The 246,528-nt window shown below is 38.8% G+C and overlaps 1 protein-coding gene across 7 annotated transcripts; it reads right to left on the reverse strand.

The window, feature by feature from the left end:
• Window positions 1-339: 339 nt before the first annotated feature.
• Window positions 340-194,801, reverse strand: CDK19 (cyclin dependent kinase 19). 7 transcript variants are annotated; one of them, XM_086707592.1, is made up of 14 exons: window positions 194,425-194,801; window positions 138,697-138,765; window positions 121,756-121,831; window positions 62,622-62,732; window positions 59,696-59,836; window positions 35,061-35,118; window positions 29,662-29,793; window positions 25,367-25,510; window positions 25,135-25,204; window positions 19,894-19,966; window positions 18,671-18,768; window positions 17,607-17,685; window positions 16,391-16,657; window positions 340-4,919 (listed from the first exon to the last, which is right to left on the reverse strand). In XM_086707592.1, the coding sequence occupies exons 1-14, from the start codon at window positions 194,550-194,552 to the stop codon at window positions 4,788-4,790; spliced, it is 1,578 nt and encodes a 525-aa protein (XP_086563718.1). In that variant the 5' UTR covers window positions 194,553-194,801; the 3' UTR covers window positions 340-4,787. The 7 variants fall into 7 exon arrangements, with proteins under 7 accessions (XP_086563718.1, XP_086563721.1, XP_086563723.1 ...); XM_086707595.1 differs by lacking the exon at window positions 138,697-138,765 and adding an exon at window positions 147,173-147,234 and having other exon boundaries at window positions 194,425-194,564; XM_086707597.1 differs by lacking the exon at window positions 138,697-138,765 and adding an exon at window positions 193,381-193,475 and having other exon boundaries at window positions 194,425-194,547.
• Window positions 194,802-246,528: the final 51,727 nt, after the last annotated feature.

Consider the following 246,528-nt stretch of genomic DNA (forward strand, 5'->3'; position numbering starts at 1 on the left):
GGGAAAAAAAAAATCCAATGCCACTCTAACCCACAAAATGCTGCCTATTTGTTTTTTCTAAAACATCATTCTAATTTTCATTTTTTTTCTAGAAAGGATGTTTTCCTTAGAAATGTTTTCAAAACTATTACTTTGCTTCTGAGGTATCTGTAAGCATTGCGTCTATGGTTTGTGACATCATAAGCATCCTGAATAAAATAACGTATTGCAACTCACAAGGAGACTGCATCTCCGCAGGACAATTGTAATCTGAAAAGCTTCTAGGTGCACAGATACAATTTTAACACCACAACTTATTAACAGGAGTTTTGCTGTACTTAAAAAAAATCCACATAGAAACAAAGTCAATTAAATTTTATTACAACCGAGAATATAAAATAAATGCAATGTAATTTATTTTAGTTTTAACAGTCATTTCAAGAAGGATGTCAGGACAACTCAAAAGCGGGAAACACTCAGCTCCAAAGCGGTTGCCCTCCTGCACCCCACGGAACACGCCCCACCGGAGCACAGCCGGCTCTGAGCGTGCACCTCGCAGCAGAGTGTAAAGCATATACACAGTCATCTCTATAATCATAGAAAGAGGGGTGCGTGCAGAAATGGACTGAAAAGAGAGACAAAGACAGGTACACTTCACAAGTAGGAATTATGAGAATTACAAACTAGGCAGTTTAGAAAGGGTATATACTACATAACATATATAAAAAGTACTTTAAATTGTTGTTAAAAAGGACATCTTCAGTCCAGATTTTGTGTAATACTTTTAGTGTCTACACAGACAAGTCTTTAAAAAAATTAAATAGTATTAATTTACTAAATATTTAGGAGATAACAGTGCATTAAGGATTTTTTTTTCATATAATACATACATATCACTCCTTTGCAGTGATAGCATAGAAGAGTAAGTATGGCCTTAGGTACAACACATTTTTAAAAAATCCTAAAACAATGAACTTTGTTTTATGACATCTGTGACTACTCTTGAAGATTACGGGGGCCTAAACTGCTATGTTTGATATAAAACATTACTTATATTTGAATCCTTCAAGCCTCCTTTAGGCTACCTGCCATTTCGCTGCCTTTCTCCACTCCCTAGAAAGATATCGCCAGAGTTTAGGATTTGCAATTTTCATAGAATTCTTCCTTCATCGTATAGTTTCTGCGCCATGGTTTTATTCAAAGCAGATTAAGCTGCAAATCTTATCATCCAACATTTTTTTTCTTTTACCCTTAGCAGAGAAAACAGCATCGTTTTAGAGGCATACAACCAGCAGTTGCTTCCCTGGGGATGAGGCAGGGAACATGGAGGCAAATATTGTCCCTTTCCATTCTTACATGTAAATTATGTTTATAAGAGCCAAAGAGTAGTGCAGAAGACCAAAGTTCTAAGTACTAAAATTTTAAAACCACACAGATATAAAAATATACAGGTCCTTGGCTTTTGTATGTTACTGCAGGATCCACTTTCATCACAAGGATTGCTTCAGCTCATAGTAACAGCCCTGCCGCCAGACTCCCTCACCCTTGAGCTCAGCTGTCCTGAAACTTCTAGAATCCCTTTATCCCAAACACACTTCTCACCAGAAAGCTAATTCGAAAACTGATTTGAATATGGAGGGCAGAAAACCTTCACTTTTATTCCTTCCTTCCTAATTTTTTAAAATGTTTATTCATTTTTGAGAGACAGAAAGACACAGCGCCAGTGGGGAAGGGGCAGAGAGAGAGGGAGACAGAATCTGAAGCAGGCTCCAGGCTCTGAGCTGTCAGTCTGGAGTGTGGCGTGGGGCTCACGGAACTGTGAGAAGTTGGGCGCTTAACCGACTAAGCCACCCAGGTGCCCCTCCTTTTTTCCTTTCAATAACCTTTCTTGGTTTGGGTGTTCTCATGGGCTGAGGGATGTCCCCCTCCCCCTGCGTCCTCAGGGAACGTGACAGTAATAAGTTTTCTGGAATGAGGTCACTTGGGGACCACAGAGGTAAATTTTAACGTCAAAAAGCTTCACAGATCTCCCCCGAGGTCCCAGTTTAGGGTCCATACATATGTTAAAGGCTTTGTTCTCCTTTACAGGGAAAAGGAAATCATGAACCACGATTATTTCAAGGGTAATGGGCACCAGTGGGCATCGCCAACTCCAAGGCAAGAACAAGAAGAAAAGGGCCAGTATGAGCACAGTGACCAGAGGAACGGGGATACCTGGCTGTATCTTGGAGAACACTGTGTATTAGGAAAAACTGATGAAATCCCCTCACGGTTTGCCTATCAGTTCTGACAATAAAATTAGCTATATGCAAGGAAAGCAGGGTAGTCCTGTGATTATACAAACACATATCACAAGAACTGTATATCAAAGTTGCTTATAAAGTATCAAGGGGCATGGTATTTTGGTCCATGCACATATTTTATTTGGGCTTTTCTCTTGTTAAATGTTAAGGGCCCCCTTAGGGCAGCAACAGGGCTTCTGCTTTCATTTAATTTCCTACAACCGCTTAAGGAGTGCGTTCTGCCTATAAGGTCCACCCCATTGTTGTTGAAAGGCTGCTGTGAACATTTCAAACCTACGTAATGCCTGTTGTGCTATTTCATCGCTGGCTTTCTCAGAGGTGGACGAACACCTCTTGGTAACAGTTTATTACACAGCAGAATTTGGAATAATAACTCTATCCAAGTGAGTTTAGAAGTAAACAAAAGGACCTTCACACTCATAAGCCATTCCTATCATCCCCGGAGAACTTTCTGTCATGGAATGGATCATAAGTTCCTTAAGGACAGGAAGTATGTCTTGCCCTTTGTGGCTTCCACCCAGCATGGCACTGGGCACATGGTGAGGGTGCAGTGAGCATCTGATGACCAATAACTCTGGACAGTGAGGCTTCAGGGCACAGGACAGAACTATATACAGGTAGCTACATTATGCGGAGGGCTATTAACTTCTCCTTAAAAACAAACAAACAAACAAAAATGGAAGGGGTGAATTATCAGAGAGACAACTAGAAATTCCTTCCAATGGAGTATGTCAACTGTTTCATCTTCAATGTTTGATGAGTGTCACTATACAGCTTTTATTATTAATAAGCATTATTATGCTGAGATCAGTAAGGTCCTTGCTGGCTACAGTATCACATCAATAGTGCAAAATGTATACTGGCTTCTGTCTAAAATCTTACTTTACTTGTATATGGACCCAGAGTATCATTACCAGGTAGATAAGTTCACAAAGAATCGTTTAAAAAATGCATATAACTTGCATATACAACAATCAGCTATTTCTTCTAGCTCAAGAAAACGTTTAAAACAGGGCTAGTGCTGCTAGTAGCATTCAGAAGAACACAAATTTCTTGCCCCTTACATTACAATGGGAGCTCTAAGACTCTATATTTCCCGTGACTCTGGGGGGTGAGGCGGTCCTTTCACTGGCTAAAGAACTCAGCCTCTAATTCATAGATCATGGAAATGCAAATATGCACTTTATCTCGTATAGTCGTGTATACTATCTGCCCATAGTTTTTTAGGCACAATTATTAAGTTTTCTCCTAGGGGCAAAGAAAGCATTCAGTGCAATGAAAAGATTCTTGATAGAATTAAGTTTCAGTAACAACAGCAAAATTATGCATACATAATACATACTTCAAACATGAATAAAACCTAAATTCTTAACATGCTTTAAAAATAGTCACTCTATGTCTAATGCAAATATGAATGGAGAACACTGCTCTTAATTTTAAAAGCAGATTAATTTGCAAATTAATTTTGCAGGCTTCTATTTGAGTACTCTTGATTATGTAAGGAAGTGACTCAAGCTGGCCCAGATGCGAAGAAACCAACAGTTCTTTAGAGAAGCCAACTTTATGTACAATACACACTCAAAGCTTTTCCTTCAAAGGTAAACGATACATCATCCTTTGATCAACATTACTCCTTAAAGAAACCCTAGTGCAGTTAATACTCTCTTCCACTTTCTGGTGTGGGGCACCAGAGGGCTGTATTTCATCGAAGCTCTTGAAACCCTTTTTCAAGGCAGACTTAGCTACATGAAGGTTAAATTAGAATTCTTACTGAATACTCTTCAGAATAAGGTGATTCTGGGAACTACGTTCCATATGGATGATTGATTATGTCAAAATTACCACACAATTCAGTTCTTCAGAGCATAAAGCATAGTAACTGCGAAGATCTAGGCTGTTTTTGGTTGTAGGTTCCCTCTGTCCCACTGTGTGTCTTTTCTTAGACCTTCCCTGAAACTAGATAAATAAAAACATAACAGCAAAGTACTTTGGGACAGTAACAGTTTCTGTTTAAGACTTCCATGAGCAAAACAGTCATATTCTGTGAAAACAACGTAGTGCTTTAAAAGGTGCATTTTTACCTGTGTTGCTAGATCAGTTCATGAAGTAGAAAACTATACACCACTGGAGTCTTGTTTCTAAAACATTAAAATCCTATTAAAAGAGCTTTGAAAAGATAAATCATAGTGATTGCTACAGCATGAGAAAGGTGCACCAGGAAATCCTTCCAAAAAATGCTGAAGGTTACAGAAGTTAAGTGCTGGGATTAGATCAGACGCTGTATCAAAGTCACAATGGAACACATGCAGGGAAAGGGTGTCGGGGAAACTTCACAAAAATCTTCTTTAAGTCAGTAAAGAAGAGACGTCCGTCCGTCCTGCAAAATGCTCAGTATGTAGTCTTCCGCCCAAGTGGGTGAGTTTTAAACGGCAGCATCGTCTGCATTTTTGGTTGCTTTCCATGCGGACATCATATTGCTGGGGTCTGTGCCCTGGGCCGCGGCGGTCAGTAGCGGTGGCCCTGGTGAGTCGGGTGGTACTGCGCGCTTTGCTGGGACGAGGAGGAGTAGCCGAGTGTGCTCTGGGACTGGGAGGATCCCTGAACGCTGCTTTGGTAATTCAGGCGAGAACTGGAGTGCTGGGGGAAGGAGAAGGAAAAGGGAATCACCGGCTCAGGACTTAATCACAAGAGGATGGACACAGGAGCCGTTTTCAGAGGCCCCTGGTTCCCATCCATGGCAGCTGACAGCTAACTTGAGCTCCTTAATATGTTTCGCTTCTTTGAAATGACAGGGTGCCCTCACTGTAACATGTTCTGGCAGGCATGAAGTTTGGCTGGATTTCTTTGGGACGTGAGCCGCACTGGCAAGAGAAAGGCAGAGGGGAAACCTGTGCTGACCCACTGTTCTTTATAAGAACTCTGCCTATTCTCTGTAAAACTGAGATTTGCAAACGAGAATGATCAATTTGGCACACTGCATTAGTACTCATAGTGCATACTGATAGGCTGTTAATTTTCTCATTACAAATAACAACGCTATGATCAAGAAGTCATTTCTAGAGAAGAGAATTTTCAGAGGTAGAGGCTGGAGTGGCAATCGCCAACACGACAAAGCAAGGCAGGCTGGGCAGGATGTGGCAGCAATAAGTGGGTTTTATAAATTTCAGGTAATATTTAGAATAAAAAAAAAATGTTCGTACATGAAAATGCCCTTCACGGAAAGCAGAGACAAATGTATTTCAATTCAATGTCTTGTTATTACCTTAAATGGAACATTTACCTTCATGGTGCCAAGGGCAAATATGAAAAATTATGTAAAAGGAAGAATTCATCTATAGAATAAGAACATGGGGTCTAGTTAAAGGTAAGCATAGCTGGAGCCTGTGTCCTTAACTAAGCTAAGAACGCTGGTTCTTTCCATGAGCAAAGTGGAAAAGATCTTACTAATAAAATTATTACTTGGAGTAAAAAATGTAAATCACCTTGAGGTGGCACTGTGGATTTAAGGAAGGACAAACCAGCAGTGTCCCCCAACTCAGTGTGCAAAGGCTGCCAAACATGATGTGGGAAACAAAGGTAAAAGAAAAAGTAAATTTCCCTACAACCTACAGCCCACTGACAAGTCCTTGAGACAGGCAGAGTGAACTTACTCTAGGAACTCAGCTGCCTGGATGTTAACACTTTGCTAAGGGCAAAAGGCAACCTTAGCTTAACATTATCCCAACCTCTAGGATCCTGTGAGATACTTTAACATATAAAAATGCCTTTGGAAACTTCCTTTATCTCTACTCCCCAAGATATATGTTGGCCATTATCCTCCAAGCATATGGCCCCCTGGTATACATCTGAAGGGTCTCCTGACTAAGGTTTTACTAGACACTAGTAAATGACCTTTTCCTAACAATAGTTAGCCCGCTCAAGGTCCTGAAAATCTTGCTTCCAAATTCCTTAGGGACTTATGCTAACCGTAACCCCCTCCCAACTTGAAAGTATACAATCATTCACCCATCACAACCCCAGTGCAGCTCCTTCTACCCACAGGTCCTGTCCCTGTGCTTTAATAAAACCACCTTTTTGAACTAAAGACTGCTCAAGAATTCTTTCTTGACCATTCACTCCAAACCCCAACATTTCCACATCATTTTGGTGCCCAATGTGGGGCCTGGGTTTTCGCATCTGGACGCCAAGCCTCGGTGCAAACTTGGCACCAAGTACTTGGGTAAGTACTTCCTTTTCTCTTCCTTTACTCTCATTTCAGGGGCTTTTCAGGGAGTATGGTCTTATTGGAAAACTTTCATGTTGATTGCTCAGGCTGCAATCCTCTGTGGCTACTACTCTATGGGAAGGAGAAAGCCTACCTTTTGGATGAAAGTTAGTATCATGGCCAAAATGATAATGAGACTCAGAAACTTGATGTCCTCCCTTTATTCCTATCTGTCTTGGGCACGGGACAGCCACCTAAGTCACTAGCATGGTTGCCGATCTTAAGACTTCTCATTGGTCTAACCAGATCCCCTTGACATCCCTGGTCTAGCTGCTTCTGGCCAGAAGACCTTCACTTGGAGCCAGCTGAGAGCAGTACCCAATTTAATTAAAACCCAACTGGGACTGTTTCCTAGGGAAGCCGGCTGTAAAGACTACATGTGTTGGGATGTCGCTTAGACCATGATGGATTTCTTTTAAAAAAAACCCTTTTTAAAAAATGTTTATTTATTTTTGAGAGAGAGAGAGACAGACAGAGGGGCACAGAGCCTGTCAGCACAGAGCCTGACACGGGGCCCAAACTCGTGAACCCCGAGATCATGACCTGAGCTGAAGTAGGACACTTAACCGACTGAGCCACCCAGGCACCCTCTGATGGATTTCTATCTTTGCTGTTTTCTGTCAATGTCTTCTACTAACTACTTAAACTACAAAATTGGGGAATTTCTCTTTGTTAAACTTTTCTATTGTTTTCCATTGGTTAAAAACAGTGGGTTCTTCATGGCAAGGCAAGGCATAGCCTGGCCTTCACAGAATGGCAAGGCAAGCCCCAGTCTTCATGCCCTTCACAGCACAGCAAGGCATAGATAGCATGGCAAGACAAGGCATGGCACAGCACCTCAGTCCATATGCTGGCACCCATTTCACAGTCTAGAATGTGATGAAGAAGCAGGGGGATGCTAGCATCCCTCCTATAGGGTCTTTACAGCAGGGCAGTGATCATAGCTATTTTATTTGAGGAACTCTCCAGGTGGCTTTGACACCAGGAATCTCTGACATATCCTGCACATGGGATGCCACCCAGGAATCAGGGTGGATTTTCTTGGATATAGACCTTCTTCTCTCTTCAGTTCCCAAGGATTCTTCCCTTGGAATGAATACCTTTTAACCCACTGGGACTAGTTTGTATTGTAAAATTTAAGAAAGGAATGATCTCCTGTAACAAGGCATGGCTTCAGTATGATCTATCAGATCTCTTTTGCAGGAAAACAGGGTAAATGGATGGAGGTACCCTAGGTCCAGGCCATCATGGCTCTAATCAGCACCTGGACTAAGGGCCTCTTTGCAGAGCTTGTTTGCTCATTTAACCAGGCCAGTAAATTCCCTACTGATATACTGGATGATAAGTATCTAAATAGGGTTCCTGCTAAGAGAGCCCAAATTGCTGAAGGAAATAAAGGCCATCCCTAATGAAGGGGATGCTGACTCTCTCTCATTGTCCCTCCTCCTAATAGATGTGGGGGCTTCTTCCTCATTCATTTCCTGGGTTAATGGCTATAACTGGAGCCAACTGTGGTTAGTCTAGCTCAGGACAGGGACATTAAGGAGTATTCTCAAGCAGCTGCCTCAACTCCCTTTGTTTCAGGGAAACTCCCTGTCTTCTTCAGGGAAGTTCAGACTTGGACTGCATATCTCTACACTGGTGGAAAAAAACCATGGCGTCTGCTCAGCTGTCCAAGCTGACCAGGTTTACAACCAGGAACCCTCTTTCTCTGTCGTCTGATAGCACCTCACCTCTTTTGCCTCCCCCTGCTCCTGTTTCTGCACCACCTTGGGTGCGGCCTATATAACTGGTTCCTATACCATCCTCGGTGACTCAGGCACCATTGGCCCCTCCTTTTATCCTTACTGTCAAGAAGCAAAGAGTACCCCCTTGGACCACCCACTTCAGATTTCCCCACAGGTGCCCCAAGTAAAAATTGACTTTAAGTAGAACATAATTTGGTATTTAAACTAATTTAAGTTTGTTGTTTAATTAAAATGGACATGTCTTTAGAGTTACCAGTATTAAATACAAAACTTTTATTCTACCAAGGTTTACTAAGGTAAAATAAGCTCACGTTAGCTCTGTTGCAATTTGTTAGCAAAAAGATGACTTAGAATGATGGTTAATTTTGTCTGTCTCAAAGTTTTCATGGGTAATTGCTAAGACAGCTTTCAAAGTCTTTGGTAACCTAAAACGTTAAAGTTTTGCTTGGATGATAAATGGGATTGAATTCATTGGACATCTAGGTCTTTCCCAAATAGGATAAAGTGCTAAAGCACTGGTTACTGAACACAGGTTTGCACTTTTGACTTCTTACTGTAGAGAAACTAAGGATATTTGGGTCTGTTGGAAAACATGCTGTGTATTTAAAAGTATCCATAAATTTGCCATCTAAAGAATTCTGGTGTAACAGTCTACAATTGGTTACTACTTAGTTTTCATTGGAGACTAAGGTTTCTAAGAGTTAAAATTCTGCTAAATGTAATTAAGACTGATGGAAATAAGGGAAGCAACGCTGTATGTGTAAGAAAGATATAAGGAATGGAAATACATTTTTGTTGAAGGTAAAAGAAGGTAATTTTGTCCTAAATGAGACTGGTTGTTTGGAAAGAAATGGCTTGGGATAAAATGTGAATGCAAAGGAAAGTTGCAGAAGGTTTGTGAAGGGAAATCTTTGGAAAGAAATTTTATGTATGGTCAGGACTAAGGCTGAAATGAATGGATTTTTAAAAGTACACTGGTATAAGATTGAAAGTCTGCTTTCTCTCTGTTAAAAAGACAAAATTTTCTTGGAAGTCTGCTCTTGATAAGAAAGTGTAAATAAAGTTGTTTTTCCTTTGCCCAGAAAAACCAGTTTCTATGTTTTGTCTTTATCAGGTCTTTGATGAGCTGTAATCCTATTTAGACGTGTGTGTTAAAACTTTCTAGGTTTTAACAAACTTCCCCAAGATTTAAATCCTAAACGAAGTATCTGGCTAATTAAGTCTCTGACTAATTAGGCTTATTTGGTATGTTACTGTTCTGATATAAGGTCGTCACTCAATATTCTAATTACTGAAGTGTTATGTATCACAGAAATAACTGGATTCCTTGTCAATTGCATCATAATGAGCTCTCCTATCAGATCATTCACAGTGTCCATTTCTAGTTTTTTTGTCATTCATAGTTATTGTCCTGATGCTCTTGCAAAATGAGTTTTACCTTCAAGGAGATTCATAAAAAGATTATTTTTTGATGAATACAGGTATTTGATATCTTTAAGATCAAAACTGAAATGGGTACGAATTTCCAGTACTAAAAAGCTGCATTCAAAGTGAACAGAATTAATAACATGGCACTAAATGAACCAAAGATGATTATAGTATTGTGACTCTTGTTTGAAACATTGCTGGTTCTCTAATGTTTGCTCTTCCAGGTTAAGAAAACCTTCTCTTAAAATATCTATGACTTACAGAAATGGGAGAAACTATTCATTTGTGACCAAAGTGAAGCATTTAACTTTTCTCTCTACCTGAACCCTCTGAAATTCAAAAGGCCTCAGTAAGTATTCCTTCTTCCATGGCAATCATAGTTATTTACGTAAGTTTAATAAGAATCTGTTCTCCTTGCAATAGGACACCAATGGAAACATTGGTTATTTTACCAACGCCTTGACTGGAATGTCATATTTGAGAGAGACATGCATAGACTCAGATATGACCAGACAGCTCTAAGGAATGGAGCCAGCAGAGTCCATTAGAAATGCTGGCCCGATACCTTGCTTACAGAGGTCCCAGCGGCTTTACCAGGTGAGTAAAAAAAAAAGTCACTTTCTGGCAGGTGCAGGAACCTCAGGATGCTTTGGGGACTTTGGGAAGAGGGATTCACCCAATTCTACAGGTATTGTAGGCATGTCTGATGGCAAATATTTGGCTCAGCTTCTGGCCTAGAGGGACTACTAAAAGTTCAATCAAGATTCCTTATAAAAGTTTCCAGCAAAACAAGATTTTAAAAGATCTATATCACTATCCTTGCTGACCTTATGTAAATAATTAGGCCAAGTTGGTTAAAATTGGAACTGTTTTATGACCAAATTAGTCTTAATTTGGCTATCTCTGGAAATAAGGGTGATTTTAGAGAGAAAAATTATATGGATGTTAAATTCTAGTTCTGATTGTCTTTGCAAATGTTTGTTGTTTGTCTAAGCTAGACAACTTGAGGTAAACTTCAGAGAAATTGCCACAATCATTCATGTATAGACAATCTTTGTGCTTATTATTCTGTGGGGATAATAACAGGACCCCATGTGTATATGATTATTTAAACAGCTGGAAAAACAGGATGAATTCCCTAACAATTGTATAACTTAACTATTACCTTGACCAATTCTATGTGGATGGGATGACAAAATCACTCCTTAAAAGCCCGAGTGTACCCCACTCCGTGGAGTAAACTATGGACTTGTGGAAATAACGGATCGCCCCACTTTCCCTATGACTGAATTAGATGATGCACTTGGGAATGCCCTTATTCCCTGAGACAACTCTTCCATTTGCCAGCGATTCCTTGTAATTAGGATGTTATTTAAGGCTAGACATCAAACAAAGAGGGCTTCTTGATGGTTTTATCCCTTAACCATATTTGTTCCAGGAACTACCTCTATTGATGTAAAATTGCAAAATTCTTCTTTCTACTAGCCCTCCTGGTAGAAGAAGCCTCAAAATTTACTACATAGGCCAGTCCTTGACAGTAATGATCCCATATCAGGTACAGAGTGTTTTAGAGACCAAAGGCCACCAATGGATGATGGGAGGCCAACTTATTGAATAACAGGCTACGCTTAAGGTACGCCTGGAATAATGTTTAAAACCTATCAAATTTTATTTTATTTTATTTTTTTTTTTAAATTTTTTTTTTCAACGTTTATTTTTTATTTTTGGGACAGAGAGAGACAGAGCATGAACGGGCGAGGGGCAGAGAGAGAGGGAGACACAGAATCGGAAACAGGCTCCAGGCTCTGAGCCATCAGCCCAGAGCCCGATGCGGGGCTCGAACTCACGGACCGCGAGATCGTGACCTGGCTGAAGTCGGACGCCTAACTGACTGCGCCACCCAGGCGCCCCAAAACCTGTCAAATTTTAAACCCAGCTACTCTTATGCCTGGGCCTGACCATCATACTTCCATGTTAAAACATGACTGCTCAGAGATTATTGATCTTGTTTATTCTAGCTGATCAGACTTAAGAGACTCCCCTATTGAAAATGCAACAGACAGTTAGCTTACTGGTGGCAACAGTTTCATAGAAAAGGGGATAAGAAAAGTTAGGTATGCTATAGTCATCTAACTCAGACTGTTGAGGCCAAAGCCCTCCAAGCAAATACGTCTTCCTCAAAAAGCAGAGTTAATAGCACTCACTTATGCTTTATGATTGGCCAAAGGCCTAAAAATTAACATTTATATTGACTCCAAATATGCTGTTCTGGTGCTACAAGCACATGAAGCAATTTGGAAGGAAAGGGGGTTATTATGAAGCCATACTTCCCCAATCAAATATGGGCCCCAAAGTATTACTCTTCAGAGGTAGCTGTCATTCACCTCAAAGGACATCAAAAGGATATGACCTTAGCATCTAAAGGGAACAATTTAGCAGACCATGCAGTCAAGCAGGCAGCACAAAATAAACAAATATTAAGTCTTATACAAGTCTTAACTCCAGTAAAATCCATAATTCCAGTCTATTCAGACCAAGAAATCCACATAGCCCAGGAATGAGGATATTCAAAAAATGCACAGGACTGGCTTATTAATAATGAGGCAAAATCTTTATATCCAAAAATAACCAATGGAAGGTGATACAGGGTTTACACCAGGCTACTCATTTGGGTAATAAGGCCACCAAAATGACAAAAACTTTGTGAAGAGAAGTTGTCCTTAGATTTGGACTCCTTTAGTTCCTACAAAGTGACAACAGATCATCTTTTATTGCCCAAATAACTCAGCAAATAGCTTAGACCTTAAAAATTAATTACTATTTACATTCGGCCTGACATCTACAATCCTGTGGGAAGGTGGCCCTCTAAAACCGAGAAGTCCGGGGCGCCTGGGTGGCGCAGTCGGTTGGCGTCCAACTTCAGCCAGGTCACGATCTCGCGGTCCGTGAGTTCGAGCCCCGCGTCAGGCTCTGGGCTGATGGCTCAGAGCCTGGAGCCTGTTTCCGATTCTGTGTCTCCCTCTCTCTCTGCCCCTCCCCCGTTCATGCTCTGTCTCTCTCTGTCCCAAAAATAAATAAACGTTGAAAACAAAATTTTTTTAAACCGAGAAGTCCTTGCTATCCTGACTGCAGTTCAAGGAGGCCCAGGATTAGATGGCTGGCTCTTAAGGAGACCCAATGGCTATGTGGCTCTAACTTGTGTCCATGGCTTCCCCCAGGCTTGACAGACTGCTGTACTTTGGGTTTTGCTCGGATGCACTGGTGCATTATTAAAACCATTACCAACTCAGCTGACCTTCCAAATTTAAAACAACGGTGGACACATTCTGTGTTTCATTGGGATGACCACCCAGCATCCATCTTTATTCCCTCTTTAGGACTGGAGGATGTCGTTTGGCACATGGAAGCTCTTAATTTAGGGTCATAGCCCTCAATGGCACTCACAATAGCATTTCTCTATTAAATATTGAAGTAACACAGATGCGTAAAGCAGTTTTACAAAACAGAATGGCATTAGATGTTTTAACTGCTGCACAAGGTAGAACTTGTGCTATCATAAAAACAGAATGCTGTGTACACATTCCAGATTACCACAAAATATTTCTGCATTTCTTTTTTTTTTTTTTTTTTAATTTTTTTTTTTCAATGTTTTTATTTATTTTTTTGGGACAGACAGAGACAGAGCATGAACGGGGGAGGGGCAGAGAGAGAGGGAGACACAGAATCGGAAACAGGCTCCAGGCTCCGAGCCATCAGCCCAGAGCCTGACGCGGGGCTCGAACTCACAGACCGCGAGATCGTGACCTGGCTGAAGTCGGACGCTCAACCGACTGCGCCACCCAGGCGCCCCAATATTTCTGCATTTCTAACTGACATGAATACTCAATTGGTGCTTTAGAAGATTCCTCTCTTTCTTTTAAAAAAAAAAAATTGTTTTTTCAATGTTTATTTATTTTTGAGAGATAGAGAGAGACAGAGCACAAGCAGGGGAGGAACAGAGAGAGAGGCAGACACAGAATCTGAAGCAGGCTCCAGGCTCTACACTGTCAGCACAGAGCCCGACGCAGGCTTGAACTCACCAACCATGCGATCATGACCTGAGGTGAAATCAGATGCTTAACCGACTGAGCCACTTAGGTGCCCTGATTCCTCTCTTTCCTTTAATGATTGGTTAAACTCGTGGACTAGAAGAGAATTTTTGTCAACTACCAAAGGACTCTTATTTGGGCTTCTTTTTGTGTGTGTGTTTCTAAACATGATTTACTGTTTTTTTCCCATGTTTTTTCCCTTTCCACGTGGTGTCGAGACTCCTTCAGTGGTATAACTTCAAGTTGAAAGATGATCCTTTCCGCTTGGGAAGATCCATACATGCAGTCTCCCTTGGGCCTTTCGTAACTTCTGTATATATAAGTCCCCAACTGACCTATGTTAACCCCTAGGCAGGGACATCTCTATGCCCCTATTCATCAGGAAGAAGTTAGAAGACAAGACTTTCACCCTCAGCAACCATGAAGATTTAAGGGTCAGAATTGTTCAGGGGGGAATAATTTGGGAAACAAAGGCAAAAAAAAAAATTAATTTCCTTACAACCTACATATAACCCATTGACAAGTCCTTGAGACTGGCAAAGTGACCTTCCTCTAGGAACTCAGCTGCTTGGATGTTAACACTTTGCTAAGGGCAAAAGGCAACCTTAGCTTAACATTATCCCAACCTCCAGGATTACTTTAACATATAAAAATTCCTTTAGAAACTTCCTTTATCTCTACTCCCCAAGATATATGTTGGCCATTATCCTCCAAGCATATGGCCCCTGATACACATCTGAAGGGTCTCATGACCACGGTTTTACTAGACAATAATAAATGACCTTTTCCTAACAATAGTTAGCCCCCTCAAGATCCTGGAAACCTTGCTTCCAAAATTCCTGAGAGGACCGTGATCTTCGAAGTTACTCTTTCAGATTTTGATTTTCAACAAGTGGAACCAATGAAAGTGCCATTATCTACTTCTCTGCTTGCAGGGACTCTTCCAAGAGAAGATTTCAGGGAAGTGGTTGTGTGAAAACACATGAGTTTGTAGAGATGTATTCAAAATGTAAAGCCAGTTTAGGCAGCTCTTTATTATGTCTTTCTTGTTAATGTTTCTCTTGATTCCAGTTCCTTATCAGTGAGTTTATGGCTCCCTTGCCAGTGGTTTTGTTTTCTATTATCTCCATCCCCCCTTCCACTAGTACCCCGAGGTTCTAAATCTTTTTTTTTTTTTTTTTACGTTTAAGCCCTGCCCCCCCCCCCCCCAACTTCTTAGATCTTAGCTGGTTACTATCCTTGAAATTTTGGGTGTTTTTGTGTGTGTGTGCAAGATTCCCTATGCTTATCACAGGTATTTTTACCTCTCTCCCCAAATACTAATCCTTACACTTTTTTCCCCTTTAATTTCCCAAATTAGCAGTACAATGTATAGAGGCCGCTTTTAGACATCAGCCTTGAGCAATGGAAACTCATCAAGGCAAGAGGGGCCACAGCAACCCCCTGGATGAATATAGACAGGCCCATCAGACGACCCACCTCAAAATATCCATAGGCCACAAGTGACCAATGGGCTATGTACAACCAGGCACGTTACCAAAAAAAGGGAGAATTCCTTACACCCCCATCCATACCTCCCCATCTTCCCCAGGGGCGCCTGAGTGGCTCAGTCGGTTAAGCTGTCCCACTCTTGATTTCGGCTCAAGTCATGATCTCACAGTCGGAAGACTGAGCCCCATGATGGCCCCCTTCCTAGGCATGGAGCCTGCTTAAAATTTGCTCCTGATGCTCTCTCACTCTCGCGCCCCCCCTCCCCCATGTTCCTCTCCACCCCTCCCCCCTAGCTGGCAGTCCTCTTTCTCAAAAACCAAGCAAAACAAAACAGCCCCCACCCAGTGCCTCCAGGCTGTCCTGCCTACTGCTCCGTACTCAATACCCACTGCCTGGGGCAGACAGTCTCTCCCCTGTGGTCCAGGCTGCTGCTCCCTGGAGGTGTATCCAATAAACCTCTACCTCCTTTGTTCTTTCACCACACCAGTTTCCATCACATGGAGGTCCCACATCTGGCGGCCCCCATCCCATCAAGAGAGATACCACATTTAGACAGCTGTAGTTTTTTTTTTTTATCTTAATAATAAAAAGTATCTTCTACTTTCAAAAATGCTTCTAGTGAGATTTAACACTGATTTCTGAGAAGTCGAAATCTTAATCCCTTTCTGTGTTTACGCTACTTCCTATTTCCTCTCAGTGGCAGCAAATCTTTCTCTTCCTGTTGTCTAAAATAAATCTTCCTCTTACCGTTGTCTCTCTTCCAATTGCTTGTCTAGTTCTCTTTTTCTGACCCCAACCTGACTGACAGCTGGAAGGGGAAAATGAGAAATTTTCTTTGAGGAGGAAGAGGCCTGTCTCACCCTCTCTCCTCAGGATGTCAGGAGAAGCAAGTCAAGAAATGAAATGTTCTCCAGTTACATGAAATACGACCCAAACCCTCATTTGCATGTCACGTCCTAGAAACAGGATTGTACCATTTGCACAGTGAAACTCTGGAGTTAAGTACTACTTAATGCTAAGAGGATCTATTACAAAATCCACTTCCCATTTCTTGTTTGAGCGTGAACAAGAACAAATTCGGGGCAGTACCTGATAATCTGCCGGCATAACGGGCCCGCCGGAGTTGGCGCCCGAGGGCGCGAGGCGGGGCTTCTTGTTCGGAGGCACCTGATTGAGGCCCGAGTCCTGACTGTGCTGCAGCCCGGCTCCCGCACCCCCAGCGCCCGCCCCGGCCCCGCCCGCGGTCCCGTTGGTCTGGGTGCTGTTCTGCTGCGGCGGGGGCGCCTGCGGGGGCGCTGCTGCCTGCTGCGGGGGAGCTGCGGGCTGCTGATGTTGGTTCTGCTGCTGCTGCTGGTTCTTGTAAGAAAAAGAAAAAAGGCAAACTTGGTATGGTACTAAATCAACAGGCCACTGCTGTCGTTTACTTGATGGGCACCCGCGACGGCCCACCAACCTGGGGAGCGACCTACGGGGGACACCAAAGTGACTGCCAAGACCAGAGAAGGAAGCAGACCGTGGGGGGGGGGGGGGGGCGGGGAGGCGGGAATACAGCATCCCCAAAGGTCAGAGCACTGAGTCCTGAACGGGATTCATTCTGTAAAGTTCATTTACATTGTACAGTGGTCCTCCATATCAGCCACAAACATCCCACTGGAGAGCACACAGGGCACACAGGAGAGAGTTCTGCATTCATTAAAACAGCTGTGGGTGCCTGGGTGGCTTCGTGTTAGGCCTCCCACTCTTGGTTTTGGCTCAGATCATGATCTCAGGGTTCGTGAGATCAAACCCTGCCTCCCGCTCTGCGCAGTGAGCGTAAGTAGGCCGAGCCAGTTTGGGATTTCTCTGTCTCCCTCTCTCTGCCCCTCCCCTGCTTACTTGGGCGCTCTCCCCCAAAATAAATGAATAAACCTTAACAAATAAATAAATAAAACTGCTGTTAATAGTCTTCTCGATCATGATTTTGGAAGAGTGGAGGGATATGGGGAGGGCCTGATCTAGCCAATTAGGAGCAAAGAACAGAATCGTGCTTTGAAGGAAGCCTGAATCAAGCCATGGTGATGACACTGAACAAACAAAACACAACCATTAAGGATCGGGGAATAAAATAGGCTGTAAAACAAATCAGAAGTTCATTCATCTGTAAACTCATGATATTTCAAATTGCAAAGTACATCTACAATAAAGTAAGCACATAATTAAAATAGAAGGCAGCCAAATACATAGGAATCATTAAATTGTACTTCCCTAAATTGTCTTTTTGCCTCCCTTGCTCCCTGGAAATAGAAGTGTACCGCGTAGCTTATACCTTGTCACCTTTCTCTTCAGGTTCATCTTCATTAAGGAATTCTCGTTTGGGGTATGGAATCTGGCAGCCAGCAAAGACACTAAAAAATCATTTTTTTAAAAAAAGAATACATATCAGGACCTAAAATCCACAGTATCGTTGACCTTGTTAATTTAAAATTCCACTTTTTTTTCCTTAACATATTGCCTACTCTTCATCAATAGCTACTGTTTGCTGAATGTCTCCCAAGACAACTTAATTTAAGCAAATAAAAAAAGAATTTTGGGGGGTATCTGAGTGGCGCAGTCGGTTGAACGTCAGACTCTTGATTTCAGCTCGGGTCCTGATCCCAGTGTCTCGGGATAGAGCCCTGAGTCTGGCTCCACACTGACCATGGAGCCTGCTTAACATTCTTCCTCTCTCTCTCTCTCTCTCTGTCTCTCTCTGCCTCTGCCCCTCTCCCCTACTTGTGCGCTCTCTCTCTAAAACTTAAAAACAAAACAAAACAAAACAAGAATTTGTTGTCTAAGTCTTATACTAATTACCACTTTCAATAATAAATCTTAACTGCCATTAGTTGACGTATATGATGTAGAGGTTTCTCCACACAAACTTAATTAGTACTAAAAAATAACTGAATTTGTGATTGCCTCAACAATGAAAATACTTTTTTTTTTCTTTGAGAAAAGCCACATCTCTAATAAATACAAGCATATGAGTATAACAAGGATGGGAAATGCAGGGGTTTTGGTAGCACGGTGGATGCGCAGACTTTTAAATTCGCAGTTCCCTACTGATTTGGGTTAAACTCATCTGCCTGACTATAAACATCCCACCTGTTCTCAGTTGTAGTTTTCCCTGTAACACTGAATGATGGTCATTCCTAAAACACCTGTTTTCACTCACGCCTCTCTAGAGCACTGCCTGTTTCAGAATATAGTCCCTTTCTCTCCAGGAGTTCTTCTCCAAGGTAGGATTAAGGGAAAACTTCAGTAACCCTATAGGAACAAGTGCTTCTCTTACTTTAGTCACCATCTGACATCCTCAACCCGGAGCAAAGGACACGGAAAATGTAGCATACATACTCTAACGTTGGCAAGGGGTCCTCCTGAAAATAGGGATCCTGTAGAGCTTGCTCCGAGGTAATTCTCTTGGTTGGATCCATAGTAAGGAGTTTCTGAAGCTAAAGTAACACATAAGAAATCGATAGCACATGGAAAGGTTGTTTATAAATCAATGTTTTGACTTTTTGTATTAATGTCTAGCAGGATTAATATCAAATGCCATTGCGTATAGCTCACCACAGATTAGTATGGAGCAATTGGCACACTACATACATTTATGTAAAATTGGTAGAAATCATTAGCATTAAAGCCCTTTTGGTAGGTCATTTTTTTTTTTCTGCTGATAAATCAGAAAAATTGGAAAAAATTAAGTCTGGAAGTCAAGAGTGACATCTCAAAAGAAAAATATTTGATTTTGCCTTAGCATCCACCAATTTCTTTTCTTTCTAAAAAGGAGGAGGGGGGCCTGGGTGGCTCAGTCGGTTAAGCATCTGACTCTTGATCTCAGCTCAGGGCTTGAACTCATGACCTCATGAACACCATGCTGGGTGTGGAGCCTACTTAAAAAAAGGTGGGAGGTGCCTTGGGGGGGCTCAGTTTGTTGAGTGACCAATTCTTGATTTCGGCTCAGGTCATGATCTTGAAGTTCATGGGTTCAAGCCCCACACAGGGCTCTGCACTGACTGCTCAGACCCTGCTTGGGGTTGTCTCTCTCCCTCTCTCTCTGCACCCCCTCCCCCCAAATAAATAAATAAACTTAAAAAGAAAAATCACCAGTTTGGGGCACCTAGGTGGCTCAGTCAGTTAAGTAAGCTTCCAGAGTCTTGATTTCAACTCAGGTCCTGATCTCACGGTTGTGGGATCAAGCTCTGTATGGGGCTCCCTGCTGCGTATGGAGCCTGCTTAAGATTCTTAAGATTCTCTGCCCCTTCTGGGCTCACGCATATGCATGTGTGTGTGCATGCATGCATATACTCAGAAAGAAAGAAAAAGAAAGGAAGGAAGGAAGGAAGGGAGGGAGGGAGGGAGGGAGGGAGGGAGGGAGGGAGGGAGGAAGGAAGGAAGGAAGGAAGGAAGGAAGGAAGGAAGGAAGGAAGGAAGGAAGAAAGAAAGAAAGAAAGAAAGAAAGAAAGAAAGAAAGAAAGAAAGAAAGAATGAATGAATAGCTAGGACAATTCCACGAATGAGACAAGATGGGTCTGTGCTATGGACCCAACTTGCCCATCTGGCAGAGAGGCACCTACCAAGAGGAACACTTTGCTGTCAGGCTTGACCTTGTGTTTCTCCATGTACTTTATGAGGCTACTGTTGGCATACCTGCAAGAACATAATAATCACACATCACTGGAAACACTCACACTTTTTTTTCAAATAATGTTTATTATTGAAGTACAGTTTACACAATAAAACTCCCAGATTGGTTTTCCTATAAGGTACATGTTTAGGCCATTGTCTTTTCTAATGATTAGTGAAAGAATACGTAACCAAATATTGGTAAATGTGTGCAGTGGGAATTGTTAAACACTGTATGTAAGAGTTTCTATTGTTACAATCTCTTTGGAAAATAATTACACATTAACCACTAGAGCTGAAAATGTGAACAACCTATAACCTAGCAATTCCCTTCCTAGGTACATACTCTAAGAGATTCCTTTGTGCATGTGTATCACACGATGTGTGAACAAGAATGTTCTTAGTATTCCTGTAATAGAAAAAACTGTAAACAACACAAACGACTACCAATTAAAGAATGGGTACATTGTTACATATTCACAGAATGGAATATTGAACAATAGTTAAAATGAATACAGAGGTTGAGTGGGAAATAAAAGAAAGAAAACTACAAAAGAAAATACAAACTGTACTATAATTTATATGAAGATAAAAGATATATTAAACTGAGCAATAATTTATTTGGAATACATAATACCTGTAGCAAAACTATAATGAAAAATGTGGAATGACAAATACAAATTCAGAATATATGTTCTTTCCTATATATGAAATATTTCACATTTAAAAAGGTCAAAAAATAAGTAACATATATGTTCATGGTAGAAAATTTAGAGAATATAGAAAAGTATAAAGAAAAAAACTGAAATCACTCGTAATCAAGCCACTCAATGATTAAAATAAACAAAAAAACACTGCCGAGATTTTGCTAATTTTCCTTTGACATTCTTGCCATGCTTTTATATATATGACACAGACACAGAGGGATTTCTGTTTTGTTTTGTTTTTATAAAATTGGGATCACACTATACAAATTGTCCTCTTTTCACTTAATATTGTTTCATAAACATTTTTCCTTGTTCAGTGCTCTCTAAACTACTCATTTGTAGTGGTTCTATATGTATATTCCTAGTGTTACTGACGTTGTTTGTTTCACAATAGTTAAATACAGGTCTTTGTAGGTTAATCTGGTCCACATGGTAGGGAAACAATACTGCACATAGGTGGGAAACAGAGATCCCTTCCAGACTCTGACTCAGTCATTTACCAGTTGTGTGACCTTGGGCAGTCAGTTAACCCTTATGAAAGCTTTAGCTTCCTCATCTGAAAACTAAAGATTACAATTATACCTCTCTTATAGAGTGTTGTGGGGACCATATGAGAAAATGTAGGTAAGGGCTCAGCACCACACCTGACACATAATAAACACTTGGTTAGCTACCTGTAGCTGCTCTGATTGCTTCCACAGGATAAATTCTTGGGTTTATTAGGTCAAAGAGTATGTGCATTGCAAAGCCAGTTTTATGTGCTCTAAAACCTTGCTACATGAACCTGGCCCTCAGATCAGCAGCATGGGCCCCGAGAGCCCACATTAGAAATACAGATTCTCAGGCCCCATCCCAAATTCTGAATCAGAATCTGCATTTTTAACAAGGTCTCCAGGTGATCTGTAGGTATATTAAAGTTTGAGAAACATTTTTCTCACCGGTGGCATACAAGGAAGAGGGCCCATTTTATCATACCCTTGCCAGCCCTAGGTATGTTCATTTTTAAAATCTTTGCCATGTGAGCCTGGGTGGCTCAGTCAGTTAGTGTCTGACTTCGGCTCAGGTCATGATCTCATGGTTCGTGGGTTCGAGCCCCGCGTCAGGCTCTGTGCTGACAGCTCAGAGCCTGGACCCTGCTTCAGATTCTGTGTCTCCCTCTCTCTCTGCCCCCTCCCCACTTGAACTCTCTCTCTCTCTCAAAAATAAATAAAAATTAAAAGAATAAAAATAATAAAACAAAATCTTTGCCATGTATATATAAAATTTTTTCGGGGCTCCTGGCTGGCTCAGTCAGTAGAGCATGCAACTCTTGATCTCAGAGTTATAAGTTTGAGTCCCATATTGGGTATAGAGATTGCTTAAAAATAAAATCTTAAAAAAATTAAAAAAAAATTTTTTTCCTCCAATACTAGGAACATTTTTATTAGCAAGGTAACCACTAAATTTATTAATGAGAAGAGATTTTAAAGTTTATGCAGAAATGTAGTTTGTCTACATACATGTCTTTGGTCTTTCTGTCGAATCATTGATTTCTCTGGGTTAACTCCAGATTCTAAGTTATTTGTTTCTATCATAAGATCAGACCGTGCTTATTGTAACATTCAATTTAAAGTCAGCTTCTAGATTTCCTTTTAATCCTATTTTCACGTTGCCTTCTACTTAGCTAATAGAAGCTGACACTTTAGAAAGATTACAGAAACTTCTATCACTATTCTTCCTGATTCACTTTAAGAGTAATTTTTTTGGTTCTTTTCATCTGATATAATGAAAACAAGTTATTTTTCCTTTATTTGAGATAATTTTTTCTGGAAAAAAAATTTTTTTTAAATGTTTATTTATTTTTGAGAGACAGAGAACGAGCAGGGGAGCAACAGAGGGAGAGAGAGACACAGAATCCGAAGCAGGCTCCAGGCTCTGAGCTGGACTCAGACACAAAGCCTGACGCGGGGCTCAAACCCACGAACCGTGAGATCATGACCTAAGCCGAAGTCAGTTGCTCAACAGACTGAACCATCCAGGTGCCCCTGGAATTTTTAAATAATATTTTACTTCAGTGGCTTGTATGTACTACTACATTAGATTTAGCTAATTAAAAAATTTTTTTTAATGTTTTATTTATTTTTGAGAGAGAGAGAGACAGAGACAGAGTATGAGTGGGGGAGGGGCAGAGAGACAGAATCCAGGAAGCAAGAGCCTGACATGGGGCTCGAACCCATGAACCACGAGATCATGACCTGAGGCAAAGTCAGACACTTAAACAACTGAGCCACCCAGTCGCCCCTAGATCTAGCTAATTTTTAATAAACTCCTTTCATCTTATGTATTAGTAGCTGCTTTCATGGGGGTACAATTGTTTGCTTAAGACATATGGGCTCTTATTGCTGAGCTTTTCCTATGACTTTTCTGAGTTTCATTTATCTTTTAAAGCTCTCCTTTTATTTCTAGTTACTGTAAACACTAATTTTATGCGAAAATTTTCCTTTGGTCTTTAAACAATAAGTGTTCACTGCCGACATTAATATTCTCCATCTTTTATATTATTAGCATGTCTTCAATTACTTGAACCACTTTCATATAATGTCCATTTGACAGTAACTAATGAGCACGTACTAAGTACCAGGCCCTGGGTATACATATAATGATGGATAAGAAAGACATAACCCATACTATCTAGAGGGAAGGCAGACAAGTATTCAAAAGCTAACTGTAGGGGCGCCTGGGTGGCTCAGTCAGTTGAGTGTCCCACTCTTGATTTCGGCTCAGATCATAGAATCAAGCCCCACATTGGGTTCTGTGCTGAGTATGGAGTCTGCTTGGGATATTCTCTCTCTCTCTCTCTCTCTCAAAAATTTTTTTAAAAAAAGGTAACTGTAGGGCAAAGTCATCAGTGCTGAGAGAAACAGCCCAGGATGCAAGAGAGGAGTACGTGACTCAGACCTAGAAGGTCAAGGGAGGCCTCAGCAGGCAAGTGATGCCCAAGGCAAGACCTAAAGGACAAGTAGAAAGGAAAAATAGGAGTTGATCTGAGGAAATGAGTGGGAGTAAAGTATATCCTAGACTGAAGAAACAGCATGTGTAAAAACCCAGAGGTCAAAAAAAAGCTCTGGGTTTTCAAGCTTCTTAAAGAAATTCATGCTGTCTAGGCTGTAGAATACAAAGTGGACAGTTGTGTAGGAGATGAATTTGGTGATGTAGAAGCCAGAGCTCTGTAAGCCATACTAAGGAAGTGAGAGCAATAGTGAATTGAGAGCAGCGAGGAGACCAACATGATCAAATTTGCTTTGGGCAATGACTGTGGTATAGACAGTGAGTTGTAATAAAGACTGGAGGTAGAAATACCACTTGGGAGGCCACTGCAGGACACTAAGCGAGAGAGAGAGAGGTCTAGACTGTAATAGTGGCAGAGTAGATGGAGAGAAATACAAAGAACTGACTAGATTTACTAGTTTTTTGGATCCTGCAGGGTAACATGGAAGAGAAGGCGATAAAAGAAGGATCTGGGATGTCAGGTCTTGGGCTTGAACAACTGGGTGAATCATGGAGTCGTTTCCTAAGATTGGAAATACAGCGGGAGGAAGGTATGGGAGGATAGATGATGAGTTCAATTTTGGACATTTAAGTTAACGTATTTATAGAAATTTCAGGTTGGGATTCCATGAGGCAATTAGACAAATGGGTCTGAAATTTGGAAAAGGGATCTGAGTCGGATGCATAAACTGGGAATTATTAGCATCATCGATGGTAAATTGTGGCCAATAAGATCAGAGAGACTGCCCGGGACAATGTCCAGAGTGAAAAGACAGCCCAAGACAGAACCTTGAGCAATACCAGTGCCATCTTTAAGAGAGAGAGACAGGAAAAAGACCCCACCAAGGACTGTGTAAAAGAGGGGCCAAAAATGACAAGTGCCATTCCCTCCTTCTCTTTATCATGTCTGCTTTTGTTCCTACAAGCTATCCTGTCTTGAAATTTCCTGTTAAGTCACCCAGAAGAAAACCTCTTACACCTCTTCCTCTAGGTGTGTGCATTTGTAACAAACTCCTCGCACTCTGTCACCTTTATTCTCTCACTCCTACTCAATATACACATTCCCACCAGTGTGTTTTACCCTGCTTCCAGGCCATGTGGCCTTCCTTCTGTTGTCCTTCCTGGTTACCTCACCCGGCATTTCAGTCACTAGTCATTATTCAGATAAAGATCAAATCACAGTTGTAGCCTTGAACTGAGCCCTCATCATGCTAAAACAGGAGACACATTTAAACATGATACTGACCCTTAAGATTCTTAAAAGTTCATAAAATACTACAGCCTAAGCCTAACATGTATGTTAGCAACATCTGGAAAATCTTCTTTAAATCATAAGCATAATTAATATATTAAAATCTAAATTTCTGGTTTAAATACTAATCTATATCTGTTTTTTAAAGGATTAATTTAAATATTCCCAGTGAAGTTACTACTTATATTTAATATGAAATTACTTACGTTGTTCTTCTAAAGTCTTTCTGAAGTGTAGGGTATTCTGGCATCTTTCTAATATCTTCCCAATCTTTATCTTACAAAAAAATATCAAATATTGTTATAGAAAATAATGTTACTTCTATCAAAAATCTATTTTAGCTTAAAAATATACATAAAAATACTCAAAATATGCTTTTGAAAAGGAGTTATTTTGAAATATGACTCAAATATTATTTTGAAAAGAAAAATAAATTACCTGCAGGAAACCCCATGACACTAAATATCCGATCTAGTTGATCATGATGAAAGGGATTGCTTGTTTTTATATCTTCCTGACGACAGTGAAAAATAGGTTCTGAAGTCAACAATTCAGCAAATATGCAACCTATTGCCCATATATCTATGAAAGAAGAAGAATAAGTGTTTGCACACATTTATTATATTTCTTGGGTTATAACTCCTAGGTATAATCATAACCTACATGTAAAAATACTTTTCAGTGATGAAATATACAAAGTATGATAACTATATTAAGAAAACATATATATGACATGAAATAGCTGTATCATCATATAACAGATTGAAAGCCAAATAAAAAACATTTACTTGTAAATTTCCTAATGAAGATACACTTGGAAACTCAATTTAGCAAGCAAGGAATTTACATTTAGGCAAAGCCTTTCTAACCACTATTAACAATGTAGTCAGTGAAGCATTCAATTGAAAATCTAATACAGGGTATAAAATTCATGACCTGGTAGACTAAAACAATATCATCATCAGGTATATAGCGATTCATTCCTTTAAATCAATTACCTGCATAATGATAGAGCATAATTTCTGATTTAGGAGTCTAGACAACCAGGATAGACCATATAAAATGATTTACAAAAAACTTAACTTTTGTTTGAAAGACTACCAACTTCAGTTTTTCCAACAAATTGTAAGGTCTAGAAGCTAATAAATACAAGTATATATGGGTACAGCATGACACCAGGAGAGAAGTTATTTGAACATAATCACTTGGATTAAGCTGTTCCATTGCTTCAATATTCCAGGAGAAAGTTAGGCAATCTTTAAAAGTTTTACTAACCATTTCAAATCACCAGTTTTAGATTATTCTATTTGGATTTTACACATTGAAAAATTGTAATTTAGATTCTAAGACTATAATATTATATTTACAATGCTTTGCCAAATGTATAAGTGAATTTTTATAAGATATATATTCACACTTGCCCACTTAAATAAATGCTATGTCGTATTTTTTTTTTTTTAAATAATAATGCACAGACCACAGTATAGGATAGAAAAGCACAGTGTTTAGTACCCTACTAAATGTGGGAATCACATTCTGTAGACAAGCTAATTAAGAAAAAAGTCTAATTATAGCCATTAGCTAGAATTAACATTGGTATGTTATTTCATAAAACAAATTGCTAAATGAAAAAAAAAACCATAGTGTAATGTCTCACTCCATTCAGGAACAGTTTCCTTTCACGTAAGTTAGCCTTTTGGATAACGGAAACAAATCACTTCAACACCCATTTTTTATCACACCATTACCTGCCATCTTAAGAGGTTATAAAATATCATTTACTCTTTCTTAATGACTCAGAAGGGTCATCATCAGCATAAGCATCCATCATGAAAGAGTAGAGTAATAACTCTTCAGTGTCTACTATTAAATTCTTTTCTCTCTCCCACATCATGTTGTTGTCACTCTTGCCTCTGACAGAGCTGTCTCTGACAGTCCCATCTCTCTTCCTGCTGGCTGCCTCTACTATGCAGTCGGCTGGGACTAGTACTGCATGTTTCTGGTCATGCCAATTTCTGGTCTGCCTTCCATTTAAAGGACAGGAGCCAGGATCTAGACCTCCTGAGAACTGCTAAGAGAAGGAACCTCAGAGTAGCAGGTAATGTTAAATTTTAGGGTTTCTTGCCTCATATTAGCCTCTAATTTTAAATGGTCATCTGGTTCCTGTATCATCTATACCCATTTCTCAGCTCTCAGATCTCAAGACTGTTCCTCCCTCCTTCCTTCCCTCCCTTTACACACACACACACACACACACACACACACACACACACACACACACGCTGTCATTCCCCAGCCCCCCTAAATGTCACTCCATAAAACTTCACTGATATCAAATCACCGAACTCTTTTTTTTTATATGCTCTGAATAGAAATAATACTCATTTCTGACATGAACCAGCTATGGAGAAGAGTAAGAATAAGTGAATGGCTATGTATTTACTCTATGTATTTATGTCTGCTAGGAATGTATTTCAAGCCTGAAAATAACTTATTTGGGGAATATTCTTTCTCTGGGTCTTCTTTCTTAGTTTCTATCCAGAAGGGGTAACTGCAACCTAACTAAAATTGAAAATCAGCGATTATATTTTTATCTTTATCTGTAAGTTGTAAACTCATTTAAACTTAATTTCAGTTGTCCTTACCCTCAGGAAATAGGAAATATAGTGGATTTCTAATTCATACTCAGTTAGCTTTACTTCCCCCAAAGATATCTACTTTTATTTCAATGGTAGAACAGCTAATCAGAAAATATTCATAGAACTGTGCTTCTCAACGTCTGGGCTGTCAAAGTGTGTGGACCATGTGCAACAGAACCATTTAACGGCACGTACTACATATGGGACTTACTGCCACAGATTGGCTCTATCAGAATCTCTGACAGTGGGACAGGCTTTGGTGGGAAGTCACTTAGTTTAACAGAAGGTTTTGGCTGAATCTGCCTTTTCTTACTGGAAATCTCCCTTGTAGATCTAGACTGTGTAGAGCTTGGTAAGAGCCCAGCGCATGTGGATTTCTACTGTTAGCACATCCCCTACTTGCTGCCCTGCATTCTGGGTTATCTCATCATCAGTTCTGTGCTGAGGCACCAACCTGGTGCTGCTCAACTAACATGCCTCTTTCTCTGGCGTCTCTTCAGTCTCCTGCTATCCCCCGGTGCCTTCTGAGACTGTCTAAGAGACTTTACTGCTCTGGATTGAGAGATCTAAGAGAAAAAGCAAACGCAATTCTCAAAGTTTCAAAGACACAGCTCCTCAGTAAAAATCACTCACTGGAATGTAAGTAGAGTCAGGTTCTGATTTTAACCCCTCATTCTGAGAGCCCTCTATTCCTTCTGTCTGCTTGTGCAGTTCTGAATTTTTCACAGACAGCTGACCCTGTCCGTGGCTGAGAGCGTGGCCTTGGTAGCCTCTGAACGCAGCCTCAATGTGGGCTCAGCTGCTGGTGGAAGGGTCTAAGGTCGGTCTCAGACTCCTCTACTGTCAAACACTCATGGGATTTTTCACTAATTGAACAAAATCTTTCGGCAATATTTACAAAGTATTACAAGATTCCAGCCCCTTGCTAGCGTCGCCATCCCTGGACAAAGTATATATATGCTTGGCATCTCAGTTTTGCAGAAATCAGACCTGATGAATGAGGACATCACTATATTTTATTTTTTGTTTCTCCTTTTACCCACGTACAGGTTAGTTATCTATCGAATCTTTTCCAACATGGGAGCTTCCTTTGTAGTTCTTTGCATGTTACCAGGTTTTTCAGAAGTTTAACAGAGAAAGGTTTGTGCTCATCTGTTTTTAATAATTTCGTATTTTTGGTGCCTTTATTAAATAGAACTCAACAAATGCAGCTAAATGTAGTCAAAACTGGTATCAGTCTAATACCAGTAAACAGAAGATTCCACACAAGGAAAATTTCAAGAAATACACGCAGGAGATTTCGGCACCTCATAGAACTAGCCCATCATAGTGACAGTACTACCCACCTCCTCTCTTTTCACCTCATTTCGAGAAATCTCTAGGTTTGAGTACAGCTCCCTCTTCCTGACTCCCTCAATTCGTAGCTGGGCCCACTGAGGACACTGTAGTCATCAGGTAGCAAAACCCTTGTCTGTTCTGGAGCAGACTTGAAATCCTACAGAGAGTGTGTTTATAACAGGTTTTCTTACTCCATTTTTTCTCTTGGCAAAATGGCAAGAGGCTGAGCACAGCTAACCTACCCAGACTCTTATTTCCTCCTGTAATGGAGAAACTGCTACTCTGATCAGCTTCATGGCGGGAGAGAAAAATTAGTCACGTTACTTCTTGTTTAGGAAAGGACGGACGGACTGACTTTCCCCCAGTAGAAGGGCCTTTTGCCAACACCACACTATTCTTGTTTTCTGTTTTTCTTTTTGTGGAGAAAACAATTCTAGAAATCTCTCCAGTTCTTCTGATCAGTGGTAGGTAAGTGCAAAATAAAACTTGTATGTTATCATTTCCGTGGCAATTCAACAGGATCAGATAACTCTATTCTCTAAAAGAAAATGCTTTCTCCTTTTACAAGAACCATATTCTCCTACACGGTTAAAAATCCTAATCTACCAGAATATAAAATGCAGGAATACAGACGACAATAGGACTTTTACAAAGAGATATAAAGCGGTTTTTACAAAGCAGCTTCATAATTATGATACCATTTGGTATTTATGATAATTTGATGCTAAGATAGTAAATCATTTTAGACTAACTTACCAATGGCCTTTGTATAATGTCTTGCACCAAGCAGAAGTTCTGGAGCCCGATACCAAAACGTCACAACTACTGGATCCAAATCTGCTAGTGGCTTTAGAGGAGAATTGAATAATCTGGCAAAACCCATGTCCGCTAAAAAATGAAATAAGTTAATATAAAACTCAGTCTGGCATGCTACTAGAACCACGCAAGGTTGATGACAACAGCCACTATTGAAGACAATAACTTTATAAAGCAATCCTTTTATTCCTTTTCAACCAGGGGTCTGCCCCAGGCACCAGATCCCCACTTCTGAGTAGATATTATTATCGTGCCTATTTTACTGATAAAGAAACCGAGGCCTAAAGATATTCTGACTTGCCCAAGGCCACAGAGCTAGTAAATACAGAGTCATAATTAGAATCCAGGTCTGACTTCAGATCCCTGGCTTTCAGAAACATAATATTCTTAAATGTTTTTTTAAACTGAAACAGTCTCAAAATTTCCATGGTTAATTATGACCTCTGGACGCCTCTGCATCTAAACACTGACTACATCTGAGTGTGGCGTGAGCTGGAATTGGCTCGTGGATGCATGAGAGCCAGTTTGTACACATTTCTCCCCAACACTGAGTTGAGTGATGTCATGCGACTTGAAATTGGCTATCATGGGAATATTTACATCATAGAAAACAACAAACGCTACACGCTGGGGATTTTTTTCCACCCAGGGAGCCACTGTTGGATAATTACCAGCACATCATATACATGTTTCCAGGAAAATGTACACGATATGTACGAGGTAATTTGTTATAATTTGTTATAATTCAGGGTGTAACAAAGGTCTATGCCAAAGCTAACTGAGTTAAATATTAGAGGTATACACAAGTAGTAAAAAGAATATTTATTACTATAATAAGTTCCTGAGTGTCTGGCTGGCTCAGTCGGGAGAGCATGTGACTCTTGATCTTGGGGTTGTGAATTTGATCCCCAGGCTGGGTGTAGAGATTACTTAAAAATGAAATTAAAAAAAACAATCTACCATATAATAAGTCCTTGAGACTATCTAATTTTCTTAAGATTTAATAAATAACAAATACCTTTCATTTATCAAGTACTTCAGAATTACAGATGGTTTTCACATATATCATGTATCACTTCATCTAATCCTCATGCTGGTTTAATAAGTATTTTGTTCCCCACCTCTTAGAGATGAAGAATCTAAAGTCCAAAGCAGTTAAGTGACTTTCCCAAGGTCACAGAGATAGCAGTAAAAATGCTAGTATTCAAACAAACCATGTTATAACTTAGCAGCTATATTCTTAATCATTGATCTGACATCCAATAGATTATACGTATGACAATCACATATCACAGAGGTCAACTCACAAGAATGAAAAACCTCCGTAATTTGAAGTATGTAATGTACACAGTATATTTTGCAGTATATTTTGACTGTATAAGGGGTCCCAATGAACTATGTAATAGCACATTAAGGTTTAATGTACTATTTAATCATTTAATCTAAAACTGCATGCTATAACATACATTAAAATTTTAGTTTACAGCGATTTTGTTTCTTTAGAATTTGAATATTTTACAAGGCTTTCTGAGAATGCTTTGGAGAACACAGGTCATAAAAAATAAGGCCATCCAAGGAAGCCTGTGCTGATGCCTACTGTTTCCTAACTAAATTTCCCCCATAGCAAAGACATTCAAAATCTTTCTACCAATATTACGCCTACTTCAAAGCACTGCTTTATGTATTTAATACATGCTGATTGTTGCTGATGGCAAAGTAATGTGATGAAATGTTTCACCCATTGAAAAGTATGTTATTTTTAAGTAAAAGCTGAAGCCAGTATTTCTCCCTTTATTCCCTACCTTCTTAGTTTTATATAAGCCTCATCTATTCAGTGTCAGATGAAATCAAGTCCAAAGGACACCATAAACATTCTTAAAAATAATTCCTGTCTATTATTTGAACTTTAAAGGAGTTTCAAACCATTTCTCAAATAATCACCAATGTAGACAAAAGGTAACTAACCTAAAACTGTTCCATTCAACAGATTGCAGTGATAAAATTCTGGTGTGAGTGCTAATGAGACAGTATCAGATGATGAAGAAAAGCAGGAAAACCGTGGTGTCTACCACCAAGGAGCTGACATGAAGGTGAGGTGACAAAATACACAGAGTAGATAAAAACAGAAGTGCTGAAGACCAAAGGTGAGTTACCACTGGCTTCTACTAGACTCTAAGTCCTATGAGGGGAGGGCATGTATCTCCTTCATGGCTCTATGTGGCACACTGGTAAACATTTGTGGAAGTGGACCAAATTGAACATGGAACTTGAGCTGGATCCTCAAGGGTGAATCACTGAACGGTAAAAGGGGCAGGAAGCATTTCAGGTAAGACCTGAAGTCTTCAGGTTGCTGGGGAGGGGAAGGCTTAGGCACAGGGAAGGGCGCGATGCATTTCTCATTTGACTGTGCTTTTCTTTTCATTCAAAAAAGGACTGTGTGGGGCGCCTGGGTGGCTCAGTCGGTTGGGCGTCCGACTTCGGCTCAGGTCACGATCTCGCGGTCCGTGGGTTCGAGCCCCGCGTCAGGGCCCTGGGCTGATGGCTCAGAGCCTGGAGCCTGCTTCCGATTCTGTGTCTCCCTCTCTCTCTGCCCCTCCCCCGTTCATGCTCTGTCTCTCTCTGTCTCAAAAATAAATAAACGTTACAAAAAATAAAAAAATAAAAAAAAGGACTGTGTTAAAGTGTTAAGCACAGGCATCAGAGCATTAGTAAGTTTTAAAAAGTAATGTGCTATTACAACAAAAATTAAAAGCAATTTAATCAACTAAATTGTTTTCTAGACTGCTGGTATTACTTCTTGCTTACTTTTAACCTGACTGTATTCCTAATGGTGAACAGAATTACAATCCTAAAACTCTGAACAGTAGGGTAACCAACTGGCCTGGCTAGAATACAGAATTTCGGGTGAGGAGTACTAGAGATATCTGGGAGTAGTAAGAGAAAGACAGCGAGTGCGAGGGACCAGGATAGAGGGGATGACTGGTACAAACGAGGGGAGAGTACAAGATGACAATGATGAATTTGGTTTGAAACAACGGAGCAGGGGCGCCTGGGTGGCGCAGTCGGTTGAGCGTCCGTCTTCAGCCAGGTCACGATCTCGCGGTCCGTGAGTTCGAGCCCCGCGTCAGGCTCTGGGCTGATGGCTCAGAGCCTGGAGCCTGTTTCCGATTCTCTGTCTCCCTCTCTCTCTGACCCTCCCCCGTTCATGCTCTGTCTCTCCCTGTCCCAAAAATAAATAAACGTTGAAAAAAAAAATTAAAAAAAAAAAAAAATGAAACAATGGAGCAGAGGTTGCCAGCAGCACATCCAAATTAAGGTAAAGATTCTGGCTAGGGGGAGAGAAGAGAATGAGACTCAGATCTTAGAATGATTTTTACAGAATCCAAGATTTTTAGGCCACACTCATCAATTCCTTAAAGTAGCAATTGTAGAGGGAGGCCACGCCCTGGCCAGTGCAACACAAGGTTAATAGGAGTAAAAGCCAGTAATAAATAAAATGCAGAAGTAAGAGCAAAAGTGGTAAGTAGAAAAACAGAATTATGTGATGTCACGTAGACCAAGGAAAAAGACAGTCTCAAGGCCAGACTGGTCAGAAGAACAAATGACTAAGGCAATAAAGGAAAACCGTGACTAACTACAGGCCACTAGATCTGATGAGACAGAGGTCGTAGGTGACCTTTTTGGAGAGCAGTTTCGATAGAGGGACAGAATTAGAGGACAGATTAGGGTGACTGGAACCAGTGGGTGAACATCGTATGTTCTAGCAGTAGAGGAACAAGGAGGGGAAATTGAATGAATAGTAAAGAAAACAAAATGGATATGAGAAGATTTATTTTAGAATTGGAAAAGGATTATGAAGGTTTAAAGGTGAAGAGGAGAAACTGGGGAAGCAGAGAGTGGAGACACTGCGGTGTGAGAGTTTAAGTACAATGGGAAGCTATTTAGAAGCTGGGGGACCCCACATAGGTAGGACTCGGGAGGGGTCAGTCACTCTTTCTCTGAGACCGTTTCAAAGGCAGCGCTGTGCCAACAAAAAGTGGTCAGTGAGGGTACAGCAGACAGCTTTGATATGGCTGGGCAGCAACATTTGTAGGAAAAGAGACTTTGGACTTGAGAGGCTGAGTAAGCCACAACCTCTCTAAAGTCAGCTCTCCTTCTCTGGAACATCCACCTTACAGGGTGGTTGTATAAAGTGAGGGAACATATGAAAGCATTTATGACACTGGGTAGTAAACTAATTATTTCACTGTCTGTCACAGGGAGGGACTGCCCTTTACCACCCTTTCCCTTTCACCAATGTCTAGCAAAAAGTAGGTCCTCAAATGCCTATAAGGAAAAGAGTGCGAGCGTGAAACAGAAAAAAGTGAGGAGTGGTAGAGAGGGGTGGGGAGGGAAGCAAAACGGAAGGGGGGGGAAGGAAAGCAGCTACTTGGTTCTTAGTGACCATCAACAACATTTTTTATGACTCTGAATCTCAGTAAACTTAGTGTACAGGTTGAAAGAAAAGGAATTTGGTTTATAACCAACCAACCAAGGAGCACGCTTGGGTGTAGTAGGACAGAATGGATGTGCAATAGGTCAAGTTAGCACAATTCTGCATCACCCCTAGCATGACATATCCTAACAGCAAAGAAAGCAGGTTGATGAAACAAAATATTTATTTTAAAATCCTTCTGAAAACCATTGGAACATTTAATAAATGCAATTTCTATTACCAAAAAAAAAGTAGAATGAAGCATTTCTTCACCTCATTCTCTTCCCAAATACGTCAGAGGTATAAATGATGCCAATTTCTTCTAGAACGATCTTCAGGGTTGCAAAGGGAATCTTAATAAATGGGAAGGACGCCTGTGGGTGCCTTAATCTAAGACCACCACATAAGAGGGTTTATAAACATGTATATTTCATTTGGAAAAAATATGTTGGTACCTGGCACGGCCATGCAGGGGGCGGGGGCAAGGTATGTGGGAAGATGTGCGTGTGTTAGGTCAGGTGGGAGAGATGCCTTCAGGGAAAGAACACTGGTGAAGCCGAGACAAAAGCAAGACTTAGAAGATGACATTTAGGGCAGCTGTGCAGGAGAGCAACCATGGCATAAACACGTGCTTGGGTACTGTATGAGAATGAAATTTTTGTGGGCTTGCTTGCCTCAGCTTACTTGGGGAAGAAACCTGAGGCGTTTTATCAACTATCTACCTACACCTCCCGACATATTTTCTAAAAACATGACGAGGAAGTCATTTTCAAATTAACTGCTTAAATAAGAGTCTTAAAAAGGGGAAACCATCTTTGCAGTCACTTCAGTTTCTTGATAAATTATTTGAGAAATAATTACCTACCTATTTTGACTCTCCCCCTTTCAGGACCTTCTCCCATTACTAGGATATTTGCTGGTTTCTAGGAATAAAAATAGAGCATTCAAATTACTATGTTTATTCTTTTGACATGCTCTAAAATGGAGAAAAGTTCTTAAAATATGAAAATATCACTTCTGTATTTTCATCAAAACCATAATACAATATTAAATACCCTCTATATAGTTAAAGCATTTGACATACTTGAAGTTAGCACTAACCTTCTATAAACATCTTTGCTTTGAAAACATTTATTTTCAAAATTATACAAATAATTACAAAGAAGTTGAAGCTATCATTTCTGTTTACCCCACAGCAGTCACAAGTGATGTATTTTTTTTAAAAACCTACATATATTATAACTGTCCACTTGCTGCCCACAAGAAACAGTTTTTGTGGTTGAAAAGTGTTTTGTAAAATTTCAAACCACAGTATAATTACCTTCATTTAAATGCATTCAATGGAATATTCCTTGCTAAATATTTCTTAACTACTACAGGAAAACATGATCAACATTCAATAGACTCCATTCATATCCATATGCATTTCAGCTGTAGTTCATGCAAAAGTGCAAAATTCCAAATATAATTTCAAGATGTAGGAAAATAAAAATCAAGGCTAATACAGAACTGTATAAAGAAAAGAATAGATTGCAAATGTATCCATTGCTTTTAAGTCATCCTCATTTGTAGATATTTGGAAACAGAGAACTATGGAAATAGGCTTTTGGGCAAGTCAGTCTCCTCTGTAAACTAGCAAGAGAGAAAATTTCGGATTCATTTATTCAATCAATGAACATATTTTTGTGTCTTAGGGACAAAAAACATATTGACAATCAAGAGGAAAAACAAGCACATGATGAATTAAATCCCTAGCCTCCAGATGCTCTTTACATAAGTAGAAAGAAGAAAACAGAAGCTTTGTATAATATTAGAAGCTAATGCTATGTGTGAGTTATAGAAAGGACTGACGTCTTGGGTTAGAGGTTAAACCAGATTACTTTTAGATCCCTTCCAATTTGCTGGCTCTTTTTTAAGTTTCAATGAAAACAATTAGCACTAAAAAAAAAAAAAAAAAAGTTCAAAGGAGGAAGTGATAACTAGAATTTCCACTGTTGAGGGAAATGTTCATTGGAGGTGAGGCGAGGGTGGTGTCCATTATCCAGATCTTGAAAAATGACCAGGAACTGGCATGTCAGGGTAGAAGAAGGACAAGGGCAGTGGAGGAGGTGAAAAGGCTATGAACAAGGTAGGCTTAGGAGACAGTAACCCAGACAGAACTCTGGACAGAAACCAGAGGACCCATGTTGGGGGTAGCAAAATTAACCTAGACTCTGGATAGTCTTAAATGTCAGGTGAAGTAATCTGATCTTTAAATGGCAGGCTGTGAGATCCCAGGAGAGGGGGAGCTATCAGAACTAGGTATAAGATAATAAAGGCTTTGTCCAAGGCCTTCTAAGCTGAAATGGAGAGGGAGTTATGGAGCTGAGTAACATTTTAAAGGAGAAATTAACAGGACTTTGTGACTAGTTGAAGTCAGAAGACTAAGACAAAGGGTGATACAAATTTCAGCAAGGTTTTGAGTTTCTGCAACTAAAAGAATGATGGTGCCTTTATTGTGGAACAGTTATGAGAGGTACTTGTTAGGGAGGGGGAACAATGTGAGATCCCTAAGTCATACTATTCAGAAGAGGATTTGAAAATTATTGTCACTGGAGTATGATGACTGAAGACACAAGACAAAATTAGTTTATTGCAGCAGAAAGAGAAAATAGCATCGGTCGAAACCCAGAGCTTCAAGATTCAAGTTTGATAATGATTTATCAAAGATCCATTATAGATAAAACACTATACTGCAGACCTTCAGGAAATAAAGAGAAATAAAACATGAAGCTCAAGACTTCAAAGAGCTTCAAAAATCTAATAAGGAAAGAAAGACAAACTGCTTTTTAGAATACAAGGCAGGTTATGAAAAGTACCAAAAGAGCAAAAGAAAATGTCAGGAATGAATGATTCTTCTCAGTGAATATCAGGATAGACTTTAGGAAAAAGACTTTGGATGAATGAAGGATGACTAGGATTCTGATGGGCCTAAATGAAAGAATGACTTTTCAGGCTCTGAGAACTCTGTAAGTAAGGGCACAGTCACATAAAAATAGAGACGTGGCATACTGGGAGAACCTGCACTAGAGCACAGGATGCTGGAAAGGGGCACCTTAAGCGTCTGACTCTGGCTCAGGTCATGATCTCGCGGTCCGTGAGTTTGAGCCCCGCGTCGGGCTCTGTGCTGGCAGCTCAGAGCCTGGAGCCTGTTTCAGATTCTGTGTCTCCCTCTCTCTCTGACCCTCCCCCGTTCATGCTCTGTCTCTGTCTCTGTCTCAAAAATAAATAATTAAAAAAAAAATAAGACTGGAAACTACATTGGGAACAAAATGCCACATTAAAGAAACTGGAACTGATTCTATAGGCTAAGCCAAGACAGGACGGTGAGATAATCAGATTTATATTTAGGAAAAAAACTGGTAGCAATGTGAAGGCTGAATTGGAAAGGGTGGATGGATCACAAAGCAGAGACAGAAACCAATAGTCTAGGGAAAAGTAAGGGCACCCTAAATTGTGACAATGGTCATGGGAGAACATATAAGAGCATTTTAAGGTAAAAGTTCAAGACTTGGGATTGCTTTTTTATACCACCCTCTCCACCCTCCATAGTCATGCATTCAACAAATATTGATTAAGCATATTCTATGTATCAGGCTAGATGTTAGAGATGCAGCAGTAAAAATCCATCCAGGAAAAATCCTTGCCCTCATGGAGCTTACATTCTAGTGGGAACAGAAGGGCAATAAATAAACAAATGTACACTATATCAGATATTGGAAAAGAAACCAAGGAGAATACAAGAGATTTCCACATCTGATATTATGGCCGACTAGGTGCTCTAGGGGACCCTGACATTACAGAACCATATGCTGCATAAGAAACCTCCCTTAAAGGATTCCCTGATCTCACAAGAGGTCAGGGATTATCTACAACTCCAAGTGCCGGCCCAAATAATGTATCCTTGTGGCTAGAGACTAAAGGAAAGTCAGGATGGGCCTAAGAACAGATGCCAACAACACTTCAATGGGGATACTGAATCATGGGCCACCAGCAAAGTAAGAAAGCTGAGCCTGCGACCACAAAGTCAGCTAAGACTCTCAAATGGACTAAAATAAACCTAGATACTACCAGTAGAAGCAAAAGAAAACTCTCTCTGGAGGAAAAACTTCTTAATTTAGGCCTAAGGACTAAAACAAAACAGTTTCCTGCTAAAAGCAGATTATTTCCATTTTGAATTAGAAACAACATCTATTCCTACACTATTTATGAGAGATCCACCTAAGCACAAGGGCCATAAAACCTGAAATAAAAGGCTATTAAAAGGTGTATCAGGCAAACTTCTAAGAGTTAGATCAACTATTAGTAATGTCAGATGGAATAGCTTTTAAGATAAAAGCATTATTAGGAATACAGATGGTCACTATATAATGATACAAGGTTCAATTCACCAGGAAGAGGCAACATTCCTAAACTTGCCATGGACTTGAAATATATATAAGCAAAAGTTGATATAACTTCAGGGAGGGAAGAGAACAATGATAATGTTAAGATATAGACTATCCAGAAGACACAGTTAACAAGGTTCATCTAGTGGGCATATACACAACTTTTTATTCAATAATTAGAGAATACACATTTTTCTCAAAGACACATGGAACGTTTACAAATGTTGATCACATACTAGCAAGTCTCAAGAAATTTCAAGGAATTGTTATCAAACAGGCTATGTTCTCTGACTACAATGCAATGAAGTTAAAAGTCAATCACCAAAGTATAAACTTAAAACTCCATATATTTGGAAATTTAAAAATACTTCTATTGTGCGTGGCTCAGTCGGTTAAGCATCCGACTTCAGCTTGGGTCATGATCTCAGGGTTCACAGGTTCGAGCTCCGCATCGTGCTCTGTGCTGACAGCTCAGAGCCTTGAGCCTGCTTCGGATTCTGTGTCTCCCTCTCTCTCTGCCCCTCCCCCGCTCATGCTCTGTCTCTCTCTCTCTCTCTCTCTGTCAAAAATAAATAAACTAAAACAACAACAACAACAACTTCTATTGTGTGTCAACTATACTTCAATTAAAAAAAAGAAAGAAAAAAAGAAAAAGAATCAAGGCAGTAGCATTTAGACTGGTGGCCACTGTATTCTTCACAGCCATTACCCCATAGGACAAACAGTGCAACTTAATTAAGAATATCCTTGATGAAAGAGTAAAAAATATTAATTAAATCTCAAACCTTGAGTATACGTATCTTTTTAATACTCTGATAAAATGAGATGTATACATAAAGCATTTCTGTTGCACTATGAAGCCAACAGTTGTCTAGAAGAAAAAGGAGTTGTGCAGTTGTATGCTGCCTAGTTGTTTCTCACTAAATATTTTTGTTTTATTAGATATAGTTATATTTTTAAAGATTTTATTTATTAATTATTTTATTAAAATTTTTTTAATGTTTATTTTAGAAAGAGAGAGTACAGAGTGCATGTGGGGGGGGGGGGAGAGATTGAGATTGAGAGAGAGAGAGAGAGAGAGAGAGAGAGAGAGAGAGAGAGAATCTGAAACAGGATCCAGGCTCTGAGCTGTCAGCACAGAGCCCAGTGCAGGCCTCAAACTCATGAACTGGGAGATCATGACCTGAGCTGAAGTCAGATGCTTATTAACCCACTAAGCCACCCAGGTGCCCCTTAAGATTTTATTTTTAAGTAATCTCCACACCCAACATAGGGGTCAGGCTCACAACCCTGAAATCAAGAGTCATATGCTCTACTGAGGGAGCCAACCAGGTGCCCCAATAGTTACTTTTAGTAAAATATGTTATTTCGTTAATAGGAAAAAAATTTCCTCTAAATCACTCAGAAGTAAAAGGAGAATCTATGAAGAAATTAAAAATACTCAGAAATGAAATAATGTAAGTATTACCTATCAAAACCTGTGAAATGAAGCTAATGTAGTATTTACAAGGGAAATTTATAGAATCCTTAAATATTTATGTTAGGAAAAAAGGAAGGCAGAAAATAATGATGTACCCAAGCTAAGGGGAGTGGTGGGGGGGGGGGGGGAGCTCAAGAAAATACACCAAAAGAAAGTAGAAGTAAAAAGATAAAGGTAAGGGCAGAAAGCTATGAATGAGACAGGATTTATGAAGCCTCTAGGACAACTATTATGAGAGGATAGAAGGTGCAAATAAACATTACAAATTACAAGGAGGATCATAAATCTAGGGCCAATGGAAGTGAGAAAGATAACCCCACAAAGAACTTTATACTGATTACTCTTAAAATGTATACAAAATGGACAAAGTCGAGAAAATGTAACCTACAAATTGGCTCAAGATGAATTAGGAAATCTTAACAAACCAATAAGTGCTAAATAAATTGAAACTATATTTAAAAATCTCCCTACTAAGAAAGCACCAAACCCCAAATGACCACAGATGCAAGTTCTCCACAAATTTTCAATGAACAGGTTATTCAATCTTATTCAAACATTTGCAGAGAACAGAAAAAGAGGGAATGCTCCCAATAAGTTCTGGAAGGACAGTATAATCTTGGTAGCAAAAACAGACAAAGTATGGGAAAGAAAAAAATTTCAGGCCAACCTCACTCACGAGTATAGATGCAAATATATTAAACAAAATATTATTAAGCCAAATCCATTAACAGGAATGCCAGGATAGCTTCACATGAGAAAACCTACATAAGTCCCTCAGCATATTAACATATGAAAAAGGAAAGATGATATAATTATCTCGACAGAGGCTAAAAAAGCAGTTAATAAAATTTAATACCCATTCATGATAAAATCTTTCAGCAAGTTAGACTAGAAAATTACCCTCTTAACTGGATAATGGGTATATATCAAAAACTAAGAAGTAACATTGGAAGGATTCCCTTTAAAATTGGGAATAATGCAGTGATATCCACCATTACCACTTCTAAAATCAACATCGCACTGTAAGTCTGGTGCTATAAAACAGTAATTAAAGGGATATGAATTGGAGAGGCAGGAACAAAATTATTGTTATTTGCAAATGATGTAATTATTTACATAAAAAACACAAAGTATTTGCAGACAAATTATTAGCAATAGTAAGGGAGATTAGTAGATGTTTGGCTAACTGAACAATATGAAAAAGTCAGCTGTATTTTTATATACCAGCAAAAGAAAAAAAAGGGTAGGAAATAAAATTTTTCAAAGGCAGCATTTCTACAGTAATTTAAAAAAACTATAAGGTACCTAAGAATAAATACACTAAAGGATGTAGAAGATATTTATACAGAAAATCTTGAAACTTTATCTTAAATGACATTAGTAACTCTCAAATAAATTAAGAAGTCATGCTTATAGATAAGAGGACTCTATATAGTAAAGACATCAATTCTCTCCATTCTTATCTATAAATCCAGGGAATCTGGCTTAAAACATGACATCCAGATTTATTTTATTATTTTTTAAAGTTTATTTATTTATTTTGAGAGAGAGAGAGAGAGCAGGGGGTAGGACAGAGAAAGAGGGAGGGAGACAGAATCTCAAGCAGGCCTCGTTGGGCTCCAACCCATGAACCGTGAGATCAAACCAAACCGTGAGACCTGAGCCAAAATTAAGAGTAGGACACTTAACCAACTGAGCCACGCAGGCACCCCCAAGATTTATTTTAAAGCCATAGTAAAGACAGTATGATACTGGTACAGAGATAGATGAAACTGATCAATGTGATAGAATGGAGAACCCAGGCGGAACCATGATGCTGTGAGAAGAGCAACTTCAGAGTCAGTGGAGAAAAAAGGAACTAGTCAATAAATGGTGCTGGCACAACAGGTATCCCAGTGGGAAAAAAATAAATAAAATGAATCTTTGTCTCATATCAGACATACAACAGTTTCAAGCAGATTAAGGAATTAAACATGAAAAGCAAAACTTTAAAACTGTGTGTGTGTGGGGGGGGGGGGGGATGCAGAGTATAGCTAATATCTTTCTGACCCTCAGGTAGGAAAGAATTTCTAAAATGAGATATAAAAAATCATCACGAAAGAGAAGACTGACAAATCTGTCTATTAAAATAACTTTCAACCACCAACAATAAAGAAAAGAAAAAGACAAAGCACAAACCGGAAGAAGTTTGCAACAGATAAGTAACAAAGATTCTGTATCCAGAATAAAGAACTCCCACAAATCAATATAAAAACAACCTAATAGAAAATGGGCAAAATGTCCAAACGGGCATTTAACAAAATAAGAAACATTTAACCATTAAGCATATGAAGATGTTCAATCTCATTCATAAAGAGGGAAATGTAATTAAAATCAAAATGAGATACCATTTTATACCTAGTATATTGGTTAAAAATTAAGAACTGCTGAGTAGGAAGTCAGGGGGAACTCCAAAACATTGTTGTTAAGAGAATAACTTGGTACAACTTCTTTGGAAAACAATGTGACATCATCTTGAAAACCTGAACAATTGCATACCCTTCGACTCAGTTATTCCATTTTTAGACACACCAGAGAATGTTCCTAGCAGCATAGGTTGTCAAAAAAAAAAAAAAAAAAAAAAAAAAAAAAAAAAAAAAAAAAAAAAAATCTGAACACAACCCAAATTTCTAGCTAACAGGAAAATGGAGAAATTAATTGTGGTAGAAGCACACAATGAATTTTAAAACAGCAATGAAAATTTGGAGGTTACTAATAAAGGTAAAAAAATGTTTGCGTCTTAGCAGCATTATGCTGAGTGAAAAAAGCAAGTTTAGAAGACTATACAGCAGAATGCCATTTTCTTAAAACTTAAAACCAAGCAAAGCTAAGAATATACTATTTAGGCACACATACAAATGTGATAAACCTATTTTTAAAAAGGAGCGCATAATGTAGGGATGCTTGGGTGGCTCAGTCAGTTAAGCATCTGCCTCTTGATTTCGGCTCAAGTCACGATCTCATGGTTTGTGAGATCGAGTTCCTCCTTGGGCTCTGTGCGGACAGTAGAAATTGGGATGTTCTCTTTCTCTCTCTCTCTCTCTCTTTCTTCCTCTCTGCCACTCGTGCTCTCTCTCAAAACAAACAAACAAACAAACAAAAAGGAGTAAATAATGGATTCAAAACTTAGGATATTTGTTATTCTTGACAAGGCAGGAAGATGGGATGGGGGAAAGGCATAAATAGAAGCAAGCTATGGGTGATGTTCCAGTTACTGGGGTAAGTGACAGGCTCTCCACTGTTACACCTTGTAAGGCACATAGTCTTTGTAAAGACAAAAAATAAAGCAAAGAATGGGGATATGCACTGCTGGGAGGGTGTCATTTTCAACAGTAATAAGCGCTATTTAAATTGCTCAGAGAATGTCTCCTTGAGAAGGTAACACTCGGGATAAGACCTGAAGAAAGTAGAGTAATAAGCTGCTGGAATGTAAGGGAAGGACAGTGTAGGCAAAGAGAAAGAGAAGCTGGAAAGGCCTGAGACAGGCGCTTGCCTGGAGAACTGGAGACTTGTGAGGGAGAACAATGGACACCAGGAAGGACAGAATGATAAGGCACTGATGATTCTAGAGACAAGGAAACCAAACAGAAGTCCGGCCTGCTGTTCCCAATGCTTCTGCTTTGGGCACACGTCACTTGTGTACCAGACTTGGAGAAGTTCTTGAGCACTGTCTGGCCTGCACTCTGAGAGTAGGTGAGGGCCCCCAGAAGATCTGCAGAAGGGCAAGGCCATGGTGGATAGCAGTGAGAGGAAACCTTGGTGAGCTAGCAGGCTGGCTAACTGGAGAAAGAGCAAAGAGGCCAATGCAGTTGGAGTCAACATGACAGGAGAGTTAGTGTAGGAGAAGCAGTGGAGAGGTAAGGTGAAGATGGGCGGGGTTGTCCATCATACAGAATGATGGTTTTACATGACTAGAATTGGCATCATTTTATATTACTTTATCTTACCCATAATTTTTACAGGTTGTACAATGTGGATTCTGGCATTTTGCTAAATCTCTGAGAGCAGAATATGGAGAGATTATCATTTTCTACATTATATATTTTTATAATGTTTGATTTTATATTTTTTGGTATTGTTTCTAATTAAAGAAATGGCATTTTTTAATAAAAATGAATAATGCTGAGAGGAATAAAGGGTGTTTAGAGGAAAAAGAGCCCAGGGAAAAACCTATGAAGGAGGAACCAAGGTGAGAAAACAGCATAGGGTTCTAGAAGCTAAGAGAGCCTAAAAAGGAAGAGGTGGTCTTCAGGTGCAATAGAATGAAAGATAAAAAAAGGCAACTTCCTGGCATTTACAGAAGACAGACACAGGGAAAGAGACCCAAATAAGTGGGAAGAAGGTAAAGGCAGAATTAGAGTATACTTTGGAAGGCCTTAGGGAGAATAGACTCTCTGGGATATAACAATTCTTGGGGTACCTGGCTGGCTCAGTCAGAAGGGCATGCGACTCCTGATCTTGGGGTCATGAGTTTGAACCCCACATTGGATATAGGGATCACTTAAATTAATAAAACGTTTTAAAAAATCTTAGAATTATCAAATCAACCATCTTATATATCTTCTGCTACATTATTTGTAATCTTACATTTTGAGCTTAAATCCTTCCAAAATAAAGCTGTAAGATAAAAACACAAAGTATGTGATACGGCAGCAAAGTTGCTTCACGTAAGAAATGAAAATAGATGATGAGCATTTGAATGGCAGAAGAGCAGGAAGCTGGTCTTAGATCACTGTTAGCTAACTCTCATTAGAAATTCCTGCAGTCCTGCTGTGTAGAAACAGAGAATAGCTTTCAACGACCCCTTCCACAGTGGAATGAGGATACAGAGAGAGAGAAACAGGGATTCTAACTGGTACTGAAGTTTGTAGAAATATCTTTTTTTTTTTTAAGTTTATTTATTTATTTTGAGAGAGAAAGAGAGAAAGCATGCACAGGAGGGGCGGAGACAGAGAGAGAGAGAGAGAGAGAGAGAGAGAGAGAGAGAGAGAGAGAGAATCTCAAGCAGACTCCACCCTCAGCCACACTTGGAGCTTGAGCCCACGACCCTGAGATCATGACCTGAGCTGAAACCAAGAGTAAGGGCACTTAACCGAATAAGCCGCCTAGGTGCCCAAAAATACCTTTTATAGAGGATACTTGAAGCCTATGGAATCTCTAACTGTGGGGTCCCCATGTACAGTGGGGAGCAGTGGCTATAAGCTCTTTCATACAGTCTGAGAAAGGAATGCAGAGTTTGGGCAGTATCCACAAAGAAGGGCTCCTGTAGTCAGGTGACGATCTAGAATTGCACAGGATGTTATTTTTAAATGCACACCTGGGGGCACCTGGGTGGCTCAGTCAGTGAAGCATCCGACTCTTGATTTGGGTTCCGGTCACAATCTCAGGGTCGTGGGACTGAGCCCCACGTCAGGCTCCGGGCTGAGTGTGGAGCCTGCTTGAGATTCTCTCTCTTTCTCTCTCTGCCCTTCCCCCACTCTCAAAATAAATAAACATTTAAAAAATATACACACCCCTTAACTGGGATTACATGTAACAAGTAAATAAATGTTAAGAATAAGTAAATACAGGGGCGCCTGGGTGGCGCAGTCGGTTAAGCGTCCGACTTCAGCCAGGTCACGATCTCGTGGTCCGTGAGTTCGAGCCCCGCGTCGGGCTCTGGGCTGATGGCTCAGAGCCTGGAGCCTGTTTCCGATTCTGTGTCTCCCTCTCTCTCTGCCCCTCCCCCGTTCATGCTCTGTCTCTCTCTGTCCCAGAAATAAATAAATAAACGTTGAAAAAAAAAATTAAAAAAAAAAAAAAAAGGATTTAAATATTCAAAGCATTTTCATATGAATCATTTCCTTTTTTATAACAGGAATTCTCCAGGGCCCACAGGGCTGGGGCAAGTCTCAGAACTCCACCTAATCTTCAAGATTCCAAATCAAGTCATTTTTCCAGATATTATGCTTAATTTTCAAAAGATTAACTTTAATAGTGATTGATCTAAGTGAGTGTATACCCTTTAAAAAAAATATAAAGGGAACTGCAGCTCACGCACATGCACCTACACCCACACACACCAAAAAGAACGAGGAGAGGATACCAAAGTCGTTCTGACCTACTTACATCACAATTAACACAGACTATGCTTTACTAAAACTCCTCTTACTGCGAACACAAAACGCCAGCTGTGAAAGAAAGTGATACTGCTGGGTTTGCACACTTTAGTTACCATAGAAACCGCAGAAATGGCAGGAGTTGGATGCTTCGCATTTAAGTTATCAGCAATAAAATCGGATAGACACATCAAGGCCGCAGGGTTCATTTTAGTTAAATTGCATTTTAAAGGCCAAAGTCAGGGAAATCATGTGATAAGTAATATGATTACTTAAAAACTATTCTTGAAATACCTGCATTTTAGCAGGATTTAGTTATTAATTCTTGAATTTACATTCATGAGGCTTTACATGTACTTCACATTTGCTTTTTCCTCCTATGGAATCAGTTTTTTTCCACAGGGTTAAATTTAATTTTAGTTAATTGTCACCTCATAAATAGAATGGCCTAAAGATACACAAGTGCCCTACTACATTTGCTTTGTGCTCCCCACCCCAGGACATTTGGGACAAAAATATGAAGCCACAAGATGACTCTTATCAGCACCAATAAAGAGAGGAAAATACAAACACAACTGTCTACAACCCTGAATAATAGGGACAAAACCAATCAGAACATCAATCAGACTAGTTTTTAAACAATGAATAGTGCTAACCTAGTATTGATGGCTACAACTATTCTTTTATTTAAATGTAGTTGGGGTGCCTGGGTGGCTCAGTCGGTTGAGCGTCCAGCTTCGGCTCAGGTCATGATCTGAGTTTGTGAGTTCGAGCCCCACGTCGGGCTCTGTGCTGACAGCTCAGAGCCTGGAGCCTGTTTCAGATTCTGTGTCTCCTTCTCTCTCTGTTCCTCCCCTGCTCATGCTCTGTCTCTCTCTCAAAAATAAATAAACATTTAAAAAAATTTTTTTTAATAAATAAATAAATGAATGAATAAATAAAAAATAAATGTAGTAGCACACAACTCTCCTCACATCTGATACAAAAGTACATTCCAGGAGAAAACCATCAGTGTTTGTGCCTTTCTTTATTCTGTTCTCCATTGTTTACCTTCAACAAAAAAGATTCTGTGTTGTAACAAACCAAGCAGCGAACTAAGGGGGAGATAAATATGTTGTTGTTTTTTTTATCATTTAGCAAACACAACAGTCATTTGCTAATAGAGTCAGTTTATCATCACTGTTTACCCCTTAAAATAACCTCATTGATAGCAGAGGGTTTACAAATATGAAGAATCTGATCATTATGACTGGAACCTCCCAAAGGGCAGGGAGGATATTTCTGTCACTGCATTTTGTATCTGCTGAAATCCAGGGACTTAACATTTAATAAACATTTATTGGATGAGTGAATAAAAATTGTCAGTGGTTAGTACTCATGGTCTTTTGATAGGCAAGTTTTCAATTAAAAAAAAAAAATTTTTTTAACATTTATTTAGTTTTGAGAGACAGAGACAGAGCGTGAGCAGGGGAGGGGCAGAGAGAGAGGGAGACACAGAATCCAAATCAGGCTTCAGGCTCTGAGCTGTCAGCACAGAGCCCAACACGGGGCTCAAACCCGTGAACTGTGAGATGGTGACCTGAGCCGAAGTCGGCGCTTAACCAACTGAGACACCCAGGTGCCCTGAAAGTTTTCAATTTTTTTTTGGAAAGTTTTCAATTTTAAAAGAAACTGTGGGGCGCATGGCTGGCTCAGTGGGTGGAGCATGTGACTCTTGACCGTGGGGCTGCGAGTTTGAGCTCCACATTGGGTGTGGAGATTACTTAAAAATAAAATCTTGGGGCGCCTGGGTGGCTCAATCGGTTAAGCGTCCAACTTCAGCTCAGGTCATGATCTCTCGGTCCGTGAGTTCGAGCCCCGGGTCGGGCTCTGGGCTGACGGCTCAGAGCCTGGAGCCTGCTTCCGATTCTGTGTCTCCCTTTCTCTCTGCCCCTCCCCCGTTCATGCTCTGTCTCTCTCTGTCTCAAAAATAAATAAACGTCAAAAAAATAAATAAATAAAATCTTAAGGAAAAAATAAAAATATAAATGAATGCATGAATGAAGTTGCAAGAAACTAGAGTCAGTACCTTCCCCAAAATATGCCAAGCTCACTTCTGAATATGGGTATCCCCTGCTTTTCAAAAGTTGTTACACCACTTTACTTTCACAAAAAATCTGCATTAATACCTATTTCTTTCGAACTGAAAGATACATGAAGAGGATTTTTGCTTTTAGGAAAAAAGGTGAAAAGTGAAAACAGCATTTAGCATTTGCTTTGCAGCAGCCCTCACAGAGCCAGCACGCCCCGAGCGGGGAGATGGCCCCCACCGGGCTCCTTCCCCAAGACCACACTCAGCATCAGCCTGCCATAGCTTTCAACTAGGAACATCTGTTCTTTCTCTGGATTTATTTTGTGCATCTGTTAGCAAGATGTGTCCTAAGGCATCAGAAAAGCCTAAGAGAGGTTATTTTGGGGGTCTGGGAATGCTCAAAAAATTTTCCATGTAAATCAGTGGTTAGTACTTCTTCACTTTCCTCCATTTCAGCTTCCAAAAGATTTCATAGGAACACTCTGCTTGTGGATAGAACAGGTTTTTAAAAAATCTGATTTTGGTTTATTCTGGAGTTTCAGCAACCACCCATATGCTAATGACTCCCGAATCCATAACCATACATCTCCAAACTTCTATATGGCTTAGGGTTACGTCAAACGGTACCCTGGCCATCTCCACAATCCTCTCAAACTTCTCGTGTTCAAACTGAATTTTTCCTGTTTTTCTGGTATTCTCTTCTCAATCAACAAAAGCAGAAGTCAGAACACCCTGTCCTTTATCCCTCAAATCTATCTAATCCTCAGATCTGATTATCTTACTTCCTAAATATTTGTCGACTATTTCCCCTCCTCACTTGATTACCTCAGCCAGGCCTTCATCATTTCTCAACCCGCTGATTACAATAGCCTGATAAAACTGCCATCCCTGCACCCTCCGACCCACTCTCCGTACCCCGGTGTGAGTGGTCTATCCTAAGCGGAAACCTGACCGGCTCAGCTCCAACTGACCACAGGAAAAGTCCATGCTTCAAAACATGCCGGTGAAGATTAACCGTGATTGGGTCCCTACTTTTCTCTTCTGCTGCTTCTTTCACCATTTCTTGCTTTGCTTCAGTGACACCAACGTGCTTGCAGTTTCTTACCCCGTGCCCTTATTTAAGCTGTCTCCTCTGCCTGGAATGCCCCCTTCATCTTCTAAATATCTACTCATCCTTTAGATTCAGCTCAGTGTGAGTCCTCAAAGACGGCCCCCATCCCAACTGGTCAGGTGCTCTCCTCCTGTGCTCTCAGTACTTTATGCACAGCCAATCCCTGACTGCACCTCATAATGTCTTTTCAAAACCTTTCTGTTTTATGCTGATTCGTTTGTGTATCTTCTCCACCATGCATTCACTGAGGGAAGGGGTTGTATTTTATTTATCCGTGTATACCCAGTGCCCAACATGGCGCCCGGTACATATTAGGAGGTCAAAGTGTTTGTACAGCAAATATTCTTAACTCTGTAAACCAGCACTTCCTTCACAGAAATCCTGTTATAAATAATAATGTAGTTAAAATGACAACTAGGTTTCAGAGTTCTATAAGTGTCACACTTTATAGCTATATTGTGGGTTGAACAGGCCTTTGTATTCAGAGAACGTAACTGTTTCTAAGCAAAAACGCCTTTCTCAGTTCAAAATTACATATCTACAACTAAGTGCAAGCTATCTGTAACTCAGGAGTAGACTATAATATTAAATGCTGTGATTCATTTCATGTTACCTTAAAATGGTCTAGGGGGATCTGTAGTAGGTCAATCTGAATAATCTATGTTAATCAAACCTGGGTGTTCATAATAAACAATGCCTGCCACCCCAGCACCAAACAACAGTTAACAATACACTTCTTTGTTCCAGCCTTTTAGGAGTGGTTATAGGCCTGAACAGCAGAGATAAGGTTTTCTTTTCTCGAACAAGAACCAATAAAAAGCAGCCATTATAAAAAGCTTAATGCAAGACAAACACAGGTATCTAGAAGGCTATTTACCTAACTAACTGCAAGGTCACTAAGAGTATAATCAAGATAAATCCCACACTGATGGCAATGCCAGCACGAGTGCTGCACAGACATTCAGATTCTATCTTACTCATTAATGAGTACAATCCGTCCTCAGAGAAGCAATGCTGGTAGAAAGTAGTTTTCGATTTACATTTGTGACATTCATATTCAAATCAAATAATTCAGTCTTATTATCATGACAAATTAAGAATGTCAGAGGTAGAGCTCCTTTCTCCTTTTCTCCACCACGGTGATGGGTGCGGATGACTTTTCCTGGCCGAGTCTTCTCCCGAGACTTTCAGAATCAAAAGCAGAATTGTCCCATTCCCCAGTGCCTGCAGGTGAAAACTGGTGAGAAAATCAGGTGCGGCTCCAAAAGGAGACATGAGAGAAGAACCAACCTGGGTCTATATGGGATTGCACCTGTGTTTCTGCTGCATGAAGGTCATGTGCTCACATCCTCTCACTCTGTAAACATCACGCCTACCTGAACAATAGACATGTTTTATCCAGGAAAATGATCGTTCTCTGTTACTATGCTTTTGCACCAGTAGTTTGGTTCAGTAATAAATATGTGAGAACTTTTGCCCAAAAAAAAAAGGATGTCAGAGGTAGAAATTATGAAACTGAGCCCTCTTGCGTCACTCATGAAGACACCAAGGGGAAAGACCTACAACCTTAACCAAGCTCACTGTCCCTGGACAGTGGCAGACCCAGGATGAGAACTCAAGTCTCTAAGAAATGCACTGCTGGCCAGGGTTATGAGAACAAAAGTGGACCTGGAAAATGCACAACACTTAATTGATTTATGGCCCTCACCTCCAGAAGGCTTCTACTTAGATGAATGCTTAGTCGAGAATCTTATCACCCAAAATAATCACCATATGCAATCTCCCAAAGAAATAATCAGTTCATGCATATAAGATCCCTTCTTGATGAAGACACCATCACTTTCAATAAGAGATCCTGAATCATCCTACCGTGCCAGTCACACAGGATGCCTGTGGTAGTGACCACCCTGGTATATACATTTGTCCAAACTGATCAATTTGTAACTAAAATGGGTACATCTTGTTATATGCAAATTCTACCTCAATAATAGTAATTTAATAAAATAGTATGCCTGAAATGGTTCTTCAGTTTTAAACACAGGCCTCAAAGTGCTGGGGGTCCTGTCTGTAGCCCTTGATTCTTAACCAGCTCCTGCTATTCCTGCCACTGTGGAATGTATCTGGACTATCACCTCTTAGCGACTTTGAAGTTAGTTTGGCAAACCACCTTCTAGATACGTGGGTTTGTCAGTACAGGCTACGGTACTGTGTTTGTCTGACAGGGATCATCAAAAGAGCCCTGTCCCTGAGCTGAACCTTAAGAGGCCTCATCCCCTTTGAAGCTGGCCCTCTTAGAAGTGTAATTCTTAGTGTGTATCACCTGTCTATGGAACAGATGGCACATTACACTTCAACTCAAATGGACAGATGTGTATTCTGCAGAACACTCCCATGACTGGGCTGTGGGTGTGGATGGCAGAAAACCTGTCATGCCAAAAAAATCACAGCCCACCTGTGACACAGGTATATGTCACAGTATCTAGAGCACCTTGAGAAACACTATCTCACCTGATCGTCACAAGGCCCTGTGTACTGGCAGAACAGGAGTCCCTGCACAGGGATGACATCACTACCATCAAAGGCCTTCAGGCTGGAGACATGAACTGCTGGGCCAGAGACTCTCAAGGGCCCAGCTCTAAGGAACTAGTAAGGAACCAAAGGTCACCAGCAGCAACCCCAGTGTAATTCTTCAGCATGACAAGATCTGTAATTGTCCAAAGTCACCTGAAATTGCAAGTTAGAAAATAACCAAGCCAGATTTTCCTTTTTCGTTGTTAGCTCTGAATTCTAAAAGAAATTATAATGATTAAGTCATATTAAAATAAATACCACTTTCTGCCATAATTCTTTAATTAGCATGTTAATTTAATAAATCAAATAAAAAATAATACACAGATAGGGCTCCACTTTGTAAAGAAGAAAGGGCTAGAGTTGTAGGCTAAAGGAACTGTGGTGGGGGGGCGGGGGGCGGGGGAGGAGAGCGGGACACCTGGGTGGCTCAGTCAGTTGAGCATCCGACCTCGGCTCAGGTCATGATCTCACAGTTCGTGAGTCTGAGCCCGGCATCAGGCTCTGTGCTAACAGCATGGAGCCTGCTTCAGCTTCTGTGTCTCCTTCTCTCTCTGCTCCTCCCCGACTCTGTTTCTCTCTCTCTCTCAAAAATAAACATTTGAAAATTTTTTCAAACTAAAATTAAAAAAATAAAGGAATCCTGGGAAAGGCAGTTGAAAGAATGGGCATCTCTGGATTGCTGGTGGGATCCAGAATAATGCACAGAAGCTTCTACAGAATGGAAATTAGGAGGAATTCAGGAACTCTGGAGCTAAGACTAGGAGATGAACAACTGTACAAAGTCCCTATCATTATTCCAATTTTATAAATGAGGAAACTGAGGCTTACGGATCAAGATTAGCTTTCCCAGAAATGTATATATATATTTTTTTAATTTTTTTTTTAACGTTTATTTATTTTTGAGACAGAGAGAGACAGAGCATGAACGGGGGAGGGTCAGAGAGAGAGGGAGACACAGAATCGGAAACAGGCTCCAGGCTCTGAGCAGTCAGCACAGAGCCCGATGTGGGGCTCGAACTCACATACCGCGAGATCGTGACCCGAACCGAAGTCGGACACTTAACCGACTGAGCCACTCAGGCGCCCCTGTATATATGTTTTTTAAGTTTAAGATCTCCAAGCTCCCATTTCGTAAGAACTAAGCAAGGCTAAACTCTAAAACAGTACTAAAATTCTTCAAAATGCCAGCATGATGGCTCCAGTCAGATTTTAAGGGTGTCTTTGCAGTGTGGCACATTCACCTTGTCAGGCCCTCTTTAGTATACACAAAATTAAAGACTTAATGTATCTCCCTGTCGGACAAGGTATGAAGAGCTGCACACAGATATTTCTAGACCATTCTCCAACCGCCAAGCACTTATTTTAATCAAACTTTCACAAAGATTAACAGTACAGTACTTCTTCCCCAGCTGAGTAGAAAAGAGGCCATCTGTGAGTTTTGTACATTGGACTTTCATACATGACATTCCTAAAGAGTCTTCAAATGCTCTCTCTTAGCTGAAGAACTATAACATTTCTCGTCAGCTACCTGTTACAACTCGGCAGCACTAGTGACCATGGGAAACTTAAATTTTTCTTTGCATTTTTCCCTGTTTGACACAAATGCGAGAAAAAGAGAATAGAAAGTAGCAGTGATAAGCGTAGGCCTCAGACAGTTTAACAAAGATGGGATCTCTAGATAGGTTCAAAGTGAAAAATCCTGGATCTCCGTTGAACACACCCTCTAGATTTAAGAAGATTAAACTTGTGGTTCAATAGTGGGTGCAGGAGGAATGGAGGGCACAGGAGAGGAGAGGAAATGCAAGGAACATATGCCAAATTCTGGAAATAAATCACTAAAGAATGTTTGTAAAAGGGAAGGGATAATTGGTACATTATAATATTTTTTTAGCTCTTTAGAACCAGAACTATCCTCTTGCCACTCAAGCAACTTTTTAATATGGAAAGGAGGGACTTGTATTTTTCTTTTATATTTCTACTAAATAGGACAATAATAGGATCCATTTTAAAGTCTCTTAAAGTTGGTGGTAGGCAGCTTCGGACATGGTTTCCAGTATCCCCGCCCCCAGTAAACACACCCTTGTGTAATTACTTCCTGTGAGTGTGGGTTGGAAAAGTGACCTCTGGTGATGGGATGTCACTTCCATGATTCACTAACAGAAGACTGCGACTTCCATCTTGCTAACACACACTCTCCACCATCTTGTTTGCTCACTCTGGTGAAGAAAACTGCCATGTTGTAAGACGGTCTGTGGAGAAGCTGAGGTGGCAAAGAACCAAGGAAAGCTTTCACCTTCCACTGATCAGCTCAGGAGGAAATGAAGCCTGCTAACAACCACGTGACTGAATAAGGAAGCAGATGCTTCACAGTCAAGACTCCAGGTGACTGCAGTCTTTTAAGGAGACTGTAAAACAGGATCCAGATAAGCCACACCTAGATTCCTGACCCATAGAACCTGTGAGATGATAAATATTTACACGTCTTGAAAGCCACTGAGTTTTGGGGCAAATTGTCATACAATAGGTAACTAATACAGACTTACAACATACATAGCCAACATGTCATAGACAACCCAGAATGCTGTTAAAGAATCAAGTATTCTGGGGGTGTCTGGCTGGCTCAGTCGGTTAAGTGTCCCACTTCAGCTCAGGTCATGATCTTGCAGTCACGAGTTCGATCCCCCCCGTAGGGCTCTGTGCTGACAGCTCAGAGCCTGGAGCCTGCTTCAGATCCTGTGTCTCCCTCTCTCTCTCTCTCTGCCCCTCCCCCACACATGCTCACTTGCACGCGCGCTCTCTCTCTCTGAAAAATAAATAAGCATTAAAATAATTTTTAAAAAAAATCAAGGGGCGCCTGGGTGGCGCAGTCGGTTAAGCGTCCGACTTCAGCCAGGTCACGATCTCGCGGTCCATGAGTTTGAGCCCCGCGTCGGGCTCTGGGCTGATGGCTCAGAGCCTGGAGGCTGTTTCTGATTCTGTGTCTCCCTCTCTCTCTGCCCCTCCCCCGTTCATGCTCTGTCTCTCTCTGTCCCAAAAAAATAAATAAACGTTAAAAAAAAAAAAAAATCAAGTATTCTGCCTGAACGAGCAGGTATCATGAGGAAAAAAATAAAACAAAACTAAAATAGCTCTTCATTAGTTAGTATGACAAAGTATCCAGGGTCATACACTACACATTTCTCTATAGCTAGAATATCTATTACATCATTTCCTTTAACCAGCTGAATTACATTTGACTCTAAGAATTGGCAAGTTTATTATTATTATTATTATTATTATTACTACTACTACTATTAACCTCTAATAGAATAAATAAGTCTTTAGGTCTGTGTCAGAAGTGATTTTTTGACAATCCAAAAGTGCAGTAGATGGTAACTAATAACAAAACCCAAAAGATTACTGGCTACAAAATTATTTTCTCCCTCAACTAAATTTCCATGTACCATGTTTGCAAAAGATATAGTTATCTGTGCTCATAGACTTCAAAAGAGTACAAATTCACCCACTATTATGAACAATAATTACCATTCAAAACTAAAGTTAGAGTTTTGGTTTGGAACCAGCACAAATATTTTTTAAAAGTCAGAGCAGGTCAGGGCCCTAGAGCATTTACTCAGATCTTTCATTTGATAAAGACCTAGCATTTATCATGTTTTAGGTACTGAGATATGATAAAGTGATGAAGAGATGGTTTAACGCACAGTTCAGTTTATGCCACTGATCCAGTAGCAAAACTCATAACCAAGAAGCCGTAAATCTACTTAACAATACAGCCATTTAGCCACTATTTCTCTTTGCTAAAGAATAACATGCAATTGCCAGATGCCTTGCTGAAATTCAAGTAACTTATGAGCACAAACAATATGCCAACACTAGGAATACAAAAATTAGTAAGATATGATCCTTACTCCCCAGGAGCTCATAATTTTGAAAACAGGATCAACTATTTATCTTGGCATCCTTCCAACCTACCCGAACAGTAATCTCATAAAAGTGAGTCATCCTATATTTCATCTTCTTACTCTTAGCTATATCCTGCTATAAAATTAAAATACATCTTTTTTCCCTTGGTGTTTACAAGTTCCAAATATTTATAGACTTATGTCTCTACTTCATTGTCTCAGCCAAGATAAATATATTTAGCTCCTCTTCTCCTTTCTTTTTAAAGCAATTCCTCAATGTAAGTAATATTTTTAGTGACTTTGTTTAAATTCTCTACTTCTGGTAAATTTTAGGATCCATATGACATAGCTAACTACTATTACAGATATATAATCAATCACAATGAAAACCCCAACCTTGGGGCGCCTGGGTGGCTCAGTCGGTTAAGCGTCCGACTTCAGCTCAGGTCACGATCTCGAGGTCCGTGAGTTCGAGCCCCGCGTCAGGCTCTGGGCTGATGGCTCAGAGCCTGGAGCCTGTTTCCGATTCTGTGTCTCCCTCTCTCTCTGCCCCTCCCCCGTTCATGCTCTGTCTCTCTCTGTCTCAAAAATAAACGTCAAAAAAAATTTTTTTTTAAAAAGAAAAACCCCAACCTTCTTTGATGATATAATGCTTCTTTTGTAAAGTCCAAAACACTGATTTTTTATTTACTTTTTAAATTTGGGGGGTTGTATTATTACATTGCAAATTCACATTTACTCTAACACCTTTAACTCTGGATCTTGCAGAGACAGTATATACTCTGAAATAATTGTGACTAACAAATAGTGTAAAGCCCAATTTCTTATGTCAATGGGAAACGAAGCATTAAGAAAAACCACTCACCGACTGAAACTGCAACTCTATTGCACAAAAAATAATTTTTTGCATGTCCCCATCATGCTTTCAACACCACATTCATATGTGATACGCTTTGTATTTCTATACTTACTAGAGAATCTATCTCAAGTAAACATACAGTTTAAATCTTCTACTCCTGAAAATACTTTGGCAAAACCATGGCAATGTGGTCCAGCTATCAGTACTCATGATCAGCGAAAAGAACCGAGAAGGCTCTCACAGGGTAGATTCCTACTTCAACGTCTAGCTCAAGTGGCAGCTCTCTTGAAACTTTCCCTCATCCCCTCCTCATAACCTCTTCTAAGCTTGAGTAGCATTTAATCTGTGCCTATCACGTAGCCATGATCACCATCTTTCTCACCTATCTTACAGCATAGCTGTTTATGCGTATGTCGTGTTTCTTCTCTGAGAGTAAACTCCGGAGAAGGTCTTTAATGCAATCGTATGTGTACTGTCCCCATATATCCTTGCTTTAAACACACAAGGTAATAATAAATGTTTATTGAGGACAGTGTGTTGAAATATAAATATGTTACTTGATCCAGAAGCATACCGTAAGAATCTATTCTTACTCATATTAATTCACTGAGGAAGTATTTACTCAGTACCTGTTGTGTACTCGAGTACTGCTAGTGTGCCAAAAGGATTCGTAGACCCTCCTCTCTCAAGAAGTGTATGGTCTAGAAGATGATCTAAGACAGCCACTATAATACTAACAGATAAGTGCCGTAAGAGAAGTAAAGAAGTACCACGGCAACCAACAAGAAGGAGAGATTATTGGGGCACCTGGGTGGCTCAGTCGGTTAAGCGTCCGACTTCGCCTCAGGTCATGATCTCACAGTTTGTGAGTTCAAGTCCCACATTGGGTTCCGTGTCCAGAGCTTGGAGGCTGCTTTGGATTCTGTGCCTCCCTCTCTCTCTCTGCCCTTGCCCAATTCACACTCTGTCTCTCTCGCTCTCAAAAATAAATAAACATTTAAAAAAAAAAACAAAAGGAGATCTTATTTCCAAGTAGGAATGGATACGAGGATAAGTTTTAACATTTGTGCAAGTCCTCACAGACAGGTAGTATTTGAATATGTACAGTTGGGGTAATAAATAAAGGTCATTGAGGCAGGAAATCTCAGGATGACACAGGGGACAATCAATAGTTTAATGGTATAGTGTAAGTGAAAGATTATAGGCTTGGGATAAAGAAAAATTCTAAAGACAGTTGGAGCTATATCTGCTATGACCTTGAAAGCCCAATAAGGAACTAGAGCTTTAGTCTGTACGCAATGAGGAACTATTTCAAAGTTCTTGATCAGGAGCTGTGTAATTATCCAGAAGGTCTACAGTGGATGGAAGGGAAAGAGATTGTTTGCAAGGAGACAAGTTAAGAGGCTAGTACCATACCGCAAGAAAGAGATAATAAAGGCCTGAACTAGGAATGAGGCACTAGAGATGGAAATAGACAGATGGAAGAGAGAGCTTAGAGATGAAACTGACAAGACCAGGCAAGGCCTAGATGTACAGTGCAAGGGTTTGCAAGGGGTAAAAGAACCTCCTAGGCTGAGAAAAGGGTGATGCCATAACTAATATAGACATTAAAGCAGCAGCAAGCCAACAAAGAGAAAACCAGGTCCTAGTCATCCTGAGTTTTAGTCCCAGTGGACACTCAGGCGACAACATTAGAAATAAAATCTGTGAATCTATGCTATTGAGAATAAAATACACAGTGTTGTGAAAAAAGAGAAGAGTTGAAATTAGTCAGTCTTCAATAAAAGATTTTGATCGATGATTCAAACGTGATCATGACCTCAAAAATAACTCACATAGCTTATGTTAATTACATAAAAAATTAATGAAGGAGAGGGTTTGATCTAGAACAACCTCATGTAACCACAGAAAAATGTGCTGATTCATGGTTAATAGTAAAGTGGATAGGTGGAAGTCTTTGAGAACTTTACAGTTCAAAATTATGAGGTGAAATGCATCTGTTGAAATGGTAAACCCATCTTTGTGGTCACTGGCATTTGGCTCCAATTTATCTTCAATGCCACAGCAAGAGATGGTCAAGTCAGAAGACAAGGCCTGACAATGTAGCCACAGGTACTAACTAGATCTTCTCGTGTATTCATTCCTTTCTATAATAAATACTTTTCCTCAATTAGTAAAACTGAGTTGACCTACATTCATCCCTACCATATCCCTAGAATCTCCAAAAGCCTAAGAAATAATGATCTTGAAACCATTTTTTCAAGGAGAGTTAGGAACAAAACTTCCAATTTTAAACTCATGATTATTACAACTATTCAGTACCCATATTTTCTTACAAATAAACAAAAAAAAATCTCATCAACATAAACTAAAATAACAACAATGCAAAGATAACTGGCATAGAATCTGACATTAACAAATGTTTGTTACATGTGTACTGAAAAAAAGGTAAAATCAAACATTTGATTCGTTCATAATACTGATAACAACCTTTATTGATAATACTGACAACGTTCTATTTACTGGATGCAGGGTCATTATTTCCATTTAGCTCTTAAGGGAAAAAAAACAGTAAGAACTCAATCTTGAATTATTAATATTTTTACTGAAAATGAGCAATAATGTGAAGAACAAAATGGACTGAAAGGTACTTATTTTACATGTGACTATTCCATTAAGATTATACCAATTATGCATTGAAAACCACATAGACATTTTATAGCTATGCATAAATATAATGAAAGAACATATACCAAATGTTAATAAGGGTACTCTTTTAAGCGTAGGCTTATGGGTGATTTTTATTTCCTTCTTTTTTGGTTTTATGTATTTTCAAAATTTTCTATAATCAATGTTCATAATAATTGTACCAAGAAGAAAAGGTATTTTTAAAAAGAGGTAAAAAAAACCCATATTGATCAATTTAAAAGAAACATACTTACCAGATCTCTGTGAAGCACCCAATTTGCATGGAGGTAATGGATACCATCAAGAATCTGGTAAAGTAATGATTTGACCATAGATCTTGGCAACTGCATGGGCTTTTTATTTGCTTTTGATGCACGGTGAAACTTAATAATGTGCTAAAAATTAAAAAAAAATAAAACATACTATTATAACATATAGTCTCTGCTAATATTTGTATCAATAAAACACAATCAAGTCTACAATGAATTCTCTACATTTAAAAATTACTTATTAAAGGCCAATAATGACACAAAGAAAAATAATTTGAATGATAAGGGACCTATACTGGGGGTGAGTGTGACAATGTTATTGTGGGTATAATAACTAGATTTACTGAAACCAGTAAGATTTTCATTAAATAGAACCAAAAGGTAAAAAGCACTGATACTTAAAAGACTGCATAAAAACAGTACTAGTATTTTTTTTTGAAAAAAAAAAAAATAGTATTAGTTGTATTCTCTACTGACAGAATGAAAGATTAAAAGAGAAGAAAAAAAATACTCTATAATTCTTTACTATATTTTTAAAAATATTTTATTTTAAGTAAACTCCATGCCACACATGGGGCTCAAACTCATGACCCTGAGATCAAGAGTTACATGCTCTACCAACCGAGCCAGCTACATGCCCTTAAATCTTTACTACTGTATAAAAAGTTAGCACTTAGTAAATCTGTATAATGTCACTGACTATGTGTACATTTGAATTATTGCAAAAGTCTACCTTCTTTTGGCATAGGATGAAATTAGGATATATTCCTAGTAGTTAATATTAAATAGGAAATCATTAGAAAGGAGGAAGGAGAGGGGCGCCTGGGTGGCGCAGTCGGTTAAGCGTCCGACTTCAGCCAGGTCACGATCTCGCGGTCCGTGAGTTCGAGCCCCGCGTTGGGCTCTGGGCTGATGGCTCAGAGCCTGGAGCCTGTTTCCGGTTCTGTGTCTCCCTCTCTCTCTGCCCCTCCCCCGTTCATGCTCTGTCTCTCTCTGTCCCAAAAATAAATAAACGTTGAAAAAAAAAAAATTTAAAAAAAAAAGAAAGGAGGAAGGAGAGAAAAAGGCGAAATTCAACCTCATTGAAATAAATACAACTGGATCACTATATTCAAATTTTTATGACCACATGTTATTTTGTAGGTTATGATAACATCATTTTGATAGGGAAGATATGCTACCTGTCCCCCAAACCTCCACCTCCATCTTTGCCTCACCCCTGTGCAAAACACAACATGATGGGTATTAAAGGTCATGTAGGGGCGCCTGCGTGGCTCAGTCGGTTGAGCGACCAACTTTGGCTCAGGTCATGATCTCACAGCCCGTGAGTTCAAGCCCCGCATCAGGCTCTGTGCTGACAGCTCAGAGCCTGGAACCTGCTTCAGATTCTGTGTCTCCCTCTCTCTCTGCCCCTCCCCTGCTTATGCTCTGTCTCAAAAATAAATAAAAACATTAAAAAAAAATCAAAAAAAAAAATAAAGGTCATGTAAACCCCTATTGAACAACACTGGTAAAGCTGTCAATAATGCTCCACTAACTTAAACATGGCCAAATGGCATAGAAAAATTTTAACCTATTAACAGAGCTTTCTTGCTTTTTCATAAGCTGTTTAACAACATGTACTTTATTTAAGGAACTAATAGAAAATTAGGGTTTATATGGAGGGGCAGTATCCAGAAAATATATAATAGGAGCTTCACATATATAACTTTCAACATTTTATAGCCACAGCAAAAGAAAAAAAAAAAAGAAACAGGTAAAATTAATGTAGTATATTTTAATTAACCCAGCTTATTCAAAATATTATCATTGCAACATAGAATCAAAATAAAAAATATTAATGAGATTTTTTTTTTTCATACTAAGTCTTCAAAAGTCCGTGTGTATTTTATATTTACAGTACATCTCAATTTAGACCAGCTACACTTCAGGTGCTCACTAGGCACACGTGGCTAAGGGCCATCATGTTACAAACGACATGGTTCTACAGGACCCGATCAGTCCAATGCACTGCATGTTCTTTCATTATACCACTGATGTTCAAGGTGAAGTGCGTACATTATCAAGTAACTCTTGGATCCAAACCCACAAAGGACCCGGAGAAATGGGGAAAACATCATTTTTATGAATATCCATGAAAAGAATGGAGAAAAATTCACTGGACACTGTTATCAATATGCTGTAATAGCATAAAGTCTGAAAGCTCCTTAAAGACCGAGAAGACTGTCAAAGTTATTCCTAAACAGATGTGTGACTTTATGTAGATGACAAACCGCACTATGTTAAGTCAGAATTTAATTACCCAAAATTTGAACTTCCGGCCAAGTTTGATTTTTTTTTTTACTTTTAGCAACTCCTTGGATAAAATGTTTAAGCATCTTGATTCCCAACTTAAAAACTTTAGAATTGGAATTTGGGGCTAATATTTGTAAAACCATGTATGTACCTCTATTTTGTGGAGTCGGTTTTAAATGCCAAAATGTTGCAAGAGATTGACCTTAACTTAGGGAAATTATTCACAAGTATATAACTGGTGAAACTTGAACTACAGTGTGTACCACAAGAGAAAGCCATTTTCACTACACATATCAGTAAACTGCCATTAATTACTTGCATAAAATCACAGTTTCATACACATTAACACTTTCTGAAGTAAAATTTCTGAATATTACAAATACTATCTTCTCAGTATAATAACATGATAATGTTCATTGCTCAAATTCTTTTAAATCTGCATTTGCATTTATTTATTTTTATTTTTTATATTGCATTTGCATTTATTATATTTATTTTGAACTCTGTTCAACAGAGCAAGTTTTGTTTTACGTGCATTAGTAATATGCAGTGCATATATTTGTTTCTCCATACCTAGATGAAAAGAGTCCTAAAAATAAAGTGAATTTAAACTTACCCACAAATCATGTTCTGCATAATCAAAGAGCAGCCACACCTTCCTGTCACTGTGAGAAAGGAACACCTTCTGCAATGCGATCACATTAGGGTGCTTCAATTCTCGCAAAAGCTGAATGCAAGAGAAAGAAGAGGGGTCACTCTCCTGCTAGCAAGGAGGGGGGAATGATGAACTTTCTATAAGTTGAAAGTGAAATCTTTGAAAATTTAAGCAAAATAAAAGGAAAAAAAAAACCCTACTGGGGCGCCTGGGAAGCTCAGCTGGTTGTCCGACTCTTGATTTTGGCTCAGGTCATGATCTCACGGTTCCTGGGTTCAAGCCCCACATCGGGCTTTGTGCTGACAGTGTAGAGCCTGCTTGAGATTCTCTCTCCTCTCTCTGCCCCTTCCTACTTGTGTGTGCTCTCTCTCTCAAAACAAATAGATAAACATTAAAAAAAAAAAAAAATACCCCTACTCAGAGATAAGTTCTGTCAACACCTTGGTGCATATCCTTCGGTTCTTTTTCTATGTGTATGTGTATGTTTCTAAGTGGGATCACTTTGGGTCGCCTGGGTGGTTCAGTTTGAGCACCTGACTCTTGATTTCAGCTCAAGTCATGATCTCAAGGTTGTGAGATTAAGCCCTGCAGCGTGGAACCTACTTGGGATTCTCTCTCTCCCTTTCTCTCTGCCCCTCCCCTGCTCATGTTCATGATCTCTCTGTCAAAATAAGTAAATAAACATTTTAAAATAAATAAAATAAAATGGGATCATTTTAAGCAGTAATATGTAAAATGGTAAACAAAAGTAATATCTTATCACTGAATGATTAAATATATTTTGGAATGTGCCTATCTTTTTTACTGTTGGGGGACAGGAACCACATATTAATACTATCTATATCTACTCGAACACAGTATGTGCTCAATAAATATTTGACAAAAGAAGGAAAGATATTTGACAATCCCTACACTAGAGCATGTGGTTGAGGTTTTTTTTACGAAAGCAGTGAGTATAAGATAATCTCTCATACCCACTGATTAAAAAAAAAAACAATTGGTGTGGAGAAGAGGTCCTATAAATAGAGAAAGGATAAGCCCGCACAGAGTAGAAGCTGCACCATGATAAACAAGGAAATCATAAAAAGATAGACCGGATCAGCAAGTGAAAACTTAGCACCTGGCACTTAACAGGCAGTTGCCTGATAAAATATTTAGCAACAATAACTTTATCTGTCCAAGATGAAAGCCTATAAGCATGCCTGCCACAGGCTGTCCTTAACCAGGGTTCAGATTTAACACAAACATATTCAATTTGATATTTTGAATGTCTTTTATTTTTTTAATTTTTTTTAACCTTTATTCAGTTTTGAGAGACAGAGAGAGACAGAGCATGAATGGGGGAGGGGCAGAGAGAAAGGGAGACACAGAATCCAAAGTAGGCTCCGGGCTCCCAGCTGTCAGCTCAGAACCCGACGTGGGGCTCGAACTCACGAACAGTGAGATCATGACCTGAGCCAAAATCGGACGCTTAATAACTGACTGAGCCACCCAGGCGCCCCAGTCTTTTATTTATTTTGTATTTTATTTGAGAGAAAGAGAGAGAGTGTGTGCATGTGAGCGGGGGCAGGGGCAGAGGGAGAGAGAAAATTCTAAGCAGGCTCCATACTCAGTGCTGAGCCTGACACAGGGCTCGATCCCACAACCCTGGGATCCTGACCCAAGCAGAAATCAAGAGTTGGACACTCAACTGACTGAGCCACCAAGGTGCCCCTGAATATCTTTTAAATATAAAACTCTGTGGCAGATACAAAAAGGGAGAGGGAGCAACATTTCTACTGAATACTTTGTAAGATGATTACACACACACACACACACACACACACACACACGTTTTTCTCTCATTTAATTCTTACAACTACCCTATGATGTACATGGAACCTGAAGTCCAGTGTAATAAAAATAACTTGACTAATATCAAACACCTAGAAAGAGAAGAGGTTCGGATTTAAATAGATCTGCCTAATTCCAAAGTCCATGCTTTTTCCATTATGGCTGAAGTCCTTGTCTTCAATTCCTACAGTGTACTGGGCAAGACAGACATATAAACAGATCAACGAGACAAGAGAAAAATGAATTGCCTACCCATTCTAATAACTTTAAATGAGTAAAGTATACCTTGCATGCCTGTGCTGGAATTCTGTAAAAATCGTGTGAACTCCATCTCTGGAACTCTTGTAAATTACTTCCCAGCTGCCTAATTCTTCACTACTTTTGACGTCAGGTTTCCCAATTCTTCAATTCTCTTATTTTGGCTCTGTACTTCAGCTCTTTCTCTTCACCTGAACTTTGACCACCTTCCTGGAAGGTGCTCTACCAGCTCTAATCTGGGCGTGGTTCCCAGATATGACTCCTTGGGTTCTCCCTCAAACCACATGCCCCAAAACAGAGTTAGGATGGGCTGAGCTGCCTAGACAGCCGTCTACTTTTCACAGTCTGCCTCAGGATTCTATCTGTATTTCCTATCGGATCTAGGTAGAAGGAGGAGCTGGAAGGAAATATCCGGGGAAGATATAATAGTCCTACTCCCTTGGTGGGGAGGGAGAGAGGAGGGCGATTAAATGGGTGCTCAGCTATCAGCTACTATCTCTGTTCCCTCTGCCTCAGAAATGTTAAACAACCCTGCTTCTTGCTTCAGATGCAAATATTAGACAAAACAGGCTCCTAATTAATGACTGAATCAGAGAAAGTGGCATTTTGGAGGGATGCAGAGCTATATCCAGTTTCCTGCTTTTGAATATTTTAGGCTCCCAGACTCAGTGGGTTAATACATTTAATGACCCCACTTGCCATGGTCAACCTTCAAGCGCTTGGACACTGGTAAGAAGCCTCACTGCAGGTGCGATGCCTTGTTACCCTCTCTTTCTCTCAATACTGATGAACTTAGAAAGTTTGGCTTCATTATGTCTCTACCCAAAATACGTTGTCTTTGTTGCCTGCAGTGGAAGGGAAAGTGAGACTCACTTCTGCATCTAAACCAGGCTCTGACTTGTATGGGGGAGGGGATATCACATGTAGCAATATTTAATCAATATCTCTAAAAAATTATGTTTTCTGTGACTACAAACTGGTGATCCCTCTACAATGAAGCCACTTTAACTCCCATATTTCAACATTATTTTGAATAGGTAATACAATCCAAAAATCAAAAGTACTTAAAAGATACCTCATTACCACTCCTGCCCTTAGTGACCCTAGTCCCTCTTGCCTGCTGGAATTAACAACTTTTATTAATTAATCCTTCCAGTGTTTCTTTATGGAAATAAAGCAAATGGAATACATATTTTTAATCTGTCCTTATTTACTCAAAAGATAGCACTTAACTTTTTCTTAGCATAATCTATCTTAGAAATCCCTCAATATCAGAAATCCCTCAACTGATCCCTCAATCCATCAATGTTAGTATGTAGAAATCTTTCTTTATCTTTCTTACAGCAGCAATTATTTCTAGGTCTTTCGCTTTCTAGGTTCTTTTTTGTATTGTGGTAAAATATACATAACACAAAATTTATCATTTTAACCATTTTTCACTGTACAGTTCAATGGCATTAAGTATATTCACACTGTTGTGCAACAATCGCCACTATCCTTTCTTCAAAACTTTTTTAGCATCTCAAACTGAAACTCAGTACCATTAAACAATATGGCCCCTGAGAAACTCTACTTTCTACCTCTATGATTTGACTATTCTAGGTACCTCATGTAAGTGGAATCATATAACATTTGTCTTTCTGTGTCTGGCTTCTTTAACATGTCTCCAGGGCTCATCCATGTTATAGCATATGTCAGAATTTCTTTCCTTTCAAAGGCTAAATAATATTCCATTGTATGTACATACCACATTTATTTATCTATTCATCCCTTCCATCATTCCATGGATATCTGGGTTGATTCCACCTTTTAGCTATTATGAATGAATAATGCTGCCTTGAACACTGATATACAAATATCTCTTACTTTCTTTTATATATCCAGGAGTAAAACTGGTGGATCCTATGATAATTCTATGTTTAATTTTTTGAGAAACCACCATACAGGTTTCCTTTTAATATGACCTACAGGAGAGAAAAGTGTAGAGTTTTCAACTGCATGCACTTAGTAGAAATTTTTTCCTAATCCCCAAATTTGCATGTTCTAGCACAGCAATATATACTTTGTATTTCTGCAGATCTGCTGAGTCTTTCCTACCCTACAGGTCTCTATAAGTCACTAACATCAATGTGAAAGCAGATGACGCAAAGAAATAGCAAGCTAATGTTACTTATGCCTATTCTGTTCTTTCTTCAAATTCGTCCTTCAATCAACAGCCAAAGTGGTGTTTCAAAGATACAATACTGATCATCTCCAGCCCCAGGGACAGGTCTAAGGAAGTAAAACAAGAGATAAGGCAAAGGCCAAATACTGAGGAACCTTGCAATCCATGCAGAAGTGTCACCAGTAAGGTTCTTTAATATCACTGGAAACTTGCTGGGCACAGGGGGTTAATGGAGAAACCAGCTGACACTAAAGGTACCACAGTCTGGCTTTCTTCTGTGTGTGTCTCATGGTCAGACCACTGAACAAGCAAGTTTGAGGGTGAGTTTAAGATGACTCTCAGATTTGGCCTCACGGGATCATCTGCACTTTATGTGTATTTATATTCATATATTTTTATATTGCTTTAACAGTTTACAACTGCCTCCCTCCTTAAACCTTGAGGACAATTTTTAAATTATACCTATATCTCCAGGGACTAAACACAGCCTGAAACATAGAAGGAGCCCTGTTTTTAGTGATCTCCTCTAGTTTGAGGGCTTCAAATGTCACCTATGTGCCTGAACTCCCAGATGTTTATCCCTAGCTCACACCTCTTCCCTGAACTCCAGCAATGTGTATCAACATCTCTACTTGAATGTCTACGAGCCAAAACTAGGGTAATGATTTCTACGTACCCTGCCTTCTACCTCAACTGCTCTTCCCCAGGCTCAGTTGATAGCAACTTCATCGTTCCAGTTACTCAGGTAAACAACTTCAGACTTTAGCTGTATTTGCAATATACCTCCCCAGTGAGTCTTTCCCAGGCGTTCTATTTGAAATTATAACCTCCCTCGCCACCTTTATTTTTTTTTTCTACAAAGTACTATCACTACCAAACATATTACAGCTCTATATCCCTTATCTATAATTCTAAAGAGCTTGGAAAACCTAAAGCTTGGGGCACCTGGGTGGGTCAGTTGGTTAAGGATCTGACACTTGATTTCGGCTGAGGTCATGATGCCACAGTTTGTGAGATTGAGCCCTGCATCAGGCTCTGTGCTCAAAGTGCAGAGCCTGGTTGGGATTCTCTCTCCGTCTCTCTCTGCCCCTCCCCTGCTCACTCTCTCTCTCTCAAAATAAATAAATAAACATTAAAAAAGGAAGGAAGGGGGGGCGCCTTGGTGGTTCAGTCGGTTAAGTGTGACTTTGGCTCAGGTCATGATCTCGCGGTTTGTGAGTTCAAGCCCCGCATCGGGCTCTGTGCTGACAGCTCAGGAGCCTGCTTCAGATTCTGTGTCTCCTTCTCTCTCTGCCCCTCCCCTGCTTCTGCTCTGTCTCTCTCTGTCTCTCAAAAATGAATAAATGTGAAAAATAAATAAATAAAAATAAAAAAGGAAGGAAGGACGAGAAACAAAAACTTTCTAGGAACTCATGTAGGAAAAACAAATTTAACCTCAATGGTAAAATAAATCCACTGTCAAGGGCACATCCTTTCAGGTTATCAGATTCTGATTCTATGGAAGCTGTTTTACAACTCTGTACGTTATAGCTAACTGATAATATGCAGAATAATTCTTGTCTATACGCATGCAAATTGTCCTGTCCAGTAGAGGTTCATTGACTTCCCTCTCTCATTATGGAAGAGGCCAGTTTTGCCTCACTTGCACATCATTTTAACCTTCCTGATCTATAAATATGCCTGTTCTAGGGAGTCTCCTTTTAATATATATATTTTAACGTTTATTTATTTTTGAGAGAGAGACAGACAGACAGAGCATGAGCAGGGGAGGGGCAGAGAGAGAGAGAGAGAGAGAGGGAGACACAGAATCTGAAGCAGGTTCCAGGCTCTGAGTGTCAACACAGAGCTGGACGCGGGGCTCGAACTCACGGACTGCGAGATCATGACCTGAGCTGAAGTCAGACACTTAACCGACTGAGCCACCCAGGCGCCCTAGGGACTCTCCTTTGAATGGGCTATACCATCTACTTGGTTCCTTCATTTAACAAGTTAAATAAAACCTTGAAGATGTGTTCATCTTATATCTGTATCACATCATAATTTAACCTTTTTTTTTGAAAAGTATCCTTTAATACTCATTTTGCAGAAATATCTCACTTGCATTCACGTGAAGCTGTTACAGTCTTTATTCATCCAAGTGTGAATGTTCATACTTCTATACTAAAGAATATTAACAGGTTTGATTACTGCTTCCCTGGGGGTTAGATAACATGATATATATACCACATTATCTTTCAAAAATCTTTTTAAAATTTTTGAATCTAAAATACATCTGTTCCTGGGGCTTTATTTAAGAAATTGTGGACCTAGCCATTGTTTATTTATTTTATCTTGTTTATCATCTGTCTCTCTCCATTAACATATAAGCTCCCTGAAGGCGAAGTTTTTGTTGGTTTTATACCCCCAGTGCTTAAAATGGTTCCTGGCACACAGTAAGCACTCAAGAAATGTCAAATGTCAGAAGAATTAAATCTGCTGAACTTACCTGGTTTTTACAAAATAAACCAGTAAAGAGCTTGGAGTATTGTAAGACTTTGCTATCGTTTCAAAAGGTGTTTTGAATGATTCTGTTTTTAATAAACTGAACAGACTGTGTCTACAAATAGTTTTTCTAAGGATACTCACTTTCCTCAAGCTACATTTATTTTAGGCTTAAAAAGGAATGGTTATCTCCACCAACGCCCACACTACCAGAAGTACAAGTGTCGGGCCTTACTGTAAAGAGCAGAAACAAGGCTCTTAATAGCTCAGGGTGAAATATTTAACCTGCATAGAACCTGAAAAGCCAAAGGATATGATGAGGGTGTTTCCTGAAAGGGAAGCACTACAAAATTCTAAAGAAAATGTACACAGGAAAAAGGGACACAGGGGGACACACGCGAGGAACTAAAGGAAAGATTTATCCAATCACTGGTTACCCTCAAGGTGACTTTACTAACCAAATGCTAGACCCGAAATAATTGCCACTCAAGAGTGTATTCTCTACCCTTATTTACGGAAGCAAACAAATGAAAAGAAGGAAATTTCTCAACCACTATTTACTGAAGAAACAAATGAACAAAAACAGTAAATATAAATGTCCAATAATAAGAAGACTGATAAGTAAACTATGTGGATATCCACATATTGTTGACTCATAGGCATATGCCTCGAGTTTTTAAATACATGAGAAAACACTTATACAATAATATCGTGATGTAACATAAAAGGGCTGCAAAATAGGAGCGCCTGGGTGGCTCAGTCGGTTGAGCATCCAACTTCAACTCAGGTCATGATCTCACAGTTTGTGGATTCGAGCCCCGCATCAGGCTCTGTGCTGACAGCTTGCTCAGAGCCTGCAGCCTGCTTCAGATTCTGTGTCTCCTCCTCTTGCTCCGCCCCTCCCCCGCTCATGCTCTGTCTCTCAAAAACAAATAAATGTTAAAAAAAATTTTTAAAATATTTTTAAAAAAGGCTGCAAAATATTAAATGTTTATAAAATAGGAAATTGATCAAAACATTAATATACTTATGTCTGGATGGTGGGATTATGTGTGACTTTTAGTTCTTTCTATTTTTCTATTTTACAGGTTTTCTATAATGAACATTACTCTTGGGATTTAAAAACTCACACACATGCACGCACACACACACACACACACACACACACACACACCCGCAAAAGGCAGTTCTTTCTCTCCAGAAATCTACCTGCTAAGATAAGATGACTATCAAACTATTACAGCTTCTTATGTGGTTGATCTGAAAAGGGACACAAAGAAAGAAGGAGATGGTCATGCCTTTACTACCTTAATTCTTAGAAATATCAGATTTTACCAATGGTACCTGTGACAGATATGCAGAAAACTAAAATGATCTCAAAGGAGCTAATGAAGAATGTGCAGTAAACATGCCAAGATTTTATCTGATCTTCCTTCAAGGGCATATAAGTGATTATAAAGAGTATCCAGTTTTCACTGTTCTAAACATACAATAATTCAAAGTTATAATACTAAACTTTTATCTCTAAGGTACTACTTAGGATCCTGACTCACTACAAGGAGGCTTGGGCTAGACTAACAATTACAGAACCCAGTTTTTATTTCTATCCACACATCTTTCTTCCCCTCTTATCCCCTCTTTCTGTTCTCCAAGTCTCTGATGCCCCCACGGTTCCAGATTCCTCTTTTAGGGTATCTGAATGGAAAGGGTCCTCTTATACTTCAATAACTCACTTATCTCAAAGTAAATTCAATTCTCTATTCTTATTTGATCTGTTGAAAGTAACTGCAGGATTCATTTGACTATCAATCTTTCCCCATAGTGAACATGGCTTTCCTTTAGGAAGCACTGAGTATACCATTTTTTTTAAGTCTCTCTCTCTCTCTCTCTCTCACACACACACACACACACACACACACACAAAGACAAATGAAACTGTTTATTTTATGGCAAACGGGATTCACCTAACTCCAAAATGCCCCAATATTCCTAAACTGAAATCTAAGAATTAGCATTTTGAAATCTGACACTTGCACATCTGTGACAGCAGCCCTTCTGGAAGCTGGTCTTTGCAAAACACAGAGATACATTATAACCTTCCAGCAGGTGGCACTCATACTCTGAAAAGGGGTCTATAAAACAGTAACCCAGCTCTGGTTAAAGGTGGCCCTACATTTTCTTGCTTTATTTTACCTTAGGGACACTACTTAGGTACCAGTCATAAGCTTCAGGGAGGTCAATGATCCACTTCCACAAAGAGGAAGTGACAGTGAGGCAGCAGGCACAAGGCAAAAAGTACAGGTTTTAGAATTCTGAGATCTGAATTTGAGTCCTGACTGATTAACTATATGACACAGAGCAAGTTGATTTAAAAATCCTTCTGGGCCTCATGGAATGATAAATATCTACAGTGAAACATAAACACAGTTTCTGTAAGAATTAAATGAAATACGAGCACATTATGTAACATAATGCATAGGACATATTAAGAACTTGATAAATTATAGTTATTACTCTTATTAATTAACTCTTATTAACAAGAATGTGATGAGGACTACATGACATAATATATGCAGAAAGCCTGGAATACTAGAAGTTCTTGATGAACAGTAACTGTTATTGTCATTACATATAAGTGGAAGGGACTGACCACTCCAGACAGAGACACCTGTTAGAGGGAGATGTAATGAGATGGGGAATGCTATAGCATTTCCTTACCAAATTTCTGAAACTCTCCCTGGGTAGAATCTATTATAATACTACGGCTATGGGAAAGTTACTTTCCTTTCCATTCTGCAACAATCTGGTTTCCTTTTCTCTCTGACCTCAAGCACAACAAGGTACTTAACGACGGAGCGATTTTTGAAACCAAGTGAGGTCTATAATAAATAAATAAATAAATATCTCCTCAATTATGATAACATATATGTTCTTTTTAAAGTATGAGTGTTTGGGGGTGCCTGGGTGGCTCAGTCGGTTCAGCGCCCAACTCTTGATTTTGGCTCAGGTTATGATCTTACAGTTCATGGGTTTGAGCCCCTTGTTAGGCTCTGCACTGACTGAGCGGAGCCTTCTTATGATCCTTTTTCTTCCTCCCTCTCTCTGCCCCTCCCCTGCTTGTGCTCTCTCTCTTAAAATAAACTTAAAAAAATTTTAAATAAATAAGTAAAGTATGTGTGTTTAATCTTGCATGTAACATAGTCCATAGGAGAAAACCACATATTTCTTATAAATCACTGGCACTCTGAATATATAAGGTTTAAATATGAAAAATGAAACAGATGGAAATCAAAATGAAGAGTTTACAAAGTAAAACCTAAAGAACTAGAATTCTCAAGAGCTTTCTGATTCTTTGAGGGGGTAATCAGAAAATCTTTTCATGTTTTGGGGCGCCTGGGTGGCTCAGTCGGTTAAGCGTCCGACTTCAGCCAGGTCACCATCTCGCGGTCCGTGAGTTCGAGCCCCGCGTCAGGCTCTGGGCTGATGGCTCAGAGCCTGGAGCCTGTTTCCGATTCTGTGTCTCCCTCTCTCTCTGACCCTCCCCCGTTCATGCTCTGTCTCTCCCTGTCTCAAAAATAAATAAAAACGTTAAAAAAATTTTTTTAGAAAATCTTTTCATGTTTCAATGCTCTTGGCTGAAAATCTTCCTACATTCACAATTTTTGAAACTAAATTTGTCTTTCACTCTGGACATTGTGCCTTGGGGTTTCAGTAGTTAAAACTCCTAACAAATGTTTATTTCTTTCTCATCTATCCTTTTTATCTCCTAGAAATAAAATGAGGAAGGAAGAAAACTAATTTAAAACTCCTTATTTAGGAGGCACCTGGGTGGCTCAGTCTTGCTTAGGAGTCCAACTTTGGCTCAGGTCATGATCTCACGGTTTGTGGGTTTCAAGCCCCGCGCCAGGCTCGGTGCTGATGGTGGAAAGCCTGCTTGTGTTTCTCTCTCTCCCTCTCTCTGCCCCTTCCACGTGCTCTCTCTCTCTCTCAAAATAAAAAAAATAAAATCAAAACTCCTTATTTAGACCCTTGCTTTTTTTTTAAAAAAAGTATTGTTTTATTCCCCATAATCCTATCTCTAGTTCTCTTTTCCTTTTCTATTCTGCAGTCTCTCTTGACATCTTACACGTGTCTGAGGTTTAGCTACTACTTTTATAGAGAATCCCAAATCTCAATCTCTAGCTCTAATCTCACTCCTAACTAAACTCTGACATCAAATTCCAACTATGCATATATACATCCACAAGAAAATCCCATTGTACCTTCAAATCCACAGATCCAAGTCTGAACATAGCTTGCCCACCTCGACCTCTTAGTGTGTCCACTATCCTTGCAATTACACTAATATTTCCTAATCACCAAGGCAGGCTCATAACTTACAATCAGTCAGGGCTCAGCCGCTGGACAAGTGCTACACACTCTGCCCCTTAAATATCACTCATGAATTCGCACCTTAATAATTAAAAGAAACCTTTAACTAATATTTACACATGTGCTCCTGTCTCTGCCCAGAAAGATCTTCCCCATCCTCTTTGTCTGATTAATGCCTACTTGCTTTTTCAAAGGAGTAATTTATCCCTGCTTAAGAAGGCTTCTCTGAAACTCCTAGTCAGAAGTGGGTGTCTCTTCTGTTTCCATCCGTACTGTATATTTCTGTTAACATACCACTAATTAAATAAAATTATGACGTAGTTTAATTATCTATCTCTCTTAATAGATTGTAAGGTTCTGGAGTGCAATGACTATGTCTTCCATCTCTACATTTTCATTGTCTTGTACAAGCCAGACACATGGTAGGTGTTCAACAAATGTTGGCTGAATTAATGAGGGATGACTTATCTCCTACCTCTTCTTCTAATACATCCTATGTATTGACATCAGAATATCTTCCTAAAATAAAAAGTCTGATGATGTTAACTCTCCCATTCCAAAATCTTAAATGGCTTCAAAGTGAAAACTCCTAAGTAGGACATTCAAAACTATCCACCCCAGGGACACCAGGGTGGCTCAGTCGGTTAAGCATCCAACTTCAGCTCAGGCCATGATCTCCTTGTTCATGAGTTCAAGCCCTGCGTCAGGCTCTGTGCTGACAGCTCAAGAGCCTGGAGCCTGCCTCAAATTCTGTGTCTCCCTCTCTCTCTGCCCCTCCCCCCATTCACACTCTGTCTCTCTCTCTCTGTCTCAAATATAAATAAACGTTAAAAAAAATTTTTTTAAAAACCATCCACCCCAAAGGCTAAATCTATTTTTCCAGAAATAATCTCTTTGGTGGGGGTGAGGGTACTGGGGGTGGGGAGCTGAGACTCAAGATAAAACTGAATTGTAAATGAGGCAGGTGGATAGGATAGGACCCAAATTAAGGACTAGTGAGCTTTTCCCTGATAAAGAGAGTATCATAATTGCCATATGTTGTAGCCTTCACCTTAAGGATATTCCCTATGCCATCATCATGAATGGGCAGAATATGCATATACAGCAAACCTAACCTGCTCTGGAAAGTCCCAGAAGGTGCTCCTAATGAACTATGCTTGTTGGAAAGAGAACTGAGAAGTACAGAGCCTCAAACAGCAAGGCAGAGCACTAACAAGTATTCTCATTATGCCATGGAGACACCAGTTCTAAGGACTCCTTCACTATTCATCTTTTAGGAGCAAATATCAAATGAAATCCCTATTCTATTCTAAATTTGCTGTGGCAGACTTCTATCACTATGTAACAGAGATGTTGCTTTTTTTTCCCCCAGATGAATATTTATAAAACCACCTAGCACTGAACCTAGCACAAAGTAGAGAGAATCCCATCAAGTTTTGTTGAATGCAAAAATGAAAGCAACAGAACATGTTTGAATTGGGTTTCAAATACATTGGGTAAATGACATGTATTCCACATTGAAAAAAATATTATTTTTAAAACTAAGAAAATTTAGGGGCGCCTGGGTGGCGCAGTCAGTTAAGCGTCCGACTTCAGCCAGGTCACGATCTCGCGGTCCGTGAGTTCGAGCCCCGCGTCGGGCTCTGGGCTGATGGCTCAGAGCCTGGAGCCTGTTTCCGATTCTGTGTCTCCCTCTCTCTCTGCCCCTCGCCCATTCATGCTCTGTCTCTCTCTGTCCCAAAAATAAATAAACGTTGAAAAATTAAAAAAAAAAAAAAAAACTAAGAAAATTTCTAATAAGGAATTTAGGAAGTCTGGAAATTGAAACTAGCCTTTGATTAATTAAGCAAATAAAGTAGTAATTCTATCCTAAATGGCCATAATAAACTTCATTTTTATCTCAGTGCACTCTGATGCTATCTGGGTTCACACCTAACCCATACTTATACTTCTAAAATACATGGTTTAGGGATCCCTGGGTGCCTTAGTCAGTTAAGCATCTGACTCTTGGTTTCAGCTTGGGTCATGATCATGCAGTTCATGAGATCAAGCCCCATGTCAGCCTCTGCACTAAGAGCATGGAGCTTGCCTGGGATTCTCTCTCTTTCTCTCTCTCTGCCCTCCACCTTAAAATAAATAAATAAACTTTAAAAAATAAATAAAATAAAATATACAGTTTGTATTTTCTTTAGTAAAAGCAGGCAACCAAATAGCCCTGAAAGTCATCTCCAACCCAGTGCCAACCTCCACCCTCCCTTCCCACCCCCTGCCTCTGGCTAAGGATCTTCAGAGAAAGAGGGGTCTGCTCTCTGAAGGAACTTGTTTAATACATGTTGGATGTTTTACTTTTCAGAATTATTGGTATTATCAATGGTCAGACGCCCCTCCCATAAAACTATAAGAAATTGCACTAACGTTTACAATTTATAGCTAAGGGTTTTGATTAATTATTAATAGCTAAAATACCAATACCAGTAACTCAACGTATTTCACATCACTATGCTTCTAGAGAAGATAAACACAATGAAGTCAAGGCTCAAATAAATTAATCATTTATAGCTCCTGAAGACCTCACAGGAATTTAAACAGCAGTAATAAGTAAAGCTACTAAACGATCTGACCAAATCCAGGAAATGTCTACTGTATTGTTTCCATTAAACAGAAAATCAACTTCCTTCCTACTCTGTTAAAAAACCTTTGTATGTATTATAAGCAAACACAGAGGGGGGTGAGTTTCCACAGTGAAATAAATGACTCCTTTATATTAAACATCTACTAGAATTAATAAATCCTAAATATTTCCACTGAGTATTAACTTTAACATTTAAAAGAGCTTCATTGTGACTAATGTGGCTTTTATGAAAATATGTTAAAACAATGAGGGGGGAAAAACTAGTAATTATGATATTATAATAATGAAAAATAATCCAAATACTATAACTTTCGATAATGTTGTGTTTAGGGGCACCTGGCTGGCTCAATCGGTTAAACATCTGACTTTGGCTCAGTCATGATCTGGCAGTTCACAAGCTGGAGCCCTGCGTCAGGCTCTGCAGTGCTTAGTGATGTGAAATACGTTGAATTACTGGCATTGGTATTTTACCTATTAATAACTAATCAAAACCCTTAGTTTTGTGGCAGAGAGCCTGATGAGATTCCCTCTCTCCTCTGTTTCTCTGCCCTTACCCCACTTTCTTTTGCTCTTTCTCCAAATAAATAAATAAACTATTTTTTAATGTTTATTTATCTGAGAGAGAGAGAGAGAGAGCGAGCATGAGTGGGGGAGGGGGAAAGAGAGAGAGGGAGACACAGAATCTGAAGCAGGCTCCAGGCTCTGAGCTGTCAGCACAGAGCCCGACGCACGCCTCAAACCCACGAACCATGAGATCATGACCTGAGCCAAAGTGGGACGCGTAACTGACTGAGCCACCCAGGGACCCCAATAAATAAACTTTAAAAATAGTAATAATATTGTATTTAGCAGAGCACATATGCAAAAAGGACAGCATTAATTTTAAAGTAAGCTTTCTTTGAATAATACTGGAACTTTGAAATGTCTTGATTCAAGACTGCTTGAAAAAATACATATGAAATTCACATCTCACTAGACTCTCCTCTTTGAAATGTTATTCTCCAACATAAGTTCTGGTCACACTTAAAACAAACATCTGCTATAGGGAAATCTCCTTTTAAATAAAATTCACAGGGAAAAGGTCAATAAATTTGACTACAAAACTATCTTGTACAGAAAATACATCCTAAACAAAGTCAAAAGGCTTACAACAAACTTGGAAAACATCACCAAATTGTAAGACACCAACATTAAAAGGCTCATTTGCTTGATTTGTAAAGCTTACAAAAATCATTAAGAAAAAATACTTCAATAAAACAATATGGACATTTCACAAGAAGAAATACAATCTAAAATAGTCAAAAATTATATGAAAACATAATTATCTTGCTTAATTGAAGAATGCAAATTGAAGCAATGTTTACAGCAGCACTATCGACAATAGCCGAAGTATGGAAAGAGCCCAAATGTCCATCAATGGATGAATGGATAAAGAAGATGTGGTATATATATACAACAGAGTATTACTCGGCAATCAAAAAGAATGAAATCTTGCCATTTGCAACTACGTAGATGGAACTGGAGGGTATTATGCTAAGGTGAAATTAGTCAGTCAAAGAAAGACAAAAGTCATATGACTTCACTCATATGAGGACTTTAAGATATAAAACAGATGAACATAAGGGAAGGGAAACAAAAATAATATAAAACAGGGAGGAGGACAAAACATAAGAGACTCATAAATATGGAGAACAAACTGAGGGTTACTGGAGGGGTTGGGGGAGGGGGATGGGCTAAATGGGTAAGGGGCACTAAGGAATCTACTCCTGAAATCATTATTGCACTATATGCTAACTAATTTGGATATAAATTTTAAAAAATTAAATAAATAAATAAATAAGTAAATAAATAAATAAAGGTAGTAGAAGGGGGGAAAAAAGAATGCAGTAAGAAATAAGACAAATCTGTATTGCTGGTGTGGAAAGATTATCAAGACATAATATTAAGTAATAAAGATGGAACAGAATATATAATATCTCTTAGTACTTTTAAAAGATATACATATGCTGGAATATGCATAAAAAAACATTGGTAAGGCCATAAGTAGTCATTTATAGTAGCTACTTTTGTGCAGAAGGACTAGGCCAAGGAAGACAGAGGTTTAAAGTTTTTTTGTTTTAAATCTTTCTATATATTTTGAATTCTTACGCATATATGTCCTCATCATTTCTGAAATATCAACAGTTGTTACCTGAAGGAACAAATTATGCATAATTTGAATTTGCTACCTTGTACGGCTCTGCATTTTTTAAATTAATTTTTGTAAACACCTACTCTAAGATACTGTTTTTCTCCTGCAGCTTATAACCATTAATAGATTATGGAATCAGTTTAGTGAGCTGCAACCAGCATTTCCCACCCACCAAGGGAAGTCACTGCAACCAGACTACCAGACTAGAAAATCACTGAAAACACCAGTGCACCTCATAGGTTACGAGCAAGAGACAGCCAGACCAAGAGAGGATCACAGTTGAAAAAAGCTTGAAAACCACTGCTCTAGGATAGTATGTGAACTGTATTTTGAATCAGGAAAAATCTTAATGACCTCATAATTGCCATCTCAAAACCAAGAATCATTTTATACTAAACTGAGTTTTTGTATGTCAGTTCTTAGTATGACCAACTTGAAAAAAATACTATTAGTTGAAGTGATAAGAAAAAATATAATTTCTGAAAAATCTTAAAAGATGTTTTTAAGCCCGTCTTCATGTATATTGTATAGATGTCTTACTAATAACAAGACATCTGTACAATATACATGAAGACGGGCTAATTTTTAAAAAATGAGTAAATTTTAAAAAAATGAATCTACATACATATATTAGGAATAGCCCCACATTGTAAGTTATAAATATTAATAATCTCTGAAATTGATAAGGTTGAAATTAAAGAAGTTTGGGTCACCTGGGTGGCTCAGTCAGTTGAGCATCAACTTTTCATTTCGGCTCAGGTCATGATCTCATGGTTCGTGGGACTGAGCTCCGTGTTGGGCTCTGTGCTGACAGTGTGGAGCTTGCTCAGGATTCTCTCTTTCCCTCTCTCTCTGTCCCTCTCCTGCTCATGCTCTCTCTCTCTGTCTCTCTCAAAATAAATAAATAGCATTTTTTAAAAAATGAAATTAAAGAAGTTTGGTTAAGACTGTTTGTCTATAAAGAAATCACCAAAATAGCAGACCTCTTAAAAATGCTAGGCTTTCTGAGAATTTCAGAATATTGACAAAAGACCACATGGCTCAAATACATATACAACAGATTATTTGTGAGGTCATGCATTTTAAAGTTCTTTTTCCTGTCAAAGGATGTGTTTGTTCTGATTACAAATACAGTCTATTGCCTAATCACCTGTTTGATCAGGGTAGATAACTAAAAAATTATTAGCCAGGATTAGGAACATAGTTCAGTCACTAAATTAGATACAACTAAAGAACTACAGGAGAATGAAACCAAAAGACCTTGTTTTCACTAACATGGCAACCAAACCATGTATATTACGCAGTCACTGCATCCATAGAAAACTTATTTTTTTGTAATTTCACAAACTAATTTCAGGTGTCTTTACTACTTGCATCTTTTTCTCCCTTTCAGCCATGCCCCATCCTCCACTAATCCTTGCTTAGCTTTTTGCTTCCTTTGTTCCTTTCCATTCATTAAGGGCTTTACTGTTAATGATCTCTCACTCTTCCAAATCCCTCTGGCAATTATACACACCACTCTTTTGGAATTTAACATACAGTTTCCTGTATTATTTATCTTTTTTATACATATCCTAATATTGTTACATATAGTTATATACTTACATTAACTATTTGGTAAACTATATTGTCGTTCCATATTATGAATGAGTAAATATCAATAAATACTTTTAGCTATATCTTTTAAGTTCTCATATAACCTAGAAGCCAAAAGTTGTTCAGGGCATGGGTTCCATGACTAAATAGATTCTGGTAATCCACATATGTCCCAGAAGTGTGGGACCATAAGCCAAAACTAATTTTGGAAGCAGTGAGTCCAATAAGTCTAAAAAAGAGAGTCAAGGGGGGCACTTGGGTGGCTCAGTTGGTTAGGCATCCGACTTCGGCTCAGGTCACGATCTCACAGTTTGTGAGTTCGAGCCCCCCGTCGGGCTCTGTGCTGACAGCTCAGAGGCTCCTGCTTCGGATTCTGTGTCTCCCTCTCTTTCTGCCCCTCCTCTGCTCATGCTCTGTCTCTCTCTGTCTCAAAAAAACAAAAACATTAAAAAAAAATTTTTTTAATAAAAAAGAGAGTCAGGGGAGGGAAGATATTACTGGACACAGACAACGGCAATAAGGATAGGAAGAAGGTGAATAAAAAAAAGGGCAGGACAGAATTAATATGATAGGCTAAAGGCAAATGATCCAGGATGGCACAAGCCACTGAATAGACAGTGGTGCAAATGAGAAACAAGGAAAATAGTATAGCTTTGAGGTGGGGAGAAATGTTCATTTTAGTATCAAACATTATCGAGTTTGAGATGTTTGTGGGGCACATTGATAGCAGTCTTGGATATGTGGATGTGGAACTCAGGAGAGTGTGAGCAACTGGAGACCAAAAAAAACCAAAAAACAAAAAACAAAAAAACAAAACAAAAAACAAAAAACAAACCGTGGAGTCATCAGCACAGTTGCCCCAGAAGCGTTTTGCATGAAAAGATGAGAAGGGCAATTAGCAGAGAGCACTTCTAGGAAATAAAAACCTTAAGAGTCTGTAAAAGAAACATTTAAGAAAAAGGGGATCACACACAGACTCAGAAAGTGTGTACTCAGAAGAAAACTTTCTTCTCCCAGGAGTGGATACTGGTATGAAAACTAGAGGGTTTCCTTCCTCTCGGAAAGGGGAACAGATAATGATTTCGAGTGTTGATTTGTTAGCCTCTGTTAGGCTCTGTTAGGCTCTGTTAGATTTGTTAGCCTCTAACGGAGGTATTTAGGAAGCTTAGAAAGCACAGTTTTCTCCACTGAAACTTTAAATTCCACAAGGAAAGGTCTCACACCTGTCTTGTTCATTGTTATTTACTGGGTGGAGAACAATGACGGTCGGGGGTGGGCATCAGAAAAGTATTTTTTTTTTAAACTAAACTGAAAGTGGAAACAAAGTCAGATTGCAAGGACAGCTGGGCTGCCCTTGACAGTGAATGGTGAGGAGAAAACACAGGGCTATGAATGAGGGCACTAAGGGCTTGAGGAGACGGTTTTATGCTGTTTTGCTTTGTATGGTAGAAGAGTCTTCAACATTTTTTAAGGATGGAGAGAAAAGAATCCATGGGAAAGAAGGAAAAAGTAGACATCTGCCCAGACTTCATATATGACCCTTCCCAGAATTATTTGCTAAATTTAGCCCAAATGAATATCTAATCGGTTGAAGATCTGAAATTTTGTTTTAATGAGTAGGAAAAAAAAAGGCACCATAGGATTATGATACAGAACAGAATAACCTCCTTAGGAGCGGGTGAACATGGCAAAACCAGCTACTACACCACATCTTTTCCCCAGCTTCCTCCCTTCCTTTACTTCTCCCTCACAAATACTTTAAAGGTGTCCCTATCGTAGGGACAACAAGACCTTGTGGGAGTCAGAGCTTGGTAAAGGTGGGGTGGTAAGAGGGGCAGAACTAGGGATAGAGAAGGAAGAAGGATCAGAAAGATCCTTCAGGAAGGCTATTCTTAAATAAGGAAACAGACCAACACAGTTTCAGTTGTCAATATAATGATATGGTAAGATCCACATCATGAAAGAAAGGAAAAGACCAGACCAGACCAGACCATAATCACATATAAACTTCCATGGTTCAGAACACCTCAAATCTAAATCTGTAGAATCTATTAAATGTGAGCACTTTTTTTTAAGGCTTATTTATTTTTGAGAGAGAGAGAGTGTGCGCAAGCAGGGGAGGGGCAGAGCGAGAGGGGGACAGAGGATCTGAAGCAGGCTCTGTGCTGACAGCAGTGAGCCCAGTGTAGGGCTGGAACCCACAAACCGTGAGATCATGACCTGAGCCGAAGTCGGATGCTCAATCGACTGAGCCATTCAGGTGCCCCTAAATGTGAGCACTTTTTAAAAGGTCTGATCAAACAAACAAACAAAAATGGTCAGCAGTTTCTCTTATCCTAAAAATATTTTGGAAAGCATCAACACTGAAGTTCCTTGCCCTGATTCTCCAGCTTTCCCATTGGCTGGCCTCTTGGTTGTATTCCACCTCAAGCCATACCAAACCACTTTCAGGCTGTCCAGCACACCTTCTGGGGCCTGCTGCCTCAAACCACAGCTGCTTCACTTCCACAAAGGCCTTGACCCCAACCTGCAAATACTCAGACACTCACCTTTAAGATTCAGCTCCACATCCTGTCCTTGGGAAAGTCTTTTCCAGATAGTTCCCTTTCACTTTTCTCTGCCCACCACCCACCCTCCCTCAAAATAGAACTGACCACTTCTTCATTGGCACCCTGTGCCCACCTACTTCTATCACACCACTTATAACATCTTACTGTTCTAGTTGTTTAACTGCCTACCTGGCCAGACTGCCACCTGAGGGCTGGAACCCCCTTTCTCACTCATCTCATTCCCCAGAGCCTAAAATAGAACCTGACACATCATGTAAGTTCAAAGCAAAGTGAAATATAAAAAGATTGCTGCCAAAAAAATTTCGAAAATCCAAAATTCGAGGCTATCCACCAAGGCAATACCCTAACTAGACATCCATAGCTTTGCCAACAATCTACAACACCATTAGAGCTACCGAATTTGAACCCCAGAAATAAGCAATCACAAACAAAACCATTTCCAAACAGAATTAATGTACCCTTTTGCCCAGATTATGAAGGACACAAGTTAAAACATAACTTGTCTTAGTCTTCCCAGATATAAATGTGATTAAAACTAGAGTTCTAGGGGCGCCTGGGTGGCGCAGTCGGTTAAGCGTCCGACTTCAGCCAGGTCACGATCTCGCGATCCGTGAGTTCGAGCCCCGCGTCGGGCTCTGGGCTGATGGCTCAGAGCCTGGAGCCTGTTTCCGATTCTGTGTCTCCCTCTCTCTCTGCCCCTCCCCCGTTCATGCTCTGTCTCTCTCTGTCCCAAAAATAAATAAAAACGTTGAAAAAAAATTAAAAAAAAAAACAAAAAAACTAGAGTTCTACATTTAGGACTGTGTTTCAATTACATTACTATATTTCCATTGGCCTAAATTTTACAGATTTTCTATAACCACAAAAATAGTTGTGCACCTCTAAAAACAGTGACGAAATCTGTGTTAGAAGTCATCCACTTACCATGAGTCATTTTTTGTGTAGCTGGTATCATCTTATGTTAATTACTTAGGCACACAGAAAGTTTTAAACATTTTATTTAAAAAAAATTTTTTTTTCAACGTTTATTTATTTATCTTTTTTTGGGACAGAGAGAGACAGAGCATGAACGGGGGAGGGGCAGAGAGAGAGGGAGACACAGAATCGGAAACAGGCTCCAGGCTCTGAGCCGTCAGCCCAGAGCCCGACGTGGGGCTCGAACTCACGGACCGCGAGATCGTGACCTGGCTGAAGTTGGACGCTTAACCGACTGCGCCACCCAGGCACCCCTTAAACATTTTAAAACTATGGACGTATTATATGTTCAAATGCAATGCCAGAATCAGGAAACATAGAAAAGTACGAAGAAGAAAATGCAGACCACCTGCAATCCTACCAAAGACAACTTCTTAGTATTTTTTTATGGACTCGTAAATTTTCTCCTATGCACATCTACATATGATGACAGTAACAATCACCATGACCATGAAAAAGCTGCTGCTTGATATGATCTTATCACAGATAATACAGTCACCCAGCTAAGCAATTCAGCCACATTATTTAATTTAATCTTTAAAATAACCCAATGAGATAGGGGCTATTTTTTAATCCCTCTTTTACAGTGGAAAACCTGAAGAGGCTGAGAGGTTAAGTAACTCACACAATGTCACACAGCTAATAAATGGCAGGATGAGGATTAAGATAAATCTTTTAATGCCTAAATTCCAGATCCATTTATCTATGTACGTGTGTATACACACACACACACACACACACACACACACACACACACACACACAACTTTCAAATATTTACACAAAACTATGGCAACACGCTAACCACATGGTTTTGTAACCATCCTCTTTTCACTTACCATATGGGAAACACTTTGCTACATAAATGTCTACCTACATCAGCAGTTTTAATGTCGGCATACTATCCAATGTCTGAGTATGAAATAGACTGCTTTAAACAGTACGTTTATGTTACTCCAATATTCTATACGCTGTTTGATATTATAAACAATGCTGTGATAAATAGCTTTTGTCTAATCAACTTCTTAAGATAAAAATAACCAAAACAGGAAAGCCTTTTTTTTTTTAATGTTTCTTAATGTTTGTTTATTTTTGAGAGAGAGAGAGAGAGAGAGACCAGAGGAAGGGCAAAGAGAAAGGGAACACAGAATCTGAAGCAGGCTCCAGGCTCTGAGCTGTCAGCCCAGAGCCCGACACGGGGGTCGAACTCATGATGAGCTGAAGTTGGACACTTAACTGACTGAGCCACCCAGGCACCCCAAGGAAAGCCCTTTTTAAAGGCTTTTGGTAGCTATTCAGTTCTTAGCTCCATTTCAAGTGCTCAGAAGTTCTGTGACTGTGGCTTCCATACTGGACAGCACAGACATTTCCCTAATTGCAGAGTTCTGTTGGACAGCACTGGCCTAGATCATACTAGATCATGCGGGTCTGAATAGGGCACAGTCTCCCCGTTCAGCCTGAAGCTGGTAGCAGTAGGAAACTCCTCTATAGTCACTTAACTACTGAGGACCATACTCCACGGTGACTTCTGCTCTGACCCTACAACTACAGCACACAGGATATACACTGAAGAGTCAGCTCCCTCCTGCAGCCCTGCCCAGGGTAGGATACAGATTTTACCTACTGATTTCACTGTTCCCGTTTTTGTCTCCAGCCCTAGGTCCCAGCCTGGACATGTTACTAGGCTTAAAAGGAGAAACAGTCTTTCTGACCAACCCCCTTAGAAAATTTCCACTGAATGTGCCGGCTGGCAAATTGCAGGCTGACATGTACCCTCACCCTGCTCTTACCTTTACTGTTTCCTACCAAAGGTCTTCAACAGGAGGATACTGGGAATGAGACTCTTTGTTAGTTTTCCAAAGGTGATACAAATTTTTCTGCATTCTACCATTTGGGTTGTTTCCAAAGGAAATTGGTAAGACGGTGAAAATAATAAATAATCACCACCACAGACTCAGAAGTTAAAGCTTTTAAAGTTCATAGATAATTACAACAGTTTTAAATAACAACTTGATATCTCAACAATCTCTCTCTACCTTACCATTTAGAATCTGCTCAAGAGGGGTGCGTGGGTGGCTCAATCAGTTAAGTGTCTGACTTTAGCTCAGGCCATGATCTCACAGTTCATGGGTTCAAGCCCCACATGGGCTTTGTACTGACAGCTCAGAGCCTGGAGCCTGCTTGGGATTCTATGTCTCCTTCTCTCTCTGCCCCTCCCCCACTCACACTCTGTCTCTCTCAAAAATGAATAAACATTAAAAAAGAAATTAGAATCCACTTAAGAAATAAGTACCTATGGGGTGCCTAGGTGGCTGAATCAGTTGAGCATCGGTCTCTTGATTTGGGTTCAGGTCATGATCTCATGGTCCTGAGATTGAGCCCTGCATGGGGCTCTGCACTGTGAACATAGAGGGATTCTCTCTCTCCCTCTCTTTCCGCCCCTCCCCTGCTCATGCTCTCTCTCGCTCGCTCTCTCTCTCTCAAAAATAAATAAACATGGAAGGAAAGGAAAGGAAAGGAAAGGAAAGGGAAGGGAAGGGAAGGGAAGGGAAGGGAAGGGAAGGAAGGAAGGAAGGAAGGAAGGAAGGAAGGAAGGAAGAGAGAGAGAGAAATAACGAACCTAGAAAGGTCTGCCTTGGCAAAGCGTCAGATTATATTAAGCAAGAAATAGTAGACTGTCACAAATTTATTACGTAAACAGCAACTAGACTTTACATGAGATCTTTATTCATGGCAATGCAATTTCTTTGAAGTAGAAAGGAAAGAGGTATTTTCTAATTTTCTACGTAAAAAAATAAATACCAGTCCACATGTAATTACAGAATAAAAAAGGAAAGACTAAAAAACAAGAATTGTAATTCACAGTTCTCACAATCATGCTAGAAAGCCTTTTTTAAGAAGCTGTATTACTCTTTAAATTTTTACATACCATCAAAATATACATACAAGAGTAGAATCTGACCAAAACCAACATTAAAGATAAAACTTCCTATGGGCAATTATCTATTTGCTAATGATATGTGTATATATATGTATGTATGTATGTATGTATGTATGTATACACACACATACATATGTGTGTATATGTGTATATATATACATATATATATATATATATATATATGTATATGTATATCATCATGTGTTATTATTCCAAACAAATAGGATTTTGACTTTAGGAATTCATCATCACAAAAAAAGATTAGAGTATCAATTCTAATTTCATTCTCAAACCCACTCGAAGTCAGACAACAAAATATGTACAGAACTGAAAATATTATGACGAATAGCTAGTAGATCACATATAACCATGCAAAGTACAAGACACCATTTGAGAAGGTGCTCTTGCCTACAGAAAGCAAATGCAATAGAAAAAACATTAATTCCTAAGCATACAAAATTAGTCTCAAAGCCAGCTCAAACAAAAACAAAAAGCCACTTGATGCTTTGTCGACGTGCCAAGACTGTCTTGGTGAGAGAAGACCTGTTCTGGTTCTTAAAGAACTCATCTGGGAGTCATCTTTATTTCGTCTGGGAGATGCCCTGAAAGCACCATGTTCTATCACTGCCAGACGTGGCTCACTTGTGTGGGATCAGGAGCCAACCACGTAGAAACAACTCTTAACAGAAACCTGGGTCATCAGTCAAAAGGCAGAGCAGGTCTAAATGGAAATATAATACATCCCTAAAACATGCAAGAGGAATCCAATCCACAGTGCCTGCCATAGGCCCTATTTCCCTCATTAGATTCAAGCACTGCACCTAAAAAAAAAAACAAACACAACACAACAAAGGGGCAAGCCACAACAATCTAATCTTATCCTGTCTGTAATAAAAGAACTCACAAATTATTTATGAATATTAATGATATCTATTATAAACTATAAAGTTCTCAAAGACAAGAAAGACAATGTAATGAGAAGCATTTTATAGATAAAAGAAATTCAAGGGGCGCCTGGGTGGCGCAGTCGGTTAAGCGTCCGACTTCAGCCAGGTCACGATCTCGCGGTCCGTGAGTTCGAGCCCCGCGTCAGGCTCTGGGCTGATGGCTCGGAGCCTGGAGCCTGTTTCCGATTCTGTGTCTCCCTCTCTCTCTGCCCCTCCCCCGTTCATGCTCTGTCTCTCTCTGTCCCAAAAAAAATAAATAAAACGTTGAAAAAAAAAAAAAAATTTAAAAAAAAAAGAAATTCAAGTACATGAAAAGGCTAAAACCTTTTAAAGCTAAAATCCTACACTAATTACACCTAATGAAAAAAGAAGTAATGATACCTACTATGTATTTCTTAGGAATATATTGTGATACATAAAATTAGTGTCTACATATTTATATGTTAATAATGGATAAATGCTGAGTGCCAGCTGTTTTCTGTAGAGAAGAATTAACAAAGTAATTGTTTATTTATTAATTGTACCTTCTATGTCCAAGGCTAATTACTTCTTTAAGAAAGGGCTTGTCTCGACAAAAATTCTTACTAAATGAAAACATGACTTGGATTTCAAAGGGTGTTTGAATTATACAAGTCTTAAATTTTACACTAGGCTCAACAAATACTTGTACTACAGCTTTAACAGAGGTTATTTCTTTATCATTTAAAACTGGGGCACCTGGGTGGCATCCGACTTCTGCTCAGGTCATGATCTCACAGCTCGTGAGTTCGAGCCCCACGTCGGTCTCTGTGCTGACAGCTCAGAGCCTGAACCTGCTTTGGATTCTGGGTCTCCCTCTCTCCTCTGCCCCACCCCTGCTTGCACTCTGTCTCTAATAAACGCTTAAAAAAAAAAAAGTAAAAATAAAATAAAAATAAAACTGAAAATGCTCTAAATACTTTAGTCACCCTTCAAAACAATATTTTGATCTGATTAAATAAGAAGGAGCAAGAAAATCAGTGAAAGACAACAATCTGACACTTGTAAGTAAAGGGAAAAAAAATGAGGTCTACCTTGAGAGTTTATAGGATAACTACATGCATATAATGTATATTAAATAGAACATATGAACATCAGGTAGTTTTTGGGACTAGCTGGTAAAAGTAGCTCCTTTTTGGAATTAAAAACAAAAAAAAAATCATATAACACTATATGTTAACTAGAATTAAAATATGTACATGCATACATATAAAAATAGCTACTTTTTAAAAAAAAACTCAGTTGCACAAATTTACAACGCTCTAAGACAGTGTCTTCCCAACTGATGTTATTATGTAAGATATTAATAGCTATGCTGTCACTTCCCTCCCCACCAAAAGCTCTGGGCTCAAATAAGTTTGGAAATGCTGAGTCAAATGAGTTTCTTGACTACTACATTTCAGAGTACTAAGCAGGCTAAGGTATGCTATGGACCTCCAAGAGGGGATAAGCAGCTTTTTCTAAATACATTTGACCAGAGGATGCTCCCCCTTCGAAAGCAGAGCTTCTAGTATTATTTCCAGGGACTACTATTCTGTGGAATATATTTTGGGAAAGAAATACTACTCTTAAGACAGCTTACATGTTCTACATCGAATAAAAACATAAATTTACTAGATAAGCTATATAATAAACATTAAATGACGTTTGATTTTTTGAAATAGCAGGCAAAGATGGAACCACAGTGCTCACATCTACGGACAATTTCTCTTCTGACAGATTTCACAAAGAAGACAGAGCCTTTGCAGGGCACTGGGGTGGCAATAGTCAGTTGAGTGTCCGACTTTCGTTCAGGTCATGATCTTATGGTTTGTGAGTTTAAGCCCCCACATCAGGCTCTCTGCTGTCAGTGCAGGCCCGCCTCAGATCCTCTGTCTCCCTCTCTCTCTGTCACTCACATTCTCTCTCTCAAAAATTAGTAAATATTAAAGAAGAAGATAGGGCCTTTGCTTCATTAGCTCTCATTCGCCCTTCCTCCTTGTTCCTGTCTTTGGGGTCTTTGCTGTCCAGGTTTCTTTGGTAAGGTCGAAGACGTGAGGATGCCGAAACATAAAAGGATCTAGGTAACTGAACACCACCGTGGGAAAGCAAGATAAACAAGGTGCTTATCTAAAATGGCTGGAAACAGTGTCATTGAAGGAGCAGGTTAAAAATAGAGAGCCTATGAATGCTAACTGAGCAGAATACAGCTTTGTGGGGTTTTGTTTGGGGGGGGGGGTTCATTTGTTTGTTGTTGTTGTTGTTGTTTTGTCAGAAAGGCACGCGTGAAGCTCACAACAGTAAGAAGTCAAGCAGATCTCGAATGAGATGGCAAGGAAGTGTACGAGGTTGAGACATACTGCCCGTGACTGAAAAGAGGGCCAGCCAGTTAAGAAGCAACATACGAGGCACAGTGCCCGGCATGAGACTGCCTTGTACTGTTTTATTCTACCTAGCAACACTCCTCTGAATGAGGCCCAAAACACATGTATCTTTTACTGAAACCTGCTCTAAAGAATACTTATTTGACTTCAAATATATTTTCACCTAACGTAATGGTTTGTGATTTTTCTAAGCAGAAAATAACAAACATGGAAATACAGTTTCCTTAGAGTTTAAAATTTTTACTTTGGTAATATTCACGAAGATAAGAATTACAATCATACTGAATATTCTTTTTTTTAACTGAGCTAAAATTCCTAGAATATAAACTTTACCAGTTTCAAGTTTAAATTCAGTGACTTCCAATATAACCATAATGTTGTACAAACGGCACCACTAATTCCAGAAAACTTTCACCATCTCAAAAAGAAACCCGATACCCATTGAGCCACTACGCCTCATTCCTTGCTCATCCCAGCCCCTGGCAACCATTAATCTGCTTTCTGTCTCTACAGATTCATCTATTCTTATCATTTCTTATAAATGCAATCACACAATATGTAGCTTTTTGCATCTGGTTTCTTTCACTTAATATATTATTAAGGTTCACCCATATTGTAGCAAGTATCATCACTACTTTGCTCCTTTTTATGGCTGAATTACATTCTATTGTATGGATAAACCACATTTTGTTTATCCACTCATCAGCTGATGGACATCTGGGTTGTATCTCTTTTTTGGCTATTATGAATGGTACTGCTACAAATATTTGTGCACAAGCTTTTGTTGGAACACCTGTTTTCAGTTCTCTTGGGTATTTACCTATAGGAGTAGAGTTGCTGGGTCATATGGTAATTCTATGTTTAACTTTTTGAGGAACCACAAAAATGTTTTTTTCACAGCATCTACACTATTTTAGGTTTCTACCAGCAATATATGAAGGTCCCAATTCTCCACATCATCATCAACAGTTGTTATTTTCTTTTTATTATTATTATTATTGCCATTCTAGTGGATAAGAAGTAGTATCTCATTATGGCTTTTAATTTCCTTATAACTAATGATGTTCAACATCTATTCATGTGCTTATTGGCCATGTGAAAAGCTCCCTGGAAGAAATGTCTATTCAAATCCTTTGTCCATTTTTAAATTAGGTTGTCTTTTTTGGTGAATATTCATTTTTAAATCTATTAAGCAACTATCTTTTCTTTAATTCTTCAGGTCTACAGACTGGCTTTATCAATAATTTGGTAGGATATTTCCTGCTTTCCTCTAATATTTAATACTTTCTTCACCCTTCACCAAGCTTACATCTTACAAATGCCTTCTGGGGCACTGAGGACCAGTTCACAAGATCTAACATATCTCAGAGTAGCTTACTAAGTAAAAAAAAGACAACATTATGTTATTAGTTTAACTAATCTAAACTCAGCCAACATTTTCTGAATACTCCTATATACAAGGCACCGTGTGGGCTTTGTTAAATTACTTAATTAAGGGGTGCCCGGGTGCCTCAGTCGGTTAAGGGCCCAACTCTTGGTTTCAGCTTAGGTCATGATCTCACATTTCATGAGCCCTGCATCTCGTTTCCACACTAATGGTGCAGGGCCTGCCTGGGATTCTCTCTCTCCCTCTTCCTCTGCCCTTCCCCTGCTCTCTCTCGCTCTCTCTCAAAAATAAACTTTAAAAAAAATAATAAAAATTAAAAAAAATTTAAAGTACTTAATTAATTATAATTCTAATGAGTATTGAAAATCTTCACGATAGTGCTACCATTCATTTCGTGTGTTCAATTCCTTGGCAAAAACTGTATTTAGATGATCCAATCAAATCTCTGAACCTGAAATGCCATGTAGTTTGCTTTTCACAGTACTTTTATATGATTAAGTAATAGACTAAAAACAATGGAACATCTTCCTAAGAATAATCTTAAAGTATTTTTGGATTGTAAATATTTTTATTTTAGTATCCTAAAATAGTTGGCACTACTCAATGACATTCTTCATGAACAAAAACATATTATATTTATTTAAAAAGCATACATTTTCTCTATGGAAGGAAATGCAACAATGCTAATTGTGTTTTAAATCCATGGGGACCATTAAAAAGAGTTACATAAATAATACTGTAACTTTTCTGAGCTTTCGGATAGGCAGATTATGAAAAAAAATAATTAATTTACAGATGTAAAACATTTCCTTAATTCCACATCTACCGTTTAATTTTTTTGTTGTTTTTAATGTTTATTTATTTTTGAGATCAGGCGGGGGGGGGGGGGCGCAGAGAGAGAGGGAGACAGAGAATCCCAATCAGGCTATGAGCTGTCAGTGCAGAGGCCAATGCAGGACTCGAACTCAGGAACCATGAGATCATGACCTCAGCCACAATCAAAAGTCGGATGTTCAACCGACTAAGCCACCCAGGTGCCCCAACACTCAACTTTTAAGAACTTTAATTTAAATCTATTTTTTTTTTTAATTTTTTTTTTCAACGTTTATTCATTTTTTGGGACAGAGAGAGACAGAGCATGAATGGGGGAGGGGCAGAGAGAGAGGGAGACACAGAATCAGAAACAGGCTCCAGGCTCTGAGCCATCAGCCCAGAGCCTGACGCGGGGCTCGAACTCACGGACCGGGAGATCGTGACCTGGCTGAAGTCGGACGCTTAACCGACTGCGCCACCCAGGTGCCCCTTAAATCTATTTTTTTAAGGAACTTTTTTTAAATAAAGGATGCTCAAGTATAAGGAAATCACAGATAAACCAACATATGTTATCATTTTTATAAGCGTGTGTAACATGGTATTATACCAAAGAAATAAGTACTCTCTGTATAAAAATAAGTCAAGTCATAAAATTCATACTTCATCCATTTATAAAAAGTATCCATCACTGGAAAACCTATGAGCGCAAACATTTTATCAAACTTGAATTTAAAAAACATGACAGGGGAGGGGCACCATGGGGGCTCAGTCAGTTTAGCAACTGACTATTGATTTCAGCTCAGGTCATGATCTCACGGTTCCTGAGACTGAGCCTTGTATAGGGTTCTGTGCTGATAGAGCGAAACCTGCTTGGGATTCTCTTTCTCTCCCTCTCTCTCTCTCTCTGCCCCTCCCCTGCTCTCTCTCTCTCTCTCTCTCAAAATAAATTAATTAATTAATTAAAAAAAAAAAAAAGCATGACAGGGGCACCTAGGTGGCTCAGTAAGTTAAGTACCCAACTCTTGATATCAGCTTGGGTTGTGATCTTGCAGTCATGACATTGAGCCCCGTGCAGGACTCTACACTGAGTGTGGAGCCTGCTTGGGATTCTCTCTCTCCCTCTCTCTATCTCTCTGCCCTTCCCCTGCTCATGCTCTCTCTCTCAAAGTAACATTTTTTAAAATAAATAAAAAGCACGACAAAGAAGAATATCTAATAAACAAGGGAATGACGTATACCGTGTAATCCCGGGTAATGCTGGCACTGAGGATTCAGGAACCACACTCTGAGAACCACTACCTTAGATCACGGCAAAGAGCCTTTCTATACAAAGATTCATTTAAAGAAGTATTGAAGAATCTTTCTAGGAGAGTTAGCCAGCCATTATTTGAACATGCTTAGGATGGTTGTAGGCTTTGATAGACTTCTCAGGTTAAACAGGAAGGAGGGGCTGGAAGATATCAGTCTACAAGGGCTAACTATTATCAAAATAGCACTTTTAATCTTCTGGTTGAATAAAGCAATCAGTCAGTAAGAATTTAGAGCTTTGGACCTATTACACACTCCAACTAACATTTATAATAGCACTCTATTATAAAATCTCCCGAAATGGAGAAATAAATGTCCTGTTTTCAAGATTCTCTCACTTTTTGTTTCCGACTGTTAAACACATGTTAAACAGGGAATCTGAAAAGACAAAAAGGAAGATTCCCAGGAGCCAAGAACACAGAGAAAAATCGAATCAGAGCCAAAAGGACAAGCTGCTGTACACCCCATGTTGAACTGAGACCTGGATACGGGCCCTAGGAGCTGGGGTTCTAAATCCCCACGGGAAAAAGGAAGATGACATCTTAGGTGTCTAAAACTGGGGTACTGGGACCAGCGCCTCCGCAGAACCCAGAGCCCAGGAGGCACTTCAGTGAGAAGTCAGTGAAAAGAGGACCAGAAACGCTTTGCCCTGGCTGGGGAAGCAGTAAACGAGCGTGCTGAATGTCCTGGGCCCAGTGTTGTGCAGTCTGCAGGACATGTCAAAGGCAAAGGGAAAACCTTAAAACCAGAGAGAAAATGGATGACCCAGAAAGGCGAAACCATTACGCTGATAGTAGACATGACATCAGCCCAAACCAAGGCCAGACGACCATGGAGAAATCTTCAAAGTGCTGAAAAAACTGATTTCTAATTCTATATCTACCTAAATTATATTTTAAAAGTGAGGGCAAGATAGACATTTCCAGCCAAAGCTAAAAAAAACTGGTCAAACAAGCCCTTGCTGAAAGAACCACTAAAAACATACCTCAATAAGGAGAATATGCAAAAAAAAGAAGAGCCATATAAGTAAATCTAAATAAATCCTGAACGTAAAGAAACCTAAAATGTACAAAGTTTGGGTGGGGAGAAGACAGGGTAAGTAAAAACAATAACAGAAATAGGAGGGAGAGAGCTGAGTTAGAGTTTTGAAGTCCTTCTTGGAGGAAGTCCACTTGGAGGAAACTGGGTGAATTTGACAATTTAAGTCAAATATGCATTTAAAAATGCATGCAGGGGCACCTCGGTGGCTCAGTCAGCTGAGCATCTGACTTTAGCTCAGATCATGATCTCACAGCTCTTGAGTTCGAGCCCCACGTCAGGCTCTGTGCTGACAGCTCAGAGCCTGGAGCCTACTTTGGATTCTGTGTCTCCCTCTCTCTCTGCCCCTCCCCCACTCATGCTCTGCCTCTCAGTCTCTCAACAATAAATACATGTTAAAAAAAATTGTTTTTAACGCATGAATTTTAGAGTAATTGCTAAATTAGAAAAAAAAAAAAAAAGATGTGGTTTTCAAACCGTAAGTTCAGAAAAATGAAAGAAATAAAGAAAACTCAACCAATACTTCAGAAGTCAGAAAATAAGGGGGAAAAAAATCAAAGCGTGAACCATACAAAACACAAAAATTAGAAATAAACTGAGATATATGAATAAGTACATTAATGTAAACATAGTAAACCCTCCCAACTTAAAAAGGATGTTTAGATGAGGAAAGATATTAAATTTAAAAGAAAATTAAAATTAGGGGCGCCTGGGTGGCTCAGTCGGTTGAGCGTCCGACTTCGGCTCAGGTCATGATCTCACGGTTTGTGAGCTCGGAGCCCCGTGTTGGGCTCTGTGCTGACAGCTCGGAGCCTGGAGCCTGCTTTGGATTCTGTGTCTCCCTCTCTCTCTCTGTCCCTCCCCCACTTGTGCTCTGTCTCTCTCTGTCTCTCAAAAATAAATAAATGTAAAAAATAAAAAGAAAGAAGGAAAGAAAACAAACATTAAAAAAAATTTTAAGAAAATTAAAATTAATTACACAAAAATCGATTTCAATTAGAAGAGTGCTAGTTTTTTCTCTTGAATAGAGAGTGGTTTAGCAATCCAGTAGATTCCTACAAGTGTTCTGAAAACTCTGATTCACAAAGTTATGTAACAGCAAATGGAATCAGAATTCCTCAATGCTTTGAAACTTGTTCTTTGGAGAATCAATGAACTTCTCTGCAACAGAAAACAACCTTATATTCCATTCCCATCTCTCAAGAGAAGCTCTTGACAAGGCAGTGATTCAAGGCCCTGACTGGGATAAAGTGTGACTTTCAAGACACTGGACAAGACTTCTTTCATGATCTTTGGCAGAGTCTTTGATGCTAATGTAAAAGCAATGATTCAGAGAGACCTATGGAGCTTCTTCCTTCATCAAAACAGCAAAACCAGATGTGTTACCAGGTATTCCATCAGTTTTGATGGCAAGCCACTTTTCACTGTTTCATCTCTCAATGGTCTTTCCAGTTTCCAAAATAGGTTCACAAAGCAAGAATCTTGATGACATTAGCATGCTCTTCAAGGACAGAGAAGAGAAACAAGCTTTACTAAGAAACATCAGAATTTCATTTGGTTACACGCTGCAAGAAAATGACATAACTGCTAATTCCTTTAAAACCTAGATTTGAGAGAAAACAAGGACAATATGTCAACCGTTCTAGAACAATGTCATCTGAAAGAAGACTTCATTGTTTGGCTCTCGGTCACAACCCATCAGGAGTTCAGAAAGCACCACTAAGGCCTCTCCAATCATATCACTACTTTTGCTTCCAAGATTTTGTAAGATAAGGTTTATTTGTGCTGGGGCAAATCCAAATTTAGGTAAGGTTCAAGACTTTTCAAAATAAGCCACCTTCCTGTCAAACGAATTCACACTATCCAGTATGTTTCCGGCTGGGCAGACATAGAGGTTCCTTCAGCTTTGCTGGCTTCAGGATTCCATTAGCAAGAATCTTGCCAGAGAAAAAGCATGGCTTTGTATCTCTGCTCATTCAATCTTTAGACTAAGATCAAAGGATGCACAAGTTTTGTCCTACTTTTTCTTTTCTTTTTTTCCTTTCTTAGTCTTTTCAATTTTTTTTTTTAATGTAGACTCTGCATTAATACAGATAGCATGATAAATTTGTATTGATTCTTATCAATGGGACACTGTTTGACATTGTCTCCACATGCAGCAACAATGAAAACTGAACATAATCTCACTGGATACACTGATGATCCACCACAGTATACTTGTTTAAAGTAAGAGAAGAAGAAAAAATACCTAAGCAATTTTGACTTTAAGAAGCAGGGAAAGGGTTTTAAAAAGACAATCATCAGGGGAGCCTGGGTGGCTTAGTCAGTTGAGCAGCCTACTTCAGCTCAGGTCACAATCTGGCAGTTCATGAGTTCGAGCCCTGTGTCAGGCTCCATGCTGACAGCCCAGAGCCTGGAGCCTGCTTCAGATTCTGTCTCCCTCTCTCTCTCACCTTCTCCCCTATTCACACACACTGTCTCTCTCTCTCTCTCAAAAATAAATAAACATTAAAAAAATTTTTAAAGACAACCATCAAAGTAATAGACAAATATACTTTTTAAAATCTTTTTTTTTTTTTCATGTTTTCAACCTCCAGTTCACAGATTCCTAAAGTCCTAAACTCCATTCATGTAAACAGGTAAAGAATTCCTGGTCTTTACTTTCTTACATACACAAAAATAAACCCAAAATGGATGAAAGACCTCAATGTAAGACAGGAAGTCATCAAAACCCTCGAGGAGAAAGCAGACAAAATCCTCTTTGATCTTAGCCACAGCAACTTCTTACTCGACACGTCTCCAGAGGCAAGGGAAACAAAAGCAAAAATGAACCACTGGGACTTCATCAAAATAAAGGGGCTGGGACTACTACTGGGACTTCCTTCTGCACAGTGAAGGAAACAAGCAGCAAAACTAAAAGGCAACGGACAGAATGGGAGAAGATATTTGCAAATGACATATCAGATAAAAGGTTAGTATCCAAAATCTATAAAAAACTTATCAAACTCAACACCCAAAAAAACAAATAATCCAATGAAGAAATGGGTAAAAGACATGAACAGACACTTCTCCAAAGAAGACATCCAGATGGCCAACCGACACATGAAAAAATGCTCTACATCACTCATCATCAGGGAAATACAAATCAAAACCCCAATGAGATACCACCTCACACCTGTCAGAATGGCTAACATTAACAACTCAGGCAACAACAGATGTTGGCGAGGATGTGGAGAAGGAGGATCTCTTTTGCATTGTTGGTGGGAATGCAAGCTGGTGTAGCCACTCTGGAAAACAGGATGGAGGTTCCTCAAAAAACTAAAAATAGAACTACCCTACGACCCAGCAATTGCACCACTAGGCATTTATCCATGGGATACAAGTGTGCTGTTTGAAGGGACACATGCACCCCCATGTTTACAGCAGCACTATCGACAATAGCCAAAGTATGGAAACAGCCCAAATGTCCATCGATGGATGAATGGATAAAGAAGATGTGGTACACATATACAATGGAGCATCACTCGGAAATCAAAAAGAATGAAATCTTGCCATTTGCAATTACGTGGATGGAACTGGAGGGTATTATGCTAAGTGAAATTAGAGAAAGACAAAAATCATATGACTTCACTCATATGAGGACTTTAAGAGATAAAACAGATAAACATAAGGGAAGGGAAACAAAAATAATATAAAAACAGGGAGGAGGACAAAACAGAAGAGACTCATTAATATGGAGAACAAACTGAGGGTTACTGGAGGGGTTGTGGGAGGGGGGATGGGCTAAATGGGTAAGGGGCACTAAGGAATCTACTCCTGAAATCATTGTTGCACTATATGCTAACTAATTTGGATGTAAATTTTAAAAAATAAAAAATAAAATAAAATAAAATATATCAATAATAAAAAAAAGAATTCCTGGTCTTTTATTTATTTTTATTTATTATTTATTTACTTATTTATTCATTATTTATTATTTACTTTTATTATTTATTTATATGCATTTGAAATGAAAAATACTAGCAAATATCGGACTTGACTACTGTGGCAGAATGTATCTTCCAAAGATGGCCATAACAGTATCTCTGGGACCAAATGCTCTCTAGAAATTGCCACCATCCCAGCAAGAGGTGAAGTCTATATGGATGCAGATATGCCTCACTTGTAACCAACCAAATGCAGCAGATATGAAATGCATAGCTTGTGAGGCTTTATCCAAAAACAAAACAATGCAACCTTCTTCTTGTTCACACTGACACTTAAGCTTGATCTGCCTATGCTGAGGCCACCACGTTGCACAGAAGCAAGGCCACATGTATGTACTCTGGTCAATGGCCCTCGTCTCTTCAAGTCCTCCCAGCCAAGATGCCAGATATGAGAGTGACAAACTTTAAAATTATCAAATAATTATCCAAAGTATTCCAGCCCCCAACAGTTGATCCCAACCTTCAGATTTTTTCAACTGCAACCCCCATCATCAGAAGAGCTGAGAAAACTTACCCTCACTGTGCCCCTTTGGAGTTCCAAACTCATAGTACCTATGTGCATAATAAAAAGTGTGTTTTATGCCACTGAGTTTTGTAATAGGTGTTAGGCAACAATCCTTACTGGAATAACTACCTCAAGGGAAGAGAGGGGGAGTTAATCTCATTTCTAAACTTGCATGTTTTTAACCTAAACAAAGTTAGTCTTCCTATCTACAAAAGACTGGAAAAGTGTGATAAAATTATGTCTACCACGAAAATTTTTAAATACATAAATCAAAACTTACACTAACCATTCCTGATTTTCACAAATGACATTAAAGGCATTTTATGCTTCAACTCTTAAGTAAGTCCCACAGAAATTATATGAACAGGTCATAAGCTAGATAAATTGCTTATATAAATTGTGATTTCTTTTCCCTTGTGAGAATTAATCTCTTCCCACTAGTTAGAAAGAATGATTAATAAAGTACAACAACACCTGATATATCTTCTATATGTAGTCTACAATTGATGGTGAACTTTTACTGCACAAGCTAAAAGACTAGAAAATATATAAACATTCTAAACAAACTAGTTTTAAAAGAGAATAATAAAAACTAGCCATTATAAATGCAAAAAAAGGGGCGCCTGGGTGGCGCAGTCGGTTAAGCGTCCGACTTCAGCCAGGTCACGATCTCGCGCTCTGTGAGTTCGAGCCCCGCGTCAGGCTCTGGGCTGATGGCTCAGAGTCTGGAGCCTGTTTCCGATTCTGTGTCTCCCTCTCTCTCTGCCCCTCCCCCGTTCATGCTCTGTCTCTCTCTGTCCCAAAAATAAATAAAAACGTTGAAAAAAAAAATTAAAAAAAAAAAATGCAAAAAAGTAAATGAAGTCTTACTAAAGTGTAATCACGGACTCAAGGCAATAGAAACTGGTTCGGAAATAACCCATCTAGCTCGATTATTCAGAAGATTCCTATCTGTTCTAGTGTCTGGAAATAAAGAGAGAAAAAGAAAAAACACACATCAAAGAAACAAGTACTGGGGTGTCTGGGTGACTCGGTTAAGCATCCAACTCTTGATTTGGGCTCAGGTCACGATCTCACAGTTCACAGGATAGAGCCCCGTGATGGACCCAGTGCTGACAGCACAGAGCCTCCTTGCGATTCTCTCTCTCTCTCTTTCTGCCCCTCCCTGCCTCTCTCTCTAAATAAATAAATAAACTTAAAGAAAAAAAAAAAAAAAACAAGTACATAACTTGGTGAGGATTGAAAAGCATCACTAACCTGGGGTGGCTATGGCTCAGTTGGTCGAGATTCTGACTTTGGCTCACGTCATCATCTCACGGTTCAGGCTCTGTGCTGACACCTTGGAGCTTGGAGCCTGCTTCAGATTCTGTGTCTCTCTCTGCCCCTTCCCCCCCCACTCGCTCTCAAAAATAAACAAACATTAAAAAAAAAAAAAAGCATGACCAACCACTGACCTGCTGATCCTCAGGCACAACAAAGTTGAGTTGCCCATCCCTTCCTCCTCCCCAAATCTTAACAACGTATGGTTCTTGTTCCAGCTAGAAACACTGTGGAGTAGGGAAGGGATACAATCACATCTACAGTTTAAGAAAACTAATCCAGGAGCGCCTGGGTGGCTCAGTCAGTTAAGCGGCCGACTTCGGCTCAGGTCACGATCTCGCGGTCCGTGAGTTCGAGCCCCGCGTCGGGCTCTGTGCTGACAGCTCAGAGCCTGGAGCCTGTTTCCGGTTCTGTGTCTCCCTCTCTCTCTGTCCCTCCCCTGTTCATGCTCTGTCTCTCTCTGTCTCAAAAATAAATAAACGTTAAAAAAAAAAAATTTTTTTTAAGAAGACTAATCCAGTGGCTGTGTTGAGGCCAGGACAGGCAAGAAGGGAGAATACTCTGCTGCTAAAGTTTAGGCACAAAGAGGGCTTAGATGAAGGCAGTAAAAATAAAATGAGAAAGGTAAAGAGGAAAAACTTTTTGAGAGAAAAATTAACAAGGTTTGGTAATCAAGTTGGGTACATCTTGAGCTATTACAAAAAAGGCATCAGAGAAGATACATAGTTAGATAAGATTAAGTTTTGGTTTCTGTGCCTGAATTAAATATGACTGAAACTATAGTGCAACATCAGAAAGTACTAATATATAGACATCTAGCTAGAAAATGAAATATATGAAATCACCCAGAATTCTAAATTATACAGACATGAAGAAGGTATCAGCCAGTGGGGTCTTCCAAATTGGCACTGTGAAATACAGAGATATGAATAGAGAGCCAAGTGAGCAAAGGCAAAGGGTATTCACAAAAGTACTCAAAATAGTAAGTCTCCAGCTGAAATCCATTCTGTAAACTCTATCAGGACAGAATTATTACTCTCAGTGTTGTTCTTCACTATTATATCTACACATATGGAATTTATTGAATGAACCAGTAATTGAAGTACATTAAATACAACCTCCATAAATGTATCTATACCTCCAAAAATATAATCTACGGTGGCTTCAAAGGATTTCTTATGGATTCAAACCTTTCAAAAATTCCAGCAAGAGAATGGAAAGAGAACGGTAGCCAAACTAGAATATATGCTTTTGGAATTTTGAAAAAGCCAAAAATTCTCGGTTAATAAGAATTAAACCAAATTTACAGCAAGAAAACTAAAGTAATTAGAGAATATAGTGTTAAGTCAGAAAAAGACAAATACCATATGACTTCACTCATATGTGGAAATTAACAAACAAAACAAATGAGCAAAGGGGAAAAAAAGAGGGAGGCAAACCAAGAAACAGACTCTTAATTACAGAGAACAAACTAATGGTTACCAGATGGGAGGTGTGGGGGTAATGGGGGGAACAGGGGATGGGGATTAAGGAGGGCACTTGTGATGAGCACTGGCTGATGTACGGAAGTGCTGAATCACTGTACTGTATACATGAAACATACACTGTATGTCAACTAACTGGAATTTAAATAAAAACTTAAAAAAAAAAAAGAAAACTAAAGTAACTAGAAGAGGAAAACATGGATTTAATAATTTTATAAACATAATGTCTTCCCTAAACCTTCTTCAAAAAATAATGAATTAAATGCTGAGATGAAACTGAGTATCACCAAAAGTCAACAGATAGTAAGAAGCAGCTTAAAATGGATGATCTAATTTATAAAATTTAAATGTAAAAATATTTAAGGGGCACCTGGGTGGCTCAGTCAGTTAAGTGTCTGACTTCAGTTCAGGTCATGATCTCACTGTTCATGAGTTCGAGCCCTGCATTGGGCTCTGTGCTGACAGCTCGGAGCCTGGAGCCTGCTTCAGATTCTGTGTCTCCATCTTTCTGCCCCTCCCCTGCTCACACTTGGTGTCTGTCTGTCTGTCTGTCTGTCTCTCTCTCTCTCTCTCAAAAATAAACATTAAAAAAAATTTTAATAAAAAATACTTAAAATTACTTGACATCGCTTTTACAAATGGGCAGACACATACACACACAAATTAGAAGAAAAAAGAAAAGAAAAGAAATCAGAGGTATAGATCCTGAACAAAATCCACCATGCCACCTAAGAGGTTGGAAAATCATTAAAAGAGTATTACGGGCATTGCTCTTGGCTCAAACAATCTTATAAGCAGCAGACAAACTTCTGGGTACAAGTCTTGCATTAAGAAGAACTTAAAAATTATTTAACTGGAATTTGGAAGGATTTCCGTTTTTTATTTAAGCTGTTCAAGTCTAATTATGAGGGGCAAATGTCAATTTAATACAAATTCAAAACTGAACTTTTACATAAGCAAGAAACCCACTGGGAAGCTCACTTTACCTCGATGGGTAAGATCCTCTGTTACAGTCTGCTTAAAATGCTTTTTTTTAAAAATAAACAGTTATGTTCTGTTGGCTTGATTTTATAAATAAACTCTTCCTGAAAGCATTTCTCTTTCTCAACCCAACTTGTGAAAGACGCAGTGTTTGCCATAAGAAATTGGTAAGGTGTTGCTATGGAAACAATATTTTAATACCATTTTAAAACACCAGTAGCTTCAAAGAACAATGAGGTAAAGAAAAAGTAAAGAGAAAAGGGGGTGGGAAGAGTACCCGAATATTTCACATTGCAACCATTACAATCATGCTGCAACAGAGCTTCATACACCTTTTTCTTTCTGTACATGGTAGGGAAGGCAGTAGGAGACATTTTAGGAGATAATAGGAGAGCAGTAGAGAAGGCAATTGATGCCAGCTGTTTTGAGTAAACAGCTGTAATCAGATCCTTCTTCCAAGAGTTAAAGAAGAAAAGGACAAAGATGTAGGGGAAAACTATGAAAAAGCCATTCCCATTCATAATTTTGGAAAGCCCTCGGAATCAAAGTAAAGCATTCTTTCAACTCTAGCCTGAAGAAAATTGTGCTGGGGGAATTGATTAAGTAATAACTCATAACAGGTAAAACCTGAATATGTTCCCTACCTAATGAAAGCTATTGAAGTGGGTGTTTTCCTTATATCTTATCTTTATTGGGTAATCAAGAAAAAAATTTGTTGTTGGTGGTGGTTTAATGTTTATTTTTGAGAGGGGAGGGTGCGGGCAGGAAGAGAGGGAGACAGAAAATCTGGAGTAGGCTCCTCGCCATCAGTGCAGAGCATGACTGGGGGCTTGAACCCACCAACCGTGAGATCATGACCTGAGATGAAACCAAGAGGCGGAGACTTAACCAACTGAGCCAGCCAGGTGCCCCAAGAAAAATGTTTTAAACTAGTGGCTTAAGTTTATTTTATCTATGTTAATAAAGAACTATATATTTGCTTATAGCAAACAGTTTATAATTAAGTGGAAAAGAAAGAGCACTATACACTTCCAAAATATATCTTGCCACAAAGAATGACACTCTTCAGATCCCTAAAACAAAGATTTAGAAGGAACAAAGTCCACTGATGGCAATCTTTTTGCTATAGAGCAAATATTTACTTGCACGTTCTAAATAGTAACATGGTTGGGGCGCCTGGGTGGCTCAATCAGTTAAGCATCCAACTTCAGCGTCATGATATGTTCGTGGGTTCAAGCCCACATTGGGCTCTGTGCTGACCGCTCAGAGCCTGGAGCCTGACTCTGATTCTCTGTCTCCCTCTCTCTCTGTCCCTCCTCTGCTTGTGCTTCGTCTCTCTCTCTCACTCAAAAATAAATAAATGTTAAAAAAAATTAAAACAAAATAGTAACATGGAACATATGAAAAGGTTAATAACAATATTTTATGCTAAAGTATTAGCATAAAACCATAAAGTCTACAAGGTACTCTGATATAAATTAAATCAGATGCCATTTTTTCCCTAAAATACCAAGCTGGAAAGGATAGCCATTACTACATGGCATATCTGAAAAGTGTTAATAACCATATTACAGGTCAACAATATAATACTGAGTTTAAACAATATGAACTTTTAATAAGCAGGAAAGGCAGAACCATATAAGATAGAATTATGTTACAGAAGACAATTTCTCATGAAGGATATAAAAACACATGATAAAAGTCCACTTAGATATAAAAAACATTTGGTTGAGTTGTGATTAATGATAATCTAATACTAATATTATCTATGAAACTTTGAGAACCCCATGTCCAAAGTAGCCTCACTCCACTTACGACTCTACTAGTCTTTCAGAATTAGTAACTGACCACCCAGACCCCTGCCACCCCCTCCTTTCCACTGACTACCTTATTTCCCCACTTACTGTTAGAATGCTTTCCTGTCCTCCCCACACTCATCCTTTAAAGTCCATCTTAACTACTTTCTTACCTGTGAAACTTTGAGAACACCATGACCAAAGTGGCCTCACTCCACTTACTCTACCATTCCTTCAGAATGGATTCATTCACAACCTGGTAGCATTTACTATACTCAAAAATGTGTCTTATCTCACTTAACCAGCATATGACCAGCATATAAGCTCAGTGAGGGAGAGAACCAGGTCATATATCGCTGTCTTTGAATAGGATCTCTAGGTCATATGTAGGCCCATGAAGTTTGAGAATTTCTGGACTATAGAATGATGAGCTATGATGATAATGGAGATAGGCTAATATAGAAAGAATACAGGCAAATCCATAAAGACAGAAAGTAGATTAGTGGTTGCCAGGGGCTGAGAGGAATGGGGGAAGGGAAATGACTACCACTGGGAGGCTCAAGTTTTCTTTATGGTATAATGAAAATGTTCTGGAATGAGACAGTAGTGATGGTTGCACAACTGTGTGAATATACTAAAAATCAATGAACTGTGCACTTTAAAATGATGTGTTTTATGGTATGTGAATTATATCTCAATTTTTAGAAAAGAATATAATAGCACTGGGCTCTTTGCAGTCTCTCCCATAAGGGAGTCTGATAACTTCAATACTCTATGGTTGACTATTAAATATGGAGGGGCGACTGGGTGGCTCAGTCAGTTAAGCATCTGACTTCAGCTCAGGTCATGAGCTCACAGTTCATGAGTTCAAGCCCCACGTCAGGCTCTGTGCTGACAGTGCGAAGTCTGGAGCCTGCTTTGAATTCTGTGTCTCCCTCTCTCTCTGCCCCTCCCCTGCCCCTGCTCACACTGTCTCTCTCTCTCTCTCTCTCTCTCTCAAAAATAAACACTAAAATTTTTTTTAATATGGAGAGTTACCTGGAAAACCATTCTCTTGAATAAAACCACCCAACTTCCTCTTTTCTATTTGTATAAACTATCTTTTTTTTAAAGTGGTTGTATTTTGTATAGACTATGGATGGCAAGTCATCTATGTCTGAAGAGAAAAGAGAAGGGATAATGAACAGCTTGAGCAGAAAGAAAGAAATAATAATTTAGACTGTAATAATTCCTTGAAATTTTAGTCTTATTATATTTCTAACTATATTACTATTATATCATCTTTTGTATCTTTCCCAAAACTAAGCAATCAAATCTGTGAAATCAGGTCACCATCTTCCCCTAACCTCTGCACCTCTTGCCTACCTCTGCTCTTCTGCTCAGTATATCATGCCATCAACCACCTAGCTGATCAAGAGAGAAACAACGTGGTCAGCCTTGTCTTCTCTTGCATTCCCCATCACTAAATGTCTGCTTCCTCCAACCCCTTTAGTACACTCCAATACAAACCACTATCATCTTTCATTTTGGCTTCAGCAAAAGCTTCTTAACAAGTCTTCCTATGTCCATTCTTGCCCCTCTCCAGTGCACTGAGAAGGCAAGGATGGTTTTAAAATCGAACTTAATACTGTCTCTCTTAAAAACCTTCAATGGCTTCCTGATATTCTTAGGATAAGCCTTAGTAATTTACAAAGTCATTCAAGATGGCCCCCGCGTAACACTAACATTCCTACCTCCAACTCTTCCTCTCGACCCAACCATATTAGACTTCTTTTGTTCCTGTAATGCCTCAAACTCTGTAGCTTTTATTTTGTGTTTTTTAGACTACTAGTATTTTATTGAGGGATGATTTACTTACAGTAAAATGCATAACTCTTAAGCGATCGGCTTGAATTCTGACAAACATATACAGCTATTTAACCATCAACCAGATCAAGACAGAATATTTCCATCACCCCATAAAGTTCCCATGAGCCCCTTTCCACTCAACCTTTCCTCCAACTCCAAGCAACCACAGTCCAATTTCTATCACAATAGGTATTTCTATCATTCCTGAATTTCATAAAATGAGATCATACGCATATGTACTCTTTTGAGTCTGTTTTCTTTTATTCAACTTAACATTTCTGAGATTTATCCATGTTACTGTATCAGTTTTCTTTTTTCCAGTTGAGTAGTAATCTTCTCTATAGATATACTATAAACTGTTTATTCATTTTCCTATTGATGGACATTTGAGTTATTTTCTGATTGGGGCTATTATGAATAAAGCTGTTAGGAACATTCTTTACAAGTATTCTACACTCATAGGTGTTATTTTTCTTGGATATATACACCTACAAACGGAACTGCTGGCTCATACAATAGGTATATGTATAAATTCATCAGAATCTGCCAAATTTTTTACCAGAGTGGCTACACCATTTTATGCTTTCACCTGTACCAGTTACTCCAATATGGAGGATATCTCCCCAACAACAGTATAATCACTCTTCTGAATTTTAGCCATTCTTTCATTTTTTCATCAACATAATATATTTATAGTGTTCAAAAACAAAACAACATAGCAGAGACTATAATTAAACAGTCCTCTGATCCACCCCTCCCCTTCCCTATATTCAACTACTTTTAACTTTTTCTGGTTTGGGTTCTCTTGATTATTTCCTATTTCTAAGTATTTATTATCACCATATTGACTTACCAACTTTAAACATTATTGATTTTCTGATATTTTCAGATGGAACTACAGTTCACTTACCACCTCCCATCGCCATGTTCTCTCTCCAACTTCTTATACTCAGGTGATCCATTTTAGTTCATCTACTGTTACTTAAAAAATTATCCTTAACACCAATTTTTTGTTTCAACTTTGGATACTACCTTCATTATTCATACATTACTGAAGGTGACCCTAGTTACTGCAGTGAATAAAATAAACCCCAAAATTTCAGTTGCTTAACACAACCAAAATTTGTATAATGCTGTTATACTAATTAATTAGACAGGCTTAAAAGAATTAAAACAGTATGCTTCTCCACAGTTGTTCATAAAGAAAACTAAGAGCATGCAAGCCCACTCTGTCTCACTTCTGGGCCTTCCTACATATTGTTTCCTCAGGCCAAATGCTCTTCCCCACTCCCTCCTTCTTCCTTTACCCAGCCAGCTCCTATGTGTCTTTCAAACGTATACTACCACGAAATCACTCTGGAGCCCTCCCAGAATCCCGAGAATGGGCTAGGCGGTCTTCTGGCACTCTGTGTTTAACTGTCATAGCATTGACTACATAGTGCTGAAATCTGTGTTTTCTTATCCGTCTCCTCCAAAACTAAACTTTTTGAGGGAAAGGGAAGATTTCTCTTCATTACTTTTTCCTCAGTACTTACACAATGCCTCGATTCCAACAGATACTCAAGTATTTTGTGAAAAATCAAACTTATTTGAATAATTATTCATATAAATATTATTTCTATTATTTATCCACTAAATCACACATGTATAAGGGAAGGAGAATCAAAATGGATCCCACAGGGCGCCTCGGTGGCTCAGGTGGTTAAGCGTGGGACTCTCAATATTGGCTCAGGTAGTGATCTCACGGTCATGGGATCAAGCCCTGAGCCACAGAGAGCATGAAGCCTGCTTGGGATTCTCTCTCTCTGCCTCTCCCCCGTTTACGCTCTCTCTCACTCTCTCAAAATAAATAAATAAATATTAAAAAAAAAAAAAAAAAAGAATGGATCCCAAATTTTAGATAATACAAACAGTCCACAAAATCTAATTTTATATTTCAAATAATAATTAGCCTAAGCAGAAAGTTTAAAATCTACTACTGGGAAAACATCAGAACAAACACCACAGCCTTCAACTGTTAATACTGTTAAAGTAACGAATGGAAATAAACTTGCATTTATTTAATAATTTATTAAGAGCCCACTTTGTTCCAAGCACTGTACTAGACAGATTCCAAAGATTCAAAAGGGAATATATCAGACACAATCGCTGACCTAAATATTATGAAGGCAGAGCAAATCTATACTAAAAATACCTTTAAAATGCTAACATATACTAAAAATACCTTTAAAATGCTAACATATGAACAACAACAAAACCCTGCAGCAACGAAAATCTCAATTCCAAAAAGTCCAATGGCTGGTTAAATTTTTGTTTTCAAAAAAGCATTTCAAATTATTAATTAATAACTTAATTGAGCAATTGTTTATGTAATGAAGGACTTTCTCATGCTTCTGGGAAGTTTTTGAGTATGAACCTACATACCTTACATAACTGGGCAGATAGGAAGACAGTCCTAGATAAGAAGAAGAAAAACAGATAAAACAAGTACAAACAGTCTTTGTGGAATCGCAAACAGCTACAGTCATGGAACAGACCTGCTATTAGCAAATGGTAGAAAAAAAAGATGGAAAATACCTAAGAAGTAAGGCAGAAATACAAAGAGGAACAACAAATGGGAGAAGCAATAGGAGAAAGAGAAGTGAAATGAAACAGCCAAGACGAGATAAAAATATTTAGCATACAAATAAGCTTCACACTTACATTCTGGATTCAAGGTAAGAATCTGGGGAACAGTTAGAATTTCTTTTCAGGATCTCCTACTGAATTGGGAAGCCCACAAGTTAAGCAATTTACAGATACCACCGTATATATTTAGCACAAAACAAAAAACAATGGTAATTCAAAGGTACCCCAAACCACATGTGTATCACACCTCAATTACATACACGGTCCACAATTAGGTATGCATCTCAGATCTGATTAGCATTTAGATATTATCATAAAAATGCCTGATTCTTAATAGACGTAAATATGTTATTTCATTATAAATTACTTTCTTCGCCTTTTTTTATAATAAAGGAATATAATCATTTTTTAAATTACACATGAAAATAGGTTATGTCATCTATGAATTTCAGTTCAGGGTAGTAAAGGGAACTATAGAATAATTCTTATAAAGGGAAAATTAGGTCAGCTGGGATTGAGAAACACTGCTATAGTTACTGGACAACAAGGTATGTGTATCTTAACTTTACTAGACAAACTGTTTTCCCCAGTGTTGTAATAATTTATAATTTCACTAGCACTGTATTACAGTTCCAGTATTCCAAATCATTGCAAATACTGGATACTGTTACCAATCTGGTGGGCAAAAAAGTATATCTTATTGTGGTTTTAGTTTCTATTTCTCTGACAATATAATTGAGTATCCTTTTTATTTATTGGCCATTAATGTTTCACTCTTTTTTTAAGTTCTCATTTAACTTTTTAGCCTCTTTTTCTATTGGATTAAAAATACCTAACTTTAAGAATTCTTTCTGAGGGGGAATAAATTAAAGCGAACACCATGCCAGCAATATCCAAAGAGCAAAACCACAAATAAAATTAGGCTTATTAATCAGATCACTTTAATAAAAGGTGGTATGCACACTTATCAGAAAGGCAGACAATCTGGAAGGAAAAAAAGCTTCTATTTTTTTAAATTAGAACTTAATTATAGAGGGAAAAAAGTGATGAAACAGCTTATACTCAAACCTCAGTTGCTTACTACACTGCAAATAAGATTTTCAAATATCTTTTTCTTTTCTTGATATAATTTTTTAAAATTTCTTTTAATGTTTTTATTTATTTTTGAAGGAGAGAGAGACAGAGCATGAGCGTGGGAGGAGCAGAGAGAGAGGGAGACACAGAATTTGAAGCTCTAAGCTATCAGCACAGAGCCCAACGCGGGCTGGAACCCACAAACTGTGAGATCACGACCTGAGCCGGAGTTGGATGCTTAACCGACTGAGCCACCCAGGTGCCCCTTTTCTTGATGTAATTTTAATAAAGAATACCTAGCATGTTCTTGGGCAAATTTTAATCCTCTGGCAATTATTTTGTTTCAAATGCTAATTTACTTTCAACTATCTGAATGCTATATCGTCTAACAATATCAGTAAAATCTGTAAACTGTAGAATTTCCAATTAATTAAAACAAATGTCTTCTAAGAAAAGTAGTCTATTCAAAGTTGCTCTTTGAGTATGCTCAAAAACTTGTAAAGCAACATTTATGTTCTATCAGTTTATCTCATTCCCATTACATGCTGCCCTTTATAATAAAATAGAATTATCTGCTTTTGAACAATAATCTCCATCCTTTCAAAATACAGTCTATTAACTCTAGCTTGTATCTGTTTAAGTTCTACTTTATCTTGACTTTGCAACATTCTGATTGGTTTTTTTTTTTTGTTTGTTTGTTTGTCATTTAAGTCAAAGACCTATATTAAAAATGTGAACAGGTTATGTCACCAGAAAAAGAGATATAAAGCTAAAGGAACAGAATAATGTGAAACTATGTCATTATGATAATCCAGTGGTACTTGAAGTAACTAAACTCCTTTACCTAATTATGCTAACTTCTTTGCGGCTTTCCCCTGTTTCTGATGCCTATCACTTTAGATTACCCTGTTCACTAGCTCTCTCCACTGACTCAAGACAGCTACTGACTGGCCAGGGACCTCCATTCCTCATTTACCTGGTTACTACCTGAAACCCCACCAGCTGCCAGGTCCCCTGGACTGCCTTAGCTCCCTCATTATCCCCTCCCTCCTTTTTTCCTCCCAGCCAAAATCCTTGTTCCCAGTCCTCACTGCTTGGATAATACAATTTCTATTCTTGCCTCTGGCTGCTGTAAAACCCCACAACCTCTGACTAATCTTCTCCAATCCCTACTCTAGTTTCTAATGCCTCAGACCCCTGGCCAGGGACTTGGACCTGAAGAGCCTGTTTCCATTTAGAAAACTAGGACAAGACACAGCCTCACGTGTAAGATTTTAATTCTGAACATGTTTCTCCACCGAAACAATAAGTAGTTCTCGTACTGCAGTACTAGAGTACTATAACTCAGTTACCTATAGGCTAAACAGGTTTTGGTGTGGTAGGCTGGTAACCTGGGCATGATTTTTATCAGTGTTCCCTGAGGCAAAAGGCATTTCAAACAACCAGCTTAAAAATAAAGCCTTCCACCTTCCCCAAAATACCAGTTCTATATTCTCTCAACAAGCAACACTATGTTACAAAGAGTCGTAATCAATTTCCGTTAATTGACTGAAATACTGGAAGGAATGGGGCGGGGGGAGGCAAAACCGTATGTGCTGCTATAAGTATATTGTAATATAATTCAGCATTCACAGACCAAAATAAAGTAACTGAATTTTTAAGGGCATATTTACTGGCCCTCTACTTAATATTATTGATTTAAGCTAAGGCCACCAACAACTTCCTTTCCTATCACAATAACAAATTCAATTTTAGAAAAAGGAGGAAACCTAACCTTCACTGAAACTGATTATGAACCAAAAGGCTTACGTGCTTTAATTTATCTTTACTACAGTTCTGTGATACTAGGTACCATTAATCCCATTTTAGACATGAAGAAACTAAGGTCCACAGAAATCAGATACATTGACAGTTGGTTAATAGGATTAATAATTTTTATTAGGCCAAAAAAGAAAAGAGAGATTGGATGTTTAATTCCAAATCCAAATAAATCAGAATAGTCTGAAGGATGAATTAGAAATAAAATTATAAATTAGATATATTTTAACCCAAAAGTTTGGGTGCATTGTGCACCACTAAAATGCATACAAGGGTCAGACTCTCTGCTCCCAAAGGCAACTCCTCTCTCCTAAGAACTTTTAAGATTCTTGAACATATTTGGAAAGAAACACTTTGTCAAAATACTTTGTGCAATTTAGCTGATATTCCTGTTATAGGGTAGAGCTGAGAATGACCTAGAACATTAGCAAGAACCTCAGAGAATCTGAGAAACCCAGACAACCTGTGGACTGTTGTATGGCCCACTTCCTTGGAAACGTCAACCCTAGAAGCAAATCAAGATGTAAGCTGATTCCCTGTTAAAATAGCTTCATCTTTAAATCCCAAGTATACTTAAATGTAATTAATTAAAATGGTTTCATTTCTATAGCTATCTAGAAAATGGGTCCTTGTACTAAGAGCCACTTGCCCAAGATGTTCAAAAGTAATGGTGAAGTCTAGACAGGACTCCAAGTCTACCTGAATCCAAAGTCCGTATTCTCTCTCACTTTACAATCTGAAACCAAAGGCTTAGGTCTTAAAATACTGTGTTTTCCTACGTCTATCTCTTATTCTGAATCCAGAATTACCAAATTTATGTTAAATTTTATAATTTCGTATTTTCTACAGTAATACATTTTAAAACTTAAATGTATAGCCTCTCACAAATAATCCACTTTGGGAGCACCTGGGTGGCTCCATTGGTTAAGCATCCGACTTCGGCTCAGGTCATCATCTCATGGTTCATCTCATCTCACTGGTGGTGCAGAGCCTGCCTGGGGTTCTCTCTCTCCCTCTCTCAGCCCCTCCCTCACTCTCTCAAAATGGATAAACTTAAAAAGTAATAGTAATGGGGTGCATAGTTGTCTCACTTTTTTTTTTTTTAATTTTTTTTTTTTCAGTTTACTTATTTGAGAAAGAGTGCATGTGCGAGTGGGGAAGGGGCAGAGAGGGAGGGAGAGAATCCCAAGCAGGCTCTGCTCTGTCAGCGCAGAGCCCGACCCAGGGCTGGATCTCACCAACCGTGAGATCAAAACCTGGCCTGAAACCAAGAATCAGACACTCCACTGACTGAGCCACTCACCTGCCTCTAGACGATTATGACAGACGATCATGTTAAAAATCTACTGGGGAAAAAAAAAAAAAAACAACTTTCTACCCTTAGTGGTTTTCACAAAAAATTTTTAATACTATACTTTGACTTTGTCTCCTTCATAGAAAGGGTCAAATACCTGAATTACACATCTATTTGCACAAATCTATACTTCTATCGAGCTGGACATATATTTAAGGAAAAAGATCTGTATTCTGTACAACATAAAAGCAACTGAGATGATATAATTAAAAAATCTTAATGAGAATAAGCAGCTATTTCTCGACTTTCAATATATGAAACTTAACGAAATAGTTTTAAGTTTAACAAAAAGAGCGGGCCTGGGTGGCTCAGTCATTTAAGCGTCCGACTTCGGCTCAGGTCATGATCTCACAGTTTGTGGGTTTGAGGCTCACGCCTGGCTGCATGCTGGTGATGTGGAGGCTGTGTTGAATTCTCTCTCTCCCTCTCTCTCTGCCCCTCCCTCACCTGTGCTTTCTTTCTCTCTCTCAAAAATAGATAAACTTGAAAACAAAAAAGTTGATGAAAAGAAATATTTTAGTAAGAATTGCAGCCTTACCCATAGACATGTTAAAGTTTTTCTCAAGGAATCGCCAGCAAACACACATTTTATCAATTCCAATTCATAAAGTTAAGAAAGCAAAAGCTTGGGGTGCCTGGGTGGCTCAGTTGGTTAAGTGTCCAACTTCAGCTCAGGCCATGATCTCATGGTCCCTGAGTTCGAGCCCCGCGTTGGGCTCTGGGCTGATGGCTCGGAGCCCGGGGCCTGCTTCCAATTCTGTGTCTCCCTCTCTCTCTGCCCCTCCCCCATTCATGCTCTGTCTCTGTCTCAAAAATAAATAAACGTTAAAAAAAAAATTTTTTTTAAGAAAGCAAAAGCTTATTCCTTGATGACAGGGGAGAGTTCCAGGCATTCCATAGTGGCCTGTTACATCACCAGCGTGGCAAGGGAGGTAAAGAAATGGTGGCAAGTCTTTTAACTGCCACTCCACCATGCCTGCTCTGTGCTAGGCAGGGGCAGTCCACCTGTTACCAGTCATCAGGAGAGCATCAATGCTGGGGTGCCAGTGGTCACATACGCTCTGGAAAAAACTGTACAGAGATGAATGAGGAAGTGGCAAACAAAAACCAGCAGTCAGGAAGACAGCAGTCTGACAGGAAGTCAGGTTTTCTCGAGTTCTCTTCCTGCCTCAGCCAATGCCCTCTGCCCTACTTCCCCTGACTAATTTTCCTTTAAGTCTGTCTTCACTTTCTTTCAGAACATCTCAATATTTTGAAGAGTACTCATGAGGGTTTTTTAGTTTTTACTTTACTTTTTAAAGACTGTATTTATTTTTAAAAATGTTTATTTATTTTGAGAGAGACAGAGTATGTGTATGCAAGTGGGAGAGGGGCAGGGAGAGAGGGAGAGAGAGAATCCCAAGCAGTCTCTGTGCTGTCAGTGCTGAACTCAACGCAGGACTCAATCTCATGAACCATAAGATCATGATCTGAGCCAAAATCTCGTTGAAACCTTAACTGCTGAGCCACCCAGGCACCTGAAGATTTTATTTTTAAGTAATCTCTACACCCAACATGGGGCTCGAACTCACAACCCCAAGATCAAGAGTCGCATTCTCTACTGACTGAGCCAGCCAGCTACTCCCTCGGGAGTTAGATTTTTAAATCTTTCTTACAGCCCACAGAACCTAGTATGATGAGTAAATGTTCTACCAATTTATTTTGATAGTTGAAATTTACCTTTGTATCACTCCAGATAAAATTACATGTTATATAAAATTAATGGAATCTTCACTCTTATGGGGAAAAAAAATCTATATTTTTGCAAAGAAAAAAGTCTAGAAGACTATACACAAAATGTTAATAGTGAGTATGTCTAACTTAGCATAATAGATGCTTTCAACATGCTTTTCCCATACTGTCTGATTATTTTATTTTCTTTCTTTTAAGTCTATTTATTCAAGTAATCTCTACTCCCAATGCAGGGCTCAAACATACAACCTGGAGATCAAGAGTTGTATGCTACTTAGACTGAACCAGCCAGGCACCCCCTGTCTGAGAATTTTATAATGAACATATTTGAATTTCATAACCAGGAAGCAAATTAATGAGATGTGAATTAATGGCATTCACCACATTTCTAATCCAGCAACCTTATGATTACATAAGACACAAAGGTAATAAACTTTACATTAGAACTTCCCTTTAATCTCAGGCTAAAAATGTTAATGTTCACATGTTCCTGATATGTCCATCACCCAGAATTACTCCCTGTGATGGCATATCATGAACTGTAAGCACTATACACAAGTACAAATAAGGTTCAAATGAAATTTAAATGTGATATGGCTGGGACGCCTGGGTGGCTCAGTCAGTTAAGCATCCTACTGCGGCTCAGGTCACAATCTCACAGTTCATGAATTTGAGCCCCGCATCAGGCTCTGTGCTGACAGCTCAGAGCCTGGAGCCCACTTCAAATTCTGTGTCTCCCTCTCTCTCTGTCCCTTCCCTGTTCACACACTCTCTCTCTCTCTCTCAAAAATATATAAACATTGAAAAAAAATTTTTATGTGATATGGCATTCTTTATAAATGAGACTTGAAGTAATAACACATTTTAGTTCTTTTTAAAAATTTTTTTATGTTTATTTATTTCTGAGAGAGAGAGAGAGAGAGAGCATGAGCAGGGGAGGAGCAGAGAGAAAGGGAGACACAGAATCTGAAGCAGGCTCCAGGTTCTAAGCTGTCAGCACAGAGACTGATGCAGGACTTCAACCCACGAGCCCTGAGATCATGACCTGAGTTGGAGTCAGACACTTACCTGACCAAGTCACCCAGGCACCCAACACATTGTAGTTCTTAAACATCTTCCCATTCTGTACACATTCTTCCAAGTTCATTCCATGGCTGCAAGTTCTTTGACTTCTTTTCTCATCTTCCAACCCTGCTCTCTGAAATTCTATGGACAGCAGTTCCACCATTTTAGAGTAATGAGTGAAATGTTCCTAATGTTCTCCACATGAAGAGCCTCTTGCCTATGTGAGACTATATGAACTAGAAAATACTAGGAGTTATATATATCATGGGATAGAGAAGAAAAAAAGCAGAAACAAGCTCTATCTACACTTTAATTTATGGTGTTGTCTACATTCTCCTCCATCTAGCCGTCCCTCTTCACCCCTTGACTCTCAACCAGCTTACCTTCTCTGTTCTACCAAGTCAAACAGAAAAATCCAATTCTGCCTTCTTACACTGGGCTGCTAATGAAGAGAACTGTACAATCCTGCAGATTGGTCCCATGACTCACCAACTACTTTAGATGGACTATAATGCTTCTATAATCTTATCTTTGATCAGCAAATTTTCACATATCCTTCATCAATTACCTCAAAGGCTCATCGCTTAACAGCACACCCACAAGAAAGAGGCACACAAAAATGTAACTACCTTATCATCCCCCTAGCAAACTGACATACGTTGACACTATCCTGTCTTCTTTCACTGGAGTTTCAGAAGACAAACTAGCTGTTCCATTTCCTATTCAAGGTCAAGACCTCCAGCTATGCTTGTGATCCACTGGGTTTTACAAATTCCTCATTTACAGACCCTTTACCCACTAATAAACCCATATAGCTTTATTGGTTCTCCCCCAAATTTTAAGCATAGCATTTATGAGCTTTTTTTGTACTACACACCCATGAAACCATCATGACAATCAATATGATGAAGACTTACATTCTCCAAAGACACCTCATACTCCTTTGTAATATTTCCTCGTTTCCTTTCCCATCCTCAGGCAATCACTAACCTACTATCTACCACGATAGATTACTTTGCATTTTCTCGAATTTTTTATAAATGGAAGTGGGTAGGAAAAATAGAACTAGGGGAAAAAAGACTGTTAGCTATGCCCATGTGCAGAGCTGTGGGCATGTCCAGGAAATAGCTAAAAAAGGCTCTAATTTCTCATCTCTTAAGGCTATACCAACACGATATGAAGGCTAGAGCAGAGTCTCAAATTAAACAGCAATAAGTCACCACTACATACCTATCAGAATGGTTAATATCCAGAACACGATGCTAGCAAGGATGGAGAGCAACAGGAATTTTCATTCATTGCTGGTGGGAATACAAAATGATAGAGCCACTTTGGATGATAGTTTTGTGGTTTCTTACAAAAGTACACAAACTCTTTCCATACCATCCAGCAATTGTGCTCTTGGGGGTTTACCCAAAAGAACTGAAAGTTATGTCTACAAAAAGCCTGCACACAATGTTTACAGCAGCTCTACTCATAATTGCCAAAACTCGGACGCAACCAAGATGTACTTCAGTAGATGAATGGATATACAAACTATAGTACACCCAGACAATGGAATATTATTTAGTGCTAAAAAGAAATGAGCTACCAAGCCATGAAAAAGATGGAGGAATGTGAAATGTCCATTACCAAGTCCAAGAAGCCAATCTGAAAAGGCTACATACTCTATGATTCCAACTATATGACATTGTGGAAAAGACAAAACCATGAAAATAGTAAAAGGATCAGTAGTTTCCAGGGGCCAGGGAGGGGGTGGGGGTGGGGGTATAGGATAAACGGCAGAGCATAAATGATTTTTAAGGCAGTGGAACTATTCTGTATGCTACAATAATGGAAAATACATATCATTAAACATTTGTTCAAACCCTTAGAACATACCATACCAAGAGTGAACCCTAATGTAAACTATGAATTCTGGATATCAACATAGGTTGAACAAATCTACCACTCTGGTGGGGGATATTGATAATGAGGTAGGCTATGCATGTGTGGAATAGGGAATATATGGGAAATCTCTAGACTTTCTACTCAATTTTGCTGTAAACTTAAAACTGCTCCAAAAAATAAAGTCTGTTAAAAAGAAACATACGGCAGGGTACCTGGGTGGCTCAGTCAGTTGAGTGTCTGACTCTTGGTTTGGGCTCAGGTCATAATACTAGGGTCATGGGATTGAATCCCACATTGTACACTATGCAGAGCAGGGAGTCTGCTTGAGGCTCTCTCTCTTTCTCTCTCTCTCTCTCTCTCCCTCTCCCTCTCCCTCTGCCCCTTTCCCCAGTTCATGCTTGTTCTCTCTCCCTCTCTGAAAGAAATTTAAAAAAAAGAAGAAGAAAGAAGCATATGGCAATTTTGGAGTTGAAAAGTACAATAACTAAAATAAAAATTTCAGCAGCATATTGGAGTTGGCAGAACAAAGAATAAGCAAACTTGAAGGTAAGCAATTTAAAGTATCTGTACGATAAATAGAAAAATATAATTAGGAAAAACAAACAGAGCCTCTGAAACCTATAGGACACCATCAAGCCTATAAACGTGTATATGATGGGAGTCTTAAGAAGAAAGGAGAGAAAGAAAGAGGCAGAAAGAACATCTGAAGAAATGATGGCTGAAAACTTCCAAAATTAGATGAAAAACAGTAATCTACACATTCAAGAACTCAACAAACTCCAAACAGAATCTACACTTACACACATATAATCAAACTGTCAAAAGACAAAAAGAGAATCTTGAAAGCAACAGGAAAAATAACTCCTCATGTACAAGAGATTCTCATAAAATTCACTAGTGACGTCTCATTAGAAACTATGAGGACCAGAATGCAGTGGGTTAATATAGCCAAAGTGATGAGAAAAAGACTGTCAAACAAGAATTCTGTATCCAGCAAAACTATCCTGCAAAAAATCAAAGGAGAACCAGGTGAGGAAGGAAAACAGAAGAAGCAATTATGACATTCCCAAATACAAAAATGAGAGACAATTCATCACTAGCAGATTTGTTTTATAAAAATATACTAAATGGACACCTTCAGTTAAAATGAAAGGACTACAGACATTAATTCACCTACACAGAAAATAAAGAGCTCTGGTAAAGAGGAAAACATGGATTAAAAAAAAAAAAAAGCACAAACATATTTTTGTTTGTAACTTTTTTTTCTTCTGTATGATTGAAAGACAACTACATAAAGTAATAATTATACAACTGTGTTAGCAGGCTTATAATGTCCAAAGAAGGATGTATGCACTTAGCCACTACATAATAACATCCATGTTAAACTTGTGTCAAAATCACTATCACATTGGGGCTAGGTCACTTAGGTAGTGATAAAATACTATTCAATCTAGAAACTACATACTTTCTGAAGGTCTATTAAGCAAATTCTCAATAAAAATATGAAGACTGAGAGGGGTCATGCTTTCCCAGCTTCTGCACAGCAAAATAAACAATCAACAAAATGAAAAGGCAACGTACAGAATGGGAGAAAATATTCGCAAACCATACATCTAATAAAAAGTTAATGTCCAAAATATATCAGAAACTCCTACAACTCAATAGCAAAAAAGAAAGAAAAAATAGGCAGAGGAACTAAACAGACATTTTTCCAAAGACAAAATGCAAATGGCCAACAGGTATATGAAAAGGTGCTCAATATTGTTAATCATCAAGGAAGTGAAAAGCAAAACCACAACTTAGATACCACTTCACACCTGTATAATGACTACCATCAAAAAGACAAGAGAGAACAACTGCTAGTGAGAATGCAGAGAAAAGGTAACCCATGGAGTCCTCATCATACAGAAGTCTCTGTTTCAAAAAGAACATCTACAACTGGGTTTTCACTTCCTAATAATTAATACCTTACATATCAGGCTCTTTTTCCCCCAATGAACTCAGAAGAAGTGAACTCATGTTATACTCGATTATGGTACAATAAAATAGCAAAATTGCACACCATATTCATATTGGTTGAGATAATAATGTTTAGGATTTTAGAAAATTAAAAATCACTTACCAAATGCTTATTCTGATAGGCCATTACAAATACCACTTAATAGCTAACAGAAAACTGCCAACTTGGAATTTTTGAAACTATATACTCTACGTTTTTTTTTTTTTTTTGGTTTTTTTTTTTTTTTTTTTTTTGGGACAGAGAGAAACAGAGCATGAACGGGGGAGGGGCAGAGAGAGAGGGAGACACGGCATCGGAAACAGGCTCCAGGCTCCGAGCCATCAGTCCAGAGCCTGACGCGGGGCTCGAACTCACGGACCGCGAGATCGTGACCTGGCTGAAGTCGGACGCTCAACCGACTGCGCCACCTAGGCGCCCGAAACAATATACTCTAAAGCAAACTCAGGATCATGGACTGCCAGTAGAATTTTTTTTATTGTTTATTCATTTATTTATTCAGCAAACATTTATGGACCACCTGCTATATGCCAAGCACTACAGTAGGAACTGAGGATGAAAAGACAGAGTCCCTGCCCCTTAAAGTGTGCACAGTCTAGTGAGAAGTTCCCATTCTGAAAGCAAAGAGTTTATGACTAGAAGAGACTTTAGAATTCCCTTATTTCACAAATAAGGAAACTGGCACTCATGGCTAATTAGCTATTCAGGCCAAGAGACACTTAGGTCTACAGATTTCCTGCCTCATGCGTTCTTTGCACTACACTTTTCTTTGACCAAGAGTGATGATGGAGTACATCCATTTGCGTGATAAGAAACATGCAACTGTGGGCAGCATACGCAAGTTACCAAATTAGAAACAGAAATACCTAATGGATATAGACAATATAAATATTTAACAATTTAGAGACAAAAATCCCTAATAGATGCGTTATCATGATAAAGCCCAAAAAAGAAACTGAAGAACTAAAATAAGAAAGAACTAAAATAAGATAATAGTAAGCCTTCTAAGTCATAATTATGGTTTTCCTACTGATCTGTTAAATGGGCATATTAAAAGTACATATTTCATAAGATTGTTGTGAAAATTAAATTAATTAATTAATACTTGAATGCACTTAGTAAGCCTGGTACCTATTGAATACTTAGTAAATGTTAGGTATTCTTATGGACAATCATTTCTTAAACGCACAAGTATGTCATATGAAGACAAAAAAAAAAAAAAGAAATGATCTTTCTTTAAGAAATTATCCTATTATTATGATAGTCTTATTTTTCTAGCAACTAGTAAAACCTAGTACTAAAACATGTATTTCAGAAAAAATATTTTATATGTACAATATCTAATAACATCACTCCTTTCTCTATAAACACATATATATATATCAGTCCTAAAATTATAAGGAAAATGGACATTAATTAAATTATTAATTTAAATTATTAATTATATTCATTCATAATTTAAATTAATGAAATCATCATTTAGTTCAGTATTCCCAATATTATAAATCCTAAATATCATTAAGAGAATGTTTAAAGATAACTTTCAAGTAATTAAAAAGTTTATGCAACTTTTCTCATATAAAACATCATTAAGCTAATTGACATCTTTGAAATAACTATGCATGGAATACATCAATGAAACCTATTTTATATTAATATCACTCATCATCCAATATCCATAACAAAATAAATAACATATTGATATCCACTTACTGCAATCTCTCTACAAGCCGACATGGATATTCCTGTGCCTTCAATTTGCTTCAATGCATATTCCTTTTCATCTTTTCTGCATATGAACAAAAAAAATTATTTTTTCTAAACATTATTTTTAGACTCAAAATTATAACTACAAAAACAATAAAAATGCACTAGTCTCTCAGTGATATGTAAACACTCTCACTATGCATGCACTGCTTACTGCTTCTGATAATATTTCAACTACAGAAATATGAAATACCAAAAAAAAAAAAATTCATGTCACAATGAAAACACTAGACAGAGCCAAAATACAAAATTCAAAATTGAAACAGGATACTAAACACAGCACTAGTTTCAAAAAGTAAACAAGCATAAATATAAACTCAAGCATATTGCAAGATAATTCTACTGCTGTCTTAATTATCTGGAATCTATGAAAGCATTCTGTTATAAACATTAACTGCAAAAATAAATGATAGATGCAAACTTCTATATTTGTTTAAAGTAACTTTATAGTATAAGATCTATTTAATAGGAAGGAAGAGCTATAGCCATTTGGACACCCTAGTTCTAACCTAGGATAGGGGGCGTTCAAAAGCCATAAGACCTCAACCAAAAGCCTTGGAAAGACTTTAAAACTGTAGCCACCAACATCTCATTCTCAAGAACTCCAGGAAATCCTAGTAGTTACAGCGAATTTTCCAAATAATGTAGGTAGGTTTAGGAATTCTGGGAAATGCCAGTAGTTACCAGGGTGCTCAACCAAGGGAAGACAGCAGTTCAATAATAATAATAATAATAATAATAATAATAATAATGGTGATACCCTCCATGAAAAAACAGTATCACATGAGCAGCCAGAGAACACAATATCCATGGGGTTTGACACCAGAACCGGCCACAGCGAAATGTCAAAAATGTGGTTCATATTGTGGGTTGTTCTAATAAAAGTATTGTCCGTGCCCTCTGAGTTTTGTCTTTGATTATACTGGAGCCTCAACAAGCTTTATCATGTCATGATGGTTCTCTCAAATGATAGCACCTAAATGGTGTCACCTTGGTCCTATGTACCTATTCCTTATTTTCCCCATTCTGTGTTTACTAGCAGATGAAGCAGTTTAAGAGGTTTTTGACAATATGCATTTTAAAACATCATTTTACGCTCCTTTTAAAGATTTTCACAACCATCTATGTTTTGGGCAAATAAGTGAATTATAGTTACTTCCTCCCATAATCCGTTTGAAAATTACATCCATTTTTCTTCCACTATATGGCATTCAGGAAATAATTAAGCCTCATTTTAACAAACAGAAAACACACCAGCTACATCAACAGAATAGACTGTTATGCAATTATTAAAATGATAATCATGACTGTCATCAGAAACATGGAAAATGTTTACTATTAGTGAGAAAACACATATTCTACCATATAAAAATATACATATATATAGACACATGCTGAAAATGATATAAAAAATGAAAATCAGTTGTGTTGAATGTAGGAACTTAAGCTAATTAACTTTCGTGCTAATGTTATATTGTCTTTTAAGTCAGAATTAGAGGAAAAAAGAAAAAAGCCAAAATAATTTGACCCTCTGAAAACAGTCCCCTATTAAAACAGTCTTTAGTATTTTCAAAGTAATATCTTAATCATGTTTTAAAAAGCAAAGTCAAAACTAGGGAAAGTTTAAGTGATCATTTTATCCTTTTTCTCTATCCTGTTTCCTCCAAACATAAAGCTAGACTTTTTTCAGACCAGCCAGAAGCCACTAAGAAGTACACACAGCAGGTGACTGAATGTAATTAAAGCCAAATGTCCCCACCACCTTAAATGTATGTGTGGGTATGCGTAGAGAACACTTATATCCGAGATGCTTAACGCAATGCTTACAATGTGAATTTCACATTTAGTAATTAATTTAACTACCAAGTATATATTGCTAAATATTTAAGAAATGTATTAAATTCTGAAAACAAAATTACATAAGCTTTTTGGCAAAACTTTCAATGAAATCATAATTTTTTTAAACAAAAATATTTCAATCCCCAGTTCCCTAAATGAAGTGCTCCAGAAGCTCATGTAATTGCATGGTTTTATTTTTAATACAGTAAAGAATATTACACAATCTGGATAGGTTATCGTTGCTATGGAAACTATAAGATTTTTTTTTTTTTTTGCAGTAAGTCAAAAAGTGCAAAATTAACACATCACATTAATGACTTTTGAATTTCACATCCAGTCTGTCAAAAGAATTTGAAAGCTTGAGCAGAAGAAACTGAAGCATGGGCCTTTACTATGAATTATATGGATGGGATCTAGGAACAAACCCGGTAATTATTTCACTTAATAAGTTTAAATATAACTTCCATCTGCTAAATTAGCTAAATACTCAAAGATCTGCAAACTTAAGATTTATCTGCAGCTTTGGAATTGAGGGGGAAAAAAGTGCGTGTGTCCTGACCGTTTCTCTTGTGTATTAACTGTCAGACAATAAGTGATAATGTGGCACCTCTGAGGTTCAAAGGTTACAAAGAAGTGGCAGAACCCAGCAGGCACATGGGACTCACGTTCACCACTGCACTACTATGTCAATGCCAGTCTTTGGTCAGATGCCAATAAGTTAGTTTTGAAAACTACAGATGCGTCCTTTCCCACAATGCCCACAAACATTTCAATGATTATTAGCACATGGGGCAGAGACGCTTTATTGCTCTCAGTCGATGGGAGTGTTGCCCCTCTTGGGGACCTTCTCCAAGTGGTGATAGTTCATACCCCACAGCTTATGTGTCTCAGACACACATAACATTAAGTATCATAAAGATATATTTGTTCTTTTATATGACAAGGCTGAAAAGCAGGTGAACCTAGTGAACCTGCCCTGCACTGCTATGACAGCCTGGCTTTTAGAGGCAGCTTACTACTTTCTTAAAAGTATTTCAACATTACTTTTACTTTTAAATAAAATACTTTATTATTGGGGTGCCTGGGTGGCTCAGTCGGTTGAGCGTCCGACTTAGGCTCAGATCATGATCTCGCGGTTCGTGAGTTCCAGCCCCGCATCAGGCTCTGTGCTGACAGCTCAGAGCCTGGAGCCTGCTTGGGATTCCGTGTCTCCTCTTCTCTCTGACCCTCCCCTGCTCATGCTCTGTCTCTCCGTAATAAATAAATGTTAAAGAAAATTTATAAAAAAATAAAATACTTTATTATTTACTGTAATAAAAACAGACAAAGCAATTGCAAAATCTTCAGAGAAACTGCTTTCTGAATTTTAGTGCACATTAAGTATTATGGTTAGAGTAACTGCTTATTGAAAATAATCAAAGGAAAAAAATTTTTAAAAAGGTGGGGGGGAGGCGGGCACTGGGGTCTCTCAGGTGGTTAAGTATCTGACTGCAGCTCAGGTCATGATCTCCCAGTCCGTGAGTTAGACCCCCGCATCAGGCTCTGTGCTGCAGCTTGGAGCCTGGAGCCTGGAGCCTGCTTCAGATTCTGTGTCTCCCTCTCTCTCTCTGCCCCTCCCCACTCGTGATCAGTCTCTGTCTCTCAAAAATGAATAAATGTTTTAAAAGATTAAAAAAAAAAAAGAAAAAAGAAAGGCGGTTACTAAATAAATCCAGGAAGAATCAAAAATATATAAATCTTGGGGTGCCTGGGTGGCTCAGTCGGTTAAGTGTCTGACTTCGGCTAAGGTCATGATCTCACTGTCTGTGGGTTCTAGCCCCGCATCGGGCTCTGTGCTGACAGCTCAGAGCCCGGAACCTCCTTTGGATTCTGTGTCTCCTCCTCTCTCTGCCCCTCCCATGCTCACGCTGTCTCTCAATAATAAATAAATGTTAAAAAAAAAAATTAAAAAAAAAATATATATATAAATCTGTAACATAAACATGGATATATTTAATATGTAACTTTTTAAATTTAAAGACATTTCTTCTATATGGCTGTAATGTATATCAAAACCATGTGGGCTTCGCTCTCAGTAGTGACAAAGAAAAACAATTATTCAACAGGAACATTATGTAATAACAAAATAGAAAAACAAATTTGGCAGAGACTGCAATTCTATTAAATTTTCCATTGGAGACACTATGTTCTGGAAAACCCGTGATGCAAGCAATTCTATAGTTAGTAGAAAATATAAGAAGCACGTATTTGCGCAAATTGTAGAAACTGTTGTCTTAAAATGAAAGCTTTGTCCCAGGCAGAAAACCAGGCTCAGTAGAATTTAAATGTAATTCAGGGAAGAATTTCTCAAGCCTAAAGAAGCAATTCAGGAACGTCTCTTAAATAAAATATTAGGAACTGGTTTAACGAAAAAAGATAGTCTTATACCTTTCATTCATGTCCCAATTTGGTAGCCAGCCTCCAATCACTTTTAGCAAGGTGAAGCACCATTCAGCAGCCTATATGTACAAGTATAGTTAAGGTCTGGCCAAAACTTTATTTCTTGGCCCAAATCATGGCCCAAAGCTTTTTGATTCCTATCAATAATACTACGAGGGCACCTGGGTGACTTAGTTGATTGAACATCCAACTCTTGATTTCGGCTCAGGCCATGATCCCAGGGTCGTGGGATTGAGCCCCGCATCAGACTCCACACTGAGTGTGTAGCCTACTTAAAATTATCTCTCTCTCCCTCTGCGCCTCTCTCCAACCTGTGCTTTTTCTCACTCTCTAAAAAAATAAATAAATAATAATAATAACAATAATAATAATAATAATAATAATAATAATGTGTCCAGATCAGCCCTGGACCATCTTTGGTCCTAAGGATCTATGACAGACAAAAAAAATTAGAAGCATCTTTTAAGATAAGATGAGGAAATTCAAACTCAAGCAAGGCTGAAATAAAAATTTAAGTCTTCAAACTAACAGAGTTAAATCCCTTTGTTGTTGTTGTTTAGAAGGAAAGCCAAAAAATGCTTACTATTTTAACATCAGCCAACAAACAACTACTGAGTAAATATTATATGTCCCAATATGTGCCAAATTCTAAGGATGAACAAAATTAGAGACTGACTACCCAGACATCATGGAGTTCACAATCTACCTGGAAAGAGATTCTGGGTGGGTAGGAAATATAAACAAATAACTCTGATATGACTTCCACTGTATCCAAGAGGTATGCATAACAGGCACAGAGAGAATGAGAACAGTATTTCTTTCAGAGCTTTAGGGAAGGTAACTTAACTACACAAGTGATGCCTTTAGGGGAGGAGTTTCCCCAGCAGAGAAGTGATGAAGGGGTCAGAGAATTGGAGGCAGAAGTATAGCATGAGAAAAATAACAGAGGAAACTACTAATATTCAGTACGGCTGGAAGCTGGGTCATGATACCAAGGAGCAAGAGAAGGTTAGAAAAGTAAAGGGAAGGGACCCTGTGAGTCCTGCAAAAAAGCCTGTGTTTCATATACCAACAGTGGGCAGCAAAATGTTTTTAGAACAAAGTATGTGTTAACAGATCTTTGCTCAGAAAGATAACTGTGGTAACTACAAACTGGTGGCAGACCAAACATTTGGGAGTTTGCATCAAATGTCCAGATAAGAGAAGATGAAGAAGCAGATTAGAACAGTAGCAGAGGAGAACAAAATGGACTCAAAAGACATTTCTGAGTCAGAACTGACAGAACTTAGTACAAATTTGATTCTGTAGGTGAAAGGAAGATTCTGAAGACAGATAAAGTTTCCAATTTGTCTAATTATGTAAACAACACCCCCACCCAGAAAAATGATGGCATGAATAAATGGAGACCAGGGAATATCAGATTTTATTGTAAAGACAATGAAAGTCATGTATGAAGATTAACCTTATTAGGAAGGACTGAGATCAGAGGTGTGAAAAACAATTAGGACATTGCAGCAATGTAAGTGTGAGCAGGTAAGGACCTGGAATAGTTTTCTACACCTTAGCTCCAAAACAGGTTTAAGACAACTCTGTTAAACCCTCTTCCTTTTAAAGATGGGGAAGCTAAGCAAGCAGCCAGGAGAAGAGCTGAGACTAAATCTTCCAGTTCCAAGTCCAACACTCTCCCTAATAGAGTGGTCACAGTAAGACTGGAGAGGAGAAGAGAAGGGACACTTGTGACCATCATTCTATTTTGTTTGTTTTGTTTTCGTTTTTGTTTTTTTAGAGAGCAAGAGCATGAGTGGAGAAGAGGGGCAGAGGGAGAAAGAAAGAATCCCATGCAGGCTCCACACTCAGCATGGAGCTCGATGCAGGACTTGATCCCACAACCCTGGGATCATGACCTAAGCAGAAATCAAGAGTCGGATACTCAACTGACTGAGCCACCCAGGTGCCTTGTGACAGTCATTGTAAAAAAAAATTTAATGTTTATTTATTTTTAAGAGAGAGACAGAGACAGAGACAGAGTGTGAGTGGGGGAGAGGCAGAGAGAGAGGGAGACACAGAACCCAAAACAGGCTCCAGGCTCTGGGCTCTCAGCACAGAACCCAATGTGGGGCTCATAAACCCATAAACCACAAGATCATGACCGAAGCTGAAGTCGGATGCTTAATTGACTGAGCCACCCTGGCGCCCATTGTGACAGTCATTCTAGAAGAGGAATTGGTAGGACCAAATTAATAAGTAATGAAGATGAAGAAGGCTAAAGCAAGAAGTGTGAGGTTCTGGGCTTGGTTGATGATATCATTAATAACAAGACTTGGGCAGATCTTAGAAGGTTCTTCAGCTCATTAAGGATTCTTTTAGATAGAAAGAAACTCCAGTGGGGCAACTGGGTGGCTCAGTCAGTTAAGCATCCAACTTCAGCTCAGGTCATGATCTCACGGTTCGTGAGCCCAAGTCCCACATCCAGCTCTGCACTGACAGTGAGTAGCCTGCTTGGGATTCTCTCTCTCTCTGTTCTCCCCCCCGCCCCCCCCCCCCCCAGTGCTCTCTCTCTCTCTCCAAATAAATAAACTTAAAAAAAATGTGTGTTTATTTATTTTTTTTTTCAACGTTTATTTATTTTGGGGACAGAGAGAGACAGAGCATGAACGGGGGAGGGGCAGAGAGAGAGGGAGACACAGAATCGGAAACAGGCTCCAGGCTCTGAGCCATCAGCCCAGAGCCCGACGCGGGGCTCGAACTCACGGACTGTGAGATCATGACCTTGTTGAAGTCGGACGCTTAACCGACTGCGCCACCCAGGCGCCCCAAAAATGTGTTTTAATAGGGGCACCTAGGTGGCTCAGTTAAGTGTCCGACTTTGGCTCGGGTCATGATCTCACGGTTCGTGAATTTGAGACCCGCATGGGGCTCTGTGCTGCCAGCTCAGAGCTTGGAGCCTGCTTCCGATTCTGTCTCCCTATCTCTCTGCCCCTCTTCCGCTCGTGCACTGTCTGTCTCTCAAAAATAAATTAATTTAAAAACCATTTTAAAAAATTTTAATAAAAAACAGAATTCAGATAATGACATCATCGGAAATACAGTATCCAAGATAGTATAGTATTACCAGTTTTTATGAGTAGGTGCTATCAATAAGGCACTCTTCAAACAAGATGACACCTGAGTCTTGCCAACAAATTTTTCTTCAAGAATGCTGACATAAATCAATATCCTATCCCTTTCTTTTAATATATGGTAATTTGGCTTAGCAGATTGAAAGGCTTGCACATCACTCATGGAAAAGAAAAAGATACATGGAATAAAATTTGGAAAAACAAAAACCAAAAAAGATCATTTAGTTTTATGTTGGTATCATTCTGAGTGACCCGATACCATTGATTCAGTATTCAGCCAGCCTAATAGTAACAATTCCTTATTTGGAAACTCTTTCCTTTATAATACCATAACATTTTTAAATTTCTTACCATGAAATTTTCCGAAAATGAAAAACAAATGGCAGTGATATTCTATGTATCTGTCTACACAGCTTCAACAATTATCACCACATGGCCAGTCTCACTTCCACTGCCTCCCCTCTTCTTGATTATTTTGAAACAAAACCCGGCATGTCATTTCACTCATAAGTAGTTCAACACCATAATATTTTTAATTATCAGGGGTATTTTTGTTTAAATAATACAAGTCAATATAATACAAATACAATCTTTAATATTAAAGATCTTGCTAACACAAGTTACTCTTAATATTTTGTATTCCCCTTATTAATGGAAAATGTCAAATACTACTAGCATCTTCTTTATGCTTTCATCTATCAAATATTTCATCTACTCATTCTCTAAATACCACCAAAATACAATAATAGTCCCCTTATTCAAGTTCTGGATTCTCTTGCAACACAGAAATTTGACAACAGTTTTTGTTTTTGTTTTTGTTTTGCCTTCATTCTTAGAAAAATTGCCTTTATTTAGGTTCTTTTCTCAAAAACCGATTAATGCATCTCTTTCTCTAAAAAAACTATCCTCATTTTATACTATGCCTTCATTTAGAATTCCAATTCAGATAAACATTTACTATTTAATTTAAAGGCTCTAAAATGATAAAATTTCAGAAACTCCTATTACGGCAAATTCTTATTGCTCAGAAGTGATTTTAATTAAAATAGATCTACAGTAATGCTTTAAGATTTAAGGTGTCAAGGTGTTAAGTTTAAAATATAAATAACTGGGACACCTAGCTGGCTCAGTTGGAAGAGTCATGACTCTTGATCTGGGGACTGTGAGTTAGAGCCCCATGTTGGGTGTAAAAATTACTAAAAAAAAAAAAAAAAAAAAAATTAAAACATAAATCAGGACTGTATTACACAGAAAGTAATTATTACCAAATATTTAGTGTAAACGAAAGCTTTAATATAAGATTATCTTCCTGAGGAGAATTCATGAATCTCAAGTCATACTTCCTTGCTAGAGTTTAATATGGCAAGTAATGCCAGACTCTCCTTCCAGAAATATTTTACTAAGAATGTGCTATGCGCCAAGGCATTGCATTGCGTTGGGCTCTAGGAACAGTAGAAGAACAAGATGATCCTTTCCCTTGTGAACCTTTACACTGAGACACACAAGCAAGTGACACGATCCGATAAGCACTATAGAAGATGCATATGCAAAGCACATCAGATAAAGAATGGAAAGAAGGCTTTGGTTCTGGTGGAGGGGATAGATAGAGGGCTATCAGCTACATAATTTTCAAAGGGAAAATGTGAGTGGACCTCAAGAGATGTGCAAGATTTCATTAAGCAAAGAAGAGGTGCCAGGGCCTTATGGACACCAGAAATGCAGGGACAGTCCAAAGATTAAAATCTATGCTATGTTCAAGAAACTGGCAGGAGACCTGCATAGCTAGAACATAATAGATGAAATAAGAATGAAAAGAACAGAATAGAATTAGCAGAGTCTTATACAGTATGCTTATAAGTTGGCATTTTTACTGTATAATGGGAAGCCATCAGAGGCTTCCAAGCAAGAGAAACATATGATCAAACAGGTATTCTCAACAAGCAGATAGTGTGCAGGATGGATCAGCAGATTTAAAACCAGAGGTTGGGAAAACATTGTAAAAGTTCTGGCAAGCATTGATAAGGACCAAAATCAGAGTACATATAGTTAAGAATGGAAGGAATGCATGCTAGAGGCATTCCAGAGATAGACTCATCTACTGTGGCCAAATATATATAGGCACACTGTAGGCATTAAAGAAATATTTGATGAGTAAATGTGTATGCACATGTGTGTATGTATATGAGAGAGAGCTGAACAGCCAGAAAAGCAGCTGAAGATCACTGCCGTTCCTAGCCAGTGTTGTCACAGTGAAAACAGGGCCATTTATACTATACCTTCTACAATCCGCCTCCTCAATAAATAATAATACCGACAAATGAGCCAGTTTGCCAGTAGAGAATAAATTCATTTTGGACATGGTGATTCTGAAGTGGCTACCGGATAGCCAGAAGAAGATGAACACAAGGTAATAACAGAAATGGAATTTGGAAAAGAAAATATTACTACACAGGCAACTGTTAAAACTATAGATGTAAATGCGATTACAAGTTGGGGCGCCTGGGTGGTTCAGTCGGTTGAGCGTCTGACTTGGGCTCAGGTCATGATCTCATGGTTTGTGAGTTCAAGCCCCGTGTTGGGCTCTATGCTGACAGCTCAGAGCCTGGAGCCTGCTTCAGTTTCTGTGTCTGCCTCTCTCTCTGCCCCTCCCCTGCTCGTGCTCTGTCTCTCTCTCTCTCAAAAATAAACATTAAAAAATAAATAAATAAATAAAAGTAAATGTGATTACAAGAGAAAGCGCTCAGTAGAAAAAAAGAGCTGAAAATGGTGACCATTGCTCTTTCACATCATGGTACCTAATTACCAGGGTAAACTGACAGTGTTCATAGCACAGGTAAAGGGACTCATAGGCTTCCCCTGCTCCAAAATCCGCTGGTGGCCAAAGAACTTAAAGAATTAATAATAGGACCCATAACCCATTGATAGCACCCATGCCCCTGGGGTTGGTAAGCCCTTCTCTAGTAAACGCCACCTTCTAACAGGCTGCAGGAGGAGAAACGTTCAAAAGACCTTGATATTAGGCAAATCTAGATGTGAGACACTCTACAAGAAAATCGGCCTGGCTCCTAAAAAGGGAAAGAAAAAAAAAAAAGGTAAAATGGGGAAGGAGTCTATTTAAGACATGTAATAACCAAATATTGTGTATGAAAATCTTGACTAGACTATGGTTCAAATAAAAACAGCTACCCCGAATAGCCAAAGTAATGCTGAAACAGAAAACCAAAGCTGGAGGCATCACAATTCCAGACTTCAAGCTGTATTACAAAGCTATAATCATCAAGACAGTATGGTAATGGCACAAAAACAGACACATAGGTCAATGGAACAGAATAGAGAAGCCAGAAATGGACCCACAAACGTTTGAGTCCCGCATCAGGCTCTGTGCTGCCAAGTTCAGAGCCTGGAGCATGCTTGGGATTCTGTCTCCATCTCTCTAAGCTCCTCCCCAATTCAGGCACGCTCTCTCCCTCTCTCTCTCTCTCTCAAAAATAAACATTAAAATTTTTTTTTAATTAAAAGAAAAAAGAAATGGACCCACAAACATATGGCCAACTAATCTTTAACAAAGCAGGAAAGAATACTCAATGGAAATAAGACACTCAGTTCAGCAAATGATGGTGGGAAAACTGAACAGCAACATGCAGAAGAATGGATCTGGACTATTTTCTTACACCATACACAAAAATAAACTCAAAATGGATGAAAGACCTAAATATGAGACAATAAACCATCAAAATCCTACATGAGAAAATAGGCAACAACCTCTTTGATCCAGCCACAGCAACTTCTTACTCGACACGTCTCCACAGGCAAGGCAAACAAAAGCAAAAATGAACTTCTGGAACCTCATCAAGATAAACAACTTCTGTACAGCAAAGGAAATAATCAGCAAAACTAAAAGGCAACCAAGAGAATGGGAGAAGATATTTGCAAATGACATATCAGATAAAGGGTTAGTATCTAAAATCTATAAAGAACTTACCAAACTCAACACCCAAAAAACAAATAATCCAGTGAACAAATGGGCAAAAGACAGGAATAGACACTTTTCCAAAAAAGACATCCAGATGGTCAACCAACACATGAAAAGATGCTCAACATAACTCATCATCAGAGAAATACAAATCAAAACACAATGAGATACCACCTCACACCTGTCAGAATGGCTAAAATGGAAAACTCAGGCAACAACAGATGTTGGCGAGGATGCAGAGAAAGGGGAACCCTTTTGCACTGCTGGTGGGAATGCAAACTGGTGCAGCCACTCTGGAGAACAGTATGGAGGTTTCTCAAAAAATTAAAAAAGAGAACCACCCTACAACCCAGCAATTGCACTAGTAGGTATTTATCCAAAGAATGCAAAAATGCTGATTCAAAGGGGCACATGTACTCCAGGTTTATAGTAGCACTAACAACAACAGCCAAATTACAGAAAAAGCCCAAATACACACTGACTGATGAATGGATAAAGAAGATGTGGTAAATATATACAATGGAATATTACTCAGTAATCAAAAAGAATGAAATCTTGCCATTTGCAACAACGTGGATGGAACTAGAAGTGTATGATGCTAAGCGAAATAAGTCAGAGAAAGACAAATATATGATTTCACTCATGTGAAATTTAAGAAACAAATCAGATGAACATAGGGAAAGGGAAGGAAGAATAAGATTAAAAACAGAGAGGGAGGCAAACCATAAGAGACTCTTAAATACAGAGAACAAACTGAGGGTTACTGGAGGGGTGTTGGGTAGGAGGATGGGCTAAATGGGTGATGGCCATTAAGGAGGGCACTTGTTATATATAAGCACTGGGTGTTATACGTAAGTGACCAATCACTAAATTCTACTCCCGAAACCATTATTACACTATATGTCAACTAACTTGGATTTAAATAAAAGGAAAAAAAAAAAAAACCAGCTAAAAAGGTTTATTTGTAGGACAGCAGTGAAAATCCATAGACTAGATGTTATTTTATCATGGCTAATTTAATTTTTTAATTTTTATTTTATTAATTTTCTTTTTTTTTTAAAGTTTCTATTTATTTATTTTGAGAGAGAGCAGAGGAAGGGCAGAGAGAAAGGGAGAGGGACAATCCCAAGCAGGCTTCATGCTGACAGCACAGAGTCCAATGCAGGGCTCAATCCAATGAACTGTGAGATCATGACCTGAGCCAAAATTGAGTCAGATGCTTAACTGACTGAGCCACTCAGGCACCCTGTGTTTTATTAATTTTCTTAAGTAGAGGATAATGGTATGATGGTTATACAGAATATCCTCATTGTCAGGAGATACACATTCAAGTATTTTGGGGTGGCATGTCATGACACTGGCAGCTTAATTTCAAATGGTCAATGTCAGCAAAAGACACACACACACACACACTATATATATATATATATATATATATATATACATATATATGTGTATATGTATATATATGTGTGTATGTGTATATGTGTATGTACATATATACATATACATATGTATATATACATATATACATATACATATGTATATATACATATATGTATATAGACACACACAGAGTGAGAGATAAAGAAATACAGAAAAATGGTAACAAGACTGAAATCTAGGTGGAGGGTGTGTGGATGTTCATTGTTCTATAGTTTAAACTTTTCCGCTTTTACAAACTTTTCTTAATTTAAAAAAAAACAAAGAACAAAGTAACAAGCAGTAGTTAGCAAGTTAAAAGAAAAATAAGGAAGTTGTATACAAAAGCCAAAAGACAAGTATTAAAACGTAGCTGGGCCAAAGCATCCAATGTAGAAGCAAAGACAAAGAGGAGGGAATGGAGGAAAGCTGGTCGTATTTGGCAGCTGCTGGTGTTTGACGAGACCATGGACCAGTAGATTATGCACTTTGCGCTCAAACTCTCTCAAGGACTGTACTGTACTCTACCTTGTTATTAGAATTACTTGGAATTGACTCATGTCTTTTTTCCCCATCTCCAAATGAGGAAGGAGACTATCTTACTCATTTCTCTTTATTTTTTAGGAGCTAACAAAGTGCCTTGCAAATAGTAGAAACTAAACATTTGTTGCACTGAAATAAATGTTTTTATTAGTCTCGATCAACTTAAAAAATATTTTCAGCATAATAGAAAATCTGGAAAATTTTATTTCTTTAAAAGTTTATTTGGAGAGAGCAGGGGAAAGAGAGAGAGGGAAGGAGGGAAAGAGGGAGAGAGAATGAGTAGGGGAGGGACAGACAGAGGGAGAGAGAGAGAATCCCAAGCAGGCTCCGGGCTGTCAGCACAGAGCCCGATGTGGGGCTCAATCTCATGAAACCTGGGATCCTGACCTAAGCCGAAATCAAGAGTTGGATGCTTAACCAACTGAGCCACCCAGGCTCCATTTAAATTTTTTTTTTTTAAGTGAACTCTACACCCAGCGTGGGGCTTGAACTTACAACCCCAAGATCAAGAACCGCATGCTCTACCAACTAAGCCAGCCAGGCACCCCACAAACACCAGTAGTTTTAATGGAAAAGTCATCATATCTAAAAAAAATAACCAGAAAGCAAACTATCTCCTTCTAGGAGGAAAGGAGAAAAATAGAAATTACTTTCTCATTCTCATCAAATCTAGCACTGTCAGGTGAGATATGAGAACAACAACTTGCTCCTTTTAGGCACATTTTCCTATTTCTGTCTTCACAAGATCATCCCAAATCATAAGTCTCAATGAAAAATAAATACTCAAAAGACAAATTAAGAGTCAAGATTGTGACCGGGGCACAGGGGTACAAGAGCACTTGGCTCCAGGGGTCCCAAACAGAGCAGGATCGGCCATATGCCGATCTCTCTTTCACCAGAGAAAGGGAAATAAGTGGTGAGGAACAAGAAAGGAATTCCATTCCAGGAGGCCAATGCCCAGAAGACAGCGGACTAGCATCCCGAAGACTGTCGCCAAAGTGCTGAAAATACTTCCAGCTTTATATAGGGAAAATGTGGGGCAAAGATGGGCGGGTACGTGCAGGTGGGCAGTGAAGGTCAAATCAATCACTGCTGGAGTCAATCACGGGTGGGGGTTTGCTGGCTCAGGGCTGCCCTCATTGCTCTAGTGGGTAGTTTCAGTTCCCATCAGAGGATGCTTTGCCCTCAGGGTCTTCCGCTTGAGCTACAGACAAACTGGAAAGAACCCAACTGGAAAGTTTGAAGTCCAACCGGAGGCAGCCAAAGTCCTCTTTTAAGATGTGAAAATCAACACTTCAAATTGAAATACATGTTTTTCACCATACTACTTAAGTTTCTGCCAAACCTATACCACCGAGGAATCTTCTTTTGAGAAAATTTCAGTTTCGCATGTTTTCCTGGCTGACCTTAACTACTGTGATAATAGAATATGTGATATTGTGATATAATAAGAAATATATATTTTGGTCTTCCTCCAGGATTCCTGGCTCATAGCTCCTAAAAGCCTTGCAATTTCCTAAGTGTTTAGAGCATAGAGTCATCTTTTATTATAATATTTGGTTTGTGTTCCTGGAATAGCTCCAGAAGGATAACAGTGAAAGAACCGCTTTTGTTATTCATAACAAGCCCCTTTCAACTACACTGCGTTAAAGAGGTGATGCTTAGAAAGTCCCTGGATAACCACTGGATGGGGGCTGGTTGATAGGGGGAAAACCAGGTGATGAGAACTTTCACTCCACCCCTCAACAGTACCCACATCCCCAAGAAGTTGGTTGGAAGTGGAAAACCAATGGTCAACAACTTATTCCATCATGCCTACATAATGAAGCCTCCATAAAAAATCTCTGAAGTACACAGTTCTAGATTGGTCAACGGGAATACATCTGCTTGCCAGGAGGGTGGCACACCTCAAAACTCCATGGATACAAAAGTTACTGTACTCCAGACCTTCCAGATAGACCTAGCTCTATTTATTCTTCATGTGGCTGTTCGTTTGTATTCTTTAATATATTCTTTGTAATAAAGTAGTAATCTAGTAATGAAACTGTTTTCCTGAGTTCTGTGAGCCATTCTAGCAAATGACTGAACCTGAGGAGAGGGTCCTTGGAATTCTCAATTTGTAGCTGAGTTGGACAGAAGTTGTGGGTGACTTGAGAACCCACCACCTTCTACTGGGGTCTGAGGTTGGGGGCAATCTTGTGAGACTGAGCCCTTAGTCTGTGGAGTCTGCACCAACTTCAAGCAGTTAGTGTCAAAATTGAGTTAAATTGTAGGATATCCAGCTGGCGTCAGAGAATTTGTCAGGATGAGGGAAAAAACCCACACATCTAGTGTCAGAAGTGTTCTGGAAAGTGTCGGATTTAAGCAGAATTGTGAATAGAAAGAGAAATAGAGTTTTACCTTTCAGACAGTCTATTTAATAATATAGTGAGTATCCCTGCTAGAACCCAAACCATTATAATCCACAATCTCTGAACTACATTTGAAAGAAAAAAGAGAAGTCCTTTAAAGGACTTTACTTGAAACTTTAACCAGCAAGGCACATAAATCATAAAGTAAAAAGTCAGCTCTTAGCTATTAAGATTTAATTTTCTGGAGCACCTAGGTGGTTCAGTCAGTTGAGAGTCTGACTCTTGATTTTGGCTCAGGTCATGATCCCAGGGTCTTAGGATCAAGCCCCGCATTGGGCTCTGCACTGAGTATGGAGCCTGCTTAAGATTCTTCCCCTTGCCCCTCTCCTCTACCCTTGTTCTTGCTCTAAAATTTAAATTTTTTTTTTTTTTTTTTTTTTTTAGTAAAAAAAGAATTAGGGGCATCTGGGTGGCTCAGTCGGTTGAGCGTCCAACTTCAGCTCAGGTCATGATCTCGTGGTCTGTAGATTCAAGCCCCATGTTGGGCTCTATACTGACAGCTCAGAGCCTGGAGCCTACTTTGGATTCTGTATCTCCTTCTCTCTCTCTCTCTCTCTCTGTACCTCCGCTGCTTACCCTCTGTCCCTCTCAGAAATAAATATTTAAAAAAAAAAAGAATTGATTTTCTTTTAAAAGTTTCCATGAACAAAAACTAATTGGTTTGTATAAAAAATCAGGTAAACCTAATGTTGTCAAATGATCCATTTCATAAGAATGTCAACCTAAGATCAAATTTTAGTCACTAAAAAGCTAAAAAACAAGAAGTTAGAAATATAAAGCTGCTGCTCATCCAAGAAAAAAGATAAATACCAATAATAAGAGCCAGCCAAATCAACTTAGAGGGAAACAATATTTTTTCTGTTATCATTACATCACCTTCAAAACATAAAAATTAATATAATCCAATAGCACAGCACATTTATAATAAGAGTTGTAATAATAGCTACATTTATATAGTACTTAGTACGAGGCAGGCACCACTTTAAGAGTTTCAACTGTATTAACTCTTCTAATCCTCACAATATGCTGTGAAGCAGATACTATCACCATCTCACTGTACAGAGGAGGACACTGAAAACAGGGAGGTTAAGTAACTCACTCTAGATCACACAGCTAGGTAAGTGGCAGATTCAGGATTCACCTGGATCTAGGAAGTCTGTGTCCAGAGTCTGTGTTTTTAATCACGATAGCTTCATTTCTTGTTCCCCTTCTGGAAAAAGGGAATAGCATGTGTCAGATGCAGAAGAGTAAGATGCATTGGAAGTTCAGTAAGGCTGGTTGAAAACAGGTGAAAGCAAGTTAAAGCTGAAGGAGAAAAGAGGCAGGGCCAGAGCAAACAGAGCAGGTGAACCACATTAAGGAAACTGGACTTAATCCAAGAAAAGAAGGTTTTAAGCAATCTGTGTGTTTGGGATTCCGTGTTTCAGGTAAGTCGAAGTTGAAAGGACTGTGGTAATGTCTAAATGGAGATGCCCAAAAGGCATTTGGATGAACCAGTATCTCAGAAGGGAGATGTGGACAGGAGATGGAGAGGTGAAAGCATTTTGAAAATGAAAGCATGAGAATAGCAGAGGACAGAACCCTGAAGAACATCATTTAAGAAAAAGGATCCTACAGTATTAACAATGTAAACTACGTGATTTGGTGCTTAGCACTGCTAAGTGGTTTCTAATTCTTTACTTTACGCTTCTCTTTCCAACTGAACACTAAGTTCACTGAAAACAATGAATGATACCTCCTATAGGCCTTTGCAAATCCACAGCATTTAGCATATTAATGGCTATTTGTGGGATACTTAACCAAATGAGATAAGGCAAAGGGATAAATACTTGATTTTACTTGATTTTAGGAAAATCCTTTTTAAAAGATTCCTTTGATCTTCCATTCCCCCCCCCCCCCCCCAGCCTTTTGCTCTCTTTGCACTTGCTACACTGACTGCTCTAACCCAGCAAAGATAAGCTTCGGGACTGAGGACGTGTTCCCATGCAGTGGTTCTGTGATCCACTCTCATACTCAAAACCTAATAAGCAAATCCAGTTGAAATGATTTTAACAGGAAAATGGAGGAGAGGGGTTCTCATTTAAAATAAAAGACATGGGGCGCCTTAGTGGCTCAGTTGGTTAAACACCCGACTTTGGCTCAGGTCATGATTTCACAGTTCTTGAGTTCAAGCCCCGCGTCAGGCTCTGTGCTGACAGTTCAGAGCCTGGAGCCTGCTTCAGATGCTGTGTCTCCCTCTCTCTCTCTCTCTGCCCCTTTCCTGCTCACGCTCTGTCTCTCAAAACTAAATAAACATTTAAAAAAAATTTTTTTAATAAGTAAAAGACATAATTTCTTCTATTGCATTTTTCTACTATAGCAGAAATTTTTCTTACGTTTTTATATTATACTGTCAAATCACAAAATACTTCCTGTTTGTGGCCCTCTGTCTTTCCCATGGTTATGAATCCCCCTGATCTGTCTTTCCCCTTATTAATCCTATCCATTAAGACAAGGTCAAGCTTTTCAGAAATTTTGTGAACACTTTATCTCTTCTCTGCATTCACCAAGCACATCTCTGTACTATACACATGACATTCATCACATGCCACTTCATATGGTACTTTTCCACAATGTGTGACTTAGCATGGGATATGGAATTATACACCTATTATATATACTAAGTCACACAGCTAATAAGTTACTTACACCCTCAAGTTACCAGTTTTTGCATTTATGAATTGTGAATAATAGTAACAACACTACACAACTATTTTGAAAATAATTGAGATCACATATATAAAATGCTTAGCATGTGTCCAGCTAGAGGCTCAATAAATGTCAGTTCTTTTTTTTTTTTAAGATTTTACATATATGCGCAATCTAAAAACCAAAACAAATGAAGAAATAACCCCTAAAATAAACTTAAATACAGAGAACAAACTGGTGGTTGCCAGAGGGAAGGTGGGTGGGGAGATGGGTGAAATAGGCAAATGGAATTAGGAGGTAGGAACTTTCAGTTATAAAATAAATAAGTCATGGAGATTAAAAGTACAGCATGGGGGGGGGCACCTGGGTGGCTCAGTCGGTTAAGCGTCCGACTTCGGCTCAGGTCACGATCTCACTGTCCGTGGGTTCGAGCCCCGCGTCGTGCTCTGTGCTGACAGCTCGGAGCCTGGAGCCTGTTTCAGATTCTGTGTCTCCCTCTCTCTCTGACCCTCCCCCGTTCATGCTCTGTCTCTCTCTGTCTCAAAAATAAATAAACGTTAAAAAAAAATAAAAAAATAAAGTACAGCATAGGGAATACAGTCAATAATATTTTAATAACATTGTATGGTGACAGATGGTGACAACACTTATCATGAAGAGCACTGAATAATGTATGGAATTGTTGAATCACTATGTTGTCCACCTGAAACTAATATGACATTGTATGTTAATTGTACATCAATTAAAAAAACATATAGCGCAGTATGGGGCGCCTGGGTGGCTCAGTTGGTTAAGCATCCGACTTTGGCTCAGGTCATGATCTCCCAGTTTGTGAGTTCGAGCCCCGCGTCGGGCTCTGTACTGACAGCTCAGAGCCTGGAGCCTGCTTTGGATTCTGTGTCTCCCCCCTCTTTCTGTCCCTCCCCTGCTCATGCTCTGTCTCTCTCTCTCTCAATAATAAATAAATATTAAAAAAAAACATATAGCACAGTAAAGCAAAACAAGAATTCAGGAACCATGGAAATTCACCCTTTTAAAATGTATATTTCAGGGGCGCCTGGGTGGCTCAGTCCATTGAGCATCCGACTTCGGCTCAGGTCATGATCTCACAGCCCGTGAGTTCGAGCCCCGCGTCAGGCTCTGTGCTGACAGCTCAGAGCCTGGAACCTGCTTCGGATTCTGTATCTCTGTCTCTCTCTGCCCCTCCCCTGTTCATGCTTGCCTGCTCACTCTCGCTCTCTCTCTCTCTCAAAAATAAGTAAACATTAAAAAAATTGCAAACTTTCCTTAAGATAATATGAAAGAAGAAGCCTGTGAGTAAACATTTCAATTAGAATGCTTAGGAAGGGATACAGGAATATGAGTTTTTGGCAAATATCAGCAAAAATGAAATGTAACATTTGAAATTAACATTTCCTATATGGATAATAGTTTTCTGAGTGGAGGTGTCATCATGTGTGCCTTCACAGCCATCACAATACCGAGCAACTAACAATCAAATATTTAATGGATTAATTGATCAGAGGGCTGATGTTATTGGTTATCTACCTTTTCTAATAAAATGGAGGTTTACAGGGGCACCTGGGTGGCTCAGTCGGTTGAGCGGCCGACTTCGGCTCAGGTCATGATCTCATGGTCCGTGAGTTTGAGCCCTGCATCGGGCTCTGTGCTGACCGCTCAGAGCCTGGAGCCTGTTTCCGATTCTGTGTCTCCCTCTCTCTCTGCTCCTCCCCCGTTCATGCTCTGTCTCTCTCTGTCTCAAAAATAAATAAACATTAAAAAAAAAAAATGGAGGTTTACAGTAAGAGTCTCAAATTAAGTTTTTTCATTCAACAAATAGTTTTGCCTATGGCAGTGCCTATTGGACCCTACAAGGATTATAATAATATATTGAGGTAAAATCTTCGTCCTATAGAAGTTCACAAAAGAGTGGAGGAACTAAGTAATGTGTGCAGTTACGATATAACATAAAATATAAAAAACTGCCTGAATCCCATGATTTAAAATATTTTTAAAACCATCGATTTAATCCTATCTTTCTTACAGAAGATTCAATGAGAGGAAGGGAGTGGGAGGAAGAGAAAGAGTCCTCCTATGACCTAATATGAGCGGTACATTACATCTCTTATACTATTGATTAGGATAATCTATTAAGATTGTTATACTCCATGGAAAGAAACTAGATGGCTTCCCTAAGATCAGAAAAAGGCACTCCTATTCAATATCATACTGGAAGTCCTAGCTAATACAGTAAAATAAGGAAATAAAAAGTATACCAATTAAGGAGGAAGAAATAAAACTCTCTGTTTACAGATGATATGACTATCTTTGGAGAAAATACCAAAGAATCAACAAAAAAAAAAAAAAAAAAAAGAAAAAGAAAAAAAACCTCCTGGGACAAATAAATGATTATAGCAAGGTTTCAGGATACAAGGTTAATATACAAAAGTCAATTATTTTCTTGTATATCAACAATGAAAAGTTGGAGTTAAAATTAAATTTAAAACATAATAACATTTACATTAGCTCCCCCCAAAATGAAACACTTTTGTATAAATCTAACAAAGGATGTACAAGATCTATATAAGGAAAACTGAGGAAAGAAATCAAGAAAGATCTAAATAAAGGGAGAGAGATTCCATGTATATGACTATGAATACCCCAATTGACAAGATATCTGTTCTTCCCAACTTAATCTATAGATTCAACACAATCCCAATCAAAATCCCAGCCAATTATTTTGTGGACATTGACAAAATGTCTCAAGTTGACATGGAAAAACAAAAGACTCAGAATATCCAACACAATTTTGAAGAAGAAAAAGGCAAAAGACTGACATTATCCAACTTCAAGATTTACTATAAAGCTACAGTAATCAAGACAGGGTAGCATTGGGACACCCGGGTGGCTCAGTTGGTTAAGCATCAGACTTTGGCTCAGGTCATGATCTCATGGTTTGTGAGTTTGAGCCCTGCATTGGGCTCTGTGCTGACAGCTCAGAGCCTGGAGCCTGCTTCAGATTCTGTGTCCCCCTCTCTCTCTACCCCTTCCCTGCTCGCACTCTGTCTCTCTCTCTCAAAACTGAATAAACGTTTAAAAAAAAAAAAAAAAGACAGGGTAGCATTGGCAAAAGAATAGGAAATAGATTGATAGGATGGAATGGAGAGCCCAGAAATAGACCAACACAAATACAGTCAAATGATCTCTGTCTGACAAAGGACAACATGAGAGAAAAAACGGTATTTCAACAAATGCTGCTTAAACAAATGGGACATCCACATAAAAAAAAAATTAATCTAGACACAGACCTTACACCCTTCACAAAAATTAGTTCAAAATGGAACACAGATCTAAATGTAAAATATAAAACAGTAAAACTCCCATAAGACAACGTAGGAGAAGATTCAGATGATCTTGAGTTTGGAGATGACTTTTGACTAAAATTAAAAATTTCTCTGCAAAAGATACTTTCAAGAGACTAAAAAGACAAGTCACAGACTGGCCGAAAATATTCGCAAAATATATATCAGTTAAAAGACTGGTATTCAAAATATACAATTTGATATTGTTAAAACTCAATAAGGGACCCCATTTATTGAGGTGAAATGACCCCATTTTAAAATGGGCAAAAGACAGGCACCTGGGTGGCTCAGTCAGTTAAGTGTCTAACTGGGCTCAGGTCACAATCTCGCGGTCCGTGAGTTTGAGTCCCACATCGGGCTCCATGCTGACAGCTCAGAGTCTGGAGCCTGCTTCGGATTCTGTGTCTCCCTCTCTCTCTGTCCCTCCCCAACTCACACTGTGTCTTTGTCTCTCAAAAATGAATAAACATTAAACAAAATTTTTTTTTAACGGGCAAAAGACCTACACAGACATCTCACCGAAGAAGATATGCAGATGACAAATAAGCATATGAAAAGATGGTCAACATCATATGTCATTACAGGGCTGCAAATTAAAACACAAAACAAGATAGACCCACTTAAATATAGTCAAACGATCTCTGACAATAGGACAAAGGATATACCTATTGGAATGGCCAAAACGCAGAAAATCAAATGCTAACAAGGACGTGAAGCAATAGGAGAGCCACTTAATTGTTGGTGGAAATGCAAAATGATACAGCCACTTTGGAAGAGTTTGGCAGTTTCTTTTTTTTTTTTTTATAGGGGTAGGTTTTCTTCCCTTTTTTTTATTTTTTTTATTTTTGAGACAGAGAGAGACAGAGCATGAACGGGGGAGGGTCAGAGAGAGGGAGACACAGAATCTGAAACAGGCTCCAGGCTCTGAGCTGTCAGCACAGAGCCCGACGCGGGGCTCGAACTCACGGATCGTGAGATCATGACCTGAGCCGAAGTCGGCTGCTTAACCGACTGAGCCACCCAGGCGCCCCTGGCAGTTTCTTATAAAACCAAACATTCTCTTATCATACGATCCAGCAATTACACTCCTTGGTATTTACCCAAATGAACTAGAAACTATGTCCACACAACAACTGGCACATGAATGAATGTTTATAAGTAGCTTTCCTCATAATTGCCAAAACCTGGAAGCAATCAAGATATCCTTCAGTAGGTGAATGAATAAATAAATTGCGGTCCATCCAGACAATGAAATGTTATTCAGCACTAAAAAGAAATGAGCTATCAAGCCATAGAAGGGCATGGAGGAAGCTTAAATGAAGGAAGCTAATGTCAGGCTACATGCTGTATGATTACAACTATGCCATTCTGAAAAAGGTAGAACTATAGAGACAGGAAAAGATCAATGGTTGCCAGGGACCCAAAGGAAAGAAGCCAGGGATAAATAAGTGGAGCCCAGGATATGTTCAGGTCAACAAAATTACTCTGTTTGATACCATATTAGTGGATACATATGATTATACATTGTCAAACCCACAGATTATACAACCCAAAGAGTGAGCCTGAAGGTAAACTGTGGGCTTGAATTAATAATAATCTAACAATACTGGCCCATCAATTATAGCAAATGTACCACACTAATGCAAGATGGTTAAGGTGGGGGAGTAAGGGGGTATATGAAAACCCTCTGTACTTTCCACTCAATTTTTCTATAAACTTAAAACTGCTCTAAAAAATAAAGACAATCATTTTTGAAAAAATATTTTAGAACCATCTATTTCATCACATCCCATCTCATAGAAATTGGGGGATAAGGACATGGGGAGGAGAGTCTTTCTCTGCCTTGATAGAAGCAGAACTTTTATCTTTATAAAAGTTCTTTTATCTTTAACTTTATATCTTGTATCTTTTATGCTAGTGCCTAGAGTAATATATTGAGATTCTCAACTGGTAACAAAATATAGCACACTCAGGTTAGTTAAGCAAACATAAGGCTGCATAATTCAACAGTAGTGAATATAGCCAACTAGCCTGAAAATGAAGCATGAAAAGGCCTTCAAGAAATTACTTCTAATATTGTCAGTAAATAGAAAATATCCTCCAACTGGCCACTGAAAAGTAAAAGAAAGGAGAAATGGCCTAAGGGGTAAAATTGCAGCTAACTACAATAAACAGTCTGAAACTCATTTATCTCCCCATTAACTATCTCCTAGTTAATAAAAGCTTCTCTGAATAGGAGGAAAGAGAAAGAAATAGTTACACTCGGTTGATTATAAAATGGAATGATCCTGTGTTGGGCACAGAGTAGAAATTTACTAAATATGTACTACCCTAACTTTGCATAAGGTGTACAACCTGCATTTAAAATATAAGATATAGCCACTACAGATGAAATTTCCAGAAGAAATAAGAAAGCCATTCCTCTAATCCCATTCAGAATCTATCTAAAAACTAGCCACATTATGAACATTATGTCTAAGAGTACAACATTTTGTCAGCTGCTATAGATCTTTAAAAGCAAAACAAACGACAACAAAAAGCCTCTATTCAAGCATCATCGAAGAAAGTTCGTAAGTGGTTTTACAAATTCACAGAAAGTACTATCTATACTAACTGGCACATAAAAGGTAAAACATTTCTATTGTTTAAAAAAAAAAAAAAAAAAAGGGGCGCCTGGGTGGCGCAGTCGGTTAAGCATCCGACTTCAGCCAGGTCACGATCTCGCAGTCCCTGAGTTCGAGCCCCGCGTCAGGCTCTGGGCTGATGGCTCAGAGCCTGGAGCCTGTTTCCGATTCTGTGTCTCCCTCTCTCTCTGCCCCTCCCCCGTTCATGCTCTGTCTCTCTCTGTCCCAAAAATAAATAAACGTTGAAAAAAAAAAAATTAAAAAAAAAAAAAAAAAGTCAAAGGAGCATTACCCCGGAAAGGTGTGTCACATTATTTTCTTTAAAAGTAACTCATTAAGAAGGTCTCTATAAAAACATATTTTACAAATATGTGGGATGTGTTTGTTTCTCTCCTGAGACAAGAACTAACTTGAGAGAAGATCATATTAACACATTCTGAAGAGAGAAGTAATTAACATATTGGAAACTAACATTTTTGGCACATGGGACCTACAGCAAGAATGTCTATCCTCTAGTCATGAGTCATGGACTAGGCTGCCTCTATTGTGAAGCAATCTTTCAGTAAAAGGAGCAGCAGGGAAGAATACAACATATGAATAATGCCTTGGACAACTTCCCAGGAAGAAATCATCACGAAGCTAGGTCTGAGAAAGCGAGGCAGTAGAAACCATACATTATGATGCTCTCTTTTCTTAATCACTCCCACTCTTTAGTTAACAGCAGAGAGTGAAATTCAGTCTTTAGTTCTATCTGAAGGTTTATATTTTGTACGGATTTTAATAATACTAAATAAAATTATAGAACCTGGTCTTTAATTTTGTGAATTATTTAATGCATCATTATAAATTATTTTGTGGCGACATTTGTGACGAGTTCTCACCTGTCACATACCCACCCCAGCACACACACACAGTGACACCAGAAGGCAACACTCTGCTTTACCTTCTGCTGAAAAGTCTGCTACCTCCAACGCTTGAGGTCCATACACGAAGCCCTCCTGGAATCTATGAACACAGCAGAGGCAAAAGGCAGAGAAGTTTATGTAGATTTAAAGTTACACTGCCCAAAACATAAAATGCCAAATGCCTATCACAAGTCTACATATCTGCCAAGGAAATCAGATCTCAGATTTGACAATGAGCAAATCAACAGTATACTGATAATATTCAGAGTTCATTATATGTTATGCAGCTAATTGCATGAAAAAAAAAAAAAAAACAAAAGTTGAGCCTTATTTAATTTATATTCTCACCAAAAGAAGTGACTTGTACTACTGGAGATACTAAGAGGAGCAACAAGGTAGGAATTCATATATGCCGAAAGTAACAAATTAATTTTTAAAGTTACGCGAGAGAGGGGGGGCCTGGCTGGTTCAATTGGTAGAGCATGCAACTCTTGATCTCAGGGTCGTGAGTTCAAGCCCCATGCTAGATGTAGAGGTTACTTATAAATAAATAATAAGTATTAATAAATTAATAAATAATTAAATTATGTGAAGAACCAATACATACATTAAGAATATAAGAGCAGTTAAGCAGAAAAATATTCTTCACATCATGAAATGTGATAGACCCTACAGCTCAAGGTACATTCTTTCTAGGACCTGAGATTGTTGGGGCTGCAGAAGAAAAACAATTAGAAACAGATCTGGAAGAGGACAAGGCAGAGGAAAAGGGGAAAAGTAGAACCGTAAAGATATTCTAATGCCAAGATTTAATTTAAGTTGGACAGTAATGTTGAAATGAGCAAGGTACTACATATGCTAGGCAGTAAGGGAGAAATCTACCTTTTCCAATATTATAAAATAAATGTAAGTATGAAACATGAAAAGCTTTTCAGAGAACACCCTTGTAAAAAAAATTAAGGATGTAATCAGGTAAAATCTTTAGAACTCAGATTTCACTCATTCTTTTCTTTTGTAGGATAAAAGACTTACAAAATGCAGCTGATGTAGATGAGCAGGAATTAGATAATTTTACTAGCTATTAAATTTAAAAGAGGGGGGGTGCCTGGGTGGCTCAGTCGGTTAAGCGCCCAAATTCGGCTCAAGTCGTGATCTCACAGTTTGTAGGTTCAAGCCCCGCACTGGACTCTGTGCTGACAGCTCAGAGCCTGGAACTGTTTCGGATTCTGTGTCTCCCTCTCCCTGCCCCTCCCTGGCTCACACTCTCTCTGTCTCTCAAAAGTAAACATTAAAAAAATTTCTGTTTAATTTAAAAGAGGGGGGGGCATGTTATCTTTATGTAATATTTAGAAATCCTTAAAAATGTCATCAAATAATTAGGGAAGAAGAAACAAAGTGTTGCCTTAAAACATGTTATGTCAAGGAAGAAACAATATTATAAAACATTTGCCCTAAAGTCAGATGGCTTCAGTTCAAGTTCCAGATAAACCATTCAATTACTTTGAGACATCAAGCAGGTCACTTAATCTCTTAGCACAACCAGAGTTGTTCAATGAGGACTCCTTCACCATCTCACAGATTTATACTGAATATCAAATGAAATAAGATATTAAAAATCACAGAATGCTATATTTTGTAAAAATTTAAATCGGTGCAACTGACTTAAATTACCAACTTAATAAAAGCTGTTATAGGGGCACCTAGGTGGCTCAGTCGGTTAAGCATCCGACTTCAGTTCAGGCCATGATCTCATGGTTTATGAGTTCAAGCCCCGCATTGGGCTGTCTGCTGTCAGCTCAAGAGCCCACTTGGAATCCTCTGTCTCCCTCTCTCTCTGCCCCTCCCCCACTCATTCTTATTCTCATTCTCTCTTTCTCTCTCAAATATAAATAAGACTTTTTTTTTTTAAGTTGTTAGAGGGAACACAGAGCACCAAACCAAGGAATCTGGGGAACCAGACGGGGAAGGAAGCCCAAAGCAAAAAGACTAAGCTGACCAAAAGAGCCTAGAGTAGTTGTCAGGGCTAAATGGCAGCCTGAAAAATCACAGTCCCCAAGAGACGGTTGTACCATATTACTAATTTAGCTATTTGCCCAACACTGTCTGCTTCAGATTTATCTTCTCTAAATTCCCAAAACAATCTTATAGACTGCACCCTCCGCTAAAACACTGCTTGTGACATTCTAAGCTAAGGATCTAAGACACTAAGTTACTTACTTGCATATTGCATATCTTTCTAAAAACCAAGCTGATACAATCCTCCCCCCATAAAACAATAAGGGCAGCAAAGTCTACTATGAGATGCATGATGTGCCACAAACAATTCCAAGAGCTCCACAGGTATTAAGTCATTCGGTCTTCACAACTCTGAGGTATTATCCTCACTTTACAAATAAAGAAACTGAGACACAAGACCTTAAGAAACTTGCTTAAACACACACAGCCAGAAGTAGCAGATGTGCAATTCAAACAGACTAGTCACTGTATCATCCAGACTATGAACTAAAATCATATAAACCAGGTACTTCTCTATATGTAAGAAACCAAGCAATTATAAATGTTTGTAAGTATTCAATCATGCTATATAGATTCTTCAGCATTTGTAACATTTTCCTGGGAACTTAAAATCCAAATGATTGTTGTACAAAACATGTTAAAAAAAAAAGGGAAATGTTTATGACTCCAATCATGAGTAATATATATATGGTCATACATCTCCAAATAACATTAAAATAATACTGGTGTTAGAGTAGCACTGGTGATTTAGTTCCATTTTTTTAAATCGCTGCCATATGGGGCACCTGGCTGGCTCAATCAGTAGAATATGCGACTTGATCTCAGGGTCGTGAGTTCGAGCCCCATGTTGGGCAAGGAGCCTAAAGTTAATTAATTAATTAAATAAAACTGCCGCCATGTGATTATATAACTCACTCTTAAATATTTTATAAGCTTTAAAAAAAAATTCAACACCAAAGCATAAGAGACTCTTAAAAACTGAGAACAAACTGAGGGTTGATGGGGGGTGGGAGGGAGGGAGGGAGGGTGATGGGTACTGAGGAGGGCACCTTTTGGGATGAGCGCTGGGTGTTGTATGGAAACCAATTTGACAACAAACTTCATATATTGGAAAAAAAATTCAACACAATGAGATACTATCACACGCCCATTAAGATGGCTACTAACAATTTTTTTTTTTTAAGGTGGAAAATAGTGTTGGTGAGGATATGGAGAAATTGGAATCCCTTTGTGTTGTTGGTGAGAATGCAAAATGGGGTAATTGCAAAGAAAACAGTATGGCAGTTCCTCAAAAATTTAACAATAAAATTACCATAGTATCCAGCAATTCTACTTCTGGGTATATAGCCAAAAGGATTCAAAGCAGGGACTCTCAAAGAGATATTTATATGCCCATATTCATAGCAGCATTATTCATTATAGCCTAAAACTGGAACTCAACCAAGTCTCCACTGATGGGTAAATGGATAAACAAACTGTGGTATAGTTGAGGCATACCTCCTGTAATCTCCAGTGATGGAGGCACCCACTTCACTGGGCACATCATACAAGCCTTAATGAAAGACTTGCAAACTTCTCTGAATTTTCATTGCCCTTATCACCCTCAGTCATCAGTCAAGGTTGAAAGAACTAATGGGATCCTCAAACTTAAAACTTCTAAACTTGACGAAACTCCTGGACTTTCCTGGCTAAGCTATTGCTTTTGATCTTGCTGACTGTTCCCAGTTTCCCCTTTGGAAAACAAACTCATTCCACATGAGAAAATCACCAAGAGACCAATGTCTATCACCTTCTGCTGATCCCTTGTTATTTCAGCCTAGTATGACCAGCTACTATAAGTCTCTAATGTCTTACCCTCAAGCCTATCATTAACAGGTTAAAGAAGCCATCCCAGATCCCAATTCAAAGGATCCCATTGGTCACATTCTAGGCCTGGTGATTCGATATTCCAGAAACATCATCAGAGGACACCAGCCCTCAAACCTCGTTGCAAGGGACCTTACCAAGTGCTCCTGACCACGGACACTGCTGCAAAATTAAAAGGTGTTGAGCCTTGAATACACATCTCACAAAAGGCTCCACCCGACATCCAGTGCTGCACAGACAGGGGAAACCCGCCAAATCAATTTGATGAGGAAGAGAAGTAGCTGACATCAGCTACAGTCTTGTTACTGTAACAGTCAGTAACTAACTGACTAACAGTCTTGTTACTGCCCAGGACCATGGATCAAGATTTCATACTTTAACTAAACATGAAACTCTTTCTTCTCTCCTTTCCTTTCCTCTGGCATTGGCTTGGAAAGATAACATACTCATCTTTACCTCCCAGGCCATAACTAAGGAGGTAACTTCTGGAAACTAGAACAACCATTTATATCAGGCTAGGAGAAAATCTATGCCTCTAACTTTTATTAAGCAAAATAAGACATCTCACTGGCAGGCTCCCCTATACTTAACATTGCTGACTTAAAAAGGAACTAGCAGGAGATATTCACGATTCAGGATTCACTTCTTTGACAGGTCCCTATTTCCCTGGTTAGGGATAAATGTAATGAGGCTATGATCAAGAACTTCTCCTTAATTCTTAAAATTATTGCAAAATCTGCAAAAGCAATAGCAGCCCAAAAGAGATCCTTAGACTTTCTAGCCAGAGTTTTTCTTGATAATAGGATAGCTCTTGATTATCTTTTAGCTGAGCAAGGAGGTGTTTATGCTATAGCCAATACCACTAGTTAGTTATACCTGGATTAACATTTCTGGGGAAGCTGAAACTTAACTACGTAAGGTCACTGGGCAGGCCACGTGGCCAAAAAAAGGTGACTCATTCAGCAGGTCTTTCTTTGACCCATATGATTTAATTTGTTTGGGTCTTGGGGACCATGGCTCCAAAATGCACTCCAAACATTAGAAATTATCCTGTTTATAGTAATCGTAATAATCTTACTGGCAAATTGCATTCTCAAAAAAAAACTCTATTAGCAGCCACTAACCACCAAGCAAATGATCTCCCTAAGACGGGGATGTCAGGAGAAACAACAACAACAACAAGGATGACCGACTTAAAAACCGCAAACCTGAAGCTGTTACTTGTGAATATCACAGAGATTAGGCCAAAAACATGACCTATGGATACCACATAAAGAAACAACAACAACTGTGGGAACTTTCCAGAGCAATAGCTGAGAGTAGTGCCAATGCCTTAAATTTTGAGCACATCTCTCAGTTAAACTGAGAGTCTAACCCCAAGGAGATAACTGTTAAAAAGAAAATCAAAAGTCCTAAGAGGCATCACTTAGTTTAAGGCCCCAAGTCAGTAAACCAGGGCTTAACACCAGATCTAAATGTAGTTTCAACTTCCCTAGAAATGTAAGTCTTAACTAGTCAGTCAAAAATTTTCTGATCATCACCACTGAGGTGTGCCACGGGCCTTCTCCATCCCTCAAAAGAAGATATGGTGATCTGCATAGTAAGACCTCCAGCCCATTCCTTTAAGGACACATGATCTTGCCTGAAACAGTCCTTTCTTCTGTTTTGCTTAGAACTCTCTTGCCCCACCCTCTTTCCTATAAAAACCTTCCATTTTGTTCAACTCCTCAGAGCACCTCTCTACTTACTTGCTGGATGAGATGCTACCTGATTCATGAATCATTTAATAAAGCCAATTAGATCTTCAAACTTTCTTTTTTAATGTGGTATAAACTTGGGGCACCTGGGTGGCTCAGTCAGTTGAGCACCTGACTCTTGATTACCACCCCAGTCGTGATCTCCTAGTTGTGAGATCAAGCCCCGAGGGGGCTCCACAGGGGGCATGGAACCTGCTTAAGAGTCTCTTTTTCCCTCTCCCTATGCCCCTCCCCCACTCACACTCTTGCTCTCAAAAATAAATAAACATTAACAAAATAAAATAATGTTTTAAAATGTCTAAATGTGGTGTATGCTTTCCGACACATACTACAACATAGATTAACCTTAAGGATATTATGCTAGACGCAGTAAGTCACAAAAGGACAAACACTGTGTGATTCTACTTCTATTGAGGTAGTGGGCAAATGCATAAAGACAAAGTAGGATGGAAGTTGCCAGAGGCTGGGGGAAAGGGAGAAATGTGGAGTTATTCTTTAAAGATACAGGGTTTCCGTTTTGCAAGATGAAAAGAGTTCTGTGGATGGATGGTGGTGACAGCACACAAAACTATGAATGTACTTAATGCCACTGTACAGTTAAGAATGATTAAAATGGTAAATTTTGTGTGCATTTTACCCCATTAAAAAAAAAAAAAAGTCACAATGTGCCAAGTGTATAAAACCTAAAGTATAGAGCAGAAAAATAAAACCACTCATTATTTCATCTTCGAGAAAAACTAATTGCAAATCCCCTTTGAATGTATGTTACCCAGTTGAAAAAGCCACGCTGGATAGTTTTTTGGAATGTAATTCCTATCGATGCCATTCTTATCAATGTTCCTCGTTAGTACCGAAATCTTTAATTTTTCTAAAAGCGTGGAAAGATTTGTAACTCAAGGATTAAAATCATTCAAGCACGATTTTTACTCCCAGAACTTGAACAGTATGGTATCAAAACCATGGCTTCCACCCTCTAGGTTTCCCCGCAGAATAGCTTCTCTACTTAGTTACCAAACAGTTACATTTCTTGCATTTCAAGACTATCAACCAAATCTCTTCTGTAAGAGACTAAGCTACTACTACTTAGCAGCTGTACTAAATTGGTCTCCCCACCTCCAGTCTCAATCCTCTCTGTGGCAGACACTGCTGGCGGTCTATATACCTATTCTCCCTTTACTGCTCAGTAACAGACTCTGGTTTTATCCTGGGCACCATGCCCCCAAGTAATAGTGTACCCTTTCCAGCCTTCCCAGCTGCTAGGACTGGCCAACGAGCTGTAAGTGGAAGTCATGGATTGTGACCTTCCAGAAAAGCTACTTGAAGGGAACAGACTTGGCTGGGAGTGTGTCTGGTACTGGGACACGATGGGTGGCACTCTGGCCATCATTTTGGACTGAATAGAAGCAATAGAAGCAATGCCAACGGATGGTGAAGCAAACAGAAGGAACTCAGTCCTTGATGATCCCAGCTTCATCATACAAAGAACAACCTGTAGGCTTCTCACACCACCCTGCCTTTGCACAGGTGCTTGCAATGGCTTTCTCCCGAACCTTCCTCCTCCCTTCCTTCAAATCCCAGCTCCTCCAAAATATTCGCCTGCTGCAGCCACCACCAACACAGGTACAGACAACACAATCATGTACCAAATGTGAATAGACAGTCTTCCTATGTTTACCTTTTCTAGGCAGGTACTACAATATTTCTCAATTATAATATAAGGTTGGTTTTCTTGTCTGCCTTGTCACTAAAGTAAAATTCCCTGAGGACAGAAACCATCAGAAATTCTTTGGCTTTTGATAGCCCTTCACACAGGGTCTAGACTATACAGAAGTACTCAATAAATGTCAGGTGAATGAATCAAGTTCAGAGAAATAGTCATTCTTGAGCCCTTCAAAAACTTCATATTCTCAAACATTTAAAAGCACACTATTGCCTTCATTTCAAGTTATAAAAACTCTGATAATAAGGAATATATCAGAAGACATCAGGATTTTAAGCCAGTTGGTAATACTGTACTTAATTTCCTTAACTATAATGTATCATTTCTCTTCCAAAACAAACCAACTATCCTCAGAGGATAAATAAATCTATTTTTTTTTCAGTACAACTTTTGAGGTGTTCAAGAGGAGAAAGCAATAGAGAACATTTTCTCTCTTTGCAAGACATCCCTCCGACAAATAGGACCATTTCTGTGCCAAGCATTATACTAAGCAATTAAAATACAGAATAATGAGCTCTTTGAAAGAGAAAAAGCCCCAGGGTATTATTGTGAGTGCATCTATCCCCATCTCCACAAGATGAGAAAGCCTAAAGGAGATGGCATTTAGATTTTTTTTTTATTTTTAAGGGAAAAAAATGAAACTTTTAAGAGATTTTGGTTTCCCACTTTTTATGAGCTCAAGTTTGTTTTTATGTAAAACAGAAGGAGCCAGTGTCTTTTAGTGCCCCCTATATATCACTGTACCAGGTTCTTTATATACATAATTTCAACTAAGCCTCATAAAACTTCTGTGAGAAAATTCTCCACCTCATTTTAAAGGCTTCACGAAGTACGTGATTTGTGAAGTTAAACAACTAGGATCTGAACTCAGAAATGCCTGCTTCTAACAAATGCTGTCCATTACATGCTAGCTCATAAATTCTTAGATATAAACATAAAATACAGGAGCCAAGAGAAAATTATCAGTAAATAACTCACCAGTTAACTAAGCTTGCATATGCTTCATCGCTGTTTATCACTTTTTGGTTGGGTGCAAGGAAGCCACTTTTTAAATGATGAGAAAAAAACTGACTTTAAAGAGCACAACTGGCTGGGAGGTGCCTGGCTGGCTCAGCCAGTAGAGTATGCAACTCTTGATCTTGGGGTTCTGAATTCAAGCCCCACACTGGGTGTGGAGTCTACTTAATTTTAAAAAAATGATAATAATAAGTAAATAAATAAATAAATAAATAACACAACTGATAGAACCAAAATTCAAGTTTCTGAAATAAGCTTTAGAGTATACACAAAAACCAACAGCAAAATTTCAAAATGTATCTTTCTCATTACTATCTTAATTCCTTCCAGTATAAATACAAGAAAACATTGCAGGGGGCAAGGTCTCTCCTAAATCCTAGGTGTCTGTTATACAATTTCAACCCGTGACCCTAAGGAAAGCCTGCCTATTCTCACACATACTATTTAGAATAATACCTCAGGTGAGTAACTACATCCATTAAAAGGTTACTAAAAATGGTAGTAATAATTATAATAGAGATAAAGCAAGAAAATAACTCCAGGGAAAAAGATTAACTTAACACTGTGTTATAATTAAATAACCTTCACCCATGTCTTCTCAAACCTCTATCCACATCTTCTCAAACCCCAAAAGTAGTGTATTACTGTGATACTACATGTATATTCCAGGCAACATTTCATAAGAGGTTCATGAAAGGATATAACATAAAACTGAACAAGAAGTGTCCTGAAATGGCAGCATTTCAGCTAGATTAAAAAATGTCCCAACAATGAGGACTGTTCAATGCATAGATGGAAAACCAAAAGAAAAAAGGAGTGAAATTTCCTTCTATGGGACCATTTAAAATGCAGAAATTCTTATCTGTATGAAAGTTCGTGGTTAATCCTATCTGAAAAAGCAAGAGAGGTTGGCATTGGTGACCTAAGTCTTTTTCACCAGGAAATGAATACCTCGGTTCCAAAAGCCCCAGCCATCAACCAACCAATCATCTTTTAGTTACCTGGATACTGTGGATCCTTCACTGTGTCCCAGAACTCAGAGTCTATGCTAACACTGCATTACTGTGACAATAACACTGAGCCAAAGTGTCATACCATGAATTCTACAGCCTTCTTTCCAATGATGAGAAACACAGCAGAATCTGGTGAAAGCAAGATCCTACTCAGAGACCCAAACAGCCCTTAATTCAGAGTCAAAAAAAATGTCTGCAAATAACTTGCCCAAGTGCCTCCCTCACCCCACTGCAATCTCAGTTCCTCAGAATAAAAAGTGAAAGATGCGAACAAGGACTTTGTAAAATGTAAAAGTTATGCTACAGTGGGGTGCCTGGGTGGCTCAGTTGGTTAAACATTTGACTCTTGATTTCAGCTCCGGTCACAATCTCAGGGTTTGTGGGTTCAAGCCCTGCTGCGGAAACTGCTTGGGATTCTCTCTCTCCCTCTCTCTGCTCATATCCCATCCACTCTCAAAATAAATACACATTAAAAAAAAAAAGAAAAATTTATGCTACAGTTACACACCAAACAGAAGCAACTTCTCAAAGGAAACTGCTACCCTGAACTAATTTAAGAGAGAAAAATTAGTAAGAGAAAAATGTATGATATAATAGCTCTTATCTTGTCAAAATAGAATTGAATTCTCACTTGTAGCTCCCCTTCTAAAAAAAAAAAAAAAGCCTGGAAACACAGGATGAAAGTAAGAACTACGGACACACTTCCCAGTCGAATTATGCCATTGGCAAAACTGCTATTTTCCCTTTTTATACCACTTCAAGTGACCCCACAATTTGATCCCAAGTTCTGAGAAATCCACTTAACCACCATTCCGGCCACTTCTCCGGGGGATCCTCCAGCCCATTCATCCAACTGGTCATTGAATCCCATCTATCTCCTAAACAGCTCTTGAACTGTTACCCTAGCCTTGCCCATTTCCTACTCCCACAGCTGCTACTAAGAAACAGGTCTTCGTCATTTCTCACTTGGACCTAACAGCCTCCTACTTCTACTCTCACCCTCTTGTCTTCTCCACCATCCACACCACTGCAAAACTCATCATGCAATTCCCCACCATGAGGCTACACACCTAACTGCTAGCAGTGGAGAATTCACTCTCGTGAATGAATGCCTACTTTTTGTACTATTAATCTGCATTTTACAACAGTATGTTGTTCCCTTTACAATCAGAAAAAAATCTACTATTTCCATTTGGGGAAATATTAGAATCTCTTCCATTTGGAATCCATTGCTCCACTTCTCCATCAGGCTAATGGCCAAATTCTGAAGTCAGGCACACAATGATCATGTTCTGCCTTTCTCAAACATACTTCCCAACCTCCATCCCAAGTACCTACACAAGCCATCCTGAATTACTTGCTGTTGTGTTTCTTTTTTTAGAACTTTATACATTTTGCTTATTCTGTGTAGAATACAGAGATGTAACAATAATCTTGAGTCTGTTCCTAATAATCAAACTGCCTCCTACTGGTAGTTATTATCAAGACAGTAATCTAGAAGAAGATACTCTCATTTTTACCTCATTTTGCGCATGCTATTCCTAACTGTGGCCTACAGTCCCACGGCTATACCAACACACCAAATTCTTTCCTTGTAATCAAGAAAGCTGATGTTTCTAAAAGGATAAAATAAGATGATGCTTTGCATCTGTAGCCTAAGAGATAATATAAGAGGAAGACAACACAAAGTGCTGAATCTGGGAAGAAGATGCCAGTGGAGTGGAGAAAAATAAAGCAAGGACGCTGGACAAATGTGCAGCATAGCTTTTCACAGAGTAGAGGGTTTTACCAGAAGTGTTATAAATTTTCTTATCAAGTAAAAACACATTAAAGTTAAGCTTGAAAACAGTGGGAATACCCATATTACTTGCCCTCCTTCTGTTAGCATGAAAATTCAAAAGTCGGCCACTTTTTAAATGCACATGATTGGCTTTACCTTCCTTCAGTTCCTTCCACTACATAACAAGTACCAACAATCAAATGGAAATTAGACACTATGTAAGATCTCTTCTTTTGATTATAAATTACAAAATTGTCTCTTTCAAATCATATAAAATATAGAAACAAAACCCAGATTTTAAAAAATACAAACCAAACACATGAAAGAAATCACAACATTTCCTTCATTTGATTGTGCAATTGGGTCAAGTGAAAGCAGCAAACAGTGTGACACAATACAAATATCTACCTAAAGAAAAAGATAGGAAAAGAACAGGGATAAAGACAGTTCAATGGGTTACAATGGTTGAGAAGCAAATCTAAGGATTTTCATACTTTATGTGCTACATTATAGGCTTGGTTCTATTACAAATTACAAAATTATAATGTTCTTAGCTCCAATGATGATATTATGGTTATGCAGAAAAATGTGTTTATTTTTATGAGATGCATACTAAAACGTTAAAGTATATAGCACCATGATGATTGCAACTTAACTTTCAAGTGGTTCACAAAAATATAGATGCATACATAAACACATTTACAGAGAAAGCAAATATAGCAATCTGTTAACTGTTTAATATGGATCCGGGGAAGGCAAACTACAGCCAGGCCAAATCCAGCTGTGCCTGTTTTTGTAAATAAAGTTCTGTTCAACACTGCCATGTCCATTCATTCACCTGTTACATGGCTGCTTACTCACTACAACTACAGAATTGAGTAGTTGTGACAGAGACTGGCCTCTAGAACCTAAAATATTTACTGTCCCTTTACAAAAATACAGAAAATATCTAGCCTTTCACAGAAAAAAAAAAATTTTGCAAACTCCTAATCTAGACAGTGAATATACAGGTGATCTTAGGACTAAGTCTTTAAACTTTCCCATATGTTTAAAATACGTACAATTTTATACACGAATCTTTTGATTTCTCAAGAATACAGATGATTATAGGGGCACCTGGGAGGCTCAGTTGGTTGAGTGTCCGCTCTACACTTTGGCTCAGGTCATGATCCCAGGGTCATGGGATCAAGCCCCACGACAGGATCCACACTGAGCATGGAACCTGCTTGGGATTCTCTCTCTCTCTTCCTTTGCCCCACCCCCCGGATGTGTACAGGCATGCATGCACTCTCTATATAAAACAAAAAGTCGTTTAAAAAATAAAGAAAGAAAAAATACAGATGAATACAGAAACAGATCATTGAGATGGCTTGGACGCAATCATAATCCTGATATGACACTGAAAAGAGTTATTATGCAGGTTATAATACAAAAGGAACGACTCTTTAAAACAGCAATTCAGTGATATCTATTTTCACACAGAGCTATCCTAGTAGGAATTTATCCTATAGAAATACACGAGCATGAAAAGACTAATAGTAATAGCAGTGCTTGTTATCTGCCAGACCCTGTTGCAAGCACTTCACCCGTCATGCGATCCTTGCGACAACCCTACAACGTAAGTACTACCATTATCCCCACTTTACAGATGAGGAAACTAAGACACAGTTAACCTGCCCAAGTCAAACAGCTAAAAAGTGGTATAGCTGCGATTATGAATCCAGATAATACAACTTCAAAGCCCAATCTTAATTGCCACTGAAAAAAAGCACAAAGGAAATGAATGCAAAATACCCAAAAGATGAATACAAACAGCCAATACACAATGAAGGCATTTAACTTCCCTAGTAATAAAACAATAATAATATAGATAAAGGCAAAATATCATCTGCCTATGAATTTAGGTAAGCAAGCAAAAGCCACGTGGGCAAGGACAAAGAGAAAGAGAGAGCACTGAGCCCTTTTCGTAGTGTAAGTTGGTTCATCCTACGTGGAGAAAGTATTTGGCAATACATTGCTAAACGGGCAAACCCTGTGATCGAACAATTCTGCTTCTAAGAAATTATTATAAAGGAATAATGATACACATGTGGGCAAACATACTAAGCATTATTTATTCAGTAAAAATAACGAGAAAACAACATATTCATCAATAGGGGATTAATCATATTAAAATATTGCCAGACAATGTAATACCATAAAGCAAAATGATTATATGGATCTATATTTGCTAACATAGAAAGATAACATCATTTAGCGTTTAGATTTTAAGAAATAAGATTAGGGGCACCTGGCTGGTTCAGTCAGTAGAGCATGTGACTTTCGATCTTGGGGTTGTGAATTCAAGCCCCACGTTGGGTGTAGAGATTACCTAAAAACTCTTTTTAAAAAAAGATTGAAACTGGGCACCTAGGTGGCTCAGTAGGTTGAGGGTCTGACTTTGGCTCAGGTCATGATTTCACAGCTCATGAGTTCGAGCCCTGTGTCAGGCTCTGTGCTACAAGCACAGAACCTAGAGCCTGCTTCGGATTCTGTGTCTCTGTCTCTCTCTGCCCCTCCCCTGCTCACTCTCTCTCTCTCAAAATAAACATTAAAAAAAAGAAGATTAAAAAAAGATTACCATTACATATGTAAGATAATCTTATTTTTTTAAGTTGTTTTTGTAAAGGTGAATATGTGTGTTTGTGTACATACCACAAATGAAAAGACAGAAAGAAGGAAATGCACCAAAATATTAAGTAATTATCACTTGGTGGGATTTTGAGTGTTTCTTACTTTCTTTCTCATAGCTTTCTTTACTATCTAATTACTTTTGCAGATTATATGACTTCTATAATTATTTTTTAAGCAATTTTTAAGTTTATTTAGAGAGAGAGCGTGCACACACAAGTGGGGGAGGGGCAGAGAGAGAAGGAGAGAGAGAAACCCAAGTTGGCTCAGTGCTCCATGCTGAGCCTGATGTATGTGAGGCTTGATCTCGCAACCATGAGATCATGACCTGAGTCAAAACCAAGAAGCGGATGTTTAACCAATTGAGCCACCCAGGCACCCCTTATAATTATTTTAAAAACCATATTCAATTTAAAATATTTGCCTTTTACAGCTCAATAATCATCAGTTCCATATATATAACATGCATAACCATTTCCTTTTATAATACGTGGTGTGTTTTTAATTAAGAAATGCAGAAGAAAATAAAAAGAAATTCAGAACAATTTGTTCTTAAAGACTTCATGATACTCTAAAAATAAAAGACACTAAAGGATCAATGATCATCAAAATTTCATGTTAAAAAATTAGTAGCAGGATTAACACGTGTATTACTTATAATATAAAAGTATCATCTCCTTTATTCCTCACAACTCATAAGGAAAAGACACCATCCCCATTTTACAGATTTCTATTTTCAGACCCTAATCCCTTCCAGTTCCTCCCAAGGTAGAAAAAAACTTTTTATACACATGTACAATGTGCTAAATGGGCAAGGGGCATTAAGAAGGACACTTGTTAGGGTGTTATATGGAGGGGATGAATCACTTGATTCTACTGCTGAAATCATTATTGCACTATATGCTAACCAACTGGGATGTAAATTAAAAAATAAATAAATAAATAAATATTTTTTTTTAATTTAAAACTTTTGTGCTTCAAAGGACACCATCAAGAAAGTGAAAAAGCAATCCACAAAATGAGAGAAAATATTTGCAAATCATAAATCAGTTAAGAGCCTAGTATCCAGAATATATAAAGAACTTACAACCCAACAACAAAAAGAATAAAAAGAAAACCCAATGAAAAAATGGGCAAAGGGCTTAAATAAATACTTCTCCAAAGAATATACGCAAATGGTCAAAAAAGCACAGGAGAAGATATTCAATATCACTAGTTATTAGGAAAATACAAATCAAAACCACAACGGAATTCCAGTTTACGCCCACTAAGATGGTTAAAATCAAAAAGACAGACAATACCAAATGTTTGGATGTACAGAAATTGCAACTCTCACATTGCGCATGAGAATGTAAAATGGTGCAGCTGCTTTGGAAACCAGTGTGGTAGTTCTTCAAAATGCTAAATACAGGGCAAACCTAACCCAGCAATTCCACTTTTTTATGCCCAAGACAATTTAAAATATAAATAAGTAAAAACTTCTACACAAATGTTCATAATTACTTGCAGTAGCCAAAAAAATGAAAACAACCCAAATGTTCATCAACTGATGAATGGATAAACAAAATGTGATATATGCATACAATGGAGTACTCTTCAGCCATTTAAAAGAATGATGTGCAGTTGACCTTCAACAAAGGTTTGAACTGCGTGGCTCCATTTATATGCAGATTTTTTCAAATATATGAATAGTACTGAAAATGTATAATCTTTATGGTTTTCTTAACTTTTTCTTTTCTCTAGTTTACTTTATTATAAGAATACTACATATTAAACATAGAACATACAAAATACGTGCTGATCAACTGTTTATGTTATCGGTACAGCTACTGGTCAACAGTAGGGGAGTAGTAAAGTTTTAAGAAGTAAAAATTCTAAGTGGATTTTCAACTGCATGAGCATTGGTGCACCTAACCCCTGCATTGTTCAACAACAGTCATACATTCTACAACGTGGATGAACTCTGAAAATATTATGCTAAGTGCAAGAAGCCAGACACAAACCACATGTAGTATGATTTCACTTACATGAAATGTCTAGAAGAGACAAATCCAGAGACAGAAAGTAGAACAGTGTTTCCAGGAGCTAGGAGAATGGGGAAATTGGGAGTGACTGCTAATGGGTACAGGTTTTTTGGGGAGGGGGCATGAGGGGGGAATCATGAAATGTTCTAAACTTGGTGGTAATGATTACACAACTGTGAATATACTAAAACCACTGAACTGTTGTGGGGAGGGGAGCATCTGCCAAGATGGATCTAAATAAATATTTCATCGATGAAAAATCCAGTACTTATCAATCAATATTTTAGAAAATTTATAGAAAAGTGCACCCTGACAAATGATGATAATTAATTTGCCGTCATCAATCTCTTCATTAAAGATTATGGACGGGGTGCCTGGTGGCTCAGACGGTTAAGCATCCAACTTCGGCTCCGGTCATGATCTCACAGCTGGTGAGTTTGAGCCCCATGTTGGGCTCTGTGCTGACAGCTCAGAGCCTACAGCCTACTTTGCATTGCGTCTTCCTCTCTCTCTGCCCCTCCTCTGCTCACACTCTGTGTGTGTCTCTCTCTCAAAAATAAACATTAAAAAAAATTTTTTTTAAGATTATGGATACTCAGGGTGCCTGGATGGCTCAGTCAGTTAAGCCTCTGACTCTTGATTTGGGCTCAGGTGACTATCTCACAGGTGTGACCTCAAACCCCACTGTCAGTCTCCCCACCAGGGATGGAGCCTGCTTAAGACTCTCTCTCTCCCTCTGCTTCTGTCCCTCCCCGACTCAGTCTCTCTGCTCTCGCTCTCTCAAAGTAAAACAAACTTAAAAAAAAATACATTAAAATAATAAATTTTTAAAAAAAGAGAAAGATGCCATTAAGTTCTAAAAGTTTATGTTGTGTTTTTATTGCTACCCATAAGTACATCCAGGAAGAAATCTTTTAAGTTTTTAATCATCTAAGTTCTTAAAACCCCTACTTTATGCAGATCAGTAGAGTAATACTAGGAAACACTAGTCCACTTTGAAGTTTCCTAATGGTGATCTCCATTTTAAAGTCAGTTAAACACATTTTGATTTATGTATTCTTTCCTTTTGCTTTATGTATTTTTTAAATTTTTTTATGTTTATTTATTTTTGAGAGAGAGAGAGAGACAGAGAACAAACAGGAGAGGCGCAGAAAGAGAGGGAAACACAGAATCTGAAGCAGGCTCCAGGCTCTGAGCTGTCAGCACACAGCCCAATACAGGGCTTGAACCCACAAACCATGAGATCATGACCTGAGCCCAAGTCGGACACTTAACTGACTGAACCACTCAGGCGCCCCACTTTATATATTTCACTTTAGAAAATTCCCTCTCAGAAAACCAAAGTTTTAACTAAATATCTGTTGATCATAGCGTTGTCTGTACTAATAAAAGGTTACAAACAACATAAGCATCGATCAACAGAGTTACACAGTAAACAAATAGCGGTACATCCATACAGTGGAATAGCATCACCAAAAATAGAGACAAGGGTTTTCGGAGGAAGGAAGATGAGAAAGCAGACTTTTTTACCCATACCCCCAAGAAAAACTGCATTTCATTAATGATATTATTGGTAGAAGAGTTGTATATGCGAATTGTACAATTTTGTTTTGTTTTATTTATTTTTGAGAGGGAGAGAGCGAACAGGAGAGGGGCAGAGAGGGGGGTCAGAGGATCCCAAGCACCTGTCAGCACAGAGCCCAACGTGGGGCTAGAACTCATGAACTATGAGATCATGACCTGAGCTGAAGTCCAACACTTAACTGACTGAGCCACCCAGGCGCCCCTCCATTATATATTTTTAAATGGAAAATTAAGGTTACCAAAATCATGTAGAATACAATCACATTCTTGAGAAAATAAAAGCATATGTTGTCCAGAAAAACATATAGAAAAATGTATACCATACCATTCATAGTGTTCACCTATGAATTATTTTACTTCTTTTTGCTTATCTTTATTTTTTTCCAGCTTTGAGACATAATTGACATAAAACACTGTTTAAGTTTAAAGTATATAATGTGACGATTTATGTATGTATTGGGAAATGATTGCCACAATAAAGTTAGTTACATCTATCATCTCATAGTTACATTTTGTATGTGTGTGTGCTTATCTCTACTTTCTAATTTTTCTTAAACGTGTTCTATTTATCATAAAAGTTTTTAATTTAAGAAAAAATAAGGTTCTCCTCTTTCATCGGTTTTCTTTATTTTGAAGGCTTAAAGTAAAATAGCCCATCACGGAACCCACTTTTCTTTCCTAATATGATAAAGTTTTTTTGTAACAATTCATTATAAACGGGGAAAAAATTCTGTCTTCCTAATGAAGCTAACAAGGTTAATCTTCATTCTCAAAACGAAGGTGAATTTTCATCAGTACCCCCCCCCTTTTTATTTGCTGATTTAATCTTCAGGGAAATTTATCCTGGAAATCCCTTATATATTTGGAGAATAAGTAAACGAGTACTTTGCTGGGGACTTTTATACATTATGATTTAATTACTCCTCAGCAACCACCTGAGACAGTAATTTATCATCATACAAATTTTAACAGGTAGGGAAATTAAGGCTTAGAGCTATTACAACAATCTCATAGCTAGCGAGTACTAGCTCAGATTTGAAGGGTTCCAGTTCCAAGATTTCCTGACACCACAGTTGTGCTTGTCATTTATACGTATATTTGTGGAGGATCCAAAGTAAAAACCCCTCATGGAGAAAGGAAATTCAAGTAGTTCTTTAAGAAGGAATAAGTTTATTTAAATCATTTAGACCCAAAAGTACTTTGTTTATTCAAATGTCATCCTGACAAAAGTACTGATTCTGCAACCTTGATAAAGTAAATAAAGAAGCTTAGTTAGTTGGCCTAGAGCAAAGGTCACATGTAAAATGTAATATAACTAAATTCTGTTCTCTTTTAAGTACCAAATTCTCAGTTGTATTTTCCTACCATTTATATACAAAGATAAGGACTCCCATAATATCATATGGCTTTACTTAAGAGCCCATCTTTATCTCTCTAAATTTTAAACCTCTCTATGGACTTGAGAGTCCATTTAACAGGCCCAAAATAGAATCATTTATGCTATGCCTCATATCACCCAACTAGTTTTATTTAATTACGGTTTAGGTTCTCCCAGAAATGGAATCTTAAACCAATGAAAAATCTTCTAATCAGCACCAGTTAGAGGTAAGCTGCCTGTTAAACCCCTGCCATCCCCTAAAGGAAAGTAACCTTGCCATAACCAATCCACTTTTTTTTCTGCTATAACTTTCTTGTTCCCTCTCCATTCTGCCTATAAAAGTCTTTCCTTTTGTACAGCTTCTCAGAGCTCCTTTCCACCTGCTAGATTGCATGCTGCCCAATTCATGAGTTGTTGATTAGAGTCAGTAAGATCTTTAAAATTTACTTGGTTGAGTTTTGGTTTTTAACAGCTTAAAATTAATTCAAAGGTTTCTTTCTCCTTCACCACCTCAAACTGAACTCTGTCCCACGTTGTGTTACAAGTTATTATTAACTAGCCTCCCAGAAGCCATTCACAATCTGCTTTTCTTTTGCTTTCCTCTATTCCGGAGAAGGCACTTGCTTACCACTTGATTGGCACAGCCCCTTCCGTCTTTCAGCCTTTGCCTCTTCCCCTGCTTCCTACCTAGAACTTGGAATCAATACCTGGAGGTACAACAATCATTGACCATGTGTACAAAAACCACAAAACAGGGGGGAGGAGGTGGATCTTTGGTAATATTCTTGGCTAGCTGCACCCGCACTGTACTCTCCAACTCCGGACTTTTTGATACAAGAGGAAAATAAACCCTTTACTTGTTTAAGCCATTATTGATTGGTTTTTCTGTCATATGAAGTCTGACACAGAAACACATCTTAGACATGGAAACACATTCTTTCCAGCATTTAAAGGACAGCTAGATCTGCTTCTCTTTCAGGTAGTTTAACATTTTGACAATTTCTATATGTAAAACACATGTCATTTTCTTGGACATGCAAGTAGGAAAAACGTGGATGCTAAGATTACTTAAATACGTCGTTTTCCAAGGGAAAAAAATTCTTTTTCTTCATAGCCAGAAATATTTATCAACTATAAACTGGATAAACACTGGTGACACAGGTAGAAGAAGAAGTATCTCAACCATGAACCATAATCCCCAAGGAACTAAAGAGAGATGTAAATTGTAAAGCTGGCCAGACCTTTAACTGGGTTTCAGGCAAAGGATAGAAAAAATATCCCTAATTCCTATCAAGCTAAGACAGAAACCATCACATCTATCAAACTGTGATTAAGAACATTCAAAATATGAAAAGTATTTGAGTTGGCTGGGAAGATGATAGAGTAGAAGAACCCTCATCCCACAGATATGACTAGATAACACTGACATCAGCTTAAATAACCCAGAAAACAATGGAAAGACTAGCGGAACAAACTCCACGACTAAAGCAAGGGAACAGGCCACATGGAAAAACATAGGAAGGGCGAAGACTCGGTCTGGGAGTGAAACAGACCTTGGCCATCCTTCGTGGGGAGGTAGCCAGTGGCACAGAGAAGGGCGCAAAATAGACTTTCACAGAAATGAAGGGAATGAATCCCCATAGTTGCCTTTGAAAGTGAGAGGGGCCGAATTTGTGAGTTCTTACAACCAGTAGAACTTCAAAGCATGGAATTTTTAAATCTGCAGGCTCAGCTCTGGCAGAGCCTGGAGGATGTTAGGAAACAGAATCCTCACCCATAAAGAGACAGCAGATAAACAGCGCATGTAGATACAGTATAAAACCATTAGTTTGAAAACTGTCAGGGACAGACATGAGGGACAGTGATTTGCTCATCTCAGAACATGGCCTAGACAGACAGGGATCACAGAGAGTCCCCTCCAGAAACATAGGAACTGGCAGGTGCCATTTCCCTCCCCCGCATCCCAACATAAACAAGAGCCACCTGCAAGAACCAGTGCAGTGCACTCACTACCTAACTTGCTAACACCAAACATTGCCCCCCTTGCACTTTGGCAGATCCACCCTTCCCAGCCACGCTCCCCTTACGCCTGGTGCTGGAGGCCCCTCCCCCAGGAAACCAGCACACACTCTGCCACATCTCCTGATACCCACATATTGTGAGACGTCAGTTTTGGTGGCACAGGTGTCCTTTCACAAGCAGACTACCACACACCTTGTTAAAATGCACGCCAACACATGCTAGGTACCAAAGGCTGCCCAGAATAGGTAAAGAGAGCCTGTGTAGACAACTGGACTGAAGGAAAAAGAGGCCAAGACTCAACAGCAAAGCACATGCAACACACATAGAAGACACTCCCTGAAGCACCAGGCCCTGGGGAACAGGGCACACTGCACTGCAGGACATGACAGGACCTCTCCTTCATAAGGCTATTATCCTTAAGAGCAAGAGAAGTAGTTGACATTCCTAACACACACACACACACACACACACACAGAAATAGAAAGTTAGACAAAATGAAGAGACAGAGAAATATCTCCCAAATGAAAAAACAGGACCAAACCACAACAAGAGACCAAAGTGAAACAGATACAATATGCCTGATAGAGAATTTAAAGTAATGATCAGGGGGGAGGAGCCAAGATGGTGGAACAGCTTGGAAGCTTTTTGTGTGTCTCGCGTCCATGAAATAAAGTAATGATCATATACCTATCAAAATAACACCAGCATTCTTCACAGAGCTAGAACAAATAATCCTAAAATTTACGGAACCAGAAAAGACCCCAAATAGCCAAAGCAATCTTGACAAAGAAAACCAAAGCAGGAGGCATCACAATCCCAGACTTCAAGCTATACTACAAAGCTGTAATCATCAAGACAGTATGGTACTGACACAAGAACAGACACTCAGATCAATGGAACAGAATAGAGAACCCAGAAATGGACCCACAAACGTATGGCCAGCTAATCTTTGACAAAGCAGGAAAGAATATCCAATGGAATGAAGACAGTCTCTTCAGCAAGTGGTGCTGGGAAAACTAGACAGCGACATGCAGAAGAATGAACCTGGACCACTTTCTTACACCATACACAAAAATAAACTCAAAGTGCATGAAAGACCTCAATGTAAGACAGGAAGCCATCAAAATCCTCGAGGAGAAAGCAGGCAAAAACCTCTTTGATCTTGGCCACAGCAACTTCTTACTCAACACGTCTCCGGAGGCAAGGGAAACAAAAGCAAAAATGAACTACTGGGACCTCATCAAAATAAAAACCTTCTGCACAGTGAAGGAAACAATCAGCAAAACTAGAAGGCAACCAACAGAATGGGAGAAGATATTTGCAAATGACATATCAGATGAAGGGTTAGTATCCAAAATCTATAAAGAGCTTATCAAACTCAACACCCAAAAAACAAATAATCCAGTGAAGAAATGGGCAAAAGACATGAATAGACACTTCTCCAGGGAAGACATCCAGACAGCCAACCGACACATGAAAAAATGCTCCACATCACTCATCATCAGGGAAATACAAATCAAAATCACAATGAGATACCACTCACACCTGTCAGAATGGCTAAGATTAACAACTCAGGCAACAACAGATGTTGGCGAGGATGCGGAGAAAGAGGATCTCTTTTGCATTGTTGGTGGCAATGCAAGCTGGTGCAGCCACTCTGGAAAACAGGATGGAGGTTCCTCAAACACTAAAAATAGAACTACCCTATGACCCAGCAATTGCACTACTAGGCATTTATCCACAGGATACAGGTGTGCTGTTTCGAAGGGACACATGCACCCCCATGTTTATAGCAGCACTATCAACAATAGCCAAAGTATGGAAAGAGCCCAAATGTCCATTGATGGATGAATGGATAAAGAAGATGTGGTATATATATACAATGGAGTATTACTCAGCAATCAAAAAGAATGAAATCTTGCCATTTGCAACTACGTGGATGGAACTGGAGGGTATTATGCTAAGTGAAATTAGTCAGTCAGAGAAAGACAAAAATCATATGACTTTACTCATATGAGGACTTTAAGAGACAAAATGGATGAACATGAGGGAAGGGAAACAAAAATAATATAAAAACAGGGAGGGGGACAAAACAGAAAAGACTCGTAAATATGGAGAACAAACTGAGGGTTGCTGGAGGGGTTGTGGGGGGGGGGGGGATGGGCTAAATGGGTAAGGGGCATTAAGGAATCTACTCCTGAAATAATTGTTGCACTATGTATTAACTAATTTGGATGTAAATTTAAAAAAATAAAATTAAAATAAATAAATAAATTATTAAATAAATAAATAAAATAAAGTGATGATCATAAAGATACTCACTGGACTTCAGAAAAAGAGTGGAGGACATCAGTGAGACCCTTATACAGAGATTTAAGAAAAAAAAAAAACGAAGACAATAAATTAAAAATACACTTGATGGAGAAGTGCCTGGGTGGCTCAGTCATTTAAGCGTCGACCTCAGCTCAGGTCATGATCTCACAGTTCATGAGTTCAAGCCCCACATCAGGCTGTCTGCTGTAGGCATGGAGCCCACTTTGGATCCTCTGTCCCCTTCTCTCGGCCCCTCCCCCACTGGTTCTCTTTCTCTCTCTCTCTTTCTCTCTCTCTGTTTCTCTCTCTCTCTGTCAAAATAAATAAATAAACTTAAAAAAAAATACACTTGAATAATCAGCAGGCTAGATGAACGAGAGGAACAAATTAATGACCTGGAAGACAGAGTAATGGAAAGTTACCAAGGTGAGCAAAGGACAGAAAAAAACTATGCATATTGAGAACAGTCTTACGGAACTCAGTGATTCCATCAAGTGTAATAACATTCACATGATTGAAATCTCAGAAAAGACAGAAAAGGGGGCAGAAAATTTATTTGAGAAATTATAGCTCAAAACTTCCCCAACTGGGGGAAGGAAACAGATACCCAGATGCAGGAGACACAGAGATCACCCAAAGATTCAACCCAAGGAAGTCCACACCAAGACATATAGTAATTAAAATGGCAAAAAAAATAGAAACAGAAAAAAAATCTAAAAGCAACAAGAGAAAAGAAGACAGTTACATAAAAGGGGAACGCCATAAGCTATCAGCAGATTTTCCAGCAGAAACTTTGCAGGCCAGAAGGGAATGGTATTATCTATTCAAAGTGCTGAAAGGGAAAAATCTGCAGCCAAGAATACTCTATCCAGCAAGGCTATCATTCAGAATAGAAGAAGAGAGAGAGTTTCCCAGACAAACAAAAACTAAAGGAGTTCATGACCACTAAACCAGCCCTACGAGAAACATTAAAGGGGACTCTTTAAGTGGAAAGGAATGACCACAAGTTAGAGTATGAAAAGTACAAACAACAAAAGCAGTAAAAATAAATATTTCTGTAAAAGTCAGTGAAGGGATTCATAAAACAAAAGGACATGAGGGGCACCTGGCTAGTTCAGTCAGTAGAGTTTGTGGCTCTTGATCTTGGGATTGTCAGTTCAAGCCCCACAGTGGGTATTCAGTTTACTTTAAAAAAAAAAAAAAAAGATGCAAAACACATACCTAAAATGGAATGGGGAGAAGAGTAAAGAATGGGTTTAAATTTAAGCAAACATCGGGACGTCTGGGTAATTCAGTCGGTTAAGTGTCCGACTTTAGCTCAGATCATGATCTCACAGTTCATGGGTTGAAGCCCAGCGTTGGGCTCTGTGCTGACAACTCAGAGCCTAGAACCTGCTTCGGATTCTGTGTCTCCTCCCTCTCTATGCCCTTCCCCGCTTGTGCACTTGCTCACTCAAAAATAAAACATTAAAAATATTTTAAAAATAGGGGCACCTGGGTGGCTCAGTTGGGCATCTGATTTTGTCTCAGGTCATGATCTTGCAGTATGTGAGTTTGAGCCCCACGTCGTGCTCTGTGCTGACAGCTCAGAGCCTGCAACCTGCTTTGGATTCTGTGCCTCTGTCTCTCTCTGCCCCTTCCCCACTCATGTTCTCTTCTCACTGTCTCTCAAAATAAAAACATTAAAAAATTTAAGAAAATTTTAAAAATAAAAAATTAAATTAAAAATTTTTTAAAAAGACTGTGACAAGAGACAAAGAAGGACACTGTAATAATAGAGACAATCCAACAAGAGGATATTAATAATAATAAATATTTATGCACCCAACATGGAAGCAGCCAAATACATAAAACAGTTAATAACAAACATAAAGGAAATAATCCATAGTAATATAATAACAGCAGGGGACATTAACACCTCACTTACATGAATGAACAGATCATCCAACAGAAAATCAACAAGGAAAACAGTGGCTTTGAATGATACACTGAACCAGATGGATTTAACAGACATATTCAGAACATTCCATCCTAAAACAGCTGAATACACACTCTTTCCAAGAGCACATGGAACATTCTCCAGAATAGATCACATTTTAGGCCACAAAACAAGTCTCAACAAACTTTAAAAAATCAAAGTCATGCCATGCATCTTTCCTGACCACAATGCAATGAAACCAGTAATCAACCAGAAAAAAAAAATCTGGAAAGACTACAAATACACGGAGGTTAAATAACACGGTACTAAGCAATGAGTGGGTCAACCAAGAAATCAAAGAAATCAAAAAGTACATGGAAACAAATAAAAATGAAAACACAACAGCCTAAAATCTTTGGGATACAGCAAAAAATGGTTCTAAAAGGAAAGTTCACAGCAATACAGACCTACTTCAAGAAGCATGAAAAATCAAATAAACAAGGTAACCTTCACTTAAAGGACCTAGAAAAATAAAAACAAAACCCAAATCTAGCAAAAGGAAGGAAATAATAAACATTAAACCAGAAATTAATGATATAGATACTAGGTGTGGTTAGCTGGCTTAGTCAGCACAGCATGCAACACTTGATCTCAGGGTTGTGAGTTCAAGCTCCATGTTGGGTGTGGAGCCTATTAAAAAAAAAAAAAAAAAAAGATAGAAACTAAAAAAACACAGTAGAGCAGAAACCAGGAGCTGGTTCTTTGAAAACATCAACAAAATTGATAAACCTCTAGTAAGACTCATCAAAAAAGAGAGGATCCAAATAAATAAAATCACTAATGAAAGAGAGAAATAACAATCAATACCACAGAAATACAAACAATTATAACAGAGTGTTATAAAAATCTATAGACCAACCAACTGGACAACTGGACTAAGAGCTTTTCCCATAAGATCAGGAACAAGACAAGGATGTCCATTTTCACTGCTTTTATTCAGCATACTACTGGAAGTCCTAGCCACAGCCATCATATAGCAAAAGAAATAAGTTATCCAAATTGGTAAGGAAGAAATAAAACTCTATTTGCAGATGACATGATACTATATAGAGAAAACCCTAAAGATTCCATCAAAAAACTTCTAGAACTGTTAAGTGAATTCAATAAAGTCATAGAATACAAAATCAATGTACAGAAATCTATTGCATTCCTATATACTAATAATGAAGCTGCAGAAAGCGAAATTAAGAAAACAATCGTATTTACAACTGCAGAAAAACAATAAAATGCCTAGGAATAAACTTAACCAAAGACGTGTGAAAGACCTGTACTCTAAAAACTATAAAATACTGGAGAAAGAAATTCAAGAAGACACAAAGAAATGAAAAGATATTCCATGCTCATGAGTTGGAAGAACAAATATTTTCAAAAGGTCTATACTACCCAAAGTAATCTACATATTTAATGCAATCCCTATCAAAATACCAACAGCATTTTTCACAGAACAAACAATTGTAAAATTTGTATGGAATGACAAAAGACCTCAAAGAGACCAATCAATCTTGAAAAAAAAAAGAAACCGGAGGGGTCACAATTCTAGAATTCAAGTTATGTTACAAAGCTGCAGCAATTAAAATAGTAGGGTATTGGCATAAAATCAGACACACTGATCAGTAGAACAGAACAGAAAACCCAGAAATAAACCCACAATTATACGGTCAATTAATCTTCAACAAAGGGGAAACAAATAGAGAATGGGAAAAAGTCTCTTCAACAAAGGGTATTGGGGAAACTTGACAGCAACATGGAAAAGAATGAAACTGAGCCACTTTCTTTCACCATACACAAAAATAAAATGGATTAATAAAAACCTAAATGTAAGACCTGAAACCATTAAAATCCTAGAAAAGAGCACAGAGAGTAATCTCTCTGACATAAGCCACAGCAACATTTTTCTAGCTGTGTCTCCCGAGGCAAGAGAAATAAAAGCAAAAATAAACTGTGGGGACTATATCAAAATAAAAATGTTCTACATGGTGAAGGAAAACATCAACAAAACTAAAAGACAACCTACTGAATGAGAGAAGATACTTGCAAAAAACGTATCTGATAAAGGGTTAGTATCCAAAATATATAAAGAACTGCTACAACTCAATACCCGCCCCTAAAAAAATAATCTGATTAAAAAATGGACACAAAACATGAACAGATATTTCTACAAAGAAGACATACAGATGGCCCATAGACACATGAAAAGATGCTCAACATCACTTATCATCAGGGAAATGTATATCAAGGCTACAATGAAAAGGGTGCCTGGGTGGCTCAGTCAGTTAAGCATCTGACTCTTGATTTCAGCTCAGGTAATGACCTCACAGTTGTGAGACTGAGCCCCAAGTCAGGCTCTGTGCTGGGCATGGAGTCTGCTTAAGATCATCTCTGCCCCTCTCTCTCCCTGCCCCTCCCCCTCCTCAAAAAAATTAAATAAATAGGGGCGCCTGGGTGGCGCAGTCAGTTAAGCGTCCGACTTCAGCCAGGTCACGATCTCGCGGTCCGTGAGTTCGCGCCCCGCATCAGGCTCTGGGCTGATGGCTCAGAGCCTGGAGCCTGTTTCCGATTCTGTGTCTTCCTCTCTCTCTGCCCCTCCCCCGTTCATGCTCTGTCTCTCTCTGTCCCAAAAATAAATAAACGTTGAAAAAAAAAAATTAAAAAAAAAAAAAATTAAATAAATAAAATTTAAAAACTACAATGAGGTAACACCTCACACCTGTCAGAATGGCTAAAACAACAACAACAACAACATAAGTAACAAGTGTTGGTGAGGACAAGGAGAAAAAGGAACCTTCCTGCAGTGTTGTTGGGAACATAAACTAGTGGGGCTACTGTGGAAAACAGTATGAGCTTCCTCAAAAAATTAAAAATAGAACTACCATACAATCCAGTGATCACACTACTGGGTATTTACCCAAAAAAAATAAATAAATAAAATAACATGCACCGGTTTGTTTATTGCAGCATTACTGACAATAGCCAAACAATGGAAGCAACCCAAGTGTCCATAAATAGATAAATGGAAAAGATGAGGTACACGGATACAACGGAATATTATTCAGCCATAAAAAAGAATAAAATCTTGCCATTTGCAAAAACATGGATCAAGCTAAGTTAGTAAGAGAAAGACAAATACCATATGATCTCACTCATATTTGGAACTTAAGAAACAAACCAAATAAGCAAAGAAAAGCAAAAAAGAGAGACAAAGAAACAGACCTTTTTAAGTTCTTATTTTAATTCTGATTAGTTAACATACAGTGTTATATTAGTTTTAAGCGTACAATATAGTGATTCAATAATTCCATATATCACCCAGTGCTCATCACAGGACAAGTGTGTTGCCTAATCCCCATCACCTACTGAAACAGGCTCTTAACTACAGAGACACTTACCAGAAGGGAGGTGGGTGGGAGGATAGGGAAAATAGGAGATAGAGACTAAAGAGTACACTAATCACGGTGAAAAAAAATAAAATAAAACATTTATAAAATAAAATAAAAATGATTTAACAAAAATCATTTAAAAAAATGATTTAACAAAAGAAAAAAGAACATTCAAAACTACTAAGGATGAGATGAGAGAGGCACATATGTACTGTCTATGGTGGTGAATAAAACTATATGTGAAAAGCAATTAGGAAATATATAGTAAGAGCCTTAAAACAATACATTTTGACACAGTAAATTTCTTTATAAGACTACTGTAAGAAACAATCAGATATATGGACCAAAACATGCATACAAAAACATCTATCAGTGTTGTTTGTATTATCAAAATACTGGAGGGGCACCTGGGTGGCTCAGTTGGTTAAGCATCTGACTTCAGCTCAGGTCATGATTTCATGGTTCATGGGTTCAAGCCCCGAGTCAGGTTCTGTTCTGACAGGTCAGAGCCTGGAGCCTGCTTCGGATTCTGTGTTTCCCTCTCTCTATGCCCCTCCCCCAATCTCTCTATATCTCTCTCTCAAAAATAAATAAAACATTTAAAAAACAATTTTTTTAAATACTGGAAAGAACTTAAATGTTCACTAATTAGAAAGGGTTAACTAAAGCATTACATATCCACATGATAAAAGAATATAGACATCCATTAAAAATCAAGTTTTTTGGGGCGCCTGGGTGGCTCATTCGGTGAAGCGGCCGACTTCGGCTCAGGTCATGATCTCGCGGTCCATGAGTTCGAGCCTCACGTTGGGCTCTGTGCTGACAGCTCAGAGCCTGGAGCCTGTTTCAGATTCTGTGTCTCCCTCTCTCTGACCCTCCCCTGTTCATGCTCTGTCTCTCTCTGTGTCAAAAATAAATAAACGTTAAAAAATTTTTTTTAAAAATCAAGTTTTTGAAGGAAATTTAATACGGATAAAAATTCTTCATATCTTAAGTAAGAGGATCCCAAACTTATACCCAGTGATCTTAGTATCTTAATAATTTGTTCATGACACCTCTAGGTCAAAAGAGACACCTAATAATTCCAGTTTGGAGGTTCCTCAATTGGTAAAAGTAGAACAATAAAATCTAGCAATTCCACTTCTTGGTATATAGCCAAAGGAAATGAATTGCCATCTCAAAAAGATATCCACACCCCCATCTTCACTGTAGCATTATTTACAATGGCCAAGACATGGAAACAACCTAAGTTCCACTGGTAGATAAATGGATAAAGAAAATGTGGTATATGAGTACAATGGGATATTATTCATCCATAAAAATAAGAAAGAATCCTGCCATTTGTGACAATACAAATGGACTTTGAGGGTATTATGTCAAATGAAATAAGGCAGAGAAAAAGAATCTCACACTTGTACTGTAAAACCTTGGGTTGTGAGTAACTTGTTCTGCAAGTGTTCTGCAAGATGCACAAACATTTCTAGTTTTAACTTGATAAACAAGCAATGTCTTGCGATATGAGTAGTACGTGACGCCAAATGTCACATGATCACAACTGAGCCAATGGTTCTTGAGATTCGCTTTGATAAACGAGTGCTTTGGATTATAAGCGTATTTCCAGAACGAATTATGCTCACAAACCAAGGTTATACTGTATGTGGAATTTTAAAAAACTAAAATGAAGAGAACAAATTGATGATTGGGGGAAGAAGCAGAGCACTGAAAAGAAGGTTAAAAGTAGTCAAAAGACTCAAATTTATAAGATGGATAAGCTAGGGGTGCCTGGCTGGCTCAGTCGGAAGAACACGCAACTCTTGATCTTGGGGTAGTGAGTTCAAGCCCCACATTGGGTATAGAGGTTACTTAAATAAGTAAAACTTTAAAAACTTATTTTATTTTATTTTATTATTTTTATTTTTTCATTTTTGAGACAGAGACAGAACATGAACGGAGGAGGGTCAGAGAGAGGGAGACAGAGAATCTGAAACAGACACCAGGCTCCGAGCTGTCAGCACAGAGCCCGACGCAGGGCTCGAACTCATGGACTGTGAGATCATGACCTGAGCTGAAGTCAGACGCTTAACCGACTGAGCCACCCAGGCGCCCCTAAAAACTTATTTTAAATAAATAAGTAAGTTCTAAGGATGTAATGTACATCATGATGACTATACTTAACAATACTGTATTGTATATTTGAAAGCTGCTAAGAGTAAATCTTAGAAGTTCTCATTACAAGATAAAAAAAAATGTGTAACTATGAATGGATGATAACTAAACTTATTATGATAATCATTTCACAATATATACATATATCAAATCATTATGCATTATGCTATATATGTTAAATTAATACAATGTTATATGTCGGTTATATCTCAATAAAACTGGGAGTGGAGGGAGAGAAACCCACAGTGAGATAACTACTTTACACTCACTAGAATGGCTATAATAAAAAAATAAAATAAATTTAAAAAAAACCCAGAAAATAGCAAGTGTTGGTGAGGTTTTGGTGAAAACAGAACCCTTATATACTGTAGATGGGAATATAAAATGGCACAGTTACTGTGGAAAACATTGGCAGCTCCTCAAAATGTTAAACAGAATTACCATATGACCAAGCAGTTACACTCCAAAAGAACTGAAACCACGTTAAAACAAAAACTTGTCCACAAATGTTCACAGCAGCACTACTCACAATAGCCAAAACGTGGCAACAACCCAAGTTTCTGAGTGGATGAATATAAACAAAATGTGGTATATCCATACAATGGTACATTATTCAGACATAAAAAGTCATAGAGTACTGATATACAACACAACATGGATGAACCTTGAAAACATCGTGCTAAGTGAAAGCCAGCCAGCCACAAAAAAGCCATGGACTGTATGATTCCATTTACATGAACTACCCACCACAGGCAAATTCATAGCAAAAAGCAAACAGTGGTTGCCAAGATCCAGGGGAGGGGAAATTGGAGAACGACTGCTTAACAGATATGGGTTTCCTTTTGGTGTAACGAAAATGTTCTGGAACTAAAGTTTCTCAATAAGGAACTAAGTGGTGGTAGTGGTTGCACAATGCTATGAATATACTAAAACTCACTGAATTGTACAACTTTAAAAGTATGAACTTCATGTTTCGTCTATTTTACCTCTAATAAAAAATAATTACACATACTTAACCGGTAGAAAACACCAGGAGAGAAGTGGAAGGAATTGGAGGAAGGTGGTCAAGAGGTACAGACTTCCAGTTATAAAATAAATAAGCACAGGGACAACACCATGACTATAGCTAACACTGTTGTGTATGATATACAAGAAAGTTAAAAGAATAGTTCCTAAAAGCTCTCATCACAAGGAGAAATTTCTATTGTACCTTTATGAGATGATATAGTTAAATACACCTATTGTGGTAAATCATTTCACAATACATATAAATCAAACCATTATGCTATACACCTTACCATTATGCTACATACCTTATTTTTTTAAGTTTTGTTTATTTAAGTAATCTCTGTACCCAATGTGGGACTCAAACTCACAACCCCAAGATCAAGAGTCACATGCTCTCCCAACTGAGCCAGCCAGGCACCCTATGCTATACACCCTAAACTTCTACAGTAATATGTGTAAATTATTTCTCAATAGAACTGAAAAAAAAAAAAAACCAGCAGGAGATAAATATTCCAAAATATTATCAATGCTCATCTCTGAGTGGTCTTATTATGAGTGATTTATGTTTTCTTCTTTATGTTTCTATAATTCCTAGCCTTTCTTGCATGAACACATATTGGATTTTTTGTTAACACATTGATTTTTATAAGATAATAAAAGATATATATATATTTTTTTAAGATATTTGCCATTTTTTATGCCTAGCTGGCTCAGTCAGTAGAGAATGCAACTCTTCGTCTCGGGTTCATGAGTTCAAACCCTCTTTGGGTATAGAGTTTACTCTAAAAAGAAATAAATATTTATTAAAAAACAAAAAATAGGGAGCACCTGGCTGGCTCAGGTCAGTGGAACTTGTGACTCTTGATCTCGGGGTCATGAGTTCAAACCCCACTTTGGGCATGAAGCCTACTTAAAAAGAATAAATAAATTTTTAAAAAATTAAAAATAAAAAAATTTTTTTATGGTATTTGCCTTTTCCCCATAAGTTATATATACTCTACAGTTTAAATGTTTTACCATTTTAATAAGTAATATAAATATATTAAAATAATGCGTATAGGTATTTTTCAAATAATACACGAGTACATACTTTTTTCAAAAAGTCTTCCTGTCAACCCAAATTTCCTTCCTGTAGACAATCACTATTAGCAATTTGTTGTGAATACTTCCAGTCTCAGTTTTTGCAGTCTGAGATGACATCTCATTTATCCTTGTATCCTCGCATCTATGGCACAATACTTGGCTCACAGAAAGGAATCAAATGATAAATAGTAAACAATGGAATAATGAAAATAGCCAGAAAAATGAAGACAGATGAAAAGAGATAATAGGTGGAAAGAAGATAGACAGATGGATAGATGGATGAAAATTTGAATAGAGATAGGCTGATGAGTATGTGAACAGATGAATGTTGAGAATTTACTATTAAAGTAACAGTAAAACCAATATAATTTCTCTATATATGAAAACAGAAAAACATTTCCATTATCTTGGTCTAGCACTCAGATTATAAGAAAAATATTAAGAAGGAAAAACTGAAAACAGCACATGGTACACACACAAAAAATAACTTAAACACTAAAAACAAGCTAAATATTAATAGGGAATTTATTTACTTTACTAAACCAATGCCCTATTGAACTTAGGCAGTTAGGCTTACACTGAATAAAAGAATAGCAACCCCCAATAAAGACCAAATTGGTAATCTAGAAGATTCAATAAAGGAAATCTTCCAGAATGTAGGGAGAAAAAAAGAGTTGCAATTTTTGCAAATGAATTTAAGAGATATGGAAGACAGAGCCTAAAAGGTCAACATTTGCTAATATGTATATTTGAGGAAGAGAACAAGAGAGGCAACAGAGGAAGAAGGAAAAAATAAATAAATAACGGGTAATAAAAATTGCCCTAAACCAAAGACAAAAGAGAAAGCTCAATAAAGATTCCTAAGAAACCGGCAGGACTGGAAAAGGGGAGTGAAAGAGTAGGGGATCAGTTAGGAAGAGTCCAACTGGACTAAATACCACTTTTTACCTGTGAAGTTCAAATTATATAAATAGGTTATGTACTCAAACAATACTTTGTTAAAGATGCAGAAAACCTAGCCACATAAATCAGAAAAAAAAAAAAAAGACCTACATTTTTTGTTTTTATTTTTTTTAATATTTATTCATTTTTGAGAGACAGAGACAGAGCATGAGCGGGGGAGGAGCAGAAAGAGAAGGGGACACAAAATTCAAAACAGGCTGTCAGCACAAAGCCCAAAGCAGGACTCGAACTCACTGACCACGAGATCATGACCTGAGCTGAAGTCGGACACTTAACGGACTGAGCCACCCAGGCACCCAACCTATATTTTCTAGGTAGACTTTAGTGAAATTTTAGAATTCATAGATAAAGTAAAAAATCCTGAGATTACAGACAAGCTTCCAAAAAAAAATTCCCATAAGCAACAAGAAATAAATGAAGCAATAGTTTTGGGTTCTGAGACAAAAATTATTATTTTTTAAACGTTTATTTATTTTGAGAGAGAGAGAGAGAAAGTGGGGGGGGGGATGGGCAAAGACAGAGGGAGGCATGGAATCCCAAACAGGCTCCACACCATCAGCACAGAGCCTGATGTGGGGTTCAAACTCATAAACTATGAGATCATGACATGAGCTGAAATCAAGAGTCATGTGATTAACCAACTGAGCCACCCAGGGACCCCTCAAAAATTATTCTTAAAACTATAAATTCAGCCAACCTATTAATCAAGTATGAAGTCAAAACACATTATCAGACACACAAGAACTCTGAATATGCACACAAATCCAAATGAAAAAGCAACTCAAAAAGATGTCCTCATCCTCAACAAGATATTAGCCAATCGGATCCAACAATACATTAAAAAATTATTCACCACAGCCAAGTGGGATTTATATCTGGGAAGCAGGGCTGGTTCAATATCCACAAAACAATTTATGTCATTCATCACATCAATAAAAGAAAGGACAAGAACCATATGATCCTCTCAATAGATGCAGAGAAAGCATTTGCCAAAATACAGCATCGTTTCTTGATAAAAACCCTCAAGAAAGTAGGGACAGAAGGAGCATATCTCGAGATCATAAAAACCATATATGAAAGACCCAACGCTAATATCATCTTCAATGGGGAAAAACTGACAGCTTTCCCCCTCAGGTCAGGAACAAGACAGGGATGTCCACTCTCGCCACTGTTATTCAACATAGTATTGGAAGTCTTAGCCTCTGCAATCAGACAACACAAAGAAATAAAAGGCATCCATATCGGTCAGGAGGAGGTCAAACTTTCACTCTTTGCAGCTGACATGATACTCTATATGGAAAACCCAAAAGATTCCACAAAAAAACTGCTAGAGCTGATTCATGAATTCAACAAAGTTGCAGGATATAAAATCAATGCACAGAAATTGGTTGCATTCCTATACACCAACAATGAAGCGACAGAGAGAGAAATCAAGGAATCGATCCCATTTACAGTTGCACAAAAAGCCATAAAATACCTAGGAATAAATCTAACCAAAGAGGTGGAAAATCTATACACTGAAAACTATAGAAAGCTTATGAAAGAAATTGAAGAAGACACAAAAAGATGGAAAAAGATTCCATGCTCCTGGATAGGAAGAACAAATACTGTTAAAATGTTGATACTACCCAAAGCAATCTACATATTCAATGCAATCGCTATCAAAGTAACACCAGCATTCTTCACAGAGCTACAACAAATAATCCTAAAATTTACGGAACCAGAAAAGACCCCAAATAGCCAAAGCAATCTTGACAAAGAAAACCAAAGCAGGAGGCATCACAATCCCAGACTTCAAGCTATACTACAAAGCTGTAATCATCAAGACAGTATGGTACTGACACAAGAACAGACACTCAGATCAATGGAACAGAATAGAGAACCCAGAAATGGACCCACAAACGTATGGCCAGCTAATCTTTGACAAAGCAGGAAAGAATATCCAATGGAATGAAGACAGTCTCTTCAGCAAGTGGTGCTGGGAAAACTGGACAGCGACATGCAGAAGAATGAACCTGGACCACTTTCTTACACCATACACAAAAATAAACTCAAAGTGCATGAAAGACCTCAATGTAAGACAGGAAGCCATCAAAATCCTCGAGGAGAAAGCAGGCAAAAACCTCTTTGATCTTGGCCACAGCAACTTCTTACTCAACACGTCTCCGGAGGCAAGGGAAACAAAAGCAAAAATGAACTACTGGGACCTCATCAAAATAAAAACCTTCTGCACAGTGAAGGAAACAATCAGCAAAACTAGAAGGCAACCAACAGAATGGGAGAAGATATTTGCAAATGACATATCAGATGAAGGGTTAGTATCCAAAATCTATAAAGAGCTTATCAAACTCAACACCCAAAAAACAAATAATCCAGTGAAGAAATGGGCAAAATACATGAATAGACACTTCTCCAAGGAAGACATCCAGACAGCCAACCGACACATGAAAAAATGCTCCACATCACTCATCATCAGGGAAATACAAATCAAAATCACAATGAGATACCACTCACACCTGTCAGAATGGCTAAGATTAACAACTCAGGCAACAACAGATGTTGGCGAGGATGCGGAGAAAGAGGATCTCTTTTGAATTGTTGGTGGGAATACAAGCTGGTGCAGCCACTCTGGAAAACAGGATGGAGGTTTCTCAAAAAACTAAAAATAGAACTACCCTATGACCCAGCAATTGCACTACTAGGCATTTATCCACAGGAGACAGGTGTGCTGTTTCGAAGGGACACATGCACTCCCATGTTTATAGCAGCACTATCAACAATAGCCAAAGTATGGAAACAGCCCAAATGTCCATCGATGGATGAATGGATACAGAAGATGTGGTATATATATACAATGGAGTATTACTCAGCAATCAAAAAGAATAAAATCTTGCCATTTGCAACTACGTGGATGGAACCGGAGGGTATTATGCTAAGTGAAATTAGTCAGTCAGAGAAAGACAAAAATCATATGACTTCACTCATATGAGGACTTTAAGAGACAAAACTGATGAACATAAGGGAAGGGAAACAAAAATAATATAAAAACAGGGAGGGGGACAAAACAGAAGAGACACATAAATATTGAGAACAAACTAAGGGTTGCTGGAGGAGTTGTGGGAGGGGGAATGGGCTAAATGGGTAAGGGGCATTAAGGAATCTACTCCTGAAATCATTGTTTCACTATATGCTAACTAATTTGGATATAAATTTTTAAAAATAAAAAATGAAATTAAAAAAAAAAAGATGTCCTCAATTGAACCAAAAAAAAAAAAAAAATCCAAGAAAAAGCACCTAAGAGATATAAAGAAACACTATTAGCTAAGTATGATCCAGATACTTGAAGGGCAAAAGAACTTAAGAAGACCCATTAGGCCTTAATACCTGGAAGACCAGCAGCAGTTATTTAATGCACAAGATTACATTTCCTTCTCCACGGGTCTCAATATACTAATTCATCTCGCAACAAATACTTTCACAATCATAATATTTTAAGGCTATTAAATGGTTTTCAGTGTTCGCTTTTTAGAATCAACTCATAGACAAAAAGCAGGATGCCCTAAATGTCTACTTTAAAAATTAGAAATTTTATTAGAGACAGAGAAAAAAGAGTAAGAGAAATATATCACTTTTCTTAATATCCATATCAGGAAGACAAATAGTATCTAAACTGATAAATCAAGAAAAAGAAATCTGGGCACCTGGCTGGCTCAGTCTGTAGAGCATGAGACTCTTGATCTTAGGGTCATGAGTTCAAGCCCCATGTTGGCTGTAGAGATTACTTAAAAAAAATTTTTTTAAATAAAAACAGGTTTAAAGCCTCTATAAGAAGGGTGTGTTTCTCCTTTAGAAAGACTTATTATATCAGAAATTAAAGATATTTTAGAAGGACACCAATTATTTTTTTAAAAAGAATAAAAGAAAAAAAAAGAAAGAAAAAGAAATTTAATGGAATAGCTGACTAGCTCAGCTGGTAGAGCATGTGACTCTTCATGTCAGGGTCGTGAGTTTAAGCCCCAGGTTGTTGGGTGTAGAGATTACTTTAAAAAAAGAAAAAAATGTTAAAAAAAAAAAAGAATAAAATATTTTTTAAAGAAAGAAAGAAAAAGAAATTTAATGGAGTGCCTGGCTAGCTCAGTCAGTGGAGCATGTGACTCTTGATCTCAGTCCTGTGATCAAGCCCCACGTTCAGCAAGGAGCCTAATCAAAATTAAAAAAAAAAAAAAACAAAAAAACATTTAAGTTTATGATTTAAAGTTATAAAAGTATTTGCCACAAAAAATGTAAAATAACAAAGGTAATAAATTTGAATGTTGAGATGGGAAATTGCTCAGCTTTTCTAATGGAAAATCAACAAAAAATGCCTAACGATAAATCAGAACATAGAATTATATGCATATTATTTTTTACATGCATATTACTTAAAGTTATACTAGTAAGCACCAGCAAAACTTAAAACAGAAACAGTCAACACTGGCTATCTTTGAAAAATGAGGGAAGCTTGGGAGTGGACAATAAGAAGGAAGACTTTTACTTTTCATTTTATATATAGTTTAACTGTTAGAATTTTTTAAATCATGTACAACTATTATCTGATAAATTTTAATAGCATAAAAAAATATTTCCACTTTGACACAAATATATAGATCAAAAGATTGCTGAGAAATCAGTGAACAGAACTCTGGTTTTATAAGTTACATAAGTTCAAATTACATATCATTTCTTCAGAAAAAAAGGAAGCTCACATTTTTTTAAATTTGCGCCTAAATCCAAAACAACTGGATTCACTCAGTGTCTAAGTCACTCGTAAAATGCAAGTATAATAATTACATTACAAAAGGGAAAGAGAAAAAGGAAACTAACTTTTGTAAAAAGCAACACACTTTGGGGCGCCTGGGTGGCGCAGTCGGTTAAGCGTCCGACTTCAGCCAGGTCACGATCTCGGGGTCCATGAGTTCGAGCCCCGTGTCAGGCTCTGGGCTGATGGCTCGGAGCCTGGAGCCTGTTTCCGATTCTGTGTCTCCCTCTCTCTCTGCCCCTCCCCCGTTCATGCTCTGTCTCTCTCTGTCCCAAAAATAAATAAATGTTGAAAAAAAAAATTAAAAAAAAAAAAAAAAAGCAACACACTTTGTGCCCCAGATCACAATCCTAAGGAGAATAACTTTCCCACAGAAAGATGCAACTAGCCCACCTATAAGGCAAAAGTTTTACCTTACTTTTCCAGCAACCATGAACTCACCTTTCTGTCCAAATGTATATATCTACAAATATCTGCAAAATAGTTTGCCATGACACGGTTTTGGTCTGTGGTCACAATAAAAACAAAATTAAATCCATTTCTTAATCACGTTCCACTTGGTAACTGAGATCATCAGCAACAAAATCTCACAGAAATAATATTTTTAGATAGAAAACACACAACAGGTTTAAAGCCTCTATGAGGAGGATGTGTTTCTCCTTTAGAAAGACTTATTATATTAGAAATTAAAGATATTTTATAAGGACACCAATTATTTAAGGACTTTACAGGTTTTTACTTCTCTTTGATCATTCACTCACTTTTGGATAAGAATTCACACCCTCAATTAAAAAACTACTGCCGCACACTTGTATCCTGAATTACATCCTGTCTTCTCTCTTGAGACTCTCTTTTATCCTGCACAATGCATGCTCAAAAGCGCTATTACAGGAAGTGTTGAACTATCAGCTATTTATAAATGGACAAGAATCTTCAAATAGCTTTGTCGGCTACCTCTTTATGGTTCTAGCCCTTAAAAACTACCTGCTTTTTAAAGAAATAGTCATGTTAATAATTCAAAATATTAAAATGCTCTCTTTAAAAAAATATATATCTTGTTCCTTTGTTTTGGAATCCAAAAACAGCACTAACATACAGTCCCAACGTCACAAGAGAACGAACAGGCTGATCTTTATATACACATTAACCAAGCAGTCTTACTCTCATCGTTTACCAAGACGAAAATTTCAAATTGTACTATATTGCCTTCAAGTCTTCTATATTGATGTCTAAACCTCATTACACTAGTTAAGCATTTTGCAAACCAAGCACACAGTTTAACATCACATATTAATTTTTTACCAAGCATATTCAGTCCAAACATATAGTACACAAAAGTAAAATTCCTTAATTCATCAATACTGACATCCCTATCAAAAAAGCCTTTCCATAGATCTACTTTTTGCCTACATAAAACTCAGAGGCAAGCCTTTCTTGTGCTGCTAAAACGGTAACTTGTATTTCCTATGGAAACTAATGATTTGGAACTCATTTTTATGTATGAATAATTATTTTTAAAGCCTTTAAGGAATAAGACTTCCTTATTCTCAGCCCCATTGTTTTCAATCTTTAGTGATTTATATCTCATATATCACCATATCAGCAAATCATTTCAAGCCAGTACTTCCAAAGGTAAATAGCTTACAGGAGTTTAAATTAGCTACACTAATACACACAAAAACTGTACCTACTAGGTACAGTTCACTACAGTGTTAGTACTAGCAAAAGACTAGTAACAGCCTAAATGTCCATCAAGAGGGATAGTTAAGTAAATTATGTAAGTCAATACAGTGGAATACAAGTGAAACTATTATTAAGAGGAACCAGGCATCTCTGCATATCAATTATGTAATGATCTTCAAAGTACATTTAAGGTGAAAAAAATATAGAGAAATGTACAGTAAACTATTTACCATTAAATACACACACCCCAAGAAAATGTCTAAAAAGGAAAACCGAGAATGGCCGTCTTTAGAAAGGGAAAAGGGTGGTTGGGAAAGGGAAGGCTTACTACCACATTGTATATCTTCTTATGCACATGCACGTACTACTCACTGAACAACATTCTTTTTTTTTTTTTTAACAAAAATACTTTTTTCAAAAAGTGATCAAATATCCTTGATTCCATTCACAAATTGACAGTTTATGGATTCGAGTATCGGTTTGCATTATCAAACTGTTTCAGCCTCAAAATTCTGCCTGTAACTGAAAAGACATGAGCTTTGTGCGGGTTTTGGCAGAAAAGAGAAAAAAAAAAGAAAAGACGTGGGCTTTCCTATTTCATTTGTCCACACCGTCAATTACACATTTTTATTAAAAGGTCTCTTCAGGGGCACCTAGCTGGTTACGTCAGTGGAGCATGCAACTCTCGATCTCAGGGTGCTGAGTTCCAGCCCCACATTGGGTGTAGAGATTAACCCAGTTTAAAAAAAATTAAAATGTCACTTCATGGATTTGAAAATTATAAATGTTGTTGCTAAGCTACTTGTCCCCAAGACTAAACCTTCCGAGTCCAACATCACAGCTACTAGCCAGTGTCTCAGTCACAGTAATCACATTCCTTGAGCCACATATGGCTAGTGGCTACCATACTTTACAGCATAGACGCACGTTCATCATTGCATGAAGATCTATTGGACGTCACTGTTCTAGACTAAGCAGGGCAAACTACAGCCTGCCCGCCAAGGCGAGCTCACCACTTGGTTTTATAAATAAAATTCTATTGAAACACATTCTAATTTGTGTTCATTTACACATTTGTCTGTGGATACTTTGACACTACAACAGCAGATTCAAGTAATTATAACATATACTGTATGGCCCCCAAGGCCTAAAATATTTAGTATCTGCCTCTTTGTAAAGAAAGTTTGTCAACCACTGCTCTAAACAATCAAATTTTATTGAAAATATTTCTTTTCCCGGGCTTCAAAAAGTTCTTGTAATACATAAATGAAGAACCAATTAAACATAAACCAATGTTTATTTGATTTACTAAGTGCTAAAGATACTAAATTTATTAACATAAACCCGTAAGATCAATAAATTTCGTAAAATATGTTGGAATGCCTACTTTTTTTTTAATGTTTACTTTTGAGAGACAGTGCGAGAGCAAGGGAGGAGCACAGAGAGAGAGAGAGAATTCCAAGCAAGCTCTGAGCTGCCAGCGCAGAGCCCAACATGAGGCTCCAACTCACAAACTGTGAGATCATAACCTGAGGCAAAGTCGGATGCCTGACCCACTGAGCCATACAGGTGCCCCAAATGCCCACAATTTCTAAGCATCTCTATAAAATAGATAGTGAAAGCAAAGAACACAAGATTTCTATAATAATTTTACAAGAGCTGGCCTAAAAGGGAAAAATGCTTAACTCAAAACAAAAAAATTACATACGTTCCTTATCAATCTACTAAAAGAAATGTATCAACTGTCTTAAAAAGCAGCACATAGGGGCGCCTGGGTGGCGCAGTCAGTTAAGCGTCCGACTTCAGCCAGGTCACGATCTCGCGGTCCGTGAGTTCGAGCCCCGCATCAGGCTCTGGGCTGATGGCTCGGAGCCTGGAGCCTGTTTCCGATTCTGTGTCTCCCTCTCTCTCTGCCCCTCCCCCGTTCATGCTGTCTCTCTCTGTCCCAAAAATAAATAAAAAACGTTGAAAAAAAAAATTAAAAAGCAGCACATAATTTCTTAGAAAAAAAATTACACTAGATCTAATTAGTGCTATAAAATTATTTATGGTAACCACTTATGTAACATCACTGCATTGCAGGCTTTCAAAACAATTACTGAAGGGGCACCTGGGCGGCTCAGTCGGTTAAGCATTTGACTTTGGATCAGGTCATGATCTCACAGTTCATGAGTTCAAGCCTTGTGTCAGGCTCTGGGCTGACAGCTTGGAGTCTGCAGCCTGCTTCAGAATCTGTGACTGCCTCTCTCTCTGCCCCTCCCCCACTCATGCTCTGTCTCTGTCAAATAATAAATGTTAAATTTTTAAAAAAAAAAAACAAAACAATTACTGAAAACATCAGGGCAGTATTACCAATGTGGGACTTTTTTTTTTTTTTTTAATAAAATTTCTGAGTGTCCATTATATGCCAAACTCTGTACAAGACTCTGGAAATAAATGATGACCCATTTGTAGCTAATAGTTTACGGGGCAGATTAACATTACTTATAGTGATATTATACACCTAAGAACAAAGAGGGGCACAAGCACAACTAATAAAGTGAATAAAGGAAGGCTTCTAGAAGAAAAGCTATCTGAATAGGGTATTGAAGTATGAGCAGGAGTTGGCCAAGTTTATGGGAGTGAGGAGAAAAGGGAGGGAGGAATGGCAGAGCAATACCACTTTACTTTGAATGTAAAAAAAAAAAAAAAAGACATGAAAAAGACTTAGTGCTAAAAAATGCTACAGAAACATGGCTTGCACCAACTCTGGGAGTTGGTGGCAAGTATAAAGTCTATAAAGATGAGAAAAACTTTAGGATCCTAATGCAAATAGCTTTATATGCCAAAGTAAGGAATTAAAATTGGATATGATGGTTTGAAAGATAGAGAATGTAGTTTTCCAAGATGTTTCATGATTGATTTTATTTGCAGAAAAATGACCCTGAGCAACTTGGATGTTGGACTATCACAAGGAAAGACTAGCCTAACAGCAGAGACCAATTCAGCTACTATGCAAAAATGGTGGTTTTTTTTTTTTTTTGAAAGATGGTGGCCAAAAGTAATGATAATGAGGATGAAGAGAAACCTGATGAAGAAAAGCAACTACACGTGGTAGAATCTATAGGCCGGCACTCCTACTTTTTTTTTTTTAATATCCATGCAATATTTTCCCTTTTCCATATTTGTTGGTATAGATATATCCTTTGCATGGAAAAAGCTTGTACAACAAGTTTGTCAAAACTGGAGGTTTAACATGGCCTTTTTGGGTTTTCCCCGTATGGTATTAAGAAGTAGGACACATTAGAAAATGCAACAACTCAGTCAGGAGAGCTGGATTCCTACTATCTTGTAACTTCTGTGAGGCTTGTCTTTGCTGTGAGACTATGGGCATGATAACCTCTAAAAGCTCTGGTTTTCTCATTTGTAAAGAAGTGAGACTAAATGATCTAAAACTCTTGAAAGTTCTAAAATGCTACGATCACAGTGCTACATCTTTAATCTTTGTACATTCCCCCCCCACACACACACAAAAATGCAAATACAATCGTCTATTCTAACTACAAACCAAATATGAAAAATCCATCAAAGCCAGGCAGATAGGTCCATACCTATTATTTACCTGTATGTATCCATATGTACCTACACTTATTTGTGAAGGATTTTATGACATACATTAAGATGTGTAATCACCAATTACTCATCTAAAACTTTATACACTAAGATGTATAGTCACAAACTACTCATCTGAAACCCTAAGGCAAAACTGAAACTGTTAACATGTCAGCCATTTCACTTTCAATTATGAAGTATCTTTTAAAGACATCTCAAAAAGGAGTAATCTTTTATTGGAGTGGTTCAAAAGACTAAATGAATGTCTGCAAAATTGAATAGTAGTATTGTTTGGTGTAACAGTTTTCAGACATAGTATCCTATGGAATCATGTTTGTTTGACTCTTATTGACAAAAGAACCTTTTAAAATATTCCTTTATCAATCAAAGCAAAGTTTTTCAAATTTGAGGAATATGGTCTTGAGATTTGTAACCATAAACTGTTATATACCCTTTTTTACAAATTTTAAAAGGAAAACTATTACAAATTCTTGTTCATACTAAAAAGTCTAGAAATATTCCGAACTTGTTTCTCAGGAATAACATTTAAGCCTGATTTATTTAAAAAGGATAGTTGGGGGGCGCCTGGGTGGCACAGTCGGTTAAGCGTCCGACTTCAGCCAGGTCACGATCTCGCGGTCCGGGAGTTCGAGCCCCGCGTCAGGCTCTGTGCTGATGGCTCAGAGCCTGGAGCCTGTTTCCGATTCTGTGTCTCCCTCTCTCTGACCCTCCCCTGTTCATGCTCTGTCTCTCTGTCCCAAAAATAAATAAACGTTGAAAAAAAAATTTTTTTTTTTTTTTTAAATAAAAAGGATGGTTGGGTCAAAAGATTCTCTTCCTTCAAAACAAAAAGAACAAATGACATTTTTATTAAAGGTGAAAAACCCAAATGTAATCTTTCATTTCCACTGTCACAAATTTACATAGTATAATTAACACAGCCCAAGTTAAAGTCATTATTTTAATGGAAATATCACTCTAAGATTTTTTTAAAAGGTAGTACTAAACTATAAACAGAGGCTTTTCTTTTGTAAGTTACATTACTTCTTCCAGTGTTTCTTCAAAAGACCCAAATGATTTTGGTTATATACTACATTATATACATCAGAATAACTTCTCTTAAATGTACGCACGTGATTTTTTTTTTGCTCCCTAAAGTAGCATTATACATTTTTTTCTGAATTAACCAAAATAAATTCCGGAAAGAGCTAAACTGTAACTAACCATGATCAGAGTGTAAAATCTTTACTATGCAAATCTGCATCACAATTTAGAACCATCACTAAAAACTTTAAAAACTTTTTGTTCTTTAAAATCATTGCTACCAACCCACAAGAGATGTGCTATTAACATAAAGCCTCAAATCTCAACTAGACCCCTAGTCCAAGGAAACCTACCTTTATAATGATTTTTCTTAGAATATGGTGATATCAACTAATGCTTTCAGATCCTAAAAATTTCTTTAAAAAGCATATTTTGAAGATACACAGACTGATCTTACTCTATTAAAGAAACTTTATTAATTCTAATCAAACAAATTTCACTCAAGAAAGTGCAGTCGAATCAAAAACTTTATTAGAGGGGAAAATATTCAAAAAGAACAATTAGAAGCAGGAATTAAATTATGCTTTTTGTTTTATCCCATGCTATCAAAATACAATTCAGAAGCAGATTTTTCTTAAAAGTTGCCTACTAAAAGGAAGTTATTTTAACAACAACAAAAGAAAATACATTTAAAAAATTTCAAATCAAGTACATTATAAAGTTAGCATGAGGAGTATGAAAAACACCACATATAATTTGTTTTGTAATGCCAATGTCCAAATAGGAAAACTAGATGTGCTTTCCCCAAATATATCTGATAATATTCCCACAGAAACACCAGTATAACAAGTAAATATTCCAAAAACAAAATACAAGTTAATTTTAAGGACCTGAAATTCCAAGATACTCATTCAAGGACACCTGGCAATTAACTAAAAGAATTATGAGAGAAGTTTACAACTGACTACTATGGAGCCCTTTCAGTTATAAGACCAAAACTACTTGCAGTAACAATCCTTTACACGTGTATAGTACCTTGTGATTTTCACCATACTTTATGATAAAACAATTTGTAAAGTTGTGTTTTCATTCTCTATGAAATTAGCACACACACCTTAACAACTTTCGTCCTCGAGTTCATAAATCAACTATATCAATTACAACAGAGTGCGCAGAACGTTAGGCAGCATTTCAAATCTTACTAATGTCATTGTGACTGATATTCACTTTATTCAGAAATGTTCCGCTAGGATGCTAAAAACTCTTTCTCATACTTTTTGACCGTCTTTGAAATCTAAGCGGGACAGGTAGATAAATGTTCCTGGGCTCCCTTACTCTAGGGGAGGAGAATTCCTCCCAGGAAGGGCGGTGAGCAGGTGATTGGTTTAAACCTACCCTTCGCCGGCAGCTGGTTCCACCTGTCCTAGAGCCCGTCTGCCCTACAGGACGAAGGATAGGCGTTCTCAATACAGAATCCAGCTCGCCATCTCCTAAGAGAACAATCAATAAAGGCTTCCTAAGAGGTTACTAAGGTTCTCCCTCAAATCCCAGGTAAACAAAGATTCAGGCCCAGATCTCTGTCACTCTGCATTCCGTTCCGGATAATCTAGGTGCTGGATAAACCCCAGCACGCAGTCATTTAGCCAGGGGATGGAGTGGAAAGCATAAGAATATCCAACGGGGGGCAGAATACGAGTTACCAAAAAACTAGGCGAACTCTGAAGTTCTGCGGGCAAAACGCGGTTAGTCTCCGAGAAGGTCCTACATTCGAGTTAAAGTGCGGAATTCAGAATGTGAAAAAGCGAAATCGGGGGCGAATGAGCAGGGATCCAGAAGTCGCCGGGTATAGACAGGGACGCGGGACTACGCTGAGAAGCCAATGGGCTGGCTGGCCCCAAGGGCAGAGATGCGCGGTGGGTCAGACCCTAGAGTCTGGCTAAGACCCCAGCCGCCCGACCAGCTCCTCCGCTAGGTTTCAAACCGCCGCCCCCGGGAGGCGCTTAGCCGATTGGAAGTTCCACAACGACCGTCACCAGCCCAGGGCCGGAGCGGCAACTCGGCAAAGCTCTCCCAGCCCTCGGCGTCTCCCCAAGAGACCAGACCCCACAAACTCCACCTCCAGCCGAGGTCCCAACTCGAGTCCCGCCGCCAGCTCCACGCACGCGGAAGGCGCCCTCCGGAACGGGACCGACGCCCCCCGGAACGGGACCGACGCCCCCCGACTAGGCTGCTGCCGCTGGAGTTCGAGGGGCGCGACGGGGCCGCGCGGGGAGGGCAGTCAGAACCCGCGTCCCTCAGTCCCCGCTGGGACGCGGCCCCGCGACCACCTCCGCCTCGCCCTTCGGGAACGGCCCGACCCGGCTCCAACCCACCCATCCCGCGCGGTCGCGGGCAGGGCGAGGACCCGAGCGAGCCTACTCCCCCCGCCCCTGCTCTTACCCATCTTTCCGCCTCGCCTTGTAGACGTGCCCGTAGGTGCCGCGTCCCACTTTGCACCCTTCGTACTCAAACAAATCCTCCACCCGCTCCCGCTCCGCCGCCAGCTTCGCCTTGAAATCATAATCCATTGTCTGCTTTCCCCATAGAGGCACCGGGACGCGGGGGCCGCCGCCGCTCAGTCCCTCCTCCTCCTCCTCCCCCCGCGACCGCCGCTCCACTTCTCCAACAGCCGCCTCTCGGGCGCGCGCGCGCCGCCCGCCGCCCCGCGGTCCGCCTTCAGCAAGGGACTCCTCGGCGGCCGCGGCAGCCACCCACTCCTCCTCCTCCTCCTCCTCCTCCGCGGCGGCGGCGGCGGCGGCGGCTCCCGCAGGCAGCCCCAGTCCCGCCTCCCCCCTTCATTTCCTTGTTTTGGAACCTGGTGGGCCGCGCCGCGGCTTCCTCGAGCTCATTAACCAACCATCCCGCCCACCTCGAGGCCGCGGGAGCTGCGGGGAAATGTAGTTCCGGAGGCTACAGGAGCAGTTCAGTTTTGCCAGCAAAAGAAATACAGCACCCAGGATGCCTTGGGCCGCTACAGCCCCGCCTCCACAAGGCATGCACGCCTGCGCACTGGGGCTGCCCCTCCCCCTCAGGTAGCTCCGGACTGCCAGTTCCTGTGAAGGTAGAAAGCTCAAAGTTACTGTATTCTTTCTGCGAGTCTTTGCGAGCTGGTGGAGAGAAGGCTCTTGTTCTAGTATGAGGAAGGTACTCCAGTGTAACTGCCCCCGGGCTAGAAGGAAAGTGTAAAGTATTTAACAAGTGCTTTGCTCAGGAGTTTGCTCCAGTGGTTTGAGAGGCGAGGGCTGTGGTTAGGACAGTTGTGCTGCAGATTGTTTGTTTTTCTGTGGCAATTGGTCCGCCCGTTGCCCCGCCCCCTTCGCCCAATCTCTCATTGGCTGAGACTTAGAGAATGACGTCCTCCTTGGTGCGTGGGTATCCCCAGGCTTTGGCTCCTTTCCCGTTCTTGATTGGTAATTGGATGTGCTCGGTTGTTCCTGATAGGTTAATCTTTTTTCTTTACGATGCAAAAACGGTATTTCAAAAGCTGAACCATCAGCGGTTTCCTAGTTCTAGCATCCGTCTGAGGAGAACTTCTGAACCCTAGCAGCCAATCATCCTTTCCCTCGCGCTCTAGTCATGGTCTCCTCCTACACTGTGCGGTTCCCATAGCCAAGGTTTGGCCATCTGTCTAAGGACAATTAAAGTGCCAGGATGCATCGTTTTAAAAACAATCATCAGGGTTGGATTGTAAAAGATTTTTTACGGTCTATGCATAATGATGACGTTCTAGAATGTTTAAGAAAGTTTCCTTCATCAAGGTGAACATTGATTCATTTAATTGTTGCATACTTAACGTGTCAGATGCTTGGGATACAATCCTAAACATGATTGGTGCTAGGATAAGACTAATATACCACATTTATTGAGAGCAAAAAGGAGGAAATGGTCACTTTTATCTAAAGTGATAAGGAGGGGCACCTGGGTGGCTCAGTGGGTTAAGGTTAAGCTTCCCACTTCAGCTCAGGTCATGATCTCATGGTTGGTGAGTTCCAGTTCGGTTGGCATCTGGTTCTGTGCTGACAGCTCAGAGCCTGGAACCTGCTTCAGATTCTGTGTCTCCCTCTCCCTTTGCCCCTCCCCTGCTCGTGCTCTGTCTCTCTCTCTCAAAAATAAGTGAACATTTAAAAAGTTAATAATAATAAAAATAAAGTGGTAAGGAGAATTAGTAGTGACCTGCCTGCTAGGTTTTGGCAGAAACCTGGAAAACTTGGAGTGTTGGGGAGATCATTTATTTACAACAGTAAGTTTCCTGAGAAACTAACTCAGATCGTGAAGTCAATCGAAAATATCTGAGTATATGAGTGTCTCTTATTTCCAGGAACTATGATAAGTGCTGGAGATACCAGATGAAAATGGGTCTCTTTCCATCGGAGAACTAAAACCTATTGAAGAAATAAACATGCAAGCAAATTAAAAATAAACTATGTGGGTACAGAGAACAATAGTAGAATAGGAAGAATTCTAGAGGAGTCAAGCTAGGCTTCACAACAGAGGGAAATTTTGAGCCAAAATTTAAAGTACTTTATGTGAAGGGCAAGTAGGCAAGTAGGGAGCAGAAATTATTTAAGGCAGGATGGCTGAATCATATATCATGAGAGAACATGATATATTCTGAGAAATGCAACTAGTTTGAATGTTACAGATTAAAGCAGGGAAAGGGGATATCTAAGAAGAGATTGGACAGATAAGTAGAGGTCAAATTATGAAGATATATATATATATATGACTAGTGGAAGTTTTAGATTTCATCATTCTATAGGCAATAGGAAACCATTGAAGACTCTTGAGCTAAAGAGTAATATAATCAGTGTCGTGATTCAAAAACTCCTCCTGACAACAGTGTTCAGGATAGATTGGAAGAAGGTGAGAACAGTAAAGAAGTTACTGCCTTGGATCATCTGGCTGGCTCAGTCGGGAGAGCATGTGAGTCTTGATCTCAGGATCTTGAATTCAAGCCCCACATTCATTATGGAGCTATTTAAAAACAAAAAGAAGAAGAAAAAGAAGCTATTCCCTTAATACTTACAAAATACAGAGATTAAACCATCTAGTGGCAGTGCTGATCATAAGAAAAAGACAGATACCAGAATTATTTATGAATCAAACTCAACAGAACCTGAGGATTAATTAAATGTGGGTTTAAGGGAGAGAAAATAATCTGAAATGACTTACAGGGTTTTGACTTCAACAATAAGGGAAATAAAGGAATAGGAGCAATTTTTAAGAGAAAAATGATGAGTTTCATTGGGGCATGTTGTAATTGAAGTGCTTGTGGGGCATCAAGATGGAAATAACAAGTAAGTATTGGGGTGCCTGGATGGCTCAGTCAGTTAAGCATCTGACACTTGATTCCAGCTCAGGTCATGATCTCATGTTTTGTGACAGCGTGCTTTCTCTCTCTCTCTCTCTCTCTCTCTCTCTCTCTCTCTCTCCCCCCTCTCCTGAAAATAAATAAATAAACATTAAAAAAAAGAAATAACAAGTAAGCAGATGAATATTTGTACCTGCCAACAAAAAGTCTGTATAGATTTGGAAATCATCAGTATGTGATGGTGGAGTGTGGAGAATGTTTATCCATTGGTTGCTGGGGTTTTTTTTTTAATTTTTTTAAATGTTTATTTATTTTTGAGAGAGAGACACACAGAATGCAAGCAGGAGAGGGGCAGAGAGAGAGAGGGAGACACAAATTCTGAAGCAGGCTCTAGGCTCTGAGCTGTCAATACAGGGCCAGACGCGAGGTTCGAACCCACAAACCCTGAGATCATGCCCTGAGCCGAAGTTGGAGGCCCAACCAACTGAGCCACCAAGGCGCCCCTGTTTGTTGCTGTTTTTAAACATGGAGTTTTGCATTCATTTTATCCTCAAAATATTCCTATTAGGTATGTTGACTTAGAATTCTTATTTTACATATGAACAAACTGAGACAACTAGTAAATTGCAGAGTCAGGGCTTAATGAATATGTACTAGGGAGTGAGTGGAAGGTAGGAAAATGTGTAAGTAAAAAATCAAATGTAGGTTATGAAAAGGTTAACTAAAAAAAATCAAAAGTTTTGGGTGCCTGGATGGCTCAGTCAGTTATGCATCTGACTTTTGATTTGGGTTCGGGTCATGATCTCACAGTTGATGAGATTGAGCCCTGTGCTGACAGCAAAGAACCTGCTTGCAATTCTCTCTCCCTCTCCCTGCCTCTCTCTCTATCTCAAAATAAATAAATAAACTTTAAAAAAAAAAAGCTTGACCACACGCTGTGTTACTAAGGATATGAGGAAACAGTCTCCTGCCTTGCTGGTGGAATACACGTTCACAAAATATATACCAATATATACATTAGATTTTTATCTTGGCAGCCTCTATCATTCTTTAATTTTTTTTAACGTTTATTTATTTTTGAGACAGAGAGAGACAGAACATGAATGGGGGGAGGGTCAGAGAGAGAGGGAGACATAGAATCGGAAGCAGGCTCCAGGCTCCAAGCTGTCTGGACAGAGCCAGACGCAGGGCTCGAACTCGTGAACCACGAGATCATGACCTGAGCCGAAGTCGGACACTTAACCGACTGAGCCACCCAGGCGCCCCTTGGCAGCCTCTATCAAAACCACATAGTAGTTTCCTACAGTTATACTCCTTGTGGTAGATACTGTGATATGTCTCTCATAATGGACAAAGTATGGCACATCCTTCATTGGATTATTATGCAGCCCTAAAAATAATATGAAGCCTATGAAATATTCCTCCCAGATGTCTTCCCTGAAGGGAGGGTCCAGCTTCTAAGCCCTGAATCTAGCACTGCATTTGCAATGAGGCCAAACTCTCCATGGGCTGCTCCCAGCCAATGACTGACCACAGCAGGAAGTTCACAAAGGTCCACTCCTGCAGGATACAGGATTCCTCTGATGTGTGACTTTGTCTTAAGGAATCCCCAGGTTTAAGCCCATCTGAAACTATTTTAGAACTATGGTGCAGTCTTAGTCCCTGCCTACTCCAACCCTCATGCCTTCCTTCCATCCTTCACAGGGCTCAGATCAGCATCACTATCTGATTCATCTCCAGCTGCCTCCTTTTCTCTCTCAAAGGCATTTCCTTTAGTAAGTCTCTTGCATGTCTAATCCCATCTTGGCACCTGCTTTCCAGAAGACTTGAAACAATGAGAAAATTGTTCAGACACTGATACGAAAAGACCTCCAAGACATATTTTTAACTGAAAAAAAAAAAGCAAGAATCAGAAGAGTGTCCATAGTATGCTAAAATTTTTATACAGAAGGAAAAATACATACTTGCTTGCATATGCCTAAATCGATATCTGAAAAGACCACAGGAAACTCTTTGCTCAGGGAAGGGAAACTGTTTGAGAATCAAGGATAGGAGACAGAATTTCTAATGTATGCTTTTTTGAATTTTGATCCAAGAAATGTTGCCTTTTCAAAAGGTAAATAAATAAAATTTAAATGAAAAAAAGGGGTGCCTGGGTGGCTCAGGCCATGATCTCACAGTTGGTGGGTTCGAGCCCCACTTCAGCTCTGTGCTGACAGCTCAGAGCCTGGAACCTGCTTCAGATTCAGATTCTGTGTGTGTGTTTGTGTGTGTGTGTCTGCCCCTCCCCTGCTCGTGCTCTTTCTCTCTCTCTCCCTCTCTCAAAAATAAATAAACATTAAAAAAAAACTTTATAAATGAAAAAAAAGTAGGAGCTTGGCTGAGAAAGGAGGAGGATAGGATTTTACCTATTTTACCTCAGGAGAGGTTCAGAGTTTGGTTTTGTTATTAGTTCATTTTTAATAGGAGAAAGAAGCTTTTCATATACTGGGGGCAAAGAACTGGTAGAGAAAGAAAAGGTAAAACTATGGGAAACATTGGGGCTAAAATATGGAGCTCCTAGAGAACAAAATCCAAACAGAGGTGGCTTCACACAGAAAGGAAGAAATCATCTTCCGAAGGTGAGTGGGGAGAGTAAGATTGGGCCCACATGAAGAAGAGGGAATTGAAGAGCTGACAGAGTCATAGCCCCATTATAATAAAAATAAAAACTTTCCTATATGACCTAGGAGAATGATCAAATATAGAGAAGGAAAAGCAATGGGGCACCTGGGGGTCTCAGTTAGTTAAGCATCTGACTCTTGATCTCAGCCCAGGTCTTGATCTCAGAGTTGTGAGTTCAAGCCCTGTTTTGGGCTCTGTGCTGGGTGTGAGGCCTACTTTAAAATTAAAAAAAAAAAAAAAGCAATGGGGCTTGAAGTAATGGTGGTCTTGATATATTTTTTGGCAAGTAAGCAGAGTGAGAATGAAAGCTAACATTTATTGAATCCTAGGCATTTTATATAAATTAGCTAATATGATCCTTACAACCATCCTATGAGGAAGATATGTATTATCTCCATTTTACAGATTAAAAAAACCCCAGAAGTTCTAAAAAGATAATTTATAGTGTTACTATCACTGATAGGATTTAACCCCAGGTTTCTATGATACTGAAGAACAACACTGCCAAGTATTAACTGTCCCATTTATCAAGATCAAATGATCCTACTGAGACATTCCGTCCTCTTTGTCTTAAACTCTGCTTCATATTTGTTACAATTACTACCTCTGCTTCCTTTACTTCATATTTGATTGATGTCATTTATCTATTTCTGTTTCTCAGTGCACAGAAGAGTCATAGGGCTTATGCAATGTAGAGAATGAGCATTGCCACAGCCATTGAGATGTTCATTGTCTTAGTATGTTAAAGAGCCCTTCCTTGCCTTTGCTCTTCACCCCCCCCCCCCCCAAACAGCAACAGATCTCTGGCCTACCAGATTTCAGAGTATGAATTCCCATCTAAATGCCTGTTACTCTTCTGGGAGCCATGTTCAGACTATTTAAACATTGATTAAAGATCTGAGAAGAAAGCTCTTTTTATTTTTTTTTAAGATTTTTTTTTTTAAGAGAGAGAGAGAGAGAGAGAAAACATGCTCAAGCAGGGGAGAGGGGCAAAGGGAGAGAGAGAGAGAGAGAGAGAGGGAGAAAATCTTAAGCAAGCTCCACACTCAGCACGGAGCCCAACGTGGGGCTGGATCCCACAACCGTGGGATCATGACCTGAGCCAAACTCAAGAGTCGACGCTCAACCGACTGAGATACCCACGCACCCTGAAAGCTCTTTTTTTTTAATAGTTTTTTTTTTTTAATTTATGTTTATTTATGTTTGAGAGAGAGGAGCAGAGAGAGAGGGAGACAGAAGATCCGAGACAGGCTCTGCACTGACAGCCGTGAGCCTGATGTGGATGTGGGGCTCGAACTCACAAACCACAAGATCATGACCCGAGCCAACATCAGACATTTAACCGACTGAGCCACCCAGGTGCCCCCGAAAGCTCTTTTTAATAAGGATGGTCTAAGCTAAAAGGTTGGTGGAGAAACAGATTCTAGTCTCTTTTGTACAGACTCGGTGTCAGGGAAGCTGAAGAAGAGGAATGGGAGGCAATGGGGTTAAGAATCAGACCTCTTCCTGCTAGATCGGGGTATAGACTGAACTAAGGGAGGGATACCCACCTGCTGCTGATAGGGCATGGGAAGAGCTGGATGCCTCTGTCAGATTAGGACTGCTGTAACAGAGTAGCATAAAACAATAGGAATTTATTCCCTCACAGTTCTGGAGTCAAGAAATCAAGGTGTAGGCAAGGTTGGTTCCTTCTGAGAGAAGCTGATACATGCCTCCCTCCTAGTTTCTGGTGTTTGCCAGTAATCCTTGGCTTTCCTTGGCATGTGACAACATAACTCCAATCTTTGCCTCTGTTTCCACATGGCCATCTTCCATCTGTGCCTGTGTCCAAATTCCCCTCTTCTTAAAAAGACATTAGTCGGGGCGCCTGGGTGGCGCAGTCGGTTAAGCTTCCGACTTCAGCCAGGTCACGATCTCGCGGCCCGTGAGTTCGAGCCCCGCGTCAGGCTCTGGGCTGATGGCTCGGAGCCTGTTTCCGATTCTGTCTCCCTCTCTCTCTCTCGGCCCCCCCCCCCCCCCCCCGTTCATGCTCTGTCTCTCTCTGTCCCAAAAATAAATAAAAAACGTTGAAAAAAAAATTTATTTATTTATTTTTTTTTCAACGTTTATTTATTTGTGGGACAGAGAGAAACAGAGCATGAACGGGGGAGGGGCAGAGAGAGAGGGAGACACAGAATCGGAAACAGGCTCCAGGCTCTGAGCCATCAGCCCAGAGCCCGACGCGGGGCTCGAACTCACGGACCGCGAGATCGTGACCTGGCTGAAGTCGGACGCTTAACCGACTGCGCCACCCAGGCGCCCCGAAAAAAAAAATTAAAAAAAAAAAAAAAAAGACATTAGTCATATTGGATTTAGGCCCCACCCTAATTCTCATTGTGCAAGTTACAACCTCATTGTAACTTTTATACATTGGCAAAGATCTGATTTCTAAATGAGATCACACTGTCAGGGTCCAGGTGGGCATGAATTTGGGGGGAACACTATTCAACCAGGAACAATGCCCAGTTTTGACTGTCACTGAATGAGGGGCTATCCTGAAAAAAAGGAAGAGAATGACCTTTTCCCTCATCCCACACAACATTCAGTGGAAATGGGAGGGAGTTTCTGGGATCCCCAGTCTGGGCTTTCTTATTTATATTTTTCTTTTCATAAAGAAGAGTCTAACTATAGGAATGTTATTAAAACACTCCCTCTCCATCTTTTAGCCATATTTCTCTGCTCTAATGACAAAAACATGTCATGGTAAATAAATCTGATTCTTAAAACTTAGCCTTGTAGGGGCACCTGGCTGGCTCAGTTTGTAGACTATGCAACTCTTGCTCTCAGGATCTCAGGGTTGTGAGTTCAAGCCACATGTTGGGTATGGAGCTTACTTTAAAAAAAAATTAGCCTTATAGACAGATTACAAGATCTTCTTGTTCTTTTTATTGTCATTTTTTAGTAGATCACGTATGGGAAAATATAAGATATCTTCAAATACACACTAACTACAATATGCTATAAAATAACAATGAAGTAGGTTTTCAGTCCCACTATTGAGCTGATGCTTATTTCAAAGAGAGCTGGGACATATTTTTTTCATTCAGGAAAGGAAAAAATCAAATTCCTTCCAAGTAGGAGCAAGACTACCCTATTTATCTTTTTGGCTTACTGTGTTTTCAGAAAAACAGAAAAAGAAATAGAAAGTCCACAAGTACGACTTTGCCAATTATACTTTCATTCTTTAAGCTTCTTAACCTGAATATAGCATGAATTATTCTCTGATATCTGAATGTAGCCTGCCCTAGGTTCTAAGAAAAAACATATAAATGATAATCACACAGAAATTAATAAGACCTAAATCAAATGCCAATAAAGGATTTGAAAAGTTTGCTCTAAACATTTTAAAAAACTGAGTTCAGGGGCACCTGAGTGGTTCAGTCAGTTAAGCATCCGACTTTGGCTCAGGTCATGATCTCGAAGTTTGTGAGTTCAAGCCTCGCATCAGGCTCTGTGCTGATAGTGCAGAACCCACTCCAGATCCTCTGTCCCCCTCTCCCTCTGCCTCTCTCTCTCTCTCTCATTCTCCCTCAAAAATAAATAAACATTTTAAATAAATAAATAAGTAAACCAACTGAGTTGATTTGACACAGGTAGGAAACCACAATGAAAGAAAAAAAGTGAGGGGCGCCTGGGTGGCTCAGTCGGTTAAGCGTCCGACTTCAGCTCAGGTCATGATCTCACAGTTTGTGAGTTTGAGCCCCGCACCCAGCTCTGTGCTGACAGCTCAGAGCTTGGAGCCTGCTTCTGATTCTGTGTCTCCCTCTCTCTCTGCTCCTCCCCCGCTCATGCTCTGTCTCTCTCTTCCTTCAAAAATAAATAAAAACATTTTTAAAAAAAGAGAAAAAAAGTGATGGTTTCAACCATTTGTTCAAGTCAGAAGAAAAGGTAGGTATGCCTCACTTCCAATGGATTAGTCATGAGGATACCTGAGCTGCAAATCTTGCAAATCAGGTTCAGTGCATAGGTGACGGAAGCAGTAAGCAAAATTGTTGACTATTTTTTAATGCTTATACCCTTAGTCATCACCATTTATAAGCTATGTGAAAGTCGAATTTGAATTTGGAGATAAAATTTCTCTTTCCACAGTCTAATCTAGGTCAGTGAAATTTATTGAAGAGATTTACCAAGTTGTTTCCTCATGGTTGAAGGCTCAACCCAAGATCATCTTCAAGAAGTCTTTTCTGGCCTCTCCAGACTGGGTTGGGTCCCCCCTTCCATGTTGGTAACACCTGTGAGACCTCCTTACACTTTCTTACCTTATGTATATCATGTTTACCTTTCTTTCTTCCCAGATAGGCCTGTGAACTTCTCAGTGAGCAAGGATTTGATTGGCTGCTTTCCAAACTATGTGTTTGATTATTTTTTGGCTGAATATACAATTCCAAGTTAAAAATGAATTTTTCTCAGAACCAAGAGGGCATACCCCCACTATTTTTTAACAGTTTTTCAAATGTGATAGAAGTCTGTTTTCCCCTTTTTAGGTGTCCTAGTTTTTCCACAGCACTGTTTAGCATCTATTCTTTTTTTTTTTTTTTTTTTTTAAGGTAATCTTTGTGCCCAACGTGGGGCTTGAACTCAGGACCCCGAGATCAAGAGCAGAATGCTCTACCAACCGAGCCAACCAGGTACCCCAGTTTTTATTCTTTTAGTAGACTTTAATTTGTTCAAGTTTATTTATTTAGACAGAGATAAAGAGGAGGGGAAAAGGACAAAAAGAGAGGGAAAGACAGAATCCCAAGCAGGTTCCGCACTATCAGCGCAGAGGTAAATGCAGGGCCTGAATTCAGGAACTGTGAGATCATGACCTGGGCCAAAATCAGTAGTTGGTCATTTAACCAACCGAGCCACCCAGGACCCCTGATAGGCTTTATCTTATAGAGCAGTTCTAGATTCCCAGCAAAATTGAAAGGAAGAACAGAGATTTCCCATGTATCTTCTATCCCCACAAATGTGTAGCCTTCTCCATTATCAAGAGATAAAGAGCTAGTTTTGAGAATGTAAATACATCTAGAGAAATTAAACAAATATGGGGCACCTTGGTGGCTCAGTCGGTTGAGCGTCCGACTTCAGCTCAGGTCATGATCTCATGGTTCGTGGGTTCGAGCCCCACATCGGGCTGTGTGCTGACAGCTGAGAGCCTGGAGCCTGCTTTGGATTCTGTGTCTCCCTCTCTCTGCTCCTCCACCACACTCTCTGTCTCTCAAAAATAAATAAACATTAAAAAAAAAGAAATTAAACAAATATGATTCTACTAGAGAAAAAAAAAAGAGTGCTTCAGGTAGCCTAATTTTAAGAACTAATTAAACTGAAATTGAAGAGAGAACTGAAATTGAGAGAGAATCCCAAGCAGGCTCCGCACTGCCAGAGAAGAGTGAGACATGGGGCTCGAATTCATGCACCGTGAGATCATAACCTGAGCCCAAATCAAGAGTCAGATGCTTAACCGACTGAGCCACCCAGGTTCCTCTAAAGTTCTTTTTTAAAACAAGACTCATGGGGCTCAGTCAGTTAAGCGGCTGACTTCAGCTCAGGTCATGATCTCACAGTTCATGACTCCAAGCCCTGCATCAAACTCTGAGCTGACAGCTCAGAGCCTGGGGCCTTCTTCAGATCCTGTCTTCCTCTCTGTCCCTCCCCCTTTCACTCTCTCGCTCTCTCTTTCTCTCTTTCTCAAAAAAAATAAATAAACAAGGGCGTCTGCGTGGCTCAGTTGGTTAAGCATCCAATTTCGACTCAGGTCATGGTGTCATGGCTTATGAGTTCGAACCCCACATCGGTCTCTGTGCTGACAGCTCAGAGCCTGGAGCCTGCTTTGGAGTCTGTGTCTCCCTCTCTCTCTGCCCCTCCCCTGCTCATGCTCTGTCTCTCTCTCTCTCTCTCTCTCTCTCTCTCTGTCAAAAATAAATAAACATTAAAAAAAAGAAGTTTTTAAAAATTGAGGATCGCAACATTTGTGTGTGGGGGGGTTATATTTATAAATATTAGGCTCTAGAAATAGACCCTAATCCAGTTTCAACTCAGGTCATGATCTCATGGCTCATGAGTTCAAACCCTGTGTGGGGTTCTGTGCTGACAGCTCAGAGCCTGGAGCCTGCTTAGATTCTGTGTCTCCCTCTCTCTCTCTGCCCCTCCCCCACTCACACTCGATCAAAAATAAACAAACATTTAAAAATTTAAAAAAAAGGAAATAGACACTAATAATATTTAAATAGTTTTTATCCGAAAATAGCAATAATATGTGTACTAGCACATTTATATAAAAAATAACTTTTCCAGGGGGCGCCTGGGTGGCTCAGTCAGTTGAGCATCCGACTCTTGATTTTCGCTCAAGCCATTGTCTTGTGGTTCATGGGTTCAAGCCCCTCATCAGGCTCTGCACTGATAGTGTGGAGCCTTCTTGGCATTCTCTCTCCCTCCCTCTCTGTCTGCCCCTCCTTTGCTCACACTCTTTGTCTCTCTCAAAATAAATAAACTTAAAAAAAAATAAAATAACTTTCCTAAAACAAAAATAAAATTAGTGAAAAGAATGTCAGTGTACCTGGTTGGCTCTGTTGGTTGAACATCCAACTTCCACTCAGGTTATCATGATCTCATGGTTTGTGGGTTTGAGGTTTGAGCCCCATATCGGGCTTGCTGCTGTCAGTGTGGAGCCTGCTTCAGATCCTCTGTGCCTCCTCTCTTTCTGCCCCTCCCCTGCTTACTCACATGCTCTCTCTTCTCAAAAATAAACATTAAAAAAATATATAAGAATGTCATTGTTCTACATGTTTGTAAATCTCTGTATCCAGATATTACAAAATACAGGCAAATTTCCATATCTGTTTTTTAATTCATTCTGTTTGGTTATATTTTGTTTTGTTGATTATGTTTTGCAATGAAGAAAATCTAGCATCGCACAGACATATAATTTTTTAAAACGAGGGCATCTCTTTTTTTTTTAATGTTTATATATTTTTGAGAGAGAGAGAGAGAGAGATAGAGAGTGAGCAGGGTAGGGGCGGAGCGAGAGGGAGACACAGAATCTGTAGCAGACTCCAGGCTCTGAGCTGTCAGCACAGAGCCCGATGTGGGGCTCGAACCTACGATCCGTGAGATCATGACCTGAGCTGACCTTGGATGCTCAACCAACTGAGCCACCCAGGTGCCCCAGGAAGGACATCATAATAGACTCTTCAGATAATTATGTGGATATTATTCTCTGATACTATATCAGAACTTAACAAGTGGTGGTTTATTAAAGGATAATTACAGTGTAGAATCTGAAGCCAATAGCAATGAGGTTTTCATACTCTATTATCTAAAAATCAACGTTGGTCTATCTTGAACTTGAATGTATCTGTTTCTTAAACATTAATTTGTAGCATCATACATTAGTCATTTGGAAAATGTTTCCTGGAGTTATGTAGATCCAACAAATGTTGATGCATTTCATGATCATAAAAATCATATTTGTTAAAAAAAAAAATCACATTTGTTAATATCACCATGGCTCTCATCAGGAAACCCTTTAAGCATTGGGACAATACCAAGCTCACAGCGTCAGATAAGTTTTTCAAAATACTAATTTTTTTTTTTTAAGTAGGCTCCACACCCAGCATGGAGCCCAACACGGGGCTTGAACTCACAACCCTGAGGTTTAAGACCTGAGCTGAGATCAGCAGGCAGACATTTAACCAACTGAGCTACCCAGGCGCCCCTCAAAATACCAATTTGTGCTTGAAAGCTCAACTGCTTTCATTGGTAACAAACACCATCAACTCTTCTCCTTGAAGTAACAGTGTCATTTCACTCATTTCTTTTTTTTTTTTTAATTTTTTTTAAACGTTTATTTATTTTTGAGACAGAGAGAGAGCATGAACGGGGGAGGGTCAGAGAGAGAGGGAGACACAGAATCTGAAACAGGCTCCAGGCTCCAAGCTGTCAGCACAGAGCCCGACGCGGGGCTCGAACTCACGGACCGCGAGATTGTGACCTGAGCCGAAGTCTGACGCTTAACTGACTAAGCCAACCAGGCGCCCCCATTTCACTCATTTCTAAGAAAATGCCCCCAAATACCCAAGTCTGAATAATCATAGTGTTTCAGGAGGTCATTCTTTAAAGTAAAAATGATAGTCTGTGGAAAAAAGTGGTCATTTTAACTCACAATTCCAGTGATTACACAAGTGTTTTCCTCAAGACAACCATTACACTTCAATGTGCAGAAGTACTTTGTCACATAAAATAAAAAGATATGTACTCTAAGGTCAAGATTTAATAAAGCTAATAATTTTTACGCTGCCCCTTCAGTATGGCCCGAACTTCCCTTTCCATCTCTTTACTTCCCATGAGTAAAACTTGAGAACATTCATTCTTTTCTTAACAACATTCTTTTCCCCACCTGTGTGTCCTCTCATGCTCTTTTCTGTGCCTAAAAAGCCTGTCTCCATGCCCCGATCTCTGCCTGTAAATCTCATACCTATTTAGGGGATAATCCATCTCAAAGATACTGTCAAAGCAAAAGAGACCAACATTTGCTAAGTTCCTACTATCTTTTGGGTGCTGCACTAAGGAAAGCCACATAAAATATGTTTAGACTGGCATTTTCTTTATTGTGAGTGTGGCAGTAAAGAATTCAATGACTACCGGTAGAGTTTGGTGCCACTGTCTCATACATGCTGAGACAGCAGCAATTTTACCCACCATTGATTGCTTTTGCATCCATCCTGAAACATCAACACAGTAAAAAGAGGGGAGGGGAGCAAATAGAGTCAGAATATCATTATAAAAAGGTTGCTGCTCTAAAAAAAAAAAAATTTTAAGGTTTATTTTACTTTTGAGAGAGAGAGAGAGACAGAGCATGAGCAGGGGAGGAGCAGAGAGAGAAAGGGAGGCACAGAATCCAAAGCAGGCTCCAGGCTCTGAGCTGTCAGCACAGAGCCCGATGTGGGGCTCGAACCTACGAACCGTGAGATCATGACCTGAGCTGAAATCGAATGCCTAACTGACTGAGCCATCCAGGCGCCCCTAGTTTACTTTTTTTTTTTTTTATGTTTATTTTATTTTTGAGAGAGAGACAGAGCATGAGCAGGGGAGGGGCAGAGAGACACAGAATCTGAAGCAGGTTCCAGGCTCTGAGCCAGCAGCACAGAGCCCAAGGCAGGGCTCGAACTCATGGACTACAAGATCATTGCCTAAGCTGAAGTCAGCACTCAAGCAACCGAGCAACCTAGGTGCCCCCCCAGTTTGCTTTTTTTTTTTTTACGTTGTATTTATTTATTTATTTTGAGAGAGGGAAAGAGAGAGAGAGAGAGAGAGAGAGAATCCCAAGCAGGCTCCACACTGTCAATATAGAGCCCCATCAGGGCTTGAACTCACAAACCATGAGATCATGACCTGAGCTAAAACCAAGAATTGAACACTTAATCAACTGAGGAGCCCCCATTATGAAAATAGTTTTAACCTTATAGAATCCCAGAAAGGGCATTAGGGATTTCCAGAAGTGCATGGACCATACTTTAAGAACTGCTTGGGGTGCCTGGGTGGCTCAGTTGTTTGAGTGTCCAACTTCAGTTCAAGTCATGATCTCACAGTTCACAGGTTAAAGCCCCATGTCAGGCTCTGTGCTGACAGCTCAGAGCCTGGAGCCTGCTTCAGATTCTGTATGTCCCTCTCTCTCAGCCCCTCCCCGACTCGTGCTCTGTCTCTCCCTTTCTCAAAAATAAATAAATATTGCGGGGCGCCTGGGTGGCGCAGTCGGTTAAGCGTCCTACTTCAGCCAGGTCACGATCTCGCGGTCCGTGAGTTCGAGCCCCGCGTCAGGCTCTGGGCTGATGGCTCAGAGCCTGGAGCCTGCTTCCGATTCTGTGTCTCCCTCTCTCTCTGCTCCTCCCCCGTTCATGCTCTGTCTCTCTCTGTCCCAAAAATAAATAAACGTTGAAAAAAAAAATTAAAAATAAATAAATAAATAAATAAATAAATAAATAAATAAATAAATATTGAAATATTTATTTCAATAGATCTAGAGGCTAAAGGTCTAAAATCAACAAAGCAGTAGGGCCATGTTCTCACAGATGGTTCTTCCACCTTCTGGTGGCCCCAAGCATTCCTTGGCTTAGGATAGCATACCTCCAATCTCTGCCTCCACCTGCACATGGCTTTGTCTGTGTGTATCTCTGTGTGCTCTCCTCTTCTTATAAGCACACTGGTCATTGGATTTGAGGCCCACACTAATCTAGCATGAATTTTGGGGGGAAGAAAAAGTTTTCCTTGACCCTCTTAGGGTCCCTAGCTGGGTCTGAAAATAACTTTCACGTGACACAGGAGAACTTCATAAGAAAATGAGGACCCATAGAGACAGACCTGAGATTTTTATGCTAGATTTGATGAAGAGTAGACAATTGGGGAAGAGTATGATAAGTTAAAGAGTATAAGTATAGTAAACTGGGGGAAATTTAGCAAAGCCTGTCTGTGCACATTCTTCTCAGGGTCCCTTTGTTTTCCTTCAAAGATAAGGATACTCCTTTCCTCTGGGTACAGGGAGGCCTCCTTTCACATGAGAGTTTTATGATCTATTTCAGAGGATGAGGTGGTCGGGATGATCTTTCTGCTTCTGCTGTTTTCTCAGACTCCTTCAGCTTAAAGTATGAACTATTCCAAGGTGTCATATTTTGAGGCAATGTGTCCTAAACCCTATCAACCTCACCTTAACTAATAACATCTATAAAGACCCTATTTTATTTTCTTTTTTATAAAGTTTATTTATTTATTTTGAGAGAGAGAGAGAGTGGGGAAGGGGCAGAGGGAGAGGAAGAGAGAGAATTCCAAGCAGGCTCTGCACTGTTAGCACAGAGCCCAATGCAGGGCTTGAATTCACAAACCATGAGCCACCCAGGGCCCCAGATTCTGATTCTTAAAACCATGCTTTCTACATTGTGTTACACAGCCTCCAAATTTTGACCGCTGGAGTCATCAGCAACAACTGCACCTTATTCAAAGCATGTTTCTAGGGCAATGCTTCTCAAACATTAATACACAAAGGAACCACCTGGGAATCTTGTTAAAAGGCAGATTCTGATTCAGTAGGGCTGGAGAGAGGCCTAAGAATCTGCATTTCTAGTTGCATCTAGGTAGTGCTAATGCTGATGCTGTTGATCATGGGCCACACTTTGAGTAGCAAGTTTCAGAGTCTGTTAACACTGGAATGATCCTAGTAGTTACTATTTCAAAGCTATAAAATCAAATAAGTGCAATATCTCTAAAGTTGCTAACAAAATAATCAACTAATGCAACTGTGCAGTGACTATATACAACTTAGAGAATCCTGAGGCCTTACTGGCCTGTGTTTAGCAGCCTTACTGAACACCCTTACTAACCTTTGGAGTATTACTCCCAAAGCAGGTGATTCTTTAAATAACTGGGAGAAAAGTCCAGTTAACTAAAAAACCTCATTTCCTATCATGTTGGTTAAGTATATTATTTCAAACCTACCAGCTTTCTGGATGAATTCAGCATTCATACAGGTGACTCATGCTACCTAAGCTCCAATTATGATTATCTCCCTGCATTTCAGCCACCCTGGCAGTAAAGGAGATTAGAGACACAGAATAACCCTCTCATACAAAAAAAAAAAAAAATTCTCAACAGGACATAAAAAATGTCTGTTGAAATACATTTCTGAGATACCAAAAAGTTAAGGAATACTCAGAGACCAAAAATCAAGGGAAAGCAGAAATCTGGAGAGGTAAACAAGCACAAAAGGAAGATTTTATGGGACTTGAGGGAGGTGTCTTCTAAACTCTAGTGAGCGTGGACTAGAGTTCTAATGGCTATGAAAGCTATGAAGAGACAAACCCAAGACTCCCACTAAGGTAGGGAGTCTAATAGGAGACGCTTACACAAACACAGACACATGCACAAACTGGAACACAAAGGTCTACGCTTTCATCAAACAAACAAAAAACACCTGCCATATACCAGAGGATAGCAAGAAAATGTATCTGTCTTGATCTTGATAGAAGATAGAAGGGAGGATAAAGCTACCTTAATAATTTGCCAAACACAGGCATGGGTTCATGGCCCAATTCAAATTATCTATTGTTAGAAGACAATTCTTCATGAGTTGCTCAAGTTTCTGCACATCTTATGAGCAGAGGTACTGACTGCCTTTGTTCCAGACTCTTTTCAACAGTTTATGTAGTGAACAGTCTTAGGAGATAATGATGGCGTCTCCCTCTGGACCTGAAGGCAGATTTGTGTACAGCCTCGTAAGATAGCCATAGAGTCTTCCTCTGGAGAAGAAGGTAGGCATGCTTATGGCCCATTTGAAAATATGCAAGCTCTGTAAGTTTAGTGTTCCTTTCCTGTCATACAACCAACTGCATATATAGATGTCACCTGGCCTGCTTTGTGTTGCCCTGTGGAAACTGAGCCTAACATATTCACAGGTTCTGAGGATTAGAACATGGACATCTTTCAGGGTCCATTACCAGTACCATCGAATCTACATGTCCAAGAATCCCAATCAATTTTAAGGAGAATAAAAAGAAGCCATATCTAGTCAAAATTCCCACCTACTTATGTCATAATGAAATTTCAGAATGCCAACAACAAAGAGAAATTCTGAAAACAGCCAGAGAGAAGAGAGATTTCCTGCAAATGGACAATAACTATAGTTGACCAAATAGCTACAACTAAAGTCAGAAGAAAGAAGCATAATATCTTCATTCTGTTGAGAAAAACTATTGGTCAACCTACACTTAATGTCCCAAAAATTATACTTTAAGAATAAGTGATAAATAAAGAAACTTACTGATTAAGTATAAACTCAGAATTTTCCACTCAAAGATTCTCAGGATGTTCTAGAGGGCAACTTTAGGCTGAAAGAAAGCACACATCAATCTGAAATGTAAGAAGGAATGATGAAGAAAGAACTGTAAAATATGCATTAGCCACACTTTTACTACAATATGCTGCGTAACAAACTACACCAAAAACTCAATGGCTTACCAACAATAAGCATTTATTCTAATGTTTTCTGGTGTGCAGGCCCACTGTGGTTTAGCTGATCTAGGTTGACTTAGCTCTACACCACGCCTCAGGCTGCAGGTTGGGCTCAGATTTGCTCTTCTCTCATTTTGGGAGCAAGAGCTGACAGGGAAGTAACTATTATTTGCCAGTGTGTGTGTGTGTGGGTGTGGGTGTGGGTGTGGGTGTGTGTGTGTGTGTGTCTACCACAAGATCATAAGTACTTTGGGAAATGGGAGGAGCATACTTTATTCATTGTTGAATTCCTGGTAGCTAGCACTTTACCTAATACCAAGTGGCAGTTCAAGAAGTTTTTGCCAAAGAAATTCGTAAATCAACTATAATTGCCATTATGAATTACAGTTATGAATTGCATTCCTAATTGCTAAAGAGCCCAGCAAGTATTAGGTACTTTGTAAACGTTTAATATTTTTAACCACATTAAAGGAAGGATGGAGGGAAGAAAGATGTATAAAGGGAGACACTGAAATCTGATTGATTCTTTAAAAAAATTTTTTTTAGTGTTTATTTTTGAGAGAGAGAGAGAGAGTGAGAGAGAGAGAGAGAGAGAGAGACTGCGTGAGCAGGGGAGGGACAGAGAGAAAGACACAGAATCTGAAGCAGGCTCCATGCTCTGAGTTGTCTGCGCAGAGCCCTACTCGGGGCTCGAACTCACAAACCATGAGATCATGACGTGAGCTGAAGTCAGATGCTTAACTGACTGAGCCACCCAAGCGCCCCGATCAATTTTTTTTTTAATTTTTTTTATGTTTATTTTTTTATTTTTGAGAGAGAGAGAGAGACAGAGCATGAGCGGGGAAAGAGCAGAGAGAGAGAAAGACACAGAATCCAAACCAGGCTCCAGGCTCTGAGCTGTCAGCACAGAGTCTGACGCAGGACTTGAACCCATGAACCGTGCGCCTGATCAATTTTTTTTAAGTGAATATATCTAAGATGATCTATACTTAGCTATTAAACCTTTCAATTCATTTAACCTGTGAATAACAAAATAATTTCTTATGTTATTACGGCCTTTTGAAAATAGCTGTACAAAAGACAGAGTCATTTTTTTAATTCCTAAGTTACTCCTCTACTTCTGTATTTGTACTTAAGATGTTTTTTTAAAGTTTTATGGGAAGTTCTGAAATTGGACTTTATAAATTTACTTTGAAACATGACTGTTTATGCCTGAAGGCTTTTTTGAAATTAAAAACATAATGAAAATCTAATTTTGATTTTCTCTAAGCAAGGGTTTTTAGTTTTTATATATTTAGTTTTTAGGTTAATATTTTTATATTACCTAGATTGAAGCTACCTGATTTCTCACAGAATCACTGAATGTGAAGGTTTTCCCTCTACCCCTGTTCCCTCTCCATTTATCTTTCACAAACATTGCCCTTCAATAAATCTGTTGCATTCCTAACTCTTTCTTGACAGCTACTTCCTGGAAGACCCAGTCTTCACAGGCACTGACCATATTTTCCTTATATAGTAAACTGACTCTCAAGAAGGGAATTTGAGGATTGGGTTGCTCACCTAGTACAGCACAAATGAAGTGAAATTGGGATGCTAATGATCCATGCAGGGCTGCTTCGTGGGTTGATGGGCCTCACATTCAGAAAGGCCTCATACTTAATTTTATATTTGAACTTGGGTTTTGTGAGTGAAGTTCGGTAGGGCAATGAAACATCGTTGTGACCAACCAAAATACACTAGGAGGGAAGGAGGCAGCATGTGCAGAGAAGGGGTCAGACCCGTGGGCACAGCAGGCCACTGGGGTATTGAGCAGTTGGTCCAGCGGCCCAGTGCACATGCTATGCCTGGGCCAGGGTCTGGGCCCAGACTGGTGTTGGTGATAGTCCACAGCAGCACGAGACATGAGGTGGCAGCATCAGTACCAATACGAATTCTCTGACCTGAGTCCCCAGACAGGAACTGCCGGCACTCTGGCAGGTAGCACATGTTGTCACCAAATTACTACAAAATGAAAGTGTGCCTGTGGACACTGTAATAAAACATTTCAGAGACTTATTAAAGTCTTTAAGAGAGTCTAAATTTCAGAGGTTTGAAAACAACAGTATTGCAAAGCAAGTATTCATGGGTTTGCAAATAAAAACTTAATTTAAAATTGAAAGATTGTCACATTTGATGGAAAAGAACACTACTTTCTTTTTTTTAATATGTATTTATTTTGGAGAGAGAGCGAGCGAGAGAGAGACAAGAGTGTGAGCAGGGGAGGGTTAGAGAAAGAGAGAGACACAGGATCCGCAGTAGGCTCTAGGCTCTGAACTGTCAGCACAGAGCCTGATGTGGGCTCAAACCCACAAACCCTGAGATCATTACCTGAGCTGAAGTGGGACACTTAACTGACTGAGCCACCCAGGTGCCCCAAGAATACTACTTTCATATGAAGTTTTAAGTGAACAAATTATTAAGGAGGAAGAAAAATTGAAAGTTAATTTTTCCCTTTTCATTGAATACACAATAATAGAATGCATAAACATTCTTGGGTTTATAACCCATTCTTGTATATAACCCATCATCTTGGGTTATATACAAATCACAAAGCCACTTTCAATTTCTTGTATGACCATTACAAATTCTAGTTATGTCAGAAGAAACATTAAAATACCATTGCATAAATTTACATTTGCAATTAAATTCAGACTTACATGAAACTGATATATATGTAGAATTACATCTTTTTTTTTTTTTTTTTTAGTTTATTTATTTTACCAGTAATCTCTGTACCCAATGTGGGGCTCGAACTTACAACCCCAAGATCAAGAATCACATGTTTTTCTGACTGAGCTAGGCAAGTGCCCCATAAGTCTTTTTAGGAAAATTATTTCATGCGAGGGGTGCCTGGGTGGCTCAGTTGGTTGAGCGTCCAACTTCAGCTCAGGTCATGATCTTGCAGTTCTTGAATTTGGGCCCCACATAGGCCTCTCTGCTGTCAGGGCAAAGCACTTCAGATCATCTGTCCCCCCCTCTCTCTGTCCCTCCCCTGCTCGTGTGCACTCTCTCTCTCTTTCAAAAATAAATAAAAATTTTAAATTAAAAAAAACTTATTTCATGTGAATCATTAGCTCTAAGTGAATTAAAATACACATTTCACGGGTCATGAGTTCAAGCCCCTCATTGGGCATAGTATCAACTTAAAAAATATATATCTTTTGACATCATGTTAATGTTTCCACTGCTACCATGCTAACACCCAAGTAAAACATCCTGTTAACTGAAAAGGTTCTAACTCCAGAACTTCCTTCTCAGTTTCCACTGTTTTGGGATAGTAGGGAAAATGGGAATGTATGGGTGTTAACAGCAGCAAAAAACACCATATTTTTGTAACCTTTCAAAATTCAAAAATGCATTTAAAACTAAGTAAATAAGACAAGAGCCTTTCTGAGGGAATACTTCCCTATATATATATATATATACATATATATATGTATATATATATACGTGTGTGTATATATATACACATATACATACACACACATATATATATCTTTTGGGGCACCTGGGTGGCTCAGTCGGTTGAGTGTCCAACTTAGGCTCAGGTCATGATCTCACAGGTTGTATGAGCCCTGCGTCGGGCTCTGTGCTGATGGCTCAGGGCCTCCAGCCGAGCCGGCTTCCAGTTCTACGTCTCCCTCTGTCTCTGCCCCTTCCCCACTCGTTCTCTGTCTCTCTCTCTCAAAAATAAACATTCAAAACAAAATTAAAAATATATACATTTATTTACATTTATACTTATATATGTAAATAAATACATATAAATATTTTCAACATAAATTATCAGAAATTTACCCCAGTGTTGTCAAAGTCTATAAAACACTCTTTTTTTATTTTTTTATTTTTTAATTTACACCCAAGGGAGTTAGCATATAGTGCAACAATGATTTCAGGAGTAGTTTCTTTAAGGCCCCTTACCCATTTAGCCCATCCCCCCCCCCACAACCCTTCCAGCAACCCTCTGTTTGTTCTCTATATTTAAGAGTCTCTTATGTTTTGTCCCCCTCCAATTTTATATTATTTTTACATCCCTTCCTTTGTGTTTATCTGTTTTGTATCTTAAATCCTCATATGAGTGAAGTCATAAGATGTTTGTCTTTATCTGACTAATTTCACTTAACGTAATATCCTCTAGTTCCATCCACATAGTTGCAAATGGCAAGATTTCATTCTTTTTGATTGCCAAGTAATACTCCAGTGTGTGTGTGTGTGTGTATACCACATCTTCTTTATCCATTCGTCCATCAATGGACATTTGGGCTTTTTCCATACTTCGGCTATTGTCAATAGCGCTGCTATAAACATTGTGGTACATGTGCTCCTTTGAAACAGCACACCTGTATCCCTTGGATAAATATCTAGTAGTGCAATTGCTGCGTCATAGGGTAGTTCTATTTTTAATTTTTTGAGGAACCTCCATACTGTTTTCCAGAGTGGCTGCACCAATTTGCATTTCCACCAGCAGTGCAAGAGATCCTCTTTCTCCGCATCCTCGCCAACATCTGTTGTTGCCTGAGTTGTTAATGTTAGCCATTCTGACAGGTGTATGATGAGGTGGTATCTCATTGTGGTTTTGATTTGTACTTTGCTGATAATGAGTGATGTTGAGCATTTTTTCATGTGTCGGTTGGCCATCTGGATGTCTTCTTTGGAGAAGTGTCTATTCATGTCTTTTGCCCATTTCTTCACTGGATTATGTTTTTTGGGTGTTGAGTTTGATAAGTTTTTTATAGAGTTTGGATACTAACCCTTTATCTGATATGTCGTTTGCAAATATCTTCTCCCATTCCGTCAGTTGCCTTTTAGTTTTGCTGATTGTTTCCTTCACTATGCAGAAGCTTTTTATTTTGATGAGGTCCCAATAGTTCATTTTTGCTTTTGTTTCCCTTGCCTCCAGAGACGCACTGAGTAAGAAGTTGCTGTGGCCAAGGTCGAAGAAGTTTTTGCCTGCTTTCTCTTTGAAGATATTGATGGCTTCCTGTCTTACGTTTAGGTCTTTCATCCATTTTGAGTTTATTTTTGTGTATGGTGTAAGGAAGTGGTCCAGGTTCATTCTTCTGCATGTCGCTGTCCAGTTTTCCCAGCACCATTTGCTGAAGAGACTGTCTTTGTTCCATTGGATATTCTTTCCTGTTTTGTCAAAGATTAGTTGGCCCTACGTTTGTGGGTCCATTTCTGGGTTCTCTATTCTATTCCATTGATCTGACCGTCTTTTTTTGTGCCAGTACCATACTGTCTTGATGATTACAACTTTTAATACAGTTTGAAGTCCGGGTTTGTGATGCCTCCAGCTTTGTTTTTCTTTTTCAGTATTGCTTTGGCTATTCAGGTTCTTTTCTGGTTCCATAGAAATTTTAGGATTGTTTGTTCTAGCTCTGTGAAGAATGCTGGTGTTATTTTGATAGGGATTGCCAAAGTCTATAAAATACTCCTAATAGCTCCAGTAACAGTTGCATCAGCAGAATCCTTCTTTTTTTTTTTTTTTTATCTTTTAATGTTTATTTTTGAGAAAGAGAGAGAGAGAGAGAGGCAGAGCATGAGCAGGGGAGGGGCAGAGAGAGACAGAGTCACAGAATCTGAAGAAGGCTCCAGGCTTTAAGCTGTCAGCACAGAGCCTGACGGGGGGCTTGAACTCAAGAGTGGTGAGATCATGACCTGAGCTGAAGTCAGGCACACAACCAGCTGAGGCACCCAGGTGCCCCAGGATCGTAATTGAAAATTATCAAAAATTATTTGCAATCTGGCATTTGCCAAGATCAACTGATGTTACTTTCCATTATACTGATTAAAAATAAAGTTGCTAAAGGTATAAATTTTGATGACCTAGCAAAAAAAACCTTATCAATTAAGATATCATATTAATAAAGTATTATTTATTTAAAATTATGACACCAAAAATACGTTTTTATAATTAGTAAGTTTATGTTCTTACTCATGTACTATTGACTCCATATGTTTTATAAATAATAAAGAAAATTTTAAGTTTATTTATTTATTTTGAGAGAGAGAGAGCACAAGTGGAGTAGGGGCAGAGAAAGAAGGAGAGAGAATTCCAAGCAAGCTCCACACTATCAGTGCAGAGCCTGCTGCTGGGCTCAAACTCACAAACCATGAGATTATGACCTGAGCCGAGATGAAGAGTCAGATGCTTAACTGACTGAACCAACCAGGCACCCCTAAATAATAAAATATTTTTTTAATGTTTTTACTGCTTATTTATTTTTGAGAGAGGGAGAGAGAGAGACAGAGCATGAGAAGGGAAGGGGCAGAGAGAGAGGGAGACATAGAATCCAAAGCAGGATCCAGGCTCCGAGCTGTCAGCACAGAGCCTGACATGGGGCTAGAACTCACGAACCATGAGATAATGACCTGAGCCAAAGTAGGATGCTTAACCAATTGAGCCACCCAGGTGTCCCAATAATAAAATATTTTTAAAGGAAAAAGTTTTCTATTTTAATATCTTTAATGGCACTTGTTTCCTGCTTTTTTAATGAGGGTCCCTATATTTTCATTTTGTAGCGGACCAAACAAATTATATAACTAGCTTTGAATCAGCAGCATGTGTACCAGGGTTCTAAGGTACCAAAGAAACAGAATCTATTATATCTATTTCTCTAGTACTTATATAAATATATATATTTCAAGGAACTATTACTTTAAGCAGTTTAGGCAGCTGGCTGGGCAAGTCTGATTCTATAAGACAGGCAGGCTCTCAGGGTAGAAATTCAGGCAGAAACTAAAACTGAAGTCCATCCAGTGAAATTTCTTCCTCAGGCACTTTGCTCTCAAAGGCAGTCAACTGATTGGATGAGAATAATTATCCAATTAAATAATAATAATAGAAAATAATCTCCTTTACTTAAAGTCAACAATTATAGAACTTAATCTCATTCCCACCTACAGAATTCATGGATTAGTGTTTGAATAACTGGGTACTGTTGCCTAGCCAAGTTAACGCATGAAACTAACCATTACAACACGGGATGACATCATGATTTCTCAAAATGTGATCTGTTTGGGATGAAGGGTCTGAAAAGGGCAAGGCTTTGAGAATTCAAGTACTGACTAGCCTAGTGTGATGATAAAGATGGACACAAGCACTGAGAGGTGAGATTTCTTCTAGTTACACTAGTCAATAAAAGAATATTAAGTAAAAATAAGAAAATGTCAGAACACTGAGGTCTGAGCTCAAGAAACGGGTAGAAAACCACAGAAATTCTATGATAACCTTAAAAGAGTTAACCTCTTGCAAGTGTCTGGCAGACAAGGCCCCAATTTAATTTTGCAGATGACAGCATTGTAGCAGCACATACAACCTCACCAAGTCTTTTATGTTAAGATTAGTATATTAGTTGGGAAGGAGGGAAACTCTTGAGACTTGAGTTGGAGATATTTGGATGTGATGAGGGAGCATAGGGCAAGCTGAGGGCAAAGTACAGGCTAACAGCCCCCACCCACCCACCCCCCACCCCCGCCCCATCCCGATCCTGGTGAGATATGTGTGATATTCCTCAAACACTCCTGGCTGCCCAAGAACAGGGAAAAGGAAAGAAAGCAGATGGTTCACTGATAGAGATCACAGTCATGCAGGATAGGAGTCTCCTTCAGTTTACAGATAACTTAGTAAAAGGCAAGAAAAAGGCTCTCATCCATAGCCTAATCTCCAGAAATCTGTAGACTCCATTTCCTTGAGCCCTAATATGATCCTCATCAGGATGTAAAGGGGTTTAAGTGCTTGCCATGGTGATGTGGGAAATAAAGACAAATGAAACATTAAATTCCCTTACTACCTACAGCCCATTGACAAGTCCTTGAAACAGGCAGAGTAATCTCCCTCTAGGAGCTCAGCTGCCTCAGTGATGACACTTTGCTAAGGGCAAAAGGGAATTTTGGCTTAATATTATCCTGACCCCCCCCCAGGATCTTGTAAGTCTACTTTAACATATAAAAATTCCTTTGAAAACTTCCTTTATCTCAACTCCCCCAAGATATATGCTAGCAGTCATACTCAGGCTTATGGCCCCCTGATATACATATGAAGGGTCTCATGACTGAGGTTTTACTAAATGGTAATAAATGGCATTTTCCTAACAGCAGCCAGCCCCTCGAGGTCCTGGAAACCTTGCTTCCAAAATACCTTAGAGACTTACTCTATCCCTAACCCCCTGCCAACCTGCAGATATATAATCAGTTACCTATCACAACTCCAGTGCAGCTCTTCCTGCCCACGGGTCCTGTCCCCGTGCTTTATTAAAATCACCTTTTTGTACCAAAGACATCTTCAAGAATTCTTTCTTGGCCATCAGCTCCAAACTTGCCACCATCACCCCAAAACCCCATCAGATGGACTCAGGCAAAGCTGGGAGTCTTGTATCCTCAAATTCCCCTCAACCTTCCTTGCAAATGAAAACAGAACCTCCTTCTCTGCCTGAGGAAACTGATTTCCCTTGTTTTGTTGTGTTTATTTAAATTCAAGTTAATTAACCTATAGTCTAGGATTGGTTTCAGGAGTAGAATTTAGTGATTCATTACTGACATGTAACGCGCAGTTCTCATCCCAAGTGCCCTCCTGAATTCCCATCACCCATTTAGCCCATCCCCCCCACCCAACTCCCCTCCAGCAACCCTCAGTTTGTTCTCTATAGTTAAGTCTCTTATGGTTTGCCTCCCTCTCTGTTTTTATCTTATTTTATTTTTCCTTCCCTTCCCCTATATTCATCTGTTTTGTTTCTTAAATTCCACATATATTTGTCTTTCTCTGACTGACTTATTTCACTTAGCAAAATACACTCTAGTTCCATCCTCATTGTTGCAAATGGCAAGATTTCGTTCTTTTTTTCTTTTCTTTTTCTTTTTTTCTTTTTTTTTTTTTTGAGAGAGAGAGGCAGAGCATAAGCTGGGGGAGGTACAGAGAGAGGGAGACACAGAATCCAAAGCAGGCTCCAGGCTCTGAGCTGTCAGCACAGAGCCCAATGCAGGACTCGAACTCACAAAGTGTGAGATCATGACCTGAGCTGAAGTCAGACACTCAACGGACTGAGCCACCGAGGTGCCCCAAGATTTCATTCTTTTTTATTGCGCTGCTGATGAGGGAGCATAAGGCAGGCTAAGGGCAAAGTATAAACTACCACATGCCCCCACCCCACATGGGATATGTGTGATATTCCTCAGGCACTCCTGGCTGCCCAAGAACAAAGGAAAGGAAAGAAAGCAATTGGTTAAATGATAGAGATCACAGTCACACAGGACATGGGTCTCCATCAGTTTACAAATAACTTAGTAAATTACAAGAAAAAAGCAATCTTATCAATAACCTAGACTCCAGGAACCTGTAGACTCAGTTTCCTAGAGCCCCAACATCACCCCTCCATAGTGATGTGGGGAACAAAGACAAGAAGGAAACGGCAGGTTAAATTTCCTTATAACCTGCAGCCAGCCCTCTGACAAATACTTGAGGCAAATACAGAGTATGATATTTCTCCAGAAACTCCCTACTGTCTTAATGTTAATGCTTTGCTAGAGGAGAAAACAACCTTAGCTTGACAATAGCTAGGCCTTCAGTAATCTGTGAGTCTTTAGCATATGAAAATACCTTTAAGAAACTTCCTCTTGACTTAACCCCCCCCAACTCCATAGTATATAACCAATCATTCTTCACAACCCCAGTGCAGTTCTTCCTGCCCACAGGTCCTGTCCCATGATTTAATAAAATCACCTTTTTGCACCAAAGACGTCTTCAAGAATTCTTTCTTGGCTGTCAGCTCCAAACCCCACCATCACCCCAAAACCCCATCACTGCTGTAAATATTGGGGTGCATGTGCCCCTTCGAATCAGCATTTTTGTATACTTTGGATAAATACCTAGTAGTGCAATTGCTGGGTAATAGGGAAGTTCTATTTTTAATTTTTTGAGGAACCTCCATACTGTTTTCCAGAGTGGCTGCACCCCTTTGCATTCCCACCAACAGGGCAGAAGGGTTCCCCTTTTTTCTGCATCCTCACCAACATCTGTTGTTTCCTGTGTTGTTAATTTTAGTCATTCTGACAGGTGTGAGGTGGTATCTCAATGTGGTTTTGATTTGTATTTCCCTGATGATGAGTGATGTTGAACATCTCTTCATGTGTCTGTTAGCCATCTGGATGTCTTCTTTGAAAAGTGTCTATTCATGTCTTTTGCCCATTTCTTCACTAGATTATTTGGGTATTGAATTTTATAAATTCTTTATAGATTTTGGATACTAACCCTTTATCTGATATGTCATTTGCAGATATCTTCTCCCATTCCATTGGCTGCCTTTTAGTTTTGTTGATTGTCTCCTTTGCTTTGCAAAAGATTTTTATCTTGATGAGGTCCCAATAGTTCATTTTTGCTTTTGTTTCTCTTGCCTCCAGAGACATAACTACTAAGAAGTTGCTGTGACTGAGGTCAAAGCTGCCTGTTCTCTCCTGTAGGATTTTGATGGTTTTCTGTCTCACATTTAGGTCTTTCATCCATTTTGAATTTATTTTTGTGTATAGTGTAACAAAGTGGTTCAGTTTCTTTCTTCTGCTTGTGGCTGTCTGGTTTTCCCAGCACCATTTGCTGAAGAGACTTTCTTTTTTCCATCGTATATTCTTTCCTGCTTTGTTGAAGATTAGTTGGTGCTACATGATTCCCCATGTTAAAAGACTCTGTAAAACCTTACCGACCTTGGTAGAGGATACCTATTTTCCTGAAGACCCATCTGCACCATCCCTTCCTGCCTCCAGAAATCAGTTAAATTTCCAGGGCACCCTAAGAGGAAAACTGCATTTGTGTTCCAAGAAGATAAGACTTTACATGCCACAATAATTGCAAAACCATGCAAGTTTGTATTAATAGGAAACTGGGAAACTTGTGGGAATGGATTCTAAGAGTGTTAGTACAAGGAAGATAGAATATAAGCAAAATTAGGCAAAAGTTATCAATGTAGAACTGACTTGATATCCTGAATTTAGTGTTCAAACTGGAGTGGCTGAGATAGTCTAACAATTGGCTTTATTAGTTGATTAGTTGATTAGTTTATTAGACTGAGTAGTGGTTATTATTTGAAAAGAAGACTTCCTGATTTTAGTTCTATTTGTGATTAATTTTAAAAATATTTCTAGGGGCGCCTGGGTGGCGCAGTCGGTTAAGCGTCCGACTTCAGCCAGGTCACGATCTCGCGGTCCGTGAGTTCGAGCCCCGCGTCAGGCTCTGGGCTGATGGCTCAGAGCCTGGAGCCTGTTTCCGATTCTGTGTCTCCCTCTCTCTCTGCCCCTCGCCCGTTCATGCTCTGTCTCTCTCTGTCCCAAAAATAAATAAACGTTGAAAAAAAAATAAAAAAATAAAATAAAAATAAAAATATTTCTAAGCAGTTTTTAAAATACAGAAGTAACAGGGCACCCGGCTAGCTCAGTCAATAGACATGCAGCTCTTTTTTTTTTTCAAGTGTTTATTTTTGAGACAGCATAAATGGGGAAGGGTCAGAAAGAGGGGAACAGAGGATCTGAAGTAGGCTCTGTGCTGACAGACTGACAACAGCAAGCCCCATTTGGGGCTTGAACTCATGAACCGCAAGATCATGACCTGAGCTGAAGTCTAACGTTCAACCAATTGAGCCACTCAGGTGCCTCAACATGCAACTCTTGATCTTGGATTGTGAGTTCAAGCCCCACATTGGATATAGAGATTACTTAAAAATAAAATATCTTAAAAAAATACAGAAGAAACATGATCTTTGTAATACCATTCAACTAATAAAAACTTATATAATATTTTAAAAAATCAAAGTCAGGATTGGATACTCCCAATGCCACTCCCCAGAAGTAGCTACTGTTAACCATTTGGTGTGTATTTTCCCAAAATTTTTAAGTGTATATGCAAATGTAAGTACATATTCTTTGAGCACATTTCTAAGAATTGTAGGGACTGAGGTTAAGAATTAATAACATACCACCAGGAGTGAAAAATCAAGAGTAAAAGGAGGGTCATCCCTGTAGGGACTGTATATCCCAAGTAATCTGGGCTCAACTTGATTTCAATGTTCTGCCCCATTGTTGGACTACCAATCAAATCATATGTCCCAACCTTAGATTTGGAGAATACAGTTACCATAATTAGGCCTCAGAAACAAGAAACACACTTGTCTCACATAAGCAGAGAGAGTGAACAAGGTGGTATCTGATAAGTGACATTAAGTAAAACAAGGCAAGACAATGAAATGGTAAACTCAGAGAAGTTTGTGCTTCACTTATTAGACTCATTGGAACTACTAAGGATCTGAGAAAGGATGTTGGTCAGTTAAATTCATCAAATAGTTATGAAGTATTCCCTGGGTCCAAGCCTTACTATGACAAAAGAAACAGTCCCACCTCACAAACACCTGCACATTGAACCTTCTAAGTGGGGCTCAAATAATAAGCTGTGAACTTTTGGTTAATTTTTAATCTCTCTGAGTTTCAATTTCCTCCTTAATAAAAAAAGTCTAATAACACCTACATCACAGTGTTAATGGAAAGAACAAATGAAAGGATATTTATGTGAAAATGGATGTGCAGGGGCGCTTGGGTGGCTCAGTTGGTTGAGCATCCCACTCTTGGTTTTGGCTCAGGTCATGATCCCAGGGTCAGGGGATCAAGCCCTGTTTCAGGCTCTGTGCTGAGTGTGGAGCCTCCTTGAGATATTCTCTCTCTCTCTCTCTCTCTCTCTCTCTCTCTCGGTCCCTCTCCCCTTCTCATGCTCTCTCTCTCTCTCTCTAAAAAATATTTTTTGGGGCGCCTGGGGTGCCTGGGTCGGTTAAGTGTCTGACTTCGGCTCAGGTCATGATCTCGAGGTTCGTGAGATCAAGCCCCACGTCAGGCTCTGTGCTGATGGCTCAGAGCCTGGAGCCTGCTTCAGATTTTGTGTCTCCCTCTCTCTCTGCCTCTCCCCCACTCATGCTCTGTCTCTCTATCTCTCTAACAAAAATAAATAAACATAAAGAAAAACTTTTTTCAATTTTTTTGAAAACTTGGATGTTAAAATATAGTCACAGAAATAAAGGTCTTTATTATCTCAATATTACTTTATGTAATAATAACTTACATTGAGTGCTTACTGTGTGCTATGCACCCTTCTAAGGGCTTTATGTGTATTAACTCTTGAAATTAGCACAAGGCCTAATACAATGTTCAACAATTACTTACTGTGAAGACTCTATCTCAGTAAATCTTCAAAGCAACCCTATAGGAAGTTGCTACTAATAAAATCTCCTTGAAGATCAAGAAGCCGAGGAATAGAAAGGTCAAATAACTTGTACAAGATCACTTACCTGGGAAGTGGCAGAGCTAGGATTTGAATCCACCTGCTATGGTATCTACTATTTTATGTGCAAATTATGTGAGCCAAGGATCCTGAAAATTTTTTTTCTATATTTTATAGTATGCTTACTTCTGTAATATCTCTTGTGAACAAGTAGTTTATTTGGAAGTATTAGAAAAATAAGCCCAGGAGCACCTGGCTGGCTCAGAAGAGCACACAACTCTTGATCTCAGGATTATGAGTTCAAGCCCCACGTTGGCTTAAAAATTACTTAAAAAATAAATAAGCTTTAAAAAAGAAAAAAGAAAAAGAAGCCCAAATTTGTTTGTTGGATGATGTCATAAAACAAACCTAAATTTCATTCTACATTTTTGTACATAGCTATAATAAAAATATGTTAGCTTCATTATTTCTGGCAAGAGATAATGTTTTTCCAAGTTTTCCTAATGGGAAAGCTTATCTAGGAGAAAATTAGCAACAGAGATTCCTGGGCCCCAATCAAGTCTTAACAAATCAAGATGTCCACAAGAGAGACCTGATAATCTGCAGATTTGACAAGTGGCTCAGGTGCTAGGGATGTTTGGGAAACCCTACTATAGAGGAAATGGGCTTCTGGATCCTACTGGCCCTTAGGTTTGCTTAAGATTTACATTCAGGGGTGCCTGGATGGCTCAGTCGGTTAAGTGTCAGATTCTTGGTTTCAGTTCTGGTCATGATCTCACAGTTCATGAGATCCAGACTCACATCAGACTATAGGCTGCCAGTGTGGAGCCTGCTTGGGATTCTCTCTCCCTCTCTTTCTGCCCCTCCCTTGCTCTCTATCTCTCTCCAAAAAAAAAAAAAAAAAAAAAAAACTTAAAAAAGATTTACATTCAATTATATAATCTTAGCATTCTTTAGAGATGTGAACATTTATTTCATGATTTAATATGGTCTGTGATGGGGGCTCCTGGCTGGCTCATTGGAGGAGCCTGCAACTCTTGATCTTGGCTTTGTGAATTCAAGCCCCACATTGGGTGTAGAGATTACTTAAATAAACAAATATATTAATAATAATAATAATATGGTCTGTGATGAAGAGCTGATTTTAAATATAAAATATTTTTAAAGGTGCCTGGCTGGCGCAGTCAGTACAGCACATGACACTTGATCTCAGGGTTGTGAATTCGAGTCTCATGTTGGGTTTAGAGATTACTTAAATATGTATATGCATATATATTTTAAACATTATTGGCTATTTTTATTAAAAATAATATTCAAAAAAATGTTGGTTCAGGGGTGCCTAGGTGGCTCAGTCAGTTGAGCACCTGACCCTTGATCTCAGTTCAGGTATTAATCTTGAGGTTACAAGGTCAAGCCCCACACTGGGCTCCACATGGGGTGTGAAGCCTACCTAAAAAAAAAAAAAAAAAAAAAAAAACTTGGTTAATTTTAATATACTATTTAATAATATCAATCACATACATGTACACGTTTGAGGGAAACAAACATTATTCCTCTTCCCCACCTGAGTTCTAAATGTGAAAAACCAGGATATCTTTTATTAATGCTAAAAGCAGATATTAGAGAATATGACTTATATTTGTGGGCAGGTGGACTTCCTAATGCTGACCTCCAAAAGTAGGCAAATTTGCCTATCTTGTCAACAGGTAATGCTGAAAAACTCCAGGCTTCCCTTGAAGAGACGAGCCCCTTCCCCCATATGACAATACTTGGATGTTCATGAAGGCTACCAGTTATCAGGAGAATGGAAGTAGTGAATGAGATATACAAACCCAGTTTCTTTCCTCAAATCTATCAGTCAAATCACTTGCCTTTGCTGGGAAACATAGGGGAGAATCAAAGAGATTGTTAGCCTAGTGAAACTGTCTTTACAGAAAAGGAAACATTTCCCATTTCACAAGAGACACACGCTATTCCGTTTACTTTAAATTCATTATGTTAAAAAAAACATAGTTTTTTGATTTAAGAAAATCTTTCACATGTTTTTGTATTTAGGGCAAAATATGTATACAATATAGACTGAAATTAAACTTCATGTTATCATGTTACAAGTGGCTAAAACCAAACTTGCTTTTATGTCCTGATATATGAATTCATGAATTTTGCCCTTAAGAAGTAATGCAGTTTATTTTTATAATTTTAGGTATTCTGTTTCTAAATGCTATAAGAGAAAAGGTTTGAATTTGAGATTTTTTTTTTAAGCAGTTACTTTTTTTTTTTTAACATTTATTTATTTTTGAGACAGAGAGAGACAGAGCATGAACAGGGGAGGAGCAGAGAGAGAGGGAGACACAGAATCTGAAACAGGCTCCAGGCTCTGAGCTGTCAGCACAGAGCCCGACGCGGGGCTCGAACTCACGGACCGTGAGGTCATGACCTGAACTGAAGTCGGACGCTTAACCGACCAAGCCACCCAGGCGCCCCTGGATTTGAGATTTTTAAGCATTCTTCTGTGATTAATGCATTGTGGATACGGGTGGATTTTATTCCCAATAAATGAGAAACCAAACTACATTTAGTAAGCTGTAGTTCTTTAGTTCAACATTTTTAAATGTTACAGGCATTTTGCTGTACCATACAAAATTTTTATCAGATAAATATACCTGAAGTTCATGGGAAATTGTAGAGCAGAGCGATTAATGGGGAGAGTTCTGGGGACAGACTGTCCGGCTTTGGTTCTGTAACGGTTCAATAACTGTATGACTTTGGCCAACTTACTTAACTTTTTTTTTTTTTTTTTAAGTTAACTCTATGCCCAATGTAGGACTTGAACTCACAACCCCGACATCAAGAGTTGCATGCTCCACCAACTGAGCCAGCCAGGTGCCCCCCGCCAACCTTTTTTTAAATTAATTTTAATTTTATTTTGCTTACTTTATTTATAAACAACAGGAATTTATTGTCTCAGTTCTGCAGTCTGGAGTCTGGAATCAAAATGTCAATAGGATTGGTTCCTTCTTAGGGTTGTGAGGAAGAATCTGTTCCATGCCTCCTTCCTAACTTTTGATAATTTGCTGGCAATCTTTTGCATCCCTTGGCTCGTAAAAGCACCACCCCAATCTCTGCTTTCATCTTAACATGATGTTGTTCCTGTGTGTCTCTGTCCACATATCTCCCCATTTTTTTTCAGTGAAGTGTAGTTGATACACGATATTATATTAGCTTCAGGTATGCTACTTGTATATACATTACAAAATAATCACCACAATAAGTCTAGTTACTGTCACTGTATGTAGTTCTTACAATATTATCAACTATATTCCCTATGCTGTATGTTTACATCCCTGTGAAGTTTATTTCATAACTGGAAGTTTGTACTTCTTAATCCCTTTCACCTATTTCACCCATTCCCCTACCCTTCTCCCCTCTGGCAACCATGAGTTTGTTCTCTGTATCTATGAGTCTATTTCTGTTTAGTTTTGTTTTTTTAGATTCTGTGTATAAGTGAAATGATACGGTATTTGTCTTTCTCTGCCTGACTTATTTCACTTAGCATAATAATACCCTCTACTTCCATCCATGCTGTCACAAATGGCAAGATTTCATTATTTTTATTCTTGTATGTAGTAGGAATTTTTAAAATTTTAACTCCAGCATAATTAATACACATACAGGGTTATATTTGGCTCAAGTTTACAATACAGTGATTCACCAATCCTATACATTACTCAGAGCTCATCACTGTAAGTGTCCTCAATTCTCTTCACTTATTTCACCCATTCCCCTACCCACCTCCCCTCTGGCAACCTCCAGTTTGTTCTCTATAGTTAAGAGTCTGCTTTTTTTATTTGCAGGGGCGGGGGGAGGTCTGTCTCTTTTTTTTTCCTTATGTATTTGTTTTGTTTCTTAAATTCTACCTGTAAGTCATATTGTATGGTATTTGTCTTTCTCTGACTGATGTATTTCACTTGGCATTGTACCCTTTAGATCATCCATGTTGTTGCAAATTGCAAGATTTCATTCTTTCTGTAGCTGAATAATATTCCGTTGTGTATATATATACCACATCTTCTTTATCCATTTATATATCAATGGACACTTAGGTTGCTTCCGTATCTTAGCTATTGAAAATAATGCTGCAATAAACATAGTGGTGTTTATATAACCTTAGTTTTACTATTTGTAACGTGGAGATGATGACAGTATCTACTTCTTAAAAATTAAAGGAGATAAAACATGTAGTATTTCACACGACTCCAAGTTGTATAAATTAAGTGGTCAATAAATATTAGCATTATTCATATATTTTAGGCGTATCAAGTTTTCCAGGAAAAAAAAAGGAAACTTATACTAGATAAAGAATATGGAATGGGTATGCAAAAATAAATAAGAGGTATAGCTCACTTTAAACAATAATGTGCTTTTTTCTTTTTCCTTTTTCTTTTTTCTTTCTTTCTTTCTTTTTTTTTTTTTTTTTTTTTTTTTTTTTTTTTTTTTAGTGAGCTCTACTACACCCAGTGTGGGGTTTAAACTCATGACCCTGAGATCAAGAGTTTCATGCTATAAGGACTGAGCCAGCAAGGCACCCTCCCTTTTTATTTTTTTTTTTTTAATTTTTTTTTTCAACGTTTATTTATTTTTGAGACAGAGAGAGACAGAGCATGAACAGGGGAGGGGCAGAGAGAGAGGGAGACACAGAATTGGAAACAGGCTCCAGGCTCTGAGCCATCAGCCCAGAGCCTGACGCGGGGCTCGAACTCACAGACGGTGAGATCGTGACCTGGCTGAAGTCAGACACTTAACCGACTGCGCCACCCAGGCGCCCCAGCACCCTCCCTTTTTAAAATAATCTCTATGCCCAACAGGGGCTCAAACTCCCAACCCCGAGATCAATAGTCATGTGCTCTACTAACAGAGCCAACCAGACGCCACAATGTGCTTTTTAAAATATGGTTAAAATTGGTTAAAGTCAAACCGAGAGCTTCTGTTTAAAAGGGAACTCTGGGGATGCCTGGGTGGCTCAGTAGGTTAACTATCTGACTTTGGCTCAGGTCATGATCTCATGGTTCATGGGTTTGAACCCTGCTTCCGGCTCTGTATTCACAGCTCAGAGCCTGGAGCCTGCTTCAAATTCTGTGTCTCCCTCTCTCTCTGCCCATCCCCCACATTCTCTCTCTCTCTCTCTCTCTCTCTCTCTCTCTCTAAAAAATAAGTAAACATTAAAAATTTTTTAATCTAATAAGTTATTTATTTTTTATAATTTACATCCAAGTTATTGAACACATGATGCAACAATGATTTCAGGAGGAGATTCCTTAATGCCCCTTACTCTTTAGCCCATCCCCCCTCCCACAACCCCTCTAGCAACCCTCTGTTCTCTATATTTAAAGTCTCTTAAGTTTTGTCTCCCTCTCTGTTTTTATATTATTTTTGCCTCCCTTCCCTTATATTCATCTGTTTTGTATCTTTAAGTCCTCATATGAGTGAAGTTGTACGATATTTGTCTTTCTCAGACTAATTTTGCTTAGCATAATACCCTCCAGTTCCAACCACGTAGTTGCAAATGGCAAGATTTCATTCTTTTTGATTGCCAAGTAATACTCCATTGTGTATACCACATCTTCTTTGTCCATTCATCCATTGATGAACATTTGGGCTCTTTCCATACTTTGACTATTGTCGATAGTGCTGCTATAAACATTGGGGTGCACGTGCCCCTTCGAAACAGCACACCTGTATCCCTTGGATAAATACCTAGTAGTGCAATTGCTGCGTCATAGGGTAGTTCTATTTTTAATTTTTTGAAGAACCTCCATACTGTTTTCCAGAGTGGCTACACCAGCTTGCCTTCCCACCAGAAGTGCAAAAGACATCCTCTTTCTCTGTGTCCTCGCCAACATCTGTTGTTGCCTGAGTTGTTAATGTTAGACATTCTGACAGGTTTGAGGTGGTATCTCATTGTGGTTTTGTTTTGTACTTTGCTGATAATGAGTGATGTTGAGCATTTTCTCCTGTGTCGGTTGGCCATCTGGATGTCTTCTTTGGAAAAGTGTCTATTCATGTCTTTTACCCATTTCTTCACTGGATTATTTGTTTTTTGGGTGTTGAGTTTGATAAGTTCTCTATAGATTTTGGATACTAAGCTTTTTATCTGATATGTCATTTGCAAATATCTTCTCCCATTCTGTCGGTTGCCTTTTAGTTTTGCTGATTGTTTCCTTCGCTGTGCAGAAGCTTTTTATTTTGATGAGGTCCCAATAGTTCATTTTTGCTTTTGTTTCCCTTGCCTCCAGAGACGCGTTGAGTAAGAAGTTGCTGTGGCCAAGGTCGAAGAGGTTTTTGCCTGCTTTCTCCTCGAGGATTTTGATGGCTTCCTATCTTACATTTAGGTCTTTCATCCATTTTGAGTTTATTTTTGTGTATGGTGTAAGGAAGTGGTCCAGGTTCATTCTTCTGCATGTTGCTGTCCAGTTTTCCCAGCACCATTGGCTGAAGAGACTGTCTTTGTTCCATTGGATATTCTTTCTTGCTTTGTCAAAGATTAGTTGGCCATATGTTTGTGGGTCCATTTCTGGGTTCTCTATTCTGTTCCATTGATCTGAGTGTCTGTTTTGTGCCAAAAAACTGTTTTTAAATAAAAGGAAACTCTGGTAAATTATTCTGTGACATATTGTATTTTCTAATATGTATTATGTTGCTATTCATGTTTAGACTTCCTCCCCACCTCCCTTAATAATTGGGAAATATCTGTTTTGTAACCCATAGGTATATCAAATAAAGTCTCTTATACTAACTTGTATTAAAAATAAAATGCAACAGGGGCGCCTGGGTGGCTCGGTCGGTTAAGTGTCCGACTTCAACTCAGGTCATGATCTCACGGTCCGTGAGTTCGAGCCCCGCGTCGGGCTCTGGGCTGATGGCTCGGAGCCTGGAGCCTGCTTCGGATTCTGTGCCTCCCTCTCTCTCTGCCCCTCCCCCATTCATGCTCTGTCTCTCTCTGTCTCAAAAATAAATAAACGTTAAAAAAAAATTAAAAAAAAAAAGCAACAATAATAAATGATGCAAGGAATTCCTGATTTTGATCTCTATACCTGTTTGTTTTTATAACAAACTTCTTATGGAAACTTCACAATATCATTGTAAGAGTCTCAATAGTTACGGCCTAATAAAATGTCACAGTAGGTACGCAGTGAATAGTTGTTGGATGAATGAATGATTGAATTAATTAGTTAATTCATGGATACATAAAAATGATACCTAAACCTAAAAGTATTCTGGGAAAAAAAATAAAACTAGCAAGAAAAATTCATAGGTATAAGTAACCATGACATTCTTTAACTACCTGACTTTTTGAGCTAACAATTGAAGATAGTAATTCTCTATTTTGCCTCTCTGTATCTTTTATTATATCGTGGAATGACTGTGAACCAGCATAAGGTTCAAGGTTGTGTCATCTCATCGGCCCACCACACAACTGTACCCACTGTGTTACTTAGCAACATTTCCCTGCTGCCCTCTCTCGCCTCCTGTTGGGAAATCTGCTCAGAGGCTGAGGAGCTTGTCAGGGGTGAAGGGACATCCAGTAACTGATGCTTTGTGTCCAAGAATTTTCAGAGGCTATGGATGACTCTTGGGTTTGGACGGTGATTTTTGTTTTTCTTTCTAGCTACTTTTTTCTACTTTATTTAATAATTAGAAGCTATATATTAGAAAGTTTACTTCAAAATGGAAGATGCAGAACAGAAACATGTTTGACTGGAATAGGGTTCTGTAGCACTGGCGATGCCACACCTTAATTGCTACAGACACTGCTGTTGAGAAACACTGACACTCCCCTTCTCACACTTTGGGTTACAGTTAAGCAATACACTGCTTCACACTGGAGACTGAATTTAAATGAGCTACAACTAACTTTTATGTAGGTCAGCAAGGTATATGAAAAGGAAAATAAATGAGGACACAGGAGAAAGGAATCACTCTTTTCTTTTTTTTTTTTTTTTTAAATTTTTTTTTTCAAAGTTTATTTATTTTTGGGACAGAGAGAGACAGAGCATGAACGGGCGAGGGGCACAGAGAGAGGGAGACACAGAATCGGAAACAGGCTCCAGGCTCTGAGCCATCAGCCCAGAGCCCGACGCGGGGCTCGAACTCACGGACCGCAAGATCGTGACCTGGCTGAAGTCGGACGCTTAACCGACTGCGCCACCCAGGCGCCCCAGGAATCACTCTTTTCTATATAATTCCTTGGGTGGGAGTATAACGTGAGCAGATACGCCTTCAGTGTAATTATAATTCTGAGTGGCTGAAGTGCATACATTAATACCAGCCTATTTGGACAAACCTAAGCTAAAATTACTGTAATACTTTGTTCACATAATTGCTTCCTTAAAAAAATGAAGCTTTAAAATACTTATGGGAAAATCAATAAAAACAATGATTAGATAAATTGAAGTGATTAATTACCTCCTTAAGTATTGTTTTTCTTAGGCATATTCTTAGGAAAACCTAAGCTTATAAGTATCAAAAAGCTTACATTTAAAAATTTTTTTAATTTTTTAAATTTATTTTTGAGAGAGAAAGAGAGAGAGAGAGAACAAGTGGGGGAGGGGGAGGGAGAGAGAGGGAGACACAGAATCAGAAGAAGCAGGCTCCAGGCTCTAAGCTGTCAGAGCAGAGCCCGACTCGGGGCTCAAACACCTGAACTGCAAGATCATGACCTGAGCAGAAGTTGGATGCTTAACTGACTGAGCCACCAAGGCACCCCAAAAAGCCTATATTCTTTTTAGGGCTAAATGAACATAATACTAGATATGAAATAGATTGTAGAAATATCAAAATGAATGGAAAACTTTCACATTTCATTTAGGTATATAACTAAATAAGCCATACTGTGACTGAACTATTCAAAGTAGATAAGAATTAGCTTGTCATATGTAGTTAAACCCATAAAATATTCGAAGTTTTAATTACCTAAAAGCAGAAACAATTTAATTTCTTTCATCTATGAAGATGACTATTGTCATTTTTGGTCCACCATACTTTCATAAGGATTTAATGATTGTAAACAGTGTGACTGGCATATAAATAAATGTATGGTTTTTAGTATCTCAGAATTTGAAAGTCATTTAAAGAGGAATCTACTTTAAAACTGCATAGTTTCATTGGGGCGCCTGGGTGGCGCAGTCGGTTAAGCGTCCGACTTCAGCCAGGTCACGATCTTGCGGTCCGTGAGTTCGAGCCCCGCGTCGGGCTCTGGGCTGATGGCTCAGAGCCTGGAGCCTGTTTCCGATTCTGTGTCTCCCTCTCTCTCTGCCCCTCGCCCATTCATGCTCTGTCTCTCTCTGTCCCAAAAATAAATAAACGTTGAAAAAAAAAAAAAAAAAAAAAAAAACTGCATAGTTTCAGGGACTCCTGGGTGGCTGGGTCTGTTAACCTTCCGACTCTTCATCTCAGCTCAGGTCTTGATCTCAGTGTTGTGATTTCAGGCCCTGTACTGGCCATGAAGCCTACCTCAAAAAAAAAAAAAAAAAAAAAAAGTACATACTTTGTGATATGACCAGATATGAGAGTACCCATAATTATCTGATGTTTGCCTATACAAAAAGTTATCTACTCCTCATAACAATGTGATCTCCCTCATTTCATATTTTTGTAAGTCTTATATTTTGTGGAATGAAATTCATTAGTTGAGTTTATACTCAACTAATATGATCCTAATGGTTTGTGATCTGACAGTACAGAGCCTGCTTGGGATTTTCTCTCTCTCCCTCTCTCTCTTCCCCTCCCCAGCTCGCTCAATCTCTCTTATTAAAAAAAAAAAAAAAAAAAAAAAAGTCTGCTGAATAACAGACTGAGTCTTGAAGAGGTTGATCCTTTAAGCACCACTGAATTCCTGTAACTAGAAAGATCCAGGCATCCCTTCTGTAGGACATTGCAAGGAAATGTCTTTTCTCTGATGTTTCCCCTGATTCCAACTAACTTAAAACGGAGTACAGAGGACCTGTAGGATCCAGATGGTTACAGAGAGGTATGAAACAGTACAGTCGTGGGGTGCCAAAAAAGAACTTTTAAAAACTATTGAGTCAGAGATTCTTTGGTTACAAGCCAAAAAAGGAAGCTATCCAAATTAACTCAAGTAAAAAGGGGGTGTTTAGAAGTCCCAGAGGGGAATTTCATTGTTCCCAACGCAAATATAGAAACGGTCCAAGTTGTCAGACCATTATTTCTCCATCTTTCTCTAGAGCTGTAAGGTTTCTGCTTCCTTTGGCACATCCAGGTTATGGCTTATCTCTCTGAAGGCAGATTTCTCAGTTTATTTGCATGCATACAGCAAAAAAAAAAAAAAAAAAAAAAAAAAAAAATGGCTGCCACTCCTGAGCCTACCTGATCTTATAGCTGTAGTGTCCTCCATATCCTCCATACTGACTCAATGTCTAGGTCTCTGGGTTCACATAAACAAGCAAAAGAACCTTATTGGATAGGTGTTCTCCCCTTGTCCAGTCAGCCACAGCTCAGGAGACAAGGTCTTATGGAAGTAGAGCTGCCCCTTCCAAGGACTGTGGGTATGGCAGATTCTCTGAGAAAGGGTGTGCATGGGGATGAAACAAGTAGTACCTCAAGTTACCAGATACCAGATAGGTTGAAATTGGACTTTGTCCGTTGGTTATTGTTTTTTTTTTTAGTCTCTTTCAAGTTGGGAGTTCAGGCTATGGATGGCAGAAATGTCAAATAGTATCAGCATATTCTTCTTATTATAAAACAAGGTAGGCTTTGGGTATGTGGCAGATATAGTTGGGTCCATTAGGGTTGCCTGGTTGGCTCAGTGAGTTGGGCATCTGACTCCTGATTTTGGCTCAGGTCATGATCTCAGAGTCATGGAATTGAGCCCTATGTCGGGCTCTGCACTAAGCACGGAGCCTGCTTAGGATTCTCTCTCTCCCTCTCTCTGCCCCTCCACCCCCTCATAAAACAAAAGCAAAAAAATAAATAAATAAAAATGGGAAGGGGGGGGGCGCCTGGCTGGCTCAGTCTGTAGAGCATGCAACTCTTGATCTCCAAGTTGTGAGTTCGAGCCCCATGTTGGGTATGGACATTACTTAAAACTAAAATCTTTTTTAAAAGGGGGGCATAGTATAATAAAAGTTCTTGGTTCCCAACCACCTCTCTAGCTTCCAGAGTGAGTGGAAGCTTTGAATGACCCACTAAAACCTGTTTCCAGGTGCCAGAATAGCTTTTGTTCTCCAGCTCCAAATAAACATATCTTAAAAGAGATAACATTTATAGTGATAGTTTATTGCTCCAATTGTCCAATTGTTCCAGTTACCATCTTTCTCAAACAAGGAGAGTACAATAAACCATGAAAAGAACTTAAACACTTCATTAATACTTTGTGCCATTGCTCTAATTGTGATACCATTCTGTGTATAAAAACAGAACAATCACATTTTACTTCTGATGTTTAATAGTTTGTAGAGATCACTTGCTTTTCTTGTTAATAGGTTATAATAAGTTGCTTTTTATAATTTGCTTTTACTAACACCTTGCATTAAAGCATGATATATTCAGTTTAGCATCATGCCTATCAAGTAACCTAGGTACTAATATACAGCATAGTGGCTATAGTCAATACCATATTGTATATTTGGAAGTTGCTAAAAGAGTAAATCTTAAAAGTCCTTATAAGAAAAATTTTTTAAAATATTTTTTGTAACTATGTGTAGTGACAAGTTATAACTAGACTTGTGATCATTTTGCAATGCATACAAATATTGTAAATCATTATGTTGTACACTTGAAGCTAATATATATGTCAATTATACCTCCATTTAAAAATAAATAGGGGGTTGATGGGGGGTGAGGGAGAGGGGAAAGTGGGTGATGGGCATTGAGGAGGGCACTTGTTGGGATGAACACTGGGTGTTGTATGGAAACCAATTTGACAAAAAATTATATTTAAAAATAAAAATAAATAACTAATTGACAAAAAAACTAAAGATAGGAATCTAGGTGTTGCCTGAAACTGCATGTAGTATAGAGTTGTTAGTTAAAAATACTTTTTCCAGGGCTCCTGGGTGGCTCAGTCGGTTAAGCATCCGACTTGGGCTCAGGACAGGGTCTCAGGGACATGGTCACGTGGTCCACGAGTTCGAGCCACACTTCAGGCTCTGTGCTGATCCTGTGGAGCCTGGAGCCCACTTTACGTTCTGTGTCTCCCTCTCTTGCATTCCCTTTCTGCTCATGCTCTGTCTCAAAAAATAAATAAACATTAAAAAAAAAAAAAACTTTTTCCAGGGGCGCCTGGGTGGCTCATCAGTTAAGCATCCAACTCTTGATTTCAGCTCAGGTCATGATCCCAGCATCCTGAGACTGAGCCCCGTGTGGAGTGAGCCCTGTGTCATGCTGAGCATGGAGCCTACTTGGGATTCTCTCTCCTTCTCTCTCTCAAAACAAATACTTAAAAAAATACTTTTTCCTCAACATGTTGAAGGTATTTCTCCATTGTCTTTAAGTTTCCAATGTTGCTGTTGAAAAGTCCAATGATTTCCAGTTATTTATCCTTTGATCGAACCTTTCTTGTTTCTCTATGTGAGCTTTAAAAATCTTTTTATTTTTTTATCTTTTTCTTTTGAGAGAGAGAGGGAGAGCACAAGGGGGGAAGAGGGGCAGAAGGAGAGAGAGAGAATGCTAAGCAGCCTCTATGCTCCGGGCAGAGCCCGACTCTGGGGCTCAGTCCCACAACCCTGGGATCATGACCTGAGCTGAAATAAAGAGTCAGAAGTTTAACGGACTGACCCACCCAGAAGTCCCTAAAAATCTTTATTCAAAGTATCCTGAAATTTCACAAATATGTGCCTTAGTTTGGGTCTTTTTTTTTTTTTCATTCATTGTGTGGAGCACCAGGAGAGCACTTTCAGTAAAAAGAAAATTCATTGTTCTGAAATGTTTTAAATTATATTGCATTATACTGTTTCTTTGATTTTTACTTCCTCTCTTCTTTCTTTCTTATTACGTGGGTAGGGGGACTCTTGGACTGATCAACTAATTTTCCTATCTTTCCTCTCCTATCTTTCATCTCTAGCTTATCCTGCCTTCTCAGAGATTTCTTCAAATTTATCTCCCACCTTTTTTTTTAATGTCACCTGTCTTATTTTTAATTTTCAAGCACTCTCTTTTGTTCTTTAAACATTTCTTGTTTAGTATTTTGTTTTTGTCTGTTTTGTTTGTTTTGTTTTTGTGGATAGAGCAATTTCTCTTATCTTCATGGTGTATAATTATGGCCTTTTTTTCTTGAAAGTTTACTTCTACTCTCTACACTATTTCTGTTTCTTCTGGTTTCCTTTCTTTCCTATTTACTTTGATCTCTCTTTAAATATTGAAGGCTCTCATCAAATATCTGATACTTGGCTGTAAGTATTTAAGCACTCCAAAAAGATTGTAAGCTCTTGGCTCCTGAACTTAAAGGCTTCACCACAGAAAGACCAAGTTGAGGTTTTTTCCTCTTGAAATGAGCCTCAAAAGTGAGTATGTTGAAGAGATCTTTGATTTAGATCTATTCAGGTTCTACAGAGTAGAAGCCTCCAAATTTGAGAAATCTTGATTTGCTTTTTGAAATTAGATGTTTGACCCGAGAGAGGCAGAAAATAGGGCTAATTTTCCCATAGAACTTAAAATTAAATATTCAAAAGAACTCACTTCCCATTATACTTGACTTAAGAATTTACTGTAAGCAATAGACACAATAACTGAATTTCTGTAAATATTTCCCCTCAGTGAATGTAAGCTTTTTTATTTTTTTAAAGTTTATTTATTTATTTTGAGAGAGGGAGAGAAGAGAAAGAGAGAGACAGCATGAGTAGGGGAGGGGCAGAGAGAGAATCCCAAGCAGGCTCTGCACTGACAGTGCAGAGCCCAATGCAGGGCTTGAACTCATGAACCGTGAGATCATAACCTGAGCCAAAATCAAGAGTCAGTAGCTTAACTGATTGACCCACCCCGGTGTCCCCGGGCTTTTTTATCTCAATGTGACAGGTTTTTTTTGAGATAGAGTGGCTGGTGGGACCCAAAACATTAAAAATCTCTAAGAAAACTTTATGTCTAGTGGCATAAAAGCACTAGGGAAGAGTTGGAGGGTTGGGGCTTTAAGCCCCTATAAAAAGCTGTTAGAAGCTAAAGTCCAGAAATAATAATTCTGTACTCTGGGACCAGTACCTCACGCCCAGCAAGAAGGGCCCTGCCTTGGACCCTGCATGTTACGAACATACCCCAAAAAGCATTTAATAAAATAACATATGGGTACCTCTGTCGTGTGAAATCCAAGGCACATTGTTGGCATAGTGTGGCTCATAAATGTATTCTCCACTCCTGGAAATAACACCAATCAGACCCCAGGGAAATACTTTTACACATGTCTTGCCTTATGTTCACAATGCAAAAGCCAACTGAAGACAAATGTCATAAAGGTTTATGGTTCATAGTGCTGTTGACATAGAAGAAAGACTTTGCTTTGGAATGTGGGGAGGATTTGAATAGCAGAAATGGATAAGAGAAAAGACAAAATAATTGTCAAATTCTTCCTCTTATTGTGAATGCAATAGCTTTGGACCTCATGAAGTATCTTTTCCTGGTGCCAAGTATCCATTTTCTTGCTTGTCTCAGGACACCGGAGATACTCACAAATTAGAGTGAAAATTCAGACAGTTCAATATGGTGGCTGAAGACCATTTTACGAAACCAAACACTTTTATATTATTCTTAAATTTATGTATAGGTAGGTATAGACATAACATACATGAAGTGTGATACAGACTCTTTACATTAGTAGCAAAATGGACATGTTATATGAGATTGCAAATAGTGTAATTTTCATGAAAATGTTGAATGTTTCATAAATTTGTAAAAATTAATTTTAAAAACATATCTGTATAAAGTTAGGAATTGTTATTATAATTCATATATTTGTGATAATTCATATATTTATTGTCTTTAATTTTAACAGATAACTATACATTTTGGAAAAAATAGCTTTCTGAAGTATCTGAACAGAATTTTAATTTGTGATTTTTTAACATTTAATTTATACTTCATACACGTTCAAAACACTTTTTTAATCTTTTAGATGACAAATGAGTACAAGTGGAGATCATGACAGAAAAAGAAAATACAAAAGTGGAGCTCAAAACCAGTAAAAAAAAAAAAAAAAAAAAAAGGAAATAAAAAAAACCTTTTGAAGAGGCTATCTGCCTACATTTTTGAAAACTGAAACAAGGTGTTTATGAACCACATGAAATTTACAAACATTACAAATTCTTTGCTTACTGAACATTTAATTACTAATGAAAATAAATAAGAAAATTATGTTAGCATATTTTGTCAGCACGATGGCCAATACATTGTTTATAAAAGGCTCTGTCCAATTCCATTAAGGTCATTGTCTATCTTTTCTTATTTTTAACTTTATATCTGTTGTTAAATATTTAATTCACCCTAGGAAACACCATCACTAAATTTGTTATATCCTGAGATTCTTGTTCTCTCTTATTAGTTTTATTTTATGTTACTTGTCTTTCCCCCATGTCTCACTAATTGAAAATCAACACAGAACTTTAAGGGGAATCATTCCAAATAAAACTGCATTTTTCACTTTTGGCATATCTTCTCTTATTCACATTAGTCACACCAAAGAAGTCAAACGGCTTTTAGGCCAGATTATATCTGGGCACTTTTGTTTCACAATTTAATGTAAAACACATCAGGTATTTCAAGGTTGTTCTTTTTCTCAGTACCTTTGCTTCTATATTTTGCAGTGATAATGCCATATATGCTGTTCTACAGTTTCCAAACCACATTTATCACTTATAATCCCAAAGGAAGTCCACAACAGCCCCGGGTCATGGAATTCACATTTACATTAGAGAAATCCATGTTTTCAACACCATGAAAGTGACAAATTTGTGACAACCAGTGGTATACTGGTAAATGTTTAACAATGGACTCTTAGAAGGTATGGAGGACCCCAATTGTAGAGTCTGCCAATTTCCTTGAAATAAATACTCCCGTTCTGGTCCATTCAACCTACGTCAACTGGCTCCTAAAAGTCCTGAAAACTTAACAAATGGCTCTTGCAAACAGGAAGAAGTCAGCTCCAACACACCACCCAGGCACTTTCAATTCATTCCCAAAGTATATGAAAACTTACATATGTGCCTTGTTTTGAGATTGAGATATCAAAATAAAAGATATGGATGTGCCAATTTAGTTGGCACATTAGATCAACAATGAAGCTATTAAATGTTAAAGTATGTAGTCTTAATGATAAATGTTTTTGACCTTCCCAGCGGGTAGTGAGTGTGATGATGGTGGGTTCTAAACTCAGCGATCCCTGACTCCCAGCATTCACACCCTTATGGCATCCACTCCTTTACAGTGTGGGTAGAACTTGCGACTTTATTCTAATTTTCTTAACCAGTGGAATATGACAGTGGTGTAAAGCTGATGGAATGCCATTCTGCAGTTGCTATATCACACTGTAACTTATGTCTTACTAGCAGAACTCTGTTTCTGGATGTGATGAAGCAAGCTACTATGTTCTGAGCTGACCTATGGAGAGGCCCGCATAGCGAGGAACTGAGGCCCTCAGTCCAATAGCTTGAAGGAACTGAATTCTCCCAACAACCATGAGAACATGGAAACGGCTCCTTTCCTAGTCAAACCTTTAGAGGAGACTGCAGCACAGACTTGCTTGATTGTGGCCTTGTGAGGGACCCTGACGCAGAGGACTTAGCTGAGCCATGCACAAACTCCTGACCCACACAAATAGTGACATAATAAATGTTTGCTGTTTTAAGCAACCAAGTTTGTGTAATTTGTTACACACCAAGAGATAACTAATGCAGTCAGTGTGTGCCAGAGTACTGTCCTAGAGAATGTTATGTGGAATTATAGCTGGTGTTAGAAATTGAATAAGATTTTTGGAGTGCAAAGAATTGAGTGCAGGGCTTTGAGGGAATGTTGGGAGATAAGACTAGTTTGAAAGAGTGGGATCTATTAGAAGGGCACTTAAAAATTCATGTAGGGCACTTAAAAATTCATGTAGTCAACTGGGGTGCCTGGGTGGCTCAGTTGGTTAAGCGTCCAACTTTGGTTCAGGTTACAATCTCCCAGTTCGTGGGTTCAAGCCCCGCATGGGGCTCTGTACTGACAACTCAGAGCCTGGAGCCTGCTTTGGATTCTGTGTCTCCCTCTCTCTCTTCCCCTCCCCCACTCTCACTGTCTCTCTCTCTCTCAAAAATAAATAAACATTTAAAAAAATTTTTTAAATTCATGTATTCAACTAATACTGATTGAATATATTATGCCAAATACTTTTTGGGGGCAATGCTATCCACCTTAAGCAAAGACAAACAAGCTGTTACATGGCTTAAAATCTGAGAGTGAGAGACACATGACAGTCAACAAGTAAGTATATACAAGAGAATAATAAGAATTATGCAGAGAATTAGGTGGCTCAGTCGATTAAGCATCCGGCTCTTGATTTCGGCTCAGGTCGTGATCTCATGGTTCATGGGTTTGAGCCCCATGTCAGGCTCTGTGCTGACAGTGTGGAGCCTGCTTGGGATTCTCTCTCCCTCTCTCTCTGCCCCTCCTCTGCTTCTCTCTCTCTCTCAAAAATAAATAAACAACAAAAAAGAATTTTGCAGAGAATTAAAGCAGAATGGTATGTTAGGGAGTGACTACTTGGCTACTGTAGGTTAGAAGGTAAGGAAAAGTATGTCAGGCCTGTAGAATGTCCTTCACATCCATTCTCTCCCTCCTTCCTCTTAAGTCATAGAATCCCCCAAGTTTTGACCAGGCAACTAGCTACCCACGTAGGAATCATACTTCCCAGCCTCTCTTGCAGCTAGGTATGAACACATGACTAAGTGAACAGAACTGATAATGCAATTTCCAGGTCTCATTTTCTTAGGGAAATTGTTTTTTTCTGCACTCTCTCTTTTTCTTCTTTTTCCAGGCTGGAATGTAGACATATGTGGACCAGCCTTAATCATGTGAGTGAAGATTGCACCCTATGGTAAGAACAAGGTAGAAGGAACCAGGGTCCCTGAACTATCTCCCAAAACAGAGCTGCCCACTCATCCTTTACCACCTCCCTGCCTCTGGATGTTATGTGAGAGAGAAATAAACTTTAATCGTTTTTCGAGCTACTGTATTTCAGAATCTCTGTTATAGTAGTCTTAGCCTATGCCCTACTACTACAGGTGACCTCTCAGAGGTGGGGACATGACATTTAAGCTAAGAGCTAAGTGAAAAGAATGAAAAAGCTATATAAAGTGGAGAGAGAGCATTTAAGACAAATGAAAAAGACCTAAAAAGGTCAGTATGGCTAGGGCATAGGGAGATGAACTTGGAGAAGAATTAGGAACAGATCATGTAGGAGTTTGAAAACTAATGTAAGGAATTTTGATTTTAAGTATGAGGGGAGAGCACTGGAGTATTTTTAAATATTAAGAGAAGTGTCATAACTGGATTTAGGGTTTTTTGTTTTTCCTTTTTTCCCCTGGATTTATGATTTAAAAAAGCACTCAGACTGCTCTCTGGTAAATCATCTGAGAGGGCCAAAAATATGTTTTGGACATGTAAAGTTTAGCAAAATAGTTGAATAAGATTAACTGACCAACTTAGTTATTAGTACAAAGGACTTTGAGCCTCACGCTAGTAATGATGCTTAAGAAAAATAATGTATTTTACAAACGACCAATCCAATTGGTAGACACTATTTAAATTATCCTATGTCAAATTAACAAGAACTTACCTTGCCAAGATTCTTGGCACTTTTATATTAACTTAAATTGCATTGGGAAAAAGCATAATAGTAATTGAAAAGCAACTAATTATAAGCAATTATAAGTCAAATTATGTTTACACCACAATTAGTGTTTGAGGTGGTTTAGTAGACATTCTTCATTTCAATAAGCAACCATCAAATAACTGAATAGCTTGTAAAACACATAAATACTTCTTTTATCTTTATTCCAAGTATAACCACCACATTCACTTTGAATTGTTATTATCATAAAATAAGCAACATTTCTCTTTTGTCCCAATTCCCAGTTTGAGTTGGATGCTTTTAAAAACATGGCAAGAGTACTCTATGTACCTACCACACAACATAGCCTCTTTCAACAGTTTTCATGGAGAAATGTGAACAAATTCACATTCTTGTAAGACAAGTACTACCCTGGAGGGAATCTAGAGTGCAAATTCAAACCACATCTTTTTCACTAGGTTTTCCACACTTACAACATGATCTCATTTCACTTTTGGTTGAGGGAAGTCTTTCTCTAAGGATGATAGGGAAAAGTCTTTTGTGTTGTAAATGGTAATTTTATGACCAGCTGGGTTTTTTCCTCCCATATTCTTGAGTGAAAGTCATAACTGTTACCACAATTTTGCCACCTCAGGTTAAACTGTTTGACTACACCTTAACGACTATTTTACAGTTTACATTATTCCTGAAGTATTAAATATATCGTTATTTAAAATATTTTTTTAAATTCATGGTTCTTTAAATCACCGCTAACGATAGGTCAGAAATCTCTATTATATAAATTTCCATGTAAATTCTTTTGAAGCATGTGAGATGATAGCACTGTAAATTTTGGAGGTGGGGGCCCCCTTTCAACTAGCTCATCAGTTTGAGAACATTGAAAAAAGTATTATCAGACAATTTCAGATTATATTTATTAAACCAGTTTCTAGAAATAGTTTTAGAAAATAAATTCCCACCCGTTGACCTAATCGAGCATGGAGTTGCCAGTGCTTCACGGCAGCCGCTGAGCTCGGCCAACTCCAAGGCTGGGCGAGCCACATGGTTGGAGGTAGGTAGAGCCCTCCGAGGCTGGGCGCCACGTTGCTTTTCCCTTTTTAAATAGGCAGACAACGCTTCGGGCTATTGTGTAAACGGATCGAGAACTCCTTTTCCTCGAACATCAGCTAAGGCAGGGGCAGAATTAAAGCGCCTTCTAATCCGACCCTCGGCAACATGTGCGTCACGGACAAATACTGAGTTTTAATGTGTGGCTTCTTTCGTCCTGAGGAAACACATACTTTAGAGAATGGCCAAGTACCACGGCAATCGCGGTGAACTGCACAGGATCAAAACCACCACGCCATCCCAGCAGTGGCCACCGCCCCCGCCGAACCCCGCCAACCCTAAGGATCCACCCAT

The sequence above is a fragment of the Puma concolor genome, chromosome B2, assembly GCF_028749965.1.
Source record: "Puma concolor isolate L17-30 chromosome B2, mPumCon1.1.hap2, whole genome shotgun sequence".
In the NCBI taxonomy this organism is placed as follows: Eukaryota; Metazoa; Chordata; class Mammalia; order Carnivora; family Felidae; genus Puma; species Puma concolor.

Bases quoted from the DNA above. Each gene is read 5' to 3' on its own strand.
- CDK19 (XM_086707592.1), bottom strand. From the start codon at position 194,552: ATGGATTATGATTTCAAGGCGAAGCTGGCGGCGGAGCGGGAGCGGGTG. The intron at 62,733-121,755 runs GTAAGTGGATAT...TCTTGCATTCAG, and splicing joins CGGCTTGTAGAGAGATTGCA to CTTTTGCGAGAATTGAAGCA. The intron at 19,967-25,134 runs GTAAGTAATTTC...ATGTTCTTGCAG, and splicing joins AAAGACTTTAGAAGAACAAC to GTATGCCAACAGTAGCCTCA.